General features: G+C 34.7%; 5 protein-coding genes and 1 long non-coding RNA gene across 6 annotated transcripts; 2 read left to right on the top strand and 4 right to left on the bottom strand.

Annotated features, from left to right (window-relative positions):
• Positions 1 to 2,880: 2,880 nt before the first annotated feature.
• On the bottom strand, positions 2,881 to 16,660 carry LOC149416608 (DNA polymerase theta-like). The gene is made up of 8 exons (XM_089641423.1): positions 14,632 to 16,660; positions 13,305 to 14,538; positions 13,060 to 13,213; positions 12,790 to 12,968; positions 12,339 to 12,508; positions 11,921 to 12,251; positions 5,378 to 5,642; positions 2,881 to 4,254 (listed from the first exon to the last, which is right to left on the bottom strand). The coding sequence occupies exons 1-8, from the start codon at positions 16,548 to 16,550 to the stop codon at positions 3,953 to 3,955; spliced, it is 4,554 nt and encodes a 1,517-aa protein (XP_089497549.1). The 5' UTR covers positions 16,551 to 16,660; the 3' UTR covers positions 2,881 to 3,952.
• Positions 16,661 to 38,758: 22,098 nt separating this feature from the next.
• On the top strand, positions 38,759 to 39,662 carry LOC149416607 (uncharacterized). Its single transcript, XR_016303433.1, has 3 exons — positions 38,759 to 39,054; positions 39,158 to 39,441; positions 39,607 to 39,662. It is a non-coding gene; the product is annotated as an uncharacterized LOC149416607 (long non-coding RNA).
• Positions 39,663 to 40,505: 843 nt separating this feature from the next.
• LOC149416606 (uncharacterized) lies at positions 40,506 to 44,936 on the bottom strand. Its single transcript, XM_089641282.1, has 6 exons — positions 44,624 to 44,936; positions 44,053 to 44,232; positions 42,793 to 42,901; positions 41,971 to 42,189; positions 41,539 to 41,788; positions 40,506 to 41,114 (listed from the first exon to the last, which is right to left on the bottom strand). Exons 1-6 carry the CDS (start codon positions 44,812 to 44,814, stop codon positions 41,104 to 41,106), a joined length of 960 nt encoding a protein of 319 aa, XP_089497408.1. The 5' UTR covers positions 44,815 to 44,936; the 3' UTR covers positions 40,506 to 41,103.
• Positions 44,937 to 45,671: 735 nt separating this feature from the next.
• Positions 45,672 to 48,725, top strand: LOC149416605 (iron-sulfur cluster assembly 2 homolog, mitochondrial). Its single transcript, XM_089641422.1, has 2 exons — positions 45,672 to 45,977; positions 47,732 to 48,725. The coding sequence occupies exons 1-2, from the start codon at positions 45,709 to 45,711 to the stop codon at positions 47,907 to 47,909; spliced, it is 447 nt and encodes a 148-aa protein (XP_089497548.1). The 5' UTR covers positions 45,672 to 45,708; the 3' UTR covers positions 47,910 to 48,725.
• Positions 48,726 to 49,881: 1,156 nt separating this feature from the next.
• LOC149416604 (uncharacterized) lies at positions 49,882 to 67,050 on the bottom strand. Its single transcript, XM_089641421.1, has 8 exons — positions 66,901 to 67,050; positions 65,055 to 65,249; positions 63,899 to 64,036; positions 58,278 to 58,532; positions 55,742 to 55,831; positions 55,306 to 55,641; positions 52,045 to 52,140; positions 49,882 to 50,165 (listed from the first exon to the last, which is right to left on the bottom strand). Exons 1-8 carry the CDS (start codon positions 66,964 to 66,966, stop codon positions 50,022 to 50,024), a joined length of 1,320 nt encoding a protein of 439 aa, XP_089497547.1. The 5' UTR covers positions 66,967 to 67,050; the 3' UTR covers positions 49,882 to 50,021.
• Positions 67,051 to 81,502: 14,452 nt separating this feature from the next.
• On the bottom strand, positions 81,503 to 251,166 carry LOC149416603 (serine/threonine-protein phosphatase 2A 56 kDa regulatory subunit gamma isoform-like). Its single transcript, XM_089640832.1, has 12 exons — positions 250,832 to 251,166; positions 151,071 to 151,580; positions 141,678 to 141,870; positions 100,774 to 100,973; positions 97,231 to 97,434; positions 96,379 to 96,509; positions 95,201 to 95,318; positions 92,373 to 92,485; positions 89,280 to 89,442; positions 85,450 to 85,679; positions 83,873 to 84,047; positions 81,503 to 82,618 (listed from the first exon to the last, which is right to left on the bottom strand). The coding sequence occupies exons 2-12, from the start codon at positions 151,158 to 151,160 to the stop codon at positions 82,475 to 82,477; spliced, it is 1,761 nt and encodes a 586-aa protein (XP_089496958.1). The 5' UTR covers positions 151,161 to 151,580; positions 250,832 to 251,166; the 3' UTR covers positions 81,503 to 82,474.
• Between the last annotated feature and the right edge of the window lie 16,953 nt (positions 251,167 to 268,119).

Here is a 268,119-nt window from a genome sequence, read left to right as displayed (position 1 = left end):
ATCCGCCTGTTTTGATTTATGCAAGAAAAAAACATGGCCAAAGAGTGCCTTTTATTTTATTGTGTGGAAGTTCAGGCATAAATATTTATTTTTTTACGATCATTTATAAATAACTTAATTTGTCACATTATACAATAAAATCATAACCGAAAAAACACATGATTTTGCATTACTACGTATGGGATCGCCTTAATTGACTTGATACTGTTTGGGAGTTTGTTATATAACTTTACAGCTAAAAATTCAGAGCTTTGTCCAAAGGTAGTTTGTACCTATTACACTTTGACTATTTCCTTTGCTTTGGTTTGTTTGCCTTTTTGTCTTTTTTGAGATAGTGAGCTAGAATATTTTTGGTATAGATTTGTTTGTATAGTTAGAATGTCAAACTATTTAAAGATTTCTGTTGATGACTTCCATGGTCTTTAGGATGCATTTCCCAGTTATGTTTAGTCGTTTATGTGATTTGATGCTACTATTCAATATTCCAAATGGGAGTGGCATAAAGCAAATACATTATCTGAGATACCCGCATTCCACCTCATCTAGACTCTGCAATGTAGCCAGATGCATGGTTTTTACCATATTTTCGTGGTTTTTTGGGTCATTTATACCTCCATGGTTTTTTACCAGTCACCAAAAATATGTATGTCGAGTGAGATACGATTTTTTAGCACAGATCGCAAGGGGGAAATCCCTAATTCAGGAATGTAGTTCTTGAACTTCAGTACAGGTTCACAATGTCTCTAATTTTTATCTTTATTCCAAGAAGTTAAAAGTTGCTTCTATCAACAGAGTTAAATCATGATACTTTTTTTAAAAAGCTTCATAAAAGGGATGGGCTTCATACGAGTATATGGAATAGTAGAGTATTAATACATGTGGTTTAACCAAAGATATTAGAAGAACGAGATATGCTATGTTGGCCGCCGGACCGTAGGCGGAGTACTACCTAATTAGGGTACTTTGAATACTATCGGGACGTGTACGCACAGAAATCTGTTCTATGTATTAGTGCGGATATCTTAGCTTAAGCGAAGGTATGCAGTAGTATTGGTGAACAAAACCGGCGACACTGGGCAAAACAATTCCACACATTATGAACTGCTCATAGCACATCTCGTTCTTCTAATATCTTTGGGTTTAACAGTTATTTTAGAAACAGGCAATTAGCTGTTAAAATTGATGGCTTTACTTCATATAAATTCATGGCTACCAGCGGTGTTCCCCAAGGGTAGCATTTGGGACCGTTTTTTTCTATTTGTGAATGATGTTTTTACTATGTCCAAGTTTTGATGTTTGCAGACGATATATTAAAAACTGCCAAACATTTGGGAACATTTCATTATTACCATTGGTAGCGTGGCTGATCCATAACACCAACTTAGTGCCAAAGCTTTCAATCTTCGTTAAAATATTAGAATTCCTGCCTTGTATTTTTTTGTTGAGCACATTTAAATGAGCGAATATATCCGTCAGATATGCAAGTTTTAATACCCATTCTTCTTTTTTAAACAGAGATTCAAAATCTGAACCCTGGGTCTCTTTTTTTAGCTTGAGAAAGCACTTTTCCACGAGAAACCCATAGTACTTCTGTATGAAATAGAAGTGACTGATCTGCTCCCATTTCCTGAATCACTGCATTGAACGCAGAATAGAATAGAAACGTTGATTCAAATGTCGTCAATGCCTGGATTCTGTAAAGATGCTACTGCAATCCGCGAAGTGAACGATACAAGCTTCTTGTGGTGTTCCGAGCGGAGATTGCTCGCGCATTGATGGCTGAATGCAACACATCTGCATGTCGTAGATGTTGAACCTCCGTGGAGGCGGGTTCTGGTGCTCCAGGAAGGGTCCGGCAGTATCACCCGCACCCTGTGGAAGACATCAGGTACAGTTGCTGGGAAAATTCCTAGTACTACAAGAGAAGCAACTGAGGTGCAAAGGACAAACATAGGTTTAGGGTGGTGACACATTACGCTACACGTATCAAAGTGTTTTTTATACCTCCATATCGCTCGCCATATAATCCCAAACAGACCTGTTACCTGACAGATGATGGCGACGGTGATAGGCCGTGATCTGCTAGTTAGAAGATATTTGAAAATGATGCGACCCCCTCTCCTGCCGTAGGATAATGGTCGATGCAGATCAATTTACTGAGTGCCGTGATCACGGGGCTATCATCTGTCAAGGTGACAGATCCCATGCAAAGAAATGATATTCCGCGGCAGTTCCCTAATTGATCTGACCCCCTCCCCTGAAGAAGATTATAGCATAGTGTGACACCTTAACATAAAATTTGCATAGGCCACTCTTAAATAAACGTTGATGCATATAGCGTAAAGCCAGACACATTATGCGTGTTTTATGTAACTCCATAACGTCAGTCGATCAACGATTCGGCTCGCCCCCGGAAATGTGGTGACTATTTTTAGTAACGGTTCAGCCGACAGGTGAAAGCGGCGTTTTGAATCTTTATTCACATAGACCTAAAAAGCTCTGAACAGAGCATTAGTGCGATTTTGTATGAATGGCATTGAAGCCAAATCTAGGGTGAGGGGAACTTGCCTGGCAGCCATCTTGTGTGACAAAGATTTGTATGGAGGTGGTGCATAATGAACTATTATAATTTTATTTTTTGTGTTAATACAGTTATAACGGCTTATGATTTGGTTTTTGCCGGCAGTTCGGTGGACACTTTAGCCTGGGTCGAGTCGAGACCTGCAGGTGGAAGTTTACGTGTGATGAGCCCTATTGACTATTCAGAAGGATAATCAACAATTTTAAAGTACAAATTTTTAGCAAAAAAATTTAGAGTGAATAAAACAAGGTGTTAAAATTATATTAATATTTATTAATTCATAAAAAATGTAGGCGCTTAAGTATATGATTACTATTAAAGAAAATAAGTAAAAAATATTATTTAAATATTTCCTATAAATAAATAAAAAAATTAAAAGTTTTGATACAGCATTGGGATAGTTATACAAATAAAAATACACTCTAGTTCATAGCAAAAAAAAGACCACAAAAGCAAAGCCTGTGTGTGGATATTGTAGTAGATTATAATATTTCTAATTAAAAATTGTGTCAAAAATCATTAAAAAAACATTGTGCAATCAAAAACAAAAACAAGGGCACGATTGTATATCATTGCACAACCGATGTAAGTATAAATAAAAATGACTATTGATTTATAGGAAAAATGTATCTACTTCAGTGTGTTTTAGCCAAGATTTGATGTGTTTTTTATAATACTTAATGTTTCAACAATAATGTATCGAAATTTGTAATAAGTGTGTTGTATATTTTAGGGGCAATAAAATTAATATGCCACTGGGAAAATCTGGTTTTACAATGGGGCACTGCAAATACACAAGTGCCATGTCTTTGGCTAGTAAGGTTATAATTTTTTTTTAAATTGTAAGGATGCATGTAAATAATTTTTTTTATAAAGATTTATAAAGTTCATTATTTAAGATTTCATGTTCACTACATACTAAGAAAAATAGATTTTTTTAAATTGATTTTAGAATATCATAAAATTATTGGGATTGGTAAAAAACATATAACTAAATAATTATGAAATTTTACAATCTAACAAAAGCAAAATTCGGTGACCGGGTATGTCATCAAAATGACAATTCAACACACCTCCAAAAAGTGATATAAAGTCATGAAAAGTTATGAAACAAAAACTAGGTTACATAGGTAACTATTAAACCTAGTTTTTGTTTCATCACTTTTAATGACTTTTTAAAGGTGTGTTGAATTTTCATTTTGATGAAATATCATGGAATCGCAAAATTCATGTCATAAAAAATAGGGTTTAAAAAATCATTTTATGTAGGTAGGTAGGGAAATTTTCAGTCAATCAAGATTATAATAAAAATGGAAATGACAGTTATTTAAATGGTTAAATGAATGTTACTGTTAAATGAATTCTCTCGTATCAACATATTTCTTTTAAATCTCCCCATAAAGTGCCTATTTTAACTTTGACTGGCAGAGGCACAGATAAAGGAACTGTTTGTGTATTTTCCATACAATTTCTTAAAAGGATCTTAAAATGGTCCACCTTTTCAATAGGCACTTCATACACCAACTCATCGTGCAATAGAAGAACAAGTTTAATATTATGCGGCTTTTGAAATGATTCTTCCAATTTCTTATGAATCAATATCATCGAAGACTTTAAAATATCCGCTGCGGATCCTTGGATTGTTGTGTTCACAGCCTGACGTTCTGCGCGAACTGAAATTTTATAAAACTGCAATAGTTAGTTTTGTATAACAGTAGTGAATACAATGTTTGTTTGTTCAAAATCTTAAATCTCCGAAAGTTTTTCACTGATTGCTTTGAAATTTTGACACAACATTGCATTCAAATACGCGTGTATGTATTTATATTTATTTATTGCATCTCACTATACATAAAACACTTTTTTTACTGAGCCTGTATCGAGGTTAAAAATTTACATTTGAGTGAAGCAAACATAAGAGTAATCACAAACATAAAGTAATTCTACATACAAACAAAAAATATTTCAAAATTAAAGAAAAATAAGTATCAGATGTGTTACCAGATGGGTGATTTGACAGTATATTGTAACAATATTTGAACCATAACTAATCATTAATCATTATTCATAAGAAGAAGCAAAGTAGATAATAAAGACAGATAGGGTGACATTCAGTTTTTAGCAAGTGGGACTTATATAAAATCTTATTATTTAAGAAAGGAGAAGGATGAAAAAATATGTATTAAGACAAACGTCTGTCAATACACAAATCTCAATTAACTTTTTAAATTTAACTAAGGAATTGGTAGACTTAATATGATTTGGAAGAATATTAAACATAAGTGGTGCCTGATGTAAAAAATTTCTTTGACCAAAAGAAGTTTTAGTATGTACCGCCACAATGTTCAATGTAGAGCTAATTCTAGTTGTCTAGTTCTACAAGTACATAAGTAGTGATGTATGGATAGAAAATACACACAATATTTTTATGGCTATTCAAATGTATTTTTGATTTGCTAGTTACGCGAATGGATGAATGCAAAATTTTTTTAAAGAAAGACAAACATTCCTGGGTTACGAATAATCTGACAAAATTTTGAAAATCTCCTACTATCACCACAGTAAGCGTAAAATGTTGCTTGTGTTGTGATGGAGGACTGAGCCAGCTGAGGAATTGAACACACTACGCCTGTGACCGGTTAATTTGGAAACTAGCGTTAAACTCAAATAAAGTAATGTGCATATATAACGTACAAATAATATTATGTTAGAATCCATATCTTGATAGATAGCAAAATAATGTTTCGCTAGCCTTGAAAATTTTAACAATAATTAAGAAATTTTTGTAAAACTTACACTTTTTAGTTAACTGTGCGCTATTGATAAAGTGCAGATATCTCCGTCTGCCACTGAGTGTCTCCACATATCTCAAGCGTCGACATTCTTGTTTGACTCTATTGGTATAGAGTTTAATGGCTGGAAAAGCGGCATGAAATTTTTTCATGAATACCGCAGCCTTCCACTTAGGTACGCCCAGGTTCTGAGCCAAAGTTTTGCAGCCCATCCCATAAATGATGCCATAGCACATCTGTTTAGCTTTTTGCCTTAAGTCATCATCCACCTAAAATAAATATAAACATATTATATATAATCATAACTTCACAGGGCGGAGGGAAAAAAATCGCCAAAAATTATAGAACAACCTTTATCTGCTTGAAAAAAAAGAAAGTTGATGTATGGAAGAAGTAGAGCCCGCACAAATACTGTAAATTCAACAGGACCCTGGCACACATGGACACCTTGATCCCTGATTGCAGCAGGATCTTTGTAGGAAGATAGTCAATGTATTACTTTTCCGGAGTACTGTCAGATGAGAAACAACTGCTTATCAGTGATGGTATGCCCAAAATTTTTATTTCCCTAAATTTCATACCGATGGGGAGGGGGTGGCTGGAGAAATTCAGAAAAAGTTATTCCCCACAATATTTAAATTCCATGGGGAGGGGACAGTTGCTATGAAATTTCATAGTATAAAAATCCCCAGAATTTGCCATCATTTCGTGGACCTACCAATATTTCCCTAGATTTTTGTGTTTCTTTCCCTTTTTCCTAAAACATATATTTTTCTCCACTAAATATAAGGAATTTTCCGTCACTGCTGCATGTATCAGTGACTTCTCTATTTATTGGGAAAAATTGTACATTTCCCACATGTGTTAAATAGGGTTAATTATTTCAAAACACACATTTTGTTAGACAAATGTATCTCAAACATTATTGTCACCTCACTTTTTTATCGTTCCGTACAAAAATAATTACTAAAAAATTCACAAAGTTTCCTACCTTTGGTTTGATAAAAGTGAACATTTAAATCCTTCCGTAGTTAACTTTTAGAGTTGAAAATAAAGCATAGTGTTATCTCTTTCTATCACCGTTTATATCATATTTCTCACTGTGACAGTAAGGGAGATACAACTATTTCTATGAGACCATGTGAGTTGTTCCCAAAAGCAAACTAATTAGCCTGAAGTAAACACGTGTCATAAGTCACGTGGTGCGAGTGAATTCCATATTGCTCATTAGAGATGGGCGAAGCGGTTCAGTTGAGGGAGCCGGTTCACTAGTTCCCGTTCACTTGAAAGATCCGCTTCAGTGAACCGGCTCAATGAGCGGGTCAATGTCGCCGTTTTTCAGTTGCAGTAATTCTGCCCACATATTCCCCACAAATATTCTGCGTGAGCGTGATTCCTCCTTTCATTATTCGAAATCCATGGGGGGGGGGGGTTGTTACAGAATTTCTATAAAACACAATTCCCCACAAAAAAATTCAAGATACATACTCCTAACGAAATATTTGAAATCCATGGGGGGGGGGGTGGCTACGGAATTTCTATGAAACATAATTCCCCACAAAATTTTTGTTAAAATACATACTCCCCACAAGATATTTGAAATCCGTGGGGGGGGGGGGGTTGTTACAGAATTTCTGTGAAACATAATTCCCCGCAAAAAAATTTACAATACATACTCCCGCAAAATATTTAAAATCCCTGGGAGGGGGATGTGACTACGGGATTCCATTTCAAAAATTTCCTCATAAAAATCAAGTGAACCGGCTCATCATTCGCCAACAAGTGAACCGGCTCACCATTCGCGAACGAGTGAACCGGCTCATCGTTCGCGAACAAGTGAACCGGCTCATCGTTCGCGAACAAGTGAACCGGCTCACCATTCGCGAACGAGTGAGTCACTACTGATCCGCGAACGAGTGAGCGGCTAATTTGGGAACCGGATCTTACGGATCCGCAAAAAGATCCGGTTCACTGAGCCGACTCGTTCGCGAACGACTCACTTCTATTGCTCATCAAGTATTAAAATTTCTCGGAAACATAAACGTCGCTCGCCAATACCTCTTAAACTCTTCGGCGAAATGGCACCTCTTTAGTTAACAGTTTGCATACCGACCGTTCGAGCAGGTCGGTATAAGCTTCGAAATTGCGAGCTGCTAGTATCCTTTACTATTATAAAGGATAACCTGACCTGACGTAGACTGTTAATATTTTTAGCGTATCGCGCATTTTTGTTAGTACAAGCCGCCACAGAATATGATAGTGTGATATATACAGTATACAGATATGAGAAAGATTATATATACAGTATATAGATATGATTAAAATGTTATCAAAGATGTGTCATCGTAAAACTGTGAGCTGAGCTATGTATATCACGTTCGCTGGTTCATTTCTTAGGTATTCATGGAACAATGGTCAGGCATTATGAAATAAAAAATACACTACGCATAACAATTATTTTGTTAAATGAACAAAAGTTAGGACATGCTGTTCTAGTAAAGTCTTTTGGTCAGCAGAATGCGTCGTGTTTATTTATTTTCACATATACGGCACAACATGTGCCATTCACATACTAAATTACAGAGAATAGTACAGCAACATAAGGAATGCAACAATATAAATGTAAGTATAATGGTATAATCAGTAAATAGTAGTAAGGTTAAAAGTATGAAAAAAAAAAGAGATATAAATAAAATATAAGTAGCAATCTGTAGTATAGTATTAAGTCAAAGTAAGAAATTATATGTAATAATATACAATAAAGTAGTATAAGCAAGAATGAAGTGCTTATAAAATGTCTGAAAGGCATTAAGAGTTTGTAAAAAATAAAATAAAATTTTTTAGAAAGGCATATACTATTAGAAAATGAAAAGAATAAAATATATACTATTATAATATGAAAAGAAAACAAAAGTAATAAATGGGAGAATCGCGTGTATAATAATAATGTGCGACACTGCTTGGCAGTCCGATAAAGTTTTACATAGTACCTATGATGACTATGATATATAATGCACTGATATCAGCTTCTACCTATCGAGTACTAGTAGTTTTTAATCTGAAGTACATAAACATTATGATGGTATGGTATTAGGGCCCGTTCCCACTTCCGTTTTCAAATCGGGGGCGGGTCCCGTTTTAAAATCGGATGCCCTAGTGGCTGTAGTGGATGTATGGAGCTGTTCACACTTGTCCGACACGATTTGAAAACGGATCCGACATTTTTTGTCGGATGGCTCGCCTACGCAGCGCGTCCGTTTTCAAATCGTGTCGGCACACGCTCGCTCATAGTGTTGTATGGAGCTGTTCACACTTGTCGTCCAGTCGTTCCGGCAGAGTCCCCGCCAAACCCCGACCCCTCCCCGCCCGCTCCCTGTCGCAAGGAAGCAGGCACGCTGCGTGCTTGTATTTGGTTATTTTGTTAAGTAAATAAATCAAAACTACAATAATGGATAAGGAAATAAATCCCGAAAATTTAATACCACTGGTCGAAGAAAGAGTATGGTAATATTTTATCTTTAACTAAATAAAAACAAAACACTTGGTGTACACAACTTTTGTACATCAAAATTTTTATTTTATTTTATTTAAGTTTACTTTTTTTTAAATTTTAAAGCTTTAATGAGATGCACGGAAGAGCGTATTAGTTAAATAAACACATAATAAAAAATATTTGAGTGTTTATTGTTTTCTCACTTTAAAATATCGATAGCCTTTCTTCAGGACAAATGCACTTTCTCAATTTTGTATTTTGATATGTTAAGCTCTCTGAAACTCATTCCAGTAGATGGTTAAAGGAAGTGATAGACATTCTCTTAAGCCATTAAGCGCCCTTGAGGTGATTTTTCATGGTGAAAACGGCGCTATATAAATAATCCATTCATTATTATTCTAAAATAATTAAAGAACTTTAGTTCATCACTTCTTAACTCACCAATTAACACTTGGAAAATTCCTACAGAAAATCATTCGGCTATGATTGGGTGTACTCAAAATTTTCTTTTCACTTTTTTCCTTCTATTTAATAAGTACCACATGACAACAAGAGCTTCATCGTCGTCCATTGCGCACCATTACTGAATAATGAGCAAATAACATGTTTTTGTTGAATCGACAATTATTTTTTTTCGTAGAGTATGGTCCGTTTTTAAAACGGATCCGTTTTTAAAACGGTAGTGTGAACAGGGCCATTGGCCGTCCGTTTTTAAAACGGGACCCGCCTCCGATTTGAAAACGGAAGTGGGAACGGGCCCTTACTCGACAATTTTTGTTTTATGCATCTTTTATATGATAATAGACAATCAGCGTGATCGATGTTGGAATATTCATTGCCTAATCTGTGCAAGCGATGGATTATTGAATTTTGTTCTGCGTTAGTTCCAGTATTGTTGCAATAATAAGGTGACTTGAGTCTAGTTGGTCTACAGGGAACATGGTAGTTTATCAACGAAGTTAATTCAGGGGAGTCAAACCGGTGATTGATTATTTTAAATAAAAAAATTAGATCATTAAGTATTCTTCTATGTTTTAACGATAAGAGATGCATTAATTGTAATAATGAATCGTAATCAATGTCGTCAGAGGGAATTCCTAATTTGAAGTTAATTGTTCTGAGAAATTTGTGTTGGATTCTTTCAATGGAGTTTGCATGGTTTTTGTAGGAAGGGTTCCATATAGACGAATTATATTCTAATTGACTTCTGACTAGAGTTGTATTAAGTAATTTTAATGTATGGATATTTTTGAAATCTTTAGATATTCTAGTAATGAAGCCCAACATTTTCATTGCTTTACTAGTAATGACATTAATGTGATTAGTAAATGATAATTTACTATCAAATATTATACCGAGGTCCCTAATTTCAGGTACAGATAATAAAATGTGGTTGTTCAGTGTATAACTATATTTGATGGGGTTTTTCATTCTGAAAAAACTCATAATTTGACATTTTTTAATATTGAGTGTAAGTTTGTTAATGGAACACCACTCTGCAAATTTTTTGAAATTGGATTGTAGGGACAAACAGTCATTGATATTTTTAATGATTTTAAATATTTTCATGTCATCAGCAAATAATAATATGTGAACATCAGAGAAAATAGAAGTGACATCGTTTATAAACAGTATAAATAATATTGGTCCTAAGTGTGAACCCTGAGGCACACCGCTAGTGGCTTCGAATTCGTAAGACAAGTGTTCTTTGATACATACAGTCTGGATCTTCCAGAATGCGACTTTTACATATTGCTCAATAAAATTTAGCCTTCAGGCCCGTTCCCACAGTTCGTATTTTCAAAGTTATTGTAGTTTCCCACATTTGCACATTCGACCCTACAATAAAACAATTCATTGGCCTGGTATTTTTATAAAAATATTGTCTTGTTTGTGTATCATTTATGATTTAAGAATTCGTGACATTTTACTTCAAGCGGCGGCAGCTTTCAAATAGAGCTGTTCGCTCTCTATTTTATGATGACCCTAGTTAAACCATTATGCCTAAAAATATTTTCCAATACCTTTCCCACCCCTGTCCCATTACTATGGTAAATCAATTAAAAGCCCCAAATAAAGTTTCATCTCCCTTAAAATAATCCCTTTAAAATATTTGTATTGTTTAAGTCACGTCTGTATTATTTAGGATAGTTAAGTGCATTATCTTTTATGTTTAAGAATGTTGTTTTCCGACGAGCGTGTGGAACAGCTTTATTTTTGTAATATGTCCTTCAAGAATTTAGTTTAAATACAGATACCTCCCAGAAAAAGGGCAGTATTGCTATAACTGGTTGGTACAGGCGTACCTACGGAGGAGCTAGTATTGCTATAACTGGTAGGTACAGGCGTACCTACGCAGGAGCGAGTATTCACATAACCGGTAGGTACAGGCGTACCTACGCAGGAGCGAGTGTTGAAATAACTGGTAGGTACACGCGTACCTACGCAGTCAGTCGTGAGATAATTACTAGGTTTATGTAAACCTAGAGAAAACCATGAAGAATAAAGGAAACTAGACCTTTATTTCTTTCAGTTTATGTTTGAGCAGAGGAAAATAAGATCCTCTGCAATTATATTGTGAATTAATAAATTTATATGTCAAGAAGAAGAAGTGTTTTCCTGCATTCCATCTGACGGCGTGTTCTCGTACCACAATAGCAGAAACACAGTCAGTATACGTTTTGATAAGTAATCCTTAATCCAGTGTAATAGTTTACCACTTATTCCAAGTATTGACAATTTATTTATAAGGATTTTATGACAAACCTTTTCGAACGCTTTACTAAAATCCGTATAAATCGAGTCGACTTGTTGCCTGTTAGCGAGAGCACATGAGATAAAGTTTTCGTATAGTGTAAGATTAGTTAGAGTAGATCGGCCAGAGACAAAACCGTGTTGAAATGAAGAAATATTAAATTTTATACAAGAACATATTTTAAATTTACAACAATTTTATTCTTGGTAAATGCAAAGTTATGCAAAATCTTGGCAGAATAGTTAACCAATATTATTATGGGATTAGAATTAGTAAATATTAAAGGCTTCAAAACATACCTCATCTTCAGAAATGCACTTCCATGTTGCAGCGATAGATTTGAAAATGTCTCCCTCCGACATAAATATTTTTCTGAGGGTATCATCTCTGGAAAAGTGAGTCAAAAGTCTCAACTCCAGTTGGCAGTAATCAGCTGATATCAGAACAGTATCGGGAGCAGAAGGAAATATGCTGCGGCAGCTAAAGAAGTAGGTCATATCTTCACAGTCTTCAGTTTGATTGGACAATAGTTGAGAATGTATTTTAAAGTTTCTCGGCACACTCTGAAGATTTGGTTTTTTCATATACATTCTTCCCGTTGATGTGCGAGTGGAATAAGAACCATATATTCTAAAACATATTTAGATAATTAAATGGACTGAGGAGGTTGGTTATTTTTCAAGTAACAAAAGTGAAAATGTTATGCTTATAAATTACCTAGAATCTGTTGTATTCTCTGCGGCTTTCGCTGTCAGCGGAAGCAGATTCTTAGATAATATGGCATTTAATTTTCTCCACCAGATAACTATCTGAGCCAAAGGATTGTCAATTTTCTCCAATGACTTCTTGCTTGTACTAACTTTGTGTCCTTTGTAGAGACCGAGGCTCTTTAAATAAATAAAAACTGATTGTTAAAAACCTGTTCACTCAAAACAATGAAAAACGCATATAGATATGTAAAAATAATTCAAGAATCACGGAGAAACAATAATAATCGAAGCATACCAAAATTAGTCAAGAAAGGAATGGAAGACTGACTGAGTGAAGGTGTCAATGGACAGGTTATCAATGTGTGAAGAAGCTTATCCAGTTGGCTGGTAACCCAGAGATGTTTAATGAGTTGATGGTCAACATCCATTGAAGAACAGAAGGATTCTTCAATACAAACCTTAGCAACTTCCCAACATGAAGATTTAAATGTCCGACCCGTTATCTCGGAAACATGTTTCTCCAGCATGTTTTTTGTTGACTCGACGCGGCTAATTATTTCCCTTGCTTTTATACTATCTATCTCCATTCCCGATAGCTCACACTCAGCAATCACACGGAGAGCCTTCATCTCTGTACCTAAAAAAAATTACAATATGGTCCATTTGAGAATAAATGGGTACTTTATAATTTCAACATTTTTGCTTTAGTTTGTGAAAACCTAAATTACCAAAAGTGGATAACATCTTGTTGTTTTTTAATTTAATGTCATTTTTTAAAGTCTCGGTAATGCAACAAATCCCCCAGGCATTAAGACAAGCTGCAAATCTATATTCTTTAATCAGGAGTAATGATTTAAAATCTATTGAATTGTATTTTTCCATCTGTAAAAAAAACAGTGGGACTCATAAGTAAACATTACAAATCATTAATAATAAATTATAGAAAAATAATTAAATTCATTAGAAAACTAACCATGCTAGGTAGACATTTAACTTTCCCTTTGGGCTCCAAAAGCCAGTCAGCCACGAGAGGATCTTCCCAATTACATTCAATCTTTATATCGCAGCATTTATTAAGTACCAAAAATACATATTTGCTGTCGAACAAAGTAACGGTCCTTTCCTTTTCGTTAACCAAGCTGTTCAAAAACTTGTAGGTGTCTGAAGTATTATATCGACAGTCAAAGTAATAAGCTATACCACTTTTAATAAAGACAGCAAATCCTCTCACGCTTTTACCACGATAATGTTTTATCTTTGCGATTTGATCTGAACGACCATCATTTTTCACAATGTTGTGTCCAATTTTATGTGATTTATTTTCTGTAATCTCCATATCAATATAAAGAGTGATTTCCTCACTTAAAATCTGTGAACAATACTCTTTGAATAAATCAAGATCCTTATTAGCATTCACAGTATTTATTTCAAATGTTGAACTATTAAACCCTTTAATTTCAAGGTCCTTTGGTTCAACATAATCCAAAATACGTTCCTTTGTTAACGTTTCTCCATAATTTGAATTATCATAACCATGATTCATCACTTTTATTTCATTTAAATTAAAACAAATTTCTTTTATATTGTCTTGAGTAGTTTTTTTCTTCTTGTTCTTCTTATTTTCATTCCTAACTGGCTTCCTTTTGGGTGAGATGGTTTCAACATTTCTCATTGACGATTGTTGGGTTGGTTTCAATTGCAAGTAAGTTCTTGCTTCGAGGATGAGTAAATCAGCAGCTTCTTTCACTGTTACACCTTTCTTTCCCGTTATACAAATATTTCTTAATGAATTTCTCTTATCCACATCGTACTTAATCTCTCCTTCCCTCTCCTTTTCACTTTGAAAGGGCACGGATGCATATAAGGCAGTTTCTATTAGGCAAATATCTGCACTTGCTAACTGGCCTATGGTTTCTATTCCCGCATTGAAGAGTGCTCGTGCCCTTAAGCCAGTTAGTGATTGGAGACTCATCAAGTCAAGCAAATCACTCTGAATTCCAAACTGTAATCTGTCTTGAAACTGTGACACCAAAGTCTCTAAGTTTTTCCAGCCCAACTGTCGACTGAAAACCGTTACCATACCAGCAAATGTTGCAGCAGACTGCTGTAAACTTTGGAGCATTCCACGAGAACGATTGAAAGATGCTGAAATTGTAGCTAATGAGACTTCATTTATTAAATCTTGTAAGGCAAGAGCAATGTAAAACCTAAAAAGAGAATGAACAGAAAAAAGATACAATTTAAATGCTTACGGTGATTTTTTTAAATCAAAAGATTGTTTAAATAAATTAATTTTATACCTTTTATGAACTGGAGAATCCATATTGACCGCTCCTTGATTACGGTAGATAAGGCTTTCTTGAATGTCAACCTTCTTCCCTACCCGCTTCATGGCCTCACTCAATCCATCCCATAGTTTCAACAGATGCACCCAATCCAACTTTCCCCACTGAGAGCATATCCTGTCTGGAGTCACAAGATATATCATATGCAAATCTGTTTCTAGAACGAAGCATTCACGGGCCTTCTGCAATTCTTTAAATAATTGCACTCCATCTTGCGGAGACAAAGAGGACGAGAAGCATGCCTTTCCTAAAGGTGTTGCCATGTAAAAAAATTCATCAGATGTATTCTGTAGACGAATTAATTCATAATCTTCCAACTGCTTGATTGTTTCTTCAGAATATTCTTTTGTGGATTTATTTTTCTCCGGACTGTTCAATAAGAGTGTGCAGTTAATGAAACATTGTACATCCTTGAGAGTTTTAGCCGCTTGACTTGCTATGGCTTCTAAGACTGCTTGTAAAAGCTTATCTCCTCCTAAACAACTGGATATTGAATCAAATGTGCCACATATCAATCCTTCAGCAACATTCTTATCATTTGCCGAACAGATTAAAATACTTTCTCCCGCTCTGTCGATTCCCATTCGACCGGCTCTTCCTACCATCTGTTTGTAAGTTTGTATATTAAGAGGTTTTGAAAGAAACATTGGAGATCTTATGATAACTCTACGTGCCGGTAAGTTCACTCCTGAACTAAGTGTGGTTGTAGAAACAAGAACCCTAATAGCGTTGGTTTTAAAAGCATCTTCAATGATATCTCTCTCATCCATTGTAAGATCTGCATGGTGAAATGCAACTCCAAAAGATATAGTTTGATGAAGCACATTATCTAAGCCAGCGGGAGAAGCCTTGAGCTGTTCCAACACTTCACTTATAGCGGGACCATTTAGCTGTTCACGTAAATACTTCCCATAACTTGACTGTGAATTACCCAAACGTTCAAAGTTACCGGCTATTTGCTGAGCTAAATTTTCACACCAGTCTTTAGTAGGACAAAATATTAAGACCGAACAACTCTCCATGATTGTCTCCAGACATAAATAAACAATATTGTCTTTGTCATTGACAAACTCTTCTGATGATTCAATGTTTCTAATGACTTCCTTGTTGGAATTGTAAACACAGCCAGAATGGTGATACTGCTCTTCTAATGGAATCGGGCGAAAGTCAGTCTTGTATAAATCAGCATTGAGCCATTCGGAAAGCAGGGAAAGATTTGGTAGTGTGGCAGACATACCTATTATTTGAATATTAATTTTTTCATATCTTTTAGTTACATACAATAGCTTTGTAAGTATAAGCTCTAATATATAACCACGGTCGGGGTCTCCCAATAAATGCAGCTCATCCACTACCACCGCTCCTAGATCAACGATTGAGTCATTTTCAAGAAGCTTATTAATTAGACTGTTGGCTCTTTCAATTGTACAGATAGCAATGTTGACGGAGTCTTCAGGAGGCGAATGAGATTCCATAAAACCTTCCACCCTTATATTGCTTTCGCTGAAAATATCTCGAAAGTAAAAAATCTTTTCTCTCACCGATGAAACAAATGGTAAAATGATCATGACTTTCTTCTGACGCTCGAGAACTGTTTTCATAATTAATATTTCAGCAACTAAAGTCTTTCCCGCAGACGTAGGAGCTGAATAAACAAGGTTCCCACTATCTTTAAGCACTCTTGAGTTTCCCAAACATTCCACTTGCCACGGAAACATATTCTTTACACCTTTGGAATGATATTTCGATATTATTTCTGGTGGCAAACCCCAAAATTCAAGATCGGTTTGCTGATTCGATATAACATTTTCTAATAATATTTTTGATGTCATCGTTTCACTACTATTGCAAAGTTCCTTTTCTTCACCATTCATAATGAAAGCAGTACACAAGCTTCATAAATTAATTTGAATTATTTTAACAAAACACTACCGGTAAAAGTTGTAAAACAATTAAAAATATCACAGAATCATTTTAACAGATGGTAAAATTATATTTATAAAACCAACACAACAGATTTAAAAGAAAATAATTACTGCAACGTCAGCCTTCTGTCAAAAATGGAAGTTCACCTGTTCCGTTTTTCAACAAATGACTATGTATACCCTGATAAGCATAAATAAACCATTCACCTGATAAGATTAAAAATAATATGTAAGCGATAATGGTAGTTAACATCATTATTTGGCATGGAATGATTTATGATGGCGGTACCAGGCGCCACTCCAGGACCCCGCGCAGAAAATAGAGTCCGAAAACATAAATAAACCACTCGCATCCGAAAGTAAGGTTTAACAGTTTACGGCGCAGTCCATTGTGAGACTTTTCTGCACGTCGTCTAGGAGCGGCACACGGTTTGAAAACAGAGTTTTCAGTTGTAAAATTTCTTATAAGCTAAAGAAAAATAACTCTGATATTTTCTATCAAATAACATCTTAGGTGTTAATTTTATAATAACATATTATCCATGAGTAATCTGAAAGTATGTTGCCTGTTGTATGCTGATGATGCGGTGCTGATTGCTAATAGTATGGATGATCTGCAGTCTCTCGTGTCTAGGATGAACGAAGTATGCGTGAAGAATGAGTTAATGATGAAGTTAATGATAAGTCTAAAGTAATGGTGTTTGAAAGAGAAAGTACGAAAACAGTGTGCAATATAGCTGTGAATGAGGAATACTTGGAGCAGGTGGATGAATTTGTGTATTTAGGAAGCATGTTTAGGAGAGATGGGAAGGCTGACAGAGATATTGAAAGAAGAGTAAATGCAGGTAACTCCATTAATGGAGGACTGAACGCAGTTGGCGCTAACAAAAAATTGTCCAAAGAAGCGAAGTTAGCAGTCCACAATGGAGTGCTGGTACCTACCCTGATGTATGGAAGTGAGGCATGGAACTGGCAAAGAAAGGATGAAAGTAGATTGAATGCTGTTGAAATGAGATCCCTGAGGCGTATGTGTGGTAAAACCATGTATTATCGTGTGAGGAATGTGGATATCCGCAAAGAGTGCAAGGCTGATGTAAGCGTAATGAGTAAGATCAAGAAAGGGACGCTTAGATGGTTTGGGCATGTAGAGCGAATGAGCGAAGAAAGGAGTGTAAGGAGAATATACGATGCAAATGTGAATGGTAGTAGAAGTCGGGGACGCCCGAGGAAGACATGGCACGACCAAGTGAATCAGATACTTGAGTCGGGCCATGTCAAGAGTCAGAATAATAGAAGTGTATGTATGAGACGATGTATGAATGTGAATGAGGCAAGGAGTGTGTGCCAAGACCGAGTTGTTTGGCGGTCCGTCCTCTCTGCCTATCCTTGCGGGGAAACAGCGTTATGGTTAGTTAGTTAGTTTTTATCCATGATAAAAAAAACACTAACATTTACTACGCTGAATAATATCAAATAATATAGAAAACAACACAGTTTTCATTTGTACATTTTCAACATCTTTGGTGTTAATTTTAAAGTAACAAGATTATATTAATTCATGTAACATTATTTTTTACACTGTTCACTATCACAATTCTTATTATATAATACAGAAAATGACGTTTGCTTATAAAAAATGTAAAATACTTTAAATACAAGCTAAATACTAAGAAACATGTTAACCAAAACATTTATTTTAATTTAGTATACATACCACATTGGGTATGTAACGAAAAAGAATAAAATAATAGCCATAACATGTCTATTTACATAATATTTTGATATACGACTGCGTCATGTTGACATAATCACTATCTAAGTTTGCCCAAGCAAACAAATTCATCCGTCACCATTAAACTGGAACCGTGGGAATATTATCATTTAAAAAATAAAATAAAATGTGCTACTTACTTTAATGACGAGGCTAGTAGACGAGACATTAAATTTAAAAAAGGAAACTAACTAACCATCACGCCGTTTCCTTGCAGGGATAGGCAGAGAGAACGGACTTCCAAACAACTTGGTCTTGGCACACACTCCTTGCCTCATATACATCTCATACATACTCGTCTGTTAAATTAAATGAATATTAAATTATTAAAAACTTTTTTAGCACACTGAATTCACCCACATAACACATACAACCACACACAGACACACATGCACACGTACACACACACAAACACTCACACACACCTCTCTCCTTCCCCAGCACACTAATTTAACTTAACTTAAAAATGTAACTTAACCGTAAAATGTATAATATACCTCATATGCATATATGTCAGCAACATGTCATTGGTACCAATTATTGTACTAACTTTTATAATTTTGTAACTATTGTCATCTATGTAATTATGTACTGTTTGTTTCTGCAATAAACAAAATAAATAAATTACTTAGATTTGGTCTTTAAGTCTTTGTTTTATTATTAAATTTAATCCCTCAATTTGAGAGGCGCACCGAGAACCATTTATTGGATAACCAACACCTCTGCCATGTGGTTTGGGACACGCCTGCCAACCAGTTGGGTGACGTGCCAGATCGGCAGAGACTGGTTTGGGATGACCCTTTGACTTCTCCAACTGGCCTCTCGATCATATCCATCTATCACTGTCATATTCACATATTGGACACACTAATCCCTAGATTCCTACCCACCCCCCATACCTTATTCCTTTCCAGAACTTCTTCTCCTTCCTTTCCTTAAAAAGATACCCCACACACAGCATCCTCAAAGATGACATAGGCCCTGAAGGAACTTATTATCCTCAGGGCATCCTGTGGGGGATTAGTGTAAAAAAGAATTACATTAAATTGTGTTTCAATTGAATCTCGTCATTAAAGCCAGCAGCGCATTCAAAATAAAAGATCGGGGAATTGTCAACTCTACAAGATGCCGTAGTTCGTCAAACGTCAAATGCAAACGCAAGGGTGGATGTGAAATGGTCAGAGATGTGCTTTATTTCAAATAAATCCATTTCAAATGGAAATGCAAAATGGGTATTTTCCATTTTGCATTTTAAATGCTTTTCTAAAAACCATTTTCCATTTTAAATCCTTTCTTGCAACATTCTTCCTACTATCTCCACTCAACTTTTTTTCATAAGCCCCAAATATCAGTCGGTCCTCAACCTCGCTATGAGAGATAATTTACATTTGTCAAGTTGCTCCCTGGTAGGAGCCCTGGCAATTGAGTGATACCATTACAAAAAATACTGATTCAAATACTGAATATGGGGCCATGTCGCTGTAATATTAAATGTTAGATAGCAGTTTCTATGTTTTTACGTTGGCAACATTAGTCCCGCGCAAATTTTTTGTGGTTTCATAATCTGTAGTCGTGGTGTTTTTGGATTTACCATCAATATGTTTGTTCTACAATGATGTCCATTATTAAATGACAAAATTGTTTAAAAATTCTATAATAATTTTAATTGTTTGACCTGAGAAACCATTTTGCATTTTCAATGCATTTTGAAAATAGGTATTTTGCATTTTGCATTTGAAATGCTTTTCTAAAACCCATTTTGCATTTTCAAATGGAAAAGTTTTGACCCATTTCCATTTTGCATTTCAAATGGTTTTGCACATCTCTGGAAATAGTGGAGACTCCAAGAGCAGTGGTGCCAGAACTATTTGTAGAGACCACCAGCTGTTGCAGCCAGCAATAAATTGTGATCCTCCGAGGGAAGAAAAATCAAAGCTCACCCCTGATTCTGCAAATCCCGTATGGCCCATTATCAAAACGGGACTGATGACTTGTAGAATCATCTCGTCAGTTGCATTAAGGTTGGCTGCTGGCACCGATGGTCAACCTCCAGTCCCGGCCGCATGCCGTCTCAAGACGGCGTTCTTTAATTCGGCCTCCCATCTTATATCTTGCCATGTCTGAAAAGAATTTTGAATAATATTCATTATTTACAGTAAATATAACAGTAACATAGAAAGAAAGAAGTAAAATACTATTCAAATGAAGTTTCCCTATTTTATAATAATAATAATAATTGGATAATTTATAGAGCGCCGTTTTTGTGAAAAATCACCTCAAGGGCGCTGTACAATTTATTTCCTAGGATCTACATTTGTTATTTAGACCAACTGTGCCAGCACGAGGTTCGTCATCCGTTCAGGCATGTGTCTGCCGCCAATGTAGCGCTGACATGTGTCTGCTGCCAATAAAGAGCGCCGACACAACATCCTCACATAGACAACAAACCTTGGCAGCACCGCTGTGACGCTCGACAAAGACAGAAGATGGAGACTCTGCTGCGAGAGTCCTAGGAGGTAGCGAAGGAACTGTACCAGCTGCTGCAAGGAGAGAGACTACCCCGTCCACCAACTGTGCCAGCACGAGGCTCGTCATCCGCTCAGGCATGTGTCCGCCGCTAATATAGCGCTGACATGTGTCTGCTGCCAATAAAGAGCGCCGACACAACATCCTCACATAGATAACAGACCTTGGCAGCACCGCTGTGCAAAATCACCTCATCCTAGTCTACCCTAGTCTCTCCAGTCACCTCCCAGACTTGTTTCATAGAGCCTGAAAAAATTCCTGGAGAACTGCCTTGGAAGTTCTCAGAACTTGCAAAGAAGTAAGAGAACAACGTACAAATAAATAAACGTCAAATCATTTCAAGTGACTCTATTTACATATAATATCCAAGAATTACGTCGGAAAGTCACCAAAAAAAAAAGCTTTCAACAGAACGAAAAGTATAAACATATAGTCAGAAATCGTAACCGGATCTGTGACCCTGAGCGCCCGACTCCCAACAAAAAGGCTACCAAGTGTGCACTGTGACGCTCGACAAAGACAGAAGATGGAGACTCTGCTGCGAGAGTCCTAGGAGGTAGCGAAGGAACTGTACCAGCTGCTGCAAGGAGAGAGACTACCCCGTCCACCAACTGTGCCAGCACGAGGCTCGTCATCCGCTCAGGCATGTGTCCGCCGCTAATATAGCGCTGACATGTGTCTGCTGCCAATAAAGAGCGCCGACACAACATCCTCACATAGATAACAGACCTTGGCAGCACCGCTGTGCAAAATCACCTCATCCTAGTCTACCCTAGTCTCTCCAGTCACCTCCCAGACTTTCATGCCACCTAGTGCATCCTCTCGACCCTTTCAGACTCCTTCCTGGCTCCAATACCTAAATTAAATCCAGCAAAAAAAAAAAAAAAAATCTTTCTATTGTCGTGATCCGATGATTTCACACCTCTGTCTCAGACCCTTAGGGCTCGCTTATCGCAGGCTATCATAAGCAAAATCTTGAACCAAAGTCAAAGTGGAGTTTATGTGTGTCATCTGTAACAAAATACATAAACAAAAACAGAAAATAAAAACAAAAACTTTAAACAAAATATGGCTTATCTGTCCTCCAGGCAGACACCCTCGGTTGAAAAGGTCCCGTAAATCCCTACACCACTTGACACTTGAGTCAGGTATAAAATCTTCGACTGCACTGAGAATCTTTTTTCTAGGTTCACTTTCAAAATTTAATCGGTTTAAAATGCTATAATAATTGCAAATTCCGGCTAAACGGTAGAAGTTACGCGCATTTCGTGAAATAAGAAGGTAAGCACTATATAAAACACGGATGCTGAACATTTTTCAGCGATCTCTTAACAAGGGAAACCTTCTGAAAGGATTAAACAAACCGGAGCGGTTAAAACACGTCCGCTCTCACAAGTACTATATGCTAAATAACATAGAAAAAATTGGTGCCTACAAACTACAAACAAATGCGAATTTCACAGTCAGTTTGCAGATTTTCGTGTATGTTATTAATAATAGTGGTATCCTGTCACGCGTTGCTGTGGCACAGTCTGTCTGTGCAGATAGAGAAAAATTGTTTTTACGCTGTTTTTCAAAAGAGCATTTTTTACCTGTCAATGGTGACATCTATATGATAATATTTGGCTAATTTATATAGTGCCGTTTTCGTGAGAAATCACCTCAAGGGCGCTGATATAGGTATACAAAAACAAATGCGTAGTCAAATTCGACGTTATGTCGAAATTTCAAAGTATACATTGAAGAACTTTAGAGATAAGATTTTGAACACATATTGAACATTTGTTTTTATATACATTAAATAGCACTATTTTCCATAATTTAACATTAAATTGAATCAAAGATTTTTTTTAACCTGTTGAAGGCCGGAGCATAAAACAGAAAAATATTAGTGGAACCTAACATTTTATTAGTCCAAACGATGCTGATTTTGTATTCATACATTTTTCGAAGCATTTCGAAGCACGAAGGTCAAAATCGCATCGCAAATTATTCTAATAAGAATTATATTGGAATGCTTGAATGTTCTTCAGACACCATAGGTTAAATGCGTATAAAAAACGGTAGTTTTAAGTAAAAGTTTACCTCTTATTTTATGTAGAGTACAGAATTGTCCATTTTAATTTGAACAGTGCCCGGCATATTTTAAGTAACATGGAAAGACACTTTATAATGTCTTTAGACTTAGACGGCACGTGGAATAATTTATTTATGTTAATATAAACATACATAAATACATTAGCTCGTTTTGAAATCATCATCAAAAAGGGTTCAAAAACTTTTGGAGCCGAGTTTACGAATCGACGCATTTTATCCAGGTTTTTTTAAATGAAAAAACAAAAAACAAAGGCTCAAATCAAAAAAGTTGTACCGCGAAATTGAATCCCAATGTAATGTAGATTTACAGATTTCTGCTAGTGCTACGAGTTTCTGGACACCATGGGTGTGTTTTATTAAAAAAAAAAATAATCATACAAAATTATCATGTCATCTGTTATTTTGTGTAAGCATGTCTGTTAATTTTTCAAAGAAAACCAATGACAAAAATTGTATATTTTATTTTGTTAAAGTCAAACAAAAATCGATTTTAAATAAATAATTTGTGATTTTTAAATATACATATTATTATTTGATATTTCAGCCCGTTCGGCGCCAAAGAGCGAGAAAAAAATACCTTTTAAAGTTCGAGCAATAAAGCCCGTAAGAATTATAATATTTCTAAAAATGCATTTTTTGCAAATATTGATACCGATTTCGCTTAAAACCATGATTTTGACCATGATTCCAAAACTTCAGCCGGTTCGGTGACATAGAACCAGGAAAAATGGCTTTTAAAGTTCAAACACAAATCTTCAAATAGTATCCATGGGAATTAAGATTTTTTCAGAGATGCAATCCTTTGAAAATATTTTTACTGAATTTGCAAGAAAACATGATTTAAACTTGATTCCGAAATTTCAGCCCGTTCGGTGCCATAGAAACAAAAAAATGGCCTTAAAAGATCGAACCCAAGTCTTGCAATAGTGCCCGTAAGAGTAAAGATTTTTCTAGAAATTAAACTTTTTGCAAATTTTGTAACCGATTTTGCTTAAGACCATGATTTTAACTATGATTTCAAAAATTCAGCCGGTTTCGTGGCATAGAACCAGAACAAATGGCTTTTAAAGTTATATGTAACACGATAGTCTGAATATTTGGAATCGTGGTTAAAATCACGGTCCCATGCGAAATCAGTAACAATATTTACAAAAAATTGCATTTCTTGAAGAATCATTTTTCTTACGGATACTATTTGAAGACTTGGATTCGAACTTTAATAGTATATTAAAGTATAAGTGGATAAACAGGTCTTTAAAACACGCGCGATTTTTCGAGCACGACGGCGTAGCCGAGTGCTCGAAATAAAGCAAGTGTTTTAAAGACCAGTTATCCACGAATACTTTACGCTATTTTTTTTTGGTACACTTTGAAAACATAAATATTGATATTATTATTAAAAATTTGGAAATAAGAACTATTAATGAATTCGTGATGTGACATCACAATATCTTGTTGTCATGGAAATGAAAAACAAATATTAATTTGAACAGCATATCCTCCGATTTAAAAAACGGAGGTATTAATATTTCAAATAATACGAACTGCTCTTTTCACATCCATTTAAATAATTAGAATGTAAACGATGTAAAAAAGAATGTAAACTTTGAATAAATTTTTTGAAACATTTGTAATGTTTTATTTGACGTTTAAAATATTCCTGTCAGATTTATAGTTAAAAGTTGACATTTAGACTTCACATTTTGTTGATGTTGCCATGGAAACTTTAAAAAACGCGCGTTCCATAAAGTGCGATTTAAACACGCTAGAGCGTACTTTAAATGAGTGAAAAAGGGCACCAAAAAATAGTATATTAAAGTATAAGTGGATAAACACCGAGTGCTCGAAATAAAGCAAGTGTTTTAAAGACCAGTTATCCACGAATACTTAACGCTATTTTTTTATTGGTACACTTTGAAAACATAAATATTGATATTATTATTAAAAATTTGAAAATAAGAACTATTAATGAATTCGTGATGTGACATCACAATATCTTGTTGTCATGGAAATGAAAAACACAATTGACTTCACATTTTGTTGATTTGTTGATGTTGCCATGGTAACTTTAAAAAACGCGCGTTCCATAAAGTGCGATTTAAACACGCTAGAGCGTACTTTAAATGAGTAAAAAAGGGCACCGATAACAAAAAAGCTATTTTAATTGGTTTATGTAACGGAATAGTCTGAAATTTTGTAATCATAGTTTAAAACATGGTCTCAAGCGAAATCATTAACAATATTTTCGAAATATTGCATTTCTAGAAAAATCATTATACGTACAGATACTATTTGAAGACTTGGGTTCGAACGTTAAAAGCCATTTTTATTGGTTATATGTAACAGAATAGTCTGAATTTTTGGTTTCGTCCTTAAAATCAGGATCTCAAGCGAAATCAGTATTAATATTTACAAAAAATTGCATTTTTTGAAGAATCATTTTTCTTACGGATACTATTTGAAGACCTGGGTTCGAACTTTAAAAGCTATTTTTATTGGTTTATAATAATAATAATAACTAGCTTTTTGCCCGTTGCAGGCAACTAATGGGTAAAAATGTGGTGCGTGGTGTAGTATTTGAATGTAGATGAGGCGAGGGTGCGGGACTACAAAATTTTATAAAAAGAAATGAATATTTTGAGAAAAAAAAGAGCCAAGGAGCTTACTGATCATTTTTTCACCGAGCTGTTCGAGTTGTGTAGGTCGAGACGCGTAATTTGATACCCATATCGTATGTACGGTTTTTGTCACCGACATTCGTCAAAAGTCCCAGCGAGTTTTATTTTGGAAAAAATTATTGCTATACAAACTCGCAAAATGTTAAAACTTTTAATTGAAAAAAATTATTTAAAAAAATTAAAATTAAATTTTCCGTTTTTAATAGTAAATAACTTTCCCAAACTTCTGTGCTCCTGGTAGGTTACAGCGTCCTCGAGCTAATTTTTGGCAGAAATTGCTTTATAAGAATTATCATTATTGAGGAAGAAAGGTGTCATTTCAAACTAAATTTAATTTTAAAAAAAAATTACCGAAAAAATATTTACATAACGCAATTAGGTACCTACTCGTTAAAAAATAAAGAGATGAAAACTTTATATATGAATGGCTCCCAGGCTAACCTTATCCAACTTCTGCGATCCTGGTACAAATAATAAATTTGCGAGACGCTATTGATGTAGTTTTTCACTACGGGGCGACGGTACCACTACAAATACTACTACTACTACTACTACTACTACTACTACTACTACTACAACGACGACTACTACTACTACTACTACTACTACTACTTCTACTACTACTACTACTACTATACTACTACTACTACTACTACTCCTACTACTACTACTTCTACTACTACTACTACTACTACTACTACTACTACAACTTCTACTACTACTACTAATACTACTATTTCTACTACTACTACTACAACTACTACTTCTACTACTACTACTACTACTACTACTACTACTACTACTACTACTACTACTACTACTACTACTACTACTACTACTACTACTACTACTACTACTACTACTACTACTACTACTTCTTCTACTACTACTACTACTACTACTACTACTACTACTACTACTACTACTACTACTACTACTACTACTACTACTACTACTACTACTACTACTACTACTACTACTACTACTCCTACTTCTCCTACTACTCCTACTACTCCTACTACTCCTACTACTCCTACTACTCCTACTACTCCTACTACTACTACTACTACTACTTGGTACAATTTATAAATTTGCGAGACGCTATTGATGTAGTTTTTCACTACGGGGCGACGGTACACGTGCCAAATTATTTTTACCAAACTTTATTTTATTTCGTTCAAAAGCACTATCGATTTATAAAAATATTCTGCCAAGTAAGTACCTACACAGATTTTATTGTTTCTTTGAATTCACAACATTTCGCTGCTAGTCTATGATCGGCTATTATCTCTGATTAACCAAAAGCCCGATTGTTGGCGTTTTCGGTTCAAATGGCAAATTTCAAAACTTTAGCCGGTTACTGTGAGACATTTTGAACCGAACGCCATCTGTGGGACGGCCGATAAACGTTCCTTAACCTTCGGAGGATGAATTTTTTCGATAATTTTTAAGGCAGACTGCGTGTTTGTTACGGAATGCAATCATCAAGTTGAGCGTGTAGATTTTATAAAAAAAGCATACCACGTGGTTTTTGCGTGACCACGTGACTTTCTTTTTCGCCGCGAAGCTCTCCCGATTAAATCATTTTTTTGTGTGTTGGGCAAACCTGGCGGCCGGAAAGAGCACTTCGCACTTTCGTATGGCACGCCGCGAGCGCTTCCAGTTTCCGCCGCCAGATGCTAATCAAATTTTTGTCGACAAACTACCCCGAACGAATAAATTAGAAAACATTTGGCACGCCAAAACGAACCTCGAGTGTAAACGACTTGAGGGGGAGAGCGGTCGATTTTCGCCTAATTTTCCCCGAGCAAAAAAAACAAAGAAACTGAGTATTAATATATGTATAATTGGATAATTTGTAGCGCGCCGATTTTGTGAAAAATCACCTCAAGGGCGCTGTAATAGTCTGACATTTTGTAATCATAGTTAAAATCATGGTCTTAAGCGAAATCGACATTTTTGAAATATTGCATTTCTAGAAAAATCATCATTTTTACGGGGACTATTGCAAGACTTGGGTTCAAGCTTGAAAACCCATATTTACTGGTTCTATTGCGTCGATGGGCTGAATTTTTGTAATCATAGTTAAAATCATGGTCAAAAGCAAAATCGGTAAAATTATTTACAAAAAATTGCATTTCTTAATGAATCATAATTCTTACAGATACTATTTGAAGACTTGGGTTCGAACTTAAAACGTCACTTTTATTGGTTATATATAACAGAATAGTCTGGATTTTTGGAATCGTTAAAATCAGCGCCCATAAAAATATATAATAAAAATATTTTTCCAAAAATGCAAAATTTTGCCGATTTTGTTACTGATTTCGGTTCGAACCAAGATTCTGATCATGATTTTAAAATTTCATCCCATTTGGTTTCATAGAGCCTGAAAAAATGGCTTTTAGAGTTCGAACCCAAGTCTTAAATTAGCTCCCTTAAAAAATTTGATTTTTCCATAAATGCAACTTTTTACTGGTTTTAAGACTGATTTCGGTTCAGACCAGAATTCTTATCATGATTCCGAAATTTCAGCCCGTTTGGTTTCATAGAGCCTGAAAAACTGTCTTTTAAAGATCGAACCCAAGTCTCAAATCAGCCACCATAAAATATGATTTTTCAAATAATGCAAAATTTTGCCGATTTTGTGACTGATTTCAGTTTGGACCAAGATACTGATCATGATTCCAAAATTTCAGCCCGTTTGGTTTCGGTTCGGACAAAGATTCTTTTCAAGATTCCTAAATTTCAGACCATTTGGTTTCATAGAGCCTGAAAATTTGGCTTTTAAAAATCGAACACAAGTCTTAAATTAGCCCCCATAAAAAATATGATTTTTTCGGAAATGCAACATTTTGCCGATTTTGTGACTGATTTCGGTTCGAACCATGATTCTGATCATGATTCCAAAATTTCAGACCGTTATGTTTCATAGAGCCTGAAAAAATTCCTGGAGAACTGCCTTGGAAGTTCTCAGAACTTGCAAAGAAGTAAGAGAACAACGTACAAATAAATAAACGTCAAATCATTTCAAGTGACTCTATTTACATATAATATCCAAGAATTACGTCGGAAAGTCACCAAAAAAAAAAGCTTTCAACAGAACGAAAAGTATAAACATATAGTCAGAAATCGTAACCGGATCTGTGACCCTGAGCGCCCGACTCCCAACAAAAAGGCTACCAAGTGTGCACTTTATGGACTACAAAACATTGAGGAGACATACGAAACCATCAAACAATATAAACTCAGTCATCTAGCTTGCCCCCGAACTGGACCTGCATGCCATAGAATCTATGTTGTCCCCACACACCTTAGACGTGCGCTGGTAAAGCAAGGACGCGTATTTGTTGATTGGACAGTTTGCGGTGTTCGTGATTTAATTGGGATAACTGTGTGCACAAAGTGTCAGATGATAGGACATTCCTATAAATTCTGCAAGGAGACGACGAGATGTGGGCACTTTGCTAGGGAAGGACATACCAGTGAGGCATGCCCTTCGGCTGCAGCGGAGCCAGTCTGCGCGTCATGTACGAGATTTCACAAGCCCGCAAACTACCGGTCCGGAGAAAAAGAATGTCCGGCTTACAAGGCAGCCCTTCAAAAGGATTTATAACAATTATTTTATTAATTTTAGGACTTATTGCAAACATGAAACAGGTGATAAAACAATAACTGCAGTTAATTTGAATATTAGATCTATTTCCAAGTACTGGGATAAATTCTTACTAAGTATTTATAGACAACTAAATAACATTGATATTATCATACTTTGTGAAACCTCGATATAAGAAAACAGTGTTAATATTTACAAAATATCCGGATTTAACTCATTCCATTATTGCCGCACAAAAAGATTATATTAAAAAAACGATATAATGGCTACTACATTTGAGTGCGTCCACGGAACCTTTTCAGTAAACAACCACAAAAGAATTCATTTATTGGCATTATATCGCCCACCAAATACGAATAAAAAATCCTTTCTACAACAGCTAGAAAACATAATAGAAATCATTGATATTAAGGAAACCATATTGATACTTGGAGACATTAATTTAAACTTATTAAGTGAAAACGACTCAAAAATTCTGCAATACGAAAATCTTATGGCAAACCACGCTCTAGTGAAATGTAAAAATGACATTACGAGGGAAGCAGTGCTAAATACTTATATAACTGAGACGTGTCTGGATCATATATATATTATAGAAAAAGAGAAGTCTGAAGTTAGCTCATGCGTATGTGAAACATGGATAGCAGATTTTTGTGATTTGTTTTTGGGGTGTTATGCCGTGTTGCGCTAACTCCTTCTTTAGCCAACGTTTCGGACAGCATTGCAGTGTCCATCATCAGGGCAGATGTGTTATTTGAGGTTGTGTTAAAATGTGAGCTTATGTATGAGGTTGTGATACCGTGTTGCCAGCTCCAACCCTCTGAGCTGACATTAACGTATCATTTTATATTTAAAGTGGTTTTCTTCGTTTAGCTCTGGTGTATCCGTCAATTACCGGATACCAAGAACTATTGAGCTTAGCTCCATCGTCTCTATTAATGTTTACGGGATTTTTATGAATTTCAATGGCTTCCGTAATCAGCCGTGCTCTATAAGTTTTGGGTCTCCCCAGGATTTCAGGAATAAATCCAAAGTAATGCCCGGTGTCAAATAAATGCTCGGCAATTGCCGATTTGTCAGGGTGGCCGAGTTCACAATGGAACTGGAAAACGAACATAAAATCCTGCCTTTTCTAGATGTGGAGGTGATGCGAAAACACGATGGTAGCCTTAGGGGAGGTAGCACACATTTGTAAAGAAAATGTGCACCTTTACATAATGGACAATGAAGGTTATTATCATTCTTATTGGCAGATAACAACGTTTTAAACGAACCTTTTTTCTCTTTTGTAGTATGTGGAGATAACATTTCTAAAATACGCGTTTGATTTCTCAGAAACTCGAAAATTGAATCCAATTCTGGAATTTCTTCACCGGGCAATTTGGATTCAAATTGACGTTTAGTTGTCAGATCCATCGATCGTATCATAATATGACCAACAAATTTATCAAAGATATTTTATATCTTCATCGCCTTTATAGCGGCGCAATTCTCTTGAAACGTACTGAGTAACCGCGCTATACCTGACGCAGACTCGTTTTGTAATATTTTGAAATTAAGAATTTCATCAACATAATGCGTGAAAAGAATTCTAGAATTTTGGTATTGATTTACCAGAATATTCCAGGCAATGTCATAATTCTCTTCGATAAGAGGCAATGATTGTATAAGTGCCAGTGCCGGCCCTGTAATTACCGATAAAAGATAATGGTATTTTTCTACATTAGTATATGCATTGCTGTCATGTATAAGACTTTTAAATAATGAATGAAATGAGCACCAACTTTTAATGTTACTATCAAAAGTGGGCAGCCTTATCACTGGTGCACGAATCACCGAATTACTTGCCGTTTTAGGAATTGAATTTTCATTATTACTAGTGATAACGCTTTTCATTTGCATGATCTCGAAATACATTCAATCAACATTATTCGCAATGTTTCCTAGTTCTGACATTTCTGTAATCTTGTCTAACGACAGTAATTGTTCCTCAATCTCGATTTGAACTGATTCAAATTCTTGTAACCAATCTTTTAACTTTTCACATCTAGCAAGAAACGTATCTTTTTTCTTACTATCATCATAAGTGCTCGCTATGAGCTCTAGCGTGCTACGAATACGAGATACTATTCGCTCACGTCGGGATTGCAACAAAAGTACTTTTTTCTCAGCCATTGTATTGAGAAATTAATCTGCACAAAAATGCCGAGTACAACAATTTATTTTAAATGTTAACAAATTTGTCACCAGTTAAGTATTTTTTACTACCTACAGGCAATTTTCGCTAACAGCACTGCTGACGCGAATTTTACACATAGATCAACTTTTATGAACAATTTAACCTTGAAATAATTAAATTAACCACTATTTTTTCAATTAATATAAATTATCCGGCTCGAAGGACCAATGTTGGGGACGGAAACGCACCGTCGCAACGCGGAATAATAGGATTGGAAAAGTTCAGAATGCCGACTTACCCTTTTCTATTCTTCCACGGTTTTCAATCCTTCTTTGCGCTGGTTCACAACAATTCACAAATTTCACAATGCGCGAGCTCACGATGGCTTTGATTTTCGACACGGTCGATAAAGGGGCTCCGTAATCAAACGATGTTGACAGGACGAATATTTTAAATCAACTAACGTCGGCATAGGAGAGGAGAGGAGGGGAGAGGTCGATAGGCCACAGTAATTTTACAAAGGATATAAAGGTAGGTAGCACGATGCTAGGTGCCAACAGGAATAATTTAAATAAACAAATATTACATACAAAAAAACACACCACAATAACAAATTCAATCATTGTTTCTAGGATATTAAAAAAACGTGGAGCGAAATAAACAAAATATTAGGGAAAAAAACAAATCCAGCTGTGACGCAGTTATATCTAAATATTTCTTGAAGACCAAACCGACGGATTTAGCTGCAGAAAATTTTGCTAATTTCTTTGATGAAGGGGTAAACAAGTTATTACCCAATGTGATATCTTCATACCTGCTGGACGATTTACCACATACCATGTACCTACCCAGAGCTGGCGTACAACAAATTGAATCTATTATCGGAAAATTGAAAAACTCAAAATCACCAGGATTGGACGTATGATATAAAAAAATGCTATAATACTGAGCCCAGTAATTACTCATTTCATAAACACAATAATTGATTCCGGCCAAATACCTGAATGATTAAAAACAAGTATTGTTAGACCTATTTGTAATGCTGTGATAATTGAATTGTAAATTATTACAGCCTTATTTTTTTTATTAATTGCCGGAAACCCTTGCGTTTATTGGAACAGCAGATCAATATATAACAAATATGAAAGTAACCCGCCTCACTAGAAGATTTCTATTCTGTGGCGGGTAGAACGGGTTTCTGTTATGACCTGCCTTTGAAAAAAATCTTGAAAAATATAAAGCGATACACTTAGATTCATATTTAAATAAATTTGGTTTCATTGACGAATGTCAGTACGGATTTCAGAAAAAAGCTAATAGAAAAATGAATGTAAAAATATTTTATGTGATGAGTAAATATAAATTTAGATTCAATATTATCTGGGGTCCCTCAGGGGTAATTTTAGGTCCGAAATTACATATAATTTATGTTGTAGTCATGTCAAAACTATTTAAAAAGCGTGTAGATTCATATTCGCAGACAACACGGCACTTGTAGTATCTAATGAAAATCCTCGAATAGCGATTCAAGAATTTCAAACCGACTTCAATGAACTGCTAAAATGGGCACATGATGTAGGATTAGTTATAATAATGTAAAAACAAAAATCAATGTATAGCAGATCACCATGTTTGAAAATATGGAATATTCCGAAACTAATCGCACATAACTTTAAATGCATCCATAGAAATATAACAATAAATGTGAATGCCAATGTGAAAAAATTGACTTTGTCAATGAATATACTTATCTGGGTTTGATAATCAAGTTAATAAAATATGTAACCAGCTAAGAGCCATAGCAAACAATTTCTTTAGATTAAAATTTGTCTTGCCCCATAGTACACTCAAATTAGTATATTTTTAATTGGTAGAATCAATTCTTAGATATGGAATTCGAAGTTGGGGAAATACAAGCATGACTTATATTAAGTATTTACAAAATTTGTAAACCTCTATTATAAAACAAATTGTATCACCTAATATATATAGACAAAGATACAATGAGCAATTATTATAATCTGCTGAGGGCCTGCTCCCAATAAAAGGTATATTCTGGTTCCTTACCATTAAGGATAACTGGGAAGATTGTACTTATAAAGAGCTACAAGTGCATAGTTACAGCACACGTCTTACAGAAAATACCTAAAATATCAAATAAGTATGGAAGCCGAACGCCGTACTGTGTACCAGTGATTTAATGAAGTTCAAAAATAAATATGCCTCTGAGGAAAATGAGAGTTTAAGCATGAAAAATGTAAAGATGTGTTTTATGGTTAGTTAGTTAGTTGGAATAGCGACATCAATGATATTTTATTAATAATATTAATTATTAATAAAATATCATTGATATAAACATAAGTTATTTTTTTTAAATTTTGTCCTGTAAATCTATATCGGGTCTATTATGACTAATCGTTCGGTCTGTTAGTATAGTTTTATCATAATATATTTTATAAAATTCATTTTCTAAAAATGAATTTGGTTCGTTTTCATAATATGGGACTAAATCAAGGCAGTCAATCAAGTTATGTTTAATTACCAAACTTTGGTGAATTATTTTTAAAACTTGATTGTGCCTAAATAAAGGGTTTTCCAATAAGAGGTGTTATTTTATTATGTATATAAATTAAAAATGACAGCTTCAAAAGTAACATCTACCGAAATAGCGGGCTATTCAAAATAACACCTCTTATTGGAAAACCCTATATACAGGGTGTCCGGAAACTCGTAGTACAAGCGGGAAACTGGTGAATCTACATCACATTTGGAGTCGATTTTGTAGTATATTTTTTTTTATTTGAGCTTTCGTTATCGAGTAAATCGAGTTTGAAGTTGATTTTTTTTTTTTTATTTTTTTTTTTTTTAATCAAATTCTTATAAATTATTACTGAAGATCAAAGTACCCAACTAATTAAAACTATTTGAAAGTAAAACAAATGAAGAAACTCGGATTTGAAGCATTATTTTGAAATCACCCTTCATTTAACCCGGTGTAATCATAAAATATTTCTGCTCTGCAGGGTTAAAACATCTGTTATTCAACCCTAAACACAAGAAAAAACTTTAACCCTAAAATAGCCGAAAAATATTTTTTTTTGGTTTTTTTTTTTTTTTTTTTGAAAATGCTCAAATCAAAAAACTTTATGTTTTTTTGGGTTCCCCATGTGGTGTAGATTCTCCAGTTTCCCGCTTGTACTACGAGTTTCCGGACACCGTGTATACTCGGACGGCCGCGGCGCTAATATAGATCATCCCGATATAATATTATGTTCTATAGTTTCCGGAAAAGCAAAACATTTTCTACATAAATCATCAATTTGATTTGTATCTTTGATTATACGCTTCCTATAAGTTTTAGTATTAATGACTCTATCCTAAATGGCAAGCATAAATCCTTATATTTCTGTGCTCAACTCTCCAATGCTCAACCATTTGTTTGACGAAAATTTGTCAACATACGTTTGGTTGAGATAATTGAAGTGTTTTGTGCATAATTTTATTTGACCAGGAATCTAATAATTAATAATCTAATAATTCCTGGTTGGGATTTATAAAAAAAATGGCATTCTCGTCTTATAAATTTAAAGGTGTAATGTTTCTATCTGCAATTAAACTTTGTTAGCGTAGTTCTAATTAATCGTTCTAAGTTATCTAAATCTGTATTGGACCATTTGATTATGCCAAATGAGTACGTTAAGGTAGAAGCTATAAGTGAAATCACTATTTAGATTAATCTTTACTACAAATCGGTATAGGTTATCAATACCAAAAATATAATTTGGATACCTTGAAGCTTGTTCTATCGCTTGGCTTGATCAAAATTAAAATTAAATTGTTAATTACGTCATGAAAAATATAAGCGTAAACTACTAAATAGATTTCTTTTTCAAGAGTGTACTATGAACTCGTATAAGGAACAACTTTTAAAAAATACTGCTTTATGGCTAAGTTTATTTGCTACCACTTGACTTGATTAACTTTTTTTTGTTACTATTTAATTATTCAAAAAATAAATACCAAATTGTCGCTTACGTCAACCATTTTTTGACTGAAACACTGTATTTAATTCTAGTACTTCTTCAGAAGCCCGCGGAGAGTGGCAACGAACAGACGAGCTGAAACTCGGCAGATAGAATCGTTGTCGATGATATGTTTCGTCTATATGGAACCCTTCCTACAAAAACCATGCAAACTCCATTGAAAGAATCCAACACAAATTTCTCAGAACAATTAACTTCAAATTAGGAATTCCCTCTGACGACATTGATTACGATTCATTATTACAATTAATGCATCTCTTATCGTTAAAACATAGAAGAATACTAAATAATAATCAATCACCGGTTTGACTCCCCTGAATTAACTTCGTTGATAAACTACCACGTTCCCTGTAGACCAACTAGACTCAAGTCACCTTATTATTGCAACAATACTGGAACTAACGCAGAACAAAATTCAATAATCCATCGCATGCACAGATTAGGCAATGAATATTCCAACATCGATCACGCTGATTGTCTATTATCATATAAAAGATGTATAAAACAAAAATTGTCGAGTAATACCATACCATCATAATAATTATGTACTTCAGATTAAAAACTACTACTACTCGATAGGTAGAAGCTGATATCAGTGCATTATATTATTATATATCATAGGTACTATGTAAAACTTTATCGTCTGTCAAGCAGTGTCGCATATTATTATTATACACGCGATTCTCTCGGTAGATTTACGTAATTTATTACTTTTGTTTCGTTTTCATATTATAATAGTATATATTTTATTCCTTTCATTTTCTAATAGTATATACCTTTCTAATATCTTTTATTTTATTTTTTACAATGCCTTTTAGACTTTTTATAAGCACTTCATTCTTCCTTATACTACTATATTGTATATTATTACATATAATTTCTTGCTTTGACTTAATACTATATTACAGATTGCTACTTATATTATATTTATATCTCTTTTTTTTCATACTTTTAACCTTACTACTATCTACTGATTATACCATTATACTTACATTTATATTGTTGCACTCCTTATGTTGCTGTACTATTTATTCTCTGTAATTTAGTATGTGAATGGAACATGTTGTGCCGTATATGTGAAAATAAATATATTTTAGTGGACATATACGCATTTATTTTACATTGTATGACATTACAACAGTTAATATAAGCAATAAATGTCGGTCCTTCCAAATTGGGATCTGGCTCAGTTGTCAGCGCAGTTGACTCCAGTCCACGGAAGGTAGGTTTAATCCCCAGTAAAACCATTTTTTAAACATTTTTATTAATATAAACAGATGTGTTTGATTTTTTAAATCTCAAAATACTACTTGTTAATCGATGGTTTTATTCCTTATTTACCTGAATTAATGATTTATGTCTCATGGCAAAAATGCTTTCCATTTGTATTTATAATACTGAGATTTGTTAGATTAAGTTGCATTTGTAAAATGGTTTTTATAATGATTCTAGTGGGCCGAGGCAGACGTTGTTCTGCCACAGACCACCTTTATGAAGGGAAGTTAAATTTTGGGTTTGTATGTATTTTTGGATGAGAAATTTGAAGAAAAAAATTGTCGTTGAAAAAATATTTTTAAATCTCGACAACAGCACAACAAATCGGATCTAAAACTATCCTATATTTCAAGCTGGAACCAACCATTCACTTTCATTGAAATCGGTTGGGCGATTTCGGAGATTAGCGTGTATGAACACAGAAACAGGTGATTTTTATATACTAAGATTGTGTAAGGTCTGCTACTTCAGCACTTTTTTTATTAAAAAAATACAATGAAAATATAATATAATAGTTAAAGTAAAATATATTTAAGATAGTTATGACCGGTCAATGGCTTAGTTGGCATTCACCACAGTTATCAGTTCCACCCCGAGTGAATTCAAGTCCTTCATCGTGACACAAGCAACATTTTCCGCTTACTTAGATGGTAGTAGGAGATTTTCAAATATTGTCAGGTTATTTGTAATTCGGGAATGTTTGTCTTTTTTAAAAGTATTATAAGCGGGAATGGTAGTTTTACCTCTTACGCCGGTCCTATTTGAATGGCGAGATATGCATTGCTGTCCGATAATTTTATACTTATATTTTATAATAATTTCTTTGTAAGGGTTCCAACTTCCAACTATATGTACGAGTAGGTATATGAATTTAATGAATTTGAACCAACTCTTCAACTTCTTGTCTTCTGTGTGTAAGAATATTTTATCAAAAGGAAACTGTATATAGGTAAATCCGTAAAGCGGGTAAGACATCCTCCTACTTGTTGTTCCGGAGATGCGGAAGTTTTTGTAATGATTTGTGCATGAAAAAAATAGTAAATACATACAGTTTTTACAAATAAAACATCACTAAATGCCTAAACATTATCTTACACATATTACGTGTTAATAATGCTCTTGTTATTTTTAATGATAATGCATAAAAACATATCTAAAAAAAAATTAAATACAGCTTTTAAAAAAAAAGTGTGTTTTTATATTAATCAGTAATCTCTAAAGTTGGAGAATTATTGGCTGTTGAAAAAAAGTTGTTGAGTTATCAAAATACTCCGGTAGTATGCGTCCACCAGTTGAAAAGGGTTTTAGCAAGCGTGCGGAAGATCTTTCCGGGCGCTTCCTACCTATTGCAGGTTCGTAGTGCATGGCAAATGTATTCCTTGGCTGGCGCAGACAAGACATACGTGAGTGGTTCATTTATGAGACATACGGCCGTTGTGGCCTATCTAATTTGAGCCGAATACTCGACTCAACCCTGCTGAAATGCCCAAATCTGTTTTGCCCAAAGCTCTTGATCGCCACACCACTCAAATTTAAGGAAGCTAACCTCGTGGATAAAGGTGCCTGTAAACGATCAAATTTGTTTGTCAAATTTTGCGTTTGCTCTTCACGTGTTTGATGAACAAGGCCGCAGACGTTCAAACCAAATTTTGTCAAATATCAGTTTATTTATTTACAGCTTTCGCCGGAGATTGTCTGTTGACATTTGTTGAATCCAGTCTGAAGTGAGGTAAATAGTGTAGTATTTTGTTTTTCTTGATAATGACGGATACGGATCAAACTTTCCGTCAATCAGAATTTCTGACAAACACGTCAAACACCATCAAACACGTAGTTTGTTTGACAGACACATCAAACAAGGCCGCAGACGTTCAAATAATTTGACAAACACGTAAATTTGACAAACAAATTTGATCGTTTACAGGCACCTTTTTAAAGACGCTTGAGGAAGACCTACTTATAAAAACTGACAACAGAGCGAAATACGCGAAAGCAATCGATCTGTCATCGCTGTCATCTGTCATCAGTTCACGCTCTTGTCGGTTTTTTAATTCGAATTATGAACATTTTGAATATAGTAGATGCGGTGGAATGGGCCGATATGCTTGATAATAATATTGGATTATATAGGCGGCGACAAGACGGCGATATAAATTTTATACATATATTAAATGATGCAGACTTTTATACCCGTTTTAGGATGACTAAAACATGTTTTTTATACGTTTTGAGCCAAATAGAGGATAACTTGACTTACGCAAGCGAAAGGTAAAATTTTGACTTATTCGAGTGTCATTGAATATATTTAGCACTTATCAGGTCTGAAAACCTTTTATCTAATGTTATCATGCTTTGTTTATTTCTTTTTTAGAAACTGCCCAGTTTTACCATGCAATCAATTGCTTGTTGCTTTGCGTTTCTACGCAACTGGAAGTTTCCACATAACAAATGGAGACTTTTTTAAAATTTCCCCATCTACGACCAGCAAAATCGTAAAAAATGTTTCTCGTGCCTTGGCAAGTTTAAGGCCTGTCCACATTAAATTACCAATAGGGGAAGAGGTGGAAGTAGTAAAAAGGGAGTTCCACGAAATAGCCGGATTCCCCAACGTAATAGGTGCAATTGATTGCACTCATGTCAAAATTCAATCCGTGGGTAAGTGCCAGACAAGCATGTGTTTTAGTTTTGTCTGCATGTTTTTCTGTACTGTACCAATTAAGTATTGTGTTGACCATCTGATTTGTCCGAAAGGTGGACCAGAAGCTGAAACGTTCAGAAATAGGAAGGGCTACTTTTCCATTAACGTGCAGACCATTTCAGATGCCAGAATGAGAATAAGAGACATTGTAGCAAGATGGCCAGGATCTACACATGACTCTTTCAAGGCTGCCGAGCCAGAGCAATGTTCGAGACAGGGCAGTACCCAAATGGAGCACTTCTTGGAGATAGTGGATATCCATTAAAAGTATATTTATTGTTTAAATATTCAAATACCTTTTTTATAACTTAACTTTAAAATGAATGTGTATGATTAATGGGTACTTTATATTTAATAGGTAAATGAGAGTGTATTTGGGAAGCATGTTTATGAGAATTGACAAGGTTGTAGAGATATTGAAAGAAGGGATAAATGCAGATAACTCGATTAATGGTGGACTGACATGCTTCGCTCTCTTAACGTTCCAAACTCTTCTCCCATTAGCTTATTCGGAGAGTCATTTGTCATGTTTTCAGTTGGTTGTTGGTCATTCACTGACCCATAAGGGTTGGGAAATGGAAGGTTAGGTACATTTATAAATTAAACAATCTCTTCTTGCTATACAAATGTCTCATATATTGCAATAAATGAATCCACGCTACTAGAAAAAGCTTTATTCTCTTTGTGGATGGATTTGGCAGTTAATTTACTGATTTTAAATCTATTTTTGCTGTCATGTCTCTCTAAGCTGTCGGCCAATGAAAATACATGCAGTTTTGTTAGGTTTTGATGAGCAAATATTAAATATTCAGTACTCGACGTAAAATGTGTTACGAGGATGAACTTTCAGGAAATTAAAAAAAAAAAAAACAAAGAAAAAACTGTTTTGTTAATGAAGGTTTTTTGAATCTAAACTCTTAACTGTAACCTTTGATAAAACTACAGAAAAAAACATCATCCACATAAAGATTCAGCATTAAAAAACTAGGCAGAAAGTTACAAGTTTTACTTAAATAATAGAATAGTTTACAGTTTATAGGAACATAGTATGTATAATTGATCATAACAGTAAGTAGCAACACCAATAAACCGGAGTGACCAATCACAGGCATCCGGAACGTTGGTGTTGGCAGCTCTCTATGCCGTGAAGGAGCGCATCTAGTGGAGTATCCTTGTTCATCAGAGCGTTTGGAGTGGGATTCGTAACCCTCGGCAACAGAGACTCGAAGATGTGGGCAACATGAAAGCAAACCAAAGAAAGATTAAAAAGTACACATAAAAGGCATTATTATTGATATTGGTCTGCGAAGCTAATGAACGATGACCAATAAACAAGAATCATAAATCATAAAGAAAATAGTTCCCACAAAGCAAAACTAGCAATTAATAGAATATAGGGAGAATTTAATATTGTTTACTGTGACATACATATATATGCACGTTATGAGAATATTGGAAACAACTGAAAATAACTTAAGAAAATTGTGACATACATATATACGCACATTATGAAAATATAGGAAATAATAAAAAAAACAAGAAAAAAATCCTTTAGTGCGGGAATACTTAGCGCGTGCACCATTCTCGAGTGCTCCAGCCGAACGTGGATTTACTTGATTTTAAGGACATTCTGCAAAAGAAAACAGTATAACATTATTACAAATGTATGTTTTATTTCATATTTTAGACATATCTGCTGACACCATATCGAAATCCGGAAACACCCAACCAGAACAACTACAACACAAAACATATAAAAACAAGGAACGTGGTAGAAAGACAATATGGATTGTGGAAAAGACGATTTCCGGTCTTATCCAATGGCCTACGACTAAACATCGACACCACGATGGCAGTTATAGTTGCATGTGGAGTTCTTCACAACATATGCATCAATCGTGGGGAGGAATATCCACAAGATTGGATCCACGGTGTTGGTGATGAACCCAACAATGTGGCATTCAGGAACAATGCAGGGAACAACATCGCCCATTTAAATAGAGACGTTATTGCAAATAATATGTATGTACAAGCATTATAATATTAACAATTACCACTTTCTAATTTCTTTGTAATTGCCTCCTGAGCTCTCCTCTCCAACTTCAATATATCCAGTTGGATTTCCCATCGGATTTCTGCTCGGGCTGCCTCTGCGACCTTCTGCTTCCTGGCATCACTAAGGATTTGCAGTTGTATATCCGATTGGGCTTCTTTTGAGACCCTCGCCGCATCGAGCATTTCCAGCTGGAGTTTCAAGTGGGCAGTCTGCATACTCAGGAGGTCGCATTGCAAAAGAGACTGGACCTGTTTATTGTTATTAGTTAATTTTGTAGAACTCCATTTCAATTTTTATTTATTTTATATATTCAATAATTTGTTATCTAATGTATAAAAACAGTTTGATAATGCCTTCAGAGGGCGAAACAGCTGTAACGCATAATAATAATTACAAAGCAGAACTTGTTTATAATAAACTGTTTTTATACCTTTTGCATTTGAAAGTTTTCAGTCTGGGTCTCTAATAACACTCTTTCCGTCGCAAGTTGGGTGGTAGCAACATTTTGCAGGTCACTAAAGAGCGAGTCCTTTGTTGATTTTCCCAAGCACAGTCGCCTCTTGAATGCCTTCCTTGGAACTACGGGTCGAACAGTTGATACCACTGGCATCACTGGACTTTCAGGAAGTGTGAAAACTGGATTTTCATCCTGAACAAAATATAAGAAGAATGTCAAGTTTTATAACCAGCCACAAGTAATTTAAAAACAAATAATGTGTAAACCTTTCAAAAGACCGTGTAATAAAATAACATTTTACACAAGTATCTATGGGAAAATGAAGAAATTAAAATATTTTGCAGATTAGTTATTTCAAGTTATTGATGGCCGAGCGGTAAGGCTCACGACTAGCAATCCGGAGGTCGCCTGTTCAAATCCTGGCGTGTGCGAGTAAATTTTATTTGTATTACTTTGTGTTATTCTACAAACTGTTCATTAAAAATAATAAATAGTATATTTGCAGTACATTACAGAGTGGAAGATACTCTCAGTATCACCTTGTTGTAACACCACCATTAAAGAATTGAAACATGGAATGAAATGGTTTTAGCCATGCTTGGTGACCAGATTTGAATACCCAAGTACTTACCCATCTTCCCCTTCCTTCCCTAATACCTTCAGTTTCACAACACACCCCAATTGGAGATGCCGCAGTCTCACTGCACTGACACCGCACGGGCAGTTGGGAGCAGTTGAGACACCAATGCGAACAATGCCATTATTGAGAATGAGGATAAATGAAATAAAAATTACCAATGTCCATTCCGCAGGCTCCACTGATTCCAGAGTCGGCTGCTCTACTTCCTCCCGGCTGGTGGATGCCTGTTGATCATCTTGGACGGCAGGACCATTGCAATCAAACCTTTCAAAATAGAATACAAATATGTATGTCACGTTAAATTATATTACAATTCTCTCTATATTCTGTTAATTGCTACTTTTGCTCTGTGGGAACTATTTTCTTTATGATTTATGATTCTTGTTTATTGGTCAATAATGCCTTTTATGTGTACTTTTTAATCTTTCTTTGGTTTGCTTTCATGTTGCCCACATCTTCGAGTCTCTGTTGCCGAGGGTTACGAATCCCACTCCAAACGCTCTGATGAACAAGGATACTCCACTAGATGCGCTCCTTCACGGCATAGAGAGCTGCCAACACCAACGTTCCGGATGCCTGTGATTGGTCACTCCGGTTTATTGGTGTTGCTACTTACAGTTATGATCAATTATACATACTATGTTCCTATAAACTGTAAACTATTCTATTATTTATGTAAAACTTGTAACTTTCTGCCTAGTTTTTTAATGCTGAATCTTTATGTGGATGATGTTTTTTTTCTGTAGTTTTATCAAAGGTTACAGTTAAGAGTTTAGATTCAAAAAACCTTCATTAACAAAACAGTTTTTTCTTTGTTTTTTTTTTTTTAATTTCCTGAAAATTCAACCTCGTAAGACATTTTACGTCGAGTACTGAATATTTAATATTTGCTCATCAAAACCTAACAAAACTGCATGTATTTTCATTGGTCGATAGTTTAGAGAGACATGACAGCAAAAATAGATTTAAAATCAGTAAATTAACTGCCAAATCCATCCACAAAGAGAATAAAGCTTTTTCTAGTAGCGTGGATTCATTTATTGCAATATATGAGACATTTGTATAGCAAGAAGAGATTGTTTAATTTATAAATGTACCTAACCTTCCATTTCCCAACCCTTATGGGTCAGTGAATGACCAACAACCAACTGAAAACATGAACAAGTCATAAGTAATGTGCGCTTTCCAGCTATTGTTGAACTACAATGACAATGCATTGACAAGCTTTTGGATTCCACTACGTAATGGTAGTACTAAAAGTGAGGGTTTATTTGAGTGCGCCAATTCTGGGTCTACTGCCATATACCGTAAACATAATGTATTCCTAATTGCTCCGGGTACTAATGCTGACTCAGTGGACATGTTCAGTCATCACCAAATACCAATTTAATTAAAAACAAGATATTTTAACTTACGAATTTACCATCCCGGAGGAACTTAATCCAATTGCTGCCTCAACCTTCAGCAGCACTGGATCTTCTATGTCTTGACTGGGCCCTCCACCAGTTCCAAATATTTGGCAACGAACACTTGCCCTCTGTGTTCGGGCATCTCGCTTCAAGTTGTCCCACGCCTTTTTTAGAGCTGCTAGGGGTCTGCAATCATATATAAAATATTACGAGAAATCAATTGGGATGTATACAAATTCTAATTAACCAAACATTGCACCCTTCCTAGAAAGGTTACGCAGAGAGGACAGTCTGTCAAACCACTTGCCTCGCCCACAATCACACCATATATCATACATACTCTTCTGTTATTCGGACTATTAACATAGCCCTACTCAAATATCAGTTTTTTTTTTTATCTTGCCGTGTCTTCCTCGGGCGTCCCCGACTTCTTCCACCATCCAAATTCGCGTAATAATATACTCTCCTTACACTCCTTAGTTCGTTCATTCTACGTGCCCAAACTATATTTCTTAATCGAGCTTCAACGGCATTTGAAGAACACATTATTATATGAGATAATCAGTATGTAACTTACCGGTTAATTGAGTTGCTGCTATTAAAACCGAGAACCACTTCGTTCCAAGCAGTTTCTTTTGATTTCAACAGTGTGGCGTAATTTGGGCCGCCTGTAGACCTAGACAAAATGACCCGCGACGAGGTAACTAAATCGACAAGTCGCATTTTCTCATTTGGGGTGAAATTTTTTGAGCGTTTTGCTTTGTCCATTTTGTATAGGTTATGATTTTGAATCTAAAGTTTCAACTGCATAAAACGTCAAACTTGACGTAAACAAAAAAGTTAAGTCAATTAACACCTTATTTTTTACATATTAAATACGTTTGTTTTAAAAATATGAAATGTCGGTTTATGTATTACACTATTTAAAGTAAATTATCTGTATAAATAATAAATACAATTTATTAATGCTTCGGTATTAATTTAAAATGTAAAGTTTCTAATTTGACGTCATTTTTTTGTCTATGTAAATAAACAGTGCTACACACGAGGTGTTATGATCAAAATGTTGGCTACAGGCGAAATGGAGCAAATCACTACGATCACTTAATTGAGCAGCGCCTGGCTCAGGCTCAGAATTCCTTTGATAATCCATCGAAATTGTTGGCCACAACGGCCGATACAATCTGAGTTTCGTGATTATTATTATGGAAGGGGTAAGAACAAAAATACTTTTGGCTTTCATATAGAGGTGTTGCCCAAGTATTTATTGTTTTTACTAAATTTTTAGCAGATAGATTGCATTTTTTAAATTTTCTGATCCTAGTTTGAAATTTTATCCTAATATCATTTTTTAATACTAGTATGGTCTAATCTATTTGACTGTGGGTATCCTAAATATTTATAAAGCTCATCCCTTTTCATACTAGTAATTTGGTATTAATACTAATAATATTCAATTATTATTAGTAACGAAATAACTTGTCAACTAATGAACTGTTCATTAATTGACAAGATATTTCGTAATTATTTGAAGATGATTTTTATTAACAAAGGAAATAAAAGTATCTGTCTACAAAAGCAGCTGTTTTCAACAACGGCAATACCAAATACTGTCGATCTATTTTGACAGCTGTCAGACAGAAAAATAATATCGCTAGCAAAATGTCTCAAATTCTTGTAAGAAACGTATTTAGATCTCTGATAAATCCCCACACGAGACTCAGGTTAATTTCGGCCTCCACAAGCAACGAAGAAAAACCAAAGGAAGACGCTATTACTCAAGATTTGAAGTTGAGCGATGGTTGCGTCGAAAGACTAAAACTTCTGTGTAATGATTCCAATTCGTATTTGCGGCTGTCGGTGGAGGGCGGGGGATGTTCAGGCTTTCAATATAAATTCGGCCTTGAAGACAAAATACTACCCGAAGACAGGTAAACCCAATTTTAAACGTTTATTATTTTAGTTGCGCCTCAGATTTTCCATGACGCCATAACCTTTCGAACATAAACATTGAGTTTTCGTAAAGTTGCAAAATTCCGCAGCACGCTTACTACTTTTAAGTCGGGGGTTTTGAGTAAATATGTACAAAACATTGATGTATTATATTTAGATTAGACATGAACGAAAAAAATCGTTGTACGGAGTTGGAGTTCAGGCCTCCAAATCTCTATTCCACCACTAGATCTAAAACTGTCGACCGCGGTTGACGTGTAACACAGCAAAATAATATGAGAAAGGATCAAACAGTGGGCTATACTAAAAGTCTGATGACCGAGCCTTTCGACGCGGTGGCTTCAGATAGAACTGGGCAGTCTGGGCACGCTTTGTGTGGCAATGTAGAAATGAAAGTAAAATCAGGGTTGGCACTGCTCCAATATACTTTATTAATATATTCTTCTACCTTATACCTTGCCTAGTTTAATATGTACATATTATTATATTACATCTCTTAACATGATTAGACAGTCTTTACACTTCAAAAACCTGGTTGAAAAATTAATGCAGATGTCTGCTTTTTGAAAGGATTCTCCATGTTGAATAGAATCGCACTACTAAAGAATGCCAGCTGCTCATTCCATATAAATAATTTTTCAAAGTAAACTTTCGCAGTAATGCAGGTAAATTGTTTATCAGGTGCGGTCATGGATGCATTTTTGCACTTTGGTTCAATACAATAACATCATTGACGGGATGCTAACATTTTACTAGAGTTCTTCAATGTTAAAAGTGGGTAATCTTAAGAATAAAAAACATTTCGACTCATATTCAATATACAGCATGAACGTAGGTTTTTTAAAACTAGTAACTGGTGACGCCACAGGTCACATATTTGTTGCGATTTTGGGAGACCTGAAAAATTAAAATTTTGAAAATTATATTAACTATTAAAACTAAATATAACAGTTAAAAAAATACAGGTATTTAAGTTAGAATGTCATTCATTATTAACCCTAGATAACTAAACTGTTTTCATTGTTTCTACACTTTCGTCGAGTGGACTACGCAATAAAACACTATATATAAATCAAAAATATTTAATTAAGATAGGAACTTGTTACATGGCACAAAAGTAAGGTTTATAATGAACAAATTAATATCAAAATATCAGTCTACACAGTGACCACACATGTCAACATTATGTGGACCACAAATAGCCTTTCTACATCTGGTGCAGCGGTGTTTAGTCATCCTCTGGGCCTTGGATGGACACAGGTAGCAAATTTTAGGCACGTTTGACGTAGATGGAACCGGAGCTTCTATTATAGAAGATTTGCCAACATTAACAATAAATATAAGAATATATGAATGTACCTTAAAAATAAAAATTGTTGTTATAACTAAACTTTCGTCCAGCGGACGACGAGATGGCCATAGGGCACGTCCTAGTATGCTTGTGGCCGCAATCGCGTCACGTGCAGCACTGTTTACTCAAATTAGGAAGGTAATGAAAGAGTCAAGGTCGGGGAGCGGGGGGAAGTAGGTGATTTCGAATTTCGCCGAGTATCGCGTCGTCGCCTCGACGAGCGATTAGTTATCTAGGGTTAATAAAAAAAAAATTATATATCCCGGAGTTTCTTATTGGGGATGCCATATAGTCCCGCTCTGGGCAGTTAAGACTCTCGTGCGATATTCATGATTTTTTTTCATTATTATAATTTATTTTATATAGTAATTTATTTTTCAGAGTCTTTGAGAGGGATGGCGCAAAATTAGTAATTGACGAGACATCGTTGGAGTACGTACAAGGCTCAACGGTGGATTATCACGAAGAACTGATCAAATCTGCCTTCAGAGTTATTAAAAATCCTAAAGCTGAGATGGGCTGCTCTTGTGGAGCCAGTTTTTCTATAAAAATAGATTAAAAATATATAATATATTCACTAGGAACAGTAACAGAGGGTGCTCTTCGACCACCAAGTGTTTGTGGTGGTAAAGTCAGGAACTACAGTTTATTTTGTACAAAAAATATAGCAAATGTGAATGCGATAAATAATAAAAAATATTGCAAATTTATGTAATATTGTCATCGGGCGCGAATACCTCCAATGTGAAAAAAAAAAAATTTACAGAAAGTGAAAAAACCAACCGAGGGAGAAAAATTTAGGTGGACCTCGAAATAATATTTTTTTATTAAATAATGTACACAATAAATAAAAATAAATGGGAGTCTCCTTTCATCTTCCTGCTTCAAGATGCGTTTTTTCACTCTCAAATTAAATTTTAATTTTGTCACATTGGAGGTATTGTGCACCCAGCGATGATATGTTTCTATACAGGTGTCCGGGGGTAAAGTGCGCTAACTTCGGAAGGTGATTCTACATGTTACAAGCTGTGGCGGCTTGTATGTACTCACAAAAATACCTACTGGAATGCTCAGTATGCAAACTGTAAACTAAAGTGGCGCCATCTCACCAAAGAGTTTACGAGGCATTGGCGAGCGCCGTTTTTCTTTCGGAAAAATTTCAATACTATTATTATCGTTTGATATTTATTAAAAGATTGACTGAAATTTTGGGAGTGCGTTGCAAGTAAAAAAGATAACTTTTACGAAATTCCAATGTTTATTTTCTCATAGAAGAATATTTATTTTCCCATTACAAACAATTCTACTTCTTTTTACCTAAAAACTACTTTAAAATGTTTGAATTTCGAAAAAACTTATTTATCTTTTTTACATACTATCACGTAGAATCACCTCCCAAAGTTAGTGATTTTTACTCTGAGCAGCCTGTTTATAAAATTAATGATTTCAAACCAAAATTTTATATTTTATTTTTAGAATAACTTACCTCAAACTGTCAATTCCTAAATGCGACTGTATCTTTTTCTTATTTTTCTGTTTCAAATTTTCATTTGAGAGTCGCTAATATCATCTTCAATGATCAAAATTGATTCTTCCAAGAAATAGTCAATTTTCAGACATTTTATGAAAATGGACACAAATTAATATTGATGTTTTTTTTTTTCTTTCTATCTATCTATACTAGTAGGTACATAATATAATATATTGTTGTTGTATCGCTATGACGTTTGTCATTTTTCTGGCATTATCAGTTTTGTTCTGCTCCCACCAACCATAGAGCAGGAATTCAAACTCCGCGCTTGATTTTGTACATTAGACGGCACGCACCTACGAAAAAAGTGCGGCAAGTAACGATTCAACCGTTATCGACAAAAGACCGGAGAAAAAAACCGTTGGGGTAGCGCAATCTCCATTTTGAATTACAAGTCTCCTGTAACAGAGAAAGGATAACGCCTTTCTCTGTCCAAAATTACAGTGACGCAATTCCAGCGTCATCGCACACTTGATCGAGAGTTTTTTTGTTATTTGTTTAAGAACTTTATTTGTATTAAAATTACATAAAATTCAAACATAGGTACAAAATCTCAGGTGTAAAAAAATTGTTATTATATTTTATTTATATTAATATGTAGTAGAGTTACCTCTCTGGAAATTATGTAAAGATTATTTATAATTAATATTATGTTGTTAGATTTACCTTTGATAAGCTAAGCTCTTTGGCCATGCATCTATTTCAGTCAGTAACGGCTACTAAAAAGTTTGTCATTTTTGTTACACGTCTACCGTTTGCTATATTTTTTTGCACTTTGCAAAATGGAAATTTTTGTTTCACACTTTGTATTGTGTGCACAGGGGAAGCTTTTATCAGGGGGTTTTTACCATGCAACAGAAGAAGTACGCAATTGGCCAGTTGCGGAAAAGCACATTGAAAACTGGGTATAACTGGCAGTTCAAATAATTTTATTAAACAACAAATTAAAAGTATAAAATACCACCATCTTGTTTTTTTTTATCAAATTAAAACTCTTTTTCATTTTGATGCTTTTTTAATTATTTTTATCTTGTATAGTTTTAACAATAATATAGGTAGAGATATAAATAAATTCAAATAAAAATATAATCACAATACATTATTTTAGAATTAGAAGATCGAAACTGAGTTGTTGAATAGTCACTTTTTCTTTCCCAGTTGCATCTTCAAGTGTTGAATCTCTTCAAACTGATGGGTCAACTTATCATTTAGATTTCCCAAATGTTCCGTCAGTATGCTAAGTTGTTGTTCGTAGTTCGTGCTCGTTGAATGTAACTCATCTTCCTACAAATACAATTAATATTTATAAATAAATTATGTTACCCACAATCCTTTTCACCACATTATTACTGATGGGTTGAATATATCGATTCAAAGACCCAAATGTGTCTGATTGCAAGTTTAAAAGACATCAACACCAAAATTTATTGTGCGAGATTTTCATTGACATCCTCGGTGTAATCTTACGTGACAGAGTTAATTTAGCCTCTCAGAAGCTGGGTATAATATATACAGGGTGTATCGGCACGTACCCGACAAACTTTAACCTTTTGAACGCGTTAATTTGCTCCGTTTTATCTATACCCGTACGCGGTACATATTTTCAAATACCTATGCATGCAATTAAATGTCAAATTATAGCATTCTGGCATGATTTATTGGACTATATAGACAGAACAGATTATTCTCCACAATATGAAAACAAATCCTCGTGTGTCAACACTCTTAGATGTTTATAAAAACAAAAACATAAAATTTCATACAAAGACGTACCGTATCTTTTGAATGTGGTCCCGCCATTCACTCGGCGTCATAAATAAACCACCCTCGGTGTGTGTGTACTTAGGCCACTGTGTTTATAGACACAAGTGGGACACCATGATCACTTATCATTCTTAGTTGTGAATGACAAACTAGTACTAACGCCATCCGTTGACAAAAATGTAAACTAAAGGACTAAAAGGCGCGAAGAGGCGCACTTGGTTATCGATCTTTTTTTATGAAATACAATTTTATTTTTGAGAAATTGTTGTAGATGTCAGCATCGTGATAGTTCTACAAATGTCCAAGTGAGCAAGAAATACATTTATGACGAAAGAGAGCGGGAATATCGGCCGTCAAAGTTGCCGTATCAACTGTTGATACAGCCGCGTGTGAGTATAGACTTTTTGCCGTAACAACAGTTGATACGGCCGCGTGCAAAGAGTTAACCAGCTATTCCTTAGCGCATTTGGAGTAAAAAATTTTATGGGCACTTTGCTGTCCGGTAACATTTTTTTTTAATAAAAAATTTACTATTCATATTTTCACCACATGTCACCAATGTTTTATCCTTTGTCAAAGTTTAAAAATCCGTCTGGCAATATTTTTTTCGAGTTTCGTTGAATAATGTACGTACGTACCTACATTGGCGCGCTTTTACAATCACAACGAAATGGCATGGCACCATTCGTCTCATTTTTAACTATTATTATTTAGAGTGTACGAAAGAGCGAGGACACTTTTTGACACACTTGCTAATAACAGCTGTTGAACACGAGAAACAATTCCAATATGACAGTGACGGAGTGTGGATTTTTTTTTTTTTTTTAATTGAAAAACAATGTTACCGGACAGCAAAGTGCCCATAACATTTTTTACTCCAAATTTGCTAAGGAATAGCTGATTAAAGTTTGTCAGGTACTTGCCGATACACCCTGTATAGCTTTTAATTAATATAACGTATACATCGACCAACAAAGTCTAGACATGGCATGCGGATGTTAAAAATGACACTGAATCCAAAATTATTAGTTCCTAAAATTGGGTTACGAAAACATTTATAAAAAAGAAAGTGCATTATTTCGCAGTCTAGAGATTGGAAGAAACATTGCATTTTGCCTTTTTTTGTTTCCCAAATTTGTCTCCCAAGATATTATGCCTTCGAAGCTAGGCGACAAAATCAGATGGGGAGTTTGCTCATTAAATTAACCATTAGTGGGCTGAATTATTCAACCAAACTTGTCACGCCATATCTATAGTTGATATATCGATGAAAGTATTGTATACATGCAAGTTTTTTGCAGCAACCGAACTCAAAACAGGTCTGCTAGATTTACTAGAAGTTGTATCTGAATGAATAATTTTTTATTTATTATAATTTTGCACAGAAAAAATATATTACCAGTCTGGAGATGGTTGATTGAGTGCTAAGGAGGGCCTGATCTGAGCTTTCTTTCTCCTTCTGATAGTACTCCATGCGAGAATGCAAAGCATCAGCCTGAAATAAAAATACATCTTTATATCAACTGATGAAAAATTAAAAAAAATGTTAACATTCAAATTTGTGAGACTGGAATTGTCTAATTCCCATCAGATAATCTTAGTAATGCCCAGATGAGACCAACTGAGTCGAAAAGTTTCTTTAACACCTCAGACTAATCTGTTCACATTGTTTCTTCTTTGCTGTCTCATGGTGAGAATATGATCTTAACCTGTCCGGTGGTATGACCGTACAGGTACGGTGAGAAAAAAATTCCTCGTAAGGAGTATGACCGTACCCGTACGGTTGCGCCTAAAATTAATTAATTATTGAATTTCTTCCGGAAAACCGATAGTTACTGCCATCTAGGGACAATTTGTCATAACATGCAAAAGTTTTTAGCGATTTAGGTACATTACCAACGGAGTTATTCACAATTAAAATATTTCGTGACGTCACCGTCTGGTAGTCGGTGGTAAACAATATTTTTATTGCGAGCGACGTCTTTTGTGAAGTGAAATTTGTGGTTTTTGTTTGTTTTTAGACTGAATAACCTAATCATCTTGCATTCAAAATTATCTCACGTGTTTGGATGTGAATATTTATTACATATATTGTACCGACAGTGTTTGTTTTCAGTTTGAATACAGTTTTTGACAGTTTGAACAAAATTCAATAGTGAATCTGAGTGCTGTGAACTATTTGAAATATTATTCGTTATACTGTTATTATCATTGACATTTTATTATTTTAGGTTATTAATAATTTGGACAGTGTTTTACTGTGATTTGACTTTGTGATTCGTATTGATAACTTGTTCAATTTAAATATTTTACTCTTATAAAAAATGGTTAACCCTTTGAATGAACAAGACATTGCTGATATTTTAATCGAAAGTGAAGATGAAGATGTTTAAGAGGATCTTCATGATTTGCCAATACATTTTACAGTGCCCTTGAGGTGTTTTTGCACAAAAACGGCGCTATACAAGTCATCCAAGTATTATTATTATTATTCGGATAGCTCATCCGACGAATCTGATACATCTGATGAGGATGAAACTCTAACCTAGTTGTTCAACATCCAAAAAGACAAAAGTTGATCATCGCAAATGGGATCAGGGTAAGTTTACGCCCATTATTCATGAATTCGATTCAACTAACTGAAATGAAGTCTTTGAATTCGAACAATCTCGTGGCGCTGAAATGGCACGATAAAAGGGATGTACTTATGCTTAGTAACATACATAAAGATGCAATGATTGTTACTGATAAAATTGACTTCCCCACGGGAGAAAATAAAATAAAACCAGAGGTAGTTTTAGATTATACCAAGAATATGGGAGCTGTTGACAAAGTGGACCGCATATTGGGCTTCGCAAGCAGTTCCAGGAATTCTCTAAAATGGTATAAGAAAATTTTCTTCAGATTGATAGACATTGGAACACTTAATGCTTTCTTTTTGCATCGTTTGAAAACGCAAAAGGTTTTATCATTTAACGAATTCCGGGAAAACTTAGTGTCTCAAATGATCGAAAAATATCACACGCCAAGGCCGGCATCACCTGGAGGAAGGAGAGTAGTGGATCAACCAACTCGCCTTTAAGGAAAACATTTTCTCCGTCTTGTACCAGAAACTGCAGCCCAAGGAAAGCGAACTCAATGACAACGCTATGTGTGTAGACATACAGCAGTTCGAGCTCAAAAAAGAAGTGACACGAAATATATGTGCACCGACTGCAATCTTGCATTTTGCGTATATCCATGTTTCGAATACTACCATACGAAAAAGCAGTATTAGTTAGTGAAGACAATATTATTCCTAAGATAGTGTACATAATAATAAGATTAGTGTTTTTGTTATCGTAATTATTGACTGCATATACATTGTGTACCTATGTTGAATTTTTATAATGAAAATACAATAGTGTAAGTGTAAATAATAATACGTATATGTAAGTGTGTGAAAAAAGTTGTAAGTGTGTGAAAAAAGTTTTCCCCCCTTGATCCCCTTGGCATCATTAAAATTATGGTAAGTGAATCTGATTTTTATTAATTAAAAACAAAAATCTGCTCCGATTTCGATGGTTGGCGATTTCTGCAAAATTGTTTTTATTTTTTCCTTCTAAATAGCTTAGTATTTGTTTTTTCGTGCTAGTTTCTAAGGATTTTTTTATTATTTTTTTATACTCTACGAGGTGGCATTTATTTTTTTCTATATTTTGATTGTTGAAAAAACTCCCTCCAGCGGGACCGTTTTCTTTCCAGAAACTCACCACCGGACAGGTTAACAGTGTTAAAAAAAAATGCTTTATATTCAAATCTAGAAGTTAACTACAGAAGAATTAAAATGTACACCTCTATTAAACAAAAGGTTCCAATCGCAATTTGAGAAAAATCTATACAACTTTGTGATTTTTTTATTAATTATTCTCATTTGAAATGACAAAAAAGGGAGCTGGCAATAATGTTTGTGACACATTTGTCTAATATAATGTGTATCGGCTTTTATTTTCTTTCATTATCAGCAATTCTACTTCATTGTTTGTAATACATTTGTCTAATAAAATGTGTATGTGTTTTTATTTTCTTTCTATCAGCAATTTTAGTTCGATATTTAGGCGAAAAAACCTTTCAAAAACAGTTTTAGTTTTCGGATACGTTCAAGAATATTCCATTAATTTGGATTTATTTAAGCAGAAAAATGCACAAATTCTCGACTTTCTGACAGCACCTTTAAGAAATATAATGATCAATGTGCCAGAGGCATGAGGGGTTAAAACTTAAATTTGTGAAACAATTGAGACTGGAATTGTTTCCATCAGATAACATGAGAGATGAAACATTGCTCTGAATGTTATCTACTTATATGAATTATTTTTATGAATTATAAATTTAATGATATTATAATTTTTATAAAACCTAAACATATGGGATAAGCGGTAAAATGTAGGTGGATTCATTGGCTTTAAACAGCAGTAAGCAGTTCGTATGTTAATTAAATCGAATAGCTGAATTGAAAACCGAACACCTGAAAATCTCCGTCGCTTGAGTGAGTGACCAGATCTATATAGTAAGGCAATTCTTTAGCCTCACAACATTCTCCAAACAGAGATGTCTTAGCTCTACTGGCTTGGAGCAGAGAAAATCTTGTGCCTGCGTTAAATAAAACCAATAAACTTACCTCGTCGATGTGGTGTTTAGTCATGCTCTCGTATTTCTGCCTCTCGGCAGCCAGTGCCGTGAGTTTATCCCTGAAATACGTCTTGAGAGTCTCTTCCCGTTGCATGACTTCATTGCTCAATATGAAGGGGCAATTCATCTTCCCCAGGATCTCCGTAATGATCCCGTCTGTTTTTCCAGAGATTGACAATTCACTGTTTGCCAGTTCACCGCCCTTTGTGCTTCCATCACCTGTATTTTTTTTATTCACTACTTGTGTTGCGCTTTGAGCTTCAGTTTTCAATCTTTCGTTTTCCATTTTCATTAGATCAAATTCTATCCTAAGAGTTTGGTTATCCTGAAAACAAAATATTGAATTATTAATAATTCCTAATGCCTGATTAGTTAAAGGTTTTGTAGATAGCTCTTAAAATTATGTATTTTGGTAAAATTTAAACCTGTTCTAGTTTGGCCAGTTGTTGACTATTTTTGTTGAGCTGTTCGTTGAGATGGGATTCTTCAGCTGACAGAGCATCCTCACTGCCCATCTAAAATAATGATAATTATGCAAAGTTATTTAATATGGCAATCAATATTATAATAATAATAAGTTATAAAGCACAGTTTAGTGTCATTTCACTTCAAGTGCGCTTAACTATAACAAACATAAAAACGGTAATTTAGTATTATTGGTCATGTTCTTAAAATTATTCCTACAGTGTGCCTTATCCAATACAGATCGAATATTATAACACTAAATATATTGTTTATTCAAAGTGATGAATATGATGTTTATACAAAACTTAGAATAACAAATAACAGCAGGACAGGACAAAACAAGAATATCAAAACTAAAAACAGGAGGCAGTTTGTGCTCAGAAATGAGAATCTTCTGAGCAGACATTTTAAAAGGTACAATAAGGAGGCAACCGAAACCAAACAATTACCGGAAGTTTTAGAATATGGCTTTTTATAAAATATCGAAAAGAAGTTAAGATTTATGAATGGTAAGATTTTTTTAAATAATTCTGTTTTTAAAGCCCGTTTAAATTCAGCCAAATTCTGGAGATTAGTAAGAGCTGAGGGAAGTCTATTCCGTCATTCCTTGCAATGCTTTGAGGGTCATTAAGCAGATCTTAAACTCTATTCTTTCAGGGCATCGAAGCCAGTGAAGGCGATCCCTTAGAAGTGGGGTTATACGACAATACTTAGATTCACCAACTTAACTTTTTAACTGTTAACCTTTCCCTTACTGTGCTAAAAAAATCCACGCGTTCTGGTGCTGTGTAGTCAATACACATCTCAAAATAAGCGATTTAATATCGGAAAAATATGAATATTCATAGCTAATCGATTATGTTTATTATATTTTATATCAAAAGTGATAATGATTGTAATTCAATTGCTGAAAACATGAAAAAACCATTGGCAGATGCTAAAAAAACGTGCGAGGTCCACATCTAACGACGGTCCGCGACCGATTGGCTGGCGGCTAGCACACACACAGCTATACGGTTGTAGGTTTCGATAGTCTAAATCAAAATACAACAGCGGACGTGTGGATTTCTCATGTTCCCGCATAGCGAGCTAAAGCTGGACATCAATAGCGTGTCATTTCCTCGCACACTCTTCGCGTAGCAGTGTCACACGGTTGATTGTATTGGTGTATTTGTTTCTGATATTTAATTGAATTTGAAAACTATGTAAAATTTTATTTTTTAATTCAGTGCATAAATGTATAACGGAGGAATACCTAAAATCTGAACCCAGAATTTATTATATTTATAGAGTTATTAAAGTTATGAGAAGCAATGTGTAGTAGATACGCACCACAGATAAGGAAAGGTTAAGGCCAACATGAAGACAATACCATACTTGATAAAGTGATATTTTGATTCTTGTATTTATCAAACCCAGTTGAATAATTAATTAATATCCAAAGGCAAAATGAATGTATAAGGGCGACACTGCAATTGCAGTGCTTCGTGACGTGCATGGCCACAATTTTCCAACACTGCAATTGCAGGGCTCCGGCTTCTAAGGTTTAAGCAAAAATGTTAATAATATTGTACTTCAAGAAATATAAACAAAGTAATATATTATATTATACATATAACAAAGCACACGAAACATAATTCAGTCACAGAATATAATACATTCCGAAATACTATGTTGAAAAAAGTCAAGAAAAATGAGTTTATGTAATTAATGCCTTGGAATGACAGGGGTGAAATGCCAAAATACAATAACTTACTCTTGCTGTTTACAAAATAATGTTTTTGTAAATTTTACCGTTTATTTATAAACATATTATCTGAATTAGTTTCTCCAGTATAGCTACTTATATTCAGAGAAATGTAGATTTTCTCTCTAATTTAAAAAGTATAATACATTTTATAATATGTGATGATGTGATTTTTTTTTTTTCTAAATAAACATTCCTGTAAATAAATACAGTATCGTGACTTTTGAATTGAATTGGAATTGAATTTGGAATTCTGACATTTGACTTGGAATGTTAACACAGATAAAATAAACATAATTGCAAGTGACGAAACGACAAGCTAGAATAATATTAAGAAACATCATTTTCTTGCTAAGCGAATAAAATATATTTTAGTATGCTAGGAGCATTTTTTAATATTCAAAATACCATAAAATCAAGGCAAGTGCAGTGAGCTACTAGCAACAGCAAAAATATGTGCTATGTTTACTGTAAAAATCTTTGAATACAGAATTTTATATTTTATACCCGAAAAAGGCAGTAACTTTTAAGATTTCAGACAGGCTATAACTGTTTTTGGCATCAATCGAAAGAAGAAAAATGTATCTACAATAAAAATTTGTTTATGTTGTCTGTTTATTTACCTACAACAAACAATTATCATTATCTTTGTATATTTACATAAAAAATAACGTAATTACGGTAAATTCTTCGTAATGCGTTTACGCGATGTGCGGCATTTATTGCAGTCGAAGAATCATCAAACTTACCAAGCTTCCGCCTTCTGACAAGAAATCCCCATTCAAGCTCGGCAACTGGCTTTGTCTGTAGAGGGCGTTCTGGTTTGTGATGCTGTGCTTGTCTCTGTTGTTGGAAACACTCTCCAGGCTCATCAGCAGCTCTTGGTTCTGACTTCTGAGTTTCAACGTTTCACACTTAAACTTGGTTTCCACTTCGGTTAGAGTTCGCTCGGCGTCTTCAAGCCGTAGATTGAGTTGTGACAGCTCGAATTCCTTGTCTGCCATCTGCAATTAATTAAATATACAATATGTATCAAATAATGCCGTATATTAGACATTAAATCGAAACAACACAAAATGTTTTAAAAACAGAATTATCAAAATATGAAGAAAATGATTATTGCCAAGATTCTGTTAATAATTAAATTGGAAAACTTTATTACACTCCCATAAAAAATAATTGATAAGAATCTCAAAATTTTAATTTGGAAATGTAAAAAAAAATTTGAATAATAATAATATTTGGATGATTTGTATGGCGCCGTTTTTGTACAAAATCACCTCAAGGGCGCTGTACAAATATATAATACATTTCTACAATGATCGATGGATATGTCTTACTTTTTTTATGTGAATAACTCACAAGAATCTCAATTGCTCCTAACGGTCTGCAGCCGGTGAGACTATGGCATCCCCAATTTGGGAATGTTGTGAGGCTAAACCTGGCTATTCAGTCTGGTCACCAAACACGAATAAAGCCATTTCAACCAACGTTTAAATTCTGAATGGTGTTCTTACACTAAGGTGATACTGAGAGTATCTTCCACTCTGTGATATATATATTATTTTAAATAATTAATAAATTTTGAAATAACACAGGTTAATCAAAATTTTGTTCTGAACGCTGGAATTTGAAACAGCGACCTCTGGATTGCTAGTCGAGAGCCTTACCCCCTCGACCACGGATGCTGTTGATATACTTCTTTGATAATATTGAGCCTTTCCCGGCAGAAGATCGTAAGCGATAATTTGATGATTTTGGTTTTTTTTATTGAATCTGCTTAAAACACACATCCTCATGGACTGGCATCATGCCTCATGAAATGCAGCAACCAAAGTCATAATTAATGCATTAACATATGATTTTTTCTTTAATTATTTGGCAAGGAGTCACATAAAAGAGTACATTCTTAAATGTTAAAAATAAATAAAAAATAAAAGCAGTAAGTACGGAAACACCTAGTACAAGCGTTTACACAGTTGAATAATTTATTTTGAGTTGAGGTTTAGTTTTCGAGTAGTTGAAGTTGTAATTTTAAATATTAAATTTTTTTTTTAAATTATATCAGCATTTCAAGGTCAAAACATCAGGCGTATATCGAAAAAAATATTTATTTTTTTTTTAGGTACAAAAATCGTGGAGATATCTGAATCCTATAATTTCTATACCCGCTATATCCGATTTTTTGACAAAATGATCTGAGTATGACATCTTGTTCACATTTTTGCGAGCAACAAGAGGAGCCTAAAATTGAGTTTCAAAACCCTCCTTATCATGACCAAAAACCATGTTAAAACTGCGAGTGAGAAACCAAATCCGCTATATCATACAGAAAGTCACTATCAAAACCCGCTATATCGGATTCAACGAATCACAAGCAGTTATTTTGCCAAAATACAATATGGCCGCCGCTCTGACGCCACGTTCGTGTGTCAAAATGATCTACGCGTGAGTTTCTAAACCCGCCATGTCGCCTCAGTTGACTTTCAAAATCACGAAGTGAGTATCAAAATCCGCTATATCCATTTTATTTATCGAAATTACTTAATTATTGCTAGACATATATAGAAAAATAAATGCTTTTCGAAATTTTATTACTCCAATTCATTATATAAAAAATTTTAATGCATTTACTTATGTACGCTAGAGATGTGACAGTTATTTGCGGTTTTCTCCAAATCAATGAAAGTTGATATAGCGGGTATAGAAATTACACGACTCATCTCTTGAAACACATGTTGAAACAAATGAAACGTGGAGATATCACTTGAAACAAATGTTGTCGGTGGACTCTGGTATTTTATTAGACAAGGATAATTCGGGCCCTATTTGAGTGACCTGTCATAATATCAAATGACGGAACCGACTCCAAGAAATTACGATGCATCAAGATTTGAAATAATTTTCATTGGCTTACCTATCAGCAAAATTGAAACGATCAAAGAATCCTCAAAAATCATAATCAAGTATGGATTCTTTACCGATAGAAGGTGCAATGTAAACATTGTTGATCTTTTGAAATCATCACATGGTGTAACTCTAAGGACGGGTTAGTTCGGAGAATTTGAACAATCATATTTCAACCTTCATTTTCGGGTTCTGTTAAAGTCCTATTCAGGTTCTGTTATTATATCATTATAGACTAGTTGCTTGACAGAACTGAAATAATAACAAAACTTGATCTTTCACAGAACTTGAAAATTAACTTTTAAATTTGAAGAATTGTTCAAATTCTCCAAAACAACCCGTCCTAAGGGACCAGCTCAGGCACGGAGATTCCATCGAAGCCAGAGTCAAGTTAGCCTCATAGCAGCTGGATGTACTGTACAGGGCCCGCAGATACTTTAATAGTGACCCTGTACAAATCGCAAGTGCGCCCTACTGCTAAATTTAGCAGCCGCATCTGGTACTGCTCGTAACGGGTGGTCTGTTAGATAGATTCCCCTATCGTAACAGGCGAATTGCAATCTTTAGAGCACAGGCGTCAGGTAAGTATTCTGTCCTTGTTCTACTGGTATTACAATGGAAGATGCTCCGAAGAACTAGCGTTATTTATCGGGAATCGGGAAACACGCTTCAGTACACGGTTGACATTTATCACATGACAACGGGTTGCTTCTACGACTCGTTCTTGAGTTCAACAGCTGTAGAATGATTTGCCAGCCTCTGTGTTTGCTCCCTCCTACAACATGGGTCTCTTTAAGACACCTTTCTCTCCTTAAAAAGACCTAAGGGAAATTATTTTCCTCAAAGCCTACTGTGTGGAGTTAATATAATTTTTTTTAAAAAAACAGGTAGGTATTTTAACAATGCAAAAAAGACACTTTAATTTTTTTCTACCTATTTATACATGTTTGGAGTGAACATTTTCCACAAAACCGCGCCTAAATAAGAATATTATTATTTTTACTTATTTTATTTTATTTAAGCAATTACTGAATTGTAAATTAAAATGAATAAATATAATGAAGGACTGATACTTTTTTATCACCATTAAAAACGAATAAAATAAATCTCTTAATTGTTACTCAGTTTCCTTCGAAAAGTACAAAAAGCAAAACCAAAACATCGAAAATGATATCGAAAGCGTTACGACGTATTGACGTGGAACTCTAGAAGGGGCACGACACTACATCGTAAAAGCCAAAACTACTTGAATTTGAAACAATTATCGTATTTTCATCAAATCATATTTAACATTACTAAATAATATACATACGTTTTTAATTTTAAATTAATTTACTAAACACAACCTTAGATATTTAGAAAAACCTCGACCTGTAAAATGCAATTTTTACGCTAACGAACTTATGCCGGGAAAGTAAAGTATGTCAAAGTGATTGATATTTTGTCTATGTTTATAAGAAAAGCAGGGAGAAAAATAACAAAAGGACAGTGGCCGAGTGGACATCGCGTTTGGGTCCCATCCAGGCGTAGTGTGTTCAATTCCTCAGCTGGCTAAGTCCTCCATCACAACACAAGCAACATTTTCAGCTTACTGTGGTGGTAGTAGGAGTCAAATAGTTTGCCAACTGCCACACGCAACGGTTGTGTCCACCGCGCTGTTCGCGATGCCAGCGGCACATTATTATTACCGCGCATGTAGGTAGTGCAGTGAGTGAAGCGGATACCAAATTAAGTGGGCCTCCAAACTACAAACTATGCCGCTATTTAAGGGGCCGAAGACCGATAGGTCTCCCAGCCAAGGGGAATCGATAAATATCGGGGAACAATTAAGGCCATCTCATACAGGACCCCACCGAGAGACAGCCTGGGTTAAAGTGCTCCCATAGCCACTGTGCCCACATGATGCACAGATGGGGCCTTAAAGAGTCGGCGATGTGTGAATGTGGTGCGGTGCAGACCACCGAACATGTGGTCAACGGATGCCCGCTCCATTCATTCCCCGGCGGGATTGTTGAGGTCCACATGGCGACGCCTGAGGCCCTAGACTGGCTCACCTAGATGACCCCTCTGGCCCCCCACCATACGAAAGAAAAAGAAGTAGGAGATTTTCAAATATTGTCAGGTTATTCGTAACCCGGGAATGTTTGTCTTTCTTTAACCTCTCAGATATAGAATTTCATTTATTTATTTATTATTGGATAATTTGTATAGCGCCGCTTTTGTGAGATATCACCTCAGGGGCGCTTTACAGTTGATACAGTATTACAGAAAATATAAATATTACAAAAATAGAGTGAAGTTAAGTTAAGTAAAATGAAGTAAAGGAACAGGTGACACGAAGATAGAAGATGGAGACTCTGCAGCAAGAATCCCAGGTGGTGAAGAAACTGGTCCAGCTGCTGCAGCGAAAGAGTCCACCGCGTCCACCAACAGTGCCAGCACGAGGTTCGTCATCCGTCCAGGTATGTGTCTGCTGCTAATAAAGCGCTGACACACTATCCTCTCACAGATACCAGACCTTGGCAGCACCGCTGTGACGTTCTGCGAAGATAGAAGATGGAGACTCTGCAGCAAGAATCCTAAGTGGTGAAGGAACTGGACCAGCTGCTGCAGTAAGAGAGTCCACCGCGTCCAGCAACAGCGTCCAGGTATGTATCTGCTGCTAATAAAGCGCTGACACCTCACATAGATAAGAGACCCTGGCAGCACCGCTGTGACGTTTGGCAAGTCCATCATTTATCTCCATGTAATCATGTTCCTGGTAATTGTTGAAGACCCTTTTGTTGTGTCCCTTTGAGAACTTGATAATTTTTGTGTTTTACTAAAATCTTCATAACTCACGTTTTGGGAAACGTAGCCTCATTCTAAAAAATGTTTTGGAAAGATTATGAAATCCACTATCGCATTGTGTTGTTATACGTAAATATTTGCGTTTCTAAATATACATTTTATGAAAACGTCAAAAATATGTAAAAATCACTTACCATTATTTCAAAGCCTTGAAAAATGTACTTTTTTCTGAGTAGCGTAAAGGAATAACACTTTATATATTGAAGAAACATATTTAAAAACTATTAGTCAGCTCAAAATATTAACCGTCCAAACTAAAATATTTTTAATAAATTATTTAGAAACGCAATAAATTATTAACGAACATCTTGACAATTTCAATCGGCTTAGATAATGCACCTCTACATTCCATAGATATTCTTGAATACAGACGCATAGCGTTATTCATTATCGATACTCTGTTTTTTAAATCATGGCAATCCGTATACTAGTGATGGAAATAAATCAATTTTTGTAAAATCTCGCGCGTTTACATGAAAAGACGTTCTAATGTCTTGACCGCTATTATCATATTTACGTCTTTTGACGTTCTAATGTTCTGAGTGGTTAAAGAAATTTAAAAAAAAAAAGAATTTCATCAAGTGTCCACACGAGTACAAATATTGGATCTTACCAGCGAAACAATTTGTGCATTCTCAATTATCTTCTTTTGTAATTCATCCTGAAGCAGCAAATTGTTGGCCACCTCCCCCTGGTGGTTGGCACTTCGCTCCTCAGGTTTGTGTTTGCCTTTCTTTGTATTCTTTTGTGACTGAAACAGAGGTGATAACAGCTTTATTAGTGTTCAGTACTAGCTTCATTCAACAGGTGCTGAAATCAACGCAGAAGAACATAGTGTCACAGAATGGTCAAAATAGGAACGACCATTATTTGTTCCATTTGACTTTTGGACAAAAAGCTTCTTATACTGTAGTATATACTAAAATCTATAACAAAATCTGACTCTCATTCACAATAACATTATAACCAGAGATGTGCAAAATGGGTACCCAAAACCATTTGAAATGCAAAATGGAAATGGGTCAAAACTTTTTCATTTGAAAATGCAAAATGCAAAATGGTTTTTAGAAAAGCATTTCAAATGCAAAATGCAAAATACCTATTTTCAAAATGCATTGAAAATGCAAAATGGTTTCTCAGGTCAAACAATTAAAATAATTATAGAATTTTTAAACAATTTTGTCATTTAATTATGGACATCGATGTAGAACAAATATATTACATGATGGTAAATCCAAAAACACCAAGAACTACAGATTATGAAACCACAAAAAATTTGCGCGGGACTAATGTTGCCAATGTAAAAACATAGAAACTGCTATCTAACATTTAATATTACAGCGTCATGGCTCCATGTTCAGTATTTGAATCAGTATTTTTTGTAATGGTATCACTCAATTGCCAGGGCTCCTACCAGGGAGCAACTTGACAAATGTAAATTATCTCTCATAGCGAGGTTGAGGACCGACTGATATTTGGGGCTTATGAAAAAAAGATGAGTGGAGATAGTAGGAAGAATGTTGCAAAAAAGCATTTAAAAAGGAAAATGCATTGAGAAAAGCATTTAAAATGCAAAATGGAAAATACCCATTTTGCATTTTGCATTTCCATTTCAAATGGATTTATTTGAAATAAAGCACATCTCTGATTATAACATAAACTCAAATAAAAAGCTGGATACAAAACATAGAGAACAGATATAGAATGGCCGAGTCGAAAACTGAAAACCCCTTACTTGAGTGGTTATTATTATTTAAAAATATATGAACCTGCATGCAATCGAGCTCATCTTGCAGGACAGAGATCCTCTTGGTTAGCTGCTGGTTCCTAAAGTTCAGGGAATCTATTTCCAGTTCTCCCTTCCGTAAGTTCTTCTCCCGCTCTTTCAGCAGCTCCTTCAGCTCCGACCCTTTGGCCTGTTCATCAAAGATGCCTTTCTTCAACACTTGGACGTGGGACCTTATCTGTTAATAATGTAAACAATTATCCAATTTATTATTAATTATTTCATATTATCTCCGCCACACGTTGCTGTGGCTTAGTGTGTCTGTGCAGATAGAGAAACAACAGCGGGTGTTGATTTTACATCCAACAGATGGCGCTGTTTTTAAAAAAAGCATGTTTGTCCAATAAACTAAATAGCACTTGGTTTCAACTTAATTACTACAAGAAAAAAACTATTTATGTCGGGGGATATGGTAAAAGATGCATAAATGGTTCCATTTTTTTCTCAACGTTAAGTTTGAAGGTTATAAAATATGCATAAATTATAAAAATAACCCAAACTAACAACCTAAAAACCTATTTTGTACACCTTTACTTAAACACCCGACTTAAATAGTTGTCTCCATTACATAAAATCAATTGTTGTCTTTTTAAAAAGAGCCTTTGCATTAAGTGGAATTGGACAACTTTACCGATTTGTCTAAAACAAACTGAATACTTTTGTTTTTTGTGAAATCACAAAACTCACTACTGGTCGAATCCCTAAAAACATGCAGTCATGTTTTAACAATTGTTAAAATATTTGAGAGCGAAGTGCACAAATACCCATATAAATATATATATTAATTTACAGTACAATCATAATATTGTTAAGTTTAGAAAGTGCAAAGCGGTTCTGACTTACATATTTCAAAATGCCCCTTTACTTATAATGAAACAGATTGGTAAAACCGTTGGTAAAATGCCTTGGATGAGAATAAATGATAATTGCAACAGATCCATTAGGTAATAAAGTTTGAAAAAACGGATGGAACCAATCTACAAAGGACCGAGAAGATTTATAATAAACTGGAGAGGCATTCATGCAAGCAGATAACACCGGCTGTTTATTATAATGAAGATGTTTATGAATTTAAATGTTTGTATTGATCAATAGTTCATATTATCAAATCAAAATACGAAACTGTTGAAAATAAATAAACAATAAAAGACAAGATAAAACAGCCACACTTGTAATAGGCACAGAATATGGATATTACACTTGGTTTCAACTTAATTACTACAAGAAACAATGATTTACGTCAGAATCTTTTGTCGATCTATCGTCGGGATGGATTTACGATCTAAACAATATTTAGATGGTAAAAGATGAATTATAATTGCATTTTTATTCAGAGTTAAAAATTTACCTTATAAAACCATCACTTTGCCGCCATGTTGGACTTTTTTTGTATAGAGTGACACTTGATAAAGTTTCGTTTCAATAGTTGTTTCTCGTAATAATTGTTGAAACAAAGTGTAATTTCCATCATCTGTGCCTAAAAGTGCGGCGGTTTGGGAAATAATTACAGAAGAGACAATAGCATTATTGGTTTGAAATAGTGCAGAACAAGAGAAACTCTGCAAAGAGAAATTTGCATTCCTCTCATTGAGAAAATACCTAGTGTCATTTATGTATGAAAGTCAAATTGTGTTTGATAACGCAGTATTATCGATTGGCGGGTAGAAACTAAACGTATGGGAGGATATAGATTAATTGGAACATCGTTTGAAGACAGTCCGATAATGATGCACTACGCCCACCAGTATAAAGTAATCCCTATAAACACACGAATACGCACCACTACAAAGAGAAAGGCCTCCCGAAAATAAAAATTCGAACTCGCTTACTTTAGAATATTCAGAGGCCAACTTTTGGTATTTGGTTTGCAGGTCACCGGACGGAATGCCTTCCATATTTTGCACAAAACATATAAATTAGTATTTACTGAGAAGACATCTGTCAAACAAACATTGACATTTTTGACATCCGGCGAAGGAAAATTTCACGTCTATTGACAATTTGGTTTTGTCTATGGAGTTTATTTTTAAATATTTTTTAGCAAATAAATACCATCGTAGTACTCAAATATCCAAATAATTAAGAATCAAGAGTTATTTCATTTTAAAAAGGTAAAAATAAAATATGGTTATATCAGTATCCAAAATTTCCGTCCGTTTGGCACCACAGAGTTTGATAAAACGGGTTTCAAAGTAAAAAGGTGTATTAGGCCACGGTAAGGCCTCATCACCCTGAGAAAAAGGCATTCAAAGTTCGAACTTCACTTCAGACTTGCATTAATGTCCAAAATTTAGGTTTTTCCACAAATGCTACTTTACACAGATTTTATCATTGATTTCACTTCAGACCATTATTCTCACGAAGATAACAACATTTCAATCCGTTCGGCCCCATACAGCCTGAGAAAACGGGTTTCAAAGTTCGAACCCAAGTCTTGTATTTTTTTGTGTTTTTATTTAGTTTAAAGAAATTACATTTATATATCTAGTATAAACCTTTTAACAACTTATTTCTATTACATTAAGGACACTTTACAATATGTACATCTAAAACTTATTATTTATAGTATTTAGGCATAACCCACGAAGACCAGAAAGGCTTTTAGCTTCTTTTACATCGATATTGATATTGATTCTTGATTTTGTCGTTGATTCCACTTCAGACCACAATCCTTAGTACGATTACAGAATTACATTCCGTTCGGTCCCATAGAACCAGAGAAAACTACTTTCAAAGTTCGAACCTATGCCTGGCATTGATGTCCGTAAAAATTATGATTTTTCCACAAATACTACTTCATGCGAATTCAGACCACTTCAGACCATCATCTGATAGTATAATTACGCCAACATATTTGGAAGGTTTCGGCCCTTTGATTGGTCAAATTCAAATCTTATGTTTCGGGTAAATAAATCGGGGTCTGCAGGCAAAAAAACGACCACTATGCCCCCCAATTTTAACTGACCGTATGGTTAATTTCGGTTTGCAAGCGACCGGACCCGAAAAAATAATACCCGTTTTCGTACTGAAATAGGATCGCCTCATGTGATTCGTGATTTCTTAAAAAACATCGTTTCTGCTCATATAATTTTTGGATAATATAGAAGTAAATATGTTTAGAAAGTTAATAATCCATTGGATTAATTACATTACATTGAAAATTATCCACAATTACGTGTTAAATGTTTGACTTTGTAAAAAATCACGCGTTCTGAGTGGTTTTGAGCATGTTTTAAGGCACTTAAATAAACCAATCACCTAAGGCATAAATAAACCATTCTGAGCATAAATAAACCCATCACATTCTGAGGTTCCTTGAAAATGGCCGATACCATAAGCCGATACGCTCGGCAGGTATAGTTTCACGAATATAGACATAAGAACGAACCAAATGACTGGCGCGAATATTTAAATATGCAGCTAACAATACAAATAGTTATGCAAAATTACTTGACCATTAACAAGCGTTTAATAAGAAAATTTCTTCGGGAAACTTATCACATTGGGATGGCATTATTTATTTTATTAAAACAAATAACTTTTTTTACATCACTTTATTATTTACAACATTTGAAGTTCACCTCATCAGGAGTAAGTATACACCGAAGTCAAAAATTAAATATAGATTACAATTACATTACTACAAAATATTATTTTTCTTTATTTCTCACCACTTTTAATTTCTATATTTGAATTTAGTTATATTTAATCTATTATGTTTTTATCTTAGATTTTCTTATTATTACTTTTTATTTGTTTATTATTATATTGAAGTGAAACTTCTTTCCGCGGTTATGCATTTTCGAGGACTGGAGTAAATACAACTCATGACCGTCACGAAAAACGGGGATCATTTCGCTATAGGAGCCTAGCTAATATTATATACCTAGTTTAAGTCACTCTCCAAACTCAGCTTCGCGGTCTAGAGGCAGAGCGCCGGATTGTCGTCGTGAAGAACTGAGGTTCGATCCCCGCTTTAACTAATTTTTTTTTCTTTTTGTGATTTTTTTAATACGAGGAAAAGTGATAAAATGCTCTCGTGCTGCGACTTTGTCAGGCATACATATAAGAAAATATCTACATTTTTTAAAAATTTTTTTAAAAAATTACATTAATTTGTTAATTTTAACCGATAGTCTCCCGAAATGTCTAAATCCGTTTAGTGAGACTCTAGACCGGCAGGTGTTCACTCGAGTAATTGGCTAGAATTATCGGTCGGTACCTATATGATATTTTTGTCGAAATATAGCTTACAAATCGAGCCGGTAGATTCGCTCGGTATTTTGATTAATTATTTTTATTTTAAATCATTAAAATTACTAATCAAGGCCGATAACGCGACTAATTATTCTCGCAGACGTGCGTGACAAGTTTTTTTAGTAAAAAACACATCCATTATTAATTAATATACTGACAAATATACGGAAATATTTTTAAAAACGACAGATATGACTTCACACTGCCGATATATTTTCTATTCGACCCTATATAAAGCGTTAACGAGACGTTATGTGATATTATTCATTTGCCGTGTTTGAAAACGAAAATTAACATGTCAAAAATCAATTGAAGAGTACACGTTATACGCGGTTCTCGTCGCGCGAGATACCTCTCCTCGCGGTCTAGAAGCAGAGCGTTCGACACTCGTTATGCAGGACCCGGGTTCGAATCCCATATTTTTATAACTTTAAATTTTTTTTTATCACATGCTACTTATAAATATGTCAATATTAGGAATCTAGTTAAACGTTCATTTGTTAACAACACGTCTATAAATAAATTTATGCTTTTTAAAACTATAATGTACAGCATTCTGAATAATAATAATATGAAATGAAAAGAGAGAGAGAAGAATACTAAAAGTTTCACTTCCGTCGTGCGTAGGCTTGCCACACACTGTATTATTTTATTAATGAAGTATTTTATGTATGACTACCACAACACGGGCATTAGCCTAGTTTGATAGTCAAAAGAAAATGTACTGCATCATCATGTAAATATTTATTAAATAATAAAAAATAAAAAAGAGTGGGCGTAGTAGTTTGTTTTTAAATGCGTATTAAAAACGGTAGTTGTAGGTAAATAATTACCATCAGTTGGAGTAAAATTAACACCTTTTAATTAAACCGACTGCTAATCTAATCGCACAATTATGCTCCTTTTATTCATAAACACAGGTACAATTAATCAATATGTAATAATCTATTATTTCAGTCAACTTTGTTATAACTATCTGGATCTTCGAGAATGCGACGTTTACATATTGCTCAATAAAATTTAGCCTTCAGGAGGCCCGTTCCCATAGTTCGTATTTTCAAAGTTAATGTAGCTTCCCACATTTGCAGATTCGACCCTACAATAAAACAATTCTTTGGCCTGGTATTTTTATAAACATATTGCCTTGTTTGTATCATTTATGATTTAAGAATTGGTGACATTTTACTGCAAGCGGCGGCAGTTTTCAAATAGAGCTGTTCGCCTTCGATTTTATGATGACCCTAGTTAAACCATTATGCCTAAAAATATTTGCCAATACCTTTCCCACCCCTGTCCCATAGTAATAAAAACCCCAAATAAAGTTTCATCTTCCTCAAAATAATTCCTTTAAAATATTTCTATTGTTTAAGTCACGTTTGTATCATTAAGAATAGTTAAATGCATTTTATTTTATGTTAAGAATGTTGTTTGCCAACGAGCGGGTGGAACATCTTTATTTTGGTAAAATGTCCTTCAGAATTTAGTTTAAATACAGATACCTCCCAGAAAAAGGACAGTATTGCAGTGTTGCTATAACGGGTAGGTACAGACGTACCTACGCTGTCAGTCGTGAGATAATCACTAGGTTTATGTAAACCTAGGTAAAACTGAAGAATAGAGGAAACTAGACCTTTATTTCTTTCAGTTTAAGTTTTAGCAGAGGAAAATAAGATCCTCTGCAATTATATTGTGAATTAATAAATTTATATGTCAAGAAGAAGAAGTGTTTTCCTGCATTCCATCTGACGGCGTGTTCTCGTACCACGATAGCAGAAACATATGGTCCTTCGAGCCGCATCGGGAACAGCAGCATCATGGAAGCGGGACAACACACAAAGACATCATCTGTCTGCGGCAGCAAGGCGGGAACCAGCAGGAGCTGGATGGAGGCTCAAATAAAAGTTTCAGCAACCAAGGTGCACATCACGAGACAAAAGGCCCGCCTACTTACGGAGATGGCTGAAGCAAAGATGGCTGCAGCAATGTCAGTCTTGGAAGCAGAGGAGCAACATGCGGCGCTCGTTTTAGAAGCTGCATCAAGGACTTCGCAACGGACTCTCAAGGATAGAGTCAATGACTGGGTGGACCAGTCACATCACAGTTCATCATCAGAACTTGGAGATCACGATGAACAGCCTCTTCGAGTTCAAATGGAGCAGCAACAGGAACTGCTCCATGATGGGCGGTTATCACTACAACCGCCCACAAGAACTGCACAGCAACAGCCCTTGGCAGGGCAGACTCTCCCGTCGCAAATGGAGCCTCGGGTAGAGCAGGCTCATCCGCTGCAATTGGAACAGCGGTTGGAGCAGCACAAGAGTGGGCGGTACACATTACTCCCACCAAAAGGATCCTCAGAGCAGCAGCCCTTGACAGGGCAGACTCTCCCTTCGCAATTGGAGCCTCGGACAGAGCAGGCTCTTCCGCTGCACTTGGGACAGCGGTTGGAGCAGCAGCGGCAGGGCGGGCGGTACGAGCTACTCCCAACCAGAGGAACATTACATCAGCAGCCCTTGGTAGGGCAATCTCTTCAGCTGCAGTCGACGCAGCATCAGAAGCCAAGCAGTAGCTGCTGGGAGCTGCCTACATCAGAGCAGCTATTCAACTTAGCAGAGCAACGCGACGGGCAACAGTGGCCAGAGTCGCAGGGCCGATTCCCGGGACCAACACCTGCTATAACTGAAGACCGTCTCGCGGAATCAATTGGTAAGGCAATGTCTTTATATAATACCAGGCCCAAAGTTAATGATCTTCCCACATTTAACGGCAATCCAATTGAATGGATTGCGTTCAAATCAATATTTCATCATACCACAGACTTCTTAAAAGTATCTGACAGCAAAAATTTAAATACATTACAAAAAGCGTTAAAAGGAGAGGCGCGTGACGCGGTTTCTTCCCTTCTTATAATTTTTGGCGCAAAATCATCACCTTGTTCGGCGCAATTCGTAAAAAATAAAAACGCGGATCAATTTTTATCTCAGTATTGCCAGGCCGTCGAAGCAATAAAAACAAAACATTACATGGACGACTATTTAGATAGTGTAAATTCAGTAGAAAGTGCGAAGAAATTAATACAAAATATTACATACATACATGCTCAAGGCGGGTTTAAGGGTGGAGGTGAATGCGAAATTACCTACTACAACCATTTAGTCAGTCAGTAAGATATACATTTTTTACGGAATTTCTAGTTTTAAGACATTACCTCCTACACAATTTTTAGTCGTAAGATTTACATTTTTTACGGGACTTCTAGTTTTAATACATTACCTACTACACAATTTTTAGTCATAAGATATACATTTTTTACGGAATTTCTAGTTTTAAAACATTACCTACTACATAATTTTTAGTCATAAGATATACATTTTTTACGGAATTTCTAGTTTTAAAACATTACCTACTACATAATTTTTAGTCATAAGATTTACATATTTCACGAAATTTCTAGTTTTAAGAGTAGCATAAATATTTGTATGTTAGAAATTTTAATAAATTTAACTGGTAATTTTCGTAGACAAGCAGTAGGTACCTAATAAAGATAACAGTCGCATTCTTTGCCTATTTTGTGAAGTATCTTCACGGGAGGAGGTATGGATCTTCGAGAATGCGACGTTTACATATTGCTCAATAAAATTTAGCCTTCAGGAGGCCCGTTCCCATAGTTCGTATTTTCAAAGTTAATGTAGCTTCCCACATTTGCAGATTCGACCCTACAATAAAACAATTCTTTGGCCTGGTATTTTTATAAACATATTGCCTTGTTTGTATCATTTATGATTTAAGAATTGGTGACATTTTACTGCAAGCGGCGGCAGTTTTCAAATAGAGCTGTTCGCCTTCGATTTTATGATGACCCTAGTTAAACCATTATGCCTAAAAATATTTGCCAATACCTTTCCCACCCCTGTCCCATAGTAATAAAAACCCCAAATAAAGTTTCATCTTCCTCAAAATAATTCCTTTAAAATATTTCTATTGTTTAAGTCACGTTTGTATCATTAAGAATAGTTAAATGCATTTTATTTTATGTTAAGAATGTTGTTTGCCAACGAGCGGGTGGAACATCTTTATTTTGGTAAAATGTCCTTCAGAATTTAGTTTAAATACAGATACCTCCCAGAAAAAGGACAGTATTGCAGTGTTGCTATAACGGGTAGGTACAGACGTACCTACGCTGTCAGTCGTGAGATAATCACTAGGTTTATGTAAACCTAGGTAAAACTGAAGAATAGAGGAAACTAGACCTTTATTTCTTTCAGTTTAAGTTTTAGCAGAGGAAAATAAGATCCTCTGCAATTATATTGTGAATTAATAAATTTATATGTCAAGAAGAAGAAGTGTTTTCCTGCATTCCATCTGACGGCGTGTTCTCGTACCACGATAGCAGAAACACTATCTTTAATTGTTGTGACAATCTATACGATATTGATTTACCTTATAGACATTGACGGTTGCAGAGATGTGCAAAATGGGTACCCAAAACCATTTGAAATGCAAAATGGAAATGGGTCAAAACTTTTCCATTTGAAAATGCAAAATGCAAAATGGTTTTTAGAAAAGCATTTCAAATGCAAAATGCAAAATACCTATTTTCAAAATGCATTGAAAATGCAAAATGGTTTCTCAGGTCAAACAATCAAAATAATTATAGAATTTTTAAACAATTTTGTCATTTAATAATGGACATCAATGTAGAACAAACATGTTACATGATGGTAAATCCAAAAACACCACTACATATAATGAAACCACAAAAAATTTGCGCGGGACTAATGTTGCCAACGTAAGAACATAGAGACTGCTATCTAACATTTAATATTACAGCGTCATGGCCCCATGTTCTGTATTTGAATCAGTATTTTTTGTAATGGTATCACTCAATTTCCAGGGCTCCTACCAGGGAGCAACTTGACAAATGTAAATTATCTCTCATAAAAGGTTGAGGACCGACTTATATTTTTGGGCTTATGAAAAAAAGATGAGTGGAGATAGTAGGAAAAATGTTGCAAAAAAAGCATTTAAAATGGAAAATGCATTGAGAAAAGCATTTAAAATGCAAAATGCAAAATGGTTTTTAGAAAAGCATTTAAAATGCAAAATGGAAAATAGCCATTTTGCATTTCCATTTGAAATGGATTTATTTGAAATAAAGCACATCTCTGGTCAGGAGTATTTAAAATAAATATGTAGGTAGACAGGTACATAAGTTTAGCTAACAACACGTCTATAAATAAATTTATGCTTTTTAAAACTATAATGTACAGCATTCTGAATAATAATAATATGAAATGAAAAGAGAGAGAGAAGAATATAAAAATATAAGAATACTAAAAGTTTCACTTCCGTCGTGCGTAGGCTTGCCACACACTGTATTATTTTATTAATGAAGTATTTTATGTATGTCTACCACAACACGGGCATTAGCCTAGTTTGATAGTCAAAAGAAAATGTACTGCATCATCATGTAAATATTTATTAAATAATAAAAAATAAAAAAGAGTGGGCGTAGTAGTTTGTTTTTAAATGCGTATTAAAAACGGTAGTTGTAGGTAAATAATTACCATCAGTTGGAGTAAAATTAACACCTTTTAATTAAACCGACTGCTAATCTAATCGCACAATTATGCTCCTTTTATTCATAAACACAGGTACAATTAATCAATATGTAATAATCTATTATTTCAGTCAACTTTGTTATAACTATCTTTAATTGTTGTGACAATCTATACGATATTGATTTACCTTATAGACATTGACGGTTGCAGAGATGTGCAAAATGGGTACCCAAAGCCATTTGAAATGCAAAATGGAAATGGGTCAAAACTTTTCCATTTGAAAATGCAAAATGGTTTTTAGAAAAGCATTTCAAATGAAAAATACCTATTTTCAAAATGCATTGAAAATGCAAAATGGTTTCTCAGGTTAAACAATTAAAATAATTATAGATTTTTTAAACGATTTTGTCATTTAATAATGGACATCAATGTAGAACATATTACATGATGGTAAATCCAAAAACACCACGACTACAGATTATGAAACCACAAAAACTTTGCGCGGGACTAATGTTGCCAACGTAAAAACATAGAAACTGCTATCTAACATTTAATATTACAGCGTCATGGCTCCATGTTCAGTTTTTTTTGTAATGGTATCACTCAATTACCAGGACTCCTACCAGGGAGCAACTTGACAAATGTAAATTATCTCTCATAGCGAGGTTGAGGGCAGACTGATATTTGGGGCTTATGAAAAAAATTAGTGGAGATAGTAGGAAGAATGTTGCAAAAAAGCATTTAAAATGGAAAATGCATTGAGAAAAGCATTTAAAATGCAAAATGCAAAATGCAAAATGGTTTTTAGAAAAGTATTTAAAATGCAAAATGGAAAATACCCATTTTGCATTTTGCATTTCCATTTGAAATGGATTTATTTGAAATAAAGCACATCTCTGGACGGTTGTAACACATATTTAAGCACTGCAAGTCTCCTATGATCAGATTATATTAGATACTGTAACAGTTAATATCAGTTGTAGACATGTAGTGAATAATAGTGTTTCATTTGAAATAATCCATCACAAATTCGTAAAATTTCATTTATTCAAACAACTATCATTTTTATTATGCATAAATTGAACATGTTATTGTTCATTAACTCCTTCCTGTTCCGTGTTTCAACAATATATACTCACCCTCTTTCTGTGAATGACCTATTTAATGTAACTGTTGTTAGTATAACTGCCGCCCGCAGGGCCTAGCAGCAAAAAAACCCGGTTTTTAACTGCTAGTTGTCATAATTGTTCCAAAATTCCAGTCCGTCCGGCGCCATAGAACCTGCAAAAACGGATTTCAAAGTTCGAACCCCAAACCTTGGATTTATTTATATATTTTTTAAATTTAATATATATATAAGTGAGTACAGGATGTTATATAAATACATATGGTTAAAAGATATATTTATGTTCGCAATCTCACCAATGAAGAAACTGGTTCTTGTGCTTGGTGAGCGAGTTACACTATGCCCATAAATCGATGATTTTTCCACAAATGTTACTTAATGCAGATTTTCTCATAGATTTCACTTCAGACCATCATTCTTAGTATGCCTCCAACATTTTTTTTATTTGCAAAATTTTTTGATACATACAATATTAGTAAGTACATATATAATTATACCAAATATAAGACAGTAACAAAAAAAATCCCACAAAGGCGAAGCCTGTGCGTGAGCATTATAAATTATGTATACAAAACAGTGGAGGTTAAATAAAGAAAAAAATATAGTACCTATAGATAGATGAATGTGATTTTACTGGAGTTTCTGCGAATTTAATAAAAAAGTTGAAGTTCAATAGAAGTAAAAGTAATTTTAAAAGTTCTTTTTTAATGTTTAAAGCTAATGGCATATTTTAGGCATCATACGCGTAGTACAAATTATAGAAAAATGTTTCTCGCTTGCAGATTTTTTCTTACCCAGCTTTTAACATTTATTCCAATTATTTTTTTTTTTCCGGCTTTGCCAGCCCTGAGCCAAACGGTCCCTGGATTGGAGTAAAATTTTGGCGCTTCTTATCAAAACCAGTAGATGCCTAGTTGGGTGAACCCTGTAATCGATAATATTTGAATTCTTTGTATTTTTGTGTTTCGCAATTATAAAAAATTATATTAAGTTAGGTTAGGTATTATCAGTGCTTTTGCGCCTTGAGTAGGCACCCGTGAGAACAGGCTTTTCTATGGAATAGAAATCCAAAGTTGAACAGACTTAAACTTTAGTTCTGTAAATTGACCATAGAGGCTAGATAGCGCCATTACTCAATTATGTTTTAGCATTTTGAATTTGACAATACTCACAAGGAAAATGTCTATTTAGAAGTAATTTTATTTATTTTTTTGCTGATTGTATGTTAGTTTTACATCTAGGAACATGGAAGGATCTGTACATGTGCGCACTTGTAAAATTCTCAGGAACATAAAGGGTATTTTTTATTGAAACCTCTGGATTTGCTGATGTGACCATTCATTATCGTCAAACCAGCTTTCCTTCTGTTCTGTGGTTACTAATATTCAGGATTCCAGGAAAACCAGGGATAGTATCAGAAATCTCTAAAATATAAATATTTTAGAAACTTATTTTGTATAAATTGGCCACATCAGTTTTCTTTCCGTGATATCCTTGTAGTATATCGTCGTGAAGTAATTAATAAATCCAGCTTCACTTTATAATGGATCACGTTTCACAATGTAAGGATACGACAGACACCAAATGTATCACTCATAACCCCAGAATAGCAATGATGAAGCACGAAGCTCTCCAGGGGGGTATAACTCCGAGAAAAAAGTGGGTCAAAAAAAAGACACGGTAATCTCTATGGCTGACTTGTGACGTATATTTTCCACAAACCAGTGTGCACTTCATGCATGTTTATAGGCCGCTGTCATTGGCCGATTTTAGGCTAGCCAATGGGGTTGGCTCCGAATGAGAATTATATTGTCTATGGTTACCCCTTTTTTATAGTTTCTATCCTAGTCGATGGTGAGTATGTCGTATAGTGACGTATATTTTTCAGTTACAGACTTTTATCTATGGCAAACTTTAGGACCCATGGGCTCAGTACGAAAAACCCGAAGATATTGATCTAGTGAGTGGTTCATTTATGAAGCTCTCTTTACCAACCTAATGCTCACACCCATTCACACACACACACAGTCGGTATAGATTTCTGGTAATGGAGGGAAGTAAAATAAACAATATTAGTTTAAACTTTTTTTATTTTTTTTAAGCATAAGCTTTACATTTTAAAAAAATATGATGTTGTCAGATTGCAACAATAATTATCATTATAATGTGTAACCAGTTAATTCAAAATCAATAATGTATTGATTTTGAGAAAAGGCCGTAGAAAGAAATACATGTCATTGTGGCTAACCATTAAATTACATAGATATAATATGTTATTTACACACATAAGTAACATACATATTATTATTTATAAAGATATAACTAGACTGCTCACAAAAATTATGAATTTAACAGCTTATATGATGAGTGGAGATACTAATTTAGTAGGTACTTATCTAACAACTTAATATTAAACCAGGTATTTTTTAAATATTTAAACAGCTAGGTAATTTATACAATACATGGCAGCAATCTATAGGTGAAGGAGGAGAGCTTTATAATGGATAGCAAAAACACTAATTAAACCATTTAATAATTGCATGCATGTTTATAACAACACAGGCTTGTACGGATAATTGGATCAACCAATAATAATAATAATAAAAAAACACAAAAGGTACCAAGTTTCTAACAATAAAGCGGATTAATAAAGCATGAATGCTGTCTTCCCTCTGAAGCAACTATGTATATCTCTTGATGAGTCAAAGTTGCAGCTATGAATCTATTTTGTAAAAGACGAGTTGAACATACATTTAGAAGTACGATAGTTCCCCGATTCCAAATCTTCTTTTTTTATACAAAATTTGAAATCTTTTCGTAAACATATTATAATATTTTTTATGACTTTTAGCCTGTTAGACGACTTCTCTGACTATTTGCATGAGAGAATATGATGGTATACATTTGTAAAAACGAAAAATTAACCACTATAATACTAATTAATGGTGATGTATGTATGTAAGTTTAACTGATATCAGTAAGTCTATTCTAAAACATTATTGAAAACACAGTGCTCTTTTCTACAAATGGTTTCGAGTTCAAACTACATATTTGGTGCCAGTGATTCTAATATGTGCCATGTTCAATGGTTAGAAAACCCCGTCCAACTGTAAAATTTTTCGGTACAATACTGCCATGGAAAAAGGGATGATTAATAATTATGATAAAATAAATAAAGTATTTGTAGATAAAATATCAGTGTATTAAAAACTTGTACGAACGTCTTGTTGTGCGGTCGGGCTATTTCAAATATTGGAAGTGGCGTTATTGTGACAAACTGTTCATACAGCCTTTTATATGTAAGCTCGTTGTTGGACAATCCTGTTGTCTTATTAGCACTGTGACATTTATTAAAGCTCTATTGAAAATAATACTTCACTTCAAATTCCCAATATTGTGAATAGAATGACGAAAAAAATTTTAGCAGCCATTTAAGATGCCTTATTTTGAAGAGAATTTATTAAAAATACAATACTGTTGGTTGACTTTGCCTCAATAGACCTAAGCAACTTTAAAATGGAGGAAACTGTTGGCAAACATTGAAAACAGCGTCAGATGTTTGCATGTTTTATGCCAGTAATGCTTTTCATTCATCACAAAGTGGACAAATTGCAGATCTTTGAAGAACAGTCTCAAATTAATAATACATACTGCAAATGAAAACACTTAAAAGTAAAATAAAGTTGTGTAAGATATGGTTTAAGATTCTCATAGCCAATTATTAGGCTGGTTGACATTTGGTTGACCTTTCTCTTTCTTCTTAAGTCAACTTTTCTAACAGTCCTCTGCATCTGCTGTGCACGCCAATCCAAAGCTTTACCTCAAGAATAAGGAGGAATTACCACAGCTAATATATAATATAATATTCAAAGCCAACCAGCTTAACTTTCATGAAAGATAATACAATACGTTAGAGCGACACAATTATTATTCAACATATTAAAATACCACTTCAGACAGATAGAAATTAATTTATCAATATTTGAGTTCTTTTAGTAAAATCAGAAAATATTTACTCTCAAAGTAAGAAATCCTTCTCTTTAAATGATAATGAATTAAAAAGGCGTAATATTTAAATCTAGGCTAACAATTCTAAAGAAGTTTTGCATGTAGCAGCTAAACTTACCACAAATGGGTACAATTTTAACAAAATCAATTCAAAGCAAACTGCAAAACATCAATACACAGTGTAAAATATAAAAAAGATCAAATAAAATATTAGGCACTTAGTAATAATTTAGAAATAATATTTCAAACAGCCGCCATTGAAATTATACACAATGTATTTTATTAGGCTAGCCCAATATTTACAATTATTATTTAGTTTTATCATAGAGTATCTTGATTAGTTCAAATTTGTATGAAGGTTAAATTTACCCATTAGTGGTATGCCCGTATGCCGCCCCGGTATCCCCATATTTCCTACAAATAATTTATTCATTTTTAACACCCAGTCCCAATATACATACATTGCCAAATAAGTACTATGTATTTATTATAATTAAAATGCTCCAAAAATTACACATTACATTGAACACTTTCAGTAATTTGAATGAAAACAATCATGTAAACGTACCCAACACTCAGGAAATAAACATTCACATGCTGTGTTACCATACATCTCATATTATGTTTCCAGTATACACATATATTTTTAGTCATAAAAAATTACAAATATTACAAATGTACACGTTATATAAGTGTTTGAATACGGCAACACGTAAATCTTCTTTTAGTCCTTATATAAATTTCAGATATAAGTTTCATATAATTATCACAAGTTAAGTTTAAAATATGCTTTAACAATAACTGTAATGTCATTACCATTTACCAATTTTTTTTATTATACAACAGTTTAAATCTAATGGATGATTAATTGATTGAAAAATTAAAAGAAAATTTAATGACGTGATGATAGTATAAATTCCATTACTTTTGATGCAATAATAATATAATGGATTAATTATTTCTTATGTATTAGTTGGAAATTGAAGGAAAGCGCTACAATAACATTTAAATGAAAGTTATGGTAATTATTTCCATAACTGCTGCACTTTTAGGCACAGACTATGTAAATTAAACTTTGTTTCAACAATTACTACAAGAAATGACTATTTACATACACAAAATATGTTTAGATTGATACGAAACTTTCGCATGTGTCCCAATGTACTAAAAAAGTCCAAAATGGCAGCAAAGGGATCATTTTATAATGTAAATTTTGAACTTTAATTGAAGAAAAATGGAATTATAATGCATCTTTTACCAACTCTCCCGACGTAAATCGTTGTTTCTTGTAGTAATTAAGTTAAAACAAAGTGTAATTTTCATTATCTGTTCCTATTAGAAGTGCAACGATTAGGGAAATATTTACCCAAGTTATGAATGATACGAAAAGAAACTAGTATGCATTATAAAGTATAAATAAATACTGCATGTTTTGAACACCAGCAAAGAAGCCTCACAAAGGTTTTGTAGAATGAATGGAACAGAATTATTAAATCTTCTACATTGGCACTAGATCTATGGACAATAATAATTATTGCCAAAAAATGACAACATTAAAATTTGTGTGAGAACTACAAACATAAAAAAATGTATCTTTTTATGGTTTCAAACAAAGAATGTAATCAAAGCAAACGAATCATCAAACAATATCATCATCATTCAATAGCTAGTATGTATCGTTCCACTGGGAAGGACAGCAGGGTTCATTAATGAATATGCACATTAGATGTGTCGTAACAATATTGCAGAATAGAGATAATGATATCCTGACAAATCTAGGCGTAAACAAACAACACTTAAGGCAAAAGGAGCGCACTGCATGCGCCACCTCTTCAAACAATCCAATGATCATCGATACAAAATTAACATACCAGAGAAGCCTCTCATAGTACCAAACAGTCCATAAACTTTTTTTTTTAAAGTACCGTTGCGTGACTTTTTCAAAACTTGTCACTGCATGCATTTGACGCACAAAAAGAGGTCCAGGAATCTCATATATTCCGTACCAATGCCAACAGTACAATATTCCTTACACATAAAGATAAAATGCATAATCTTCCCAAATACGATTGTATATTTTAATTTGTTATGTATATTTATGTAGTTCCGTTTAATTTGTTCATATGTATAACGCTCTGAAATGATTCAAAGAGAGTTCATTCATTTTGAAGAGTTGTACAATAACAGTGATACACTTTGTATATTTGGCAAGTACTCGGAGCACAGAACGCGCTCGGAAAGGAGCAGTACATATAGCCAACTTGACATGACACATCGTGACTTGACACGACGCGGCGAGACCTGACACCGAGTGCCGAGACTTGACAGTGCATGACGAGACTTGACACTAAGTGGCGAGGAGTTAACACGACGTGGTGAGACTTGACAGAACGTGGCGAGACGTGACGCGACGCGGCGTATAGGACGCAACGTGGCGTTCTAGCGGGAGCACTAGCACTTATTAACGTCAGGCGGCGTGGGCAAGAACTCGTCGGCCCGCTTGTGGTCGATGAGCGCCTTCACCGTGTACGAGTCCTGGGGCAGCTCCGACTTCTTGCGCAACAGGGGCTTGTCTTTGTTGCGGGTCTTCTTGGCCTAAAAATTAAAAAATATACATAGGTATTAATGTTATATGTATTATGTTAGGTTATAAATTAATGATGGTGAGCAGAAATTCTAGTTATAAAGAAAATAGTGCACTGTAATCTTATAATCAATTCAGTAATGGATAATGTCCATACTCTTGGGGTCTTTCCGAGGAATAAGTAGAAACATTCCAAGGTCAAAGTAGAAACATCAAAATTGCATAATTAATGGGCACAGCAGTAAATATATGTAAAGGCATACCTTCTACGGTTCTGCCACAGAATTAAGCCCCCCATTCCCCATTTCTACTGATTTATAACAAGTTTCTCACTAACTCTCTAAGTTTTTAAGTTACAAAAAAAAAATACATTTTTTAAGATAATATCTATACATTTGTTATGTTGAAACGTTAATTATATGAAATTCCCTCGAAAGAAAAAAATCGCAAAGTAAGCTCCGAAAATTATTAAAAACAAGTTTTTTTCTATTGTTATTGTTTAATATGTTATAGCCATGAAAAATATACAGTGTATCTTTAAATGCAACTAAAGCATTTGTCGAGAGATTTTTTCTCAATTTTAAACGAGTCGAGTTTTATCAAATATTTCCCCAATTTTCGCTAAATTGTTATTGTTTTTTAATATTTAAATTTCCCTTTAACATTCGTATTTACATATCTCCCTTTCACACCATCTTTGAACGCTTACTACGGGGCCTTAGCTGAGAGCTTTGAATTGCAGAGTGATTTTTTTAATAAATGTGATACAACAAAAGCAGTGTCACTGGAAGAGTCAGTGGGCTATGGCATCCCCAATTAGGGAATATTGAGGTCTGGCTATTCAGATTTGCGCACTTAACAAAGCTAAAGTCATGGAGGCTTTGGCCATTTGGCGAATTTTTCGAGAAACTTCGCACCCGCCAATAGGCATGTGCATCAATATAACTCTCAGTGTTCATCAGGCAACTCTCACGACTTGTTGTGTTATGCTGCCCATGTGCTTGAATGAATCAAAAATTGTTGTCCACGTTCGATTTCTGACTATGTACTCTAGTTTAAAAGTAATAGTGTGCTGAATAGTGACAGAGCTTTCAAAATTTATATATCGTAGTTTTCCAAGTCTTCACTGTCCAGGAATGGCAATGAACCTGTTAAATTATAACCAGCTGTCAGTATAACAGTCATGCTTTTAACTAACAAATGAGTTTGAAGTGATTACGGCGTCGTTCGATTACAGAGATTATTACTAAAAGAGCGGTAGGTACCTCTCGGGCTTCCGCCTCCAGCTTCTCGGGGCTGAGGTCGTTGGAGTCCAGGCCGTCCAGCTGCAGCGGGTTGAGATTGGCGGGCGCCACGGTGGGCGGAGCTGGCGGCGCGGGACGCGCCTGCTGTTCCACGCGGCCCCACAACTCCTCGCGCTGGTGTAGTCGCTCGCGCTCCCTGTGACAAACAAACATACAACACATGACTGATTTGTTGACATATTCATTTAAAAGAACTAATTTAACCTTCTCCCAAACTCTTGTGCGACTGTGTTGACTTTGTAACATCTACTGTTGTGGTAAGATTCCGGACATATTTAGCGATAGCATACAAAACTTTACTAAATATCTCGAATCTCTTGCTTACACTTGACCCAAACTTTATTGTTTCTTGTTTTTGTTGTTGTTGTTTTACATATGTATTGTTTTATTCTTACATATTGTTGTACACCGTTATTGGACGGTTGCAATTTTTATATGTTAACGTACATTATACAAAAAATTAACAAATGGATTGCAGTCTTTGGAGCAGAGGTGTCAGATGGGAATGTTATCCCTGTTCTACCGGTATTTCAATGGAATGGATGCTCTAAAGAACTAAAACCATTGATCTCTTTGCCACTGGTGCCCAATTAGGAAATATGCCATGCAATGGGCGCTTAACACATTTCGGCTGGGTATTTTTTGCACTGGCGCTACCCTGACTCCGGGCGAAAATAGAGATCCTATCTTCGAAAATAATTAAAGTATTTCAATAAAAATTTCTACGTAGTAACTCAACATGCCCAAGCTATAAAAGTACTAAACGAAAATCGAATATTATTTGAAATGCAACTCAATTAACCTAATTATATATTTATTACGGTCCGCGTATGGGTATTTGCTCAAACTTGCTTTCTTTAAATACGCCCGACATCTCTCGCTCGCTTGCACATAGGAGTTGAGTGGGTGCGGAACAGAGAAAGAGATTCGAATCGGGTTTCACGGTCATAAAAAACCTTATTCCAGGAATTGAATTATTTCAATAACAAATAATATACTATCCATTTGTTGAAATACCGATGTAAACGAAAGGCATGAAAATAAATATTAAAAAAAGACTTGCATTACGATTTGTTAATTATGTACATTTAGTTGGGACCTTTATAAAGAGATTGGTATATAATATTAATATAAAAACATTGAATAATTTCGTCTTTTCTGCCATTGAAATGAGGCCGGCGCAAAAGGTAGAACTACCTTCCCGGCCTTAAGTGTCAATCGACCGAACGGGTAGAACTACCTTTCCCGGCCGAAGTGTGTTAACATTTGTACACGGACATTTTGCCACTTAAGAATGAGTTGTTTCTACGACTCGACCTTGTGTTCAAAAACTCAGCTGTGGAATGATTTGCCGGTCTCTGTGTTTCCTCCCTCCTACAAGGATCACTCCTTCCTTTTCTCGAAAAGACCGTCTACAAAGCTCCCTCAAAGATGACACAGATAGCAATGAAATAGAGTTAATATCAATTGAGGCGTGGCGTCATCAGAGATCAGAGTCAGGACGCTCTAGTTGTTCAAATAGTAGGACAAGGACTTACTTCTGCTTCTCCTGCTTGTACTGCTGCGTGCACTCATCAAACAGCTTTTGGTTCATCTCCATGAAGAGCTTGAGGGAGTTGTAGATGAGGCCATGGATGGTCTTGTTCCAGTGACTCTTGGAGTTGCGGTAGAGCGCCGGGAACATGATGGGCAGGATGTGCGTGGCATTGTCGGAGATCAGGGTCAGAATGTACTCATTGTTCCAGTAGTACAGTGCACGCTCCGCCACCTGAAATTAAGTAGATTGAATATTTTAAAAAATCCAACAAAAGTAACAACCATATTAACCTGTTAACCGAGCGGGACGTATAAATACGTCAAACGTAAACAGTATTGGCTACGGGTAGGACATATGAATACGTCCTTGAAATATATGTTGTGCCCTGGAACGGGCGGGACATATATTTCTGAGCAACAAAAGTATTAGTCATCCGTACAGGTCTCGATGAAGTTGTTTATTTTGAGTGAAAGCCAATCTGGATACATCCAAAATATAATTATATACACAGGCAAGGACACAAATTATGGTTCAAACTACCCACAAGAAAAACAAACAACAAGAATTGTTTTGGAGTTAACACATGACTTACTGAATAAAGGGTATAGGATTTACTTAGATAATTTCTATACGTCAATTCATTTGGCTAAACTCTTGTGTCAAAACACTACAGACGTTGTTGGAACAATGAGGATAAACAGAGTTGGAATCCCCAGTTTTCACTGGTATTTCTAAAAACAAAAAGATTACAGAAAAATGAACAAATAGTAAGATTCAAAGACAAACTGATGGTTTTAAAATGGAAGGATAAATAAGACGTATTGATGCTCAGTTCTATTCATAATGACGAAAAGACAATGATTGAAAAGAGAGGAAGAAGGCGAGAAAAACCTGGATTAACCTGTCCTGGATTATAACAAGGGCGGCGTAGATTTGGGAGATGGAGCTATGGTGGCCTACACGGCTGCCCGTAATAGACTGAAAAAATTTAATAAAAAAAAAATTCTACGGCTAATTGATATGTGCTACTTCAATGCACATGTTATATAAAAAAAAAAATAAAGGTCATTTGGATCGATTACACTTTTTATTAGAGTGTGTAGAGAAATTGGTAGATAACAACATTGGAAAAACCCACCCAAAGACATCAACAAGCAGCTCTACACCTAAACCAGCACGCTTAGTTGAAAGGCATTTTCCAGAACAAATGAAAACCGATACAGGAAAAACTAAATCCAGAAAATGCCGAGTTTGCTAAAAAAAGGTATTAGGAAAGAATCTACATACTGGCGTCCGGATTGTAAGGTACCACTATGTATCAACAATTGTTTTAAAATATATCACACGGAAAATGAGTTTTGAATTTTTATGTATTTTAATTTTTCAATATTTCTATTTTTATTTGTGTGCTTTGGTTTATTGTTCTGTAATTGTTACCTCTTTTTTATTTTTTATTGTGGATCAAAATATTTAAAAAAAACATATTTTTTGTAAACTTTATAATTGTTTGAAAAATTTCTAATTTTTTTTCGATGTTTACATTTTTTTGTTGGTATTCTTTTCTTTTCTATTTCATTGTAATTTTGTATTTTCCTTTGCGCTTTATGTATAAATAAACGAAAAAAATTATTTCATAGTCTTTTCATTTATTTTAAGCATAAATAAAAAAAATTATAATATGAAATTATGTCCACCGGGCGTGACATACTGGCACGCCCTAGTGAAAGAGTTCGCGCCCATTATATGTTGCGTAAATTAAAACAGAATTCCCCGGTTAAAAGGTTAAATATCTTAATGAAGTTTTTCAGAGAGCAAATTTATTCTCATTTATTGTGAAGGTACATATAAATAGCAAATTATATAATAGGGAGTACATCATATTCTATAAAAACTAAAAACAATTGAGAATATTTAAAATGTGTACTAACTAACCATCACGCCGTTTCTCCGCAGGGGTAGGCAAAGAGGACGGACCGCCAAAAACTCGGTCTTGGCACAAACTCCTTGCCTCATTTATATTAATACATCATCTCATACATACTCTTATATTACTGTCAAACTTGTTGTGAAATCAGATATGAGCGCATCAGCAGAATGCTGCCTGCTCATTACATAATAATAATTATTATTATTATTCTGACTCTTGACATGGCCCGACTCAAGTATCTGATTCACTTGGTCTTGCCATGTCTTCCTCGGGCGTCCTCGACTTCGGCTACCAGTTAAAATGCTCCAATTAAAATGTGTACAAGTGCTATTATGTCTTGTAAGGTCGATATTAGTGCCCTTCGTACCCCACAAGGGAGGAATGGGAAACGGTTCCAGGCCCTACCCACAAACAGGAACTAATCTTGTTCACAGATGGGTCTAGATGGAGGAGGGAACAGGGGCCGGGGTCTGTTTACAGGGTTCCAAGAGGGAACTTAGTATACCTCTAGGAACACATTGCACTGTATTTCAAGCTGAGATAGAGGCCATCTTAGCTTGCGCACAGGAGAACATACACATCGGATACAGGAATAAGAACATAGGCATATGCTCTGATAGCCAGGCAGCCCTAATGGCACTGGAAAGTAACCGATATGACTCCAGACTGGTGATGGAATGCAAAAGCATTCTTGAAGAACTCAATGAAATAATCCTGATCTGAGTACCAGGACATAAAGGAATTGAGAGCAATGAGCGGGCTGATGGACTAGCAAGGAAAGGGGCGAAAGCACCACTTGCGGGATCCGAGCCGGCCATAGGGGTAGCAGCTTGCCACACCAAAATACATATTGAAAGGTGGGTCAAATCCCGGCACTGGGAGGAATGGGAAAGGGCACCCGGAATGAGGCAATCCAAAGTACTCATAAACGGACCGGACCCAAGGCGAACCAGACAACTATTCAATATGGACAGAAACTCAATGAGGAAACTGGTAGGACTACTAACGGGACACTGCTATTTCAGGAGAAACATGCAGATGTTGGGAATGAAAAACACCAACAGATGCAGGAAATGTGAAGAGGATGAAGAGACTCCAATTCACTTTTGTTGCCAATGTCCCATTCTGTTGGGAACAAGGCTCAGAGGAGGACACATTGTAGAATCAGAAGACATAGCCACATATCCAATGACAACCCTGGTGAACTTCATTAAAGGGACTGGATTGTTGTTAAAGGATTGAGGTAAAATGGGAGATAGCAAAATGGGCCTATGGCCTAAGTGCTCACGTGAACTACATGTAAACCGTCTCCGCTCTATAAAAAAAAAAAGTGCCCTAGGCAGGCGCAATTGGAGCAGTCCGACTCGCCAAGGCGTCAAGGGGTCAAGGAGCTGATAATACCTAACACTTAATAGGGTGATGTCCTTGAGGTTTTACTAGCGCCAGGCGCCCTTAATCTCAGGGCTGGCCCTGGTTTGAAGGAACCAAATGCTCCAGTTACACGTTGTGTATTATTATGTAATAATTGTTTTTCTTTAATCTATCTACTAAGTATGATATTAATAGGCATGAACAATTTTAAGTGATATTATTTAACAATTTTTCAGACTCCCCTTGTTGGCGCAACTAAGCATCTTCCACTAACACATGTTCCTGCATTTCCTCACCCTGCACTCCCTTATCCAATAACCTGTCAGTGTCTGATAGTTTGGATTACCTACCTGAATGACAATTGCAACATTTTATCGATACCTGACACTCTATTAAGACAACTTGTGTGGTGTACAAGTTAAGTGACCCTCAGTGTAGTTGTGTCAATTTGAAAGATTAAGAAAACAACACACACAATGTGCAACCACACCCCTCTTACCCAAAACAATTAATTAATTAGAAGTGTAATGTACCTGGAAGTGTGGACTGGACACGCACTTGGCCAGCTGCTTGAAGAGCGGGTCCATGACCTTCTGGAACTCGGCCGGCTCGATGACGTCCAGCAGCTCCTCCATCTCATTCAAGAACATAACCTCCTTGGGCGAGTGCGTCTTGGGCCAGAACTTCAGCAGGCACCTACAATTCGAGTCACGGGGTTATTAAATAAATCATCATATCGATAGCAACATCACAATGCAATAAAAAAGGTATTTTCAGATGTAAATAATAATAATAAAAAAAAATATTTATATATTTATAAATTTAATTTAATAACAGAATTATTAAATTAATTTATTTTATTTTTTTATTACTTTATTTATTTTCATTTCTTTACACATATTATACATATTAATAGATAGTATATAATAACACAATATATAATACCAAATAGTATACACAAGAAATGAAAACTCACTAAGGCACTGCCTGAGTGTGGGTAATATAAAATGATTACTATATTTCAAGTACCTAAAGTATAATATACATTAGTAGAAAGGTTTTTTTTTGTTTATAGTTATTATAAAAAGTAAAGAGAAAACATTATGTACAATAGTTTATAAAGTTTCAGCAAGTGAGTTGTAGAAAGGATCAATAAATTTATAGTAAAAGCGTTTCAATATCTGCCTCATTTAGCCATAATTTTACCTCTTTAATATATTCTATCTTTTTATTTATCATTTGAGTTTGTAGTGGTAGAAGGTTAAATGTACGAGGACCAATGAAACTGCTATGTGTCTGCATTACATAATTTAGTATTGGTTTGGGGGGGGTAAAATATATTATTTGTTCTTTTGCTCATTCTGTTTTCATTTATTTTGAAATTATTTTTGTTTTTAAATAAATATTTCATAGTTTGTAATATAAATAATTTACGAATGTTAAATAATTTAGATTCCTTGTATAATAGGTCGGTCGAGAATGTTTTATTTTTGTTATACACGGTGTCCGGAAACTCGTAGTACAAGCGGGAAACTGGAGAATCTACACCACATGGGGAACCCAAAAAAACATAAAGTTTTTTGATTTGAGCATTTTCAAAAAAAAAAAAAAAAAACCAAAAAAAAATATTTTTCGGCTATTTTAGGGTTAAAGTTTTTTCTGGTGTTTAGGGTTGAATAAAAGATGTTTTAACCCTGCAGAGCAGAAATATTTTATGATTACACCGGGTTAAATGAAGGGTGATTTCAAAATAATGCTTCAAATCCGAGTTTCTTCATTTGTTTTACTTTCAAATAGTTTTAATTAGTTGGGTACTTTGATTTTCAGTAATAATTTATAAGAATTTGATTAAAAAAAAAAAAAAAAAATCAACTTCAAACTCGATTTACTCGATAACGAAAGCTCAAATAAAAAAATATATACTACAAAATCGACTCCAAATGTGATGTAGATTCACCAGTTTCCCGCTTGTACTACGAGTTTCCGGACACCCTGTATATGACTTTAATTATGTGTTTTTGAATTATTTGTAGAGGCTTAATAAATGTATCAGGTGCACCACCCCATCCTATTATGCCATAAGTGATTGCAGATTCCACCAGAGAGAAGTAGATCATTTTCAATTTTTCAGCGTTTAAAATTTCCTTGAGTCTATAAAATATGTAGGTAAGATATCTTAGTTTAGAAGTGGTTTGATTAATATGTGATTTCCAATTAAGATTAATATCTATTGATACTGCTAAATATTTTATATTTTTGACATTAGCGAGTTCGTTGCACAGGAAGCACAATTCTTGATTGCAAGTTGTATTATGGATTCTAATTTTAAGGTTGTCTTTTGGTTTGTTTTTCATGTTTTTATAAAAAGGTAAGTAAAATGTTTTGCTGTAGTTTAAGACAAGTTTGTTGTATTTTAACCATTTTGAAACAAGTGAAATACATACAGTTGCTTTCGAAAAAGTTTCTGTCCAATTATTACCATCCACTATTATTGCCATGTCATCGGCGTAAGAAACAATTTTACCAGGGATTTCAAAATTACATAAATCATTAATATAAATTAAGAATAAAATCGGGCCAAGAACAGTTCCCTGCGGAACTCCGTTTTTCGATCCGAAATTCAATAACCAACTCGTACACACCACTGTTTGATAAAAATTATCAACATGTTTCAAAACCAATATCAGGATACAATGTATACTATTTTCTATTTATTTATTAAAGCTGTTTTTTGGGCTTCGTAGGGGAAAAGCAAAGTTCGCTAAAGTGAAGCAAAGGTTTGCATTGCAGTGGGCCTTTTCTACAAAGGATCTCAATGTTTGTTTTTAAACAAACTGCCCGGCGTAGCGATGCTAAAAATGAGTGAGGGGGGTAAATTATAACACATTTGTTTAAATCAACAAAATATTCTTTGTTCAAACTTTTGTTTACCCGATTTGGGATTGGTTTGCAAGTTTTTTATGCAGCCAGCAAATTTGGGCACCATTATTTATTATTATTTATTTATTATTTATTATTACACGCCCTAATGGGCTTTTACACACTACAAAGTTTAATAGTAGAGTATCATAGTTATTATAAATTCTACAAAATTAAAACAATAAAGGAAACATAAAACAACGAAAAAAGAAAAAATATTAAATGCTACAACAAAAACATATAATATAATAAGATACATTAGTAAAAATGATAAGAAGTCTCACATAAATTATTCACATAATTAAATTCAGATATTCAAAATAAAAATAAAAATATATGTATTGCGGAAATTATAGATGTCTATTTGTGTCTCGATATATAAAAGAATTGAAATAAACAATATTTATATTGATTATTTTTAAGATGAAATATATCTCCCAGATCAGAGTATTTATTTCCGAGACTGTTAAGTCTTGGAATCGGGGAATTTTGATAAGACAGTAAAAAAAAAGACTAGTAATTCGTAAGCTGATTTTATTTTCCTGGACTAAATAGTGATATGCGAGTTGCCCGCATACTGTCCGATTCATTTATTGACAAATCACAGAAAGGGAGATGATCACGCCGCCTCCCAACTTGGTTTGTTTCCATTTCCTGAATAACAATGTTTCTGCACTACATGCGTCTTTTAGAGAAATAGTATTTACCTTATGACGGGCTGGGTTAAAGAAGGATCTTTCTCTAAGAACTGTACAACACAATAGGCCAGTTGGGGATGGAATACTGATAATGATTTCACTTTGTGGAGTGGTAATAAAACCTGGAAACAGAATAATAACAATATTCAATTATTAAGGTTTGTGTCAACAAAATACATGATATTTTTGATTATAAATATCATCAAAAAAGACAATCATTGATGAATCAAATAGCCAAATGGAACTTAAAAATTAGTATCAATTTTCAAATATACAATCGATTCCGCCTAACTGGTAGACCGTTTTATCAAATAAACACTCAATTCCGCTTAAGTGGTACACCGGGATATTTGGGCCAAAACCAAATATGCAGTCGATTCCGCCTAATTGGTACACCGGATTATCGGGATAGCCGGATATTTATCCAAAACCAAATATACAGTCGATTATGCCTAATTGGTATACCGGTTTATCAGGACAGCAGCATATTTGGGCCAAAACCAAATATACAGTCAATTCCGCCTAATTGGTACACCGGTTTATCGGGACAGTGTGATATTTGGGCCAAAACCAAATATACAGTCGATTACGCCTAATTGGTACATCGGTTTATCGGGACAGCCTGATATTTGGGCCAAAACCAAAGGAACATAAAGCAACTAAAGAAACTAAAATACAGTAAACCTTGATAATCTGAACTAATGAAAAACAACATCTGTTCGGAGTCGCAAATCGTTTGGAATATAGTATGTTAGATAGAAAAATTAAATGAAAAAGCAATTTGCTTAGGAAAACTATATTTAATGAACTTCTAAATCACAAAACACATTTACTTAGCCATTAACTGATTTATTTTAGTCTGGCGGGTTATATTTATTTACCAAGAAAAAGCTTTATCCTTCAATTTACACACATTTTTGCACTATGGTTAAAGTTTTAATTTTGGCATTAGATTCACATTTATAATCTAAAACATCACGCCCCGCATGTGCAGCAGAGTAGTGTGGACACGGAGTAAGAGCTCTTACGTAACTACAGAAAAACATAGCATCAGCGGCCTCAGTATGAGGAGAAAGGGGTTGCTTGGCAGTTTGGATTACAGTTTGGATTAGCCTGGATACGGATTATCGAGGCTCAATTATCTGGGACACCATTCCGTTTAATAGGGACATATTCCAATCTGAAGGCGAAGCAAACAAATTTTAAGTAAGAAGAATGAACATGCGCCGCGCTACAGGAGTTCCGAACTCATTCGGTAGACTTTGCGCCACGCAAGCTGTTCACCGTCCGCTGACATTCATTAACGTAAAGTTGTTTGTAGTACACTGACGCAAGTGTAAGAATTTATTTATTTGGTTACATGTAATTGTTTGTTCATGATTTTATTTTTATTTGTACCTATCCTTGATGGTTTTACTTTTTCATATTCATAATATGTACCCGTAGTTAGTAAATAAAATATTTTCCTGTAATTAAACATATTTTATAAAGTTTAAAAACACATTTGAGAGAATCGTATAAATGCAATATGACACACAGTACACATAATATAAAAACCTCAATAAAATATGTATTTAATTATTGAAGACAATATTAGTGATTCTTGAAAGAAAATTTGAAACAGTAAAATCAGAAAAAGATACTTGAAGCCAGGACCCTCGCCTTGCCGTTTATTTGAAATATGAATTTATTTATATAAGGAATATATTCCCTCCACACAGCATCCCAAAATGACATAGGCCATGAGGGAAATTATTTTCCTCTAGACCTCCTGTGTGGAGTTAATGTAAAAAATAAAGGTTATTTGAATCGTCTATTTTTCAAAAGAGAAACATTCCCATATTAATAATTATTTTTGTATAAAACGATAAAAAAGTGAGGTGACAATAATGTTTTTAATACATTTGACAATTAAAATATCTATTTTTTTTCACTATCAGTTATTTCAGTTCAGTTGTTATAGGAAAAAACGTAAGGTGAGCCATTTTTAAAACTTTTTTATGTTTGCAGTCAAAATTTTAATATTTCAAAAATAATATATTTACTTCGAATAATACAATTTTTAAGTGTATTTCATCACTTTTCAAAAACAGTTTTTAGTTTTTGAATACATTCAGAAATGTTCAATTTATTTGGATTTTATTGCAACGTGGAAATGCACACAAATTCCCTCGCCATTTGACAGCATCATTAAGAAACGTAAGAGACAATATGGCATAGGCCTGAAGGGTTAACCCTTAGAAGACAGTCAATATTTTGTAAATATGTCAAAGCCAAATATAATATTGAAAATTATATTTGAAATAATTGACAGGCATCTACAATGTAAACGTTTTATTTAAGAATTTTCATTGACAATATTGAGATGCGTTCAAAACTTTTATAACCTAGCTTTATACAACGCACAGTGCACCTGAAGGTAGTCATGATTTCACTGAACTGCTATTGTAGTTGGTCGTATCCTAAGGGGTAAACAAGGACAAAGATTCCCGAGTTATGAATAACCTGACTATATTTGAGAACCATCACAGTAAACAAAAATGTTGCTTGTGTCGTGATGATGGAGGACTTAAGCGACCGAGGAATTGAGCTCACGACGCCTGAGCGGGAACCCGAAGCATTGCCAACTCAGCAACTGACCACATATTAATGGATTGATTCCAGGCAATTCAATTCCCACAGAGATTACAGATTTCATTCCTCTTCAAAATCAGTCATAGTTTTATGAAATTTATGTTTTTTTTTTTTTTTTTTTAAACTTGTCATCTTCTTTTAATTAAAAATAAAGAGAAATGGAGATCTTTTTTGAAATGGCTTGATATAAACTTCAAACTTACCCGAAGTAAAAATAATTTGTGTTCTTCTTTTAAGGGCAGCGCAAATCCATTGATAATTGATCCTAAAATTTCTAATAACTCTGCTATTCCATTGTGGTGCTCCGTCTCATATATAAATCTGAAATAAAGAGACAAAAATATATTTAAATAATAATAAACAATTAATTTTTTTAATAAACCTACTGGAATATGAAACCCATTTTAATTAATCTGGTGATCAACCCAACAAATGCGCGTTTACAAGGTTAAAATGAACTTTTATTGTATAAAGTTTTGAAGTATTATTTACCCTAATAAAAGTTTAAGACAGCCTCTAAATATTATAAAAAAGTTATTTCATGTGTAATCGGATTACACATCTGCCCTGATGATGGACACTGCTATGCTGTTCGAAACGTTGGCTAAAGAAGGAGGAAGCGCAACACTGCATAACACCCCAAAAACAAATCACTATAATACTTTTGGCCGTGAAAATCTCAAATCAATGAATAACAGTGTTTTTCAATGAAAATAAATCACTTTGTATACACCATTAACAAATATTAAGTGATTTATTTTCATTAATTTTCACTGACTTGGTATTATTATTATTCTAAATGATTTAGTTGATAGTCCGGTATTGCTAGAATTGATAAGCTTTCGAATTCCACAACGTAATACTAGAAGTCAGGATTTATTTCAGTGCAGAAATTCTGGGACTAACTACCATATGTATTCCTCTTTGCCCAGAATACTAATGGAGGGAAACAATTATACTAAGGCAGTGGACATCTTCAATTTATCTTTAAACAAATATAAATTGTTGTTAATGAAGCAATTCAGTTATGTACAATAAATAATGTATATTTCTTAATATTCACATGTAAAAGCCCCGAAAAAGGGCGTTAATAAATAAATAAATAAAATTAAAATTACGCCATAGAATGAATTTGCAATTATTGAAGAAACAATGTTTTTATTTACAAATAAGAATTAATTTCAAACGACAGTACAGAGTTCCCTGTTTTGATTTGAGACAATTGAAACGTAGATATTAAATTGATATTTGAGGTGTAATCATGCAATGATGCAATTCAGATATTATCCTTTCATATTTACCATCTGATCAGTTAAATCTATATTTCAAAAAGAAACCTTATAATTTTTTAATTAATTTTTAAAAAGTTTGTAATATTTACCTGTAAAATACATTATTTATTTGTTTACGAATATAAGCTCTAAGGCCCAGGAACTTTCCATATATCCGGTGAAGCGTCGTTTTTAGGAAATCTCTTTCTCTGGGATCTTCCGAGTCAAACAGTTCTAAAAGCTGAAATTAAAAAAAGAAAATATTACTTTTGTTATTAATCAATTTATCTGACAAATGGTCTAGAAAACATGACAGTCGATTGTCGATTTCAATTTTATCAAAAGCTAAAACTGACGAGAATCGCCGTTTTAAATCATTTACCGCGTTCACAGACTGACATAATATGCAACCGTTTTGGACGCGAAAAATAGAATATTTGGCTTGGCCCAGCCATGGACGTGGTCGGCACTGAACCAGTGAACAGGTATAGTAAAATGTCAGGTGGGAAAGATGTTCTTACTGTACCGGTACTTCAATGGAAGGTGCTCCTAGGGTCGGGCGTAAATTTCAGTAATGGTGTAAGGATGACATTTGTTACATGAGAATGGGTCGCTTCTGCAATTTGTTCTTGGGAGCTCGGCATGATTTGCCGGCCTCTGTGTTTCCTCCCTCCTACATGTTTTTTCCATGTTCACTCCTTTCTATACTCAAAAAGACCGTCCATATCCAGCATCCCCAAATATGACATAAGCACTGAGAGAAATTATTTCCCACAGGGTTTATTGAGCAGAATTGATATTAAAAAAAATTAGATCATCAGCTAGAGTACAAACTTCTGATCCCCTTCAAGCGCCGATTCTCAGCCCATTTCAGCTTTTGATCATATAGTGATCAGCATAAAGTTTAGCTTAGTCTCACAAGATTCCAAGTACCAATTTTAAATTTTAAAAAAAATCCTTACCGAGAGCACAAACTTCTGATCGATGTACTTCTTGGCCTGGTTGCACTGGAAGTCGGGGCACTCGACGAGGCGCAGAAACAGCTCGTAGACCAGCTGCAGGTGCGGCCAGGCTGCCTCCAGCGTGGGCTCGTCCTCCTCGGGGTCAAACTCCGCCCCATTGGGGTTCGACGACGGCGGCAGGGTGCGGAACAGGTTCACGGCAAACTGTAACACGTAAAACACATATGTTAAACAATAGTCTTACTACTCTTACACTTCACCGTTTTTGGGATGCATTTTTTTTAATATTAGTATAACGGAAGCGGTTTACATAAATCCAGTGAGCACTCGTGGCCCATTGTGATATCTCCCATTTTACATCTTTTCTTTGACAGTAACCCGGTCCCTTTAATAAAGTTCACTTGGGTTGCCACTGGATATTTGACAATATAATAATTACATAGCATTTATATGGCGCAGTTTTGTGTCATTTCACCTCAACACAATGTATCGGGATATCATATACATAGGCATAGGCTTGTTATGTCCCGCCATAACAAGCTACCAGGGAAAAAGATTATTCCCATCAGGGCGGGACATTGGCCTATACATATGGGAATATATTTTGACGGATGATAACCTTCATGGCTCTGAATGGCCCGGGTTGGGTAAAGAAAATAAAAAATATATGCATACTTTTTACTTATTTAAATATATAGTATTTAAATTAAATAGTACGTAATACAAGGTGTCCGGGGGGATAAAGTGCGCTAACTTCGGGGATTCTACATGATTTTTGAAGTAAAAAATATTTAACTTTTTCTTCGAAATTCCAATTTTTTAAGGTAGTTTTTAGGTTAAAAAGTTGAATTGTTTGTATGGGAAAATAAATAAAAAAGCTAAAATATTTTTGTATGGGAAAATAAACATTGGAATTTCTAAAAAGTTATTTTTCTTTTTTATTTATACCTTCATGTAGAATCACCTCCCAATATAGCGCATTTAACCCCCGGACACCCTGTATATAGCAATGAAGAAAAACAAAAAAAGCGTGTCTATTGTCTATGTGCCAAAAGAAAGGTAAATTTGATTTGGCTTTCTGAAGGCCTAGGAGTAGAAACGCCTAATATAAATTGACAACATCAGTTTTTTTTCATTCCACTTCTGAGAATTGGGGATCTTCAGTTATATGGAGTGTATTGGCATATTGTGTGCTGTGAAGATATTCTCAACACAGTCCTTGATAGAGACCACAAGTACAACCAGAATTTTATCCATAAAATGGCTCCTGATATATATATATATGTATATTTTTTTTTTAAAGAAAGACAAACATTCTTGGGTTACGAATAATCTGAAAATATTTGAAAATCTCCTATCACCACCACAGTAAGCGGAAAATGTTGCATGTATTGTGATGGAGGACTTAGCCAGCCAAAGAATTGAACACACTACGCTTCATTATTATTTTTTGGTATACTAATGTTTTTAAGACAAGATTTTTTATGCATAGCACAAAGGGTAACAATTATTTTACAAGCAATAATTGTTCGCCTGAAACACTCATCCACATTTAAAAATCTCCAAAGATTTTCCAGGAGATTTCCAGGAGATTCCAGGAGATTTTTCAATATGGATGAGTGTTTCAGGCGAACAATTATTGCTTGTAAAATAATTGTTACACTACGCTTCGGTGGGACCCAAACGCGATGCCAACTCAGCCACCGACCAGTCAAAATGGAAAAAATATCTCTTGATATGTTTAGATACAACTTCTCAATCTTCCCCTACAATCACTTTCATCAGTTTCGTGGTGCATGGCGGGTCGGATTGGGAGAGACCGATTGAGGTAGACCCTTTGACCTCTCTGGAAGGACTCTCTCGACCCAATGCCTTGCACCAGTGGGATGTTACTCCTGGATACACTGACACCCATATTCCTACCCACCCATAATACCTTTTTCCTTCCCAAAACTTCATCTCCTTCCTTTCCTTAAAAATAACCTCCATACAGTATCTCCAAAGATGTATGGTGTTAATGTAAAAACAAAAAAATCATCTAAGATGTAATTTTTGCAACAATTTATAAATATGATAACATTAACAATAAAAACATCATGTCTTGAATGACAAGCTGTCATTATTAGATACAGTGATGTCATTTCATACAACAAAGACTCATTCGTCACAACAAGTTGACTAATTTCACTTCAGCCAATGAAAATCAAGGATTATTACATGATGAAGGTAGCATTATAATTATAATAGATGAGCAAAATAACAATACATAGGGGGTATTTCACTATGTCGGGCTAAATATCTGACTAGCTATCCGTTGGCTGGCTTTAAAGATCAGAATAACTTCGTTATTCAACGGCGACCGTTTCACCATTGTTGCCGAGCTTCCGGATAGATAACACTCGAAATAGTCTGGCAACATCGCAAAATGTTTGCAGTTACTCCATCTACTGCCACGGCTGTCATGCGTCACAGTCCGCACACCGAAAAGTGTGCATTTTTTTGGTTATGTTATGTTGATTATCAGGTCATTTTAGATAGATTCGTGTCGAATCAATACATTGTTTCTTATTTTGAACACAATCAAATAATTCAGGATGGATCATACAAGCATTCAAATTCATTCAACAAAATTCGACTCACTTTTCCGCTGTCAAACTCGGAATGTTTTGACGCCATCTTTGATTCGAGGAATAGCGCCTAACGTGAGGTTCGAGCACTGATTAGTCAAATCGAACTTTAACCCGAGCGTTAGCGTTATTCAGATATAGTGAAAACGAAAAAATTACTAATCCGCGGATTAGTGCTTAGTCAGAACATAATCAGAGATAGTGAAATACCCCCTTAACCTCTCAGGCTAATTTGTTCGCTTTAGGAAACAGCTCGTATGGTTGCACAGAAAACTGTTGTGTCTCATACTGTCATGATGAGAAATATGATCTAAACAGTATTAGAAAGAGAAAACACCACGCTTTATATTCAAATTAAGAAACTAACCACAGATGAATTAAAATATACACCTCCATGAAACCAAAGGTTCCGACTACAATTTGAGAAATTATTAAACTATTTGAATAATTTATTCATTATTTTTATATGAATCGACAAAACAGTGAGGTGAGGTTTATAATATTTGTCTAATAAAATGCATGTTTTTTTTTTCATAATTTTGTTTCAGTGTTTAGAAGAAAAAAGTAAAATAATCCAAATTAAAAAAAATGTATGTTATTCAAAATTAATATTTCAAAAATTATATGTTTATTACACCTTTCAAAAAAGTTTTTAGTTTTCGGCAATTCCATTCACATTAACAATTTCTGTAAACATTCCATTTATTTGGATTTTATTGCAAAGCGGAAACACACACAAATTCTCCGACTTTCTGTCAGAAGCAAGAAATATATGATCAGTATGCTAGGGGCCTAAGGCGAGAACACATTCACTGCCGGGAGCTTTTGTTTCCATTGGAATTACATATGATTTGTCGGCCCATGGCAGTGATTGGCTCTGAGCCGTTTAATAATGTTAATTTTTTAATAAATTTACCATATTGACAGCCTCCGGGTAGATGGCCTCGGTGAGCACCCCCCGTTGCATGGTGACGAGTTCCACCATTTCCATGAGCGCGCCCCGCTTCACCTCCTTCCACTTCAGGTCCGACAGCGGCTCCGACGCAAAGTCAAACAGCACGCAGCACTGCCGCAGTTTCTGGATGAAGAGCTCCTCACGGTCATTCGGCGACGCATCTGGAAATAAAAGAAAATGGGATGTTTATATACATGCAACGATAAGTCTAGATAAGGGGTGTCAATTCAAAACAAAACTCCCCATCTAATACTATTGTCTTTCTTCAAAAGCATAATGTCTTTAACCTCTAGTGTGACAAGAAATCCACCGTGGATTTCTTACGTTTGTACCTGTCATGTGCCGGTGAATTCACCGTGAATTTGCTAGAAGCACTTGCTTCGATTTTATGGTATTTTGCACCTTAAAAAATTTTCCTAGCATATTAAAACACATTTTATTCGATTGGCAAGGAAATATTATTATTAATTTTAATTAAGTTTGTCATTTTGTCACTTGCAATTGCAAATATGTTTATTTTATCTGTGAAAAGGCGGGTTGCAAAATTCAATGTCAAATACTGTCATAGTACTGTATTTATTTACTGGAAAACCTCATATGACTTATTTTTATCGTGATGAATGCTTATTTGGCTGGAAAATATAATAGAACTCGAGCACATTTTTGTATATCTTCAATACATTATATTTTTTTGCAACATTAGGGAGAAAAAAAACATTTTTCTTTTTTTATGTAAATACCACACCAGAGTCTCAACTACTACCAACTGTCTGGAGCCAGTGAGACTATGGCATCCCCAATTGGGGTATGTTGTGAGATTGAAAGAAGTTGTTGTGAGGAGATGGGGAAGAGGAAGGTGAGAAGTACCTGGTTACTGATATCTAGCCACCAAACACGGCCAAAACCTTTCAAACAACGTTTCAATTGTGAATGGTGGTCTTACACCAGGGCAATACTGAGAGTATCTTCTACTCTGAAATGTGCCGCAAGTATACAACATATTATTAAATCTGAATATAAAGAAGCTATCCTGAGGAAACTGTTTAGTAACCAGGTCTGAATAGCCAGGTACTTCCCCACCTTCCTCTACCCTGTCTGCTTCCCAATTGGGGATGCCCTAGTATCACTGGCTCCAGATGGTTGGGAGCAGTTGGGACTCTTGTGCAGTATTCACATTAAAAATATACATTTACGTATATAATTTATTATCAAAAAAATATTTATATATTGATGAGAATAATAATTAAGAATTAGGTGCATAGTGCATAAGTACACAGACAGCGCCCTTGAGGTGATTTTGCACAAAAACGGCGCTATACAAGTCATCCAATTATTATTATTATTAGAAGATCTCTCGAATTCTCAGTAAAAGGTCGTAAGTAAACATTGACATATTCCGAGAGAAGTTTACATTCCTACTACATGTGAAGTGTGATGTGACATAATGCAATATGGCACCCTTAGTAAAACAAATTCAAGACACACCTAGTATGTTCGTAAATATCTGTAAAGCCGTGTGAATAAGACCTTAGCAAACAAACCAGGGTTTGTCACATGAATATGTGTGAATATTCAAACATTATTTATTAACGCTTTAATTACATGACAGCATAAAGGCAGGCTAATAATATGAAAAAAATAGTAGTAAATACAAGTTATATGTATTATGTATTAAGGGTGCCTAGTGAATTCGTCACACGTCCGCTAGAACAGGAGTATTTTCTTCGTAAAAGAATACCTACGATTCGTTCTCAAGTTCAACAGCTCGGCTGTGGAACGAACTGCCGGCCTCTGTGTTTCCTCCCTCCTACAACATGGGACTCTTCAAGACCCATGTTCACTCCTTCCTCTCCACAAAAAGACCCTCCACACAGCATCCCCAAACATGACATAGGCCCTTAGGGAAATTATTTTCTTCAGGGCCTCCTGTGTGGAGTTAATATAAAAAAATACCTCTCAGTCAGAAGGCCAGAGTATTTCCGCTTTGCATTAAAATCCAAATAAATGGAATATGTCTGAACGTATCCGAAAACTAAAAACTGTTCTTGATAGGTGATGAAAAACGCCTTGAAATCGTATTAATTTAAATAAACATATAATTTTTTAAATCTCATTTATTTTTTATGCAAACATAAAAAAAGTTTTAAAAATGGCTCACCTTACATTTTTTCTATTAAGATTACTGATAACGAAACAAATAGAAACACCCACACGTTTTATTACACTAATGTCACCTCAGTTTTTGTGGTTTCGTGTAAAAATAATTAATAAAAATAATCACAAAGTTACACCTTTTTTTTTTCAAATTGCGGCTGGAAATCTTTGGTTTCATAGAGGTGAACATTTTAAGTATTCTGTGTTAGTCTTCTATATTTGAATATAAAGCGTGGTGTTTTCTCTTTCTAACGCCGTTTAGATCATATTTCTAACCATAAAATCTATGAGACCATATAAGCTGTTAGCCTGAGTGGTTAAGTACGTTATGCCACAAAATGTTTTTTTTATTTCGATTGGTAGTTATTTTCCAAATGGAAATGCCTTAACGAGGTCGACCACCCTAATGGCCGACCTCTGCTTGACCCGGCGGAAAGGTCACTGCGGTGTACGGGGCAACGTTAGTCAGTAGTCCAAGACATTATAATATCTACCCCCCTGGCACGGATTTAAGGGTGGGATTTATACCCTGAGGGGTAATCAGAAACAATGATGACTCTAATAAATGAAATTCAAAAGGTTCGAATCACAAACTAAATTCATTCTTAGAAAAACATCGCGTTTCGGGATAATAACATCTATAACGAAATTTCAGGGGAAAGTCGTGATAAACTAAGGTAGGGTAGGTGTAGTGCAAACTCCGTCACGTTTAATATACTATCATACAGACAATCAGCGCCATTCTGATTATTTTTTTCACATTTGGATGGTCCTTGTTAAATGCTGATTCTAGACCCACCTCAGCTTTTGATTAATCTGTGATCGTAAAGCATAACAGTTAAACAAGTAACATCACTAAGTAACTTGCCATCACGCCGTTTCTCCGCAGGAGTAGGCAGAGAAGACGGATATGTCACTCTTTTTCTCACTCACATTCATCGTCTCATACATACTCTTCTATTATTCTGACTCTTGGCCTTAATCTGACATGGCCATCGTTCACTCGCTCTACACGCACAAACCATCTGAGCGTCCCTTTCTAAATCCTATAAATCCATACAAAATTTTCATTATATATTTACAAGTACATATTGCATCGGTATTTATACATATCCTATACGTTTTGCGGTGACAGGATAACTCATCAAAATGACAATTTAACACACCTTTAAAAAGTGATATAAAGTCATGAAAAGTATTGAAACAAAAACAAGGTTAAATAGGTTGCGTAGGTTAGGTTTATAGGTTAGTTTTTTTTTAGGAACCACGTTTTGCTTGTGTACGAACATATCGTGTATGAATACACAAAAGTTTGTATAATGTATAGAAACGAAGTGGAAAATGCGTCGACAAATTCAAACCCAAATAAATATTTGTTCTGTCAATATTGGCCGTCGATTATTCACATTGTTTCACCGAAAGGGGGCCTCTTTCATCCATATTTGATTAAACCAATCGATGGTCAAATTATTGTGCGTAGTTTAATTCTAAGGCCAAGTGCTAAAAGTGCCAAGTCAATAAGAAATAGGACTTAACAATGTCAAAATTAACGGGTTCGACATTCACCACGAGCTACCAAATTCTTGGAAAGGTCTCGTCAAATCAAAGATTCAATCGAAGATCAATAATTATGAAACTTTACTACCCTAACAGAAATATATTTTTCTAGCGATTTCCATGTTGTAATTTCTAATTTATAGTTACTAAATACGTACAGTCTTACTTAAAATCGTGGTGTAAATGTTACGCGGCGCGTAAGGTCAGAAAAGTGAAAACTTGCTCGAGGACGGCTTTACCAACGAATAAGAATCTAATTTAGTAAGACGGTTTATAATTAGGTAAGCGTTCGGTTAAAACTACTAAAATATGCAACGAAACAATATTAAACAAAATTTTAAAATTTCTGAAAAATCAAACCTACCTACGGTGAGTGAATCGAAAAACTGTAATATTATAATATTACAGAAAATTACTTGAATTTTCATTTCCAAAATTGGAACTGATGTGTCATGAAGAATTCAGATAAGCGATAAAGTACCTACGAATAACACAATATTTTTTTACCTGAAAATTATTTTAGTTCTTTATTTGAAATGTGTATTTCTTTGCTTGAATTTCTTAGGGTTGATCTGAGAGCAAATTCAGATTTACGTGATTTTTCAAGGATCTGCACTTTTTACCGAACGTGCAATTATTATCACTCCTAAAATTATAATATCTCGCGATGTTCACGGGTCTACGCTAGTATGTAACAAACTATTCTAAGATTCTATAGAACCAGTATTTAATTATGTAATGAAGGCTTTAATCCATTTTTAAATGTGGTATTTATTTATTTTATATTATAGAAACAAACCGTACATTGGATACAGTGATGAAACAATTTACAGATATTAAATATTTCAAGGTAGACCTATGATATGATATGTTTCCTTGTAATGTCCCATACGTGGTATGTATACAGGGTTACGTGTGTATTTATTTATTTTATATTATAGAAACAAACCGTACATTGGATACAGTGATGAAACAATTTACAGATATTAAATATTTCAAGGTAGACCTATGATATGATATGTTTCCTTGTAATGTCCCATACGTGGTATGTATACAGGGTTACGTGTGGGTTATATGTGAGTGTGTTTTTACACGTTTACGCATTGAACAGTTTATATAATTGACATGATCCTCCTTTTAAATTTGGGCTTAATGGTTTTGGAAAAATCAGGATCAAACTGGCGTGGAACAGTACCGGAGAACTAACTACAGGGTTTTCCAATAAGAGGTGTTATTTTGATATTCAATCGTATAATATCAATGGTTTCGTTGCTTGTGTGGCACGTAGCGCCGTCTTGTTGAAAGTAAACGTTGTCCAGATCAATACCATCAAATTCCGGCCATAAAAAATCATTAATCATCTAGTGCAATCCATCCACCGTAACTGTTGCTCCAGCCTCATTTTCGAAAAAGTAAGGTCCAATGACTCCGCCGGACCATAAACCGCACCAAACAGTCACACGTCGAGGATAGAGAGGCTTTTCAACAATAACTCTTGAGTTTTCCGAGCCCCAGATGCGAAAATTTTGCTTGTTGACGAAGCCACCGACGTGGAAATGGGCCTCATCACTCAAGATGATTTGCATTTGATTCACTCAAGTGAATTTTAATAATTTCAATGCGTTGTTGAAGCGTGTATCGTTCCATTTTTATTAATGGCGTAGTTTCTACTTGTCAAATGTCAAAAAATGACAGCTTCAAAAGTAACATCTACCGAAATAGCGGGCTATTCAAAATAACACCTTTTATTGGAAAACCCTGTACAATACCCGCGAACTGGGGACAAATAGAAAAATAAAAATAATTGGACATAGGCCAAATCCCGCCCAGGGAGTAGCATCGTCATGATTGCAGAAAACAATTATTTGTGCTGTCAGACTGGTTTAGTATTTAGTGTTCAGTGTCCAGTGACTATGTCCATCGCATTAAAGAAGAATCGGTTATCCGACAGTAAACCATCTTTGCTCACGTGTGCACGTGCGACTTCACACACAACGCTGTGGAATATCCTTGACACCGGTCCGTAAACAGAACTGGGAATAGCTCTATTGATGTTTTAATCGATACGGGGACTATAAAATACATCGAGCTTCATTGATGGCCGGACACTGAGCACCTCCGATTCAATATTAACCCATCAGGTCTCTGGCACAACGAATGTTATATTTTTAATGATGCTGTCAGAAAGACGGAGAATTTGTGTTTATTTCCGCTTCTCAATAAAATCAAAATATATGAGATATATCTGAACGTATCCGAAAACTAAAAAACTGTTTTAAAGGTAATTTAACATTATTGCTATCTAACTTTTTGCCGTTTCATGTAAAAATAATTAATAAAAAATTTACAAGTTTCATAAATTTTTCTCAAATTGCAGTCAAACTTTTGGTTTCATTAAGACCTCGTAGTAAGCTTTCAAAGATGGTCTGAGAGGGAGATATGTAAATACGAATGAGTGAGCGCGCTAATATTAAAAAAAAAAGATAAAAAATTAAGCGAAAATTTTGAAAATATTTGATAAAACACGACTCGTTTGAAATAGAGCAAAAATCTCTCGACAAGTGCTTTAGTTTTGCATTTAAAGATACACTGTGATTTTTTTCATGACATAAAATATTAAATAACAGAACATAACGTGTTTTTAATAATTTTCGGAGCTTACTTTGCGTTTTTTTTTCTATCAAGGGAATTTCAAATAATTAACGTTCCGGCATAAAAAAAAATATAGATATTATCTTAAAAAATAACATATATTTTTTGGAACTTATAAATCGGTAGAAATTGGGTGTGCGTGGGCAGGTGCACATTTTAGTTGTACTGTGGTTAATTATTTTTGTGGTTATTTAGATTTGAATGTAAGGCGTGGTGTTTTCTCTTTCTAACACTGTTTAGATCATATTTGTAACCATGACAGTAAGGGAGACAACGATTTCTATGAGACCATATGAGCTGTTCCGAAAAGCGAACAAAATAGAATCTACGGGTAGTAGCGGTTTGTTCGTAAAACAGAACAAAGTAGCCCGAGGAGTTAAAGACTTCGCAATCAATATGGTTTCCACCAACAAGCTAGCCATAAACAATAAACCATTCGGTTATTTTTCAACCAGGGTTTTTGGTTTATCAGACTAGTGTAGAGATATTCTAAGCATTCTGTACTGTGTACATTATTATTTATGTTACGAACTCTTTACTGTTTTATATGGTGATACAGAAGTATAACGAGGTGTTACCAAGGTTGTAGACTGGTCGAGCCAATGTTAGGTATCCCTTGTACGAAGTATCTACCTACACGATGGTCAAAATAGTATCTTTGAAATATTTTGGAAATGCAATGTGAACCAAATGGCGACGTTTTGAAGATCAGAGAGTTACTCATTATTATTATTTATTTATTTACGGACAAATAGTCCATTAACAACATATTAATTACACGAATAAGTTTTATAAACAGAGATGACAGTGAAAGGAGAGCATATATAAATGAGGAGCGAAGACAATAACAATGACAATAATAATATAAAAGTAAGAATGGGAGATAATAATAAGTCAAAGCATGAAGATGGTTCAAAGGGCATTAGAAATTAGACATTGCGTATTGACTGTCGAAAGTCATTTAGGCATATACCACAAAATTCAATGCTTTGACTTGACAGTGAGTTGACAAGTCTCGACATTCTGGACAAAGGAGAATGGTATCCATAATTGGTAGAATGTTGATTGACGAACAGCAATTCATTATTTCGGAGTCTACGGGAAGGGATGTTGAATTGGATAAGTTGCAACAAAGCAGGTGAGTCTGTAATACCATTGATAATCTTGAATATGCAAATCAGATCAGTGTCCCTTCTACGTTTCTCCAAAGAAGAAATGTTTAAAGTTTGTTCAACTTCATCATATGAGTACTCTCCTCTTTCAAGACCCAACCTCCAAGCGATTCCTCGTAGGAAGCGATGTTGTACGGATTCTATGTGACAGATGTGGACAGCATAGAAAGGAGACCAAATAACACTAGCGTATTCAAGGTGAGGGCGAACTAACGAGCAGTAAAGAGTTTTAAGGGTACTTATATGTTTAAAGTCAGAGGTTATTCTATGAACGAAGCCAAGTAGTTTAAGTGATTTGTTAACAATGTTGTTAATGTGCTCACGGAAAGAAAGTTTGCAGTCTAGAGTGACCTCATGAAGTGTAAATGTCAGGCATTTCAAAAATAACACTTAGATTCGGACTACACTTAGGGCAGTATGAAAACTACATAAAAACAACAATTTCTCAAATTGGGAGGCTGGTTTGGTACCATTTATTGGACAGCCAACACCCCTGCCTGGGTGAGGTCTTTCTAGGTCTTGACGACGGATGCGTTTGCCCACCTACTGCGTGGTGGGCCGGATCGCAAGAGACTGGTTGAGGGAGATCTTTTAACCTCTCCAGCAAACTCTCTCGACCCACTTGCACCGCAGTGGAAATAATGGATTTATACGTGCGTCACTCCTAGACACACTGACCCCCATATTCCTACCAACCCATCACACCTTTTTTCCGTCCCAGAATTTCCTTTCCTTTTCCCTAAAAAGATCCTCCACACAACATCCCCAAATATGACATAGACCCTGAGTGAAATTATTTTACAACAAATGCATCCAAATTTTTTAAAACAGTTTTACTTAGTTATTAGATTACAAATACAACCAACCAACTTCCGAGCAGTGAACACGCTGATGACGCTAACGGTTTTCGTAATGTTGCCCTGTCCGACTGCCAAAATTAAATCAAAGCAAAAAAGCGATTTTTACAGGTTGTAGAGCTAGTTTTTGACCAGTCTGTAGTCAATAGGTACCCCTACTACCTAGTACCCACAAGGTGCTGTAACACGCTCTTGGAAACGACTAAATAGGGTTACCTTTGGAAAGGGAGGCGAACTATGACGTGGGCGCGTTTCGCAATTGAGTTAAGCTGTACAAATAATACCATCATTGGGAAAACATATTTTGAAAGGGTTATTCAGGTCAATTTCTATGTATGACCAAATTCATTCAAAGCCAACACTGACTATAACGCAAATTAATATCTTCACACGGAGAAAAACGAGTATTGCTAATTTATTATTGGTTAAAAAGGTATTGAAGACCTTTAACGAATGAATTAACAGACTTCCTGATAAACCTTTAGTAAATTTCTAACATTTTATCACGATATGTGTACGTATTATTACTAAGGACGGGTTGTTTTGGAGAATTTGAACAAATCATCAAATTTCAATTCTCATTTTTGGGTTCTGTGAAAGTACCATTCAAGTTCTGTTAATATATCATTATAGGCTATTAGCTTGATAGAACTGAAATAATAACAGAAATTGAAAAATCTTTCACGGAACTTGAAAATTAACTTTGAAATTTGAAGAATTATTCAAATTTCAAAGTTAATTCTGTGAAAGTTCTATTCATGTTCACTATGGACCAGTCGCTTTATAGGACATTTGTCACAAATGGTCATTCAGCACCATTTTTTTTGTTTTTTACTTTTAAAAGATCCTCGTTAAAGGTCGATTCCAGGTGCGTTTCAGCTTTCTATCAAATGGTAACAAGAGGACAAGCTTAACAACATAATACTCCTTTGCTGATCACAATTTGTTCATAACCTGAAACGGACTTAGAATCGGCATTTAACGGAGACCTTTCAGAGGAGAATGTTACATTTGAATTTCTCCGAAACAACCCGTCCAAGTCTTTTCGGGAAAGTCAAAGAGTCGAACTTGCCAGGACACCATGTAATATATTAACAAAAATAGCTGAATATATTTTCCGCAGATTTTATAGCGATTTCGAAATCGGAATCGTTAAGATATTCGCCACGCAACGTTACTCCCATTTCAATACAACAACTGAGCGTGGTACAATGGGTTACCTCGGCGACTCGTTGGGGTAAACAACGAGTCACAAGTTTCGGTTGTTCCAATAGCATTAGCTTTGATTTCACAGTTGGCAATGCTCGGTTTCCACTTCGCGTAATATGCAAATCGGTAACCAATAAGCTAGCTTCGTATTAGGTCCGTGAAATACTCGTACACCACGCTATATGACCCCATAAACCACCTACCAGAATCTTACAGTTTTATTTTGAATTTTATATTACCTACCCTAACATTCATAGTAGGGATGATTTTAGTATATATAACTTCTCAAAAGTTTCGACTTGTTCTGTTCTATTTTTTTCGTATGGTGGGAGTCAGGGGGGAACTAAGTTAGTGAGCCAGTCTAGGGCCTCAGTAGTCGCCCTGTGGACCACATCAATCCCGCCGGGGAATGAATGTAGCGGACATTCTCACCTGTGCGTCGTGTGGGCACAGCGGCTGTGGGAGGACCTTATCCTATTAATGGCGGAATAGAGTTTACCAGGCAGTGAGAAACCAGGCTGCCTCTCAGTCAACGGCTCGATGCGAAAAACATTTGAGGGTTGCAAATCCTGCTCGATGTTCGACAGAAATTTACAACTCGACTGAACGTCTTGGTGGTATGTCTGTAGCGGCTTGTGTCGAGCTGCTCGAGCGTGTGGACGCAACGAACGCAACACAAATCTACAAGACTTCTGTTCACACCATTGAGTATAAAACACCACCTTCGATCTTCATTTGTATACCGTTTGTTTTGTGTAGGATTTCTAGTCGAAGGGTTATTTTTGACACCATAACTGCAATGTTTTGTATTTTATATCGATGCATTATTCAGAATGGTGTATTCTATCTAAAGAATAGCGCTTTCGTTGTTGGCTGGCCCAAGTAAATAAAGAATTTTTGGCCCGAGATGTTTGTCAAACAGAACGAAAAATAATAACAGCGGCAAAGAGAACTATTTTTATTGAATTACGTAACAGTTTCAAAACGAAGAGCGAATTAGGGTTTTACGTTAAAATTCTTACATATCTTCTTTGAATTGAAGCCAAAATGACGTCAAATATGAAAACAAGAATGCTCAATGAAAATAATACGGAAAAATCTATTCTTAACATTCCCCCTGCACAAACAGAAAGCATTTAGTTTCTAATGCTGAAGAATTTATAAAATATTCTGAGTTTCACCTGTGAGCCGGCCTCCGGGTGCAGCAACTGGAAACAGTACTGGCAGGTGACGTTATCCGAGCTAGAGAGATGTGATCACGGGTTGAACACATCTTCACATCAACCATAATCGAGGGTTAAAGGGATGATAATGATGATATCGATTGTTAAAGAAGAACCCTCAGCGTTAAAGCAAACACGCAAAGCAGAAGATTTCGGCTATGCAGTCCATACGTAAAAAGAACGCTCTTCTTCTCGCTATCGCTATTGATATACGTGTGAGATTTCGGTCGACCTCAGGAGGGTAACATGAAAAACTTTAAGTGCAATACGAGAGCGCCTATCGCTCTATTAGGCTAACGATTTTCGGGTACCCCAGATAAATTCAATAGAATGTTAAGTACTGTAAAACAAATTATAACCACAACTGAAAAGTTTGCTGAAGTAGACATTTTCGTCGATAATTTATACAGTTTCAGATATAATGTCCCGCTATTAGCTATAAAAATATATTATGTATCACTTATTTGTATTATTTATCATGCGTCATATGTGAGTTTTTAAATTTTTTTTATTTTTATTTTTTGTAGATATTACATTTTTGTAACGTTTTGTACTTGTTTTGTATAATAACTGAATTTTTTTGGATTGTTCTCACCAAAGTAAGAACATCTGTAAGATCAGAGTACAAATAAATTCAACAATGCCCGACTGATAATAATATTATTTGATACACACAGCGGTGTAGCGTAGGCTTCTTCGAATGTAATCTGATATATGTGACCTATAGTTTCAAAGTGTGACATCTCCATTTTTACAGTTTTGAGATAATCATGAAAACATATTTAACTATTAATATTGACGATGTTTAACCATTTTTCAACGTATTTCCAATAAACATAGTGAAATATTTAATTTTATGAAGTAAGTTCTTTTGTATAATGCTTATTTTCATTTTTATTTAACTTTTTAGTTTGGATGTGTCACATTTTGAAAATAATGTATGGATTTGTCATACTTTGAAACTCATGATACTGGATTTGTCATACTCTGCAGCCAACTTATGTAGGTCCGCCATTTTTTTGAAGCCATGGGTGTACGTAACAAACTAGCAAAATTATACATATTTTTGTTAAAATAAGTACTTTATTTTCATGAGGTAAACAAAAAATATTCATTATATTTTTTTAAAAAAGTACAAACACCATTCTCGAAAGAGTGTCAGTACAATCACAAGTTTATTATCTTAATTTTCAATAAACAATTTAAAAATAAATAAATTCCAATGAAAGCAATGACAGTTTTAAAAATACACTATTATTCAAATGATAAACAAGAAATTAAAATAGACTCGTAAATTGGTAATTGGTGCTTGTACAAAGGATACGTATTTAATTACAAATCATATTATAAGGTCATTAATTTCCACGATAGGTTCACAATCTTCTTCGCTAACTTCCACATATTCAATATTCTCGGATTCTCTCTGATTTTCTTCATACCTTTCGATAACATTTTTATAATATTGTAAGCAACCAAGAGCTCTCCAGTTGTTGCCATAATGTTTTTTTAAAAGATAATCAACATCCTTAATTTTAGCCATTTTTACATTTGTTCCACAATTTAACTCTTTGGGGTTAATTTGTACTGCAGATAAATTTGTTTTGAAAATTTTCTTTGAAGAACACAAATCTACTCTATAGTGAGCTTCTCCAGCAACTGTTATGACGCCTGATGGTTTTTTGGTTAAAATAAATCTTTTCGAAGGAGCAAATTTAAAATGCCATTTGCCTGGAGGTTTCAAAACCTCCTGAACGGCAGACTTCCAGTCAAAGACTTTCACGTCAGTTCCAAGATTATATACTTTTCCATGTTCCTTAAATATATCGTAATACACTTCAGGATTGACAATTACTTCTTTCTTCTTTATTTTTTCTCTATTCCAGCAAAAACTCTGTCAGATGGTAGAAAGGAATGGCCTGGGACGGGAAAAATTGTTTCAATTCTTTTTACAACATCACCTCTGTTTTCCAACCACTTCATGCACATTCCTATGAGAACAGAGTTTTTATTTTGTCCTCCGCATCCATCTGCCATTAGTCGAATAGTGTTGATTCCATCAAAATTAATTTTAGAAAGAAGATGGAATAGTGAACTTGCGATTTCATTTGATCCTTTTGAGTACTGATCTTCTGTCCAAGCATATATGTGCACGTTAGTGAGTTTAGAATGGGAAGTACCAATAACTGCTGTAAAATTATATGTATATAATTGGCGTGAATAGTAAGCTGCTTGATCGGCAACTTTCGGCAGTGGTTGGTTCTTTTGGCAATCAAAAGAAATTGTTGCCATGCCCTCTTTTTCTTCTTCCAACATTGTAAAGAATGCCTTTGCCCGAATTTTATGCACACGTTTTTCTATTATTAAATTATTTTTCATTGATGCATCTACTTCATACTTAATTTTTTCACCAAGTTCCAAGCATTTGAAGCACTGATCTGTCCGTGGAGTTCCAAAACCAATATTGAACTCAGAATTAAATATTTTTCGGAAATATGAAGCCTTTACGATGCAATCCGATAATGCTTGAGCATTAAACATTTGACTTAATTTGCTGATATTAAGTTCGCAAGATAAATATTGCCGTGATTTTGTTTTGCTACGACAGTAATGAATTTCAAGAGGAATAAGTTTTTTAATAAATTCTATTACAGCATTTTTGCGGTCAGCAAATTTTATGTGATTTCTATCACCTCCCCGTTTCTCAATGGGAGGAGTGCCAGAGTTAAAGTATCTTTTAGTGACGCCAATCACATGCATTTTGTTGATATGTAAAATATCCAAAAATGTGTTTCTGCATTCGGGTACCGTAGTCATAGTAGTTGTTTTACGTACATTATAGGTTATTGAAAGAGACTTCTTTTTCCTTTTGTTGCTATCTGTTTCGCTGTTTCCTCTTCTCCTAATTACCGATTTCGGTAAACAATATTTTAACAAGTAATTGTCCTGATAAATTTTGTTAGACAACAAATAAAATTTCTTGTGAAATTGTTGTATATCTACCATTGTCAATGACATGCATTGAAATGCCTTTGAATTGTGTTGGCATTTTGGCGCAAACGGCAATGTTGATGCAGAATATCTTGAACAAAAAGAAAGGGGATATTTTAATTTTACATGAAAAATAAATTTATATTTAATAATTATTTATACCCATACATATTTACTAGAGAGGTATCTAAAATACCTACATTTCACTTATTAATCTGAGTTGCCAATGAAATAGTTGATTAAAGTGAAATTGATGTTTCTAGAGACAGGTATAAAATACATTAAAAAATTTGTGTGTGAAAAATAAAATTAACTCTCGCACGCCCTTTGCAAAACTGCATGAACCATGAGTGATCTTGACAGTTGAGAACAAAACTTACCTTCTTTTCACTTCCCTGGATCTTTTCCACTTTTCTGGCTGTTTTTTTCTATTCCTTGCTTTCTCTGGAACAACACGTTCCATTGTTTTTTATCTTAAAACTTTTTAAAACTTACTAAAATACCGAAAAACTGTCAACCGACACTCACAGCTGGACACACAAGACAGAAATGGCAGTTAAATCCCTCAATCACGTGACAAGATGGCGACTCCCTATTGGTTGAAGTGGATCTGTCATTATTTGAAACTAATAAGCGAGGGATATGTCATTTTTTGATAATAACCTCAATTTTTAACTCAAATTATGTAGAAATTTGAAAGGATATGTCAGATTCTGTGGCAAAAGCTATAATCAACAATAAAATGGCTACAAAACTGCATCATTATCTCATTTTAGCCAAAAATGGAGATGTCACACTTTAAGGCTGATGTAAGCGTAATGAGTAAGATTAAGAAAGGGACGCTTAGATGGTTTGGGCATGTAGAGCGAATGAGCGAAGATAGGAGTGTAAGAAGGATATATGATGCAAATGTGAATGGTAGCAGAAGTCGGGGACGCCCGAGGAAGACATGGCACGATCAAGTGAATCAGATACTCGAGTCGGGCCATGTCAAGAGTCAGAATAATAGAAGAGTATGTATGAGACGATGTATGAATGTGAATGAGGCAAGGAGTGTGTGCCAAGACCGAGTTGTTTGGCGGTCCGTCCTCTCTGCCTACCCCTGCGGGGAAACGGCGTGATGGTTAGTTAGTTAGTTTTTAGTTAGATACTATAGGTCACATATGAACTATTGCATTACCTACATCAAAATTGTTTTTTCGGTATTATTATTTTTTCTGCACATTCTACATGTAAAAATGCCGATTTAATGGAAAATTGTTATTTTAAACCGTAAAGTAACCGGTTTTACGATACTCATAAGAAGGGTTGCAAGAATGAGGGACATGATATGTACCTAATTAGATAACAGTTTTTTTTGCTTTTGGGGTAATAAGCCGTGTTGCACCTCCTCTAAATTATCGAGCTCGACTAATTAGATAATTACAGAGATGATTGAAATGAACAAGGACTGAGACACGTTTAACGTACGACACTTCTGGCACCCAGCTTGTGTTTTTTTTTCAATTGAACGTTGTATCGTACACTAAAGACGTATGGTGTAATTACCATACAAATCAACATATATTATCTACACTCTGCACAACTGCCATGATGATGGAATTAAAGTTTTCATCGAATATTACACCCAAGTTACTAATTTGTGACACTGGTATTAATTTAATATTTAATTAATATAAATTCAAAATGAGTTTTGGAAATTCGTATTACTTGAAATTTTTTAATGTTCCAAAATAAAGCATTTTGTTCACACTATTTATAAAGTTGATCTAAGTTAATCTGTAAAATTTGGGGATCAAATACATTTCCTATTCTTTTATTACATTATATTCATAAATCTTTAAATTGGTCAACAATATCTTTGATGAATAGTACGAACAATATTGGGCCGAGGTGGGACCCTTGAGGAACCCCACTTGTGGCGTCAAATATATAAGATTGTAGATAATTAATCTATACGCTAAGCACTCTATTGCTAAGGTAACTAACGATACCACTCAATAAATAAACTTTGATGCCCAACAATCGTAGTTTATAAGAATGTGATGTCGAACTTTATTTACTAAAATCGCCTTTTTAATAGGTGTTAAATAACTCTTTTTCCAACGAGCCTGAAAATACCCAGAAGACAATGACTTGTTAAAGAGTTTATATGGCGGATATATCAGACAACTAACACAAGTTATTTAAAATATTGGAGGAATACTATCCGTTCCAGCAAATTTATTGCTATCTAATTATTTTATGTTTTTTTCTATGGCTTCTATATTGATGAAACTCAGCTTAGATTTAATGATTCTTTCACTGAAATATCGGGAACAGTATTGAAAGGAATATCTGTGTCGTAAACATTTTTAAATGAATCACAGCAAAGATATGAACTATACCAATTTTTCTTTTAACTACATGTTATTGGGAAATCCACAATCGATTTTTTTGTTGAGATTTAGAAAAACTATAATTTTTTAACATTTTGGTGTACCTCTTTTTCTATTAGGCTAACATAATCAAGAGCATTTGATTGATAATTCTTCTTTATAATGTTTTCGTAAAAGTTAAGTAATCATTAGGATTACTGGTATGTTTATATACTCTGTGGCTATATTTTTTGTAATAAATATATTTTTATTGATCGAAAAGAAAATTTCATAATGACCATGAAACGAATTTCTGTATTTGAAATTAAAGTTCGATCGGTTGAACTTTTGGATCACGAAATACGGCCACATCGTATTAATTGGGTTCTCCTTTATATGTTATTGATAAACTAATGTTTACAAGACAAGGTTTTTATGCATAGCACAAAGGATAACAAATTATTATAAGCATTAATTACTAAAGTCAAAATATTTCACCAACAAATGTAGATATAATATATCTCGACGCCATCTAGCGGGAGATTCAGCACTAAGAAAGCCTTTCCTACAAAAATAAATTTGGTTGTTTACAAGGGGAAAAAATATTATTAGCAGTAATTGTCGATTGAAGTACTTGTACATATTGAATTATCTGGAGGGTTGGGAATAAGCCGACATAGATCAGTGGTCCAGCGCACCTGACCGGACATCAGAAGGTGCGGGTTAAATTCCCGTCGGCGGCATTTATTTTTACTCCGAAGATATTGTCAATTTGTATGGATATTTCAGGCGAGTAATTAATGCTTATAATAATTTGGGTTCTCCTTTATTATATTGGGATAAATTACACTAACAAACCTTAAAGAAAATGGTTTCATATCCATTTACCTACCTAAAATAAGTGAATATGTAATGCTTGTTATAAAAACTAGGTTAATGAGTATTTGAATAACAAATTGGAAAGCATTAAAAGCCAGTTTGCAGCTTTTTTATCGTCTTTCGTTGAAAGTAAAAACGATCAAATTTGATTGGAAAGGATATTTGACGTGCGTCAAATGTCAATAGAATTGATCAATGATTCTAAAGTGTTCATAAAACGTGAATGTTGACTCTTTGGAGATATCTAAACACAAATATAATGTACCTAATATCCTAACAAAAGCCAATGAAACTATACATTGTTTATAACTAGTGGATGTCGTTCTCGAGCGTCTCCGACTCCTTCCACCATTCACTACTGTCTACCACAATGTTACTGTTAAAAAACTACATTACATCGACTTTAAATCGACTCCGTATCTCATTACGGTGCAGAGATATTGCGTTAAGTATTTCTCGGGCGTCCCCAACTTCTTCTACCATTCAAACCACTCTCTAAGCACTCCTGGAACTAATAAGAACAGACTTTGATATTTTCAGCGATATCGTTTGACTACTTTTCGAGTTTTGCGAGCACAAACATTCGCAGGCTGACTTTTATATATTAATAGCTGACATGCACCCGGCGCTGCTCGGAGGCTTTTCTCTACTTTATATAAGTATAATATGCACGTATTATGTATAAGTATAATATGCACGTATTATGTATAAGTATACATAGACCTTCCGGAAGAAATTTCCTAAATGATAGTGAAAACCCTATCAAAATCCGTTGCATAGTTTAGAAGAACTAAGCGCACACACAGCCAGACGCGGATAGTGACTTTGTTTTATACTATTTAGAGAACATTTTGAAACTAATATGTAGTGGTAAAATAAAAAAATAGCTCGTTTATGTAATTATAACTAAATGAAATCTTTTTAAATAAAATAAGAAGTTATAAAGGTTTTTTTATAAAAAAAATCATATTTCTATTAAAGTGTTAATTTCCATGGTTTCCAGGGAAATCGTTTTCCTCAGAGCTTTTGTCTTCTATGGGGGATGCTGTTTGGAGGATCTTTTTGAAGAACTGACGAAGTTTTCCAGGTAAAATAAGTGATCAAAAATTGTCGCATTAACTCGGTTTAGTGACCAGGTATGAATAGGCAGGTATTTATCAACTCTTCTCTTTCCCTTCTCCTTTCCTTTCCGAAATTCCCCTTAGCCTTATAACATTGCTTTACTGGGAAGTTTTATGAGGTTGAGAAAGAAGTTCATTCCGGTTCTACGTAAGGATATCTTAACCTTAAAGCGAGCGACTATTTCGTGAATTAGGGGCGATTCCAGTTCTATTTAAGGACAATTCCTTGTCTTTAACCTTAAAATAACGACTTTAATTAACAGCGATTCCAGTTCTATCGGATGACAGCGAAAAGGGCATTAATTTTAAGGTTAAGGGCAATTCCCTATCCTTAAGCGGAATCGGAATAGCCCCTAGATAACGAAAAGATCGTTCATTTTAATATTAAGGACAATTCCTTACCCTTAATCAGATCCGAATCGCCCCTAGTTAACCAAAAAGTTGTTCATTTTAATGTTAAGGACAATTCCTTATCCTTAAGGGAATCACCCATCTGAACAGTTGTAATGCTTGTGCGGTATGATGCAATACAAAAAGAAGAAATATACAGCCAAATATACACGATCGTATAATACCTACAATTAACTATCTACCCAAGGCCGGGAAAGACATACAATTATCTTTAATCCCCCTGTCCGAGGAATTAGTATATTCAGTGTTTCTTCTTACTAATTTAATACGACAGGGAAGGAACTAGGTCAAATACAAACTCAAGTTCTGTTTGATCATGGTGTAAATTTGAAACATGCTATCCATAAACAACGAAAAATTGACCTTGTACCCTATAATAAATAATTCTTTTACATTCAATAAAGGCTCACAAGAATTTTCTTCAATGGGTTCAAATTGGATTTTTTTCTTTTACAGTTTCTCGACTACAAATCCGAAGTTCGCGGGTTCAAATGCCGAAGTGCTCAAGTAATTTTTATTTTAATTAATTTGTGTTATTGTACAAATCATTCAATTCATTAAAAATCACGTTACAGAGTGGAAGATACTTTCAGTATCACCCTAGTGATAGACCATAATTCAGAATTGAAACGTAGTCTCGAATGGCTTTAGCCGTGTTTGATGACCAGATCTGAATGGCCCACCTTCCTCTTCCCCTTCCACTACCTTCAGCCACACAACATACCCAATATATTCCAATTCATACCGATTGGAGATGCCATAGTCTCACTGGCTCCAGACAGTTGGGATCAAATGAATATCTGGTGGAGTATTTACTTTAAAAAAAAACATGCTGTGTGCAAGCATTGCATCTGTGTGAGCAATGGCGTACAAAGTCCATAAAGGCTGAAAAGGCCTTATTTTTTTCCCGGAAACTTGAATGCCTATTTTACCAGTTGGCCATAACCATCTGCATTAGATAATAATAAAATGGCCACTTCCAAATATTCATTACACAATACATACCCAAAGTTACACAGTATACCTTTAGTTATAGTATTGTATGTGTTTGAAAGCAGGGGAAACTTCGCACGTAACAAAACAACACCTTTATTGATTAACTGATTGATTTAATAAATGTCAGAAGCTTTCAAGTTCGCTGGTACTCGCATTATACTGTAAGAAGTTTATACTTTAAAATAAATTCAATTACCCAATAAATACAACACGAGACTCCATGCTCCATTTCATGTAGTTGCTTCTCGCACTAATTTTACGTAAAATTGTTGTTCACAGAGAATGCATCGTGTGGGGGATGAAACTTGGTGTCGAAATATTTCATTTTAATAACATTAAAAGGCAAATAACTATGCAGATATGCAAACATTCTAATAACATACAAAGGCATGATAGTTCATCAAAATGAAAATTCAACACACCTTTAAAAAATGATATGGAGTCATTAAAAGTGTTGAAACAAAAACTAGGTTTAATAGTTACCTATGTAACCTATTTAACATAGTTTTTGTGTAATCACTTTTCATGACTTTATATCACTTTTTGTAGGAGTGTTGAATTGTCATTTTGATGACATACCTGGTCACCCTATGAAACAACACACCCTTAGGTTGGGTTGTTCCAAATTCCCATTACATTTAGAGGGTTTAAAGTCAAACAAAGTTATCTACAAAAAATATACGAAAACTAATATTATTGGTATGTCTTTTCATAAATAATAACATACCTGGTCACCCTATGAAACAACACACCCTTAGGTTGGGTTGTTCCAAATTCCCATTACATTTCGAGGGTTTAAAGTCAAACAAAGTTATCTACAAAAAAATATACGAAAACTAATATTATTGGTATGTCTTTTCATAAATAATAACATACCTGGTCACCCTATGAAACAACACACCATTAGGTTGGGTTGATCCAAATTTCCATTACATTTCGAGGGTTTAAAGTCAAACAAAGTTATCTACAAAAAAATATACGAAAACTAATATTATTGGTATGTCTTTTCATAAATAATAACATACCTGGTCACCCTATGAAACAACACACCCTTAGGTTGGGTTGTTCCAAATTCCCATTACATTTCGAGGGTTTAAAGTCAAACAAAGTTATCTACAAAAAAATATAAGAAAACTAATATTATTGGTAAGTCTTTTCATAAATAATATATGACAGAGTAAGAAGCACCACCAACTTTAGAAATTAAACCAGAAATTTGAAATATTTTATACAACCGTAGTTTTACAAATTTCGACGGTTCATAAGGAAATGTCGATTGGATTACAACCAAAGATATTAGAAGAACGAGATGTGCTACGAGCAGTTCATACTGTGTGGAATTGTTTTGCCCAGTGTCGCCGGTTTTGTTCACCAATACTACTGCACACCTTCGCTTACGCTAAGGTATCCGCACTAATACATGGAACATATTTCTGTGCGTACACGTCCCGAAAGTATTCAAAGTACCCTAATTAGGTAGTACTCCGCCTACGGTCCGGCGGCCAACATAGCATATCTCGTTCTTCTAATATCTTTGATTACAACCAATCGTATTAACGTTTAAAGCATAACCTGACGGCCTCCACGTTCGAGGGGTAAGGCTCTCGGCTAGCAAGCTGGAGGTCGCGGGTTCAAAACCCAACATGAGCAAGTAAATTTTATTTGATTAATTTATGTTCATTCACAAATTACTCATTTAAAATAATATATATTATATTTGCGGTATGTTGGGGTTGGCAGGGTGGAATCAGTCCCCGTATCGCCCTGCTTTGGCTATGTTTGGTGACCAGATCTGAATAACCAGGTACTTCCCCACCTTCTTCTTCCCCTTCATTCGCATCATAACATACCTTCAGCCTCATAACAAACCCCAATTAGGGATGCCATAGTCTCACTGGCTCCATACGGTTAGGAGCAGTTGGGGACTCTTGAGCGGCTTCACATTTAAAAAGGTCAATTTTCGACGATTCAATTTAATTGTTTAGTAAATTGTATTTTTTTCCTAGCACCATTGATTTATGGATTAAAACCTACAATCTTGCTACAGTATTACGTTTGAAACATTACCTGAGTTACAGAAGCCGACTCCCATGTTTAAAAAAAATTCAATTAAATTCCACAAATAGGAGTTTACAAAAGACAAAGGAGGTGAATACAATGCGAAAACCCTTTTAAATATTCCTTTGTCTTTCGGATGAACTAATTATGTCTTCGTGAAAACAACGCGAAGATAATTATAAAAATGTCTTAATTAGAACAGGTGAGTACTTAAACAAATTTAGCATATTTTGATTTCATACCATTAAAAAAATACCTGTTACGTCCTCCGCCAAAGAAAAATCTTTGATTTTGCCTCACTACTCTATTTTATGGCAAAATTTTTTTCTTATTGAACGATAGAAAATATTAAAAATCTATTTGTCTTATTTTTTTAAAGTTGAATATATCAAGTATTAAATATATCATAAGTTTCATGGCTCATAACATAAATGACGTTACGATCTGAAAATAGTTGTGTTGACATAGAAATGCAAACAGAATAAGCTCTACAAATTTCATGATGCCAGTGTTCATCGTTTGAGATATGTTGCTGTGACAAACAAAAATAATTCTGCTTTATGGTTAAGATGAAAAAAACTATAATATTAATCTGGCTGATTCAAAATGATATTTTTTGTGAACTCATGTGGGATAAATAAACGTACTTTAACCCGACCTACCTATTCAAACACAACCGAGCATAATCAATATAAAGTGTACCTGTATACCTACATATTTATTGTAAATACTCCTGGCACAACCACCAGATACCGGAGCTAAACTTATGTACCTGTCTACCTACATATTTATTTTAAATACTCCTGACCAGAGATGTGCTTTATTTCAAATAAATCCATTTCAAATGGAAATGCAAAATGCAAAATGGCTATTTTCCATTTTGCATTTTAAATGCTTTTCTAAAAACCATTTTGCATTTTGCATTTTAAATGCTTTTCTCAATGCATTTTCCATTTTAAATGCTTTTTTTGCAACATTTTTCCTACTATCTCCACTCATCTTTTTTTCATAAGCCCAAAAATATAAGTCGGTCCTCAACCTTTTATGAGAGATAATTTACATTTGTCAAGTTGCTCCCTGGTAGGAGCCCTGGAAATTGAGTGATACCATTACAAAAAATACTGATTCAAATACAGAACATGGGGCCATGACGCTGTAATATTAAATGTTAGATAGCAGTCTCTATGTTCTTACGTTGGCAACATTAGTCCCGCGCAAATTTTTTGTGGTTTCATTATATGTAGTGGTGTTTTTGGATTTACCATCATGTAACATGTTTGTTCTACATTGATGTCCATTATTAAATGACAAAATTGTTTAAAAATTCTATAATTATTTTGATTGTTTGACCTGAGAAACCATTTTGCATTTTCAATGCATTTTGAAAATAGGTATTTTGCATTTTGCATTTGAAATGCTTTTCTAAAAACCATTTTGCATTTTGCATTTTCAAATGGAAAAGTTTTGACCCATTTCCATTTTGCATTTCAAATGGTTTTGGATACCCATTTTGCACATCTCTGCTCCTGACACAACCAGGAGATACCGGAGCTCAACTTATGTACCTGTCTACCTACATATTTATTGTAAATACTCCTGACACAACCACGAGATACCGGAGCTCAACTTATGTACCTGTCTACCTACATATTTATTGTAAATACTCCTGGCACAACCACCAGATACCGGAGCTCAACTTATGTACGAAGACTAAAATAAAATATAAATATATAACAAACCCCCCTTAACGTGTTTTAAATAAATTTTACACAACTAATAAACAACCATTTACTCTACATTCGTGATTGTTTATCACTTGTATAAAATGTCCGGTCAATCCTGTCAAGTAGCCGTGTTGGATAGTACCTTTTTACTCCGCCAGAGTTCGCATGGGCGTTACAAGCTGTCAATTCGGAATAAACATTACGCGAGGTCTACAGAACTACTATCGTATGTATGATTCTTATTCAAATAGAACCTACCGCAAAGCCAAGGCCTGTGTAGGTATGAAATCTAAATGAAGCCATTCGGATTATGCGCGTGGACCATTAACGAAAGTTATCATTATACATAGTTAATTACATCACAAGGCGCAAATAAAGGCGGCATTTCTGTAAACACGACCGAAGATGATGATTTATTTCGCGCCCGTGACAGTATTTATAGAAGTTGAATCAACAAATAAAAGGAAGTCATAAATACATCGGACATTCGGGCGAATACAACAAATCAATACCAATATCATAGTTTTATTCCTGGACACAAGAACAATTTAAAATTGCTGTTGCAAAAACGAGTATGAACAGCGTTATGAATGGCGTGCATATATTTATACAATCGTTGTCGAAAGCATTTTTAAGAAAACAAGATTAACAAAAGGAAAAATAACTTTTTGTCGGATTGAATCTTTATAATATTTCGTACTATCGTTCAAAACACACAATCAATAACAGCATAGGTTGAGCTTACTTGGTATTTCGTTTCATCGGCAATAAAATGGCAAAGCGATAGGCAATACCAACCAATAGTCAACCAACAAAATTATATTCAGAGACATGAAAAGGTATATAAAGTTCGAAGAGTATCTTAATAATTTGTTTTCGGAAAACGAGTTTGAAAATAGCAACACGGAAAACAGGATGGCTGACATTTTGAAATTAAACTCGACAGCATTGAGGGAAATCAACAAGGAGATGAGCGCATTTTATACCGCATTAAAAACGTATAAAGTATATAATATTTAGAAGCTTTTCGTTTACCTCTCAGGTAGGGCAGTTGTACAAGATCTTGAACGTTAGTGTGGTAAAAGTTCCTGTCTCTCGTCCTCATGTATAGTTCCTGCGTGGCGTTGAGCGCCGGCCCTGGAGCCGGCCCCCCGTTGCCCCCTGCGCCCTGCTGGCGCCCCCCGTTGGTCATGGCGATCTGCGGGACTTGCTGCGGCTGTAGTTGGACCTGCGGCACTCCGTTCATCACCGGCGACACCTCCTTCTTGACAATACTGTCCTCACAGTTCAAACCGTAACTCGCGAAACGAAACGAACGAGCGAAATCAGCGATCGTCTCCGAACGCTTATTGTCCTGATCAGACGCTACGAGATCTAGTCCGGAGTGGAAAGAGGGAGATTTGGGGATCCCTAGAGGGGAGACGGTGCTCTTGGGGGTGAAACCTCCTGTCTGTCCGCCTTGTTGCTTCTTCTCCTTGCCGTTAGTGCCTTTGTCCTTGTCCCTGAAGAACATCGCACGGGTTAACCCGGCGTAAGTGGACAGACCAGTGTGTACCATTGCACATTCGGGAAGGTGGTGCGGAGCGCGTCCCGAGGGTTGTGGAGGCGAGTTGCGTCACTAGCGCGGGCGGGGCACGGGGCACGCCTCCTTCTGCCGGCCTCTGCCTGCCCGTGTCCACTACTACCTGCGCCTCCAGAGACCTGCGTCAACGGCCAACCTCACCTGTCAACCGACCGCATCAACACTGCACTGCCTACTGCCTAGATTAGCCACCGAACAACAGAACTTACAACTATCCACCAAACTAGGAAATATCTTCCTCAATCCTTTAGCGTAACATCCGACAACACAAGAATCATTATGGTTACACGAGGGATACGTAAACTGTTAGTTTAGGCCATCGCAGTGGAAACTGACGCCCGGAAACAAGGTTCGTAGCTTTGAATTTTCCAGCACTTTTCTAGCACTACTGAAGTCAGTCAGCAAGTCCCTAGAGGATCGATGCTAGTTTTGCTACACAGTAGAGCACTGTGAACTGTATGTATTCTTGCGGGCGGTCGGCGGGACGTTGTAATGGCGCGGCGAGTCGAGGCGGCCTGTGTTTGGGTTTGGCCGCTGCTGACGGCGTCGGGAGAGGGGGGGAGTGCCGGGAGGGAGGTGGGGGAGGGAAAATCGATACGGCGGCACAAGCGCGCGCTCTGCACAACCCTCTACCCCTCCCTTCCAGTCTAGCGGGGGCCCGAACCAGCGCCGAACACCGCTGATTGACGGAACAATTTCGTACTTGAAAACGCCAAGGGTGAGCGGACAAAAGAAAAGCCGGCGCGATGGGGAAATAATAAAATTCATCAATTATTTTTTTACTAATGAAAGAAAAATGACGTGAGTTTTTTTCTAATAATTAATCTATGATGCTTCTTGTTGAAGAGATATTGAAAAAAAGCTGCATATATTAAGGGAGCTTTTCTCCCCACGCATTTAAATATAATGACTCATACTACTTATAAAAGAAACAAGCAGAAATAATACGTATAATTTATCACTTTCAAAATTATCGTTATCAATTTTTGGGTTATTTTTATTTATTTTTTTTTATTCTAGATAAAAGAAAATTACATTTTTCACTTATTTAACTAGAAATAACATATATATTACACATAAATATATTACACACTGATATTATTCACTTTCATTGTTTTGTTGATTGAGCATAAAACTGAGCAATTTTTTTTTAAATGTACCTATACTTTTTTCATTTTTAATTTCGTCTGGGAGGCAATTGTATATGTTGCTTCCCTCGTAACCAATGGATTGCTTGCCATAATGAGTATGTATGGTGTTTAAATGTATTTTATCGTGTTGCCGTGTAAAGTGTGTGTGTGTACTTGGGACGTTTTAATGAGTTCTGTATTTGTATGTATGAGTTTATTATTTATTTTGTAAATAAGAAGACATATATTATATTCATATAATTTTCTTAATTTTAATAGTTTTGTTTCCATATATAATTTTTTTGTTGATGTTCTAGATTTGAAGTGAAATAGTTAATTATAATGCTGTGTTTCGCATCCTTCTACTTTAGCCTACGTTTTGGACAGCGTTACACACGGACAAAACTTATTCATAAAAATCTTACTAATTTATTAAGAATCTCTTCAAATTGTTCGTAATCCGATTAAGAACAAGATTACATTGCATTAAACTATTAGTTAAATACTATGTCAGAACACGTGTTCATAAAAATCATTTCCGCATTTCGTGATTATATATTATTATATTAATAGTTCAGATATTATTACGAATTTACTAAAAGTTTATTAGGAAGCGGCCTGCAGTCCCGTTTTCAACCGAGTTACCAATAATTTGAAGACATTTTTAATAAATTAGCAATAATCATATTTCTCCGTGCAGTGTCAATCATCAGGGCAAAGGTGAAGATTGTGGTGAAGTGCGCCTTTACGTGTGCAGAAACCGTGTTGCAAGCATTCATCCTCATAGTATGGTTTTCTGAGTTTAGTTTTGGTGTAGCAGTCTATTACGGCCACCTTTGATTGATATTAATATATTTTAATGTAGCTTGCGGTGAAACCAAAGAAAATGACATTCACATAATACAGGTTACCGAAATACCATAGAATATTATTAAATTTAAATAACATAGCTGGCACAAAAGCACTAAAACAGGTTGTCCAAAACCACATAAATTTACATCCAGTTAAATTGTATGTCGCGAAACCAAATAAATTTACATTCAGTTAACTTGGTTGTCGCGAGCCAACAAAAATTTACATTCAGTTAAACTGCATGTAGCAAAACCAAATAAATTTTCATTCAGTTAAACTATATGTCACGAAACTAAATAAATTTACATTCAGTTAACATGGTTGTCGCGAGACCACAAAAATTTACATTCGATTAAACTGTATGTCGCAAAACCAAATAAATTTTCAATCAGTTAAACTGTATGTCACGAAACTAAATAAATTTACATTCAGTTAACACGGTTTTCGGGAAACCAAATAAATTTACATTCAGTTAACACGGTTTTCGCGAAACCAAATAAATGTATAGACAGTTAAACTGGTTGTCGCGAAACCAATTAATTTACATTCAGTGAAACATACAGAAAACTTTTCCACTTGTGGACCATAAAATTGCAAAGGTTGTCAACCAAGGATTATTTTTGGTTGAAAACTGATTATTTCTGGTTTCTCTGGCTACATATTGGGAGCTGTAAAATTTACGGTAGCTTAAATCTAATCATGGTTTTTATCAAACTTACAACTAATGAAATCTCTCAACCATGGAAGAAAGTACGTGGCGTGACGTCAGAAAAAAATGATAAGGGAAAAATGGTATTTTCATCAAAGTTATGCGAGAAACCGATACGAACGTAATACGGCCGTGTTTACATGGTGAGCGATGGAAGATTAGTCGAGTCAAGTTTTTATGGAAGCATGGCTAAATAAATTATTAAATTAAACCTTACATTATCGAGGGAAAAAAGTAGGCTTTAGTTTTAAATATTATTATAATTAGTACAGGATAGGGGAGACCGGGGACAATTTTAACACGGGTCAGTAGTACCAAGGCGATTAACTCGCTAACTATAATATTTACGTATGTGATGCGTAGTCAGGGGATGGCCCTGACACGTCCCGACTTGTCGCCAGACTCGCCAGTAGCCAGCGGGACACAGTGGGATTCGGAAGTTTGCGCAATTGGAAGAAAATTATTTTGAGTGCCAAATTTAACTTTTTTAATTATTACAATATTATTATCCACACATTTCTTTGGACAAATGATTTTATTTGAATAAGGGTTTTGAAGCGTTCGTTAGTAGAAAGTAACCAAAACTTTGCGTTTTAATGAAAAATGACCGTTCGGGGATAATTATACCGATTTTTTGGGAGATGATTGTACCCCGGTACAAATGACCCCGTGGTACAACTAACCCCCGAGTTTTCTGTGAGTACAGCTTCTAGGTCTTATAAGCTCAGTGCATGTCCGTCCGTCACACTTTCGATATACAAACACTTTCCGCTTTATGTATTTTCGTTCAAAAACAAAAAAAAAATGAAGAGTTTTCGAGATTTTAATAAAACTTCAATGCCGAAGTTCCTATTTTTTTGGAAAAAATACATGTATTGTTTGGGGGACAGTTGTACCACATTATTCTCATACAAAAATACAACTGTTCCCGGTCTCCCCCACTACAAAACATACATTGGCATGATGCGGAATACGGAATACACTTTGTAACCCTGTAAAATTTTCCATATATTATTTTACATCTATCCAAGTCTACACAAGTCTATACAAGTCTATACAAGTCTATACAAGTCTTTGGAAGGATTGGGATTATGACACAACCGATTTTGCGGTGAGAAAGAATAGAGGAAGGTTAAAAAATGAAATAATTTTAGAAATGCCTTCCATTTATATCTGAAAGAAAATCGATGTCGCCACTGTTTTAGTACGTTTCGGTACCAGCCCATTTAGCACGCTCTCTGTCTCTCTTACACTGACTGCATTATGACCCCAAATCTCATTCATCAAACTAAGATGATGTAGAAAAGGGGCTATAAAGCAAGACTTTTCCACAAATCATTTTGTTTCGAAGCGACTTCCAAAACATTCTACCTAACCTTCCTTTTTCTATTTTGGTACATGTTTGTAGGTGAAACTTTTAATTTTGATATCAAAATACCAATGTAAAATTGTACCAATTAACTCATCGGGATTGCTCTAGCAGGAAATAAATAATAAAAATAAATTTTTAGTCAAAAACTCATTTCAATATCAGATTATTGACCTCCTAAATTCAACAGTCATTATCATTACAGCTAAAGATTTATACGATAATATTACCATTATAACACTAGTAAGAACAATAACAATTTTTTGAAAAAATTGGCTACTACCTTGAGTTTAGTGTCGTTAGTGTAGATTAATTCATAGCAGCACAGTTTAATTCGGAGTAGTCGATTAAAATAAACTGCTTGTCTCTTAAAATGTAATCGAATGGTAAGCCGGACCCATACCACATTATAGGTACAGGTGCAGGTACAGATTTAGTAAATGAATCTGATTGAACAGTCCAGCACGCTCAACAAGCCTCCGTGAATAGTGTTTTAATTACTCCATATGAATGGAACGGACAAACCAGACCTTATCCCTGACACAGTTTCGCGATGCATGAAGCTAGGAAAGCTATTTAAAGAGAACTATGCGAACGAATTAGATTATTACGAAACGATCCCTATTTTTAGTCTTTAGTGTGACACAAGCTTAACGATACTTGGATTTGTTTTAAAGGTCGCTTTCATCAATCAAGCTGAGCAAACGTTTTCGCTGAAATAAATGTCACCAACGGGGCTGAGCTTAATTTTAATTATACGATAATTAAATAACTAATCGGCACTCAAATTCGTCATTATCCCTTGAAGTTGTTTTGACTGGGCGCTTTACACGATGCCTTTTTCATACTGATCCCCACATGGAAAGTATATCGGAACCCATATGAAAAATCTTCGTTTTACACAATCATTATTTTCATATAGATATACCATTGGAGTAGAAATAATAATATTTTGGGACTGTACTAAATCGTCAAAAATGGCAACACCTTGAACATAACCATTGATCGCATGTATAAGCATCTGTCAGTTGCCTTTGCCGTTAACAAATACACTCGAAAATTACAATATCGAACAGTAATATATGTTCACAATCAGTAATAGACACATATAACGGTATTTTTTATTAATATTTGAAATGTGAAACGAAATAAAACATGACCGGTCAGTGGCAGAGTTGGTCCTACCCAGGCGTCGTGAGTTCAATTCCTCGGTTCCGTCACAACACAAGGTTATTCCTACCCCGGGAATGATTGTCTTTTTATTAGGAAAATATATATATTTATATATATATGTATATCTGTTTCAAACAACTCTGTCTGCACACACTTCTTGCCTCATTCGCATTCATACATTGTCTCATACGCCCCTTCAATTATTCTGAATCTTGGCATGGCCCGACTCAGGTATTTGGTTCACTTGATAGAGCCATGTATTCCAGAATTTGAAACATAATTTGATCAGAAGCTGAAACGGGCCGAGAATCGGCGTTTAACACTGATCTTAAAATGTTAAAAATTTAAAATGGTTCAGATCGTCGACATTAACGTCAAAATGGAATTTGAAACATTTCAACCTAACACATGGGCAATAGTTACTGATGGAAAAATAGCAAATTTATTAAAAAAAAACTCTTCAAATTAATCGTATTCCTGTTAAGAACTGGACTGCAGGCCTTTAACGAATGAATTGACAGATTTCTTAATAAACTATCAGTAATGTGTTATGGCGATGTCGGAAACCGTGTTCATAAAAATTCTAATATTTTCGCATTTCGTCATTAAATAATAACAGGATAAACGCAGCTACATGAACACATGTTCCATAGTAATGTAAGTACTAATTAACAGGATTTTAACAAATCAGCAATACTCATTTTTCATTAATTTAATTATTAACTTCTGCAAGTATTTTTTTGGTTTTTGTTATTGTTACGGCTGTTTCGGCTTTCAATGCCATCTTCAAACTGTGGTTATAACCACGTTTAGACGACTTATTTATATGATTCTATTTTACCCCCTCCCAATTTAAAATGATTTATTACCGATTAAACCGATTTACTAATAAAAATAATTGTGACAATAGATTTCATATTCTGTGAGGGGTATTTTGAAGTCTGTTTTCCCCACATTAATGTTTTCTTAATTGTTAATAATAATGATGTGGCTGCTATTAATTGATTTAAATGTGTTATATTGTTTAGGTTTTGTGAACATTAATGACGAATTAAACACAAAAACAATAAGTATCATTTGTACCAACCACGAGTTTTTAATACCTGTCTGAAAATAGTAGAGTTTTCGCGTGGGAGGTTCAACTTTCTTCGGCGCGCGTTCATATATAGAACTCATTGCAAACTTTACCAGCAAAAAAACACCCATAAAACTTGATGTAGCGCGTACACGGTCAAAACTAAGGTACGTAACTTTGATGTTTATATTCAGGTTGCTATTTATGGTGATTCACGGAAAATTATGAGGAAATAATAATTTCCCTCATAGCGCCGTCTTGTTGAAAGTAAACGTTGTCCAGATCAATACCATCCAATTCCGGCGATAAAAAATCATTAATCATCTCTCGATAGCGCAATCCATTCACCGTAACTGTTGCTCCACCCTCATTTTCGAAAAAGTAAGGTCCAATGACTCCGCGGACCATAAACTGCACCGATAGAGAGGCTTTTCAACAATAACTCTTGGGTTTTTCGAGCCCCAGATGCGACAATTTTGCTTGTTGACGAAGCCACCGAGGTGGAAATGGGCCTCATCACTCAAGATGATTTGCATTTGATTCACTCAAGTGAATTTTAATAATTTCAATGCGTTGTTGAAGCGTGTGTCGTTCCATTTTTATTAATGGCGTAGTTTCTACTTGTCAAATGTCAAAAAATGACAGTTTCAAAAGAAACATCTACCGAAATAGCGGGCTATTCAAAATAACACCTCTCATTGGAAAACCCTGTATGTAATTATACGTAATTATTACGTCTGTAATATACCACATATTAGTCACGCGTGACGCGGCCATCTGTTTTTGGGGCACGCTAATGTTGATGAATGTCAAATGGAAAATGTCATTGAACACTGTTTTAATTAAATAGCAATTTTGAGAAAATAACGAACCGTTTAGTCATAGGTACTAGGTCGTAGTTCCTATGACCTTTTCATTAGGCGGTTAAATAATAGCAACATTATTATTATTATTTTTAATTTGAAACCGTAAGGGTCACTTCTCCTAACCGTCTGGAGCCAGTGAGACTATGGCATCCCCGATTGGGGTATGTTCTGTGGCTGGAGGTAACGGGGAGGGGAAATATGAAGGTGGGGAAGTACCTGGCTATTATGCTATCTATTATGCTATCTCGTCAACAAGCAATGCCAAAGTCATTTTAAGCAACATTCCAATTCTGAATGGTGGTATTACACCAGGGCGATACTGAGAGTATCTTCCACTCTGGAATGTGCCGCAAATTGAGTAATTAGTGAAATAACACAAATTGCTAAAATAAAATTGATTTGCGTGCGCATTTTTTTTGAACCTGCAACCTCCAGTTTGCTAGTCGAGAGCCAATTTTAATATAATCTCCACATAGGAGGACCTGTAAAATAATTTCCCTCAGGGCAGGTGTCATATTTGGAAATACTGTGTGGAGGGTCTTTTTAATGAAAGGAGAAGTTTTGGGGAGGAAAAATGTATGAGGGGTGGGTAGGAATCTGGGGGTCAGTGGGTTCTGAAGTGACGGACACGATGAATGAAGATTTTTTTTTTAAATTATGATTATTTGCAATGTTATGGTTAGTTGAAGTTGGGAAAAAAATACAGGGATAAATATTCTTCATACTAATAATAAAGGAAAACCATTAGATAATTTAGAAGCCTTGGAAATAAAGAAATCCCTTAATAATAATGAGTCCATCATCAAGTCCCATCTTAGACATGTTTCCTTTCACCATCCGTTCCATCTCCTCCCCTCACTCTACACTAATCCCTAGGCACGCCTACACCCCCACTTCAACACTTAAAACATATATTATGTTCACCTATTGTTTTGTAATGTTAAGTTAGTATATTTTGCCCTGAGGAAGGAACAGTTGTTCCATAATCAGTAGGCGTACATAAAAAAGGTTCAAACAAAGTAACATTGCGCCCTTGAGGTGATTTTGCACAAAAACGGCGCTATACAAATCATCCAAATATTATTATTATAGTTAATGAAGTTCCGACAAAGTGAAAAGCACTCCAAAGTAAAATAATTACTCATTATATTTAAAATGTTTTGTGGTTTGCAGTTGGAGAACATTCGACTCTTTTGATATTAAATAATATCGAATCCCGTACACGATTCACATCTTAAGATGATTGACTTCGCCTTCTGGCCCATACAAAAAGGATGCACAGGAAAAAAAACACTTTTCTACGTCGAAACTTGCTTGAAATTAATATTTGTTTACATTGCGTTCTACACGGTAGAAGCTATGTCGGTATGATTTAAAATATCGGCAAAAATTCGTATTAACGTAAACATTTACTGTCAAATATGTGTAATTAAGAGAAACATATTATTTAAACCCTTTAGTACTTTCATCATATTTGTTCAGTTTGCAATGTTTTCTGTGTATTTCAAACAATTACTGTTTTAGAAACTAGATAAAATTATCTTAATGGTGTGTGCATTTAAAATAAACATTACTATTTCTAAATAATAATTTTTTAATATCAAACGTGAAAAATGGTGTCAAAAATACCAACCACATTTTTACTCCAATCATAGAAAAATTGAGAGAACACGATATTTCAAAAACACGTTCGTTTTGTTTGGGGAATTTGTAAGAAAACTGTAACTTCACTCATATAATAAAAAAAATATTAAACTTAAACCGATTTTTAGGATAGCAGCGCGAAATATGAATTATTAATTTTGGCTATTTTTAGGATTTTATTAATGGATTCCAGTATAAATATTTGAGGTACACTGGAATGAATTATTATTTCTTTTTCTAACGTCAAAAAATTAAGTCTTTCCACATGATAGAAAAAAAAACTTTTTAAAATATGGACACCCGGTCATATATGACCCTCAAAAGCAGGAGGGGTTAAATTACAATTTCGTGAAAGTTTCGATATAGAAAAGTGTTTTCCCCCGCGAGCTTTATCAGAGAGATTTGTGTAGGTAAATTAGAAAGTTTGCTGCGGTTCTCCTTTTCGGAACGGGACAGAGATAATCAGGGTGAAATTTATTTATTTATTTAATTTTATTATTACATTTAGTTAAAATATTGACGTATTGCCCATCTCACTAGGTGTGTAACGCCTGTGTTGAGATGGCAATTTACATCGTGATTGTTAACTCGGTTTTAGATTATACAATATTGTGAAAATGTCAGATAAAATAAAATCAGTATTTTTTTGTTTATTTTTAAATTATACAATTCAAGAAGGAATTTAAAAGATGAGGGCGAAGCGATAATAATTTTAGGTAATTAATTAATAAAGTTTCAGTTTGACCAAGAGGCATATTATACATATATGTATATATATATATACAGTAGGAACACTTTTTAGTATACCTGCATTAATAATACCTAATACCTGCTTTCTTTAAATTCTTGCCCACGCGCAATAGCTCATGTAGATATTATACGATTTTAAAAGGACTATAAATCTTTCTTACGAAGTGCCAGTAAACATTATAGATGTTTTATAAATTTGACTAGCAGAAAGGCTGAAATCTTCAATATATTTTGGTGGATGGCCGAAAACCTTCATAAGATTCCCAAAAAAATAAATAAAATATAAGAAGCAAACAAAGTTCGTAATGAAACAGAGTAAGTTATTAATTAACTCCTAGAGCCTCTATATTTTAAAATGTATTTCTCTTAACCTCTTAAACGCCGGCGTATCCTTAAGGAGACGTTTATAAAATCATTTCTCTGTCTAACTGGACATTCTGCGGAAACTTAATATGGTAGATTATATACTATTTTTATAAAAACATCAACACGTTATCTGATAAGACGGTACGGACGGAATTATCAAAATGCGGATTGCGCGGAAAATATTTTCACATTACAATCGACTCCAGATGAATTCGCTGTTTTTGAACGTATTTAGATAAAATATTATTTTCAAATGCAGGTGCAAGACTCTTCCAGATCAAGTATTACAAATCGACATAATACGTCATTGATATTTCATCATTTTTTACTTTTTTGAACGCAAAGTTTTTAAAGTAAAACTGTAACTTTTGTGGAAAGTTTAATTACAATTTTACATGAAACTGAAAGAGCCTATTTAATTATACAAAAGTATTATATATTATAAAAGCCATGTCAAGAGTCAGAACAATAGAAGAGTATGTATGAGACGATGTATGAATGTGAATGAGGCAAGGAGTGTGTGCCAAGACCGAGTTGTTTGGCGGTCCGTCCTCTCCGTTTAACCCTACGTAAGTGTAAATACCGAGAGCATCTAACTAAGCATTTTATTCTATTTAACCACCCGCTTCGGAGAGGTGTAATACACTTACTTAATACTTAAACGAAAGTTTTGTGCGATATCTTAGTTGTTTTTTACATCACGTACTCTTACGTCTTCACCCTGTGGGGAAACGGCGTGGTGGTTAGTTAGTTTTTTTTGTTATAAAAGTTAGTCACTTTTTTGTCGTTTTATAGAAAAATATTTATAGCTCGACAAATATTATTCAAATTCTAAATGTTATTTTATAGTATTATTCGGGAGCGTGTAAGGTAAACTTTAAAATGAAAATACAATGCGTGGTGTTCTCTCTTTCTAACACTGTTCAAATCATATATCTCACCGTAATACAAAATGAGATACCATGACTTTTATGAGTCCGTGTTAGGCTGGGATATACATCTCCCAAAAAGATTCTATACGGGGGTGTTTACCGTCTCGGAGAAATATCTCCCAACATTCCTCTAGGGGTTATCCAATAAAAATAAGTTTAGATAAGAAACGACATTTTTGAGAGGAAGACATGGCACGATCAAGTGAATCAGATACTAGAGTCGGGCCATGTCAAGAGTCAGAATAATAGAAGAGTATGTATGAGACGATGTATGAATGTGAATGAGGCAAGAAGTGTGTGCCAAGACCGAGTTGTTTGGCGGTCCGTCCTCTCTGCCTACCCCTGCGGGGAAACGGCGTGATGGTTAGTTAGTTAGTTAGTTAGTTATACGTCTCAAAATAATAACAAAACAAGAATAACTCAATAGGACCTCAACAAGATCAAAGCGGTTAAGCGTCTTAAATGAGCCGACGCAAAAGATAAATAATAAAGGCGTCCAACAGCGCCATGAATTAACAATAGGGTGTCTATTTCCGAGGTGCTACGTCATCGCACGGCGGCCATTATTTAAATGGAAACGGGGTTGGTATTGACAAATCAATTAAACATCCACCACCCGCGCCATTGTTACTACATTGGATAGATGGGCCTACTCTATCAAAGCAATCTAAATAAAGTACCCATTAAATGTATTCGCTGCTGGATATAGGGTGAAGGTTATAATTACGTTTCTAATACGTTTGATGACAGCGATGGACCACATAATATTTTTCTTATTCCACGTGACATGCATTTCCTACTAGTAGTTATGAAGTCCAAAAAAACATGTTTCTAATTTCATATTTTTAAAACTATAAAACACTTTCTAATTATCATGCTAATTTTCACATTTGAAATCATTCACAACCCTTTCACAATCGATTTCACATTTGAAAAAGGAATCTTTACTGAACCATTAAAACAGCCACTTCAACCCGAAACGGAACCTATAAACAAATTCACACAAAGACGAAATGCAAAACGGTAGAGTTAAAACATGACTTATTATATGGGCAATTATTGGTTAAACGGAATCGAGAAACCTCGTTAACTACCAAATTTGAACAATATAGGTAAATGCATTTGAAAATGGTAGTTGGTGGTTTTGCGGCTTATTATAGGTAGGCACCTATATGCTGTTATCAACGTTCTAGGGTCGTATTTTGTAGTAAACCTTGTTTTTATGCTCTTCAGAAAACTGTTATGATAAAGCAGTGAAACTAACGAACAAACTATTTTCCAAATCCATGTATTATTTGTAGCCACGATATCTGTCCATGCGACGCCTCCGACTGCAAAGTTGACGATGCTAAACTGAATGTACATTGTTTTCTATCGTCCCGCAAATATAATATAAAATGATTCCATTTCCCAACGCTTTATCCTGTCATTAAGTCGATGCAATACGAAGTAATGTCAACTAACTAACGCAAAATCACGTCTAGAAAAAAATAAAGTATCAGGCCCATAAAAAGTTGCGTGATTGCCGTCAAAAATTGATAGACTGCATTTTCATCGACAACGTGTCTATATGGCGATCTTCAGCCCGATCGGATATTGAGACGTGGGTTAATTTCCGCATCTAAAATTTACATTCATTCACAAAAACAAAGGTAAAATTCAAATGGACGTATTTAAACATGCGACAAAATTCTTGTTCAAAATGTATTTTCCATGAATTTGGTAAGAGACTTGTAAGTTCATTTATTCAGTTGGCAACACAAATCGGCGGAAGATGATAATAAGTAAAAAATATTTTCAAATATTCAAAGCACAATTCATAACGAAAATTGAAAAACGCACAGCCTATCTTTGAGGATTATACACCACTGATATATAATATATGTTGGTAGCGAAAGACGGCATATTCTTGTGCGAAATTCGTACGCTATAATATTCTTTTCGTTTTGTGTCATCTTTCCGTTTACCTACAGCATTCACTATGCATGGACTATTCAAACCAAATATTGCCCAATGGACAAAAAATACAGAGTCAAATTTTAACCATTATGCCAACCTTTCAAATAATGTATCAATGGTTGGCTACCGTATAAAAATGCGGACGTTTTGTTTCCGGGATCGCGAATCCCAGATACTATTTTGGGAAATGATAAAATTAACAAAATCACGCGTGAATGCAAAAACTGGAGTTATTAAGTATTTAAAATCGCCCCCTTTCCATTCTCCATTTGTTGCCGGGGTAACAAATGACGTTGGCGATGCCCCACCAGCTGGAACTTAATTAAAAATAGCTGCACGAAGGTACTTGTTTACCTGTACAGGTGTATAGTAACTATCAACCCATTTACCCAAGGAACAAAAGCAGGTGAACTAAAAAATATAGGAAAGGGTGTTAAATAAGGTATTATCCCAGTTATCGCAGCGAATGTTGATGCTAACACAGTACCTACTTATACAGAGGCATTGCTTGCATCAGACACTTGGCTTCGGAATAGAAAAATGCTGTGAAAGTGAACCGGGTTTAATAATTTTAATAATTTCAATACATTGTTGAAGCGTGTATCGTTCCATTTTTATGGCGTAGTTTCTACTTGTCAAATGTCGAAAAATAACAGCTTCAAAAATAACATCTACCGAAATAGCGGGCTATTCAAAATAATACCTCTTATTGGAAAACCCGGTATAATAAAATTGTGCGATCTAAAATCATTGATGAGTGAATTAATTTTATTAATATTTTTTTATTTTATTTTATTATATTGAAAGATATTTAAAAAGGGGCGAGAATTCTTTAAAGAATTTCTAAAGACTTCATAAAACTAAATCAAAAAATTAATTTATAAAAATATATATTTTATCTTCAGCTTTATATTATTTTAACACTTTATTTTAACATTGTTTTTCACATTTTCACATTTAATTTATATGACTAACATAACACGGGCATTAGCCGAGTGTGGTAGTTGAAAATTGTAATGTTTAAAAATCTATAAAATAAAAGAAAAAATAAATAAATAATTTATTAATATTTTATTTTATTTTATAAGTGTGATCATTTCATCATTGGGTTCTCTTCACAAAATTACATACCTGTATACATAATGAATGTGTATTATTTACTCGTTATTATAAAACTTAAATATATATATATATATTTTTTTTTTTATATGTTAATGAGTAAAACCTAAATTGTAATATATAATCAATCAAACAGAAAAGATTCGGTGGCATCGAGGTCAGGAATTGAACCCAGGTCCTCGGCCTCGCCGGGGTTTTGCAATTCGATTTGAATTGCTTTTGTTTCAAATTTTCGTTTCTAATATTTTCTACAATGATTAAAGTATATTATTTATTTTATAATTTTCTACCGGAATTGTATAATAAAATTGCATGACCCAGTACAAACAGTACCATAAGTGATTGCGCGATGTTGCGTGCATGATTTTTTCCTTGTATGTAATCTAATGCATTCTGCATTTCTCGTCCCGTGCCAGTGGATCTTTTAATTAACGCAAAATATTTATTTTTATTTAAATTCCTTTGAAATTTGTAAATTTGATTATCATTACGTGAAATGAAATTTTCATCGCTCTGTTGTACGTTACAATAAAAATATGAATTAGTCAAATTACCAACCGTGTATATTCTGTTCTCTGATGAACAATTTTCTTAATAGCGCGTCGGCTTCATTGAGAAAATTTGTTGAATTTCCTCAACGCCCAATAGAGGAAAACGTGGGACATCTAGCGATAGCTTTGCGAAATAGTTGAAAATACGTTTTATTAGCAGAGACGCGCACCACGGTAACAACCCTTAGTTTTGGTGTGCGTCGTAGATAATAAGCACAGACGCGGAAAATTAACTAACTTTCATCTACTTATTTCCCTTCAGAAAAAAATTGCATGTTTTATAATAATGTTCTAAAATATAAGCGACAGAAAATACATATTTTATGAACATAGTCCAGTAATTGGAAAAATTGAGAAGTTATTTGGGATTTTTTTATTTTAGATTATTTTTTGCTGCCAATTCCACTGCTGTTATTGAGGTTTGATGTTTAATATGTAGAACTCCATGGTATGATCATTGTCTAAGCTGGAGGAATCTTTAAATGTACCAGAAAAAATAAGTAATAAGTTAAATAATAACCTTAATTCAATAAAAGATAATTTTACTATCGTACACGGAATGTATTTTTCTAAGACGATATCTTAAATTTTTGGATTAAGTGCAATAAAAGTTTACACGTAATCCACGCAAGTAATAAAAGAGACATACTTAGATAAAAAGTTAGACAGAAAAAAAACTGCGATAGAGTCAAAGAGATTATGCCAGCGAAACTATGGCTTTTCCATGTGGCGAAAGTTGTGGGGTAGACGCGACATTGAGAGTATATTTAGCTGAGGTGCAAATATGCCTACAACACTTTACTTAACCCTTGGAACGCCAGTGAACTCGTAGCGGATTTGCGTAGGAACTCACCACACTTGCCTCGATTTTATAGTATTTTGAACTTGAAAAATGATCCTTACAGACTAAAATAGATTATATTTGCTTGGCAATGCAGTATCATAATATTTTTTTAGTTTGTCGTTTCGTCACTTGCAAACATAGATTTTTTATCTATGAAATTTCGCGTCCCAAATGCTGTGTCAGATGTAATAATAGATAATCTTTCATCTTAAAGTCATAGAACTGTATTTATTTACAGGAAAGCCTGATGTGACTTATTATTCGTATTTTTCATTATATTATATTAAAAATATTTTTTATCTGAATATAAGTAGCTATTAAGGGAAAACTATACAGGATAGACATAAACGATTTTCATAAATATATAAACAAATTACCTGGTAAGACGGAACAATTTACAAAAATATCATTTCGGAAAAAACAAGCAAGTTATTACGGAAATAGTGTCAGACGGCGAATGGCGGGCCGCTCGGCATTTTAGCTGTGATTCGTTCATCTATTCATCTTACAGCTCTTTAATACAGATTATCAAATGAGTTTTTTTTACTACTGCGACTGGTGTGAAGTGTAATGGTAATGAACCAACCTGCTAGCGGCGGCAGCTCCGTCAGCTCCCTGTTGTGGGTGAGGTTGAACCGGGAGCTGTTCTGGCGGCGGTCCCTTCGCAGCTGAGCGGGCGGGGCTCCCAGCGCGCCCCCGGCGGCCGTGCGCGGCACTATGGCGGCGGCGGGCGGGGGCGGCGTCGAGGGCGTCGCGACGGCCACACCGCTCTTGGTGGACTGCAAACAACAACAACAACAACAACGATTATTATTACTATAAATGTGAATTTATTACACCGCGAAACTTTGGGGATGATTTATTTATGAAAAAATATATATGATAAGTTTCTTATGTTTGTGAGGTTTACAAAGCGTTCATACAAACAAACCTTTATAATTCTTTTTTGGCCGCTCGGTCAGTTGTTCCATTTAATGGTACGTACACATTTGCGAACCGAAACGCGAACCGAGCCACGAATTACGGGAAAAGAACGAAGCAACTGCAAGCGGCGTTTCGCGTCATTTGCGGTTGCTTCCTTCCGTCTTCCGTCGTCCAGTTCGGAAGTTCGGCTCGTGTATGTATACGTAGCATAAGATTTTAAATATGAGGGTGGCCATTTTGATATCAAACCACGTGCATTAGCATAATTTGTATATAATATTATAGTATGATTCATTTTTGTATTTATAAACCACAGTACACTATATCTATCGTGTTAAACATCAAGAGTACAAATCAAAAACAGCAACTTTTCAGGAGAGCAATTTCAAAATTTATAAACTGTGATTACTTTTATTAGGTGATTAAATACAATACAAACAAAATATTTATTAACAAATTATTTTATTAGATAATAGTAATAATAACATAATAGCATTTATGTGGTGTAGTTTAGTGTCACTTCACTTTGTGCGCTTTACTATAATAAACTTAAAAATAGTAATTTAGTATAAGTGGTCATGTTCTTAAAATGTACAGTGCTCCTTACCAAGTACATATCTAATAATATAACACTAAATGTACAGTTTATTATGTAAAGTTATTAAAACTTAGGTATAAATTGACTTGTGCTTCCATACTAATCGAAAAAATAATAATTTTAGTTGCATTATTAAAAACGTTTGCCTATTTTAAATTGAAATATATTTAAATAGATTACGCCCCAGAGATTGAAAAATTAAATTAACCGAAATGTAATTTTTTGACTTGTATTCTTACCTAGCGTGATAGATATTGACATGTATTTTTAGTTACAGTTGCTAATTTATAATTACAATAATGATATGGCTTGCTAGTTTGTTTATTTATTATTTTTATTATAAAACATCTTACAAGTCATTTGTAAGATTTAATAATTATGCAGAGGCAGCTTCATACTTTAAAATTGATTCACTGAGTGTACGGAGGCATTATAATGATGCACTATTCCTGTATAAAGTAGTTAACAATAATATTCAATGCCCAGAGTTGCTAAACAAAATTCCATCCAATGTACCTGCGCGTTCAACACGCTCTTGTGTCCTGTTCAGGTTTGATCAAAGCAAAACGAACTATAAGCAGAATTCTTGCCTGAACAGACTATGCAATAATTACAATTGCGTATTTTTCAAGGATGATATTTTCAGTTGCGAACTTACCAAATACAAGAGGTCCATAAAATAATATTTCTTTGATGGTTTGTGAATAATGTTTATGTCTCTATTGTTTACATCTCTATTATGATTTGATTTATATCTACAACCTCTCTCCACGGCTATAAATGTATTATTTTGTAAATTTTCGTTTTATATAATCTTTTGTTTTGTATAAATTTTTTAATTCGTATTCCTTTCTCACAAATTTAAATAACTTATTTCATATTATGCTGTCTCAGTTAAAGTCACAAGGAGGAAATCCATAATTTGTTGTATTTTACTATATAATACTTATGTACAAACTGATTAAATGTAAATTGTCGATTTCCCAAAAATAAATAAATAAATAAAAAAGTATTACTAGAATTTTAATAGTAAGTAGTCACGCAAATTTTCTTTAATTTAATAAACATAACACAATCATTTTGTTAGTAAATTTAATTGTCCGATATGCAATTTGATGCAGAATCAAAACTTATGGTGCTATTGCATATAATTTTTAAAATTTGAATTGTAGAAAAAATACTTTTTCCGATCCGTGAAAATTTTGTTTTAAAAGTGGATTGAAGCCGGTTTAATCTCAATTTCTTATCTGCAGAAGCAATCGGCGAATTTAATTGATGTTTTGAAACGTTCTGTATATTACAGTTATACATGCTTAGCCAAACAAACGATAATAGCAAAATATAAAACGTTATCAACGAGTTGCACCTACTGCGAACGGAAAGAAAAGCAAACATTGAATATGTTTTAAATTTTAAACTTTTTCTTTAGGGAAATAAATCAAATAAAACATTTTCAAATACAAAATAACATTATTTTTGGTTTTTGCGGTAGTAAGCGCTATATTTTCTCTTTGGTTTTTCTTCTTCTAACTTTGAAACTGTTCAAAGTGATGTTAGAACTTTTTAAAATAAAGGGAAGCTTTAAAAACTTCATCATACTAGTGTTTATGGAAATACAACACAGATGGATCTGAAAGTTACTTTGGTTATAGAAATGAGCAAATGTAATGGTTTTGCATTCAAAGTACATTTGTGAAAAAACTTCACTGTTTCAGTTGCACTTCCTACTCCATAATGAGCCATTTAGTAAATAGAAATGTTCGAAAAAATTCACCCGAAGAAACAGAAATATGATCTTACTTCGAGTGACGAACGGCACACCGAAACGCCCACTATACATTTATATCGGTTAATACTTTCAGTGGAATCAACGAAAATCAATAATTAAATAAAATGAGCCTTTTCAATTATCAGCTTTTCACATATTCAGATCTGGAGAGGGTTATTCGCGAAATGGATGGTAAAATATTGAATATAAAGTGCACGGGAGTGATAATAATGTATTCGACATCTAATGGTATCACAATTTACCGTTAATGTACCGTGCAAGGGTAAAAGCGGACGATATAAAAAGCATACTGAAAGGTAAATTACATTTGCGAATTGAGTGGAGTGGCTACGTACAGTCTGTCTGCAAATAATATACGAAAATGAAGGGCCTCGCGATCTTTTAAACGGGTTTAAATGGCAACCCTAAGATGGTAGAAAGGAAAAACAATGTAAGTAACTTATTTAAAAAAGTAAATATTTTTGAAATTAGTGATAATTCCAAAAAGTAGATGGATTCCAGCTCATCACAGAAGGGTTGTTTCACGGAATTCGAACAATTCATAAAATTTCAAGGTTCATTTTCTTGTTCTATTCAAGTCCTGTAATCATATAATTATGGGTCAGTTATTTCACAAAACTGAAATAAAAACAGAGTAAAATTTTTAAATAGAACATGTTATTTTCTATTTAACAGTTATTTGCGGGGAAATGTTTTTTTTATGTTTTTGAAGTAAGTCATTTATTAAATGATGAATCAAAATGTGGAAGAGTGAGCTTTAGCAATAAAAATAAATAGTAAAAAACTGTTTAGAAATTGAGTTATGTAATTTTTTCCGTCCAAGTCAACCTGTCAGATTCTGAAATCAAAATTGACCTGACATCTTTGAATCTGCAACATTTTTTTAATGTTTTTTTACATTAGCTTCACACGATTGCTCTGAGAAAAAAAAATTCCGCAGGGCCTACTCATCTTTGGGGATGCATTGTGGAGGTTATTTTTAGGGAAAGGAAGATGAGAAAGTTCTGGGAAGGAAAAAGGTATAAGGGGTGGATAGGAATCTGGGGGTCAATATGTCCAGGAGTGACGGACATACGAATCTATCCGTCCCATTGCGGTGCAAGGCGATGGGTCGAGATACCGACTGGAGAGATCAAAAGGTCTCCCTCAACCAGTCTCTCCCGATCCGACCCGCCACGCAGTAAATGGGCAAACGCTTCCGCTGCCATGACCTAGACAAACCTCCTCTGCTAGGATCCAAACGTAGCGAACCTATGGCAGGGGTGTTGATTATTCAATAAATGGTTCCCGGGGCGGCGGTACCCATAACTGCCTTCCAAATTTTAAAAGTGTTGTCATAGTAATTTTTAGATCCAATTTATTAAATTTTTAGAATTTGATGGCAGACTGTATACTACACTTCTGAAATTTCCGATATGTCCTGTCCCCTCGTCACATTGATAAATAGCATTACTTCAAAAAGTGATTGAGAGGCCCGCCGCACTCCTGATAGGTTTATAGATAGGCTTTTGAGAGTGGGTTATTATTTTATGAACCGACAAACTGCATGTTTCAGAACGCTGAATAACAGAATATCGACAATATTCGACAATATTACATCGATAACAATATTGATAAAACAAGCATCTATAATAAAATATATTATTAGAACTAAAAGTATGGTTACGCCCGAGGTTCAACTTTTTTTTATCTGTGAGTAGGTACCATACAAGAGTCCCAACTGCTTCAACTGTCTAGAGCAGGGGTTCCCAACCTTTTTGTACTCTAGAGCACATTCTAAAATATCGGAAGGGTGGCGGGCACCACCTATTTTTAATCGACAAACTCGGGGCAGCAATCTCAATCAAAATGGCAACAACGCGGTTCCAGGCGGGGAATGCTATTTGCACATCACTCCTTGTACACGCCGAAAACCCGAAGTGAGCCGATGATCGCCGAACCGATCGGGACGGTACGAGCACGTGACTACTGTCCTGGCCATGCTTATTGCTTTCACTGACAGACAGAGCTGGCAGAGTCATGTGCCATGTGTTTTGGCGCCTTCGGCGTTCATCGGCTCAGTTCGTGGCGTTCGTTCACTTCGGGTTTTCTGCGTGTACAAGGAGTGATGTGCAAATAGAACTCTCCGTTCCAGGCTAGCGTGAAAGTGCTTTCTGGCTCGCCACTGGACAGGTTGCGACAAGTACTGTTAGCAAAGGAACCACTCATACATACAATATCGCAAACATACGAACGTATTTAATAAATAGACACTCAAAAAAATTAAAACTCTAACAAATAAATAAAAATAATTCACATTTTTAATTAGTGTTTATGAAAAAATTATTTCACTTTCGAATAGTGGCGGGCACATTCGAATCGTTCCGCGGGCGCCATGGTGCCCGCGGGCACAGGGTTGGGAACCCCTGGTCTAGAGCCAGTGTGACCAAGGCATCCCCAGTGGGGGTATGTTGTGAAGATGAAGAAAGCAGGAGATGGCGAAGAGCAAAGTGGGAAAGTACGTGGCTATTCAAATATGGTCACCAAACAGGGCTAAACCCATTTCAAGCAACGCTTCGATTCTGAATGGTGATCTTTCACCAGGGCGATACTGAAAGTATTTATAACACGGAACTCGTGGCAAATATACTTTATATTATTTGACATGAATACATTGTGAAATAACACAAATTAATGAAGTACAATTTACTTGCGACCTCCGGATTCGTGTTAACGGAACCACTTAACCACGGAGGCTCTCGGTTTATTATTTATGTAAAATCAATAGATTAGACAGAATTTTTTAATGCGGAAACCGCACAAGAGTACCAACTGCCTGAACCCGATGGGGCTTCGGCATCCCCATTAGGTGAAAAGAAATGATAAATGGTCAGGGGTGGGGAAGATGAAGGCTGGAAGTAACTAGCTATTTAGATCTAGTCAAAGAAAAAGATTGAAAGAACACCATACATTTTGACAAATATGTATTGTCTTATGGGTGGGATGTATTGTTACCCAAACCAAGATACAAACACAACAATAATATATGCTTCTTCTCATACATGGATGTGCGCAAATCTACAGCAATTTGCGCCGTTGTCAGGGCTGCATTTAGGCGCAGGCTATCAAGACTGCAGTCAAAGGGGACCGCACCACAAATTGTTTTCTCAGCTTGAAAGTGATAATTTAAGATAACTAAGTTATGAAGTAGCTTCATCAGTATGAAGTGTAGACGCAAACCGATAGGTAACTAAGCTTTTTTCCAAGTTTAGTTATATGAAGGTAATGACTATAATTTATCAATATCTATGCATTTTAGTAATAAAATACTGATTTTTTCATATAAATCTCAATATTGAGTAATTTTTTTAAACATTACATTTAAAAAGTGTATTTATTTTTCGGAATAACTTTATTGAGTAAAACCTCAAATTGTAATATTTAAATATTGAAGACAATATTAGTGATTTCTAAACGAAAATCTGAAACAGAAAAATCAGAAAAGGAAACGGTCACATCTGGGACTCGAACACAGGAGTTAGTTATTATTATTATTATTATTAGTTAGTTATATTTTCCCATTAGCTCAGTTGGTAGAGCACTGTCCCGGAAAGACAAGGGTCCTGGGTTCGAGTCCCAGATGTGACCGTTTCCTTTTCTGATTTTTCTGTTTCAGATTTTCGTTTAGAAATCACTAATATTGTCTTCAATATTTAAAAAGTGTGTTCAATAATGAATCATGAACCTAACGACTATCAATTCTTCTCATTCATTAAAATACTTATTTGAATTTCACTTCTATTTTCAGTAACGAATGAATGCAAATCTTGGAAGTGAAAATTAACACAATTTCCGACATCCCATCGAGCTCAAACTCGGCAGATAGAATCGTTGTCGATGACAATGCATTCTATAAACATTCTATTATTTTGGTGTCAGTTGGTGTCAGCAGTTAAACAACTGTCGGTTAAGACCGAGTAAGCGGTAAGATCGGGTAAGCCCGATCAGCATCCGGCAAGGTCGTTAGCGTGGTTGACTCCGGTCCCTGGGAAGGACGGTACAATCCTTAGCCAAATCAAAACTTTTTAAAAGACATCTTAAAATAGATGTAATAAAAAAAATTATCTCATCATATCATCAACTAAATACGGTAAAGTCAATTTTTCTACAATTTAATAATTCACTTTAATTTTAATTATTCTATTTTTAGTTATAAAATTACTATTAAATTCGATTTTTGCAAATTAATTTTCAAATAATTCCGAAGTTGAATCGTCTGGGGTTATGGATTACCCCCCCAGTAGGGCGCGCAACACAGATTCGGCCTCGTGGCCTACAGACATAAATACGGCCCTGACCGTTGAGACAATGTATCAGTCCATCAATAATAGAGCAATACCATAAAGCATATTAATAACTCAATAGAAAAGATGATTTTGTTTCAGAAGGTCATCACCTGTTCTCCACTTTATCCCCCACGGTCGATAATACATCTACATTGAAAGGAATCCTTACAAATAATATTAGTAGAAATAAATTATGTATTTCAAATCAAAACATGTACCTACATAATCAATAAAGTGTCATTTTAAATTTCCCTAAGGACGAGACATGAGGGACATTTCTGGAATATATTAAATAAGCAACAAACATAGAAACATAATACATTAGATTAGTCTTCCTGATACCCATATTGCCTGATAAATGAAATTACGTAAACCAATATTGTAATTTCCTTTCGTAGCAGGGTAGGGGCCCCAATGCTCCGAAAAGTCGTCTCTAGTCGTCCATATGTAACTTTACTTCTGTAGTCACAGTCATGTAAGCGACAGCGAAAAAGATAATATACGGTATAATTTTAAATCAACCCTGGAGCAAAATAACAACTTTGAATTGAAAAAAGCTTGAATCGGCCTCAATTCCTCGACTGGATAAGTCCTAGATCTCAACACAGGCAACACTTTCCGCTTACTGTGATGGAAGTAGATTTTCAAATATCTGGGGTGAATTTCCAGTTTCGACCATTACCTTCTTATGTTCCGTGCCTTGTTCTGTTCATGTTTCGTTTAAATTCATTCATATTATCTTCCTAAGAACGCTGTTTTTACATAAATTGGAAAAACGAATTGAATACTCGTTACGCCGGAAAAGCTGATGTTTAAGATTAATGATGCGAAACCTGATACCCAGAAATTGTGATGAAGTTTATAGATACAATATATTCAAATAAACTGAAAACCTTTTTTGAATATTAGGCCGGGTACATCAGTTGATTTTAATCCCGGCTTGAATGGAATGTCGAGCTTAGCGCGGCTTTGAACATAATTCGTATATAGGTCGTAAACCTAGATATCACCAATATTACACTATTGTCTATGAATTTAATACAGGAATGTATTTCTTTTTTCTTTGTAAAACCAAACCTCTGTCTACGTGAGTCGTATATCTATCATTTCTGCTGTCATCGGAAGTTTCAAAATGCCAACAAAGCGGAAATAATTTACTAATTAATTATTACTTGTTCCCCATTTCAATCAGCGTGGATCAATTAATTAATTAATTTTAAACAGTATTTGTTTTGCTAGAGCCAGGGAACTATGAAATTATGACTAACTAACCGCTCAAAACTTATAATCCCAAAAAAAAGAAAGCTAAAGAAACATGTAGATTTACGTGATAATATTATCAATCGTCTAAGCTCTAAGCCAGTGTTTCCGACGGGGGCGGTACCGCGTTGGTGTGATCCAGGGGGGTGGTGGTGACATCGAAAGCAAATGGGGTGCGGTAAGAGGCCCCAGGGGGGCGGTGAACAGAGGAATTAAAAAACCTTTTCCTAATGAAACCACCGAAGTCATAGGTACATCATTGCAAGAATCTTACATATGAACCGTTCTGATAGTGCTTAGGTATTATTGATGGATTAACAGGATTTTTTATTTTCCGAAAATATTAAAATATCGTATCTGCCTAGAGAAATGATTTTGTTAAATTAAGAAATACAGCATTCCTGCGTTTCAAATAATCTCAGAACATTTAAAATTCACCGACTTCCATCATTATGAGCGGAAAATGGGGCTTGTGCAATGATGGACGACTAATCTAGTAGAGGATCGAACCCGCAACGCCCAGGTTAAAAAAAAATGGATTAAGAGAAAGTAATGAATACTACCACGCTTCTAATCGATTGATCGTGATATTGCAAAAGTATGGTGATCTTCCCATTGTAAACCTGTAACTTTTCTTTTTTTTTTTAATTTTTTCGCTTGCGGCACATTTCTCATTTGGGGGGAGGAGAAAAAATGTACTTCAAAAGTAAGCAGTGAACCAAATAAGGTTGGGAACCTCGGCTCTAAAGCCTAGTGAAATTGTGGTAACCCAACATCGGGAAATACTACAGCATTATAAGACAGAAGTATAAAGACGAGGTGGTGTGCGTAGTGATTACGGAATTAATTGCACATTTGTTACAAAAAACCTGACAATTTTACGGGAACACGCTAGTCACTCGAAATGTGGCGCCCAGCTTGGGCTGGAATCCACGACCCTTAATGGCAGATTAATTAAGAGGGTTACAGGCCATAACGACTGAGATAACAGCCCTTGGATAAGGGGAGGTTGAAAATCTGGCTTCTAAGCTAAATCACCGTAACTGAAAACGTCATGAATTCAGAAATGTTAAGTTTACTCACCGAATCCGCAGAGTTCTTCCTCCGGCGGAACATGTTGCCGAAGGACATGGCTGTCATGTTAGCCGTAGCGGCCACGGCAGACACGAACATGGGAGCTCCAGCCCCGGGGGCGCGGTGGCCGCTACGCCCGCCCTCCCGACATCGGGGGCGGACGGAGAGACTGATTCAACACACCAACCACCGATCACGACACACTCTCCAACGACCCTCCTGCAATAGTTCAACAACTGGAGTTTCGGACTACACCACAAACTGTATCAAATTCGTTGCCAATTCGACCAAGCTTCAGCAATGAAGATGGTCACACAACAATGTCTATTGAATTTGACACTTTCCACAACTCGGATCGGTTAACACAAAAATTTCGAAGAAATATCGACGATTTTATTCGCAATTTCGCGCAGATTTTTAACCCAAAATCTACGCAAATGTTTCAAAGTTTATTTTAGTATTGGTTTAGTTTAACACTTGGTATTTAAAAATACAATCGTCAATTGGTATCAAAGTGACCTAAATAAAACAATTAGAAGAAAAACATAAGTTAAGTTGGAAAACATAAGTAACCGAAAGGTATGTTAAATTATTACATTTAAAGTTAGTTAAGTTTAGCAAAATCCACCGCACTCTTATGCGAGGAAAAAATACAAAAAAAAACTTATTCCAATATAGCCAACAAAAACGACAACATCCAGAGAATTAACATTGGTTATATAAGTAAAACGTTATAGTTATTTAACTGAAGAAATCTGATTTCAGGATCCTACATTTTCAAATACATGTATTTGATTTCACTTTTATTTCTTGAATGAATGCAAATCTTGGAAGTGGAAATTAACCCACTTCCGGACATCCGATCGAGCTGAAACTCGGCAAATAGTCTCGTTGTCGATGACAATGCATTCTATCATTTGGTGGCTATCACGCGGAAAAATACGCATTTCACTGAAATTCGATGACATCACAGTAGTTAATATACGTAATAAATGTCGGTCTTATCCAATAAGGATTTGGCTCAGGTTCAATCCTCAGTTTTAAAAGACATTTGAAAGTTTAAAAAAATATATTTAATACTGGTTGTTTTTTTTTATATTTTAGATAATGCGGGCGATAAATGTAGCAATTAGTTAAAAAAGGTCTTTAGTAAAACGAAACGATTATTGTTAATATTTAATACTCAAATAATTAAGAATAACAAATCGGTAAAATAATTTTGTTTAAACTAAAACTTTCTCGTACGTGGTGTTGTAAAATACTCGTTCAACGCAACTGCAAACGACAAACGACAAACTGATAAGGCGGCCTTATAAATAAATAATAAACAAAGGGGTTAATAACAGTCGCAAAGCATTTTCTTTTATCGATTGGATACAGACAGAAATAAATAAACCATTTATGATAAAGGTAACTATCAAACAATCGCGCCGTTGCACGGCAGGGGTGGGCAGAGAGGATAAACCACCACACAACTCAACGCTTGGCACATACATATTTTTCTGTTATTCTGACTCTTCACACGGCACGATCAAGCATTTGATTCACTTGCCACGTCTTCTTCTACCATTAACTTCCGCGTATTCTTTCCTCATCTTCTTATTTAACATGGTCGTACAAAGTTTTACACACACACACACGCCTCAAAGATCTCATTTCATCCTTCCTTTGTCAGTTCCTTGCCTTACTGGTTGGTCACTGTCCCAATTTGGACCTCTCATCTTTGGATAATTTAAAAGGGATATAATAACGAATTAAAAACCACCACAAAACCAGTCATTTTTGCACTTTGGTTCAATACAATACCTTCAGTTACGAGATGCTAACATTTTACTAGAGTTCTTCAATGTTAAAAGTGGATAATCTTAAGAATAAAAAACTTCTCGTCTCCATTTCATATACAGCGCCGGTTTAAAAAAAAAGACTTTTTGAAACTGGTAACTGGTGACGCCACACGACACGTCCATAGGTTTGGTGCGATTTTCGGAGACACCAAAAATGAAAACTTTGAAAATTATTTTTAACTATGAAAACTAACTATACCAATAAAAAATACTGGTATTTAAGTCAGAAGGCCATTGATAGAAAATGTATAAAGGGACTAGAATTCCTTGTTCTCTCTTATCGTAAAAGTTGATGCGGTTTGTCGGGAATTCCAGATATTTTTTTAAGCTGGATATTATTTTGACTTACTACAGAAATGTACAACTCTTCCGATTTGTTATTTTTTTAATATACAGGGTGTCCTGGGGTAGAGTGCGCTAACTTCGGGGGTGGTTTTAGAAATAAATAAATAACTTTTATCGAAATTTCAATGTTTTAAGGTAGTTAAAAATTTGACTTGCTTGTATGGGAAAATAAAATATGAACTTTTTAAAAAACATCCCAAAGTTAGCGCACTTTACCGCTGGACACCTGTAGGTAAATTTAATACGTGTAAACAATGTTTATAATACATACTGCACATTTGAATAACTTTTTTCCTATCACTTTTTTTCGAAAAGACGTGTGAATTTTTTAATATGAATCACATAAGCCTGTATCGACATAACCTACATATTATGTCTCGATACATCTTAAGGCCACGTATAGAGTACACAAACCGACTCAATGGTACAGTGTGGGTAAATATTGTAACTTGTGTACGAACTGCGTCGTATTCAAATAAATCATAATCGCAAACACATGACAATGGCGGAGAAACACAATAATATATCGTCGCAGGAGAGTAATTCTGCTGTAGCAGTCATTGCATGAAGATATTATTCGTTGATAAAAAATTTAAACGTATTTTTATTTACTATTTTTTAATGACTATTGAAAGAAATACCTATATGTAATACGAGAAAATCAATAAAGAAGAAGATAATACGAATAAATCTAAATGAAACATGAAACAGAAAAAGACACAGAAAAATGGTAACGGTCTCATATGGGAATCAAACCCAGGATCTGTCTTACAGGGACAATGTCTCTAACCACTCGGGCATTGGGACCTAATTAGTATTATTATATTAGTGTTGGTTGCAAAATAATATTGTTGATTACGAATTTGAAATATGTAATCAACAAAAAAATTACGTATGATAACTAGGTCCCATAACTAGTAGACCTAGTTATCATACGCTATTTTTTTTTAGATTTATTTGTATTATCTTCTTTTTCAATGGTTTATTTATATATTTTATTAGTCCTTAGAAAATGCTGTACACCAATACAACACCATACACCTGATTTCTTTCCCAGAATTAAAATATTGAATCCAATTATTTAAGTATTTCATTTTTTGACATGTCATAGGATAAAAGACCTTACACACCTCAATCGGAGGCAATATCAGGTCAGTGGTGGAGAGCATTATAGAATGTTTCCTCGATCACGGCGTGAGTGGACAAATCGGCTCAAACTCAAGACCATTACAAATTCATGACATATTTAGTCGAAACGTTAACTTAGGATTATAACATGATAACTTAAGATATAAATTAATTAGATATGGCAGAAAAACTAAAGCGAAGCCCCAAACCACTAACGTATAATTTATTATTTAAAAACCGAAAGACAAAGACGCAATGTTGTAGTAATAAAATAAGCTACTGTTATACATGATTACAATTATTAAAATATGGGTGAAGGACCTGAAAGAGCCAGAACCAAGGTTATTCTATTCAATTCATTTGTACAAACTAAATGCGATGCGTGTTATTCGTGGCGAAACCAGCTGCCCAAACACACTTCATTAGAGCATAGTAATATTACAGTTTAGTACATCACCAGTAGATGTAATTTAGCTACAAACGTTTATGTATTAACTTATTAATTTCTTCGCTTTTGGGGACAGCTTATAATATAATATGTTCGCATAGGAGCGCCGAGAGAGTTGGAGGTCAGTTGGAAGTAAAAAAGCGGAACCTATTTTTCGCTTCATGTCTCATCTAAAAATAATACATCAATGGGTAAGAAATATGATCTAAACGGTGTTAGAAAGAGAAAACACCACTTATATTAAAATCTAGAAGTTAACCACAGAAGAATTACAACGTACACCTCTATGAAACTAAAGGTTCCGACCGCAATTTGAGAAAAAAATTATGAAACATCGTGAACAGACTAACTAACCATCACGCCGTTTCCTCGCAGGGGTAGGCACAGAGGACGGACCGCCAAATAACTTGTTCTTGGCACACACACTCCTTACCTCATTCACATTCATACATACTCTTCTATTATTCTGACTCTTGACATGGCCCGACTCAAGTACCCGATTCACTTGATCGTGCCATGTCTTCCTCGGGCGTCCCCGACTTCTGCTACCAACGTGAATATTATTATTAAATAATTTTTATACGAAAGAAAAAATAAGTTGAAAATAATGATTGTAATACGTTTGTCTAATAAAATGTGTGTTTTTTCGTTATAAGTAATTATGAATTAAAATCAAATTTGAAGGCATATTACATCACCTTTCAAAACAGTTTTTAATTTTCGGACACGTTCAGATTATTTGGATTTTATTGTAAAGCGGAAATATTCCGATCTTCAGACAGAACGTGCCAGAGTCCTGAGGGGATAAAACTTTAATATTTATCTAAAAAAAAATTACACGCATTATCTTAACGATGCGGCACATTCGCTAACGACCAAAAATTAGTTTAAATAAAAGTAAACGTATTACTAATTTTAACTCTCTCCTTTGTCGCCGCCACGGCAACATAGGAAACATTCTAACAACTACGATGGCGCCGCAGCGGCGACATAAACAATGGGTATACATTTTATTCAGTTGTATACAGTACCCACTTACGATTGGTTTTACTTTTTGCTCTGTTTTTCACACATAACAATAACTACGCATTCATTTTATTTGAATATTTTTTTACTGGGCAATTAATATTCTCACTCCATCAGAGACCAGGCTCAATGGGAAAATCCATATTTTACGAAAAGGTCCCAAGCGGGACTTTGTGGTCTTCTCAAAAAGCGCAGTAAAAGCTGGCAGACGGGAAACTCGTGAGTACTGTGACACATGTCCTAACAAGCCACGAATGCATTTTGGCGACTGCTTTCTAAAATATCACACGTTAAAAAATTATAAAGATTAGAATAAGGATTTTTTTATTAAAAATCTTATATGATAATAAATATATAATTCTTAACAACTTTTTTTTTCTTTCATTGCTTGTGTGTATGGGATAAATCTATATGTTATTTACTGCCTTACCAAACAACATTTTCTAAGAATATCCTAGTTTTTCCTCATATTATTTCCTTATATATTACATTACACTCTATGGAGTAGCTGGAATACCATACAAAAAAATAATTTGGAGTAGAAAGGGTTAAATACAATTATTGGAGAGAAAAAAGGTATAATTTTCAAAAAAATCTTAATCCATGTCGACGTGAAATATCAAGTTATTATTTGAAGGTATTTTACTAAAATAAATTGGAAATTAAAACATGAATATCAATAGAAAAATGTCTTTGTTTTAGGGCAACAGAACCGCATTTTCGATTTGTTTGTTATCAATAGCCTAGATCTTTGATTGAAGATAATGCAACATTGAATTTTAAAACATTGTGGTAAACACGAAGCGAAAGAGTGGCGCGTGGGAAAACTAACAGAATCAATCTCACCGCAAACTGGAAAATGGAAGAGAATCAATAGAAATCGAAAGAAAAGTGGAAAACTTGAGAAAAAAAAACAAGAATATTATGTTGATTCCAAGAATAACAAAGAATATGGAGATTCAAACTCTAACATCGAAGTTTAATCTCAGGGTCTATTATGAAAATATTATAGCGTTTTAAATATATTTATACTGAAAAAAATGTGATGTAAATAGTGGACTGACATTTGGCCAACGTCAATATGAAGATGTCAACAAGACATATCTACCGAGATACAAACAAGAGAGATAATACTAGGAAGAGTTTGTTAAGACTATGCACAGCAACTGTACTATTTGAACAAAATCTTCGAATATTACAGATTTTTTTCGTCCAGTCAATTTGTTATACTTTTGTTTGTCTGACAGTTTCGTTATCGACGACATATATTTTCAACTCGCAACGACATAGTTATACACATTTGACATCTCTTGTGAGGAATTCATATTAAAATATAAAATCACATCGTTCCAAAATATTGACAGCTATTCACTCGAATTCAAGTAATAAACAGTACGTATAATCACGATTTGGAAAACTCCCAAGTTTTGCTTTGATCCCCGTCGCGTCGTGTGCATATCAAATGATATTTAGGCGGACCTCTGCCAATATTATGAGAATGAATTCAGTCTGAAAATTCTAAAAATCATTCCCCGTGGCGTCATTGGTGTTTTGAAAGAGTTAAATGGACCACACACTGCATGATTAAACTTAATTCAACAGTCGTGGACATGGAATAACCAAGATGGGCCCTGGCGGTAACAAAAGCTACAAATAAAAATTTATCATTGTATCGATGGGTCACGACTCAATTGAATGACGGCTCAATTGAGCGGGAGCCGTGAGCTCAGAGCGTATGAGCAATGAGAAATATGTGCTCGACCGATACGGATCCCCCGAAATGGCTCCCCCGCTATGGCTACCCCGATACTACTCCCATCGTATGAATATAATAACCATGAAAAAAATATGATGCTAGGTAGTTAGTAGGTGTAGACAGAGCCGGCCTTGTGCAGGCGCAATTAGAGCAATCCGCTCCGGGCACCGACTTGCCAAGGCGTCAAGGAGCCAAGGCGCTGATAATACCTAACGCAGCGCCACACAGTGGGCTGAAAATCGCCTTTCATAGACATAGAGACTTGAATTTTCAAGGGTATTTTTTTGGCTAGAAATGGATTCTGCTGATCATTACTATGCAATAAAATTTCAAAAGGAAGCAATTGCGTGTACAAATGAAGGAGTTATCATTTTTTAAGAAAAATTTGTATGGCACTGACATTAGAAATGAGGCTATCTCTGGAATCATAAGGTTGGCCATTCTATCCTTACACACAGATATACTACTATTTATTTGTATTTTTTTCACATACTTCGTATTGTGGCGCAACTTGTGTTTTTTTTTTTTTTAAATCGCAAAGTTGAAAAAAACATTTTTTAATGTTGATGATTCATTTTAATGCTTAAATGCTTTACATATGAGTAGGCTTTGTCTAGTTTACAATATTTTATTTACACTGCATATGTAAAGCATTTAACTTTTTGCACGCGGCCGTATCAACTGTTGTTACGGCAAAAAGTCCATACTCACACGCGGCTGTATCAACAGTTGATACGGAAACTTTGAATGCCGATATTCCAGCGGTCTTTTGACATAAATTTATTTCCCGCTCGCTTGAACATTCGTAGAACTATCACGATGCTGACATCTACAAGAATTTCTCGAAAATAAAATTGTATTTCATTAAAAAACATCGATAATCAAGTGAGCCTCTTCGCGCCTTCGACTGCTATAGTTTACAATTTTGTCAACGGATGGCGTTAGTTCAATTTTGTTATTATATTGAGTGACATAAAATTTAAGTGTCCAGTTTTAGAAAAAGTTTTCATAACAAAAAATGATAAGTGCTCATGGTGTCCCACTTGTGTCTATCACCTAAGTACACACACGCCGAGTGAATGGCGGGACCACATTCAAAAGATACGGTACGTCTTTGCATGAAATTTTATGATTTTGTTTTTATAAACATCTAAGAGTGTTGAAACACGAGGATTTGTTATCATGTTGTGGAGAATAATCTGTTCTGTCTATATAGTCCAATAAATCATGCCAGAATGCTATAATTTGACATTTAATTGCGTGCATAGGTATTTGAAAATATGTACCGCGTACGGGTATAGATAAAACAGAGCAAATTAACGCGTTCAAAAGGTTAAGCATTAAAATGAATCATCAAAATTCAAAAGTGTTTTTTTTCAACTTAGAGGATTTAAAAAAAAAAAATCGCATGTTGCGCCACAATGCGAAGTATGTCAAAAAAATACAAATAAATAGTAGTATATCTGTGTGTAAGGATAGAATGGTTAACCTTATGATTCCAGAGATAGCCTCATTTTTAATGTCAGTGCCATACAATTTTTTCTTAAAAAATTGATAACTCCTTCATTTGTACACGCAATTGCTTCGTACGAAATTTTATAGCATAGTAATGATCAGCAGAATCCATTTCTAGCCAAAAAAAATACCCTTGAAAATTCAAGTCTCTATGTCTATGAAAGGCGATTTTCAGCCCACTGTGCGCCCTTGAGATATTTTAGCGCCAGGCGCGGTTTGGATCAGGTCCGGCCCTGGGACGCCGTTCACGTCTCTGAGTATAATAATATCTCTTGATAACAAAATAGTAACCGTTCAATTGAGCCGTGGTACTGTTTACCGGGAGTTGTGCCTTTACGACTCGTCGAAAAGAGCTAGCTCAATTGGACTTCATTGCTACATTGTTTATAAGTTTTCGATTAAAAGCTGTAAGTTTAATGAACATTCAAACAATACCAAAAATCTCTGATAAATCACGGTTTGAATTTGTCCTTCATTTTATTATTATTGATCCTCGGAGTGTGCGCGGAGAGAAATAGATTTTTGTCCTCGCGATAAATTATCAGGCGTTTTAAATAAAACATCAATTAAGAATTTTTCATTGATTTATCATGACTATACAAAGAATTTTCGCTGTAATGCAAAAATATTCGGATTTTCATGAAAACATATCACGATAATATATTCGTAATAAAAGTATCAGGAAACCTGTTAATTCATTCGTAAAGCCTGCAATCCCGTGTTTAACAAAGATTACCAATAATTTGAAGAGATTCTAAATAAATTGGCTGCAAGTAATTTTTCTGCGTATCAAAGGAAAAAAAATATGAAAAAAAATAATCCATATTATTGCCTTCGTACAAATCGTATTACTGACTTCCGGGAAATAAAATATTACGTATTACAGGATATTTAAGCAATAAAAAAATATTTTTGACGTCGCAAAAACTACGTTCTAAAGAGGGTATTTTGATAAACCAACAGGTTCTGAGTTCGAGTCACAATAACGACCATGCCTTTTATTGTCTGTACCAACGCAGACCTGAGAAAAATCACGGGATGTCATCATTGTATTATTGCCCATCAATTAGAGAGAGACGATCAGAAATTTACCATTAGAATGAACACCGTTAGTACACTTTAAAATACATTATTCAGATTTAGATCTGTCAAAACTGTAAACGAAAGAAATACACATTTCAAATATAGAATTAACCAAATTTACTAAAAGTTGATCTGGAAACCTGTTATTAATGGCCTGCAATCCCGTTTTTAACCGGATTGTCAATTTTTTCTGAATAAATTCCAAAAAACAGATTCTTAATAAATTAACAATACTCTCTAATTATTCTCCGTCTGATATGATTTATTAGTTTTTAAAATTAAAAGTTCATTAAACTTGAATAATTTTACGCCTTACGCAGAATAGGCCAATCACGCATGTATGCACCGACAACCGAAATTAGTATGTTTAATTTCAAGAACACTTTTGAAATAATTCTTTGAATACAATCAAGAGTTTCAATGTCCTTGGCCGCCAAGGAAACTAATCTCCGGCATTCTGGGCGAATGGTTTCCCAATAAAATCGGTTAATCGAATTCCCCAAGCCATTAGTTTCTCTCTGCCGCAAAAAATATCACAGTCTGATTAAAATTTGTGACACTCCTTTTTTACAGACCAAATTTATAACTTGGCCGATAAGTCGTAAGCGATTCGCCGCACAGTGCCGAGAATTTTGCATCTGGCAAGCATAACTTTGAAAATGGATTAAATTACGCATATAGGTTAAAGGCTATGAATCATAAATTTAACGGTTGCTTCGATTATAATCGATATTAAACGCACATAAAATAATACAAAAGCAGGATAATTCAAACTGTGGTTTGTGGAACGCTCACTCGAAACAAGCAACGAGCATCTCATCTCTGCTAGCTAAGTCCTCCATCATTAGACAAGCAATATTTTCCGCTTTTAATGTCGTAAATAGGAGGGGATTAAATGATCGTAACAAGGGAATAGTTGTATAAGGCAAAACACGTTATAGAATAGTAAATGTCGGAAGATTTGCAACAATTATTATAATACGTACATGTTCATTGACCAAATAGTCCGGGGAATTTCAGCAATATTTGATCCCGAAGATTTGCGAGATTGCGGGAATGAACAAAATAATAAAATTTACTCCAAAAACATGCTGTTTGCGTAAATAAGCGGTGTTCAATCTTTGACAATATAAGAGGAACTGAACATAATGTAAGGAAGAGAGGATAGAGACGCATCTAAAGCTCGGAAACTTCAAGACCTGGAATCGATTTTGAAGAAAGAGATGTCCTTATTGAGAAAGGAGGTATACCTTCAATTAGCACACACCTTTTTGATGACTCCCACCAACTATTGTGGAAGCAGAAGTAGCATTGTCGCTGCTGGGCTGCAGTGCACAAATGTCTGTGATGACAGGACTCTCCATCGTCTATGCTTTTTAAGATACAATTTTTTATCAGTCTTCTTAAAATAGTTATTATGATGCCGTTTCATTATCCGTTTATAATATTACAAGTACCAACGGTGAATATGTGTAGGTTGGCACAATTTCAATTTTTAAACACTTTATAAAAATCCCGCAAATCCAGCGGGATTTATTAATTCTATACCGCAATCCTGCGGGATTCGGTGGATTTATTAATTCTATCCCACAATCCCGTGGAATTTCTAAATTCCAACCCGCTATACGTCGGGATTTTCAAAACGTTAGTTGTGACATGATAGACAAATGGATAGAAATTTAAATGGGAGATATGTCAAAACATAACGGGCCGTCAAGTATTCGTTCAAACATCGTTTATTCAAAGGTTAAACTCAAAATGCCATATTCGTATGGGTACATATTACGTCACTTGACGAGTTACCTTTGAACCGATGATATTTGAAAAAATATCCTTCTAGAGCCTTGCGTGTTTTTAGTTAAAATTATTGTTTAATTAGCATTTCCCGATCTCCAGCTTGCACCATCGTTTTAAAATAGCTCCATTGTCTTCGTCACGAATCGCGATTAGGAACACATTAATTAATTAAGACTTTGGGAGCCGTTAATCCAAAAATAATGTTTCGTGGCGGGCAGACAAACGACCTCGGGCAGTCGCCTTTTCTTTGAAACAGGATTGAATATAATACAAATTATTGATAGAACAACAGAATCAACGTTTGACGTAGATTAGGTACAATACACGAGTTATAATATAAAATTTGTGCCTCCGTATCAGTCGAACTCAATCCATGGCTGGATGAATGTCTCCGATGTTATTGTAGTGATTTATTTTTGGGTTATTATTTAAAGAATTATTTTAAAAAATATATTGCTCAAGATTTATTAACTTCAGAATGGGTATTACAAGGGAATTGTGGTTATCTGCCGTGTCAACTAAATTTATGATAATTATCCGAAGTAAAATACGCCAAAACTCGGATTTATTGCGCCTAAGCTGCGCCAACAGAGCGTTGGAAATGTTCATTCGAACACGTTTTTGGTCTAACGTGAGCAAACGCGGCATGCAACGCGCGGACAGCTTTCTCATGTCTAAATCTTGATTTAATATGTAACAGACACGTCTTTGGACATTTTCATAACCTCTGCTATCTCTCTCATTTTAATTCGGCGGTCGTCTAACACTATTTGGTGAAGTTTAGCAATGTTATCGTCAGTAGTTGCAGTTTTTAGACGTCCCGAATGTTCATCGTCTGCCAAGCTCTTACGGCCACGTATAAATTCAGCTGCCCAAAATTTCACGCTATGTGTGGGTCACTATTAGACTATGCATCATTAGGCTGGGGTGGATGCGCAAAAATGGTTTTAGACCACTTAGCAAAGGCCCAAAAATCCTTACTAAGGGTAATCATGAAAAAACCTTTTAGGTACCACAGCGATTCACTATTTGAAGAGTTACGAGTTCTAGATGTCAGACAATTATACATGAGGAAAATAATTTTGAACACTCATAAAAAACGTCATCTCTACCCATCTATCAACCACTCTCACGACACCCGACACTCACGGAGGAATCCAATCGTACCACCCACAACCAAAACTTCACTTGCTCAAAGACATTTTTCATTCCTAGGCCCAAAACTTTACAACTTTATACCTGATGCATGGAAAAAGGAAAGCAAAGGTGCTCTTCGTAAATCGATCACTGTCTGGCTTCACCAATTAGGGAGAAAAGAGTGTGAACTCACACTTTTCCAAAAATAAAACAAACAAAATATCAAACACATTAAGAAAACAAAAAAACAAACAAAACTAAACAAACCAAACAACAAGTTAACATCAGTTAACTTTATAACTTTTTGCTTTTAATCTTTTATAATAATATTTTTCTTTTTAATGTATCATTATTTTCTAGTTATATATATATTTTTTTTTTAGTTATGTATATATTATATTACTTTTCTTTTTTTTCCTTTTTTGTTTTTGTTCTTACAAAATATGTATGCGTGCATGAATACTAACTCAATTTTGACTGTCCTAAAACGGGAATTCCTCCTAGTTGGGCAGTCAAAGTATTTTTTATCTACATGTGTCATTGTATCATCACCTGTACTAAATAAATAAATAAATAAAATAAATGATGGTGCAGAGTCCCCATACACAGACTCATCCTTGATTTGCGTAGGCACATCAAAAACAAAAATTTAATAACAGCTCGATATTCAATTTTTTTCCATTTTTACAAAAACACACACATCGACTCACTCAAACGACTGTCAACTAAAAACTGCGCGTCCAAAATGGCCGAAACTTTGGTGCAGATGCACAGCTACATTCACTAGCTTTTATTGATGAGTACCGCCTCTTTGCGTTGAGGTCGGAAACTTTTCAGACGGAAAAAAAAAGGAAAAAAATGGGCTCTGTTTTCACGGAAAGTTTATTGGAAGGTGTAAAATTGGTGATTAAGTTGAAAAAATGATATCTGTCAAATGACCACCTCTGAAAGGAAGGAGAAAGCGCAACAAGTCATAAGAACCCAAAAAGTAATCACGTTAATACTTTTGGCCGTGAAAATCTCAAATACCTATTCTAGTACAAAAACTGGTTTGTCGGAAAAATTCCACCGCGGAAAAATTTACGGTACCTACCTAATTGATTTAAACAGATTTTACCTTAAACTTTATAGTATTATTATTTACTGAAGTGTTCAAAGATTAATTAAAAAGTTGTTTTGCACAAATCCAACATTGCAGAGTATCTGCATGTACACCAACGCGTACACGCATAGACAAATAAAGTGCCGATAATCTCACTTGCGATATGTCAGAATATGAGTCTAGTAAACAAAGTGCTTATCCTAATCAAATTGATAATATTGAAGGTCGCCCAAACACCCGTGAATACATATACAGGTGTACCCGACACTCTTAACAGGCTTCATAAGCTTATTAGCAGTAAAAAAGGTCGTCATTTTGCTCTAAGACAACTTTTTTTCAATAAAAAAGCCTTTTTTTTAACATATCGCCATATATGGCTATAACGGTGTTGGGACGAAATTATACAGTCGTGAATTTCACAAACCAATATTACTACCAGAATGTGCAGACCACCGAGCATGTGGTAAAAGCATGCCCGCTGCATTCATTCCCCGGCGGGACTGAGGTCCAAAGGGCGACAACTGAGGCCCTAGACTGGCTCACTAATCTAGATGGTCACCCACCATATGAAAGAAGAAGAACTGCCAGAATTATACACTGGCGGAATTAAACACGAAGAGAATTACACCTACTGAACACATAAGACGTCAAAAAATATGTTTTTGAATCGACCCCTTTGAATTTCGTCTGCCTGTAAATTTGTTTTGTGTTCCGTGTCTGGTTAATCCTATCAACATGGTAGGCTTGTTTGATAGTGCCTTTTTTATTCCGCCAGAGCGCATGAGCGTTGCGACTACTACGAGTTGCCAAGTCGGGGTAATCAACATTACGCGAAGTCCACTGTTTACAGAACTACTAGTTTTTCCTCACTGTCCAATACTGCGGAAAGAGGATGGTGCATTACACGTGGTATTCACTCTTCTAACCAGAGGAAAAAGTTATCAAAGCGAAATTGCATTCATCCTTTATGCTCCAAATAAATGTGGAGTAGCTGGAAAGTCTGCACTGTTACACCCTGTAAATAAGTATACATGATGCTTTAACAGCATTAGATACCAACATATTAATTAAATAAAAAGCACCGAAGCTTATCTCCTATTCTGCTAATCAACGCAGATAAGATAAACGCTTAGTTTAGATTTGCGTGGGCTCAATCGGGATTTCAAAAATGTTCTAGTGTATTAGGTTCGAAATAATGTAAACCAAATATTTTATTTATTTATACATTGATTCATTTAATTAACATTTAACTAACGTTAGGATACGTTACGACCAAGATAGAACTGTGAATATAATGCATAGTATAATATCTAACATAATATGTAATGGTAGGATTCGTTACGACCAAGATAGTACTGTGAATATAATGCATAGTACGATATCTAACATAATAACTAATGGTAGAATACGTTTCGACCAAGATAGAACTGTGAATATAATGCATAGTACGATATATAACATAATAACTGATGGTAGGATACGTTACAAACAAGATAGAACTGTGAATATAACGCATAGTACGATATCTAACATAATAACTAATGGTAGAATACGTTAAGACCAAGATAGAACTGTGAATATAATGCATAGGACGATATATAACATAATAACTAATGGTAGGATACGTTAAGAACAAGATAGAACTGTGAATATAATGCATAGTACGATATCTAACATAATAACTAATGGTAGAATACGTCACGACCAAGATAGAACTGTTAATATAATGCATAGTACGATATATAACATACGAGGCATATCCAGAAAGTAAGTGTACTGAGGCTCTCACAACCGAATGAATTTTATTTTCGATATGTTGGCTACACTTACGTGTAGCCTGACTCTTCCCCTCCGCAACGAGACCTGTTCAAGGTCAGTACGTTGAGAAGTGTCAACGCGACAACACGTTTTGTGAAAAATGTCAATCCAATCTCCCGCCAAATGCGAAATACGCGGCGTCATCCGTTATCTCGTTTGGAAGGAAAAACCTCCGTTTGAGGTTTATAATGAGGTTAAAACTGCATATGGTGATAAAGCTATGAATTGTACGAGTGTGTACAAGTGGTATCACGAGTTTAAAAACGGTTCTCACCTCTTCACCCTCCACCAAAAAGTTCAAAACCACAATTTCAGCCAAGAAAATCGTGGCATCCGTGTTTTGGGACTGTCAAGGCATAATTTTGATTGAATATCTGCCTCAAGTGGAGACCATCAACTCTGCAAGATACTGTGAGACCCTAAAAAAATTGCGGAAGGCGATTCATAACAAGAGGAGAGGCATGCTGACAAAGGGAGTCAGCCTGCTGCACGACAATGCCAGACCACACACGGCCAACGCCACGAAGGAACTGCTTGCTTCGTTTAAATGGGATATCCAGAACCACCCCGCGCATTCCCTTAACCTAGCACCTTCAGATTATTATCTCTTTACCTCCCTGAAGCTGTACATGGGTGGAAAAAGGTTTTCAACCGACGAGGAGGTAACGGAGGAGGTGGAGAAGTGGACGAAGGGGTTGGCGGGAAACTTCTTCCAGGAAGGCATCAAAAATTGATACCCCGCTTCACCACCTGCATTGAGAGGAATGGCGACTATGTCTAAAAATAGCTTACATATGTACTACGGTAATCATGTAATTTTTTTATTTTTTTTTGTTTGTTTTTGGGGTGTTATGCCGTGTTGCGCTAACTCCTTCTTTAGCCGACGTTTCGGACAGCGTTGCAGTGTCCATCATCAGGGCAGATCCGGTAGATCCGAAGATGTCGGCTAAAGAAGGAGTTAGCGCAACACGGCATAACACCCCAAAAACAAACAACAAAAATGCTTTTGGCCGTGAGAATCTAAAAACTTACCATGTAATTTTTTTGTTTCAATAAAAAGATTTGTAACCTACAAAAATTCAGTACACTTACTTTCAGGATACGCCTCGTAATAAGTGTAATAACTAATGTTGGGATACGTTACGACCAGGACAGAACTGTGAATATAATGCATAGTACGATATCTAACATAAATCTAATTTTGGATAGACGAAATTAAGAAAAAATACATTGTAAAACCCCTGATTGAAGACCCCATGAAGCACACAAAACTATTTAACTAATTGATTAATTAGTGAAAACAATTGATCGATGACTGTTCTTCTCTTGATATACACGAGTATATAACCAGAATGATATAATAGTTTAACACAATTATGACAATGTATTTTTTGCTTTTGACGAACGAGGAGAGTGTATAACGTTATTCTCGTCTCGCCTTAACTGCATCATTAAGTACAATATCTGTAGTAACCTTTTCTTTTGAGTAAATTGCTACTACATTGTGTCTGTGTAATATTATGATGTAGGTACTTTAACTTTTGCTACTAACATAATATGTATACAATACTGTCTGTATGGGTGGAACCAGGAACCACAGTATCTTCCTTGAGATTCTCAATGTAGATGCTGTGTTTTACATAAAACATGCGAACACCTGAGCACAGGTGTTAAAAAAACACTACTACTAACCCAAACAGTTACTGATTATTAATATTTTTTGTATAACTGGTACTTGTTATGTTAACTGGACGTAAGAAAATAGATATTAATAATAATTTTAAAACAAAAGACCGGTCGGTGGTTGAGTTGACATCGCGTTTGGGTCCCACCCAGGCGTAGTGTGTTCCTCGGCTGGCTAAGTCCTCCGTTACAACACAATGAACATTTTCCGCTTACTGTGGTGGTAGTAGGAGATTTCCAAATATTGTCATGTTATTCGTAACCCGGGAATGTTTGTCTTTATTTAAAAAAAAAAAATACCACACGTAGGTAAACGTTGATCCGGTGATTTTAAACTTATCACAAACTTAGAACCCTTCCGGCCGATGATATTTATTCCACAAGAAACTCTAATTTACACAAAAAGTGTAAGAATGATAACCCTTATATTATACAATGCAAAGTTATCAACAAAACCCACTAAGGTTCTTTCGCGGAGCCCTCTAGCGCGTCTGGGAAAGCCACAGTTATCAACAAAACCCACTAAAGTTCTTTTGCGGAGCCCTCTAAAGTTTCTGGGAAAGCCACAGTTATCGACAAAGTCCACTAAGGTTCATTCGCGGAGCCCTCTAACTCTTCTGGGAAAGCCACAGTTATTAACAAAATCCACTAAAGTTCTTTCGCGGAGCCCTCTAACGCTTCTGGGAAAGCCACAGTTATCTTCAAAATCCACTAAAGTTCTTTTGCAGAGCCCTCTAAAGTTTCTGGGAAAGCCACAGTTATCGACAAAGTCCACTAAGGTTCATTCGCGAAGCCCTCTAAAGCTTCTGGGAAAGCCACAGTTATTAACAAAATCCACTAAGCTTCTTTCGCGGAGCCCTCTAAAGCTTCTGGAAAAGCCACAGTTATAGAGAAAGTCCACTAAGGTTCTTTCGCGGAGCCCTCTAAAGCTTCTGGGAAAGCCACATCAACAAAATCGTTAATACGGTATAATTTAAAGAAACAAAGCACTAGTCAAAGTCATCTAAAACGCTTAGAACATTAATTAGAGAATTCATCTGTATACATCATTGACTAAATAAGACATCAATGATGTACATAGTAAATAATACTCCTAGTGTATTCTTTAAAAAACATTCGTTAACACATCAAACAAAAATAATGAGTTCTCATAATGGCAGAAAGGATATAAAAAGCTTCGTTGTAACATCTGTAAAACGTTATTTCGCGAGACGAATCTCCAAAGTCTCCGTGATTCCAGCCAACGCCAATGATAAAATATCGTAATGCGATATGCGTGGTAATGGAAGCATTTGTGGCTGTAGATAGGCGGAACGTTTTGTTGAAGGAGAAACAAAAATGATACGTGCTTTTAAAATAACTTAATGGTAGTAAGTCGAAATGAAAAACTAGTTCTGAAATAAATAATAATAATAACAAGGTTAAGAACGGAACATTAAATAAATACATATTTATCTAGTAGTAACTATCCGGTTTCGCACTAGTTCCATCACTCTTTCTGGGTTACTTGTATTGAACAATTATCAATTAAAAATATGGAACAAGGAATATAGCGTCCGGAATTATTTTTAGACAGATAATAAATATTGCATAAACAAAAATGTTTGCGTCAAGCTACAAATTTAAAAAAAGAATGTGGTGTACTAATTTCCAGAGGCCAGAACTCACCGTTTATGGTTTTTGCTGCTTCAGATAAACATAAAAAAATAAATAACTTTTTTGTACAATTTAGTGAAAATCCAATCTGTTCAAGTCCAAATACAGTTACAAATTCTAATATCTTTTATTTGAACTTTGTTCTTTTGGAAACCTTAAAATTGTCAAGTCTTTTGTACTCGAGAGAAAACAAACTTTATCTATATAACCGGGGTCTGCCAAAGTTAGGGTCGTTTCCTTGTATCTGGGGCCCTTACAAGATAACAAAGTGCTGTATTCAATTAGTTAAGAGCAGTTGTTGGATATTTTTATTGGAATTGGGGAACTAGAAACGTAGAAAGACGGCGAAGATTTCAGATAGTATGTACGAGTATTTACATTTTAATTAATTTAACTGTAATTTTTAATTATTGAAGACAATATTAGCAATTCCTTGACGAATATTTGAAACAGAAAAGTCACAAAAAGAAACGGTCACATCTAGGACTCGAACCCAGGACCCGGCAAGGCAAATTGCTAATATTGTCTTCAATAATTAAATATTACAATTAAAGGTTTTACTCAGTAAGTTATTCCAAAAAATAAAATAATTTAACTGTATTATAAGTTATCTTAATAATACAGTTATTACCAACTTAGGCAAAATCACACACCAGTGGGCGATTTAAGTCGCTTGAGGGGCGATTCTAATATGATTTTGGGCGATAGGCATACTTTGTACACTTTTATTTATTTATATGAAACCGCACTAGAGTCCCAACTACTCCCAACCGTCTGGAGCCAGCGAGAAAATGAAACCCCATTTTTATTTATTATAGCGATTATTTAAACATTGTACATACAAAATATGATTTTTATTTTTCATTTCTGTTTTATCAGTTTTCTATGTCGTTTTTAATTTGGGTATGTTGTGATGCTGAATGTAGTGGGAGGGGAAGGGATGGGGAGGAGGAAGGTGGTAAAGTAACTGGCTTTTCAGATCTGGTCACCAAACACGGCCAAAGCCATTTTAAGCAACGTTTAGTGAGTGCGATACTGAGAGTATCTTCCACTCTGGAACGTGCTACAAATATACTATATGTTATTTTTAATGAGTAAATTGTAAAGTAACACAAATTAATCAAATAAAATATTCTTGCGCGCGCCAGGATTTGAACTCGCGAGAACCTCACCCCTTACTAACTTACATTATTAAAAATACTGTAGATAATTGAGCACTTTTTTATGGTGAGATCTGCGTTAAATGCAATTCGAAGGATTCCGTATCATAAAATTTCAAAAGATGTGACACAAATTTTTATTGGCATGTGATTTTTCGATCAGGTATAATCAGCATTTATTGATTTGTTGTTGTGTTACATCACCAAGGTACAAGGTAAATTCACCAAATACCTTATACGGAAAATTAATATATTGTGGACATCTTATATTAACGTTTGGGTTAACTGAGAGGGCAGGACGAAATTACACAGGAATGAATTTCATGTGAACAAATTACACATGGAGAGAATTATACCTTATGGAATTACACACCTCACATGACATGTTAGAACTATTAAGTGTAAAGAAATGTGGTATTGAAAAAAAACAAAATTTCAATGGGTGTAATTTAAATGACTTATCTCACACTATCTAGGTTACAAATAAATTCAATCGAACTTTGTAATCATTTCAAAAAGATAGCAGCCCAAAATATGGAAAAAAAAATAGTTGAAGATTGGTTGATTAGTTGTTAATTCTCAAATTTAAATGAGAGATCGACAAAATTACGTAAATAAAATTTGTCATAATACCGAATGGATTGAGGTGTTGTCCCTGTAAGAAAGATACCGTTATTTTTTTTAAATTTCATGTGTCTTGTTCTGTTTCATGTTTAATATTATTGAAGAACTCACGAGGAATTTAATAGATCAATAAATGGGGATATTTCCACCGAGAACGAACGACATCACTGCAAATGTATTACAAATATGATAGGGATATTTATTATTATAGATAAAGATAATAATAATTTTACTAGCTTAACGAGCCCACAAATGCTCGTAAAGGTGTGGACTACATTCTAACCAGTATCTCATAAATTATCTTTATAACCTCACGTATTCAAACCATATTTGAAATAACTGTATTGAAGTGAAAACGCCTTGTTAATCTGATATAAATATTCTAGTTCTATTTAGCTTGCCAGGTCGTTAATGACGCCGTACACCTGTGGGATGTATTTGATAATGTATTAAAAGCCAAGAAGTTAGTTTAGAAGTCAGGCAAATGTCAAATTACTATTCAAAAAAAGTAAATCTGTTTTTAAATGTCATTAGTTGCCGAAACACGTAGATAATGTAGAGAAGTTAAAAAACATGGGTTTTGGAAGGCATTATTTGTCGAGTCTTTAAATTTAACTAGTACGGAGGAATTCGTATTTTATGTTATTTTTGTAAATATTCAATTCTGTTTATATTTTCGTTGCGCTTGTAATAAATAGAATTGTAATAATTGGAATAATATAATTTAGTCATTTTAAATACATGTAGGATTAAGAAAGATTTTTTTAAATATTTAGTAGGATTTTTAGGTCCAGTTAGAAGTTCTACCGAGCCGAACCCTCCGATATGAAAATATAGTCGGTGAATTATTTTCCCATTTGATCTCTGGTGATTTGACGTGTATTATTTTGTATTTATTATGCTTATATAATGCACTTGCATAATGTGGATTGACTAGAGACTAGATGATCATTTGTGGAAAAGTGTGTGGAAGGGTTTAGTTTTTTCCTGTGGGGAAGATTTAACCCGGACATAAAGTCGGAAATAATATTAATTACTTCAATTTTACATACCATATAACACTTTTTTAAGTATTATAATGTTTAATTTTAATGATAGTGTGAAGAAACGTTGACATAGTGTAATTGGGTTCCACAAATCGAAATATTACGATGGCTTAGCGCTAAAATATCATATCTCCAATTTTGTTCGAAATTTGGCTAGATAATGAAATACACTAGAAATAGCGCATATATGTTCAAATATTGCATCTCCTTACTAACGTACCAAAGATATAAACAAATAAAAAATACAATAAATCCCACAGGCACTATTTGTATGAGCACATATATTTTTTTGCCTTAACATTATAATTTATAATGTATCTTTATGCTAAACGAGTCCAGGCCAAAATATTGTATCTTTATCAGATACAGATACTATAAAATGGAACTAAAAACTTATTTTCATATCACAAAAATGTTTCAAAATTTGCAAAACTTTACTTCATTTTCCTCAATATTATGATTCATGGAGATACGATATTTCATCTGTTAGCCATAGATTTGTAGTGTATTTACATTTGCACATCTCCATATACGAGTATAGTTAGTAATAACATAAATCATTGTAAAAATGTATTATATATTTGTACAGCGCCCTTGAGGTGATTTTGCACAAAAACTGCGCTGTACAAATCATCCCAATATTATTATTGTTATTATTGAGAAGAAGGTTATTTCAGTGGAGCTCTGGAAAGAAACTGCAAATCAGAATCAAAAGTTGTTACTAAATATAGCTTTAGTTTAAGGTTAAACGCTACGTACGTCATAATCTACGCTTTCATATATAGTGATAACTTAATTATTTTATTAAAAAAGATTATACATTTATATACATTATTTAATAAATGTTTCGACTGCCCAACTAGGAGGATTCCCGTTTTAGGACAGTCAAATTAGGATGAGTATTAAAATTTTGATAAGTTGTTTGATAAGTATAGTATTAAAATAATGATGAAATAATAGGTATATGTACTTTTAACTGGTGCCTTAGCCTAACATATTTTGTATAAATATGAATAACAAAGAGAAGAAATAAAATAAAATAAAATATCCAATTAAAAATAAGATTAACTGCTGCTTGGGTGGCATTCTAATTTAAAAGTACTAGGTAGGTACATATATACACATAATGATAAAGATTAGAACATAAAGGTATCTTTTACATGGTTTATTTTTTGTTGGAGTTTTTGTTGTTGTTTTTGGTTTGTGTTTGATTTCATTTTTTGTGTAGTAAAAGTTCACTCTCCTTTCTACCTAATTGATGAAACCAGTTAGTGGTCAATTTATGAAGAATAGCTGTGTTTTCCTTTTTCCAAGCATCAGGCATGAAGTTGTTTAGTTTGGACCTAAGAGTATGCAAAGTATGTTTTGCAAGTATGCTTTAAAATTATAACGAATAATTTGTTTGCGCCCGTTTGTACACACGTAATATAAATATGAATAAACAGTAGATTTGTCCGCATAAAAACTCAATTATTTCAAGAAACATCAAGAAAGGCATACAAATACAATATGGGTTCGAATCACCGATATCATTTGTATGCCTTTTTTTGAAGGAATTGATTTTTTATAAGAACATAACTATTTATTCATATTCACTTTGCGTATGTACGCGCGCAAACAATGTGAAGCATAACAACGATGAAATGCATCTCGGAATTCGCTCATTGAAATATAATTACAACATTGTAATTTTCATAATTATTTATACGGGCATATCTGCAAACTAAGGCGAAGGAATCCAGTTACAAGGTGGAGATGAAAAGACATCTGGGGCGCTGTGGACCGGATATAGGTTGCGCTGCTGCAAAAGGAAACTCGTTTTATGAAGTTATTAGTAGAAGACACTTTGCAAAAATACTGGTTTTAGTGCATGAAATTAATAATTTGAAGGAATAAGAGATATAAACCGTTTGATCCGTAGATCTTTTAGATGTTTTTTAACCAGAGCAATGAAGAAACGTCGAATCGAATGGTGTTTCAATGGAACTTCGGGAAAAATTAGATCAATGGTGCGTGCTTTTGGATGCTTTCTCACGTTTTTCTTCAAAAGGTAAATCAAACTATTCGAGGAACACAGAACAAAGAGGATTATTATTATCACGAATAGTTTTTCGTTATACTCCCGACAAACGAATAAGCCTGTAAAAATATCATTTAAATACCTAAATGAATAAGGCACTAAGTGCCAAAATTCTCTATTTATTAAATAGGGTTTTAACCGAACAAAAACACTGATTTGTTATGATAAAAAATATATTATAAATAAAACGTCATATTTATTTATTACTTCATTCACGTCCTTTTTAGGGGCTTTAACATAAGAGTAGTAAAAAATATATATTAATAGAGTACATATTTAGTTTCGAATTAACTCATTTCAACCAAAAGATCTATGTGCCACATGACAATATTTTAAAATGCACTATGTGTGATAGACGATACAAACGACAATGATGGGATACTATTTGAAATTCCCTAAAATTTTTGTATAGCCACAAATAATTTTGTGGTACTAAGGTATTTGTTTGCAATTTTAACGCCCGCACATACGTTTCTACGATTTAACTGAATTTTGTTTACTGGTTGGCACTTAGTGCTTTATTAATTTCAGGTATTCATTTCTCAGGGTTTCATTAACGTAAATGATCAGATAGGCTGAGGTGTTCTGTCACTTGGATCAACGGGGTCAAACCTCGTCAGATATTCCCGAAACAAATAAAAAATAATAATATAAAAATAAATTAATTCTTAAAAAATAAAATAATAAACACGTGCATAAATATTTATTTTAATCGTTGGATTTTTTTTTTCAATTTCGCCACATTTTAAAGCATCGAAAAAGTGCCCGAGCCGCCACTGGTAATGGCAGGTCTAACTGCCTTCTAATACGGGAATATTGGTGATCGTTATACTCAATAAAATTGTTTGGACAGCAATACATTAGTAATAAGCCATAACAATCAATAATATGGTGTAACTAGGAGAAACCGGTTGTAAAGAATCCGCGCGTACTTTTATCCATCATACGCCCACAAATCAATGAATTTGATATTGAAATAAAATATGCTTGTAAATTACCGATACGACGCGTATTAACTTGGTATTGGAGATTCTATTTAAGGCGATGCCATACGTAGTAATGTAAAATCATGTGTTTTTGGTTTGAAAATTTGGTCGCCTAGAAATGTTTCAGATGCTTATTTAATTATAAATACTGCGAGTAGAATACATCTTGTCCTTCGAAATAATCAAGTATTTTTTAGATAAGTATTTTTATAAGCCCAGAAAAAATAATGTAAAGGCCTATGAAAACTGCTTTAAAGTTCAAAATCTCCTACTTACGTACCCATTTTCGGTTATGATTTTATTGTATAGTGTGGCAAATTAAGTTATTTATAAAATGATCGAAAAAAAATTAAATATTTATGCCTGAACATCCACAAAATATAATAAATAACACTTTTTGGCCATGTTTTTTTCTTGCATAAATCAAAACAGGCGGATGGTTTTAAGCGGGAATTTAAACCTTATCGCCATCTACGTAAGGGTTGTTATTGATAGCGGCTCAATTTAAAATATTACACGACGTAGTGCATCGCCTTAAGATACTTGGGTAGGAATAATACTAAGGAATAACGTCGTTCTGAGAATATCCCATACATCTTATTTATAGACTGAGAGGTCACAGTCTTTTTCATAACGATCACAGGAATGGGTAGTTTTAGTACATATTCAAAGTATGGCGTCTCCGCATATGAAACAAGTTGGTCTGCCTGCTCTAAGTGGTTGCAACTATGAGTTATAGAGCTCACAAGAGGCTTCATTGTTTCGAAAAAAAAACGATCAGAGGAATGGGTAGTTTTAGTCCATATTCAAAGAATGGCGTCTCCGCATATGAAAAAAGTTGGTCTGCCTGCTCTAAGTGGTTGCAACTATGAGTTATAGAGCTTACAAGAGGCTTCATTGTTTCGAAAAAAAAACGATCAGAGGAATGGGTAGTTTTAGTACATATTCAAAGTATGGCGTCTCCGCATATGAAAAAAGTTGGTCTGCCTGCTCTAAGTGGTTGCAACTATGAGTTATAGAGCTTACAAGAGGCTTAATTGTTTCGAAAAAAACGATCAGAGGAATGGGTAGTTTTAGTACATATTCAAAGTGTGGCGTCTCCGCATATGAAAAAAGTTGGTCTGTCTGCTCTAAGTGGTTGCAACTATGAGTTATAGATCTTACAAGAGGCTTCATTGTTTCGAAAAAAAAACGATCGCAGGAATGGGTAGTTTTAGTACATATTCAAAGTATGGCGTCTCCGCATATGAAACAAGTTGGTCTGCCTGCTCTAAGTGGTTGCAACTATGAGTTATAGAGCTTACAAGATTAGGCTACATTGTTGCGAAAAAAAAAAACGATCACAGAAATGGGTAGTTTTAGTACATATTCAAAGTATGGCGTCTCCGCATATGAAAAAGTTGGTCTGCCTGCTCTAAGTGGTTGCAACTATGAGTTATAGAGCTTACAAGATTAGGCTACATTGTTGCGAAAAAAAAACGATCAGAGAAATGGTCAGTTTTAAGTAAATCTGAAAAATTCCCCGCAGTTTGGGGAATTCCCGCAAATCGGGAACCCTGCTTGACACACACATTGCCCCCTCCTCCGCCCGCGTCCAGCCCGGCGGCCCGCGTCCCGCGTCAGTGTGCGCAGTACAATCGTTGTGAGAGGGTGTGCTTTCGCTTGTTTTGGTGCATTTTTTAATACTATTACCCGTTACTCCCACTTTTACAATAATGTCGAACATAAATACTACATGCCTGTTTTGTGAATGTAAGATGGACGAAAAAGTGCTGCCTTTTAATAAAAACAGTTTAGAAAAGTGTCGTGATATATTAACAGTTCGTATTAACCGTAATTTGAAACATGCTCATATCAAAATACCAAATGATTGTGACAGTACTGCCGTATATCATCTATCGTGCTATAAAAAATTTACCGCAGTGAAAAAAACAATAATATCTACTCCTGAGACCAACAGTTTAACACTTCTGCCAGTCGAGACTTCAGATAATCAAGCGGAGACATTGTCATCACCTTCACCAAGTACGTCTAGTTGCAAAGCTATATGCTTATTCTGCGATCACCAGCGTAAACAATCACATAAAAAATTTGAAAAGATGCACTGTTTGCAATCAAATGAAACCCGCGAAAAGATACTGATGAAATCGTTAGCATATAACGAAGTCAATTTACAACATAAAATTTCACAGACAAGTGTTCCATTATTTTATCACACTAATTGTTTGAAAGATTTTTTTAGAAGAACTGAAAAAATATCCGACTGTCAGTCCAATGAAAAAGACGGTGTGTGGCACGTTATACGCGAGAGCCATAAAAATGCCTTACAAAAATTGTATGAATTCATAAACGACATAATTCATGGCAATAATATTCATTTAATGTCCAATCTTCACGAATATTATGAATCTTCTCTGCAGTCAAATAGCACTGAAAATAATATTACATGTTCGAGATTAGAACAGAAAATTCGAGCCTCATTTGATCGAAGCGTTTTAACTATAGAAGAAATAAATGGACGTAAGTTAGTTTTCAGAACGGGTTTGCCAATTGATTTCGTGATGTCGAAACAGAAGGAATTAGTGAAAAGAGATATTCTCACGTCTGCTGCTAATATATTGAGAAAAGAGATTCTTTCCCTGCCTAAAACTCCCCTACCAACCACTTGTTCAGTGCAGGAATTACTCCAAGGCGAGTGTAATATACCCGATGCTCTTAAAAAATCCAACTTGGAGCTCCTTGGCATCGGTTCGCGCACAAAAAAAAAGTTGTCTGAGACTTGCTTAAAGAAAGCTGAATCGATAAGCCAGGATCAAATTTACGCTGTGACAAATGGACATGTTAAGCCTTCTAAACAATTAGCTCTGGGAATGGCTATTAAAAGTCTAACTAACAGCAGAAAAGTTGTGAACATTTTGAACAAATATGGTCAGATACCTAGCTACACTTTATTAGAAGAATTAGAAACTGAAATTACCTATGCCTCCATCGATGAATCTATAACAACATTCATTCCGTCTGGGATAATTCCATGTCCTCAGTTAAATACTGGAGTAGCTTTCGATAATTTTGACCGTTACGTAGACACACCTTCTGGAAAAAATACATTGCATGACACAGTAGGAATTATTTTTCAAAATGAAGAACAGTACTCCATACGAAATCAACCTATTGACTTGTCAATGAAACCATCTAAAGGCAAAAGAAGAAGGGCATTCGACGTGATTGACATTAATATAGATCATCCCATTAAAAAACCAAGAATGAGTGACAGTATGATTTTACTTGATAGTGACTTACGTAAAACAACTGAATCTGTCAAAATAAATGCAAAGAATAGAGATTTATTATGGGTTTTGTGTCATGCTGCTGAAATCGAGAATACTCCTATGTGGGTAGGATTTAATAACCTCACTATGAATGATCAAACCAGTAAACAGAAAATAGCTTATTTGAACCCAATAAACATGTCTCCCACTAACACTTCCGTTGTTAAAACAACAATGCAACAAGCAAAAAGTATAGCCGAAGAGTGTGGTCAGGAATATATATGTGTTACATATGATCTTGCAATTGCAAAAGTGGCATTTTCTTGGCACATTTCATATCATCCTGGCCTATTTCAAAGCTATAGGAAAATTTATAGATGATTGTGGTTTGACGCATATGCTAATCGAAGCTGATTTGCTAGCCAATGGGTCTCTTAATGGATTCATGTCTGGTACGCATTACAATCGATGCAAGAGACTTCACCCTATTATTTCACTGGCCTTACAATTAATCCATTTTAAATTCTTTTTAAAAGAGGAAAATCTACAATTGTCACCAGATTTGGTAGAAGAACTGCAAGAAATAAAAAATAGACGAATGGACAGTTCTGGAAACATCTTGGTCGATGTTGACAATTTCTTTTTATCAGAAATCATCTCTAAATACAGAATTTTTCGAGAAAAAACACAAAACGGTGAACACGGCAAAACGGCACAATTTTACATGCAATATATAAATCTGATCGAGTATTACTTTATTTTGAGCCGATCGATACGAGAAAACAATTTTGAGCTTTACAAATATGTACTTCCAAAAATTAACAATATATTTTTCATACTAAATCATCCAAATTATGCGCGATGGCTCACAAAGCACCATGACGACATATTAAAAGTCCAAGACACTCACCCAGGCCTCGAGCTTCATTTAAAACGTCATGGCTTGGGTATCAAGCGCACTGACAAAGCGTTTTCTAGACAACCCGTTGATTTAACACTAGAACAAACCATAAACGCCGATGCTGCTAAGCGATTGTCTGGTGTTAGCCATTTTACTAATTCCTTGTCAGGCCGACAGCGTTGGGCAAAAAGTCATGCACTGAGATCCACCATTATAACTCATGTTTTAGAAGAAACTAATATTACCAGGGTACAAGACGTTACCTCTGATCTGCAGACAGCCAACATTTCCAAAAACAAAAAGGCAGTGAAGAAACTTGTCGATACTGTAGAATCTTATGGCAATCCATTTGATTATCAAGACGATAAAGACGAACTGTACAATATTGTCACTGGGAATTCAGTAACGAATGAAACCGCAGACTTTCTGCTCAATATAGAGGCTACAGGAGAAAATCAGAGAAAAGAATTTATATCTCAATGTAATGAAAATCCCGACCGTTTCGAGAAACCAATAAAACGCAATGAAATCAGGAATTTCTGTTCAGATAAATCAAAAAAGCCATGTAAAGCAGCACAAAAACTGCAACTTATAAAAGCAGAACGAAACGTCTTCGGTCGTCTTTTAGGAATTTCCCTTAATCAGAAACTAGATTTGCCAAAAGTTTTGGAATATCCATTATCTTCATCGTCACCTTCAATGAGTCATTTAGATGGTTCCTTGATGAAGACTAACAAGGCTGCACTCATGAAAATATTGGAAAAAAACAGCCAATGCCAATACGCCACAAAAAATTGATGTTGTGATTGTAGATGGATTCTATATTCTCCATTTAATACCAGTGCATGTGAAAACATTTGGTGAAATGTCGCTATACATTTTGAAAAAATGTATGAGCTACAAAGCAAACCGTATCGATGTAATATTTGATTCTTATTTATCACCCTCAATCAAAGATTTTGAACGTGAAATGAGAGCTGGGCACAAAGCTACCCCCAAAACACAGTATAAAATAACATCGCCAAAACAAATCAGACCAAGAAATTTCGTCAAAGAATTAAGAATTACACAATTCAAAGAAGAACTCGTGCATTTTTTCATAAAACATTGGAGTTCCGAGGAGGCTAGTCTAGTCATTTCTGGAAGCACGGTTAATCTCAATTTTGAAAATAATTGTTATTCGTATGAATATCAAAGCGACGGTAAAAAGGTTGTGCAAAACGATAACCCTAATTTGATGTGTAGGCACCACGAAGAAACCGATACAAAAATAATATACCACATATACAGTATTCAAGAACCATCTAATATTTTTATTAAAACTTCTGACACTGATGTAATCGTCATTTTACTGGGAAATTTGGACAAATTCGAAAAGCATGAAATATTTATTGAATCCGGCACTCTTGCCAAACGACGTATTGTAAATGTTAACAAAATTTATCTCAGTATTGGTGCTACATTGTCAAAGAGTTTGCCAGCGTTTCATGCTTTGACAGGGTGTGATTATACCCCTGCATTTTATAGAAAGGGCAAACAAAAACCTTACAATATCCTGAGTAAAAACACAGTTTATCAAGAGGCTCTAATAGAGCTAAGTTCTAATGCTCCATTGACAAATGAAATCAAATGCAAAATTGAACAATTCATATGTGAGTTATATGGTGTGAAGAGTAAATCTGTAAACGAGGCCCGCCATAAGATTTTCCTCAAAAAATTTAAGCCCAATAAAGAGAATGAAAAATTTAACAAAACTCTTATGAATTTTGATGCTGCTTTTTTGCCACCGTCTGAAATCGAACTAGTTCAACAGATACTTAGAGCTAAATACGTATCAAATATCTGGATAAATTCAACCAAAAATCCTCCAAGCTATCTATTGCCAATTGAACATGGGTGGAAAGAAGAACACGGCAAATATGTCCCTATCTGGTATGCAGGGAACCGACTACCAGATAAAGTATCTGATGTTACTGTAACGGAGTCAGAAAATGACAATATTTCTGGTGATGTCAGTGGTAAGTTTTATACGATTGCGGATGTATAGGTAAAAATCGTTAGGAAACGAAAAGTTTGCATGTATTTGTTTCTTATTAATGGCATATTACGTATCTAAACCATAAATCTCATTAAGCTATACATACAAGAGTTCGTTTCCTTCTGTTTTTTATATATACATATGTATAATAATTTTCATATCATCAAAATCGTCATTTTTTCTATCAAACTTTACAGTTATTTTATCACATTACAGACTCCTCGTCTACGTGCCTAAGCAGCGAAGAAGAAGATTCCGAAGATGACGAAATCTAAGTTAAATCTATCCAAGTTAAAAAAGAAATCTTGAATATTGAAATTGAATATTTTAAGTTTTTTATGAATGTTTCTACCTTAATATCAAAATCTAATTCCATTATTCCATTCCAATTTTGTGCTCTGAGTTGTAATCTTAGTTCTTCTTCGTCATATTTTGCATAGTTCCGATAAGCTTTGGTGTTTATAAAATGTTTTTTCGTATTTCGATTTTGCTCTATAATTTTAATTATGGAGTGATCTGTGATTCTGGGTGCATCTAATAGATTTACCTGTAGTTCAAATACATTTGTTATCACCAGATCAATTAATGTACTTGATGTTAGAGTTACTCTAGTGGGATCTTTTACCAGTTGTTTCATCCCATTGAATTCAATGATTAAGTTTTTAAGTTTTTTGTATAGATGTCTGCATTTTTATTCATGTTTATATTGAAATCTCCTACTATAATATTAGGTTGTCTTTTTTATGTTTTCTGAACACCATTTTTCGAAGTACGTTAAGAAATCCCTCAAACTCGAATTAGGTAAACGGTATACGATACCGTAGACCCCTTTTTTTAAGCTATTTTTTACTTTTATCGCCAAAATCCATGATGTTTTGATGTGACTAATGAAAAAGCTCATAAAAATATTAAAAGAATATTAGAAGTAAGTAAATATTTAACTCTTTAAGCCTTAGTAATATTCTACAAAATGATTAATCTGTGATTTTACCCAAAGATGTTTAGATTATGGAAGTTGAATTAATAAAAATTGGATTTGTTCGATTTAATTTTTTTATTTTATTGATTACTGTTATTTTTTTTCTTTGAAATACAACCACTGAGAGCAGGCAGACCAACTCGTTTCACCTGTGGAGACACCATACTTCGAATAGGTACTAAAACTGACCATTTCTGTTATCGTTTTTTTCGCAACAATGCAATGACTTGCGCGCATCATAACTCTGAAATGCAACCACTGAGAGCCGCCAGACCAACTTGTTTCATCTGCGGAGAGGCCATACTTTGAATATATACTAAAACTGACAATTTCTCTGATCGTTTTTTTTTTTCGAAACAATGTAGCCTAATCTTGTAAGCTTCATAACTTATAACTCGAAGTTGCAACCACTTAGAGCAGGCAGACCAACTTGTTTCATATGCGGAGACGCCATACTTTGAATATGTACTAAAATTACCCATTCCTCTGATCGTTTTTTTTCGAAACAATGAAGCCTCTTGTAAGCTCTATAACTCATAGTTGCAACCACTTAGAGCAGGCAGACCAACTTTTTTCATATGCGGAGACACCGTACTTTGAATATGTACTAAAACTACCCATTTCTGTGATCTTTTTTTTTTTAGCAACAATGTAGCCTAATCTTGTAAGCTCTATAACTCATAGTTGCAACCACTTAGAGCAGGCAGACCAACTTTTTTCATATGCGGAGACGCCATACTTTGAATATGTACTAAAACTACCCATTCCTCTGATCGTTTTTTTTTCGAAACAATGAAGCCTCTTGTAAGCTCTATAACTCATAGTTGCAACCACTTAGAGCAGGCAGACCAACTTTTTTCATATGCGGAGACGCCATACTTTGAATATGTACTAAAACTACCCATTTCTGTGATCGTTTTTTTTTTCGCAACAATGTAGCCTAATCTTGTAAGCTCTATAACTCATAGTTGCAACCACTTAGAGCAGGCAGACCAACTTTTTTCATATGCGGAGACGCCATACTTTGAATATGTACTAAAACTACCCATTCCTCTGATCGTTTTTTTTCGAAACAATGGAGCCTCTTGTAAGCTCTATAACTCATAGTTGCAACCACTTAGAGCAGGCAGACCAACTTTTTTCATATGCGGAGACGCCATACTTTGAATATGTACTAAAACTACCCATTCCTCTGATCGTTTTTTTTTCGAAACAATAAAGCCTCTTGTAAGCTCTATAACTCATAGTTGCAACCACTTAGAGCAGGCAGACCAACGTTTTTCATATGCGGAGATGCCATACTTTGAATATGTACTAAAACTACCCATTCCTCTGATCGTTTTTTTTTCGAAACAATAAAGCCTCTTGTAAGCTCTATAACTCATAGTTGCAACCACTTAGAGCAGGCAGACCGACGTTTTTCATATGCGGAGATGCCATACTTTGAATATGTACTAAAACTACCCATTCCTCTGATCATTTTTTTTTCGAAACAATAAAGCCTCTTGTAAGCTCTATAACTCATAGTTGCAACCACTTAGAGCAGGCAGACCAACGTTTTTCATATGCGGAGATGCCATACTTTGAATATGTACTAAAACTACCCATTCCTCTGATCGTTATGAAAAAGACCGTGACCTCTTAGACTATTATTAATTTGCAAATAACATGACATTATATTACAGCCCATAATAATAATATCCGACAATTGGAAAAAAAACTATTCTTAGAAGGATAATATCAGAAAAAAGTAAAAAATTCAAATAAAATGCATACATTAATTATTGTGAGACATACATATGCGAAAAGGAACAACATTAATTTACAGGGCGTCCGGGGTCAAAAGCTTCGGAATTTTTTCCGAAATTCCTATGTTGTTTTTCCTGTACAAAAATATTTTTCCACAGAAGAATATTATTTTTTCATACAAACAATTTATCTTTTTTACCTTAAAACTTTGGATTCCGAATTTTTTTTACTAGTACTATCGTGTGGAATCGGCTCTCGAAGTTTGTGCACTTTACCCACGAACACCCTGTATAATACACGATATAAGAATCAGAAAATTTAAGAATAACAAAAAGAAAATAGGAAGAAAGAGCCACATATACATGGTGTCCGTAGTAGATTTTGAGGTATAACTTTTTTTTTAACTGAGCTTTGGCTTTCAAGTAAATCGAGTCCAAAGTTGAATTTTTATTAATCAAATTGTAAAAAAAAAATCGGTCGCTACAGGGTTAATATCAGTTTTTTAACTGTCTTTTAAAATGCGCCGAAGCGTAGATCTGGCTACAAAGATTTTTTAATCTTTTCGTTGGTGAAGTTTTTTGAGGTAGATTCACTAATTTTCCTCTTGCACTACTAGTTTCCGGACACCACGTAAATGGCATTCAAATTAGTATCGCCTTAGTTTTCAGATATTCTTTCGGGATTTTTTGTTTATTTTAGTAATTCGCAACTACTGAAGAGATAAACCGATAGAAATGCGTAGAGGCCGTGTCCATATACCCGAAGTAAGGTCAATTTTTCCATACTTCTGGTGAAACATTTCTATCTACAAAAATTTATGAAACTTTTATTAATTATTTTTATACAATACGAGGTTAAAATAATATCTCTCCAAAAACAGTTTTTAGTTTTCGCACGTTCAGAAATATTCTATTTATTTGGATTTTATTGCAAAGCAGATCTGACAGAATAGGCCAGGACTGATGGATTAAGACAGACCGGTTTCGCTGTAAAAAATATGTATATTCATAAGACAAAGGAACGATTTATATTTTGACAACAAAGCAAGTCGCAAAGGCGGTCGTTCAATGTCAGGAATTGACTCGAGAGATATGTACTTCCCTCATGGTCAAGTTTATTTAGCAATGTCAAGACCGGAACATCATTCATTGGTATTGTATAGATGAAAATAATTCAACAACAAAAAAAAACTCGAATATGGTCGTGCGTTGAAGGATAATGTAGGTTGCCGGGTGGTCAAGTCGTTCAACGATGCATCGCAGACATCGCGAGTTCAATCCTCTGCCAGCTAAGTCATCGACTTTCTTTCTCCTCTCTTCATTTCATCGTTTTATCAACAGCGACTTTCTTTCTCCTCACTTCATCTCATCGTCTTTCTTGCTACTCGCTTGATTTCATCGTTTTATCAACATCGACTTTCTTTCTCCTCGCTTCATTTCATCGTCTTTCTTTCTACTCGCTTCATTTCATCGTTTGATCAACATCGACTTTCTTTCTCCTCGCTTCATATCATCGTTTTATCAACATCGACTTTCTTTCTCCTCGCTTCATTTAATCGTTTTATCAACACGAATTTCATTCTCCTCGCTTCATTTCATCGTTTTATCAACATCGACTCTAGCAGGTTTAATGGCTGATAAAAATTCAGCATTCTCGGGAATAAATTTTCAATGCAGATAAGAATGCAGGTAGCAGCGCGGTTTCAGCATCTTCCAGTGAATGCTTTTTAGATTAACTCACATCTCAAACTCGATCGCAGCGCAAACATTGAACGTGGCAAAATTAATGCAGATATTAGAAAAATTTCCAAATTGTTTAATCAATTCGAATAGCAAAAGATAATCCGAAACAGTAAAACATGGGTGTTTTACCATCTTATTTTTTGTGATGATACTATGATATTCTTCACTGCGATCTTCCACGCTGCGGATTTCATTTACATATTATAAAAATTTTGTAGTATGGATTAGCGATGGGCGGAATCGATGAATCATCGATGGTTTACTCGATCTTTTTTACCATTCGAAATATCTCGATTCATTGTCAGAATTAATTCGAATGCAACTCCGAGACAATCGTTTTGAAACGTCATCGAAAGTCGTCGCTGTGATTGGTCAGAAATAATCGATGCCAGCCAAGCGTTGTGATTGGTCAGAATTAATTCGAATGCACGGTCCGAAATAATCGTTTTCAAATGTCATCGAAAGTGGAATCGAGATAATCGCTCTGAAATGTCAGAAATCATTCGAATGTTCAGTCCGAGACAATCGTTTTCAAACTGTCAGAATTCTTTCGAAAACGCAAATCGATTCTCACATTCGAGAGGTTATATTTCGAGATGTCAAAATATCTCAGATTGCTTGACAAACGAAATATTTTATAAGTACATTGTTGGCTGCCTACTGAAGCATGTTGATGTTATAATCAACCTCGTGTGTGAATTTTAAATTATGAATTAATACTTTAAGGTGACGATTTACGTTTCCAGTAGGTATAGTTTATGTGTAAAAGATTTTCATGGTGATAGTTTTTCACAATTGAAGGTTTAATACCTACCTATGTTATTTTTCTTTGTACTTAAAAACTTGTATAATAATTTATTTTAATTGTACGTATGTAGATATTCGAATCTTATTAATTATTTATAAAAATGTCAATTGCATATGCATACATATTTGAAATTCGTGGCTAACAGGAATAATACTAATGTTGCTAGCAGACAACAAGGGAATCATTGCCAGGAATGAAAATTAGTGATTGAAATTTCGCTAGTACCTGCTTACCAAAAATATTGCCATACTAATGAAAATAAATTACAACCGGAATATGCGAACAATTTTTTTTACGATAGGAATAGTCTTGATATTCGAGTTTCTATTTTCGAATCCTACCCCCCCCCCCTCCCGACGGAAAATTTTTTGCCCCTGTCCGTAGCTATTGCTCCCGCACTCCGAGCGATTCATTCGAATGGATCATTCGATTCTTTTGATGTTTCGGTTTAAAAAAATCGATTATATAAATATTTCGATCATTCCCATCACTAGTATGGATACTATAAATTAATTATAAATATATTAAATAGTGTTTTTTCTGAAATAATTATAAATATATTGCATGGTGTTTTTTGTTCAGTTGAGTGGTTTTGGTTTCAAACTGTATTTGGTGTAGGGAATATTATCTATTTCTGATAACCCTTAGTTTTGTATCCATATTTTTATTTGATATTTAAATATTATAATATTGTTGAGTTTTGAATGAGAGTGGGATTTTGTTGTAGAGTTTAGTACCAGAGTATAGGAAGATAGTCGGCACCTTTAACTTTTCGGAATAATATGCGTTAAATTTCCGGCGCAGCTTTAAACAACAAATGACTGTTTAGCACTTAATTTATTTTAAAACTTTGTGATTTGGATTCTAAAAATTAGTATTGCTGATTTATTAAAATCGTGTTAATAACGGGATAGCATGCCATGTCCTAATAAACAAGTACATTCATGATGTTTATACCTGCGTTTGTCCTGATAGTACACAATGACGAAATGCGAAAATATTATGATTTTTATGAACACGTGTTTCGACATCGCGATAATACTAACCAACCTCTTTTACTAAAATTTTAACAGGAAATCTATCAATTCATTCATTAAGGGTTTGCAGTCCCGTTTTTAACCGGATTACGAATAATGTGAAGAGATTCTTAATAAATTAGCAATATTTTGAAAAATGGTGTAAATCTCGGGATTTCTCTCGCAGTCGGATAATAAAGTCAGCATACAACTATGTAATTTTTTTTAAATTGTGCCAGAAGGTTATTGAATGATTTAAATTCACTGAATATTTTATCACGTTGACTCGCACTTTCCACTGAATCATAGCGTAAATTAAAACGACCCGGTAAATTTAATTCAGGCGTAAGCGAATTTTAATTTAAATTTGAATTAAAACCCGTTGGAAGACAACATTATTATGATAAGAGCGGGTTGGTTGGCAGACTAACAAATTTTCCCCGAGCGCTCGCGGAAAATTGCATCGTAATGCAATTTAAAGTATTTTACCTCAGCCCTGGGGAACCGACAACGGCTTGTTTCGCTCGCAAATGATCGTGCACTTATCTTGCTATATTAAATGTGTATTTATATTATTATGTTCAATGGCACAAGCGTGACATCTTAACAGCTCGAAGGTGTTAACAATTTCTTTAAATAATACAGCTAATGACATTAATAAAATAACACATGTAATTTACTCATTTGTAATTTTGTTACGTTCCACTCCAACTGCTGTTTTTCTAATGTAACCTAATAACAAAAAACAAATATTTTTTATGAAAACAGGGGTGAGCTTTTTACTTTAAAATTCTCTCCAACTGTCGCTTATAGCGGGGTTCAATTTTAGTTGATCAACTTTTAACTAAAAACTAAATCAACTTTGTTGAAAGAAGGTTCACATTTGTCAATATGCTTTGAAGTGTCGAGTTGATCAATTAAAATTGAAACAATTGAACCCGCTATTACGTGGTTGTTACGTTCATCCTTCCTCTGCCAGTTTCATGCCTCACTATCATGCATCAGGGTTGGTGTCAGAACTCCATTGTGAACTGCTAGCATTGATTTAATACTATTTAATTGTTAATTTCAAACATGGATTGAATTTTTGCGATTTTAACTCATGTTCTGAATCAAATATACAAACGATTTTTTAAAATTAACATGAATTTAAATATCAGTACGATGAAAATATATCATTTCTTTTTGTGCTTTGTCTAGCATAATATGTAAAGTGAACACTCATTATTTTTTATAAATTGATTCAATGCCAGTACTTTATCATGCGTAAAATGAAGAATACATTTTTAAATAAGCTCATATTGGGAAAAACGTGAAATCTGATAACAGACTGCTACATAAAATGACCAATTTTATATAGGTAAACTTTTCAAATCCTACATTTTGATGTTAGCACAGTAAAATTATTAATTTATCTATATTTATTTTTAAGTCCAAAAGGCTAAATTAAAGTTGAGCCAAAAAAAATCTTATGCTAAAGTTGCTCAGAGATTCGGAGTTTCGTTATGTCTTAAAACTAATTAGTATGTAGGAGGAATATAGGAGAAGAATGAGTGACAGTATGATTTTACTTGATAGTGACTTACGTAAAACAACTGAATCTGTCAAAATAAATGCAAAGAATAGAGATTTATTATGGGTTTTGTGTCATGCTGCTGAAATCGAGAATACTCCTATGTGGGTAGGATTTAATAACCTCACTATGAATGATCAAACCAGTAAACAGAAAATAGCTTATTTGAACCCAATAAACATGTCTCCCACTAACACTTCCGTTGTTAAAACAACAATGCAACAAGCAAAAAGTATAGCCGAAGAGTGTGGTCAGGAATATATATGTGTTACATATGATCTTGCAATTGCAAAAGTGGCATTTTCTTGGCACATTTCATATCATCCTGGCCTATTTCAAAGCTATAGGAAAATTTATAGATGATTGTGGTTTGACGCATATGCTAATCGAAGCTGATTTGCTAGCCAATGGGTCTCTTAATGGATTCATGTCTGGTACGCATTACAATCGATGCAAGAGACTTCACCCTATTATTTCACTGGCCTTACAATTAATCCATTTTAAATTCTTTTTAAAAGAGGAAAATCTACAATTGTCACCAGATTTGGTAGAAGAACTGCAAGAAATAAAAAATAGACGAATGGACAGTTCTGGAAACATCTTGGTCGATGTTGACAATTTCTTTTTATCAGAAATCATCTCTAAATACAGAATTTTTCGAGAAAAAACACAAAACGGTGAACACGGCAAAACGGCACAATTTTACATGCAATATATAAATCTGATCGAGTATTACTTTATTTTGAGCCGATCGATACGAGAAAACAATTTTGAGCTTTACAAATATGTACTTCCAAAAATTAACAATATATTTTTCATACTAAATCATCCAAATTATGCGCGATGGCTCACAAAGCACCATGACGACATATTAAAAGTCCAAGACACTCACCCAGGCCTCGAGCTTCATTTAAAACGTCATGGCTTGGGTATCAAGCGCACTGACAAAGCGTTTTCTAGACAACCCGTTGATTTAACACTAGAACAAACCATAAACGCCGATGCTGCTAAGCGATTGTCTGGTGTTAGCCATTTTACTAATTCCTTGTCAGGCCGACAGCGTTGGGCAAAAAGTCATGCACTGAGATCCACCATTATAACTCATGTTTTAGAAGAAACTAATATTACCAGGGTACAAGACGTTACCTCTGATCTGCAGACAGCCAACATTTCCAAAAACAAAAAGGCAGTGAAGAAACTTGTCGATACTGTAGAATCTTATGGCAATCCATTTGATTATCAAGACGATAAAGACGAACTGTACAATATTGTCACTGGGAATTCAGTAACGAATGAAACCGCAGACTTTCTGCTCAATATAGAGGCTACAGGAGAAAATCAGAGAAAAGAATTTATATCTCAATGTAATGAAAATCCCGACCGTTTCGAGAAACCAATAAAACGCAATGAAATCAGGAATTTCTGTTCAGATAAATCAAAAAAGCCATGTAAAGCAGCACAAAAACTGCAACTTATAAAAGCAGAACGAAACGTCTTCGGTCGTCTTTTAGGAATTTCCCTTAATCAGAAACTAGATTTGCCAAAAGTTTTGGAATATCCATTATCTTCATCGTCACCTTCAATGAGTCATTTAGATGGTTCCTTGATGAAGACTAACAAGGCTGCACTCATGAAAATATTGGAAAAAAACAGCCAATGCCAATACGCCACAAAAAATTGATGTTGTGATTGTAGATGGATTCTATATTCTCCATTTAATACCAGTGCATGTGAAAACATTTGGTGAAATGTCGCTATACATTTTGAAAAAATGTATGAGCTACAAAGCAAACCGTATCGATGTAATATTTGATTCTTATTTATCACCCTCAATCAAAGATTTTGAACGTGAAATGAGAGCTGGGCACAAAGCTACCCCCAAAACACAGTATAAAATAACATCGCCAAAACAAATCAGACCAAGAAATTTCGTCAAAGAATTAAGAATTACACAATTCAAAGAAGAACTCGTGCATTTTTTCATAAAACATTGGAGTTCCGAGGAGGCTAGTCTAGTCATTTCTGGAAGCACGGTTAATCTCAATTTTGAAAATAATTGTTATTCGTATGAATATCAAAGCGACGGTAAAAAGGTTGTGCAAAACGATAACCCTAATTTGATGTGTAGGCACCACGAAGAAACCGATACAAAAATAATATACCACATATACAGTATTCAAGAACCATCTAATATTTTTATTAAAACTTCTGACACTGATGTAATCGTCATTTTACTGGGAAATTTGGACAAATTCGAAAAGCATGAAATATTTATTGAATCCGGCACTCTTGCCAAACGACGTATTGTAAATGTTAACAAAATTTATCTCAGTATTGGTGCTACATTGTCAAAGAGTTTGCCAGCGTTTCATGCTTTGACAGGGTGTGATTATACCCCTGCATTTTATAGAAAGGGCAAACAAAAACCTTACAATATCCTGAGTAAAAACACAGTTTATCAAGAGGCTCTAATAGAGCTAAGTTCTAATGCTCCATTGACAAATGAAATCAAATGCAAAATTGAACAATTCATATGTGAGTTATATGGTGTGAAGAGTAAATCTGTAAACGAGGCCCGCCATAAGATTTTCCTCAAAAAATTTAAGCCCAATAAAGAGAATGAAAAATTTAACAAAACTCTTATGAATTTTGATGCTGCTTTTTTGCCACCGTCTGAAATCGAACTAGTTCAACAGATACTTAGAGCTAAATACGTATCAAATATCTGGATAAATTCAACCAAAAATCCTCCAAGCTATCTATTGCCAATTGAACATGGGTGGAAAGAAGAACACGGCAAATATGTCCCTATCTGGTATGCAGGGAACCGACTACCAGATAAAGTATCTGATGTTACTGTAACGGAGTCAGAAAATGACAATATTTCTGGTGATGTCAGTGGTAAGTTTTATACGATTGCGGATGTATAGGTAAAAATCGTTAGGAAACGAAAAGTTTGCATGTATTTGTTTCTTATTAATGGCATATTACGTATCTAAACCATAAATCTCATTAAGCTATACATACAAGAGTTCGTTTCCTTCTGTTTTTTATATATACATATGTATAATAATTTTCATATCATCAAAATCGTCATTTTTTCTATCAAACTTTACAGTTATTTTATCACATTACAGACTCCTCGTCTACGTGCCTAAGCAGCGAAGAAGAAGATTCCGAAGATGACGAAATCTAAGTTAAATCTATCCAAGTTAAAAAAGAAATCTTGAATATTGAAATTGAATATTTTAAGTTTTTTATGAATGTTTCTACCTTAATATCAAAATCTAATTCCATTATTCCATTCCAATTTTGTGCTCTGAGTTGTAATCTTAGTTCTTCTTCGTCATATTTTGCATAGTTCCGATAAGCTTTGGTGTTTATAAAATGTTTTTTCGTATTTCGATTTTGCTCTATAATTTTAATTATGGAGTGATCTGTGATTCTGGGTGCATCTAATAGATTTACCTGTAGTTCAAATACATTTGTTATCACCAGATCAATTAATGTACTTGATGTTAGAGTTACTCTAGTGGGATCTTTTACCAGTTGTTTCATCCCATTGAATTCAATGATTAAGTTTTTAAGTTTTTTGTATAGATGTCTGCATTTTTATTCATGTTTATATTGAAATCTCCTACTATAATATTAGGTTGTCTTTTTTATGTTTTCTGAACACCATTTTTCGAAGTACGTTAAGAAATCCCTCAAACTCGAATTAGGTAAACGGTATACGATACCGTAGACCCCTTTTTTTAAGCTATTTTTTACTTTTATCGCCAAAATCCATGATGTTTTGATGTGACTAATGAAAAAGCTCATAAAAATATTAAAAGAATATTAGAAGTAAGTAAATATTTAACTCTTTAAGCCTTAGTAATATTCTACAAAATGATTAATCTGTGATTTTACCCAAAGATGTTTAGATTATGGAAGTTGAATTAATAAAAATTGGATTTGTTCGATTTAATTTTTTTATTTTATTGATTACTGTTATTTTTTTTCTTTGAAATACAACCACTGAGAGCAGGCAGACCAACTCGTTTCACCTGTGGAGACACCATACTTCGAATAGGTACTAAAACTGACCATTTCTGTTATCGTTTTTTTCGCAACAATGCAATGACTTGCGCGCATCATAACTCTGAAATGCAACCACTGAGAGCCGCCAGACCAACTTGTTTCATCTGCGGAGAGGCCATACTTTGAATATATACTAAAACTGACAATTTCTCTGATCGTTTTTTTTTTTCGAAACAATGTAGCCTAATCTTGTAAGCTTCATAACTTATAACTCGAAGTTGCAACCACTTAGAGCAGGCAGACCAACTTGTTTCATATGCGGAGACGCCATACTTTGAATATGTACTAAAATTACCCATTCCTCTGATCGTTTTTTTTCGAAACAATGAAGCCTCTTGTAAGCTCTATAACTCATAGTTGCAACCACTTAGAGCAGGCAGACCAACTTTTTTCATATGCGGAGACACCGTACTTTGAATATGTACTAAAACTACCCATTTCTGTGATCTTTTTTTTTTTAGCAACAATGTAGCCTAATCTTGTAAGCTCTATAACTCATAGTTGCAACCACTTAGAGCAGGCAGACCAACTTTTTTCATATGCGGAGACGCCATACTTTGAATATGTACTAAAACTACCCATTCCTCTGATCGTTTTTTTTTCGAAACAATGAAGCCTCTTGTAAGCTCTATAACTCATAGTTGCAACCACTTAGAGCAGGCAGACCAACTTTTTTCATATGCGGAGACGCCATACTTTGAATATGTACTAAAACTACCCATTTCTGTGATCGTTTTTTTTTTCGCAACAATGTAGCCTAATCTTGTAAGCTCTATAACTCATAGTTGCAACCACTTAGAGCAGGCAGACCAACTTTTTTCATATGCGGAGACGCCATACTTTGAATATGTACTAAAACTACCCATTCCTCTGATCGTTTTTTTTCGAAACAATGGAGCCTCTTGTAAGCTCTATAACTCATAGTTGCAACCACTTAGAGCAGGCAGACCAACTTTTTTCATATGCGGAGACGCCATACTTTGAATATGTACTAAAACTACCCATTCCTCTGATCGTTTTTTTTTCGAAACAATAAAGCCTCTTGTAAGCTCTATAACTCATAGTTGCAACCACTTAGAGCAGGCAGACCAACGTTTTTCATATGCGGAGATGCCATACTTTGAATATGTACTAAAACTACCCATTCCTCTGATCGTTTTTTTTTCGAAACAATAAAGCCTCTTGTAAGCTCTATAACTCATAGTTGCAACCACTTAGAGCAGGCAGACCGACGTTTTTCATATGCGGAGATGCCATACTTTGAATATGTACTAAAACTACCCATTCCTCTGATCATTTTTTTTTCGAAACAATAAAGCCTCTTGTAAGCTCTATAACTCATAGTTGCAACCACTTAGAGCAGGCAGACCAACGTTTTTCATATGCGGAGATGCCATACTTTGAATATGTACTAAAACTACCCATTCCTCTGATCGTTATGAAAAAGACCGTGACCTCTTAGACTATTATTAATTTGCAAATAACATGACATTATATTACAGCCCATAATAATAATATCCGACAATTGGAAAAAAAACTATTCTTAGAAGGATAATATCAGAAAAAAGTAAAAAATTCAAATAAAATGCATACATTAATTATTGTGAGACATACATATGCGAAAAGGAACAACATTAATTTACAGGGCGTCCGGGGTCAAAAGCTTCGGAATTTTTTCCGAAATTCCTATGTTGTTTTTCCTGTACAAAAATATTTTTCCACAGAAGAATATTATTTTTTCATACAAACAATTTATCTTTTTTACCTTAAAACTTTGGATTCCGAATTTTTTTTACTAGTACTATCGTGTGGAATCGGCTCTCGAAGTTTGTGCACTTTACCCACGAACACCCTGTATAATACACGATATAAGAATCAGAAAATTTAAGAATAACAAAAAGAAAATAGGAAGAAAGAGCCACATATACATGGTGTCCGTAGTAGATTTTGAGGTATAACTTTTTTTTTAACTGAGCTTTGGCTTTCAAGTAAATCGAGTCCAAAGTTGAATTTTTATTAATCAAATTGTAAAAAAAAAATCGGTCGCTACAGGGTTAATATCAGTTTTTTAACTGTCTTTTAAAATGCGCCGAAGCGTAGATCTGGCTACAAAGATTTTTTAATCTTTTCGTTGGTGAAGTTTTTTGAGGTAGATTCACTAATTTTCCTCTTGCACTACTAGTTTCCGGACACCACGTAAATGGCATTCAAATTAGTATCGCCTTAGTTTTCAGATATTCTTTCGGGATTTTTTGTTTATTTTAGTAATTCGCAACTACTGAAGAGATAAACCGATAGAAATGCGTAGAGGCCGTGTCCATATACCCGAAGTAAGGTCAATTTTTCCATACTTCTGGTGAAACATTTCTATCTACAAAAATTTATGAAACTTTTATTAATTATTTTTATACAATACGAGGTTAAAATAATATCTCTCCAAAAACAGTTTTTAGTTTTCGCACGTTCAGAAATATTCTATTTATTTGGATTTTATTGCAAAGCAGATCTGACAGAATAGGCCAGGACTGATGGATTAAGACAGACCGGTTTCGCTGTAAAAAATATGTATATTCATAAGACAAAGGAACGATTTATATTTTGACAACAAAGCAAGTCGCAAAGGCGGTCGTTCAATGTCAGGAATTGACTCGAGAGATATGTACTTCCCTCATGGTCAAGTTTATTTAGCAATGTCAAGACCGGAACATCATTCATTGGTATTGTATAGATGAAAATAATTCAACAACAAAAAAAAACTCGAATATGGTCGTGCGTTGAAGGATAATGTAGGTTGCCGGGTGGTCAAGTCGTTCAACGATGCATCGCAGACATCGCGAGTTCAATCCTCTGCCAGCTAAGTCATCGACTTTCTTTCTCCTCTCTTCATTTCATCGTTTTATCAACAGCGACTTTCTTTCTCCTCACTTCATCTCATCGTCTTTCTTGCTACTCGCTTGATTTCATCGTTTTATCAACATCGACTTTCTTTCTCCTCGCTTCATTTCATCGTCTTTCTTTCTACTCGCTTCATTTCATCGTTTGATCAACATCGACTTTCTTTCTCCTCGCTTCATATCATCGTTTTATCAACATCGACTTTCTTTCTCCTCGCTTCATTTAATCGTTTTATCAACACGAATTTCATTCTCCTCGCTTCATTTCATCGTTTTATCAACATCGACTCTAGCAGGTTTAATGGCTGATAAAAATTCAGCATTCTCGGGAATAAATTTTCAATGCAGATAAGAATGCAGGTAGCAGCGCGGTTTCAGCATCTTCCAGTGAATGCTTTTTAGATTAACTCACATCTCAAACTCGATCGCAGCGCAAACATTGAACGTGGCAAAATTAATGCAGATATTAGAAAAATTTCCAAATTGTTTAATCAATTCGAATAGCAAAAGATAATCCGAAACAGTAAAACATGGGTGTTTTACCATCTTATTTTTTGTGATGATACTATGATATTCTTCACTGCGATCTTCCACGCTGCGGATTTCATTTACATATTATAAAAATTTTGTAGTATGGATTAGCGATGGGCGGAATCGATGAATCATCGATGGTTTACTCGATCTTTTTTACCATTCGAAATATCTCGATTCATTGTCAGAATTAATTCGAATGCAACTCCGAGACAATCGTTTTGAAACGTCATCGAAAGTCGTCGCTGTGATTGGTCAGAAATAATCGATGCCAGCCAAGCGTTGTGATTGGTCAGAATTAATTCGAATGCACGGTCCGAAATAATCGTTTTCAAATGTCATCGAAAGTGGAATCGAGATAATCGCTCTGAAATGTCAGAAATCATTCGAATGTTCAGTCCGAGACAATCGTTTTCAAACTGTCAGAATTCTTTCGAAAACGCAAATCGATTCTCACATTCGAGAGGTTATATTTCGAGATGTCAAAATATCTCAGATTGCTTGACAAACGAAATATTTTATAAGTACATTGTTGGCTGCCTACTGAAGCATGTTGATGTTATAATCAACCTCGTGTGTGAATTTTAAATTATGAATTAATACTTTAAGGTGACGATTTACGTTTCCAGTAGGTATAGTTTATGTGTAAAAGATTTTCATGGTGATAGTTTTTCACAATTGAAGGTTTAATACCTACCTATGTTATTTTTCTTTGTACTTAAAAACTTGTATAATAATTTATTTTAATTGTACGTATGTAGATATTCGAATCTTATTAATTATTTATAAAAATGTCAATTGCATATGCATACATATTTGAAATTCGTGGCTAACAGGAATAATACTAATGTTGCTAGCAGACAACAAGGGAATCATTGCCAGGAATGAAAATTAGTGATTGAAATTTCGCTAGTACCTGCTTACCAAAAATATTGCCATACTAATGAAAATAAATTACAACCGGAATATGCGAACAATTTTTTTTACGATAGGAATAGTCTTGATATTCGAGTTTCTATTTTCGAATCCTACCCCCCCCCCCTCCCGACGGAAAATTTTTTGCCCCTGTCCGTAGCTATTGCTCCCGCACTCCGAGCGATTCATTCGAATGGATCATTCGATTCTTTTGATGTTTCGGTTTAAAAAAATCGATTATATAAATATTTCGATCATTCCCATCACTAGTATGGATACTATAAATTAATTATAAATATATTAAATAGTGTTTTTTCTGAAATAATTATAAATATATTGCATGGTGTTTTTTGTTCAGTTGAGTGGTTTTGGTTTCAAACTGTATTTGGTGTAGGGAATATTATCTATTTCTGATAACCCTTAGTTTTGTATCCATATTTTTATTTGATATTTAAATATTATAATATTGTTGAGTTTTGAATGAGAGTGGGATTTTGTTGTAGAGTTTAGTACCAGAGTATAGGAAGATAGTCGGCACCTTTAACTTTTCGGAATAATATGCGTTAAATTTCCGGCGCAGCTTTAAACAACAAATGACTGTTTAGCACTTAATTTATTTTAAAACTTTGTGATTTGGATTCTAAAAATTAGTATTGCTGATTTATTAAAATCGTGTTAATAACGGGATAGCATGCCATGTCCTAATAAACAAGTACATTCATGATGTTTATACCTGCGTTTGTCCTGATAGTACACAATGACGAAATGCGAAAATATTATGATTTTTATGAACACGTGTTTCGACATCGCGATAATACTAACCAACCTCTTTTACTAAAATTTTAACAGGAAATCTATCAATTCATTCATTAAGGGTTTGCAGTCCCGTTTTTAACCGGATTACGAATAATGTGAAGAGATTCTTAATAAATTAGCAATATTTTGAAAAATGGTGTAAATCTCGGGATTTCTCTCGCAGTCGGATAATAAAGTCAGCATACAACTATGTAATTTTTTTTAAATTGTGCCAGAAGGTTATTGAATGATTTAAATTCACTGAATATTTTATCACGTTGACTCGCACTTTCCACTGAATCATAGCGTAAATTAAAACGACCCGGTAAATTTAATTCAGGCGTAAGCGAATTTTAATTTAAATTTGAATTAAAACCCGTTGGAAGACAACATTATTATGATAAGAGCGGGTTGGTTGGCAGACTAACAAATTTTCCCCGAGCGCTCGCGGAAAATTGCATCGTAATGCAATTTAAAGTATTTTACCTCAGCCCTGGGGAACCGACAACGGCTTGTTTCGCTCGCAAATGATCGTGCACTTATCTTGCTATATTAAATGTGTATTTATATTATTATGTTCAATGGCACAAGCGTGACATCTTAACAGCTCGAAGGTGTTAACAATTTCTTTAAATAATACAGCTAATGACATTAATAAAATAACACATGTAATTTACTCATTTGTAATTTTGTTACGTTCCACTCCAACTGCTGTTTTTCTAATGTAACCTAATAACAAAAAACAAATATTTTTTATGAAAACAGGGGTGAGCTTTTTACTTTAAAATTCTCTCCAACTGTCGCTTATAGCGGGGTTCAATTTTAGTTGATCAACTTTTAACTAAAAACTAAATCAACTTTGTTGAAAGAAGGTTCACATTTGTCAATATGCTTTGAAGTGTCGAGTTGATCAATTAAAATTGAAACAATTGAACCCGCTATTACGTGGTTGAAACCCAACCTAACTAGCTAACTAAATAAAACTAACTAAAACTAGCTAAACTAACTAAAATAGTACCTACCTAATATTTGCATACAGAAATGGTTAAAATTCTAGCCACTCATATCAGGAATACCAATAAGAGAAAATGTCAAAATGTCAAACAGAAATCATTCCAGCTGTCATCCCATACAACGAAAGTGAATTTTCGATTTACGTAATCAAAAATTAAAATGCTAAATTTGAAAATATCCCAAATGCAGTCAGATTCCTTTTATAGTAATTAAGGTAAATCAGAAGGTTTTACTTTAAAATATTTCGTATAATCCGTGTCCAGCGATTCCGAATATTTACCCCAAGGTTTTTTGCCCGTATTTACGTAGATATTTGTGAATAACAAGTCAATCGTTTGCAGTTGTGTTACGAGCACGTAGATCTAAAAATTGTACATATCTTTCTGTTTAATCTATTCGTAGTCGGTGGAACTATTTTCAGGCCGCAACGTCAATAAAATTATTCCATCACGAGCGATGCGTCATATGCTTGGTTGCATATTATGCAGTAATAATAGTTCCATAAGAGAGCTTTAGGTATATTAAAATATAATAAACGCATGGTTTATAATTACCTTAACATCGTTATGATCCGAAGGCACATCGGACATTCATAAACAGTACTCGAATAGATTTCTATACAATTTCTGTTTCCTGCGAATGGTTATTATATAACCAACTCCCGCCAATAGTGAAGGTAAAAATAAAACAGTTTTCACATAACGTAAATTCATGTGCTACAGTTTACAATGCGAGGAACAATAATTTCTGTCACATTGAACGTTTGTCTTAGACTTATTTGACGTTTCCAAAAGACATTTTATTTTCATTATTTTGTCTACCATACTCTTTATTCAAACACATTGCCAAAGTAACTACTTACAAATTAAATATTATCTACTATATTTATTTGGTAAATTTGTTTTCCATTACACAGGTTGTTCGTAAACTCGTACGACAAGCGGAAAACTTGTGAATCTACATCACATTTGAAGTATGTTTTGTGGGATAAATTTTTTTAAAGCTTTAGTTTTCGAGTAAATCGAGTTTTTCGTGTAATTTTCGAATTTTTTTGGACATATTAGAAAAAAATCAGTCACTAGGGGGTTGGTATCAGATTTTAATGTCTCTTTAAATGCGAGGAAACATACACTACACTCCAAAAGTTTTTTTAAATCTAAATTAATAATTAGTAAAAAAAATTTTTGGGTTCTCTACGTTATGCAGTTTCACCAGTTTACCGCTACGAGTTTCCGGACACGGAGAATAAAAAAACACCACTGTGGCCTAGACGTAAGGCGTTGTGCTTCGATCTTTTCCATCCTAAAATGATCATTGTGGCCTAGACGTAAGGCGTTGTGCTTCGTTCCATCCTAAAATGATCATTCTGGCCTAGACGTAAGCCGTTGTGCTTCGTTCCATCCTAAAATGATCATTCTGGCCTAGACGTAAGGCGTTGTGCTTCGTTCCATCCTAAAATGATCATTCTGGCCTAGACGTAAGGCGTTGTGTTTCAATCTATTACCGCAGACGTGTGAAGATTCATTTAAATTAAGGGTAGACGTAGACAGAAGGGGTGGACCACTAGACAATTCATGCATATTCATACACCGTGTCATACAAAGTCTTCTGTTATCCTGATTATTTAAATGACCCGCTTGAAGCATATTATTAACTTAATCGTGCCATGTCTTCCTCGGGTGTCTCCAATTTCTACGGTTCTCTTTTGCGTCATCTATTTTCTGGCCACTCCTTTCTCTGTTCATCCGGTTCGTGTCCAAATTATACGACGTGTGGTCACTCCGACTTGTCCAAGATACCACACGGCAGAACAGATATTCTAGCAAAGTATGGCAAGAGGAATTGTGCTATTGAATATAATTTCTAAAACAGTATATATATTTAATTCCTCTTTGAAGAACCTTGAAACTTTTTTTAATATAGATCTCTTCTTCTATATGTCAAGAAAGTTAAAATAATAAATCTTATACTGTAAATGGACGGTTAATATGTCGTACAATAATATGAATTTTTAAAAAAATGTATGTATAAGGGATCCTTTTTTAATTTTGCTCATCATGCCTTGTATACTTTCTAGTTGTGTAATACGGCCATACCTCAGGAATCTAATTTCTACAGCATTCAGAATATTTTCATCCTTCCTCTGCCAGTTTCATGCCTCACTATCATGCATCAGGGTTGGTGTCAGAACTCCATTGTGAACTGCTAGCATTGATTTAATACTATTTAATTGTTAATTTCAAACATGGATTGAATTTTTGCGATTTTAACTCATGTTCTGAATCAAATATACAAACGATTTTTTAAAATTAACATGAATTTAAATATCAGTACGATGAAAATATATCATTTCTTTTTGTGCTTTGTCTAGCATAATATGTAAAGTGAACACTCATTATTTTTTATAAATTGATTCAATGCCAGTACTTTATCATGCGTAAAATGAAGAATACATTTTTAAATAAGCTCATATTGGGAAAAACGTGAAATCTGATAACAGACTGCTACATAAAATGACCAATTTTATATAGGTAAACTTTTCAAATCCTACATTTTGATGTTAGCACAGTAAAATTATTAATTTATCTATATTTATTTTTAAGTCCAAAAGGCTAAATTAAAGTTGAGCCAAAAAAAATCTTATGCTAAAGTTGCTCAGAGATTCGGAGTTTCGTTATGTCTTAAAACTAATTAGTATGTAGGAGGAATATAGGAGAAGGATAGGAGGTGCTCCCGATACATTCGACACTCATGTATTAATTTATGTTCGTACGCGTTGCTTAATTATATTTATTTTTAAAAAAGAAAGACAAACATTCCCGGGTTACGAATAACCTGACACTCATACTACCACCACAGTAAAAGGAAAATGTTGTTTATGTTGTGATGAAGGACTTGGCCAGCCGAGGAATTGAAGACATTGCGCCTTGCTGGGACCCAAACGCGATGTCAACTCAGCCAACGACCGGTACTTCTGTTCAATATTTCTGAAGGTTAGCTAAGACTGTCTACATAATGAAATTTGTGTTTTAAGTGATAACTCAACACAATGACAATTCAACATTCCTTTAAAAAGTGATAAAAAGTGTAAAAAAAAACTAACCTAAGCTACGTAACCTAGTTTTTATTTCATCACTTTTCATGACTTTATCATTTTTAAATGTGTGTTGATTTATCTGCTTACCACTGCACACATATACGGGGAATTGGGGATTCTTTTCTACTTTTTGTTTCATCACTTTTTATAACTTTATATCACTTTTGAAAGGAGTGTTGAATTGACATTGTGTTGAGTTGTGCAGTTACCACTGCGCACATATACGAGGGATTGGGGATTTTTTTTCTAGCGGCGATTCTGCACAAGGGCAAATGAAAGAAATCAGTTTGTCAAGTTGATCTTGACTTATTAGGATGATGTTTTATTAGGAGATATTCAAGAATTATTATTCAAATTAACTTCCACCTGAAGCTTCGACAGGTAAAAGTACACCGGGGCGTTAAGTTAACTGATAATGAAAATAAACAAACAAAAGATTATGTTAATGGAAACAATATAATTGATAAGGTAGAGGCGAACTTGTTTGTAGCCATGACGTATAGCTTATCGAACGATAAGCAAAGGCATAAGTTTACCAAACAAAAAATGGCACGAAGGTATTATTTACTTAGGGCCATTTTACACGATGCTTATTTTTCATACCGATCCCTATATGGAAACTATATCGGGACCCATGTGAAAAATCTTTGCTTTACGCGATCATTATTTTCATACTTTCGATTTCATAGAGATAGTTAACAATAAATAATATTTTTCATTTCGACTTTACCATTGAAGTCAACAATTCATCGAATATTCAAGCGAAATTCACAACATCGAAGAGTAAAAATCAATAAACACATACACATAAGATGTTTAGCAGGTTTGAATGATAACGATAACATTACCGGGTTACGAATAACCTGACAAAATTACGAAAATCGATGCCAACTGAGACACTGACCGGTCAAGATATAGTATGTTTACCAATGTTTTAAATATAAAACGAAATAAAAATGCAACATTTCCACATAATTTAAGTAAAACAATGACAGATTAAGATAATGTTCGCCATCTTAAGCTGTACGAAAATCGGTAGCAAAATAGAACACTTTTTCATTCCGAACCACACACGGAAACTAGACGAAAATTAACATCGTGTAGAACGTTCATTAGTTTGGTTTTGCAAAGAATTATCCTTTTTATTCTCTTTTTCTATGTGAATACCGCACAATAATCTCAAGTAGCCAGTCAGGGTGCTGAAGACAGTGGGGACAGGAATGAGATATGGAAGAGGAAATTTGGGAGCGAAAATGAACGGAGAAATAACGCGCTAAAAGGTCTGTGCAAAATTCATGGCGTCAGAGATCGTTCGATAATTAGCATTACTTCAGATTCAGACAGAGATTTTCTGCTTTAGGCACCTGTAGCTAAGATTATAAATGACTTCTTCCTACGACCCGTTACTTTCTCCTACTTCTAATAAAATTTTATACAAGACATGAAAAATGGTGTTTTCAGATGTTATTTAATCACTATTCATAAAAATGAGTGCATAAATCCTATGTATTTTTAAAGAAATTTTCTTAATTTAAGATTTATCATTATTGTCGAGCCGGAGAGAGGTTTGTAAAGGTAACAACGTGGTAGAAAAGTTTGATTCATATAGATTGACAAAGACTGCAGAGCGAGTAAATACGAAATACTTTTTTTTTCAACGTGGCAAGGAAAGCCTATCCGACTTTTGAATGAGAGCCAACGCCGCTTACAGTATATAACTATAACTGAAGCGAAAGTTCTCTTTGCAAAATAATGTTTCCAGAAATAAGTTAAATATGTGACAAAAAGATGCTGCTGTTACGTCTGGGGTTTGCAAATCCCGCACGTTTTGTGAATCCCGCGGGATTGCGGGATAGAATTTAGAAATCCCACAGATCCAACAACACCCCTGCCATAGGTCACCCCAAGTGGTTACATTTGCTACATTTGGTGACTTAGCAGGGGTGCCTGGGTTCATGGGATGGGGTTTGTCTAGGTCTTGGCGGCGGATGCGTTTGCTCACCTACGGCGTGGCGGGTCGAATCAGATTGGGAGGGACACCTTTCGACCTCTCGACCCATGGCCTTGCTCCACGTGGGAGGTATTATTTCTGTTTCTACACTTAACTAGTTGGCGGCACTGTAATCAAGAAGGTGTGTGCTAAATCTCCCTCTGATTCCTCCGTTCTCAAAAAAGGATATCTCTTTCTTCAAACCGATTCCAGGTCTTGAAGTTTCCGAGCTACAGAGGCTCTATCCTCTCATCCTAACATCAAGTTCAGTTGCCGTTCCATTTTCAATGATTAGACATTAAACAACAGGTTTTTCGTGTAAAATTAGTATTTTTTCAATCCCGCAAATCCGCTGGATGAAATGACGCTGAAATCCCGCGGGATTGGGGGATGCGGGACTGCAAACCCCAGTTACGCCATTATTCAGTAATTTTATGCCGTATTTCATTAAAAAGTCGACAAAAATTTTGAATAACTTATTTATTATTCCACAATATATTGGAAATATGAATGCCTCTGTATGGAATTAAGTTGTAGATTTAAATATTGTGCACGGAGTATTTATTGTAAGGAGCACCTACCTGTGTAATAACATTTTTTTATTATAAACTCAAGTACATATACCCATCACAGTTATTATTAGAAAGACTTGACATAACATACATTGTTTTATTAAAAAGACAAATAACTCAGTTTATATTAAAATAAAGTTATGTAAACTAAGCCATTTGTCTTTTTAATAAAATGCATAATGCCATCACAAAGTTATAACTGGTTTTCCTCTAAAAAAAACATTATTTTTTTATAAAAGTTTTCCATTAAAAATTCAAGGCAGAATGCAGAAGTATTTAAATTGTGCTAAAGGTACCACTGACATTCATTTAATGAGCTTGTTGATGGACAAACACGGAACACAACAATTTGCTGTTGACAATAAGTGGAGAGTGGACATGTTCTAAGTGTTTACGTAATTTGTGAACAAAGTGCCAGTTTTTTGTATCAATATTGTGAGTGTGTACCACTACCTACAAAGTGACATATTGTAAGAAACATTTTATTATACACAAATAAAAGTTTATTAGTAGAATTAGTAGATTCGATTTTTGACATAAAGAATAACTGTTTGTCAGGTTTTACACAATTATCTCCCTTTCAAACCATCTTTAAGGCGATGCAATACGTAGTAATGCAAAATCATGTGTTTTTGGTTTGAAAATTTGGTCGCCTAGAAATGTTTCAGATGCTTTAATTATATACTGCGAGTAGAATACATCCTGGCCTTTGAAATAATCGAGTATTTTTTAGATAAGTATTTTTATAAGCCCAGAAAAAAAAATGTATAAGGCCTCTGAAAACTGCTTTAAAGTTCAAAATCTCCTACTTACGAACCCATTTTCGGTTATGGTTTTATTGTATAATGTGGCGAATTAAGTCATTTATAAAATGATCGAAAAATATTTAAATATTTGTGCCTGAACATCTACAAAATAAAATAAAGGGCACTTTTTGGCCATGTTTTTTTCTTGCATAAATCAAAAAAGGTGGATGGTGTTAAGCGGGAATTTAAGCCTTATCGCCATCTACGTAAGGTGTGTTATTGATAGCGGCTCGATTCAAAATATTGCACGACGTAGTGCATCGCCTTAAACGTTTACTACGGGGCCTTAAGACATATTCTCATAATTGCCATTCATCGAATTCGGTAGAATAATAGTTAATTATAGAATCTAATTCAAAACAGCGTTTCGATAATTTTAATTGATACACCTTTATGACGTCAGAAACGTATTACGGTTAACCCAAAAATAAAAGCCATTCAATATGGCGCCGGGTACTGTTAGTATTTTGTACCAGCGGTTTAAGGCTAATTATATAGTGCCCGTACTCTATTAGTACAGCGGCTAAATATATAAATAAATATCGACCGTAGAACTACACGAGAAAGTACAGTAAGCTTCATGGATAAACACCAAAAGTTATTTTGTAATAACTTCAGTTGCAAAACAGTGTTTAGATAATAACGATGAATGAATTGATTCGTAGTTATGCCAAAAGACAAGAAAGAACGAACGAATCACTGTGGTTTTTCTCATTCATTCTGTTCGGGAATGTTTTGGAAATTATCCAAATTACATAAATCTGACCGATTACTGCCAATGTATAATATCATAATATAGGTGACCGAATAACTCCACAAAATGACAATTCAACACACCTTTAAAAAGTGATAAAAAGTTAAGAAAAGTAATGAGACGAAAACTACGTGAAATAGGTTACGAAGGGCGGATACGGTTTACACGTAGTTCCAGTGAGCACTTAGGCCATGGCCCATTGTGCTATCTCCCATTTTACCTCAATCCTTTAACAACAACCCAGTCCCTTTAATAAAGAACACCAGGGTTGTCATTGGGTATGTGGCTATGTCTTCTGGTTCTACTGTATGTCTCCCCAGGTATCCGAGCCTAGTTCCCACCAGGGCAGGACATTGGCACCATAGGTGAATTGGAGTCTCTTCATCCTCTTCACATTTCCTGCATCTATTGGTGTTTTCCACTCCCAATATCTGCATGTGTCTCCTGAGATGGCAGTGTCCCGTTAGTAGTCCTACCAGTTCCCTCAGCGAGATTCTGTCCATATCGAGTAGTTTCTCGGTTCATCTAGGGTCTGGTCCTATGATAAGGTTAACTTTACAACATGTCAGTTTTATTAATAGCTTTTTATCACTTTTTAAAGGTGTGTTGAATTGTCATTGTGTTGGTTTATCATGGAACGCATAATATAATACCAACTACGAAAATACGTATATAAGTAACTAATCCACATCTACAAGGTTAATTTTGCGTGATGATATAACATGTTAATTATTAATCAGCACACACGTCTCACGGATCTCAATTCTACTGCAATCAGTTTTCTATCTTCCTTCCTTTGTCAGTTTCATGCCTCCAGGGTTGGCATCAAAACTTCGAATCCATTTTTGCAACGTCTTAAAGATTTTCAGCCCTTCTAATTCAACTATTACATTAACTCACCAATCATCTGTTAAGTTCTCCAACATTTTTCGCTTATAACGCAAGATGTTTGGCCTACCCAGATACTGCAGTGTTTCCAACACGCTCACGGAAGGGCGAGTACCAGGTTTTGCCCCCCTCGTAAGAGCCCGGGTAGCAGGTATAAGGGAGAAACTACTCCAAAATATACTTATCATGGAATCCCGCCAGAGTCCAGACTCACCATAATAATAATATTTGGCTAATTTAGGAAATGAGAAACTTCCGGAGAAAGTTGTTGGCTTCGTCAATCTAATGCTTAACGTCTTTTATTTGTTCTTATTATTGTAAGTTTATTGTATTATTGTATATGATTTATGGGGCATTTGGAATTGCACAAACTTCCCCACATCCCTGAATAAAGACATCATTATTATAATGATGGCAGTAGGAGGAATTCAAACATTGTCAGGTAATTCGAAATTTGAAATTGTTTGTTTTTCTTTTTAAAAAAATCTGCGCAAATTTCCGGTAGTAAGTTATTTGGCAACGTTTTTGGTGGTAGAGTAAGAGAACCATCCGTTGCCAGGGCTGTTGGCGTTTGGACAAGGATGAAGCCGAAAGAAACCATTCTTCTGAATTACTGCACCTGTTTCAGACCTTTTTACCTCGGGGCTGGTTTATTCATATTGCGTGCAAGCACACGTGAAATTAGCTGTCGGCTATTTTTAGACGCAAACACATACCATAACACTCATCATACAAGTTAATTCATATTTCGGGATATTGTAACAGTTATTCATTAAAGGTAGGGTGTTTCCAATACGTTTTAAATAAATCTCCAGGATTAGAAAAATAGTTTTAGATGTAAAACAGACTCTTGATTAGCAAGCGTGGCAAGACGGGACGACGCTCTTGCAAGAAAAGACGATTCATTTAGCCAGCCTCGTGACTAGTCGACTCTTTCCGAACGGTCGCCAAAACTCTGTGCGGTATATTTGCTTCTATTCTCAGTAAAAAACAAATATAAAAAACAGCTAGATAATTTTTTTTTTTTTTTTTCAGCTATATAAACATGTTTATATAGTTACATGTTTATTTTATAAATAAAATTTAATCATTTAGAAAAAGGATTTGAATGCACTTTGTATGTAAGAGTACATTAAGAAACAGAACTTGCAATCTACAAAACAATCATTAAAGTGCTAAAGATTCGTGATTATTTCTATGAGAATAATTCACAAAGCATAAATGAATAATGAATGCTTAATTAGACGAAATCCATTAATAACAATGAATATCATTATTAAAGACTTACACGATGATGAAAATCATGAATAATAATAAGGTCAGAGGCTTGCGACGTTTTTAGAATTTTTCCGAACATTTCGCATTTTTCTAAACGAAACCATTTTAGTTAAAATTAAACCAAATCGTTACCTCTTTATTTTTTTGTGACTCGTTCTGTTTCATGTTTCGTTAAGATTTATTAGTATTATTATCCTTCTTCTTCGATGATATATTACATTTGGTAACCGGATAAATCATCACAATGCTAATTCATCACATCTTTAAAAAGTTATGGAAAGTGATGAAACAAAAACTTTATTAACTGGGTTATGTAGGTTAGGTTAAGTTAAAAAAAAATCATCTTTTCTGATGACTTTATATCACTTTTTAGAAGTGTGTTGAATTGTCACTGTGTTGAGTTATCATGGAACCATTACACTTATGCGTATAACCTTTAAAAGTTATTAAAAAATACATAATATAAAAGGTTTAAATTAAATATATGTATATTTAATTTAAGTTTGCCCGCCACGATGCTGTAGCTCAGTCTCTCCGTGCAGATAGAGAAACAGTAGCGCGTATTGCTTTTGCGTCCAAGAGATGGCGCTGTTTTTAAACTAAAACAAAATAAATAAAAAGCATGTTTGACCAACAGTTTTACAAATAAACAAGTTTTTACCTGTCACAAGTGACATCTATGTAAAAACACACGCGTATTCGAATTCAACGTTGTTTCAAAATTTCAAAGCGATGGATGAAGAACTTTCGGATATTTAATATTCTTATTTATATAGAATATAGATATACTAGTGGGTCCGGGCAGACGTTGTCCTGCCACAGACCGTCTTCTACGTGGGGGAAATCAAAATGTGTGGTCGCATGTATTTTGGATGCAAATGGAAAAAAAAATTTTCGTTGAAAATAAATTTTTTTTTGATCGACAACAGCTCGGGTCCAAAACTATCCTATCTTTCAATCGGAACCAACTATACACATTCACAAAATATCATTGATATCGTCTAAGCGGTGTACGAAAACCCAAGAGTTATTGTTGAAAAGCCTCTCTATCCTCAACGTGTGACTGTTTGGTTTATGGTCTGGCGGAGTCATTGGACCTTACTTTTTAGAAAATGAGGCTGGAGCAACAGTTACGGTGAATGTATTGCTCTATCGAGAGATGATTAATGATTTTTTATGGCCGGAATTGGATGGTATTGATCTGGACAACGTTTACTTTCAACAAGACAGCGCTACGTGCCACACAAGCAACGAAACCATTGATCTTTTAAGATTGAATATCAAAATAACACCTCTTATTGGAAAACCCTGTATATATATACTTTCGGGACCCACCACTGGTGCATCCACATTGTTTCGGGAGTTAATTAATGAGCATAATAAATCATAACTTATAAACCCGTCACATCATGACAGGTGTAAAAGGGATTCGTGATCGTCCCAACAACATTAAAAAAACATATAATGATACATGTTGTTTTGGTACACAAGAAATTACAATTTATACTACCCCGTTGTCGTACTCACTACTTATGTAGTTACGAACATACATAAACACATTAGTTAAGTGTGAAAACACAACAACAATATGCCTAAAGTAATTTACTGCAAAATGTACCAATAAAAAACAAGTATGACTAAGTGAACAAAGCAATGTTTGTTTATTGCTTCCCACGATTTGGGGGGGTAATTGTGCAGTTAGAAGCAGATTCGGAGATACCAAGGTGAGATAATAATATATTATCATTACAGAAGAAGTGCTACTACTCTTGAATAAACGTGAACGGTGTGAAGCAACATTGATGGAACTCTGGTCTTATTTATTAAGCAAAATGCGGATGTTTGATCCACAAAATAAAATTAATGAGAGACCGATCGCCACGGGCACATATTCTTAGACCGGAATCGTCAAGGTTATTTCGTGAGTTTGTATTCGGTTCAAAGTCGAACAGATGCAGTTTTGCCGGACGATTATTATTCCAATTCCACCGGTCAGTGAGGACATGAGTGACAAAGCTATGTTGCGTAATTCAAGGAAAAAAAAGTGCAGAACGGTGCTTCGATCGAGAATTAAAGAAATCATCATAAATTGGTGACACAGTGATATAAAATAATCGAAGTACGTGACAAAGCGATATAAATTATATAGACGCAAATTGGTGACACAACAATATGAAGCAAATCGATATCAATTGGTGATAAAGCGATGCAACGTACTGAACTAATGAATGCTATGTCGTATAGAAAAACAACCACAAGTCAGTTAGTAAAACATGAACGAGGACAAACACGAATGAAATTTAATAAACCGAATCTCACGATTTAAGGTCAAAGCTATTGCTAAAATTGGATACATTATACGAGTAACGTACCCACAATACTTTTGATAAAGACTATAGTCGACCAAGAACACAAAATCTAAGTATTAAATTGGACAACGTAACAAATAATACCATTGAATCCCGTAATATGCGACACTCAAAACTTATAAGAAGGAGGTAGTAGGAATGAGGGACAGGATCTACACTTCTAAGATCTTCTCAGAATTTCCCGTCTGGGTCCAGATTTCCCTTGTCAAAACCAGTGATTTCCTAGGTAGGTGATCGCTGTAATCAATAATATTCGGATGGTTCGTACGGTTAAGAAAAATAATCTCAAGGGCGATATGTTAGGACTGTTAGGTACTGTCAGTGCCTTGGCAATTCGGCAACCGGAGCGGACTGCTCCAATTGCGTTCCTCGAGGGCCGGACATGCAGATTTCAACATCCAACAAGAATGCTGGAATAAGATACTGACCACCATCAATCTTATTATTATTATCACCTCGCTTTCATCCGTTATAATCTTCTTCTTCTTCGTATGGTGGAGAATGATTGGTGGAGGTCAAAGTGGGATGCTGATATTATTAAGCCAGTCGACGACATCGGGAGTCACTTGGACTTCAGCACAGATGTGCCATAGGGGAACTGATGAAGGGGCATTCTTCTACGATGTGTTCTGTTCTTTAAATTACGTCCACATTAACACAGTTCATAATATTCAGGCTCCATTAAACGTTTCTAACTATTTATATAAAGAAGAGTGTCTGTAGCGGACAGCTCGTGGGCGGGCGGACAGACTATATATTTATACAACACAAAAGTTTTATTCCGAAATTGGTTTTCAAAATTTGCTCAACTGACCTTCAAAACAAGAGGAAGGTCTGTCTATGAGGATTTCGAAAATAATGAAATAGCAGAATATTGATAATTATGATGAAATTAGAACACTTTTTTTAAGTGAAACCGCACAAGAGTCTTGACTGCTCACAACCGTCTGGAGCCAGTGAGCGTATGGCATCCCCAATCGGGGTAGGTTGTGAGGCTGAAGGTAGTGGGGAGGGGAAGCAGATCTAGTTTGGCTATTCAGATCTGGTGACTGGTTTCAATTCTTTTTTTCCACTCTGAAACGTGCCGCAAATATACCTTATATATTTTTTTAAATGAGTAATTTGTGAAATAACGTAAATTAATCAAAAAAATATTTGCGCCCGCCGGGATTAGAACCCGCGACCTGCCGATTGCTAGTCGAGAGCCTTACCCCTCGACCATGGAGCAAATAAGAGGAAAACTCTAATAAAGCCCAAGCAACGCCGGGGACTTGAGCAAGTGTATTATGTAATGTGTAGGATTCAAATACTTAAATCTAATAAAAGGTAAAAATCACACCTTTGCAGAAAGTCAAGGCTTAAATGGACAAAGTTTTCAAAAAATGCGACATAATTTATTTTTATTTATTTATTAAAAAAATAGTTTAAAATTAAACAATAACTTTGTAAGCATCACTTATAGGTAAATATTTAATGCCGACCGGGTTTCGCTACAACCGTAGCTTCATCAGGGCAGTATAATACATATTCATATGAGAAAATAATACATATTCATATAAAGAAAATAATACATATATATAATACATATTCATATGAAGAAAAAAAAAAGTTATTAACATAATCTGCACATCTTACTAGGGCATTCTTGTGAGAATATGTGAAGCTTTACAATTACATAATTAAAAAAAATACATATAAGTAAACTTAATAGAATAATAACATTAAATTTAAACCCACAAAAGAAGAGTTAATGACACGGTTGTGTCGAGACCGGTAGTTACAAATAAACAAAATTTTACTAACAAATGTACGAAAAATAAAACATAAATGTATACAAAGGAAACATTGGGCAGTACGTTTATAGTAAGTTGGCAACAATGATATTCTTCTGTAAACTAAAGTACAAGGTACCTGTGCTGACTTAAAGACACAAGCATAGGGTAACCATACTAACAATTACAAGATGGATAGTATGAATAATAAATTATAAGAAAAAAATAAAATTAAAATAGGTAAATAATAACAGATGGATAGTAATAATTATATTATATAATTCTTTTGTCAAAGAATTTATACATAAAAATGCAAAAATCGGTCATTTTAAATACATGTAGGATTACGAAAGATTTTTAAAATATTTATATTGAGGGATCAGTAGGATTTAAAGGTCCAATTAGAAGTTCTACCGAGCCGAACCCTCTGATATGAAAATATCTGGAGTCGGTGAATTATTTGCCCATTTGATCTCTGGTGAGTTGACGTGTTATTTTTGTATTATTTTGTATTTATTATGCTTATATAATGCACTTGCATAATGCGGACTGACTAGATGATCATTTGTGGAAAAGCGTGTGGAAGGGTTTAGTTTTTCCTGTGGGGAAGATTTAACCCGGACATAAAGTCGGAAAATAAAAATCTATCTGTTAGATAATAATAATAATAATTGGATTGACGAGATGATCATTTGTAGAAAAGTGTGTGGAAGGGTTTAGTTTTTCCTGTGGGGAAGATTTAACCCGGACATAAAGTCGGAAAATAAAAATCTATCTGTTAGATAATAATAATAATGATAATTGTATTGACTAGATGATCATTTGTAGAAAAGGTTTAGTTTTTCCTGTGGGGAAGATTTAACCCGGACATAAAGTAGGAAAAAAAATAAAAATAATATCATGAATTGGAATGACTAATGAGAAACGTTTCCAAAGGCGAAAAAAATCAGCCACGCGTGGTAAAATCCGTGTATACTACTTAGTCTTTCTTGTTTTATAGGCGCCCGTATCAATGACAGGTAATGCGTCAGCGGGGCTCCGGCTCAGACCCAGCCGTGCGTGTGATCCAATGATCCCCGCATGGCCGGACACGTGCGCAAGACAAAGTCAAGCACACAACACAAGGAACTAAACCTGGAGCTGGGACCCAAACCACCTTGCCTCGGGACAAGAACACAAGCAACTAATGCCTGCTTTACACGATCATTATTTTCATACTTAAATATTTGCCATTTCAGAAGAAATAATACTTCGAGACGGTACTAAATAGTTACAAAATGACAACACCTTGAGCATAACCACATGTGAAAACCATGAAAGCATCTGTAACTGTCACCGTCGTTTCCGAGCCGTGTCACGTGCTTGGTCGTTATCCGATACCTACGCCTGATCATCGTATCTTGATCGATACGGTATTCGTATAATTTATAAGAGGGGAAACCGCCAAAACACGGCAGCGCAGATGCCAAAGTAATAGTCAACAGTACGTATGTAAAGTTTTCGTATATGATTTCCTCAAACAAAATTTCACATCATCAAACGTACACGCGAAATTCACATTACCTTAACAGTAAAAAAATATTTTTAATCAGTAATAAGTATATATTGTAGTCTTTTTATAAATATTTAAAATATCGAACTGAACAAGCATGCAACATTTTCACGTAATATAGTTACGTAAAACAATGAGAGATGACGATGTCAAATGATGTCCGCCATCATAAACTGTACAAAAATCGACCAACTAACAAAATAGAACATGTCCTTTTTTTCATCCCGTTAGGAATACAAAAACTTGATGAAAAAGGGTGGTGTAAAGCAGTCATAAAGCTGGAACCCACACCACCTTGCTACGGGCAACACAGGACTTCGATGGACCGCAAGATCAGAGAATTTGCTAGAATAGAACTGACATCGGGTGATATATATCGCATCAGACCGCACAACTCGGGGTGCCGTTAGTTCGCCACTGACCATATAATCCAAAGAAGCTTGATTAATGCCGATTTAAAAGAAAACTGACGTCGCCTGTTTCAAAATAATCCGTTTCGATATTTTAAAAAATTTCACCAGAAGTTAGAAAAATGAGCTTAGGTCGACGCAACAAGTTCAGCTTTCAATCTTAATTCCATCATGCATTAGCGCTTTGAAATATTTGTTTGTCTATCAAAAAAAAAAATTACGCAATATTTTTTTTTCGTATTTCTGAAAAATTTTTCAAAAAGTTTTTTTTAAATTTCGGAACCCGGGCAAAGACGGGTACTAATAATGTATTTACAATGTAACGTGGCACACGCGTTCGTGCAATACTTTCAAAATTAAAACACTATAAATAAATTCAAATCGAAATTGCCGTATAAGATTGTGTTCAATGCATAATAACATTGTCTCCGATGTAGATATCTTCAATTGTAACGAAAATAAATATAAAAATATAATTATAAAATATATTTGAAATTTGACGAATTGTTGAAATTCCGTGAAACAACCCGTTCTCAGTTATCTTACAATTAAGAAGACAATCTTGCCTTCCCCCATTAGATTTAACGTTTCATAAAATTTTATGTGGTAATATTATTGAAGTGTTGTGACATCATAGACATTCTATCTGAGAAGCTTTGTTATCCATTAGTTTGTATCAATTATTAACTAGATACAATTTTATTATGTAATACTAAAAGTTTCCTAGAAATAATTATCTATCGTCAGAAGGTGAGTCAATTAAAAGACAATAAAATATTTTACCATGGCATTCATAGCTCCTGGTAAAATATATTTCCGTGGCATTCATAGATCCTGGTAAAATATATTAACGTGGCATTCATATCTCCTGGTAAAATATATTACCATGGCATTCATGGATCCTGGTAAAATATATTTCCGTGGCATTCATAGATCCTGTTAAAATATATTATCGTGACATTCATAGCTCCTGGTCAAATATATTACCATGGCATTCATGGATCCTGGTAAAATATATTTCCGTGGCATCCATAGATCCTGTTAAAATATATTATCGTGGCATTCATAGCTCCTGGTAAAATATATTACCATGGCATTCATAGATCCTGGTAAATTATATTACCGTGGCATTCGTAGCTCCTGGTAAAATATATTACCATGGCATTCATGGATCCTGGTAAAATATATTACCTTGGCATTCATAGCTCCTGGTCAAATATATTTCCATGGCATTCATAGCTCCTGGGAAAAAATTCGGTTGAAAACAGATGGCATTGTTTGTCATGCAAAATGACTTAAGGTTAAACGCAACGCTCGTTGTATTCTACGTGTTCACAGATGGCGTTAATTAATTAATTTTGTTTAAATACGCTTTTGCAAGGTATTGCTTTACAGTATTAAGACAAATTATTTGTATTAAGTCTTCAAACGAACAAAACTATTGATTCATATTCATATTGCGTATATACGGGCGCAAACAAATGATTTGTCTTAATATTGTAAAGCAATACCTTGCAAAAGCGTATTTAAACAAAATTAATTAATTAACGCCATCTGTGAACACATAGAATACAACGAGCGTTGCGTTTAACCTTAAAAGTAGGGACCTGAAAATTGTGTTATTTTTCAGCAAAAGCGGTGGCATTTTGCAAAAACGGTAATATTATATTGCAAATTTTTTAAACGTATTTTTAGTACTTTTTTTCATTATTGATTCAAGCTTGTCAAAACGGTAGACAAATAAAATGTATTATATTTTTTCTTATTTTAAAATACCAGATATCGCCTGAAAAATACGAAAATTCGCGATATCTGCCCGGAAATTGCGAATTTTGCGTTATTCTGGTGAAAATGGTAAAACTCTCGTAAATTTGCGTTGTCGCAAATATCATATCTCTACTTATAAGTAAAACCTATGTTTAATATAGGTCAATGTTATTGAATTAAAATTCCCATCGCCTCCACACTATAAAAGTGGTGATGGTTAGTTCATGAAATTCCAGACCAAAAAGCGGTGTAAATTTCATGACGAACAGATTAGAGTGATTGAATTAAAATGTTGATTACAAATGATAAATATAGCGAAAAATTAAAACATGGGAAACTAATTGAAAAAAAACCCTTATTTTTTTATTTATAAGAATTTGGTCGCTCTTGTAAAGGATCGTTAGCGAAGGCCTCATCTGATGTAGTCCATGCCAAAGTTCCCTGGTGCGAGTGGGTACCATTGCTAGTGATTCAAAAGCGAACGATATTGATCCAGCACTTCCAAATCAATGGAACGTCAAGTTCATGGACAAGGCTTCAATGGAGATGTTAGCGAATGCGTAACAACGAGTGATTATGTAACAGAAGAAGCATGCCGTCAGAATTGAAGTTGCCAATTTCAATATTGATGAGCACCCGAAGCAAAATGAAGATCTATTGTCAAACGCATCACTTATTTTCATTGTTAGTCTCGACGATACTTTAAAGCTTTATTTACAGGTTTTTGTTCAAAGCGACAAAAGTCAACAGATGATCTGATTTATAATGAGACCAATGTAGAAAATTCCTCGAAGATCTCTGTTTTTTCCAAAGATTCATACGGACAAACTTTATGGCCAAACAAACCAGGTCTTCAGATAACAATTTTGATCAGATGTGATTTAGTCTTTTTACAGTGGACGATATTACGTTTGACTTTTGAAAAATTGAACCATGTTACGCTACTTCTAAAAATTCGAAAATCCAGGACAGTCACCTGCCTTGATTATAAAAAACAGCTCCTTGACGGGGATTCAACAACTAAAGGGCAAGGGTTATCTCTTACCCTGAAAACGTGGGTCGGAGCAGTAACAGTCGACGCAGAAAATGGATACATACAAACTAGAGAACTATCGACGAATGAACTATTTGGTCGATGTACAAAACATATTGGAAGAATGTTCACTTCACCAGTTTCCAAGTGGCACATAAACTAACTAACTAACTAACTAACCATCACGCCGTTTCCCCGCAGAGGTAGGCATCTCAGTATCATCTTTAAAACCTCCACCATACGAAGAAGAAGATAAACAATGTAAGCATGTTGACACGAGAAGAAGAAAGAAGTGCATAATTTGAATAAGTTTTTTGTGTGGTTGAAGCCAGATCAATTACCCCTGGCCTCGAACCCACATATTCACGGTACTAGCACAATCTTCCGCAGGTATTCAAACCCCGGCGTAATCTATGAGTATTAATATTACGTGCTTAAAACTTCTAACGAGAATCAAATTGGCTTTCAAGTACACTTTATTTGACAATTACTGGTAGGAAGCCCCGATTGGCTCAATGTGCGGCAGCCAGAATTCGAGCGTTAGTTTTTTGGCCTTTGCCTTTTGCCTCTCACGGCCAGCACATGTTCGGAAGAACACATTGCTAGACGCGTTCAGTTACCGAAGTACACATTCGTTCGTGTACATGTGTCATTCATTGGCAAATTAACTCCATTATGGTTTACGTGTATGATGTGTGCGGAGTTCGTATGAGTCAGAGAATGATAATTGGGATAATTTTAAGAGATAGATAATGTGACTTGTAAGACTGTTTAATTTACTACCCTCAGGCTTCTGGCATATTCTGTCAGAATTTCTGAGTGTTTTTCCGCTTTGCGATAAAATCCAAATAAATGGAATATTTCTGAACGTATCCGAAAACTAAAAACTGTTTTTGAAAGGTGTTGACACACGATTTCAAATTTGATTTTTAGAAATACAAATTTTGAAATATTTAAATTTTTAATGCAAGCATATATATTATTTATACTTTAAACCAATTATACTGAAGATTAGAGCTTTATGCACATTTTTGGTAAAACGGTGTTACTTCTGAATCCAAAACTCATAATCGCAGTAAAACGTGTAATTTGTTGCGTTTTATCGGTCAGAAGGGGATAACGTCTAAATAAAGAACTGCACGTATGAAAAACAAATAAATTTTATTTTGTATCCGAAAAAAATCCTAGCGAAATTAAACATTCTAATTTCGGTTGTCTGTTATTCCTGCTTGATATCTGGTTCATTGAACTCAAATTTGCTTAGAATTTTAAAATTGGAACTGATTGTTGTACTACCTATAAATAATGTACAAATATATTACAAATCAGTAGAAATACGCAATGCGGGTCTTAAAAGTCTAAGTAAGTTTAAAAAAGACGCAAGCTAATATGGTCGATTATTAGGTCTGCGGTCAGAGCAATGCGGCAAGGCAAACCTGGCGGGTTCAATTCCCAGACGCGACCGAACATTTTTTTGGCTCTTCCGTTTCACATTTTTCGATTAAGAGTGGTTAATATCATCTTATTATGATTGTTGACAACAATTATTTTACATTACTGTATATAAAAATTTAAATAATCTTAAAATTATTCAAAAAATAAACTACGTGAGCAGAAATAAACAGCTGTTCAACGCTGCATCGTTTTGTTGCGACATACGGATGGTGTATAAAAGACTCACCGTGAAGAGTGAACGCAAGCGATGTAATCTGGATTCCAAGAACGAGATTTGGCTATTTGGAAAACCGGAAAATTTACGAGCTCAGATACCGTACGTGCGAAGGTAAGCACGAACCGTTTCAGCGCAATAAAGGCACCACACATCTGTTGAATATGCCGAACAGAAAATCCCTAGAAGTGTGATCTATAATATCAATTTGATACAAAACTAATAAAGTCGCCATCCGCGTCTGTCTGTTTGCGTGCTTAGTTCTTCTAAACTACGCAACGGATTTTGATAGGGTTTTAACTAGCATTTAGAGAATTTCTTCAGGAAGGTTTACATATATAATACATGCATATTATATTTAGAGAAAGTACAGAAAAGTCGATGTTTTATAATCAAGTCGTATACATTGTAAACGCTGGCTAAACCTTATGAGTTAAGTCAGTGATGGTACATGTCTATGTCCTAAGGATAATCCCCAGCAACGCCGGGTGAACTTTAGCTAGTTTACATATAAAACCTATCGACTTCTAGGCGACGACAGGCCAGAGTGCCTCTAATTCCAGTTGTTCCGGACAGTCGGGAGCATTTGAGACTCTTGAATGGTATCCATCATAGACATATGAATATTAGTAGACCTGCCCTAAGTGATTAAAAGCGTATTATTCCCCACTCCCCATACCGGTTCCATTGGAGCCGGCTGTGCTCGCGTATGGCCTCAAGTGAATTTAGAAAACTTGACGTCATCATTCTTGTGCGAACTATGGTCGAGGCATCATCGGTTCATTTTACGAAATAACACGGCAAAATGGTGACTTGTACTATGAAAACTTGTAAAAATAGATGTGAAAAAGAGAATAAACCCAATTGTCGTATTACATTCCATATATAAGCATTATTTTACTTTATTTTAAGCATATTCACATCGTATAATATGGATCAGTTGTAGAAACATAATTATACTATCACATCGAGACACGTCCGGACGTGAAACACAAAGCTGGTTGGTTGCTGGGAAGTAAATTATGAACATTTATAAAAGTGTCTTAACTAAATACATAAACGAAATATTCGACTCTGAAAATAGAAGAAATTTATTTTGCCGAATTTGGACTTCGCAAATTTGTTCATAACGTGGCGAGTAATTTGCGCTCCCATGTAAAAATGTCTATTCATTCAAAAGCAGATTTTACTTTTAAGAACTAAATGGCGATATTATAAGGCGAGATGCCTATATACTATCAGATTGATTTATTGACGAATCACAGTCAGCTTTACCCTCTTCGTTCTTCAACAGTTGATTTTACCCCTCATCCTTAATTTCTAGTCTATTAATATTCATATGTCTGTGGTATCCATCTATTTTTTTTAAAGAGGATTGTCTATGGCGGGCGGAGTGAATTTGATTTTTATACGAAGCTACACTTTTGAGCTGAAATTGATGAAATTTTGCACAAATGACCATCTAAATAATAAAAGGAAAAACCATCACCACCAAGCAGAATTTTGATACTTTTGATGAAATTTTTCATACTTCACGTACAACATAAGAGAAAAAATTGTATCTACATCTGATTTCGAAAAACTCTGCGTAAAGCTCGGGCAATGCCGGAGACTTCAGCTAGTTCACATATAAAAATTAAATTATTTTTAATTTGTTCAAGAAAGTATTTTTTTTTTAATGTTTGATCAATTTCTTCATAAGTAAGGGAAACTTGAGCATAATTCGAGCAAACACGCCCACAGTGCACGTCTATTCGTTTTTATGTTCAGTGGTTGAATTGTTAAGTACTCAGTAAGGGGAGCCGACGGGACCTTTATTTCTCAATGAAAATTGTCGTCAGCGATCACCGCAAATTCCTAGATTACTCCTCACAATTCTTACTGCTCACTCACTGCCCAGCACGATTATACATTGCAATGTGGCCTTGAGATATATAATAATAGATGAGCAGATTCAATACAGGAGAACAATGGTCTGTGCGTGGGTGCGTGATTAAAAATTGTATTCCAGCGTAATGCAGAAAAAAATATTCGATCTCAAAAAAATTTTAATTTTCAAAATTAGAACTGATAAGTATAAATCAATTCAGACAAGCAATAAAGTAGGTACCAATATTATTCTGTTAATTAAAAATTATTTTTTGTTTGAAATATGTATTTATTTTGTTTAAATGTTTGACAGATGTTTAGATGAATTAATAGAGCGAAGATATGTCAGTGTGACAACGGGCGTGGTTTCACTGAACATCCCAGTGGACACTTTCGCAGGCCTTTCGTATAGCTATTTCATTGGAACTCGCGAGTGCGTCGAAGCTTAGACCAAACTCCCAAAGTTATTAAAAATATATTTTATATAATCAGCATTTCGGTATACATATAAAAAAATTTGGGTTCTCTGTGTAAGATTTACCAGTTTCCCGCTTGCACCACTAGATTCCGAACACCGTGTATAATAGTTTCATTACCTCGTATCCTTGGCATTACAGCCGTATGCGACTCACGCATGGGACAACATATTACATAATTATATTATATCCAATATCTACTGATCCGAACCAAATCCCATAATACTATTATATCCACAGCTTCTTTGATCGTATTAATCAAACGATAGGATTGAAATACTACATCAAACAGGTACTTAAAATAAAATAAAACAAGAGGATTGATTATACGCAAGACTTGGCGGATTATAATAAAACACATACAGTAAAATCCTCGATATTAGTGTAAGAGCTCACCTATAGATGGCAATAGATTAGGCTATTAGGCTACCCATAGATGGCGTTTAGCTCTCCGTGGTCGAGAGGTAAGACTCTCGAATAGCAAGCTGAAGGTCGCGGGTTCTAATCCCGGAGTGCGCAAGTAAATTTTATTGGAAGAATTTGTGTTATTTCACAAATAACACAAATGTGGCACGTTACAGAGCAATCAGTAAATATCAGTTATAAATTACTATCAGTATCGCCCTGGTGTAAGGCCACCATTCAGAATTGAAACGTTGCTTGAAGTGGCTTTAGCCATGTTTGTGACCAGATCTGAAGCCAAGTCCTCCCCGACCTTCCTTTTACCCATCTCCTTTCCCTCCCCACTACCTTCAGTCTCGCAACATACCCCAATTGGGGATGCCATAGTCTCACTGGCTCCAGACGGTCTGGAGCCAGTGGAGATGGTTCCAGACGGTTGGGTTTCTTCAAAAAAATATATACATTTAAAAAATAGACCATATTATTCCAAATTCGGATAACAGAGTCCATTGTCAATCTATCATATTAAAAATCCAAGTGTTTTATTGATGCAGTAGTTTTATTTATTAAGGACGGGTTGTTTCGGAGAATTTGAACAATTCATCAAATATCAATGTTCATTTTCGGGTTCTGTGAAAGTCCTATTCAAGTTCTGTTACTATATCATTGTAGGGTAGTTGCTTGACAAAACTGAAATAAAAACAGAACTTGAAAAAATCTTTCACAGAACTTGAAAATGAATGTTGAAATTTGATGAATTGTTCAAATTCTCCGAAACAACCCGTCCTAAGAGTTTTTGAGAAACCCGGAGATACAACAAAAGCTGTATCAGAACTTTTGAGAATTGATTCAAGCTTCGTTAAAAGAAAACACAAAAAATTATAAAATTTCTAATAAAATGATATAAAATATGCATTTAATAGTCCAGAATTTCTTGCATTGATAAGCTTTCGAATTCCACTACGCAATACTAGAAGTCAGAATTAATTTCAGTGCAGACATTTTGGTACTATGGAGGGAAATACTTATACACAGTCGGTGGATCTCTTTGATTTATCACTTAAAAAATACAAAAAATTGTTAAAAAGTCATGTGTAGTAAATATATTATGGGGTTTTCCAATAAGAGGTGTTATTTTGAATAGCCCGCTATTTCGGTAGATGTTACTTTTGAAGCCGTCATATATTGACATTTGACAAGTAGAAACTAGGCCATTAATAAAAATGGAACGATACACGCTTCAACAACGCATTGATATTATTAAAATTCACTTGAGTGAATCAAATGCAAATCATCTTGAGTGATGATGCCCATTTTCACCTCGGTGGCTTCGTCAACAAGCAAAATTGTCGCATCTGGGGCTCGGAAAACTCAAGAGTTAAAGTTAAGTTGAAAAGCCTCTCTATCCTCAACGTGTGACTGTTTGGTGCGGTTTATGGTCCGGCGGAGTCATTGGACCATACTTTTTCGAAAATGAGGCTGGAGCAACAGTCACGGTGAATGGATCGCTAGCGAGAGATGATCAATTATTTTTTTATGGCCGGAATTGGATGGTATTGATCTGGACAACGTTTACTTTCAACAAGACGGCGCTACGTGCCACACAAGCAACGAAACCATTTATCTTTTGATTGCATATCAAAATAACACCTCTTATTGGAAAACCCTGTATTAATAAATAATTTTTACTATTCATATGTAAAAGCCCCTAAAAAGGGCGTTAATAAAGTAGTGGTAGTAATAATAATAATAAATGTCAGGACAATGATTAATTTACGATCGCTATAAACTTGTTGGATTGGTTAATTAATGGTTTGATTAACACTACCACTATTCTTCAAAAGCGAAGCAAATTAAATTATTATTAAGTAGTTTTAAGAATGTTGCCTGTGATTACATATTTAACAAACAACAATAAAAATTTAAATGGGGCATATCCACAAACTGAAATACCGTTGTGGAACATTATTTTAAGTCAATTTTTCTGATTATTGATTATAATATGTAATTTTTATATGTTCATTCATAATGATTCATTTCAAAAACGATCTAAGACCGCACATTCCGAAACGGTTATGGCTATATTATTGGCTACAACGTCATTATGACGCAGAAACCGCCAATATCTGGTAAGACGGCTGTCACCAATATCGCCTGGCGTGACGTCAACGCCGCCGAATTCACGAATAAAAACTAACATGGCGTTTTGAAGGCAAATCGAAAAGGCAAATTTGAAATCGTTACAGAAAATTTATTCGTCAACATAAAAATACCAACAGTATTGTAATTTTTTTTTGAGAATAAAAAAAAAACACAACAATCAAAATCCTGTTGGTGAGTAAAGTGGTGTTCACACAGGTGGAAGCACACCGTTTGATTATATCAGAAATCAAATCGTTTCAAAGTAGTTAGGTTGGGATAGAAAGAGTGAATGGTTTAGTAAGTGGTGGATCTTGATTGTAAGGGTTCTTCCAGCACTTAAAAGAAGAGAGAGCATAACGACGCTGAAATATTTATAATTCATTCATGGCTTTAAACAACTACTCACAAATAAAAACACTATGCAGATTGCAGAATGATATGGGTTGTGAGTTGAGAGGAGAATAGATGTCAATATCTGTTGCTCCTCACGAAGCTAGAAAATTTGTCACGTTCAGCTCCATGAAAGGAGTAAAAAGAGAAAATTATGCAAATCTGTAAGACTAACAAGACATTGATAAAAACTATAAAGAAAACACTGACAAAAAAAGCTTAGTTCACATATAAAAATTAAATTATTTTTAATTTGTTCAAGAAAGTATTTTTTTTTTAATGTTTGATCAATTTCTTCATAAGTAAGGGAAACTTGAGCATAATTCGAGCAAACACGCCCACAGTGCACGTCTATTCGTTTTTATGTTCAGTGGTTGAATTGTTAAGTACTCAGTAAGGGGAGCCGACGGGACCTTTATTTCTCAATGAAAATTGTCGTCAGCGATCACCGCAAATTCCTAGATTACTCCTCACAATTCTTACTGCTCACTCACTGCCCAGCACGATTATACATTGCAATGTGGCCTTGAGATATATAATAATAGATGAGCAGATTCAATACAGGAGAACAATGGTCTGTGCGTGGGTGCGTGATTAAAAATTGTATTCCAGCGTAATGCAGAAAAAAATATTCGATCTCAAAAAAATTTTAATTTTCAAAATTAGAACTGATAAGTATAAATCAATTCAGACAAGCAATAAAGTAGGTACCAATATTATTCTGTTAATTAAAAATTATTTTTTGTTTGAAATATGTATTTATTTTGTTTAAATGTTTGACAGATGTTTAGATGAATTAATAGAGCGAAGATATGTCAGTGTGACAACGGGCGTGGTTTCACTGAACATCCCAGTGGACATACTTTCGCAGGCCTTTCGTATAGCTATTTCATTGGAACTCGCGAGTGCGTCGAAGCTTAGACCAAACTCCCAAAGTTATTAAAAATATATTTTATATAATCAGCATTTCGGTATACATATAAAAAAATTTGGGTTCTCTGTGTAAGATTTACCAGTTTCCCGCTTGCACCACTAGATTCCGAACACCGTGTATAATAGTTTCATTACCTCGTATCCTTGGCATTACAGCCGTATGCGACTCACGCATGGGACAACATATTACATAATTATATTATATCCAATATCTACTGATCCGAACCAAATCCCATAATACTATTATATCCACAGCTTCTTTGATCGTATTAATCAAACGATAGGATTGAAATACTACATCAAACAGGTACTTAAAATAAAATAAAACAAGAGGATTGATTATACGCAAGACTTGGCGGATTATAATAAAACACATACAGTAAAATCCTCGATATTAGTGTAAGAGCTCACCTATAGATGGCAATAGATTAGGCTATTAGGCTACCCATAGATGGCGTTTAGCTCTCCGTGGTCGAGAGGTAAGACTCTCGAATAGCAAGCTGAAGGTCGCGGGTTCTAATCCCGGAGTGCGCAAGTAAATTTTATTGGAAGAATTTGTGTTATTTCACAAATAACACAAATGTGGCACGTTACAGAGCAATCAGTAAATATCAGTTATAAATTACTATCAGTATCGCCCTGGTGTAAGGCCACCATTCAGAATTGAAACGTTGCTTGAAGTGGCTTTAGCCATGTTTGTGACCAGATCTGAAGCCAAGTCCTCCCCGACCTTCCTTTTACCCATCTCCTTTCCCTCCCCACTACCTTCAGTCTCGCAACATACCCCAATTGGGGATGCCATAGTCTCACTGGCTCCAGACGGTCTGGAGCCAGTGGAGATGGTTCCAGACGGTTGGGTTTCTTCAAAAAAATATATACATTTAAAAAATAGACCATATTATTCCAAATTCGGATAACAGAGTCCATTGTCAATCTATCATATTAAAAATCCAAGTGTTTTATTGATGCAGTAGTTTTATTTATTAAGGACGGGTTGTTTCGGAGAATTTGAACAATTCATCAAATATCAATGTTCATTTTCGGGTTCTGTGAAAGTCCTATTCAAGTTCTGTTACTATATCATTGTAGGGTAGTTGCTTGACAAAACTGAAATAAAAACAGAACTTGAAAAAATCTTTCACAGAACTTGAAAATGAATGTTGAAATTTGATGAATTGTTCAAATTCTCCGAAACAACCCGTCCTAAGAGTTTTTGAGAAACCCGGAGATACAACAAAAGCTGTATCAGAACTTTTGAGAATTGATTCAAGCTTCGTTAAAAGAAAACACAAAAAATTATAAAATTTCTAATAAAATGATATAAAATATGCATTTAATAGTCCAGAATTTCTTGCATTGATAAGCTTTCGAATTCCACTACGCAATACTAGAAGTCAGAATTAATTTCAGTGCAGACATTTTGGTACTATGGAGGGAAATACTTATACACAGTCGGTGGATCTCTTTGATTTATCACTTAAAAAATACAAAAAATTGTTAAAAAGTCATGTGTAGTAAATATATTATGGGGTTTTCCAATAAGAGGTGTTATTTTGAATAGCCCGCTATTTCGGTAGATGTTACTTTTGAAGCCGTCATATATTGACATTTGACAAGTAGAAACTAGGCCATTAATAAAAATGGAACGATACACGCTTCAACAACGCATTGATATTATTAAAATTCACTTGAGTGAATCAAATGCAAATCATCTTGAGTGATGATGCCCATTTTCACCTCGGTGGCTTCGTCAACAAGCAAAATTGTCGCATCTGGGGCTCGGAAAACTCAAGAGTTAAAGTTAAGTTGAAAAGCCTCTCTATCCTCAACGTGTGACTGTTTGGTGCGGTTTATGGTCCGGCGGAGTCATTGGACCATACTTTTTCGAAAATGAGGCTGGAGCAACAGTCACGGTGAATGGATCGCTAGCGAGAGATGATCAATTATTTTTTTATGGCCGGAATTGGATGGTATTGATCTGGACAACGTTTACTTTCAACAAGACGGCGCTACGTGCCACACAAGCAACGAAACCATTTATCTTTTGATTGCATATCAAAATAACACCTCTTATTGGAAAACCCTGTATTAATAAATAATTTTTACTATTCATATGTAAAAGCCCCTAAAAAGGGCGTTAATAAAGTAGTGGTAGTAATAATAATAATAAATGTCAGGACAATGATTAATTTACGATCGCTATAAACTTGTTGGATTGGTTAATTAATGGTTTGATTAACACTACCACTATTCTTCAAAAGCGAAGCAAATTAAATTATTATTAAGTAGTTTTAAGAATGTTGCCTGTGATTACATATTTAACAAACAACAATAAAAATTTAAATGGGGCATATCCACAAACTGAAATACCGTTGTGGAACATTATTTTAAGTCAATTTTTCTGATTATTGATTATAATATGTAATTTTTATATGTTCATTCATAATGATTCATTTCAAAAACGATCTAAGACCGCACATTCCGAAACGGTTATGGCTATATTATTGGCTACAACGTCATTATGACGCAGAAACCGCCAATATCTGGTAAGACGGCTGTCACCAATATCGCCTGGCGTGACGTCAACGCCGCCGAATTCACGAATAAAAACTAACATGGCGTTTTGAAGGCAAATCGAAAAGGCAAATTTGAAATCGTTACAGAAAATTTATTCGTCAACATAAAAATACCAACAGTATTGTAATTTTTTTTTGAGAATAAAAAAAAAACACAACAATCAAAATCCTGTTGGTGAGTAAAGTGGTGTTCACACAGGTGGAAGCACACCGTTTGATTATATCAGAAATCAAATCGTTTCAAAGTAGTTAGGTTGGGATAGAAAGAGTGAATGGTTTAGTAAGTGGTGGATCTTGATTGTAAGGGTTCTTCCAGCACTTAAAAGAAGAGAGAGCATAACGACGCTGAAATATTTATAATTCATTCATGGCTTTAAACAACTACTCACAAATAAAAACACTATGCAGATTGCAGAATGATATGGGTTGTGAGTTGAGAGGAGAATAGATGTCAATATCTGTTGCTCCTCACGAAGCTAGAAAATTTGTCACGTTCAGCTCCATGAAAGGAGTAAAAAGAGAAAATTATGCAAATCTGTAAGACTAACAAGACATTGATAAAAACTATAAAGAAAACACTGACAAAAAAAGCTAGGGCAATAAAAAACTGACGAATTCATCACACAGTCGAGAAATGTTGTCGCTAGAAAAACGAGTGATAATGAAACGAAGTCTAGCCGCCAGTCAGTGTGATTATTGACATTGAAACGATGCCGGTTGTAGGCAGAGTGTAGAATGCAGAATATAGAGACAGTAGTGCTCGCTTGCAGAGGAGCGGCTTGGTCGCCGGCCGCGTGGAGAACCCACGAAACCGGTTTGAGGGGCGACAGCGAGACGGCCGGATAATCCACGCAGCGGCAGATGATGTGGATATATATTGTGGATTTTAACGCCCATAGACATTCAAATTGATAGACAAGCCAATCAGGGAAAGGGGAACAAGTCAAGATGCCGTCCGTTGTCTGTGATTTACCAATTTATTTATTAATCAATTTTAATTGTTGGCTGCGTAAAAAATTAACTACAAATCCCAAATGGAGTCAACAAAAAATTCAAATTCAAAAAAATATTTATTGCACAAAAATACAGAGTACAAAGGGTATAGCTTATAGGTTATATCCTATTTCTTCCAGCTAACCCTACAAATACACATTATATTAGGTAACCCAAATATTACATAAAATAAAAAAACAGAGGTTTTTAATTTATGTAAGGTATTCGTTTAAGGTGTTATGACATTTGTTTAAAAAAATATTTTTAGTGATGATTTAAATTTAAGTATGTCGGTTATTTGTTTGATGCTACGTGGAAGGTTGTTATATACTTTAATGGCCATGTAGTGTGGTCCTTTTTCAAATTTAGTTTTGTTTGCTTTTGGGATTAATAAGTTTTCTGTGAACCTTGTAGCGTGTTTATGTGTTGAGTTTTTTCTGCGGGAACTTTTCTGGAGATGATCGAACTAACAGGCATAACTCCATATTTTTCCTTCACTGTCAGAAGTATGAGATTTTTAAAAATTGGTCTACATGAATCCCGATGAGCAGAGTTTCATCAAAACTTCGGACTTGTTTCCAAAATTGAACCTTTAGTTACACTTTTCCAAAAGTGTTTTAATTTACCAACACCATAGCGTCGCTACCGCCAGGCGGTTTGTTTAAAAACGAACATTCATATCCTGTGGACAAAAGTCCCACAATAGCGCTGCAAAATCTTGCCTTAATTTAGCGAACTTTATTTTTCGGTGGTCAAAATACGACTGATGCCGTAGTATATTTAAAGCATTCTCGAAACTCCCTGGTTCCAGAAGTGGCTTGCTTCCAGCTCGTCGCAATGATCCCAGAATACATGTTAGTGCAAGTCTATCAATTAAGATGTCTATGTTAGCGCCAGAACGCCTATGTGAAACGCGTAAGATGTAGCTCGACATGAAAAACTTTGCAGTCGCTAGTGTAAATTTTTGGGTTCGAAAAAAGGTATAAATTTATTTTTAAATATTTTGTTTATTAGTTTCTCCTAGTTTGGTGTTGGTGAAATAAACAAAAAAGGTAATTTTTTGTTACGACACTGTAAAAATCACAGGCTATTGTTTTGTTTGATAACATGACCTTATAAAGAATTTAAAAAAACAGATTTCTAAGCGATTATTTGTTCGTTTGACAGAAAACTTTCCGATTGTTACGTAGATGACGCAAAAGAAAAACTCGCGCATACATGGTGTGCATAAACACATTTTAAATGAGGCAACAGTAACAACATTAAAAGGATAAGAAAATATCATGGTAATCAGGATATAATGTACCAGGGTTTGATAAGAATTTAACGTAAAAGTTGTGTGTTAGTAATATAACCATCGTCAGCTTACTGCCAAGACATCCTATCAAAAACTTTACAAAAAAAATTACGAGCTCCTAAGTCGAGTACAGCCTTCAATAAAGCACATGTAACCAGTATGTAAGTGAAAAATATTAGAAAACTCTTCAAAATAATTATTAACTCAAATCATTGTTTTAAATTTATAAAAAGTTACATAGATTTTCCGTCATCTGTAAAATTTGTTTTTTGGGAGATAAGAGGTGTTGGAAGTTAGTAAGCGAACGCTATGTTATATTCAGAGATGTGCTTTATTTCAAATAAATCCATTTCAAATTGAAATGCAAAATACAAAATGGGTATTTTCCATTTTGCATTTTAAATGCTTTTCTCAATGCATTTTCCATTTTAAATGCTTTTTTGCAACATTCTTCCTACTATCTCCGCTCATTTTTTTTTCATAAGCCCCAAATATCAGTCGGTCCTCAACCTCGCTATGAGAGATAATTTACATTTATCACGCTGCTCCCTGGTAGGAGGTCTGGAAATTGAGTGATACCATTACAAAAAATACTGATTCAAATACTGAACATGGGGCCATGACGCTGTAATATTAAATGTTAGATAGCAGTTTCTATGTTTTTACGTTGGCAACATTAGTCCCGCGCAAATTTTTTTGTGGTTTCATAATCTGTAATCGTGGTGTTTTTGGATTTACCATCATGTAATATGTTTGTTCTACATTGATGTCTATTATTAAATGACAAAATTGTTTAAAAATTCTATAATTATTTTAATTGTTTGACCTGAGAAACCATTTTGCATTTTCAATGCATTTTGAAAATAGGTATTTTGCATTTGAAAAGCTTTTCTAAAAACCATTTTGCATTTTCAAATGGAAAAGTTTTGACCCATTTCCATTTTGCATTTCAAATGGTTTTGGGTACCCATTTTGCACATCTCTGGTTATATTATGCATTGGGTCTGATAATAATTTAACAAAAGCATAAAAATAACACGGTAAGCTAGACACAATTTGCCTATAGTCATCTGTGGGTAATGCAATGGGTCTGATAAGAATCTAATGTCTCATAATAGTGGTATGGAAATTATGTACTGAGTCTTTTAAGAAATTAACCATAAGAATAACAGGACAAGACCGACACTATGTGCCTATAATCATCTGAATGTAATGCACCGGGTCTAGTAAGAATCTAACTATAACAAAAAAGGGGTAAGCTCAACACAATGTGCCTATAATCAGTCAACTGGATGTAATGTACCGGGTCTGATAAGAATCGAATATATTACTAAGGTGATATGGAAGTAATGTACCGGGCTGGTAACCATAAAATGACTATATCAGGGTGGTAGACTGGCCCACGAGGCAGACCGCAACCTCTAATCGTGTTACCACCGCAGACCGGGTACATTGAGAACCTCCAGAATGCAGAGCAGGCAAAACCCCGCGAAGATTCAGAATCTGTCTGCAGCAAAAAAAGCAGAAGAAAATATTATTGCAGAGGCGGTTCACCTTGGCGCAGCATAAACACAGATACACGGAAATAGAAAAAAAACTCACACTCGAGGCGGATGAACATTGCAAAGCAAACTAGAATATAAAATAAATATGGACATTAACCACTTTTAACCAGATTTGAATTATACAATTTTTACCTGAAAGTGGTGAACTGTTTAGTTAATCATTGATGAAGAAGATAATACCAGTAAATCTAAACCTAACCTAACATGAAACTTAAGACATTCTGGGTTCGATTCCCAGTTGCGACCGTAACCCTTTTTATTTTCCATGTCTTGTTCTGTTTCGTTTCGTTTAGATTTATTAATATTATCTTCTTATTCAATGATAAATGAATATATTTAATACTAAAGTCAAAGCAGAAGACAATGTAAAGAAAGACAGCTATATATTCAACATAAAAAATATAAGGGAGTGAACACTGGCTTATTCCTGTGCTTATTGCTTATGCTTTACACTTACATATTTCTTAATTTGCTTTATAACTAACTGTCATTATTACTTAAGTCATAATCATGCACAAAATTTCCTTACACAGAAAGTAATATGACAATAAACATAAAATCCATAGGAATATAATTTAATTTTACGCTCAAAAGCATCGTTTTTGGATCTTTATAATTGCAGTTTCCATGATCGAATTTTAAAAACATGCATAAATATACATATTATAATAAATGAGATAGAATTTCCATTTAAAAAAGTGTTATAAACAAAAGCAAGGGGTTTCTCAAAGGACCAGAGTTAGGTACTACCCTATTTGCTAACAATACAAGAGCGACTGAGTGGCCGGGACGAACTCTGAATAGCAGAACACAAGGCAGGCAATCACCATTATGCATTCTGATGTTTGCGCAGACAAACAAAGTCCAAAGACACCAGTCGCATCCTGACAATGGGAGGCAGACAGTTTGCCACTGGAGGACCGGACAAAAAGCCAATTAGCCATGTAAGCCAATTAGCGGGTGTTAGGCTCATAGAGCACGTGTTGGTGGCGTGCGGTATTTCCAAGCTACTAGACACTAATCTACAAGCTAAAGTTACTAATTTGTAATTTACGACACCGATAAATACCAAATGGCCTTGACCTTAGCATAAATTAATAGAGTTCTCTATAAATGGCATATAACAAGAATGTAATTAAAAGGAACAACCATTTCAAACACACCACTCAGACGAAGGATAAAGATAACTATCAATATATCCACATGAAATAATTAAATGAGACTCGATAGTAAGAACGAGGGTAAAGTGAGAATCTAAAATGGATCAAAACTGGCCTCCCATCAAAGCACGATGCGCACTCTGTCCCTCATTCATAATACCCCAATACTAACACTCCTACTTATTTATCTGAAGGTACATTTAAACTACACGGAGAAAAATAAGTAGGTATGGCTAATTTATTAAGGATCACTTGAAATTCCTTAACGAATGATTTCACACTTTTAGTAATTTACGAATATATTATCACGATGTGGGAACACGTGTTAATATATCCAAATCCGAATATTGTGGCATTTAGTCATGATACCTATTAATTCATTATGGTCTGAAATCCCGCTTTAAACCGGATTACCAATAAGTTGAAAGCATACTTAATAAATTAGCAATACTCATTTTTCTTCGTGTATCTTTCCGGGACTAAAAATTACGACCCATCGCCTGAAATAATTCAAACCTTAAAAAAATGCAAGGAATTTCTTTTAAATTAATTTGCCTATCTCACACTTTATTATACATTCCCATTCTAAAAAGTGCATAGGTGAAGAAATTACCACCAGCTAAACAATCCCGCCTCTATATAATCATTAATATACATTGTATATAAAATTTTAATAAAATAAATAGATACATAATAGTTTTTTTATCGTGATGACGTCATTTCATGTATATAATATTATGGAATCACCGTTAAAAACATACATACATGTATCTTATTGCAGCCAACTACATTATTACACAGTATTGTGAACTTCACAAATAATAATATCATATGGTTTAAGGGGGTGACAGATTATGCTATAAGTTCAAAGCGTTTCATATAACTCCATATTGCTCGCAGTACAATCCCATGCAGAACTGTCACACCTAAAAAGATGATGTGTTACAAGTGTTGGCGTTGCGACGATATGCGCTGTGACCTGCTAGCCAGGCGATATTTGAAACAGTTTACGGAGTGCCGTAATTACGCGGCTGTCATCTGTCAAAGTGACAGATCCCATAAAAAGAAACGACATTCCGCGGCAGTCCCCAAATTGATCTGACCCCTTTCTCCTGAGTAAGATTATAGCGTAGTGTGTCACCCCAACACATAATACGTATATGCCATACGCAAATTATGCGCGCATAATATAGCGTAATGTGTCTAAGGCTTTTTTTCTCCAAAAAAGCAGTTATAACGGTACCCGTGTACAATATTTAAATAATAATAGATTCTGGTGTCTTGTTTAAACCTGTAAAACCCAAAGGTGGGAATTCAGGGCAATAAAAGGAGTCCTCATAACCAAGAAATATGCATCTAATTCCTGCATTACATATTCAAGGTTATTTAACTGAAGAGGATACAGAAAAACAATGAAGTTGGAAATAAGTCAGTTCATGAAATTTGGGGCATTGATTAATTTTTATTTCAAACTTCTTGAAGTCACGTTCGTTCATCAATGGATGAGATATTACATCAATGTTGAAAAAAACATTTATTGTACAAGTATACGAAAGTACAAAGCGTTTTAGCTTGTAGGTAGACTTCGATATCCTATTTCTTACAACTAACCCGTATTTTTTACAGCTACACATTTGGCGTGAACTGTAGATTGTTCGTTGGCGATCTGCAGTAGTGATCGAAACGATGATGCGTTACCGACAATATCAATTAAAAACCTTTAACAATGGTTGTACATTAAGCATACCTACATATTTAGTCGCGTGAACTGTTGCTTGTTCGTTCATCTGCAGAAGTGCTCGGGAACGTAGATAAGTTACCGACAATATCGATTAAAAAATTTCATAGACGTGTTTGTACATTTAGAACCTAGCTACATATTTAGTCCATGTGAACTGTTTGTTATAGTTATTGTTTGCTATCTGCAGAAGTGCTCGTGAACGTAGATAAGTTACCGACAACATCGATAAAAAAAACATTGTAGATGCGATAGGGGGCCAGTCCCGTGGTTATTTCTTCATGGTAAGTCGTACGCCTCCGCATCGATGCACCATAACTCGGTGCTACGCCTCTTGAATAATTCATGTAAGTATGCAATATGTGAGCGGATGCGTTCGAATAAACGCGAGGGGACTTTCCTTACGAAAGGAAATCATTATTATACAGGGTGTATCGGCACGTACCCGACAAACTTTAACCAGCTTTTCCTTTACATTTTTTTTTTCAATTAAAAACAAAAAATGATTAAAAAAAAATCCACACTCCGTCACTGTCATTGGCATTGTTTCTCGTGTTCAACAGCTGTTATTAGCAAGTGTTTCAAAAAGCGTGTTCGTTCTTTCATACACACTAAATAATAATAGCTAAAAATGAGACGAATGGTGCCATGCCATTTCGTTGTGATCGTAAAAGCGCGCTAATGTAGGTACGTACGTATATTATTCAACGAAACTCGAATAAAATATTGCCAGGTGGGTTTTCAAACTTTGACAAAGGATAAAACAGTGGTGACATGTGGTGAAAATATGAATGGTAAATTTTTTATTAAAAAAAATGTTACCGGACAGCAAAGTGCCCATAACATTTTTTACTCCAAATTTGCTAAGGAATAGATGGTTAAAGTTTGTCGGGTACGTGCCGATACACCCTGTATACTTTTCGGAGCGGTTACCCGTGTCTTGCTTACGGAACATGGGGCGCTTTACAGCCATAGAGGAAAATTAAACTTCACATCAAACCGGAACTTACCTGCGACGATAAAATTTAATGTGAATAGCTCTATTTTTGATAGTGACAATTTGTGGTGGAAATTTAATTATTATAAAACTAGTGGACCCGGAATGCCTCGCTATTACTAATGTCTTTCTCGGGCGTCTTGCACCATTCACTACTGTATTTGTATACCACAATGTTACTGTTATTAAACTACACTACATCGACTTTAATGTGACTACGAATTTTAGTCCGGTGCCGAGATATTGCGTTGGCGAAGCTTAATGCTAAATCACTATTTTGATTAATCTTTATAACGAATCCGTGTACATTATGAATACCAAAAAATATGCTTTAGATAAATTGAAGGTTTTCCTATCGTTTCGCTTGAGTAAAATACATACAAAAAATAAATTACACTTTAAAAAATATAAATGTAAACTTCTAAAAAATATTTTTTTTCAACAGAAATGTATGAAAGCGTAAAAGAAACAACTTAAAAAAATACAGTATTATAGCTAAGATTATCTGTGACAGTTTCACTTGATTAACTTTTTTGCTTTGTTATAAAATTATTTACTAAATAAATAAAAAACAGTTTTGTGCAGAAATCGAACGTTTCTAGACTCCGTTTGTCAAGCGATTTTAATGCCTATTACCTACAATATAAATAATATAACAATACAAAACAAATACTCCGATGTTTTTGATATATTTGGTACATCAATTTAATTATATAAGCATACCTTATTGAAGTTTTTTGCATCAAATAGGGGAATATTTTGATAAAGCTATTTAAATTGACAGCAGTACAGTATTTTGCACGTTAACAGTATTTTGTCGGCTGACAGAAAAAAAATATTTTGTATTTTTTATATTTATATTTTGTACCTACATACTGTGTGGATCAAATTCAACAATATTTTTTTTTTATATATGTGTTTTAAACATTCATTTCCTGCACTATTTATGAGTATAATTTCTTAAATATTGTTATATGTGTATGTAAAAGCCTTAATAGGCGTAAATAAATAAATAAATAAATATAAGGTATACCATGAATATACACATTTTTGGCTTGTAGCTTCCTCTTAAGTATTCATCGGGCGTCCCCGACTCCTTCTACTAGAAGAAAAAACTTTCAGCGATATCAGTCGACTATTTTTCGAGTTTTGCGAGCACAAATATAAGAAAGCTTAATTTTTTACACTTTACAATATTTGAAAAAAAAAACTTTTCTCCTCTTTTCATTACATATGTACGTAGAAAAATGATATTAATATATTAAAAATCTCTTAAAATTATTGGTAATCCGGTTAAAAACGGGATTGCCGGCCGTTTCCTGATAAACTTTTAGTAAATTCTTAATATATCGGAACACGTGTTCTTGCACCTGAATTCTATCAAAAGTTTGTCAGGAAAACTATCAATTCATCCGTTAAGTGCCTGCAATCCCGTTTTTAACTAATAATCGAAGACATTCTTAACAAATTACAAATGTTAATTTTTTTCGTGCATGGTAGGTACTATTTGTATTTAAACTAAGGCATATATATATATCACTTTCCAAAGGTGTGTTGAATTTTCATTTTGATGAGTTATCCGGTCACCGAGTTTAATATATCTAAAAAAAGGTGGAAATGGAAGGAAATGAGGAAGAAGGGTGTAATAACTGGTGAATACGGTAAAAGTAATTGCAAGTAAAGTTTCGATTCTAAATTAAACCAATATGGTGATAAGATTACTACTAAAGCGCAAAGATTAGTATGATGCCAAAAATCCTCACTATTTTATTCAGCTTAAAAATGGCGACCAATAGGTTGAAAACTTTATGGCGACCAATAGGTTAAAAACTTTATTTATTTATTTCACGCCTATTAAGGCTTTTACATACATATATATAAAAAATATTTACGATTTTATACATGAAAATAGTGCAGGCGACTATTTAAAACAGTTGCAGAAAAATAACTATAAAGTTAAAATATCACTTTATGGTGACCAATAGGTTGAAAACTTTATCAAAATTGACCAAAAGTCTTTCTCAGTTCGTGATAACCCCGTTAAATGCACATTGTATGCATTAGCAAGCAGATTTAATGCACAATGCAGGGCCATAAATAACTTGCACTATCTTCACCGTTGCATCATAATGAAGTCTATAAACTTAGAGTTCAAAATAAACCCAAGGCTTATAGCAAGTCTGCTGTGTTGTAGAATTCTAGATAGAAAGCTAATGTACTTCATGCTGTATAAACCATATTCAATATAATATTAAAACATAAGCAACTATCATACATTCAAGTTATTTTGAAAATAAAGCAATGTAATGTAAAATAATGCTAAACCGTGTGTTTTTTAGTTTGTGAATTTGATCGACTAGAAATATTATAGAGGCTTTATTTAAACACTGCCCGTCTTACTCATAACAGATTACACAGAGGGATATGAACAGGTTAGTAGAAACGTTACACATAATCGTACTGCGTATACCGGCTGTAATACCGCAGTATTAGTGGGTGAAAGATTTTTACAATGCTCGAACCCCACAATTAGGGACGTATTACTTGGTATTAAGAAGGAGATCACAGACTTTGTTAAAAATCTGGTCGTTTTGAGAAATATCGATGGGTCGCGCAAATGTAAAAAAAGCAGTAATACCCATTGGCAGCACTATCGGAGGAATATTTTAAATCGAAATATCGATTTACCAAAGAAAATAAGGAACGCATAATCAAATTGGCCAAATTTCGAAGCAATTCAAAACAGACCGGGTCAATGACATCGCAAATGTCATCTGAAGAAACGTGACGTTAGCAACTAAACGCGAAATGGAAAAATGACTATTTTTGAGAATTGGAACAAAGTGGTGCCAGTCTAAAAAAATGTTGCATGAATGTTAGTACGAGTAAATATTTTAATCCGAGCAGTATACGGCCCTTCTCACCGTATAGCTACCAGCGCTGCAGCGGCGTATTAGGGAACTTTATAAACAAGACTGTGCGATTAGAACACACCTCGGCTTTTGTTTTAACCAGTCATTTTTGGCGAGTTTTTTTTTTGGAAAAGTAAAAATTTTCTGAATTTCTTTTTTTTAATAAAGCATTAAAGCATTAGAGAATGAGGTTACTTAGAATATGACCAAAAAATATTTAGGTATTTATAATGTTTGGTATTTGATTTTTTTTGCTTAAGTCTAAACAGGTTATGCGAATTTCAACCTTACATAAAAAATCAGAGTATATAAGTATGCATACACATAGAAAAAATGTACAGCAATATTGTAAAAGAATACACATTTAATATGACAGAATTGTCTCACGTTTTAACACCAATTTTGTAATGGAAAAATAATTATATTCTTACCTGTTTATACAATACTTATTATGAAACAAAACACGTAAAAATCAATTCCCACGATAATTTCGCTTTCATTATTTAGATACAAATTGAACGCAAGTCGTATCGTGTTTGAAAATCAACAATGTCAGCCGTTAATTTCCCAAAAAACATTTTTGATTAATCTATTAGCCGACAACACGCGACTAATTGTCGCCCACCAAAAGAATGCTCTAAATAGTCTATATTCTATAATGGTATAACCAACATTTGAGGGGAAGCTACAAGCCAAAAATGTGTTTATTCTTGGTATACCTTATATAGTAGGTAATAGGCATTAAAATCGCTTGAAAAACGGAGTTTAGTAACGTTCGATTTCAAGCAAAAAAACTGGTTTTTATTCGTTTTGTAAATGATTTTATAAGAAAGTAAAAATTTAATCAAGTGAAACTGTCACAGATAATCTTAGCTAAAATACTGTATTTTTTAAAAGTTTTTTCCTTTATGCGTTCATACATTTCTATTGAAAAAATATTTTTTTAGTAGTTTACATTTATATTTTTTATTGAGTAATTTATTTATTTATTTGTATTCTGCTCAAGCGAAGCGATAGGAAAACCTTCAATTTATCTAAAGCATATTTTTGGTATTCATAATGTACACCAATTAGTTATAAAGATTAATCAAAATAGTGATTTGGCATTAAGCTTCGCCTTAATATTTAGTTATGCTTTTCTAAGCACACTTCAAAGAAGCATAGCTCGGAATGTTAAATTCAATAAAAAAATAATAAACATTTCATAGAACACCGAGCAGAAACGAAATAGCGTGGCGTAATGATTCTCGCAAAAAAATGAGAATATAAAGCTGCAAAAACTATTCAAAGGTGAGCTCTGGCTTCATGAAAATTGCAATATATAAAAAGATTTTATATATACAACTTCTAGCTCAACTCAACTTTCTTTAGCCTACAAACCCATTTCCATTGAAAGCAAGCTATGGAGGTTTTAAAGATTAATGAAACTGATTTTTTTAATTTTTTTAAAATAATTTTCATTTTTATACGAAAAAGGGTTTGTAGCACTGGCGAAGCCGGGTAGTAAGTAACTTACAATGAACGATTAAATGTTTATATTACCTACGATGGTTAGACACTGACGGGTCAGTTGATGATCAATATTTATACGTCGTAATGGATTAAGGTAGGTCTAATCAGAAAGCTAAATCATTGATACAAAGATTATTTCAGTGTGCCATTTAAGCAAATGGTGTACAAAATGAAAAAAATATCGTTTTGTTTTCAATACATCAGCGGATATACAGAGATAATTAATCAAAATTAATAATTAAATCGACGGACGCCAGAAAGAAAAGGATGCCATCTCTCATAAAAAAATAAAAACCTATTTTTCTACAGATTTTTGTTTTACAGGGGGTAGAGTGCAAAAACTTCAGGATGTGATTCTACATAATAATATAAGTAAAAGAGATGAATAATTTTTTCGAAATTCCATTTAAAAATACTTTTCCATTGAAGATTATTATTTTCTCCATACAAACAATCCAACTTTTGTACCTGAAAACTACCATAAAACGTTGAAATTTCGAAAAAAAGTTATATATCTTTGTTACTTGTACTGTCATGTAGAATCACCTCTCGAAGTTTGTACACTTTACCCCAGGAAACCCCACTTAACAATACATGTAATTTAGATTGTAAATAAATAATCCACTATTATCCAAAAAATTACCTACTTCAAATTACGTCACATTATAAATATTTTGCGTTATTAAAATGTAGGATCTATAAATTGCATTTGGGCTGTAAAGCACAGACCTTTGAAAAATTACGAATCTGACATAAATTGTTAAAATTTATCCCCAGAAATTAAAAAAAAAATACACATTTCAAACATAGAACTAAAATAATTTTCTGCAAAATATATATTGTATGTAGGTATTTCAACGCTTGTCTTAATTCTTGACACAATTAGTTCTAATTTTAAATATGAAACATACATTTAAAACAAACCCGAGTTCAGAACCATAGTTACCACAACAGTAGAGATGAGTCGTTCGTGAGTGAGCCGTCGAATTGAGCTAGTTCTTTTTGAGGAGTCGCATTCGTACGACTAGCGGTAAGCCGTACCACGGTTCAAGTGAACGGTTACGCCTTTATATCAGGAAATAATTTAGAAAAATAGCGCCATTAAAATTATCCAATTATTAATTGTTATTAGGAGAACTTGCTGACACCAAAATTATTGGCTATTATTTAGGGGTGTGGGTACTATTTTATAAACCTGTCAACTTATTTTATTTAGGATTAAGATTTTAATTCCAGTGATTTATATTTGTTTTATACTTGTCACCGTTCGCCCATCGAAATTATCATAACACTATCATACTAATTACATATAATAAAAAAATATATAAAATAAAATCATAAAAAATACAGAGTTTTACAAATTTCACATCTATTCAGCCAATATGAGAGACTTTTTAGAATCATATCTCATAGCAGACACTGCGCCAGATATTCCAGGCATAACAAGAGAAAAGAAAAGTTAAAATTAATGGTTTTAATAATATTCGTTCAATCAACTAATGAATCTGTTGCAATATTGAGAACATAATATTACATTAAATAAGTAGAACAGAATTAATCTTACTTCTATGAAAAATGAGAAAGTAAATCATTATACGGTAGCGATTTATAAATTGAATCCAGAACGTTAAATAGATACTAAAGTAAAAATAAATAATAAAAAAATGTTAGAAAACATTCCATAATACATTGTACTTAACAGTGAAACTACCCTATTAATGTGAATATTCTCAAGAACCGGCGCTACAAAACGATCCAATTATTAAGTTTACTATCTAAAGTCAAGACTCATAACGCGCCATTGCGTCTTGCTGACGTATCGAAACGCATATCCGTGTCGGTCATCGGGGCTAACATGTGACCGGAGTTCACGAACGCATTCAGAACAGCTGTTACCATTAGCAGGCGACCGTGAAACCGTGGGTAATATTCTAATAGAGCATTATTAGATCATAGATTGGAGGGCGATTAGACAGTAGTCGAATGGATTGCACTGGCAACCAATTGGACATCTGCCTTTTCACGGTCAATGCTAGGTGGAACCCCTCTTCAATAGAGAACATCATTAACTTAGAACATAATGCGCAGTTAGAATATTTTCCAGGAGAGAATTCAAAGCATGGTTTGAATATATCGTTCAATTCGTGTTCTAGGTATCGATTCTCCAATCCAGGCCGCTCGCAATCGCCGTCGAAAGTACATCCATTGGTCGACGTTCTTATTCTTGAGTCTCTTCGAGGCCCTAGTGCGTGAACTTGATCGATAGTGTGAAGGGAATGGATTTATTTTAGCTGATTGAATGTCCAAGTATTGGAAGATAAATCCATCTTTTAAGATTATGCAGCACGTCGTGTAACGTTTGGAATCGGACCGCTAACAATAACACTCCTTGCGAGTATGGCGATAATGTTTAAACTCCCGTCGCCTGTTTTGATTCGCAAAAAAAACATCGCCAAAAAGTGTGTTTATTCTATTTTGAGAAGTTCAGGCACAAATATTGAAATGTTTTACGATCAATTTCTAAAGAACTTAATTCGCCACATTATACAATAAAACCATAACCGAAAATGGGTTCGTAGGTAGCACATTTTAAACTTTAAAGCAGTTTTTATAGGCCTGAATTTTTTTGTGGCTCTGAAGAAAACACTACCTTCAGAAAACTGAATTAAAAAAAACAGCAGAAGAATTAAGGAGACAGCTAACTGGGCCAGACACGTTCAATTATGGGAAGCGTCACACGACAAGCGTGACGGTATCATTCGGAAACACCGTCAGGTTTTGACAGCAAAATTACTCTGGATTGTTTCAGCTGCGATTATCTTGTGTGTTTTTGTAAGTTAATTGAGGACAGAGTGTATTCTTTGAAACGAAACAAAGAAAGAATTATATAGATGATATAGTAAATTACTTTGCACTAATAAAGCGGTTGGTTGGTAGAGCGGTCTAAGGCGTCGGGTTTCATCTCAGCTAGCCAAATCCTTAACTATCGCAACATTTCCTCTTATTATGATGGAAGTAGTAGGAATTCAAATGTCGTCAGGTTATTCGTAACCTTACAACAGTAACCTACCATTAAAATATTTTACGTAAAACGTTTTGAAAACACTATAAAACGTTTCCAACTATAAAATTAGCAGTAAATTAGTAACTTCCCGGGGTATTCATTTAGAAACATTTGAAAGAATTAAGTAAAATAAACCCCAAAGAAATGTCAATTTTCTAGACCTGCTAAGGCAAATTCGACTGTATGTTCGTCCAATTCGCCAAGCCGGGCGCCGGATATTTTTGATTCGCCTTCTTCACTTACGTCGTTCTTAAAATTCCCTGTTTATTTTAAAGTATTTGCCAGGGAAAATTCGACCGTAGGTGTACTGGGGTCAAGCGTCGCATTTTTGTACACGCCTTCTTCACTTACGTCGTTAAGATTCCGACTTTTTTTTAGATTTATTTTTTTTAAAGAAAGAGAATATTTCCGGGGTACGAATAGTGTCAATTTTTAAAAATTTCCTTCCACCACCACAGTAAGCGGAAAATGTTTCTTGTGTTGTGATGGAAGACTTAGCCAGTACAGCGCCCTTGAGGTGTTTTTGCACAAAAACGGCGCTATAAAAGTCATCCAGGTATTATTATTATTATTACTGAACACACTACGCCTGGGTAGGACCGAAACGTGATGCCAACTCGGCCACTGACTGGTCTGTATCGTCTTAAGAGATTGGTCACTGCCATGAATGAACTTTAACACTGAGGATATAGGTACCTAATGTTGTTTGCCTTTGTCACGTAGGACTGAGCAAGGCGGTTAGATCATCCGTCTGACCCATTTTTAGATCGCAACTACCTATGATAATAAATAATATTATGTCCTATGTTGAAGGTAGGTAGTTATATGTCAACCCTGGCCCCCTGTCTTAAAGGTTATACGCAATATTCAGCAGGTAATTGGTTAGGTAACTACTTTTATTCCGCATTACACAATGTTTTAGAATATACACCACTGCACTAGTAAAAAGTCGGGTTACGATGTAGGTTTGCTGGTAGACATATCTTTGTAAGAACACTCAATGCCACATCTCAAACTAACTTGGTTCCTAGAATAAAACACATTGGTAGATAATTACGACACAATGTGATGGTGTAAGATGGGTGGGGTGTGCACTACACAAACCGCCACATAATTTTAATGTGACCAGATCTGAATTGCCAAGTTCTCCCAACCCTCCTCCTTCTCATACCCCATTCCTTCCGCCTCACAACATTCCTCAACACTGTGGGTGCCACAATCCCACGTCCAACAGGATAATAATATGTGGAACTCTTACCACATAACAAAAAAACACACACACACATCCTGGTTCTTATTAAGGAAAGTGGGAAAGAGACGTATAAAATGTCCACATTATTGCATCAACGCCGCTTAATGTCTTTATTCCTTACTGCAGTCGTGTGAATTTGACAGAACAGGGCTTCGCATGTTTATTAATTGCAAAGCTTTTCAAAAATTACACAATAATGTAGTAAGATAGATTAAAAAAAAGTGCAGTAGGTATTAAAAATTACACTTCACATATTTTTGTCGCTTCTTCGAGTCACAGATTTATGTTGATAAAATACAACAATTGACGCATTGGAAGACAACATTGTTCGCGTTGTTTGTGAAATATGAAGAGCAGTGCTCAATAAAGTGTCCCAAAATTGGACGTCCAAAATGAGCTTCATGAACAGCCGCCGTGGACATATGCCAGAAATTATTTTCAAATGTTATTACTAAGAATTATTAAAATTTTGATTTTTATTTTTTTACTAAAAGTTAATGTTTCATTTGGCATTTCATCTGTCTGAAAATTTATATATATACTATTTTGGGTTAAATAAATCGGTAGGTGCTGTTCTTAAACATTACCATTTACCATCGTTAGATTTATCTAATCTAAAGAAAAAAAATCCTAAAATATATCATAAGTTTTATGAAATATAAGTTTTATCAATCGCCCGTCTTAATTTTGGTGGTACCAATCTGAAATTCAGTGTATAGAATAGTGAACGTTAAGGACGGGTTGTTTGACAGAAATTAAAATTTAACATGTAACATGGCCATACAGCGAATGAATTTTGTTTTTTCGACAGTTGAAAGTTTCCTGTTAAATGCCAATTCTAAGTCCATCTCAGCTTTGGAACAAATTGTGAACAGCAAAAGAGGACAATCATAATATTGTTAAGCTTGTATGACGTCCTCCGTGGTCAGGGAGTAAGCTCTCAACTAGCAATCCAGAGGTAGCGGGTTGAAATTCCGGCGTGCACAAATAACTTTTAATGAATTAATTTGTATTATTTTACAATTTAATCATTTGAAATAATATAAGGTATATTTGCGACACGTTGCAGAGTGGAAGATACTTTCAGAATCACCCTGGTGTAAGACCACCATTCAGAATTGAAATAGCTTTAGCCGTGTTTGGTGAACAGATCTGAATAGCCAGGTACTTCCCCACCATCCTCATTACCATCTCCTTCCGCTCCCGCTACCTCACGACATACCCCGATTGGGTAAGCCAATCTCTTTGACTCCAGACGGTTAGGAGCAAATGGGACTCTTTAAAAAAGCTTGTCATCTTATTACAACTGAAACGCACCTTGAATCAGCGTTTAACTTTCAAATGTAAAAAAAAAAAGGCGCTTAGTGACCATTTGATAACTTTGTCACGCTTGAATTTCTGCGAAATAACTGGGACTTAATGTATGATGAAAGCATCAGAAAGAAAAGTAAGTAACACAAAACAGGTTGAAAAAGAAGAAAGTTGATCGTTCTTTTAACCGAATTATCGACAAAGGCTCACACCGCTGCAAGATTGGGAGGTTCATAAATTACACGTAATGATGCAAGTCGGGCCATGACGTTGGTCGAGAAATTATTCTTGCACGTAACATCACTTTCACGCGTGTATAAGGGAGAATGGTATTCGAAATCTAGATCAGACTAGGTCTCCTGGACTTATCAGGTTACGCGTTTTCTAATAGCACTTTTTTTGTAATGCATTTGACCTGGGAGGTCAACACTAACAAGATTTTTTTTTTCTTTATTCATAAAAATATATTTGGAAATTATTAACAAAAAACTCACCTCTCTCACCTCTTAGAAACATACGCAATATATTAAACAAAAATTATCTGTATAAAGTCTACCATGCTCTTTGCTAATCACGCACATATGAATATGGAATTATTGGATGGGGATCAGCCTCACGCCTGTGTCAGATTACGCTATACGCATCAAGCGGTTTTTGGGCGTGGCCTATACATATTATATGTTGTAGTGTCACACGAAGCTATCCCTATGGCAGGGGTCAGATCAATTAAGGAGCTGCCGCGGAATATAATTTCATTGTAGGGGATCTGTAATCTTGGCAGCTGACAGCCGCGTGACCACGGCAGCTCCCTGATTAAATTGTTTGAAGGGGGTCGTTTCATTTTCCAATAGCAGATCACGGCATATCATCATCCCCACACCCGCACTTGGTGTGATAGGTCTGTATGGGATTACATGGTTAACTTCTAGATTTGGATATAAATCGTTGTTTTTTTTCTTTCTAACGCGGTTTAATATCATATTTTCCACCACAACAGAAATGGAGACACAAATAGTTGTGTCTCCATTTGAGTTGTTCCCAACAAGCAACGAGCAAATTAGCCTGAAGTTAAACTTTCAATAGCGCCTTTGATCAATGAGGTTCCATCAGCCGCAGCACTGTCATGAAATAATGAGTTCTACAAAGAGCTACTTTATAACTAATTATCTCAGGGTATTATTGGGTCAGATCACAACTTGTTGTTCTAAGATCCCGAGGTGAAGAGGGTCCATATTATTCAAGCGCTTGACGTTTGAAATACTACACTAAAAATAATCCGTAATGCAAGATAATCATTTTCAGAGGCGTGGCAATAAATTTCCCGGTTCCCCCCCAAGCAATAATGTTTTCTTGGACTGCCTCTTTGCATCGAAAATGAATGCAAGGAACTGAGCAGGTTAACTGCGGAATGCAATCTTGCGATTTAAAATAAGATTAGTAGTGCCTGCGACGAGAATTAGCGCTGCAGGAATACATTTTAATTTTGTTTGCCACATTTTTTTCTATGTGAATACCGCACAAGAGTCTTAACTGCTCCCAACCGCCTGGAGCCAGTGAGACTATGGCATCCCCAATTGGGGTATGTTGCGAGTCTAAATGCAGTGGGGAGGGGAAGAGTTTGGAGAAGATGAATATGTGCGAGTACCTGACTAATCAGATCTGATCACCAAACAAGATTAAAGCCATTTCATGAATGGTTTCAATTCTGAATGGTGTGACTGGTCTTACACCAGGGCGATACTGAGAGAATCTTATTTAAAACAAATAAATTGTGAAATAACACAAATAAAATTTACTAGCGCAAGCCGGGATTTGAACCCGCGACTTTAAGATGGCTAGTCGAGAGTCTTACCCCTATGAATACAATAAAATAAAACATTGATCAAAATCAGAATGTTACCATAAACTGTTTTTTTTCAAGTAATAATTCTAACGTACCCTATAATTAGGTACTATCGGTTTATCAGGTATTTTGCCAAACTTTTGATGAGTTTATCAAAGCCGAGATAGAAGTAAAGGTGTGGATCGGAACTAAAATTTCTAGAAGATATCAATCTATTAAGCCACCGATAGGCGATAATAGTTTACAAAGTAATTATTTCGAAGCCGCAAATGCAATTACATTAATTGATTCTCCAATGATGACTTGCCTAAATCATTTATAATGGCCAAGTTTTCCGTTAACTTCATCAATAGCAACGTTTAAAATTTGAATTAGCCACAAATAATAACGAATTTCGTTCTATTCTAAATTCAAATTAAAATCACATCAGTAATAACCGATTTACTGGAATAACAAACAGCCTTCGGATATTAACGGCGATTTTAGGGAACCACCGCCCCGCGTCGTGAAAGACATGTAATAATGGAATTAGTCAATATATCATTTTAAAGATTCATGTATTTTTAGTGGCGGTAATATTTAAAAATGTTAATTAATCGAAATAATAAGCCATAACTTACAAATAACAGTAACCTCGAGAGAAAAATCAGAAATCAACAACCTATGAAATTGAGACACAAAAAATTGAGAATTAAATAAAATCCAAATATAATATCATAAGTAGTTAAACAAATTAAAACAAAATATTAAAGTGTCATTTTATCAAAGTTCTAATAGGTTAATTCCGTGCTGTTAAAAATTAAATTAAAGTATTCAATTTTATTAGAATCATTTTTTTAAGGTTATACCAATCAAATATATCACTGAAGAAGAGGATAATACAAATAAATCTAAACGCAACATGAAACAGAACAAGACATGGGAATTAAGTGGAAGCTACAAGCCAAAAATATGTATATTCTTGGTATACCTTATATTGTACGTAATAGGCATTAAAATCGCTTGACAAACGGAGTCTAGAAACGTTCGATGTCAAGCACAAAACAGGTTTTTATTATTTTGTAAATAATTTTATAAGAAAGCAAACATTTTCAAGTGAAACTGTCACAGATAATCTTAGCTATAATACTGTATTTTTTTTAAGTTGTTTCTTTTACGCTTTCATACATTTCTGTTGAAAAAAAATTTTTTAGTAGTTTACATTTATATTTTTTGAAATGTTAAATATGATTTAAGATTTTCACGGCCAAAAGTATTTTTGTTATTTGTTTTTGGGGTATTATGCCGTGTTGCGCTAACTCCTTCTTTAGCCAACGTTTCGGACAGCATTGCAGTGTCCATCATCAGGGCAGATGTCTTTTTGAAATGTTATTTATTTTTTTGTATGCATTCTACTCAAGCGAAAATATAGGAAAACCTTCAATTTATCTAAAGCATATGTTTTGGTATTCATAATGTACACCAATTCGTTATAAAGATTAATCAAAATGGTGATTTGGCATTAAGATTCGCCTTAATATAAAGGTAACGGTCTCAAATGCGAATCGAACCAAGGATCTCTTTCTCACCGAGACAACAACTCGGACATTGAAACTTAATTATATCAAGGTCATTACTGTCGATTTTGAATTCATAATTAACACTATGATCTTCAACATTTTTTATACATATTGTTGGCTGCTATCTTTTTAAAGATGGATAAGACAGAGAGATCCTGGATTCGATTCCCAATTGCCACCGTTACCGTTTTTATTTTTCTATGCCTTGTTCGGTTTCATGTTTAGTTTAAATTTATTAGTATTATCTTCTTCTTCAATGTTTAATTAATTTATCATTCAAATACAACACAGAATTAAGGTTTTTAACCCTTGACCCAGCTGTTGTTCACATCCTGGCATAAGTTTAAAGTGTACCAGTCAAAAGATGCCTGCAGTAGGGTAATATCGGCTCGATGCCAAATAAATAAGTGGAACAAAGTTACAAGTCAAAAATAATAAAGATAAAAATAGCGGTTTTTTTTAATGCAGTTGACGGGAATAATAATTGGTCCTTTCAGCGTTAATAATTATAGAAATATTGCAAAACACACATTCTAAGCAGCGATCACAATATTTTTATAGGAATGCCATTCGCATGAGAAGCAACTCACTTTGGTAAGATTATTCCAACTTGTATTATTTACGTGGACTTCTAGAAAAGGCGATAAAATTCAATTAACACGCGCAATATAACCAATGCGGGCAAATCAGAAACCATTAAAAGCATTCGAAGCGAAGTATGAAGATTTAAATAACACACTATAGAGAATTGGTCACCAAAGTGCAGTAGTAATAATAAATAACAAGTAAAAAAAAGAAGTAAATATACAGAAACTAGAAACACCATAATACGTAATTAAAAACATAAAAATTGTTGTTGTTAGATAATAATGAGAAGTAAATATTTCAGTTACTGAAAATGGAAAATAATTCATTTTAACAGTTATTTCGATAAATTAAAATAGATTGTTCACTTGGCGTCGATTGTCGTTGTTGCGAAATTTTGTATCCAATTAAAATTTTAAAAAAAAAATTAAAAAAAAAAAATCTAGTCAAAAAAAACTATTTTAATATAATGTCAAAACAAGGCGTGAAGAAATGACGTCTAATTATTAATGTTTTTTGTAACGAAATAACTCTACTAAAATGCAAATAAAATACTTACATCTCATTATTATCTTACTGATACAAAGTCTATTTAAAATAAAAGGTCCCTGTATTCTGTATATTTACGAAAAAACCTAAATATATGACATTATCATACAAACAAAAAAACGTCAAAATATATGGAGGTTAAACGACCTGAGTCGAAAACACGTTCAAAACACGTTTCAGCAACATAATCCGATCGGCAGAAGCATCACTCTTATAACATTTGGCACAGTACAATTATTTTTTAAATGTTAAAAAATAACTGAGGAAAAAATGCACTAAGTTAAATATGATAATTTTTTTAATTATTTAATAAAAATTTATTGCACTTTTTTATTTTCGATTTATTAGGAATGCTCACATCATTTGTTTATCAATTAATAACACGTTCGGGTGTTGCCACGCCGGTTAAAATATTTATTTGGTAAATAAACACGTATTCGAGAAGAGGCTTTCGCGCACTAACAGGCGGACGACGTAGCACGGCGGCGATCGCGAGTCGACTGAGGAACTGAGGACGTGACCGGGGGCGGCGCAGCGTGGGCCGCTCCTCCCGAACCGCCCAAGACTTGGAAACAAATCTGACAATTCCACGGCACGTCTTCAAAAACACCTGAGAGTGGATAATCCCATACATACATTTCTTCAGGTGTTCTGACTATGTGCCCACCTGCTAGACTCCAAATTGGAAGCGCGCAGAAAGAAGACACTTAAACAAAAATTCTCGCGCAACAACTTGATTGATATAATTAATTTATACCCTTTTCCAGGTATTTCGACTGAGTGGTCTGGTGCTTTATTCGTATTTGAATCCACGCAGCCAAGAACAAGATTTTCAATCCAACGGCGGGCTATGACGCGATCCAAGCCATGGTATGTGGTTGGATTTACGACCAGGTAGTATCACAATTTTTGCAAGACGGGTCATCGTACGTGTATTAATTTGATTATGGTCCTGCCGCCGAGAGCTCCGTGGTAACCGCTTCTTTATAAGGATTCGAATCGCTATCGCGCAGGTAAATTTTTTGGTTTGTACCCGTTAAAATTGTTGGGAGTGACATGCAATATGTTATCTATTGAAAAGGAACTTAGCGGTCGAGGTTCATTCATTCGCATTCTATACATTTGTGGCATCGAGCGGAGTACCACAGGGATCTCATTTGGACCCAATATTATTTTTACCAAAGTTTATTCATCTGAAAAGGGTGGATGACCTACAAATTCCAGATAGTAAAAACGGTGGAATGTACTTCCAGTATCCCCTAGTGAAAGACCACCAATCAGTAATCGAAACGCTGTTTGAAATCGCTTTAGCCGTGTTTGGTGATCATATCTGAATAGCCAGGTACGTTTTCCAACCTTCTTCCTCCCCATCTCTTCCATTCAACCACGCAAAATGATCAATCATGGGAATGTCATAGTCCCACCGTCTCTGGACAGTAAATATCAGAGCGTAAGAAATTGGGACTCTAGTGCGGTATTTATATAAACAAAAACAAAAAATAGCGGTGCAAATCGTATAACGTCAGACCTCAACGTTCGCAGGTTCGCGCGACATCTACATATTTTAAGGTTCACAGATTAAATTATTATTATAATGTTTTGTATCGTATGAATAATTTAACAAAATGTGGGTTTTATAAATTCCACGAATTTTAATTATAGGCTTTTCTGATGATACAGTTTGAGTAGATACTGAAAAGCCGACGATTCAACCAAGTGTGCGCTACTAAACTTACACAGATGGTTGCCAAATCCTTACCTCGGAACAACAATGTTCCATTTTTTTCACAGTTTCACGCAATTGGGAGATGGAACCTTGTTGTCCCAAGGAGCTCTAAGTACAACGCAAATTAAAAAAAATGCTACAAATCTTATGACAGATACAACTAAGTTGCCCCTAAATTTACTAATGAAACCTTGTTGTTATAAAAAATAAATATGAGGTAAAGTAGAACTATAGAGTTTTCCAATAAGAGGTGTTATTTTGAATAGCCCGCTATTTCGGTAGATGTTACTTTTGAAGCTGTCATTTTTTGACATTTGACAAGTAGAAACTACGCCATTAATAAAAATGGAACGATACACGCTTCAACAACGCATTGAAATTACTAAAATTCACTTGAGTGAATCAAATGCAAATCATCTTGAGGGATGAGGCCCATTTCCACCTCGGTAGCTTCGTCAACAAGCAAAATTGTCGCATCTGGGGCTCGGAAAACCCAAGAGTTATTGTTTAAAAGCCTCTCTATCCTCAACGTGTGACTGTTTGGTATGGTATGGTCCATATATGGTCCGGCGGAGTCATTGGGCCTTACTTTTTCGAAAATGAGGGTGGAGCAACAGTTACGGTGAATGGATTGCGCTATCGAGAGATGATTAATGATTTTTTTATGGCCGGAATTGGATGGTATTGATCTGGACAACGTTTACTTTCAACAAGACGGCGCTACGTGCCACACAAGCAACGAAACCATCGATCTTTTACGATTGAATATCAAAATAACACCTCTTATTGGAAAACCCTGTATGTTGCTCTTAAGTTGCAAATGAAACCTTGTTGTTCTAAAAAGTAAATATAAGGTATTTCAGGTAGAACTATGTTGCTCTTAAGTTGCAAATGAAACCTTGTTGTTCTAAAAAGTAAATATAAGGTATTTCAGGTAGAACTGTGTTGCTATGAAGTTGCAAATGAAACCTTGTTGCTCTAAAAAGAGAAATATAAGGTATTTCAAGTAGAACTAAGTTGCTCTTAAGTTGCAAATAAAACCTTGTTGTTCTAAAAAATAAGTATAAGTGTTTTAAATTATATAAATAGGACTGTGTTGCATACTTATCTACGTATTGACATGGAAATTCGACATATTATATTACTTCATATAGGTTTTTAATTGTGAGAAACTTTATAATTTGTGCCGCATAAGGGTTAATTTTAGTCAAAATTTCAGATAGATCCTTATTGTTCCAAGGGCACGAAATGTGAGACCGAGTATGTACTAACACAATGTGTTGTTTTCAGATGCTACCACGTACATAGATAAACTGGAATATCAAAACATTTCATGAAAAAGAAACATTGATAAGTTTGATAAGATAAAACTTATACGTACAAATATAAAATTTAATTAACTAGGTAAACAAAAAATGACCGTTCTAAGCACTGAACAAATCAAGATTTGAAAGAAAAACTGAGGTCGCCTACTCGGTAGACTTTTAACAGGACAGATACATATTGTTTTTCGGTTCAAGAAAGAATTTAAAGGTATTTGAAAAAAGGAGAAAATAAAATTTAAGCTAACTTTGATTGGATTGAGTCACCGATAAAAAAATTGTATTTTGCATGCTTTTCTTGGAATAATGAGTTTGTATACGGACAAAAATATTTATTCATATTGCGTATATACGGGCGCAAACAAATAACCCATCTTAATAGTGTTTTTCCACTAATAATTGAGTTAGCGCCATCTATGGAAGAGTATATTTCGAATTCTTTTAATTATACTATCCCCTTTAAATCATATTTCTTCTTATTATAGGAAGGAATTTTTCCGCACTGTAGCTATTCGAAATAAAATGTTTACTTTTTCGGACCATTGATTTTTACCAAATTCATCGCCTAAACTTCCGGCATTGAAGTTTTCTTTTAATCATTCAACTTTCGCTTAGGTACCTACTTACCAATTATGCAAATTGATTGAAAACGGTTGTAAGATTTTTTGGAGAGCACTCACCTGAAACAAAGGAAAGAATGTCATTAGTTAATTTATTTACTATTGAAACAATATTAATAAACATTCAAACAATGAAATAGAAAAACGCATATAAAGCAAAAAGTTGCCACCTTAGCTTGAATCCGGTTCTACTGCCCGGGCGGTCGTGGTCGTGTTACCTATTACAACATTTTAATGCGCAGAATTCACACACGGACATATCCGCCGGTGTCTGTCCATCTCGAGCAGATCCTAATTAGTCTATTTAAAAGAAAATTAAAGTCCATACACAACTCCACTGCAAAAAATACAGGTACCTTGTCAGAAGCTTGTCAAAACAAGTAGTCGTAGCTTGTCAAAGTAGCACAATACGCATCAATAATTAGAGATATTAATTAATCAATCAGAAACAACTGATAAGCGCCACCTAAAATGTATTCTTCAGTTCTTGATAAGGTGGTGAAGGATTAACTTTCCATTCCATATCAGATTCTTATGAGTGCTTTTTAGTAATTTCCGGATGCCTAAGGGATTCTGGAAGTCAAGAGAGCAAATTTTGACAAGCTTTATAGAAGTTCTACCTCTTTAAACTTAAGGCTCCGTAGTAAGCGTTCAAAAAGAAGAATAAGATAGTTTGAAAGGGAGATATTTAAATAGAGGGAGCGCGCTAATATTAAAAAAACGATAATAACTAAGCGAAAATTGTGAAAATATTTAATAACACACGACTCGTTTAATACAGAAAAAAAATCTATCGACAAATGCCTAGGTTGCATTTAAAGATACACTGTGAATTTGTTCATGCCTATAACAAGTTAAATAACACAACAAAACGTGTTTTAAATAATTCTCGTAGCATATTTTGCGATTTTTTTATGTCGAAAAAATGTTACATAATAACCATTTCGGCTCTACAAATGTATTGATATTATCTTTAAAAAAACATTTATATTTTAGGAACTAAAAAACTGTTAAAAAGTGTTTAAGAGAAATATCTTATATGTCGGGAGAAATTCATCATGCCGGGGTTTAAGGTTAAACGCGACGTTCGTTACAATCTAGGTGTTCATAGATGGCGTTAGTTAAATTATTATATTAAAATACGCTTTGCGCAAGTTATGCTTTAAGCAAGTTATGCATTACGCAAGATGTTATATTGTATTGCGCCCGTATGTATATACGAAATATTAATGTGAATAAGTGGTTGAATTGGATTGAATCACCGGTACAATATTGTATTTGTATGCCTTTCTTGAAGGAATTGAGTTTTTATAATAACTATTTATTCATATTCATATTGCGCAAACAAAAAAATCGTCTTAATATTGTAAAGCATAACTCGCAAAAAGCGTATTTTAATAAAATTTAACGCCATCTACGAAGACGTAGATTGTAACGAACTTTACGTTTAAATTTAAGTGTAAACGGAACAAACTATGTTATAATCTACGCGTTCATAGATGGCGTTAGTTTAATTATTTTAATAAAAAAGAAGATGTGCTTCTAAATATTAGGATGACTTATTTGTGGGCACCCGTACATACGCAATATGAATAAATAGTTTTGTCTGTATAATAATTAAATTATCTCAAGAGAGGCATACAAATACAATATTTGATTGAATTACCGATACATGTTCTGTTCGATGTTCCGTTTAACCAATAATTGGTTCACGTTAATTGCGGGTTTGATTAACCCAATAGGTGCGTTATTTTTTTTGTTAGTAGTTTCATAAGAAGGGTCGATAATCCATGAAAATAATGTATAATTATTTTCATATTTATAACTCGCTATTTGCTTATTTATAACTCTATTTAATTGCTAAATAAAAAAAAGTTATGGTTTGTATTTCCAATGGAGAATGAGCAGGTGACAGGGATACATTTTTTTCGTTCTCAAGTTTGCAAGACGTTTTCTATGGCCCAGCCTAAATTATCGGCACCCCACACTCAAGAAGCATAAAGTTTTATACCGATATTTCGTCATACCGCACCTGAAGGGTTAATACACACCCGTCGAGAATGTCGAAATGAAAATAGATTAATTATAATTATTAATTCATCACTTGGTAATGGCGTGTTAATGCACGTGTCGCCTCAAAATCCATTATATTATGTGGAATAGCTACGAAATTAATTTATCATCTCAAGTACAGGGGATGATGCTGAGTAATTTTGGCAAACAGTCATTAGTGAATAATTATTGGTATTCACCCTTAAATATTTCGCGGGGGTGGGTTTCTCGACTAATCTAATCTGGTAATTCTAAATCCTGTTCGTATTGCAATTAACCATGGGAGAGAGTCATAACGTACCCATGTTAAAACCACATTTAAAAAAGTGCCACAAACATAAAGCACAACAAAAAAGTATTCAGGTCAACAAATACTCAAGTTAAAGCGATGCACTACGTCGTGTAACATTTGGAATCGAGCTGCTAACAATAACACTCCTTATATACATGGCGATAAGGTTTAAAATTTTGGAAAACAATCATTAGTGAATAATTATTGGTATTCGCCTTTAAATATTTCGCGGGTTGGGTTTCTCAACTAATCTAATCAGGTGATTCTAAACCCTGTTCGTATTGCAATTAACCATGGGAGAGAGTCATAACTTACCCATGTTTGTATGTTAAAACCACATTTAAAAAAATGCTACAAACATTAAGCACAACAAAAAAGTATTCAGTTTAACAAATACTCAAGTTAAAGCGATGCACTACGTCGTGTAACATTTGGAAACGAGCCGCTAACCATAACACTCCTTGTATACATGGCGATAAGGTTTTAAATTCCGCTTAGCCGCCTGTTTTGAATTGTGCAAGAAAAAAAATCGCCAAAAATATATTAATAAAATTCTCGAAAAACTTAATTGCCACATTATACAATAAAACCTTATTCGAAAATGAGTTGGTAAGAATCTAAAATATTTGTAAGCAATAAAATTTTGAAACCATAAAAACAAATTTTCGATTTTTCTATTACGGCGTAGTGCTTCGCCTTAAGTTTTACAAAGAGTAACCGGATAACTCAACATACCTTTAAAAAATTATATACTATAGTCATGAAAAGTGTCACAGAAACCACAGTAACCTATTTAACCTAGTTTTTGTGTCACAGTCACAAAAACTAGGTTAAATAGGTTACGTAGAGGTTTATACGCTAGTTTTTTCATAGATTTTAATGACTGTATCACTTTTTAAAGGTGTGTTGAATTGTCACTGTGTTGAGTTATCACGGAACCTTTACAGATGTATTTATATACTATAGTCATGAAAAGTGATGAAACAAAAACTAGGTTAAATAGGTTACGTAGAGGTTTATACGCTAGTTTTTTCATAGATTTTAATGACTGTATCACTTTTTAAAGGTGTGTTGAATTGTCACTGTGTTGAGTTATCACGGAACCTTTACAGATGTATCACCAGAAACGTTGGTACGTAAATGTTCATATTTTTTGCAGAACCAACGATATATTAAAATAAAACGGAATTTATTGGCAACAAAAACAATAAATAAATCGATAGCAAAAAATAGCAGCGAATCAAATATTATTCTAAACCTAAAGTTCTTATGTAAATACTTATACGAGAGCAAGCAATCGTGGAATATCGTAAATAATTCTTCCCTCATAATAATTGTGTTTTCGTTCACAATAGCAAAACAATTTTTTATTCTTTTCATGGTCGCTTTTAAAACGTATTAGGAGTTTTGTTTTTTTCATTTTAGAAAGATCCTAGCTGGCGTGTACACTGGCGTTTTCTCTACTTTTTATAAATATAATATGCGTGTATTATATACATAAACCTCCAGGAAAAAACTCTAAATGATAATAGGGAAAATCCTATCAAAATCTGTTGGGTAGTTTAGAAGAACTAAGCGCACAAACAGACGGACGCGGATAGCGACTTCATTTTAGTATAATAGAGATTAATACTAACCTACACACACACCTAACCTAACCAACGAAGCCTAGAGATTTTCGAAAATTTTCAGACCGCTCCGTAGTCGAGTGGTAAGGCTCTCGACTAGCAAAGCTGGAGGTCGCAGCTTCAAATCCCGGCGTACGCAAGTAAATTATATTGTTTTATTTCACAAATTACTAATTAAAAATAATATACAGGGTGTATCGGCACGTACCCGACAAACTTTAACCAGCTATTCCTGAGCACATTTGTAGTAAAAAATGTTATGGGCACTTTGCTGTCCGGTAACATTTTTTTTTAATAAAAATTTACTATTCATATTTCCACCACATGTCACCACTGTTTTATCCTTTGTCAAAGTTTGAAAACCCACCTGGCAATATTTTATTCGAGTTTCGTTGAATAATATACGTACGTACCTACATTAGCGCGCTTTTACGATCACAACGAAATGGCATGGCACCATTCGTCTCATTTTTAGCTATTATTATTTAGTGTGTATGAAAGAGCGAACACGCTTTTTGACACACTTGCTAATAACAGCTGTTGAACACGAGAAACACCGCCAATGACAGTGACGGAGTGTGGATTTTTTTAATCATTTTTTGTTTTTAATTGAAAAAAAAATGTTACCGGACAGCAAAGTGCCTGTAACATTTTTTACTCCAAATGTGCTAAAGAAAAGCTGGTTAAAGTTTGTCGGGTACGTGCCGATACACCCTGTATAGTATATTTGCGGCTTCAGAGTGGAGAATACTCTCAGTACCGCCCTGGTGTAAGGCCACCATTCAGAATTGAAACATTGCTTGAAATGGCTTTGGCCGTGTTTTGTGACCAGATCTGAATAGCCAGGTACTTCCCCACCTTCTTCTTCCCCATTTCCCTCCCTCCCAACTACTTTCAGCCTCACAACATACCCCAATTGGGGATGCCATAGTTTCACTGGCTCCAGACGGTCGAGAACATTTGTGAGGTTTCAGACAAAAAAGAACAAAAATATTTTGATAGGTATGTAACGATAAAGTTACTCGATTTATTTTAAAAACTTTAAATAAAAATAAACTGGCAATAGTCTGGCATGGCACTGCCTAGTAAAGTAATAACTTTAAAGATGAGTATGGCAAAGATATGTCTAATAATTATTCCGATGCATCGTAACGTCGCGTCGTAGCCGTAATTTATTTTTTATTACTTTATTGTCGCCCTTTTTAGGGGCTTTTACATATGAATAGTAAAAATTAAACATGAATACAGTACATATTTATTACACATAACGAAACTGTCTCAGTAATAATATTTTGTATTTTTTAAGTGATACATTAAAGATGTCCACTGACTCGGTATAGTTATTCCCCTTCATAAGTATTCTGGGCAATGAGGAATACATATGGTAGTTAGTACCAGAATTTAAGTACTGAAATAAAACCAAACTTCCGAAAGCTTATCAATGGAAGAAATTTCGGCCTATCAAATGCATCATTTAGAATTTTATATGGAAATAACAAGTCAGTGAAAATTCTTCTGTCAGACAATTTAAGCATATTTATTTAATTTCAAAGAGTGTTGTAGTAATCTACAATATTCATTACTCTATGAAGTATACTATGTGAAATAAAAAAAAAATCTTACAATTCGGGACACTTTTGCAAGAATTTAGCCGTTAGGGTTGAGAGTTCTGAACACAAAAATAGATTAATTACTGTCCAATTAATGTAGCGAGCACAAATCTCACAAAGTGCTGATTATTTCGAAATACATTTCTTACAAATGTAGGCAGGTTTGCAGATTAAGCAATCGATTAGTAATTTCACATCATTGTATTACACTTCACATTGATAAAATAAATTTAAGTGTTGTGTATTTATTTATTGTAATGGATTATAACAGATTTTTACATGTGAGTGAGAACAATCCAATTATTAAAAAAACTCGGTTTAGATACATATAGCACAAAGAAGGTACCTACATAACGGATGGATAATACGAAGGAAAGAAAAAGGGAGGTTGGCTGAAAATAGCATAAGAGAACACAGGCAAGCATTGAAGAATACAAGAAAATAGCCGAAAAGAATACAAGCAAGCTCAAGAGAAAACTAATAAATAGAAGAAAATAATACAAAAATCAGCAGAAGAGAATATAAGCAAATATCATAATGGAATGAAAGCAAGCAGCAGAGAATAATAGGACATCGCAGAAGAGAAGCTAGTGGATTAGATAAAACAACAAATATCAGATACATTAGAAAGAGAATACAACGAAGAATAGAAGAGTACACAAGCAATCGGAATAGAATACAATTAAACAGCAGAAGAGAAAACACCATAAGAGACAACAAGCACGCAGAAGAGAATAAAGATGATAATAATAATAAAAGAATAGAGACTAAGAAAATAGCACATGAGAATACTGACAAGCAGAAGAGAATAAAATACCATACCAGAAGAGAAAGCAAAAAACAGCAATGAACACATGCAAGCAGAAGAGAATATAAGTAAATAGCAGAAGAGAATACAAATAGGTAAAACAAGTAGGTTACCACAAGAAAATAGCAAAAGATAAAACAAGAAAACAGCAGAAGAGAATAACACGGGGGACATCCCGACGATGGCGAGAGAAAAAAAATTCCATAAATGTAAACAACAATCTAATAATAAAATATATTACAAAGACAACGAGCAAAAAATCATCGTAATCTTCGAAGTAAGAAATGCTGCATAACAATGCAAGACGTATCGAGAGGACTTGACCGTGTGACCATGACAGCTAAGCAGGGCATAATGGCACATGACCAGCGGTAACATGCTGCGTAGCACGTCACATCGTGTTTACTCACGGCCCTATGCGATGTTCATAATACCAGCACCGCGACAGCCCACAACCCATCTGACTCGATCATCAGCGACCTTCTCCGCACACCGATAGGGCTAATATTAACCGCCGTGTTTACCAACAAATGGATGGCGTCACACGAACCAGACAAGCATCGATACAGAATACACAAGATCGCCCTCAATGCATATCAATGTGGCCGCCTGTATGAATATTCATAACTCCGCCAGTCCGCAAATTAAAATTTGCGGACTGGCGGAATAAAAAAGGGCACTTAATCAGATTTTTATCGGACGTCAGAAATTTAAACCAATACCACGTGAAGCATAATTCATAAAGGCACTCATGAAAAAGAAAGCTCCTTGGGCGGGTGGTTACGGGCCTCGGCATCGCATCCAGAGGTCGGGGATTCGAAACCCAACGAGTAGAAATAGAAATATGCGTGTGCCATTGCCCTACTGGCTGGGGGCAGTTGGGACTTGAAAAATATTTTTTGGACGACCTTTAAAGTTGTTTACAATCATGTACCGACTAACACACTAACTGAGTATTTGGCTACATAAGTGGGAAACACGCCAATCGTCCGCCCAACGATTTGTTTTGCAATATTTATTTAGATGTGTGCAATTTTATTCATTCATCTAGTAGGAAAAATACATAAGATAGAAGTTAAATTAACATTGATTGAAAGTTATAATAGTGAAGCCTTCTTGTATTTACCTTCCGTGCAGATAAATAGATCCGCCACGTCTGCGTATCAATTACTAACTTAGGTTAATCTAGGTAAAAGCGAGTGTTTGAAATGCTTGGTCCATTTAAACAAGATTTTGGAAGAAGTGGGTAAATGAAATTCAATGGCGGCTAACAAATAAATAAGGGTTGTCTATACTACCATTTACAATTTTCATTAAGAATATTAAATAATGCACAGGTTGGAAATCACTGGTTTAAATTAACAATTTATTGTTGCTGCCAAAGGTCATCTAGTTCATTCTGCAACACCCGGCACGACCTTCCTTCGGGGTATGTTGACCACCGGACCGAGAGTTCGGCTGCACTCGGATGCGCTCGGGCCCCGTCGGCTCAGGGCGGGGGCCCGCCCGAGAGGTGGCTGCTGCCCGTGGGCGGCCCTGGCACCACCGCCGGATTCCTACACATTATTTCTGGCGCCGCCCGGCACATGATGTAGGCGAATTAGCAACTGTTACCAGAAGCGATGGACGTGGGAATTCGTGCGCTGGTGCAGAGCGCAGGATTGACGCCAGCAACAGGTGGAACACGATTGGCATAGCGGTCGGCGGAGAATCGGAAGGACGATTGTCAGATATTGGGACAATACAAACACGCACCCGTGACCCATATTAAATGGGTTGATGCATAACGATATACCATCTCAAGACAGAAACAAGTCCAAAGCCGAATAGCTTCGTCCAGACTCCGAAAGGCATGCGACGCGTGAGATATTTTATTATTTATTTAGTTAATTTATATAACATTTTAGGTATATTAACTAATATGTACAAGTTTCATTATTTACATTATTATATTATAATTTTTTTACATTCATTTTTCTTTCATTCTTCAGACTTTCAAGCATTTCAATTCTGTGGGTTTGTTTTTCTCGTATTCTTTTTGTACATAAACTCCACGCAGGAGTCTCTGAGGAAAATAATTTCCCTAAGGTCCTATGTCATCTTTGGGTATCGTGTGTGGAAGGCCTTTTTAGGGAAAGGAAGGAGAGGAAGTTCAGGGAAGGAAAAGTGTAAGGGGTGGGTAGAAATCTGAGGGTCAATATGTCCAGAAGTGACGGAGGTATGAATCCATCCCTCCCACTGCGGTACAAGGCGATGGGTCGAGTGAGTCGGTATGTAAAGGTCAAAAGGACTCCCTCAACCAGCCTCTTCCGATCTGACCCACCAGTAAATAGTTCCAGGAGCGTCGGTACCCACAGCCGCCTCCCAAATGGAATCGTATGCGTATGCGACAATCTAATTCTATTTACGTTTCTGGTATCAAAATTGTGTATATTTTTATTAAAACCAATTACATCCATAAAATATTTTTGGCATTTGATTTTTCAATTTTATGTATACAGGCTAACAAGTATAAGGCAAGTATATAGTAGTACATTGCCGGAACGGTCCGAATATGTTATTATAGTCAATAATTGATTTCATGCAGTTGATTTCGCCCTTTTGACGACTTAATTATGTATTTGCTGGTTGCGAACTGCCTCGTGCGCCAATCGCACGTCGTCTGGACGAAGCTACATACATATTGGCATTGAGTGACAATGGTGAATTGAGACTGGAAAGCAAAGGACGATCTTCAAAAATTGTAACAGAACAGAACTTGAAAATCAACTTGATGAATTGTTCAAATTCTGTGAAACAACCCGTCCTTAGAATTCGAAAATTTTTTACTATAATTTGTTCGCTGGTATGTAACGAATATTTCCGATACCTTTATGTACCCGTTTATAAACTTGACACCTGACTTAAAAGAAAACCTTGGAAGGAAGTAAAGTGTCGGAATCACAGTAAAAATAATTGTATCGTTTTTATAGTGCCGTTTTATGGGAAAAATAACCTCATAATAAAATCGCTTTACAGTAAAATAAATTACCAAAATAAACTCAACAAGTGCCAAAAGTATTATAGTGATTTGTTTTTGGGGTATTATGCCGCGTTGCGCTACCTTCATCTTTACATATGATTAAAGGTAGGGGCTGTAGGAAGGGATTTATTAATGCGGGTCTTTAAGAGGTTCGGATTATATGAAGGAGGAAAAACAGATTTTTTTTTGTATTGAATTATCGAATGTATTAATATTATTAGATATATTAGTATGATATATGTAGTATTGATTTTTTTATATACATTTTAATTATTAAATGTATTGATATATTTTTGTAAAATTTCTCACAAATATATAAGTATTTTATTATGTACCTTTCTAAACCATCAAATACAGAGTTAATAGCCAACTTTTAAAGGTATGTGCAAAAAAACAGTATGATGTAAATGTATAAGAGAAAACCAAGGCTCACAACTCACGCCGATAGGAGGCGCTAATGTAGCAGGTTGCTATCAGAATATATGGAAAACGTCAGAAGTTGGAGGTATTATTAATATTATAGGGTATTTGGTTTAAGTAATAAAGATAAATAACTTTTTCGAGGAAGTTTTCAGGTACAGAAGTTGAATTCTTTGTATGGAAAAAAAATTGTATTGGAAAAACATTCCGAAAAAATGTATTTTTTTCTTTTTACTTCTACCATCATGTAGAATCACCTCCCGAAGTTTGTCCGCTTTACCCCCGGACACCATGTAATAGTGTTCCGTGCTCGAAATGTCGGTATTTTACAATTTCACAATCCGTCAATTTTGCTCGAAAGGGTCTTTGGGAAAGGGAATTTGTCTGAAATTTGTCATAAAATGTCTAAAAAAAAATATTTCTGTGTAAAACTTTTTCCATTGATACAGCCTTAAAACCCTCGATCTCCGAGTCCAGAATTAAGGAGCCTACAACTCTGCCCCGGAAAGTCGTCGAATAATTTAAAATCAATTTTTTTTAACTTATTATTAATCCTAGAATCAATTTATACATCAAACATTTTTTTATGTGACATAGGTGTTATAATTATACGGATACATAACGTAAACATATCGTCACCTAAGCACGTCATTTGAACATGTTATTTAGAAAATATTTTAAGACAGGACATAACATTACGTGGGAGGAGATTAATGAAGACTACATTTTGCAAGCAACTCGGAAAAGCGAAAAAGGCGACTATGAGTTATTAAAAACTTGGGCCTTTTTTGTTTCCGTTCCTTTCGTACCGTACCTACTTAGATTTTGGATATTTTTTTTTCCCATCTAGACTGAATAAAAAATGGCGGTTTTCATTTTCCAATTGCTGGCATTACTGGAAGAGCGTGCTATTTTGTAATTTGATTTCAGCTACTCGTTCAGGCGATAGCCATGTTTACATTTTTAAATGTGATTTTTCCCTAAATCATATTAATTTTTATTCTGGCAACAATGGAGTGTGCATTCCTCATCTCTATTCGCTTTATGGAGGAATAATACGTATAATAATAGTAGCTAAATAAAAATTCACAGCTAATGCAAATTAATGAAATTTCTTTCTCTCCAAAAAAACACGCAATATTCCGTAAGTGCGAAAGAGATTACAACAAGTTTCAAATAACCGCTCGTGGAAATTGAGGTACGAAGGCAGCTTGTAAATTATATTCCTCCAAGATTCTCTTAAATTCTAAAAGGCCTTACACAACTCCCTGCAATCGGTGATGATTTGTGGAATGGTAGTGGGGGTTAAATTGCCGTCTTCTCTACACACTCGCCCCTGTGAAACTAGTCGTGCAGCAAAGCGCTCTTCTATTAAGAAACATCAGAAAATAGGAAATGGATCTGGTGCTTTCTTTCCGACCTGATTTGTCTACTCTCGCGATGATCAAGGAAGCTATCTAGGGTGCTCCCAACCACTGCCCCGATATTGCCTCCGATTGCAGGGAGGTGTGTAAGGCCTTTTAGGTTAGGTTTTTTTCATTATGATTTTTTTAAATTTAAATTTAGAATTTTTCTTCAATCAATTATAGTACGGAGCAGAAGCAAACGCATAATTAAATTTAGTACCTACCAATGACTAAATAAAATACTACAGACAATGATCTCCTTGAGTGACCATTAAAATATCTCTGACGCAAAACCAAGACAAAAATACTCTGTGTTTTGACTGAAGCAATTCGACTCTTCATTTATTGTCGCTTCTGAAATATTACCGGTTATATCTGGTCGTCACATAATAATGGCAACTGTTGAATTAATAAACACACAACATAATAACATGTTGATATTTATTCAAAGAGCACATTATTTTGTCGAGAATCTATTTCAATTTACAGAGTTTTGCGAATGTGAGAATACGTGGTCGTTGGGGACCATTTTGATGTGAAACATCTTTTGGTGCGCCTATGCGGTTAAACCGACTTTTAGTAGCAAGCAAAAGTGGCAAGACGGGACGACGCTCTTGCATGGGAACCGGACGACGCTCTTACACGGAACGTCGCCACATTCGGCCAGCCTCGTGAGACTCTTTCCACCCGGTAGCCAAAACGCTGTACGGTATATTTGCTTCCATTCTGTCTAAAATTGGCAATCTACGAGAATATAAAATCTGAATAATGATGAATTTTTAATTCGTAGTATATTTCTTTATGTAAATTTAAAAAATAATTGTCCTTTTATCAAAAATATAAAGACTTGTTTACTTTCATTTTGACTTCCTAATAAAAATAAATTTCGTCATTTCGGATCTACAAAGCGTCCCGTGACGGCTATATATACGTGATTGCTGAACAAGATAACAGATTCCCAAATGTCCGAAACAGACAGTGTAGAGGAAACAAAATGTTCAACTGTTCAAAAATAATTAACAGAATCTTATTTTATTTAATAAGTATATTTCTAATCTTATTTTATTAGTATTTTTATATTACCCACGCACAGGCAGTTCCTTTATTTGTTCTCTTAACTTACCTTTTGTTTAAACTTTTTATATTTATGTAATTTTTATTTTAAAAATGTTTATGCTTGTATGAAAAAATAAATAAAAAATAAAGGAAAAAATATATATCTTCAATAAAAAACCTTAAGAGATATGTAAATAATTTACTGAATAATATATCTTCAATAAAAAACCTTAAGTGATATATGCAAATAATTTACTGAATATATGACATGTCATACTTTTTAAATACATCTATTTGAATTTCACTTTTGCTTTCGGTAATGAATTAATGCAAATCTTGGAAGCGGAAATTAAACCAGTTCCCGACATTCAATCGAGCTGAAACTCTGCAGATAGACTCGTTGTCGATAACAATGCATTCATCTAAGCATTTCACATACAAACATTTCACTGAAATCTGATGACATTACGGCAGATGATGTACGAAATAAATGTCAAATGTGAAAAGGAAGGTACAATCCTCAATCAAGCAGTTTTTAAATATTAAGAGACAATTAAAAAATAGAAGGCTTATAGTAAAAAAATTGTTTTTTACGTGTTGATTTTTTTTATACTAAGAACTTACACTCAGGACGGGTTGTTTCTCAAAATTTGAACAATTCATCAAATTTCAAAGTTGATTTTCAAGTTCCGTGAAGGTTCTATTCAAGTTCTGTTAGACAACTGGCCAATTATGATATAATAACAGAACATTAATAGAACCTTCACAGAACTTTAAAATAAACTTCTCGAAATTTTATAAATTGTTTAAATATTTTGAAACAACCCATGAGTTAACTTTTATGCTGAATTAATGAATTGTGTATTTTTGTTACGGTTCATGTGTATAGTAAATGGGACCCAGTCTACCTACATCTTTAAAAAAAAGATGAAATACCTGTCAAAAAATTCTATTAACCCATACAGATACGGATTATTAACATTGTTTGTATAACTGGTACATATTATGGAAACTATACGCAAGAGAATAGAAATGAATAAATAAATTATAACATCGCGTGATTTTAACGGGTCTGCGCGCAAGTAAATTAATAATTTATGTACGATTCTTGTGATAATTTCAACTGACCATAGTATAGTTGTTGTTGATTTCAAGTGACCTCTCCGTGGCCGAGCCCGCAGTCCCTAAATGACCCTCCGAGAGGAAGTGGCGTCACTTGAGTGAGATGACAACATCCGGATTACGACCGACACTTCCTGAAGGGGCGATGGTGGTGATGATTGCCCATTGGCTGTTCAATAGACCGAGCAAACTTCAAATACGTTTATTGTGTCGTCAATGTTTAAGACCTTTGAGACATATTGCGACGTTCAAACATAATAGCTACATTTTGACAATGACATATTTGCAGGTCGTCGGTAGGGGAACTAAAGATGCCATTTTTTGTTATTCGGCTATAAAAACGTTTTCAAT

The sequence above is a fragment of the Hesperophylax consimilis genome, chromosome 16 (genome assembly GCF_061612785.1).
Source record: "Hesperophylax consimilis isolate HC1 chromosome 16, BYU_Hcon_1.0, whole genome shotgun sequence".
Taxonomy (NCBI): Eukaryota; Metazoa; Arthropoda; class Insecta; order Trichoptera; family Limnephilidae; genus Hesperophylax; species Hesperophylax consimilis.
This window is presented reverse-complemented; position numbering and strand designations above follow the sequence as displayed.

Coding starts and splice junctions, on each gene's coding strand:
- LOC149416608 (XM_089641423.1), bottom strand. CDS start 16,550: ATGAATGGTGAAGAAAAGGAACTTTGCAATAGTAGTGAAACGATGACA. Junction 13,214..13,304: donor TTAAATGTCTACCTAGCATG/GTTAGTTTTCTA, acceptor TTTTTTTTACAG/ATGGAAAAATACAATTCAAT. Junction 12,252..12,338: donor GAGAATACAACAGATTCTAG/GTAATTTATAAG, acceptor AATATGTTTTAG/AATATATGGTTCTTATTCCA.
- LOC149416606 (XM_089641282.1), bottom strand. CDS start 44,814: ATGGACAAAGCAAAACGCTCAAAAAATTTCACCCCAAATGAGAAAATG. Junction 44,233..44,623: donor AGCAGCAACTCAATTAACCG/GTAAGTTACATA, acceptor ATATGATTGCAG/ACCCCTAGCAGCTCTAAAAA. Junction 42,902..44,052: donor TCCTCCGGGATGGTAAATTC/GTAAGTTAAAAT, acceptor CTATTTTGAAAG/GTTTGATTGCAATGGTCCTG.
- LOC149416605 (XM_089641422.1), top strand. CDS start 45,709: ATGTCTCAAATTCTTGTAAGAAACGTATTTAGATCTCTGATAAATCCC. Junction 45,978..47,731: donor AAAATACTACCCGAAGACAG/GTAAACCCAATT, acceptor TTTATTTTTCAG/AGTCTTTGAGAGGGATGGCG.
- LOC149416604 (XM_089641421.1), bottom strand. CDS start 66,966: ATGGAAGGCATTCCGTCCGGTGACCTGCAAACCAAATACCAAAAGTTG. Junction 58,533..63,898: donor ATGCACAAATTGTTTCGCTG/GTAAGATCCAAT, acceptor AATTAATTGCAG/ATGGCAGACAAGGAATTCGA. Junction 52,141..55,305: donor CTAAACACCACATCGACGAG/GTAAGTTTATTG, acceptor TTTTTATTTCAG/GCTGATGCTTTGCATTCTCG.
- LOC149416603 (XM_089640832.1), bottom strand. CDS start 151,160: ATGTTCGTGTCTGCCGTGGCCGCTACGGCTAACATGACAGCCATGTCC. Junction 100,974..141,677: donor GGAGCTGCCGCCGCTAGCAG/GTTGGTTCATTA, acceptor TTTTATTTCCAG/ATGCGTCGCCGAATGACCGT. Junction 96,510..97,230: donor ATCAGAAGTTTGTGCTCTCG/GTAAGGATTTTT, acceptor TTTTAATTTCAG/CTTTTAGAACTGTTTGACTC.